This window comes from Paroedura picta, chromosome 12, assembly GCF_049243985.1.
Source record: "Paroedura picta isolate Pp20150507F chromosome 12, Ppicta_v3.0, whole genome shotgun sequence".
In the NCBI taxonomy this organism is placed as follows: Eukaryota; Metazoa; Chordata; class Lepidosauria; order Squamata; family Gekkonidae; genus Paroedura; species Paroedura picta.
Genome location: NC_135380.1, coordinates 22074548 through 22357685, shown reverse-complemented (window position 1 = coordinate 22357685; position 283138 = coordinate 22074548). Strand labels below are relative to the sequence as shown.

General features: G+C 44.8%; 1 protein-coding gene and 1 long non-coding RNA gene across 10 annotated transcripts; both read left to right on the top strand.

Annotated features, from left to right (window-relative positions):
- The first annotated feature begins 9196 nt into the window (after positions 1-9196).
- Positions 9197-22437, top strand: LOC143821688 (uncharacterized). The gene is made up of 4 exons (XR_013225870.1): positions 9197-9336; positions 11289-11336; positions 18085-18128; positions 22112-22437. It is a non-coding gene; the product is annotated as an uncharacterized LOC143821688 (long non-coding RNA).
- A 50981-nt stretch (positions 22438-73418) lies between these two features.
- On the top strand, positions 73419-246309 carry ZMAT4 (zinc finger matrin-type 4). Of its 9 annotated transcripts, none has more exons than XR_013225876.1 (10): positions 73434-73572; positions 76811-76919; positions 120250-120312; positions 123230-123331; positions 157227-157316; positions 180792-180948; positions 188522-188749; positions 226395-226491; positions 243947-244187; positions 245854-246309. XR_013225876.1 is itself a non-coding variant. In XM_077305922.1 (7 exons), exons 2-7 carry the CDS (start codon positions 123230-123232, stop codon positions 245867-245869), a joined length of 690 nt encoding a protein of 229 aa, XP_077162037.1. In that variant the 5' UTR covers positions 73436-73572; positions 123227-123229; the 3' UTR covers positions 245870-246309. The 9 variants fall into 9 exon arrangements, 2 of the variants coding, with proteins under 2 accessions (XP_077162038.1, XP_077162037.1); XR_013225877.1 differs by having other exon boundaries at positions 123227-123331; XR_013225874.1 differs by lacking the exon at positions 76811-76919 and having other exon boundaries at positions 73431-73572.
- Positions 246310-283138: the final 36829 nt, after the last annotated feature.

Genomic DNA, 283138 nt, shown 5'->3' with positions numbered 1-283138 from the left:
TAGGTGAGGCTGAGGGAGCTCTGAGAGAACTGTGACCAGCCCAAGGTCACCCAGCTGGCTGTATGTGGAAGAGTGAGGAATCAAACCTGGTTCTCCATATTACAGGCTGCTCCTCTTAACCACTACACCAAGATGGCACTGTTACCATGTGTGCTTCAATCCTCCTTTCACAGTAGGGGTGTTTTTTTTCTGCCTCTGGAGACAATGTGATAGCTCACCTGAAAACAGTAGTTTCTTATCTACTGTAATCTATCTTCCCCTCCTTTTTATGCCTCCCTTTCTTGAATTGTTGAGAAAAGAAATGGCTGTTAAAAAATGGAACCGAGCTATACTTCATACATTTTTGTGATTTGCTCCGTGAATTCTGCAGACAGAATCCAGATGTTTAACCCACAACCCCCAAGGCATCCACCTGCTTGGCAAAGAGAGAGGGCCTGGACCAAATGGCTGAAATCTGTTTTTTTCTGTCATTAGAAATCATTGTGTCGGTATTCAAATAATGAGATTCTTGCAGCTTGCGTACCTTGGAGAAACACTTCAGGCTCTTTCCATACAAACGATTTTGCTCTGCAACAAAACGTACATTTGGCTCTTGTTTATTATACGTCATCGTTGGGCCTATTGCCATTCTATAAACTTGAGCTTTTGTTATATGGATTTAACTATGCTGCCTTCTCTCAAAGAATCCTGGGAATAGTAGTTTGATGAGGGAGATAAGAAATCCGTTAAGAGATGGCTAGGCCCATTCACAGAATTACAGCTCCCAAGAGAGAGAGGGGATCACAATTAAACTCTGTGATATCGATGGTTCTGGCCAATTTTTCCACTTAATCTCATTCCATTCCCCTTCATACTTCAGCTCCCAGCCCACATGGCTTTTGTACTTACAGGTCCCCTGATTCTCAGCATAGCCTTCTGAGTACTCAAAGAAAAATGGGTTGAATCTAACAGATATCCTAAATGTCTTTGCTAAGGGATGCTGTAGAGATACCACATTTTTGTAGCTATCGGGGTCAAAGTGAACAAGACACTGAAAGATCTGTGAATTAATCTCCCAGGAGCAGGGCTGCCAAACCTTCCACTATAAGGGGATGCTTCCTGCCACTGAATCACTGAAAACCCTGAAATGGCATCATGCCATTCTGGGAATCCCTGAATTCCTGGAACACCATGACATTCCTTCCAGTTTTCCTCAGCAGAGATTTCAGTTGCTTGCAATACCAGCTCTTCCTGTCTCCTGCCAGGTGGCACCCATCAGCTGGCAACCCTAGGGAGGAGGCCTTCGTTACCCTTTCCCACAATGCTGTTTCCTGACCTCCAAGGGCTCCCTGCACTTTGCACTTTGTTTTGACGAAGGGAAACTATAGGCAATACAAAGGATTTTGTGTTGTTGTTCCCGGTTGGGCAAAAGCAGCTCTGGGAGGCTGTTTGAGGTAAGGATGGAATGTGGGAAACCGTTAACTCCCCTTCCGCTGCTCCACATCACTGATTTGCATTCTTTTTTTTAATTAAAGATTTTAATACACATAAAAAGAGACATGAACAAGACAATAGAAGACGGAAAGGAAAGGAACAGACACAGCAAGATATGGCAGTGGACAACCTTGTCTTGTCCCTTTTTGAATCTGCCATGATTTGCAATTATTCTTGTTGTCTGTGAAGAATAAATTGAATTCACCCATTTAAGAAATGCTCTCCAAAATTCATGTTTTCCAAACTCTGAAACAAGAACGACTAATTAAGGTTGCTAAACATTTTTTCTGCATCCTAAAAGATCATTGCAGCTTGCTTTTCATTATTTCTCTTCAGCTGATCTGAATTCTGATTCCTAACTCTTAGGGACTGCTGTTATAATGGGTCTCCCAGTGTCTCATCTAGTTTGGCCCTTAAAAGCTCAACATTTTCTTGGGGCAGCATATTCCGGGTATGTTTGCCCTATGGACTTAAAATTTCTTGAATAGTCTTTCTCATGGGTGTTTAGAGAAAGCTGTAAATGTCAAACTCTTTTGTTAAAATATGCGCTGGTCCTCATGTATAAAGTTGCAGTGGTTTCTACCAGTTTCCCACTCAGAACGTCAGATTCCCCAAGGTGCCAATACTCAGTACTGATGAGTACCATAGAGCTGGCAGGGGCTCATGGGAATTGTAGTCCACAGACATCTGGAGGACCACAGGTTGACTACCCTTGTCATAGAGCCTTGTAACAGAGGTTATACATGTGTAGGCACTATCTGTTCCACATAATAGTTCTGGTAAAGCCTTGGAGGAGGAGCGTGACTCATGGCTTAAGTGCCACTCAGTGCTTAATAATACCCACTCAGGGCGGCTGTCCCATCCCTGAGTGCCTGATCCTCCAACCGGTTTGTCTGTCTGTCCAGCAACCAGCCAATTGCCTTCCGCCCTCCATCTATGACCACTCTCTCTTCCTTCCACTTTCTCCAAGTCTCAGAGACTGCAGTTCCTTGCCATGTGAGAGCTGCTCCTGCCGGTGAGATCCTTAACAGCTGTCTGCAGCCTTTCCAGGTCTTTGGGGGGGGGGGAAAGAGGCCATCCACAGAGTTCTTCCACACCCCCCCCCCCAATCTAGCACTCATCGTATTCCTGAATGCAACAGGCTTGGCCCCTAGTATTAGATAAGAGAGATCAAACTCTACAAGCTGCCAATTGTTTCTGTAAACAGGATAGTTTGACACCATGCAGTAAATATGCTGGCCAGTAAATATGTTGGCACATGAAAGGTCACATGGGTCAAAGTAGGCAATCAAATAATATGTTGGTACTATAGAATAGCATTCCCCAACCTGTGGGCGGCGGACCACATGTGGTCCTTCGACTAATTGGAGGTGAGCTACAAAGTATGCCTCCCCCCCCAGCCCTTTACAACACACTTTGGGTGTCATTGTCTCCCATCACTCCCAGATGGGACTATCTCATTGCAGAGAAACAAGCTCAGGGTTCCCATTGATTTGTCATTATCATGAGTTAAAGTTTCCATGAAAATAAAATGTTCCTTATGTTCATTGTTGTCGCATGTCTGTATCTTATTTTGAAGGGATGTTTAAACATTACCATAGCGATCAGAGAGCGTTAGGGCAGTGGTTGAAAGTAGAGGAGTAAACTACCCCACACACACACCGGGCCTCAGTAAAATTGTCAAGCGTTGAGTGGTCCCCAGTGATAAAAAGGTTGGGGACCACTGCTATAGAACATGCAGCATCAAATGATTTCAGTGGTTTACAATAATGAATTGGGAATTAACGTTTTGAAATTCAACCCTGTCAAAAATATCTAATTTGACAAAAAGACAAATGTTTTTATCTTACCACATATCCAGTCACTCTTCCCCCAAGGACCTTGTAGTGAAAAACACAAATGGAATTGTTGTTGTTACGTGTGAAATCGTGTCCGACCCATCGCGACCCCATGGACAATGATCCTCCAGGCCTTCCTGTCCTCTACCATTCCCCGGAGTCCATTTAAGTTTGCAATAAATAAAATGCCATGGCACCCAGTAAATGCTTTTAGAAAGTGAGTTGAGGACTGTTTCTCAGCTAAAGATGCTGGCCTCCAGGTAGAATTACAGCTCATCTCCAGACCACAGATATCAGTTCCCCTGGAGAAAATGGATGCTTTAGAGTAGTGGTCCCCAACCTTTTTCAGGCTGGGGACCAGGGGGGGGGGAGAGGGAGGCCCAGGGACCGGGGTGGGGGAGAGGCAGGCACGCCCAGTGGTTGGGGAACACTGCTTTAGAGGGTGGACAGTGTTGCATTGTACCCCACTGAGGTCCTTGTCATCCCTAGGCCCCATCCCTAAATCTCTAGGAGTTTCCTAACCAGGATCTGGCAACTGTAGTCCCCCATCCCCAGCTGGTTGCCTTGGGTGACTGGCAACAGTATCCCAGCAGAATTTGTGATTTGCCATTGGAAATCTGATTAGCTGTAGAAATTAAGACAATGTTGTTCCAGAGGCAGCTCCTATCACAGTGTTTGTTTTAATCCCTCTCACTCCTCTTTTCCGGTGTTTTTTAAACATTATTCCTTCCTGCGCTTCATCCATATGTATGGCTCCACCTCCAGCAACAGCCATTTTGTGGCTATGCCCTCCATCTTGTGTCAGAATTCCAAAGATGTACAGAGGTTCAAAAAGGTTGGAGATCTCTGGTCTAACTACTACCTTATAGGAGCTCTCTGTCCCCGTCCCTAAGTAGATATAATACCAACTCTTAAAAGTGTCCTAATAAGAAAAGCTCACAGTTCACCAACACAAATCTCCTTTAACACCTGCGGAAAGGCCAGTTTAATTGAATTCAACAGAGCTTTGCCAGTTGGCAGCTGGGTTGAAAGTGGCCTTGACCTTAACAGAATGTTAGCACCAGACTAAACATTTGTACTTGGTCTCCTCTCTCTTCCAGAATTAACACTATCTGGTGGTGAATGGTTTCAAAGTCTGGTGGTACTTTTCAAATTAGTAAAGGATTGCAGCTTGGCAGGATTTGGCCCTGCCCTACCCTGTTGACCCTGGCCCTGAATCTTGGAAAGTTTACATTAACCCCCCTCCCTATTTCCTCCCCTACCTCTTCACTCATTCTACATGTTTATTTAATAACCCCGAAAAAGCTATTAAGCTTCCTGGGTTTAAATGTTTGCTAAATACCCTGTCAGTTTTACTTCAGTTGAGAATGCTTGCAACAAAATGAAACTTTGGAGGTTTTCGGAGGGAGGTGAGAAATTTCTTCCTCGCTCCCACAGACTCTACTCCTCCCCTCAACCTTCCAAACATGGTCCCAGCAGCTCCAAAGCTGAATATTCAAAGAGTTCCTAGGAATGAATTAATGGATGGGGAATGGATTAAGACTGTCATAACCCAGAGTCACTGTGCCATGCATAGTTTGTGAGCGCATATGGCTGTGATTAGTCTATGACAAGGCCACTTCTGGTGCCAGAGCAGCTGCTTCTGTGCTGATCTTACAACTCAGTGGATTCCAGGAGTGGCCAAACTGTGGCTCTCTGGATGTCCATGAACTACAATTACCATGAGCTCCTGTCAGCATGGCCATGATTCCCATGCCAGTGGCTGTAACCCAAAAGATTTCACATTAACCCAAAAGATTTCACAAGATTTCACTTTCACATTACCTTAGCTATAGAAAATGTCATGTATGGTTAGGCTTCCACACCACATTTTGGACTGCGCAAGGGAAGAAAGACCACCAACACTAGCTATAGCTGCAAAAGCTAAGCCAAATAACTCTTTAACCTTCTCCACCCCAGCATAAAACAGATGCTTTTGCAGAGCATTCTTCTTACAGTGCAACTGAAGAGGAGCAGTTGTGGTGTGGTAAGGAGTTCCTGTTGAGGGAGTTCCTGCTATTTGCACTGGAGGGATGAAGGGAGACAGAGTCCTTTGTCATAACTGATCAGGGTTGCCAGCCTTCAGGGATTGTGGATCCCCTGGAAGGTGGAGTCTACGGCCTTGGACCATACTGAGGTCTCTGATATTCCCCGGCTCCATCCCCAAACCTTCAGGAGTTTCTCAACCTGGATCTGGCAACCCAACCCACCTGTGTATGTGTGTCCCCCCCCCCAGTTGTTTGCAATCCTTGTTTGGTTATGCTCACACTTATGATTCGTGCGTAAAATGTTTACCTCACTCTAAACTAGCTCCACTTTATGGGCAACAGCAAATAGTCAGTTACCATTCAGATTGGTTTCACAGGATCACAGTGACATCACATCCAGAATGTGATCCTTGGCTATGTGGTTTGACTTGAGAAGGAAATTATGGCTGCCAAAGCAGTAGCAAAGGAAGGAAAAGTGACTACAACCATCAGTGAAAAGGGCAGATTTTTCAGGAGTGGTTTCAGCTGTCCCGAATTTTTGAGCCAAAAAAAGGTGAATCTGGAAAAATTCAGTTCAGTCCTAACAGATATCTATTAGGAATCTAAGAACTGGTTGTAAAGTGATGCTCAGCTAATTACCATTCATGACCCGTACAGTCAGTGGAATACTAGCTGTTGATACTGGATCCAGGTTAACGATAACACAGTATCCCACTCTGCCCAGAGGTGACTGTCCCATGATTTAAAATACAATGTCTGCCATGGGAACTTGATTAAGGACACTGCTAAGGGCAAGTAGAGAGGTCTGACCAATATGCCACAATCCACTATTTTATCCATGTGCAACTGCAGCTCATGTTAATGGTGCTAGTGCAGAAATGTTTTCCCCTAGCAGATTAGGACTCAATTAATGCCTGTGTGTATGTGTGTGACAAGAGTTTTCTGCTTCAGAGTCCAAAATGTTTTGGTCTAACCCTAGCCATGCCTTACTGTCCCTTTTATCAAAAAATGAGGCTCACTTCCCCTGCAACCACTTTCTGCTATACCACAAGCAATGCCAAAAAATCACACACACACAAAACCCTTACTCAGTCTTATAAATAACCCTTGTTGCCAAAAGTAAGAATTACCTCCAGGTGACCAAGCTATGAAGCAATTCAGAAGTGGGTCTTTTGCATCTTTTGAATGGCAGCTGACAAGTATAGGTATATGGAGGAAGGTGGGCCAGTGAGTATTTCTGTGAGCTAATAATTTTGGTGAACTCCTTAACAAGATCCTTGCTTAACAAGGTCCTTGCTTTTAGCACTCATACACCTGCTCAGAGACCCAATGGAGGAGAAGCCTGTCTAACATGTCCATTGGAACAGAATACTGTTGTCCACTCTGCCCGGATCCCAGATTGGCAGAAGAACATCCATATCCCAGATCCCTCAGGCTAAAACTGAAAAGGAGGTAATTTCAGCAGCAGCCTCATATTCCTTTCTCTCTTGGTGACAGAGAAAATGCCCTGGGCATTGGTGGCCACAAAGCTTCGCTGGTTCCATTCCCTCTTGTCACTAACACAGACAATTTCTGTCACAATAAATGGCAAAGAATGGATAATCTCCCTGGGTAACTGTGAGGAGATTAGATTCTGCTCCTGCTTTTTTGCTGGGTGACTGCCTCTGAATGGCACGAGCCCTCTGCATTTCCTGCTCACTGGAAGGCTTTTTAGCAGCCTTTGTCCCAATGGAAACCTCAGGCTTTTCAGATTCTTGGTACGGGGCAGGAGGGCCCTGGGTTATACAGGACAAGAGGACACCACTGAGCCTACCAGATTCCCTGGAGCTGGGGGTAGTTCAGCTCAAGCACTCTGCTCATTGGGAGGTAGATTTTAGTTTTTACACATGCTAATATAGACATCTGAAAGCCAACATTGCTTATACATTGTGTAGGGCAGGAAAGCTAATGCTGAAAAGATGTCAGCTTTGCTGAGCATTACTGTAGCTCCAAAAAAAAGGTCTGCCACAGGCTTGAAATGAAGCTCCTTTCAACAGATTTGTTTTGTGTGGGGTTTTTTTGGAGGGGGGGTATGACAAAAAGGCTGTTCATTTTGCACAGGGTTTTGTTTTTGTAACTCCCCCAAACATCTTTGTTGTCCTCTGCTGTCTTGTTTTCTTGACGTGTTTAGGGAAGACTTGTTCTCCGGGAATTTAATCTCCCAACTCTATTCTGCAAAAAGGAAAAACAAAACAAAACTGTTCTTCGTTTTTTGTATAAATCAATGATTGGAGATAACAGTGAGGGCTTTTGTGCTCCAATTTAGCATTTCAGCGGGGAGATACATCTGCTTGCACTTAGAAGCCTGCATGCAATTATAAGTTTATGGCCTAGCTAAAAGATCGGCAGATTTTTTAGACCGATAGGAAACCTTTATCAATTCACAACTCCTCAGGTCGCAGCAGAGAGAAAGACAGAACTTTAATTGGAAAGAATCTGGCTTTCTCTCACAACTAGGATAATCCTCCGTTGGACACAAGCATGATTTCTTTCTTCTACTGAACTATTGGTTTTAGTCACATTTAGCTGGCCTTAGTTAATGGTATCACTCTGAATAATGTCTCTGTCGGAGATGGGCAGAGGTGTCTGTGCCAAGATTCTGATCAGCAGCTTAAGTTCTCTGGAAGAGGATCTCTGAAGATAGGGGCTTGGGCACCGAACATATGTTGGCCAGTTAGTGGCAGAAAGCTGGGCTTCTTATATTTTTACCAGGCCTGGCTGATCCAGATATGCCATATAGCAGGGGTGGCCAAGCTGAAGTTCTCCAGATATCCATGGACTACAGTTCCCTTGAGCCCCTGCCAGCATGGCCACCCATGGCCATCTCAGTTTGGCCCCCCCTGCTATAGAGCTTTGGGGTTGAGGAAAGAGGTGGACATAATGCTGAGCAGGGACAAAGTCTTTTTAAAATTCTGTCAGCCACACCCTCCCGGTTTGGTTCCCTCATGACTGGAATGATGAGGGCGGTTTTGACTATTGGAAGGGATTCTGATTTCACTCACAGTCATCTGGCTGATTCCAGTCATGAGGTAAACATGAAATGAGCTGGATTCACACTAGATTGGCAGTCCTCATCAATTCCTCCTTCCCTCTGCATGTTCCCTTTACATCTTTCCTCAGAGTCACCTAACCCCAGAATGCAGCATGTCATGGAGATTAGTGGGAAGGATAGGATGAAAGTTCCCTTCCGCTGATGGAAAATTTAGTCTAAATCCAACCCGATGAATAAAAAATAGTGAACAATTGGCGTTGCTTTCTGTTCTCATTACTATTTTTGAAAACCTTAATCTGATAATCATTTACAAGAAAGAAAAGTTGATTGTGGCAATGGAAATCTAGCTGTTGGCAACCCTGACTCAGGACTAAGATAAACTGCATAGCTGCTGGACAAAACTGGTTCCACATGTAGGGGGTTCTACCATGTCAGAATTGTATTGCAAATGACTTCCAGTGTGGACCAGCCCAGTTGGGTGGCAATTCTTTGTCATGCCCCACTGCTGGTGTTTATGTGTTTTCTAAATTCTTCAGCCCAATAAGGATAAGTTGTTCTGTCAAAATAAATAATATTAGGCAACTTTATAACCACTGCTCTGAAAAATTGACATGCCAGTGCATGAAAATATGGTAGACTGCAACAAATCTTGTGAGGTAAGCATTAGAAACCAGGTTTTAATTTTTTTTTAAGTCAACATTTTCCAACGGACTCAAAGAAGTATTACCCCCCTCCCCCAATCCTTGCAACAACATTCTGAGGTAAATTAGGCCTCATGGAAGAGTGGCAATTTGAAAGTAGTAGGTTTCCCCGGTATACCAGACTGGTACACTAACCAGTAGATCACATTGGTTTTCATGGAAATTTGTTCTACACACACACATGCTCACACACACCATGCAATAGGCCTTTTGATATCTTGCCTATTTTACTTGACTGACAGGGTTCCCAGCAGCTTGGACTCGAGGTAAAAAAAAAATGGTGTCCTTTGAACAGAGATTGATGTTATTTACTTCCATGCCGTGAAAATTTTCCATTTCTCTCATGTATGTTTTAAACTTCTGTTAAAAGGAGACGATCATTTTTGCTCCAGGCCTGTTGGCTACTCTAAGGCCATTGAAGTAGTAAAGGAATGCTGTCCATAATATCTTGTCTGATCAAAAGGTGTAACTTCTATTGAGGCGATGCTTGGACAGTTTGGAGTACCTCACTCAGCTGGTCTGCTGCCTTAAGGGACGTGGTTCAAGCCCTAGACCCACACTGCCCACGCTGCTTGTGAAGTCTCTCCCTAATCTTCTGTTCTGGGAACTGTTGAGAGGTCACGCTGACAAAACATTTGGTGGAACTCTGCAGAAATGCAACACACACACAGTCAAGAAAGCCATTAAGTTAAACAAGCCACAATAATGATTCGTCAACAACATACTGTCAGCACATGCTGAAAAAGACATTAATTTCGTTAGGCAGAAGCAGTTAAACAGGAAATTTAAAGAAAGAAAATTATTAGGAAAAAGGCTTTATTTAATTAGGGAGGGAACAGCCCCTATAACTGTGGTTTGTTTCCAACGTTTTCAACTAGCCCTTGTTTTTTGGTTGGAATAATTTTTTCCATGATTCATCTCTTATTGTATTTATCGGTGTGTGTGTGTGTGTGGAGGGGGGGGGGAGTACGATATTCTGCTAACTCTCCTGAAGAACTGGAGAGGCCATACTGTCCAGGGATTCTGTGCTTCTAGGCCTCCTTCAGCATGGGTACAGTTAAACCAGATTAATAAATGACTAAAGTGAGACATTTGAATCCAAGTCCAAGTCAAGTATGGCAGTGTGTCTGATTATCCCTTTAATAACATGCTGCTGCACAGTTCCCATTCATTTAATGGTTGCATGTGTAGAAGACTTTCTCATAAGTTTGAGCCAGTCCGGTTAGAGTGTAAGAATAGGATCTAGAATTCAAATCTCTTCACACCTATGACATTTACGGGTGGCCTTTCCATACCTACATACACACAACTAAAACTGCTTCTTAACCAAAAACAATATCCCCCCCCCCAACAGTGACACAAACTCAAGAATCAAATTCTGCAAAAGATGTCGATGCTAACCTCTCCCCCTATACTCTCAGGCAATACGATTATGGAACCTAAAAACATCAGCTATACTAATCCACATGCACATCATCCAACATAATATGTGCTCTTCTACTATCTACACTGAACAAATGTGTCGTTTGTTGCATGAGATAATCAGTTAACTCAAATCTGACATATCTAAGAAATCACAATATTCAGAAACCAGTGAGGGAACTTTTTTGTTTCTCTGAACATACCCTTACAAGTCTGAAAATTTCTATTCTACCAACCTACCTCCCATTAAAATTAAAGGGAATACCCATTCAAAAATGCTGAATTATACACTATTTGTCATCCTGGCTTAAACAGAGATTTAGGTTTCCTTATGAACTACATTTTCTGGTAATTATAAAGGTTCCACTTTTTAGAAACTTTAACTGGTTGTTCCCAACATATTTGATTATCCCATAACCTTATATTGGTAACAGTTAATTTTCTTAAATCTTCTTCCTTATCAGCTGGATTACATACCTACTGAATCGTTTTTTGTTTTTTTTTAATCCCAAGAGTGGCTGTAACCTCTGATTTCTTTCATCATCCATGTGTAAGGACTAATTTGACTCTAGTAACTTGTACATAGAATTATACTGGAAATATTTCTGATAGAATTTATAAGAACCTGTCTCTGCCTCAACTGCTTGCTCGTTTTGTCATTTTCCCTATAGGAATTCACACAATGATTTTCTCCTCACATATCTGACTTGTAAAAACTCATAAGGAAACAAATGTAATTAGTCTTTAAGTTGCCACTTAACTTTTGTTTGATCGTTGTCCAATTATTTTCTTTCAGATTACCCTGCTTTACAAGATTGTTGTGGCCATAAAACGGAAGAATTATGTGAGTTACTTTGGGTTTCCATCTGGGAGGAAATTTGGGAGGGGGGGATAAATAAAGTAAAAAAATAAAGCTTTGATATTGTGAGTTCATATTCTTCAGGTTTCATTGGCCTCTCCCGGACCTGTGGAAGTTCCAACTCTGAGCAGAAAGCAACTTTCTCTTGTCTTTGGTGCACCTGCATATGAATTCATGCTCATGAACCTTAAAATACCATATACTAGGCAGAATTTCATTCATAACTGTTGAGCTTAATTCTTAACTACTGATAACGTATCGTAGAACAATTGCGATTTTCCAGCACATCTGAACCAAAATAACTAAAAATTATTTATGTTTTAATGTAAAGTAATTTTTAATTTTCACAAACTTTAAAATTTTACAAATGTTTACTTTGTAAGTAATTACAAAGTAAATGAGCACAACGTACAGCAGGTGAAACACCTTCAGCTAGGGATGCCAGCCCCCAGGTGGGACCTGGGAATCCACTGGAATTATAGCTCATCTCCAGGTGACAGAGATAAGTTCTCCTGAAGAAAATGGCTGCTTTGGAGGGTGGACTCCAATAGCATTACACTCCACTGAGGTCCCTCCCCACCCCACATCCTGCCCACTCCCAATTCTACCCCCAAAGTTTCCAGGTATTTCTCAACCCAGAGCTGGCAATTCTACCTTCAGCAAACATACGATTGTGCATAGATGTGTGTTCAGCCAGGTGGTGACCTGGGATAAGAACAGGGACATCACAGGTTCGCAGAAGTGTATGTGTCCATCCCTAGTTTCATATGTGAAATAGAGGGGATGCCTTGCTTACAAATGAGAGCTATCTATGATCCAGCCCTCAGATACCACCAGAAACACTGGCAGGACACACAAAACCAGCCTTCATTGTACCTTAGCCTCCAGACTCCAACCAAAATTTATTTATGGGATTAATGTTGCTTTTATATCCTTGAAGGCTGGCCAAGCTCTTGCAAAGAGCTGAATTCATATTACTGTCTGGCAGACTTTAAACACAATCACTCAAGGCTCTTAGCACAGCTGCCTAGGAGGCAGTCTGGCTGCAGAGGGTGGCGAGGTCAGGCCTCACTTCAAGTGGGGCAACCCAAGGAGGTCAGATACGGTGTGAGAGAGTTCTCCATTTTGCAGGATCAGTTCAGCTCTTCCAGGTTAAGGATACCTTGCTGCCTGCCTACCTGCCCTACCTGGAGCAAAATGGGGCACTCTGCTTCTATCAAAAGACACCTCTCAGTAAACTTTTTAGTTGCTATGAGAGCACCTGAAAAGTTAGCATTTGGAAGGGCCTTTATGCAAATACATCCTCCAGCAGCTGAAACAGCAGGCGTTATGACCAAGCTTTATTATTAGCACAGGTGAAAGCATTTACCGCAAGATATTATGCCAGGGCCGGCCCTTTCTGTGCCAGATACTGTACTTCTTCTTAGTCCAGGCAGATGTAAAGGGGGACAGAAAGAAAGGAGCTACTTATTCCTAACACTCCTCACTACTGGGGTACATATTACAAACACTGGTTGTCTAAAAGGCTAGCTACAGTTATGTAGCTTGTAAAGGAAGGCCCAGACGCTGAAGAAGCAAAGCTGCTTACCATGCTCCCTGCCCATCCAAATGCAGTTGTGCTTTTCTGTCTTTCACAAGGCTGAAGTCAGAAGGCTAATCTGCTTTCTGTCAGGTAGAAGTGTCAACTGACCCAGAGGAATTGTCCTGCCCCTTTAATAGGGGCTTACTGTGTGGAAATGAACAGCTGAAGTTTTCCACAGCCTAGAAGTAAATAACATGACCTGGCAGATAACATCCCATTAAGCCTCTATTAAAGAAGCAGGGCCTCTTCTTCAGGCCTCTTGCTGACCCTACAGTCAGGGCTGGCCAGCTAAAGCAAGCACAGCTAAGGCAAAAACCCTAAAGCTCAAGAGTGAGAAACCAGCAGCACAGCAAGGTGAATTGTTACAGTGGCAACAAATCTCTTAGACCAGAGGATCTGACTAGGTTTAAGGATTTGAGCTATTCATTCGTTGACATTTACAGCCACTTTTCGCACTGAAGCCCAGCATGGATTACATAGTGCAGATCAATGCAATCAACAGACGACACCCCCCCCCCCAATGTGGTCAAGACTAGGATCGGGAGGAAAGCAGCACGGGATAGCTGATCTTGTCAGATCTTGAAAGCCATTGATTTCACCAAGAATTGCAGTAATCAATAAGTGAAATCAAATTGGCAAAAAATTGTGTGGATCTTTTTTCTCCATTTTATTGGTTGATTCTCTTAGTATCCAGTATATCAGCAACCAAAACGGGGCCCCAGGTATTGTATCCCATTTTCTATATATCTTCATCAGTGGTTGCACCTCATAATCTACAATAACACAGTATCATAAAGAATATACAAAGAATAATCATGTATTGTATATGTAAAGTATGGCAATAATGTATACCAAGACTCCTCATCCAACCTACCTGAATAAATGCTTTGAATATCACAATTAACACAAATCACTTTGGCAAAGCTCCAAACTTATTAACAAACCATAAGGCATATCTCTCCAGCATAAGCTCTCCTGTAATGGGGTCATTTCCCTGTGATGATATGGTCGGCTTTAAATAAGAACTGTAGGAAACAGGGATGGGGTGTGAATGACGGAACTGCCAATAAAATTGAGAAAAAAGATCCACACATTTTTTTGCCAATTTAATTTCACTTCCTCTCCCCACAACAGACACACTGTGAGGTAAGTGAGGGTGAGAGTGTGTCCGTTGTGGGGAGAGGAAGGGAAACGTAGGGTACAAAAAACCCCAACAACTCTTTAGGTTCCAAAGCTACCTCATATCCAGGGCTCAAATGCCATGGGTAGGGAAACAAAATGAGCTTTATCAAGTTTGTTTGTTTGTTTATGTTCATACTTCTATACCCCCCCATGACAGGTCATCTCGGGGTGGTTTACACATAAAGCCAATAAAAATGTAGATCTGGTGAAGGGGAATTAATTGGTAAAATGCTGGACTGGTGACATAAATGTGGGGGGTGCCATCTTTTAGTGTTCCGTTGCATTTAACAAAAGAACACGGCAGAGAGAAATGTTCTACCCAATTACCTGTGAATCCCCCTTCCATATGTGACCCAGGCTTAAATTTAAGCCTGACTGGGCAACACACCCTTGATAGTTTCATTCCAGACAGCTTAATCTAGGAGATTTGCTGAGATTACATTTAGCAGCAAATGCTACCAGAAGCAAAAACGGCAAGCAAGAAAACACAGACAAATGGAGGAAGCGCCTGATCCCTTTCTTGGGGGGGGGGGGGGAACGTTATAGCCTGAGCAAGAGCAAAATGTAAACTCTGCTGACAAAGGGGAAACTCACCAGTCCTTAAGTGGCTTTTATTTATGAAGATGAGGATGTCTTTCAAAGGGAGATTGATGTTGACGACATCGGCCTGTGAGAGTTTCGGGAGTGAAACTGTAATCAGAACATGTGTGGTCTCCTGAGCCTCAGCACGTTTTGCTGTGCAAGGTGGTGGTGGTGGTGGGGGCTGTGCGGAGTGTTTCCTAATTTTGATACTTGCTTCAGAGGAGTAGCACATTGCAAGTAGCTGAACAGATTAGTGGGGAAAAGAATAACAGTTTTTGTGTTGATTTGATGGTGCTTGGCATTTCCCCCCCTGCACCCTTGATGGCTGCTTTTCCTCAGTGCCGTTTTCTCCTTATTCTTTGCTCTCCATTCCTCTTGCAGAATGAGAAACAAGTGAAGAGTCGGACAGTCCCTGTGTAGCAAGGCAAGGCACTTGCTGCAGAAAGATTGCTTTAAAAATCCACTGGCCTTACCTTTTATTTGCGGGTCCCCCCCCCCCCCGCACTCTCTAGACAGTAATTCACTAACTGTTGGATCATTCAGGATCTAATGAAGGAAACGCTCAAACAAAGGGGGGGGGAATCCCGAAGAGGCAGCACATTTTAATACTTTCCCCTCATTCAGATTTCTTCCTATATTTTGGAATTCCAAAGTAACTGGTTTTGTTTCTGAAGTGAACTGATCCAATAGGCATCCTTCATTAAGGCTGACAACTCTGGGTTGTGAAATAGCTGGAGATTTTGGACACTGAGGGGGTCAGTTCTGTGGAGAGGTGGGATCACAGCAGAGTGTGTCATAGAGTCCATCCTCCAAAACAGCCGATTTCTCCAGGGCAGTGGTTCTCAACCTTCCTAATGCCGCGGCCCTTTAATACAGTTCCTCATGTTGGGGTGACCCCCAACCATAAAATGATGCAAGTGTTCTTTCACAGAAAGTAAACCGAAACTGACCAATTGCGTGAAGATCCATTGTTCATGATGAGTGTATATAAATTGGTTTTTCCCATGCGGTTTTTCAGTTCAGTTCTGCCTCTTGTCCCACCATGCCGATCTCACTCTTTTCTGCTCCAGGCAGACGAATGCTCTATCTCCATCTACTCTGCAAGGCTGTTGTGTAGATGACACCGCTCCAGCCAAGCTGCTTGCCCTGCTGCGACCCCTGTGAAAGGGTTGTTCGACCCACCCCCAGGCTGAGAACCACTGTTCCAGGGGAACTGATCCCTGATCTCTAGAGATCAGTCAGAATTCCAGGAGGTCTCCATGTCCCACTGGGAGGTTAACTGACAAAGAGAAACCATGGAATGGCACCAAAAAGAATATTTCAGTCTCGTATGAGATGGTGATATAATCTTCTTGTCTTGTATCAGTACGTATACATAGAATCATAGAATCATAAAATCATAGAGTTGGAAGGGGCCATACAGGCCATCTAGTCCAACCCCCTGCTCAACACTGGATCAGCCTTAAGCATCCTAAAGCATCCAAGAAAAGTGTGTATCCAATCTTTGCTTGAAGACTGCCAGTGAGGGGGAGCTCACCACCTCCTTAGGCAGCCTATTCCACTGCTGAACTACTCTTGACTGCGAAAAGTTTTCCTGATATCTAGCCTATATCGTTGTACTTGTAGTTTAAACCCATTACTGCATGTCCTCTCCTCTGCAGCCAATGGGAACAGCATCCTGCCCTCCTCCAAGTGACAACCTTTCAAATACTTAAAGAGGGCTATCATGTCCCCTCTCAACCGCCTTTTCTCCAGGCTGAACATTCCCAAGTCCCTCAACCTATCTTCATAGGGCTTGGTCCCTAATAAACAATATTAGCATGGAAAAAGGCACTTGGTCAACTAAAATGGCAAAAAACCAAACAGAAAGACGAACACGCCGACCATGCCGTTTTGGACTACCGGAGTCCTTCCTTAGTTTTGCTAACAGTATTAAACAAATATATGAGCTAAAATCAATAAGCCACTAATCAAAGGAGCTTTACAAAATATTCAAAAGCACTTACCATGCGACAAGATCTTCCTGGTACCAACTAAGGCCTGTATTGAGATCAAAGTTGGTAAAATATGTCACAACTGAGCATGATAACGGCTCAGACACGGGAAGTGTTTACACTGCATAGAAGAACCAGTTTCGCATTCATTGCTCTTCCTGTTCTAAAAACCTTAAAACTTCCCACTTGGTATTTACTCAAGCCATCTGTACTTTCCTAATTTTGTAACTGTGACGGATTAACAATAAATGCTGTCTTTGATTCACTACTTAACCTGAAACACGATATATTTGTGATGACACTTCAGAGACTGCATCTGGCATCGCCATACAACCTTTAATACAACCTCCAAGAGGTATAAGTTTCACCATGATGTATATTCAGATAAACTCATAAATCCTGACATTATGTAAGAGGATATCATAGTCCTCAGGTTCCCAAACTGCCATCACACACCATTAAATACAGAAGGTTGGAAGATGGCTAATAAACTGAAACTAGTGAGAAGAAGGACTGGCCCGAAATTGAGGTGTCTGCTGTCTGGGATGAGCTTGCACTCCCCCTAAAGAAGAAAATCAATAGCTCCGAGCTCCAGCTGGGTCCAGGTCTGTGGTCAGGATTGCCTTTTACCAGATTCAGCTGAGGAGTCATCTGCAGCCTTTCCTGGGAAAAACGATCTTGCCTCCGTAGTTCACTATCTGGTAAAATCTACTGCAATAAGCTCTAAATGGAGCTGCTTTTGAAGAGTGTCCAGAAGTAAAGTTGGGACAGAAGGCTGAAGCCAGAATTCTGAAGAGGGTTGTAGGGATTATATCACCCCAATTATTCCATCTACAGTGACTCCCAGTTTGTGTCTGTCCCACTTTAAGGTTCTGGGATTGAGCTTTAAAGCTCTATATTGACTGGGGTGAGTTGTATACCTTAGAACTGCCTATTTCTGTATGAACCTACCTGATCATTGCAATAACCTTTGGAGGTCCTGCTTTCATGCCCCGCCATCCAAGGTTAGATAGGTGGTAGTCTGATAAAGGGTCTTCTGGGTTGTGGGACCAAAATTATTGAATTCCTTTCCTGGGGTAATTTGTCTGCCCTCCTCCCCAGTCATTGCTTTCTGCCAGCGGGTGAAGTCTGTTCTATTTTGGCTGTTCCATTGTTAATCTTATCGACCTTTCAGTTTATGTGATTATCTGTTTACTATTATTTTTAGATATGTATTTTAATGTTTTATTGTTCTCTGTTTTAGAGATTCTTAGTAGATGGAAAAGCAGCTTAAAATGTTTTAAATACAAATAAATTTTAATGTTTTATGTGCCATAAAAGATGATATCATATATATATATACACACACACACATACACAAATTTAAAAAATGACACTATTATGTTTTATACAGGTGTTCTGATGGCAGGGATCATTCAACATGAATTGCCTCATGTGGTAAGGTTTATTGCTAATGTTTTCCTAATGTCATTCAATTTATTTCAGCTTAAAAAACAAAGATTTCACTAGGAAACACACATGACTAATTAATTGATATTTCAGTCAATCGATTGGTAAAGGTCATTTTATCTGGTGGAGGCATTAATTGGTATACAGATATTCATTTAGTGAGGCTGTTTTCCTTCCTTATATAATTCAACTCTGTGAATCTTTGTTTTCATACTGTTTTCGTTTCCAAGGGCTGAATTTTTCTAGTTAACCTTATATAATTTTAATGTTACTTTGTGTTAATCGTGCATATGTATACACACACGTAAGGGGCATGTAACAGAAGCTATAAATGTGTAATATGAGGTGACAATATTGCTGTTAAGATTAATAAGAGGGTATAAAATCCCTCCCAAATATGTAATACCAACAATTAAAATTTGCAAAATGAAACAGTATGTGATGCCAGCATATTCAAAAAGAGAGAGAAAGGATATTTTGTACATCCCTACTCCCCCAAAAAACAATGTTCTTAGTTGTGCTACCCCAAAAGAAAGCCTGGACTAGAAGCCTTTATAGAAGTCAGAGTGTACAACATGATCTGCTCTGACCTATTGCTTTGATTGCTCACCTAGCTGATCCCACTGCAGTTCCTTCCTGTGGTCAGTGTTCGGTGATGTTGCACAGGCTCAATTCCTCAGGCTGCCAGTTCAAGATCTGTCCAAGTAGAAGTGCCTTTCCAAGCACTTGCAAAAACTCCATTAGGCTGTTTCTAAACAAGGCCATGGCAAGGCCATGGCAGCGTCACCAAAAGGGGTGAGGATGGACAGGAATAGCAGCCACACCCCTCATTCCCCTGCTACTTGCTGGTTGTTGTCACCTCACCGCTGCTCCATTCCCTCATCCAGTATTCTGCACTTATTTGATAATATGCTTTCAATGCACTTTCTCAATGCACTTTCCCTCTTTCCCAAAATAGCAGTGGAGGGAGTGTCCACACAGACAAGTCACCCACGTCCTGCCTATCTTTTGAGATGGGGGAGAAAAACAGGGTAATTGTTCTGCGGTTTAAAGGGGAAAAGCTGAGGAACAGTGTAACCAATGGCCTACGCCACGTTGGCCTATGGCCTATGCCACATTGGCCTATGCCACATTGCTATTCCCTTTTAATTGAGAAGCTTCTTGCTTTCTTCCATTCAGATGCAGGTTAGGAAATCAAACAAAACCTGGATGTTATATAGAACATGTAAACTCATACTGTTGCTATTTCTCTGTTCTTTAATTTGTGTGATAGTTTCATATACTGCATTTTCATTTACAACTTTACGTCTTAAAAAGAAATGAAGTCAAAATAAAGGGGCAGAACCACCCATCTTTGACATAAGGTAATTGATCTGGGATGGAACAAGGAGTGGCCTCAGATCTGCACCCCTGTCTGGTATTTACTGCAGAGGTTCCGGTGCTTCCTGCCTCGCATGCTGTAGCCCAAGAGACAACAAGGCTCTGCTGAAAAGGCTCCCAGCAATTCATTGAGCCTCACATACTGCCCTGTCAAGTTCAGTTGGAGTTGTATTTTGGTTGAAAGCAGTGATGTGGGTTTTCCCGAATTTTTCCCCCCTGGAAAACGTAGGTAAATAATATAAATATTTAAACAGTGTTAGCCAATTTAGATGATATTAGCAAATGAAGTCAAATGCACCATGTACAAGCCAGAACCATGTACAGGCAACCATGCTCCATATCCTACCTTAGAACAGGGGTAGTCAACCTGTGGCGTTTGCTGTCAGGGGCTCATGGGAATTGTAGTCCATGAACATCTGGAGGACCACAGGTTGACTACCCCTGCCTTAGAACATCTAATAAGATAGATTTGCAGCACAACAGTCTTAGCAACTATAGATAAACAGCCTATTTACACATCTGGAGTAGACATTTTTCCATGGAAAAAAGGTAGCATTGGAAATTTTTCCTTTGGAACTTTTTCTGCCCCATATCAATGCTTGAGAGCATGAAGGCAGGAGCTTAAATGGTTTTAATAAAAGACTGAAACCTACTAGCTATGCTAATGAAATAGAACTTCCGTATTCAGGGGAAGAATAACAGGGGCAGATGAGGAGCATGCCGGGAAGGTGTCTTGCTAGCTGCTGTTGGCAACAGTCTGCAGGATTAGATGGAGCTTTTTTGGTCAGCCCAAGCAATGCAGTTATTCTGCTCAGTTTGGAAATACAGTCTGCCCCGAGAGGAAATTGGACCATTCCAATGTGGAAATTTAATTTTAGCATCAACTGAAAGATCCACAGCTTGCAATCAGTCTTAATCACTCACCACTCATTTGCTGGGATCTGGGGGCCTTCTAAGTGCTGAGAGCGCAGCCTTGCTACTCTGTATAAGCCCTTTTTATCATGTATATTTATACTAAGGTGCCAGTTAACAAGATGTCTGAAATGGAACAAAACCATCTGCAAGAGGCTAATGGGGGCTCCAGCTGATACATTTGGTGAAACTCTTTCCATTGCCCCGTCCCCGCCAAAATAACCCTCCCAAACCAAATATGCTCGGACCACAGTCTTGATTGAATCCAGACCCCATTTATATGGGGGAAGAGAAAAACTCACTGACAGGTTAAAACAAATATTACAAAGAAGGAACAGTCTTCCTGAAGGCACAGGCGGCTCAGCCTAAGGGGCAAGTTCATCTTGCAATGAGAAACAGGGCCTGGCTTTCCCCTTCAGCTGGCTGAGAGCGTCTGATGGGCCTGTGCAGAGGGAAGGGCCACCAATGCTGGGAATGTCTCTCAAAGAGCTGGCTGGGTATAGTAGTAAGAGCAACAAACTAGGACTGGGAAGACATGAGTTCAAATCCCAGATTCACCAAAGCTGCAAAAGAGATAGCTGAGTACAAAACAGAATTTTAAGGCCCCCCACTCGTCTTTCCTCCTCACAGATGTCAATAGCCACATTTGCAAGCATTATTATTGACACAATGCAGTACTTAAGGTTGATTAATTCATAACCACACATGCTGCTTCACTAGACTTCCTCGGCAAACATGCTTATTTGACTCTTACCTGAAAGTGCTAACTTGGCTGTACTCTTCCAGCATTGGATATCACATGACTGTTGCACATTAGCAATAGTTTGCAGTTGATTTTTCCTGCATGGACAAGACAGTCCAGCTGCAAATAGCATATCGAGAGTGAAATGGCCAGAGATGCAGCTCAGGTTTGTTTACCAGCTTGAGGCAATGTGAATGAATACTCTAGATGCCCTCAGCTGCATTGTGCCCTAGGCCAGTTTGCCCCCAGCCCTCCCTCCCTATGCCCCTCCACTCAGCTGCAAAACTTACCAACGTCTTAGTCTGGGCATTCCCCCTCTCAGCCTAACCTCCTTCCCTTGAGCTGCAGTGGGAGAGTGGAATGAGGGAAACATCATATAGAAGTGCAGAATGAAAATAAATCATGGAAAGAAATATTTGAAACCAACAGGTTTATCTTCAACAGAGTTAAATCTTCAACAGTGAGAACAGGTGTTGGGGATAGGAGAGGCAGAGGATTGGTCTGTTGGTTGCTAATATCACAGCAGCCCTTAATACTGCATTAGGGGAGGAAACCTTTTGTTTGTTGTAGTGGTTAGGAGTGCAGACTTCTAATCTGGTGAGCAGGTTTGACTCCCTGCTCCCCCACATGCAGCAGCCAGCTGGGTGACCTTGGGCTCGCCATAGTACTGATAAAGCTGTTTTGTCTGAGCAGGAATATCAGGGCTCTCTCAGCCTCACCTACCTCACAGGGTGTCTGTTGTGGGGAGGGGAAAGGGAAGGTGATTGTAAGCCGCTTTGAGACTCCTTCAGGTAGAGAAAAATGGCATAAGAACCAACTCTGCTTCTTGCAGTAGGTTTGGGGGGGTGGCGTGAAAGGTCCCAGTCTAGTATACATGAGCTTCCCTGTTAGGAAACATTCCCCATCTCAGCTTTCTGCTTGTTCCTTTCCTACCTAGGCCAGCAAAACGACTCAGGAGCTTTGGAGGCTGGTGGAAAGACGCCCTCACTCAGAAACAACTGGAACAGTATTGTAGAAAATTATTTTCAAGCATGGTCCCCTGGAAAGCCCGCACTGAAATGAGTGGGAGGTGTGCGATGAGGCTGTCTCAAGAGACGTTTCTGGAGGACTGGAGCCAATGCATCTTCAAAATGATGAATTGGCCTTGTTAATGCAATTCAGTTCATGAGCCCCATATAAAGATACCTTGGAGAACATGCCATTTATCTACATTATGTAAAGGACTAAGATAGAAGAGGATTAAATCATGTAAATAGGTAGTGGTGGTGATTCAGGCATAAAATATATTTGCAAAAAGAAATCATTTGTTTTGTGCTGTCTGGGGCTCTGGACTGTCCAAGGTTGCTGGATCCCCTGACAGCTGAGGGCCAGGGATGCAGCGGATGAGATAGGGATGGCAGTAGCGTGTGCAAAAAGGATCTAGGAGTCTTAGTAGACCATACATGGAGCATGAGTCAGCAGTGTGACTCGGTGGCTAAAAAGGCAAATGGGGTTTTGGGCTGTATCAAACCGAGTATCGTGTCCATGGGAGGTGATGGTACCACTTTACTCTGCTCTGGTTCGGCCTCACTTGCAGTACTGTGTTCAGTTTTGGGCACCCCAGTTGAAGAGGGATGTAGACAAACTGGAGCGTGTCCAGAGGAGGGCAAAAAAGATGGTGAGAGGTTTGGAGACCAAAACGTATGAAGAAAGGTTGGGGGAGCTTGGTCTGTTTAGCCTGAAGAGGAGATGACTGAGAGGGGATTTGATAACCATCTTCAAGTATTTAAAAGGCTGCTTTATAGAGGATAGAGCAGAGTTGTTCTCTCTTGCCCCAGAAGGACGGACTAGAGCCAATGGGATGAAATTAATTCAAAAGAAATTTCATCTAAACATCCGGAAGAAGTTCCTGACAGTTAGAGCGGTTTCTCAGTGGAACTGGCTTCCTCGGGAGGTGGTGGGTTCTCCATCTTTGGAGATTTTTAAACAGAGGCTAGATAGCCATCTGATGGAGAGGCTGATTCTGTGAAGGCTTAAGGTTACAGTAGCTGAGTGATAAGGTCGTGAGTATCCTGCATTGTGCAGGGGGTTAGACTAGATGACCAAAGAGGTACCTTCCAACTCTATGATTCTATGATTCCCCAGGTAGGACCCTGCCCTGATTCACTAGTGTGGGGTGGGGGCACCAGTGCCATTCATCAGTTTAGTGTCAGGATGGCTGCTAGTGGAATAGGGGCCAGTTGGGGCAAACTAGTCTCACAAGAGTTTGAAGACATGCATAGGGTCTTGCAAGGACTTCCTGACCAGTTGGACTCAGAAAGAGAGAGCAGGAGTGACACAGAAGGAAAAGGAGGAACCAGGATGAAGTCTATAGAACCTCCTCCTTTCCATGGTTGAGGCTCAGGATAACCTGAAACAATGGGTATAGTATCTGTTCCTAGTAGTTGCCTTGTAGCAGTCAAGTGGGAGATACTCTTTGTTGATTGTCAGACTAGGCACTAGGCATGCTCATGGGGGGAAGATGGGCCTAGTGCAGACCAATGCCAAGATGGTGGAGGTTATGCGTGCTACAGTTCAAATAAAGCAGACTTCAACCCTATTACACCCTAGTTATCTAAGGCTGACCTGTACAGCACAGGGACTGGTCTCCTTGCCAAACAGTCCGGCCTGGAAATGTGCAGGTTGAGCAATAATTTTCTATTGCTGGTTGAGCAATAATGTTTCACTTCACAGTTGGTGCTTATGATCAATTATTCATATTATATCAGTTTCCGCTAAGTGCACAGTTAGAAATGCTATGAACAGTAATACTGATGCTGTTTAAGTTTAGAAGGGGACAAGCTCATCATGGCAATTTCTTCCTGAGCATATTACAAGCCAAGCCCACAGTTCCGATGAAGTTAAATTAGGCTGGGGGCAACAGAAAACACCTGAGCATGACTAGGAGTGTCTAGGCATTAAGAACGGAGACTGCAAGCTCTCTCTTCTTGCAAGTAGCCTTCCCTACTTGGGATAAGCTGATTTCTTTAGTTTTGTGCTGATCTTATTCTGCAATTATTTTATGACTAGGCTATGCTCCAGTCCTCTTCTGAAAAGAAAGGAGAATCTCTGGAAGCCAATAACAAATCTGGATCAAGAAAAAGAGTTTATGTGTATGGTTGAGGCCATGGCATGGAAGATTGGACGGCCCCCATGGGAAGATACTGCCACCACATTTTAGATTCCCCTGGCACACCGAGTGGTAGCCGCACAGGCTGGGGAAGAGGGTGTTAGTTACCACCAGAATTTGACAGAAGATGGTTTTAATGGGTTCTGTTTTAATGGGGACTGCATTTTTATGTGGGGTTTTTAGTATGCATCCCACCACGAGACGGCTTGCCATGGGTGGAGGGATATAAATCAAATAAACAAACAAACAAACAAATAAATAAATAAATAAATTCCTTAGAAATGTATGAATATGTTAAAAAAAACAATGAACAGCTTCCCCAACAGGAAAATATACAATATGCAACATTTCAAGGCAAGCACTTCAATCAAAGCCTCTTGCATGCCAGAAAATATATCCAATATCGCTGTTGATGCACATTCTGACACACAACCATGGAGAATTCATAATAATTATGAATGTGTGTCCCTGGTAAAGTTTATACTGTTTGAAGACATGCTTTTCAAAAGAGAACGTTCTGTGCCATAATGATGCAGATCTTCATTATACTGAGAAATAAATGTGCTGATGAACATGATGCGCATACGATTAATAAAACAATAGGACTGTGAAATGCAACAATGATTGTCATATGTAATGCAAAAAAATGGCATATCTTCTCTTGCAGCTTCATGTCCCAAATATGCAATAGTCATACTTGAGAATACACATCTACCCTTAATCATGTGGATGTGGTAATTCCTTTAAATGGTATATCATAAATGCGTTGATATGATCATAGCAAACGGCAGCCATATGTAATTGGACATTTGTGGACGTCTGTCATACATCACCCAGTAAACAGATAACTTAATCAGCTCTTTAATAGGTATTTAGAGAAGCACATTAGGCCAATTTCAGTGTTACAGTAGACACCCTTCCCCCTACACAATTTATTACACTTGGAAGCAAGTTGGAGGTTGGCATGTGTCTTTGTCTCTGTAGTGGTACGTTTGTCTGCACAGTTCCCAAGTTGGGGGAAGTCTTAATTATAGAAGGAAACCTGATCTCCACAGAGTGGGAAAGAGGTTTCAGCCTTCCCCACTGCATCATTTTCCCAAACTGAAACAGTCTTGGAAGGAGCGTGATTGGGCTTTTTGGGAAAAACCGTGTAATCTCAGAGTCTATGTAGATTGCCCAATGGACCAAAGCATCCCTCCCCTCCCTGTGGGTGATCTCACATTGGAACAATTATAAGGGGGAGTGAGGCTGTTGCCCCTTCTCCACACATTGCAGTCCCGTTCCAGTCTGGGTACTGCACTCTCCAGAACTGAGGAAAACGTGTAGCTCTTGTCCGAGTATTGCACTGTCTAGGTTGGGGTCCCAACCTCAGCTCTGCAATGGGAGTCTTTGTGGTTCACCAGCATGTGAGACAGCTTTTTCATGCACTGAGACATAGGAGCGATCTGACAGTTTTTGCACACAGAGGATGAAATGGCACCAGGTAGACGCAGGGGTAGTCAAACCGCGGCCCTCCAGATGTCCATCGACTACAATTCCCATGAGCTCCTGCCAGTCCTGGCAGGGTCTCATGGGAATTGTAGTCCATGGACATCTGGAAGGCCGCAGTTTGACTACCCCTGAGTAGAGAGACTCATGTTTGGCAAGCAGGCCTAGCTGGGGTGTATGGGCAGCCCGCTGGCACACAAGGGCAATTAACTCTATTTATCTTCGTGAGATAGAGCCTAAAATCCAGCTTCAGAGGACAGATTACTCCCATTAAACCCTTTATCATCATTATGTGAAAGTATTTCTTTTGAAAACATATTTTTTTCCCGTTTCTCAAACAGCCGGAATATTTATAAAATATGACATCAATTACAACGCAGTCCTTTTCTTCGCACTGATTGTACAGCCTGTAATTACACTTAAGCCTCTTATTTGTGTATCATGGCAGCGGGAAGGCAAGCTCTGTGCTTTGTCTGCGGGTTGTTCTTCTTTGAAAAGGGTGTGCGTTGGGACGGGAGTCTCTTTCCCTGCAGAGCCTGATCTATGTAGGCAGACGGTCCAAATTCAAGCAGCCCCCTCTTGTCAGCCCCGGGTTCTCTGCACTGCCTCCATTTAAACCTGTCGATTGGGGTGGGGGGAAAAGAGGGAATGGGGCAAGTCACAGCCAGGCAGCAACGTTGGAGTTGGCCTGCAGACGCGGTGTTCGCAGCCAGCTTTTCACAATCATTTGCAGACAGGGGGAAATGTTTTCCTGTCTGTATGACCGCCAAAGGTGGAAGAATCAGAGCATTGTAGCCCATTAAGTAAGGCTGGATATGGGGATTTGTGTTCCCATACTGTTTGGCTGGTGCATTTATTACAGCTTTGCAAGGAGTTTGCTTTGGTTTTTAATTTAATTTTTAATTTCTCTGCGTTATATGCTTTTGTGGGTATCTGCAGTTGTGGCTTAGAAGATTAGCATGTAAGATGCTTTGGAAAAGTTTCAAAAAAAGTTTGTATTAAAGAGAGAGAGAGAGAGAGAGGGAGAGAGAGAGAGAGAGAGAGAGAGAGAGAGAGAGAGAGAGAGAGAGAGAGCTGCAAGAGGAATCCCAGGGTCCATCCTTGCCTGTATTCTATTTGCAACATCAGCCAGGTAGCTGTCTTGAGCATGAAAATAAGGAGTCTTTCCTGAATTTGTCCCACCCTCTGCTATTTAGAGGTACACTATCTCTGAACATGGAGACACTGGCCTATTATGGCTAATAGGTATTGATAGAGGTCCACTGTTCTCATTCAGATGTTCTGTGTTACTAATGACACATGATTAGATGGGTAATCTACATCCCAGTCAGGAGAAAAAGAGTTGGGTTTTATACCCTGCTTTTCATTACCAGAAGGAGTCTTAAAGAGACTTGTAATCGCCTTCCCTTCCTCTCCCCACAATAGACACCCTGTGTGGTAGGTGAGGCTGAGAGAGCTCTTACAGGACCGCTTTGTGAGAATAGCACTATCTGGACTGTGACTAGCCCAAGGTCCTCCAGCTGGCTGCATGTGGAGGAGCGGGGAATTAAACCCAGCTCCCCAGATTAGAAGCCATCTCCCTTAAACACTACACCACACTGGCTCTCACAAGTCAGCTGTGTCACAACCGAGTTTGCTCTGATTTCTTTCCTATTCTTCTGCATCCTTTTAACAACTACCCTCTTACACCTGAAAACATGACAAGAGCCTTGCAGAAAGGTCCATCTGGCCCCACATCTTTTTCTGATACTAGCAAGAGTATTTGGGCGGGGGGGCATAATGTGGTGCGCCACATTCCTACTGCGTTGGTGACACTAGACATTTTTGCATTTTGCATGGAATGTTAAGAGCAGCCCTGACAACAAGCTGACATCAATTATGGGTGCATGGAGAGTGATATCAGTCCATCACCAGCGACATCATTATTGCATCAGCAAGCCCCTCCCCTAAGTCTCACACTGGTTGACTTCCCTGGCAACCCTGTCTATCAGTCCTTGCCTCTCTGCCTGATTCAGACTGGGAGCATGGTGTGCAGTGTGCACACCACGTTATTTACCCTATTTGTGTACCGATCGGATACACTGAAGTTTTCTCAAGATGACAATATTTTTAATAAACAGGAGGAAGGCTGAAGCATTCTCTTCTTTTGCAAGCTGGTCCTGATCTGAATTTGGTCCATGTTAGGAGGCACAGACCCTCAGAATACATCTGTTGACTTGACCTGGGGCTGAAGTTGGAGGTTTAATAGAGGTTTGTCAGGTACATAAAGATGGGGCAAAGTAATATCCCTTTTGCTGCTCCCTCTGGAGACCAGCTAGTAGTTGGGTGAGTTCTTCCACTTCACAGGTGAGATCTCTTCTTCCTTGCCAGCTTGCTATACTATTCCTTTTCCTATCTTGGGGAAGGGTGGTAGAGCCTTTGCTTGGTGGTAGAGCCTTTGCTTGGAATTCAGAAGACCCTAAGTTCAATCCCTGGCATCTTCAGAGAAAAGTGAAAGGCCTTTACCAGAGACACTGGAGAACTGCCAGACTGAGTAGACAATACTGACCTTGATGGATAACATATGGTCTGACTCAGTATAAGACAGCTCCATGTGTCCATATCTTTTTCTACTGTGTCCTTCTGCTCCTTCCAATGACTGCTTTTCAGCCAATGTTCAGGAATGAACCTACCCCTGATGCCTTCTGGCAACCTGTGAAGCCCCCCATCTCCCCCCCCACACACACACACTTCTGGGTCAGCCTCTGATCCATTAGTTACCATGGGTGAGCTGCAGGGGGCCATTATTAGAGCAAGAGTAGCTTATCTGCAGCCCCCATTTAAGGAGTCTCCTGGGCTGACCCAGCTTAGCTTGCCATCAGATCATTTTTGGAAGTTTTCCTTTTCAGAATCTCAGATAGTAGCTGTGGGTAAGACTCCTCTGCCTTAGACCCTGGGAAGGAGCTGCCAAGTAGAGTAGAATGTGGGTATCACATAACGATACTCCTTCAGATTGATTTTGGGTTTACAGCATAGTGGCTGCAAATAAAAGATGGGTACACGATCCTGGGAGACCTTATGACTAAGCAACACATGGTATATTTAATTGATCCAGCATCTTCTAATATTGCTCTCCTCACCAGGGATCTGAGTGGTGGAATTTTTAAAAAGTATAAACAAGGGAGTGAAAACATTCATTTGGTTGTCTTCAGTGACACTGCTGATCTCCTGGAACTCCCAGCCCTCTCGAGTCATAAATCATTAGTGATTAAAATTCTGTTACACTTCAACATCCAAAAAGTGGAGCGTTCATTCCCTCCGATGGCTTTGCAAAACGGATGAGATTTGGCATGGGAAGCATTTGGCTCATGAAAAAGCCTGTCACAATTACTCTGAACAGTCATGTTGTCTTTTGTACACAATTCCCTATTGGCCAAGGTTTAAAAAAAGACGCTAGACAAAAGCAGAACCTATTTCTGAGCTCTGGTCCCTTATCATGTGAGCTTCTATTTGGTATGGCACCAATTGTGCTGGGAGATGTATGGAAGGTGTGTGTGTGTGTTGGAGCAGCCGCTAATTGTACAAGATCTAGAGTTAAAAATAGCCTCCCTGTGTTGCATTCTCCCTTTGTTTCTTGCAATGTTAGGGCTTGCTGATCCCAAGCTGTCATATCATCGTATTGAATGCCCCCGTCCTACTGTCCATGGCAGCCTATGGCATGGAAAAAGGAAACTCCCAACTTCAAGTTATGAGATGAAGCACAGAGGAGCACAGAATATAATTAAAGGACCAAATGATGTCAACATTCAGAGCAAGAGATCAACAAAGAGCCAGTACCAGAAAGCGCATGTCTGGGGTTGACAAGTGAACCGATCCTGCTGTGGGCTTCTGTCAGCTCCAGCCTGTAACTTGAAGAGCAGGTGGGCTTCCTGAGAGCCCAAGGGCACCATGGATACTCTCTGAGGCAGCTACCACAGTTGGGAAAGGGGCTTATGGTCCAACTTCTGACCTATTTCCATTACTGACAAATGCTTGTGTGCCATGGGAAAATGCCTGACATGTCGTAAGGATTAAACCACTCCTGTGGACCTAAAGTATTCACCAAGGCAGCTACAAAGTGCATCTCTGCATGATTCACTGATCTGGACCCTTTCTGTTTGACTTTCACTGACAGGAAAAATCTTTACCATGAGTGCTTTGGCTGTGACTGAAGCATCATACACCCCATCCTTGAAAATGATTAGATTCTTGCATCTCCATGCTAGTCTGTGCCATGGGCTCAACTCTTTCCATTGGGGAGTCATACACGAAAAAGAGTTTGCTTCTCTGAAGGAAAGGCACTTCCCCCCTTCTTGCACTCTAAAAATAAACATTTTCCAGCCTAAGAGTGAAGTAAATGTTAATGATTCTGAATAGTAACAGGAAAGAAAAAAAAAAGCCTCCGCCATCAGGAATTTGGGGAACGCAGGGATTGGTGTTTGCCTTGGGTTGCCTCACAGCACCTCTTTCCTTTCCAACCCCGGGCATCATGACTCTGCAATGAGCCTTCTTAATTTCAGGAAATTTATGATGAGGGTGTTAGACACACTTGGAAATTCTATCCTCGCAGAGTATTTGAGCCCAAATGAAATGTAGCCAGAACTCAACAAAGAGCAATCAGTTTAGAGAAGTGTGAGGCAGCCATTTTCAGAACGCGAAGTTTATAATAATCCTTTGCTGGACCCAATTGTAGTAATGGAGTCCCCCAAGGCTAGAAGAAAAAAGCCTGGAATGCTACTGAAATGGTGGCAGGGATGTGATCCTTGATCCTTGATCCTTGATCAAGGGTACCAAAGAGATAAGGTGGACAAAAGCAGACATGCTCTTCACTAAAGACTTCTCTCGAAGGACCGGGTAAATCTCTCTGCATTGCCTCTGCCAGCACCTCAGAACTCAACATTAGGTCTATCTGCTTGCCTCCCTGCCTAATATTATATTATCTTATATTCTAATAGTGAAGTTGATCCGTCTTTAGATACTTAAATCCGGTTACTGGAGCTGTGAATGGGCAAGACATATCTTTCTACAAACTTTAAAAGGGCCCCAGGTTTGTAGAAAAAGGTGAAATCTAAAAAAAAAAAAAGCATCAGATGTTTTTTAAAAAAATGCAAGCACATAGTATTCCATGCTTGGCTTTATCAGTAAAAGTCAGGGGTAGAGTTGCGAGCCCCCCTCCCCCCAATCACTAGTAGGTGATGGGGGGTAAGGTTGCCAGATATAGGTTAGGAAACTCCTGGAGATTTGGGGATAGAGCCTAGAAAGGACCCGGACCTCAATGCCATAGAGTCCACCCTCCAAAGCATTTCTCCAGGAGGACTGATCTCTGTAGTCTGTAGATCACATGTAATTTGGGGGGATCTCCAGGTCCCACCTGGAGGCTTGCCAGTTACAATTTTTTTGTGATGGAGTCTGAGGAGGCCAGGACTTGAAGAACAGAGAGGCCTCAGCTGAATATGAGGTCCCCCTGCAGCTATTTTCTTTAGGCAAACACATCTCTATCATCTGGAGTTCAGTTGAAATTCTGGGAGATCACCAGGTCTTACCTGGTTGTTGGCAACTGTAGGTCTGGCAGCAACCTCTGGGTGACTTGATACCACCCGACTTGCATGACTCAACTAGGCTTGGCTGCTGGCAACCAATTGAAGAAGAAGAAGAGTTGGTTCTTATATGCTGCTTTTCCATACCCGAAGGAGGCTCAAAGCGGCTTACAGTCGCCTTCCCATTCCTCTCCCCACAACAGACACCCTGTGGGGTAGGTGAAGCTGAGAGAGCCCTGATATCACTGCTCGGTCAGAACAGTTTTATCAGTGCCGTGGCGAGCCCAAGGTCACCCAGCTGGCTGCATGTGGGGGAGAGCGAAATCGAACCCGGCATGCCAGATTAGAAGTCCGCACTCTTAACCACTACACCAAACTGGCTCTCTCTTGTGAGGAGAAATAAAAAGGAGGACAAAGGAATGATGTAAGCTGCATTGCTCTCCACTAGAAAGAGAGGTGGGGTATAAATGAAGTCAATAAATGAAAAATATAGCTGGAGATAGGTTGGTGAATGGCTGAAATGAGAACAAAGCAGGGAAATGGGAACAGATATGGGGTTTGACAGGTGAATGTAAATAAGAAATACTGTGGGGAGAGGGATACAGAGGAAAGTAAGGTGACCCCCTAAAAGCCCTTGAAGGTTCTCCACCATGCAAGTGGGCCTGGCCAAAGAGCCAGCACTACACAACTTGGCCATTGTTTTCCTATGGGGAGAGGGAAACTTGAAGATAAAGGGGCAGATGAAGGTAGGCTAGCTGTTGGGTGGGAAGGGGAGAAGGAGTCAGGAAAAGGGGAGAGGCTATTTGTGCTTTAAGGAAAGGGAAAGAGGCAATAGCAAAGGAGGGGGAAATGAGATGCTTCCTGCAAGTCCTTGTGGGTTACCATTTGTGTGTCTGTGTATATATGCACCACTTCTGAACCTTCCTTGCCCTGAAAACCCTATGAGATCGCTGTAAGTCAACTGTGACTTGTTGGCACTTTCCACCGCCATTTAAAAGAACATAAACATAATGCCAGTAAGCTGGCGAACATGAAAACCTGTGCAGAGTTACTCCATTCTATGCCCAGTAAGATCATGACTAGAATGCCTCTGGGTAGATTGCGCTGTACGCTGCTTGAATCCCTGCTTGAATCTTGCCTTTGCTATAATAAAAGTCACCTACTTTACAGTGTTCTTGTGAAGATTCTGATGAGAGTATTAAAAATATCTGAGAAAGCTACATAATCACATGCTAGGATGTATTGGTTATTTATATTCATCCCACCTTTCTTCCATCCTGGAGCTCAAGGCTGTGAAGGTCTCCATTCCAGATGGAGACCAGATAAAATTGGCATAAAAATGACATAGCTGCTAAGCAGAACTAGCAAACAATAAACAGCAAGTTTATAAAAAGAGCAGAGTTTAAGTATTAATTAGAATATTTATAGCTCGCCTTTCCTTGCAGTTCAAAGTGCCTTCCAGTAATGGACAACTAACAGCCTTCCTTCCTTAAGAGCCTAAAAAATGTAAACCTGCAGCCTAAAACCTGCAAGGAAAGAAAGTAGGGCCCATTCTGCACACATAGGATAATGCACTTTCAATGTGCTTTGGCAGCTGGGTTTTCCTGTGTGGAACAGGAAAATCTACTTCTAAAGTGCACTGAAAGTGCATTATTTATTGTGTGCAGAATAGGCCTAGGAGAGTCCATGTCAGGAGAGCGATCTGATGCCAGTGTGCCACCACAGAGAAGGCCCTGTCTCACATGGCTAGGAGAATTGTCTACAACCTTGCAGATTCACATCTCAGTTCAAACATAGACACAGCTGGTGGCTTTAGGGAAGCCGTTATCTTTTGTCTGACATATGAGGATACGAATGCTGATCTATCTTACCAGTCTTTTGTAAGGATTACAACAAGGTGGTTGTATGAAGCCCTCCACACAATAGAAGTATTTTATGCTGAGCAGTTTTAAACATATGATAGAGAGCACAGAATTGGGCCTCTGGATATAAGCTGTGCAGATGGACAGGCGATATGGGAGAATGCAGTCATTGAATATCCTGAACTGAGACTGTTCAGCTAGCACTTTCCAAGGTCACATTGCCAGACACCTCCTGAAGCCACTACGCTGTGGATTTTGCCTTTCCTATTGGTTGCCGTTGGTGGAAGCAGGAAAATGGGCATGAGGTCAGAAGAAGCGGAAAGTTAGCACAGGGGAACTCGGCATAGCTCAGCCATATTTGACGACAGCCCCATGTTTGGTTGACCCAGAGCTAAAGAGGCCAAATTCCATGCATACTGAGCAACAAAAACTAGCACAATGTGGGAAGAGCCCCTTTTCAGGGCACAGCTGCTGGAAGATGTTTCAAATTAAAGTGATTAATGATCTCAACCCTGGCAGATTAGAACATGTGGAAAACAGTCGCCTTCTTATCTCGAAATGGACATGACACAGACGAGGCCTTGCTAACCAGGGTGTGCAGTGACTTATGGTCCATGGCGTTAGAAACAGATTCACACTCACTCACCCAGGAGAAAAGATCTATTAAAAGAACCCACAGATGAGCATGTGAGTTTGCATGTCTCCACAGGGACCGTCCCAGAGGCTAAGCCTGCGGCTGGCTGAATTGCTTCCATCTCTATTAAAATCATGCAGCCCACTGAGTGAAGGTGGCCATGATCCCCCAACGCAACATGCTGGGAAGGATGTCTACTTTGTCTCCATCAGTTTAGATTTGTGCAGGCGTCTGAGGCAAGAAATCACCTTCCCCACAGGTGTTTCTCTAAAAATTACTACTTTAGCAGATAAAAGGCCAATTTCCCTTTTAGCTAGTGATCAGAGATTATATAAAAACGTCTCCATAGGTGCCCAACTAAGCCCGATCCTGTCAGATCTCGGAAGCTAAGCAAGGCTGACTGTGGCTAGTATTTGGAGGGGAGGCCTCCAAGGATTTGGATGAAATTCCTCAAAGGAATGCTAGGGGTCACGATGCAGAGACAAGCAATGGAAAATTCCTGTCACAGTCCCACTGTATACCACATTGGTCAGTCCCCACCTGGAGTCCTGTGTGCAGTTCTGGAGGCCTCACTTCAAGAAGGATGAGAAAAAAATTAAGAGGGTGAGGAGGAGAGTGATGAGGGTGATCCAGGGCCTGGAGACCAAACCCTATTATTATTATTATTATTATTATTATTATTATTATTATTATTATTATTATTATTATTATTATTATTATTATTATTATTATTATTATTTTCCCACTGCTATCGGCAAGCCATCTTGTGGCGGGTTACATAGTAAAAACCCCACATCAAATACAATAATTATAATACCCCATTAAAATTATATACCCCGACAGCAAAAAAAACCCTTGCAAATCCTTCCTTCCTTCCTTCCTTCCTTCCTTCCTTCCTTCCTTCCTTCCTTCCTTCCTTCCTTCCTTCCTTCCTTCCTTCCTTCCTCCCTCCCTCCCTCCCTCCCTCCTTCCTCCCTCCCTCCCTCCCTCCCTCCCTCCCTCGCCTGGTCAGCAGAATAATGCTCATGCCAAGTCTTCATGGCCATCAGAGTCTCCCCACTCCTCTCCTGGAGAGAAGGTGGCATAGGGCATTCCCTGCTCAGCTTTCAGCCACTGAATGAGGCCTGTGCCTTTTCCAGACCCCTCAGAGGTGCTTCTGGTCTGGGCAAGGCAAAAGTTCCACTCCTGACTTGATAAGCATCTAATAACGCCAGCCGTGTTTCCCCTCCCTGCAGAACTTGCCGAGCAGCAGGAGGCTTGTATCAGTTTGGAGGCAAGGATTGAGTTGCAGCGCAGAGGCCAACTCCTCTGCTATTACAAACCAGAGCTAAAGAGGAGGGAGAAGGGGAGGGAGGGAATGAGGCAGCCGGGGGCTGGGAATTTCTGAACAAGAGCCATTGTCTGATTGCTAGATATTAAAGATGCTGAAGCTGCCCTCCAGAAAAAAAGGGGGAAAGTGCTCCTGCGTCCTCCAAAGCTATAGGAAAATTTAATCTGCTCCTTGTTTTGCCTCTGGGATGAGGTCCAAGGCGGTTTCTCTGATATATCATGTCTCCTCATGAATAGCGGGCGACTGTTCCAACAGCACTCTTGTCCCTGGAGCGTAGCCTTGGAAGGGGCTGGTGTGTGTGTGTCTCTCTTCACCCCAGCCAAAGCAGTATCACAGGACCTTTCTTTGGAAAATGGCTTTCTTTTGCCTCCCTGCAAAGCTTTCTTTACCTGCAGCAGACAGGAGGACGCAGGGCACAGGAGCAGCACACCTGTTCCGAACAGCATGAGACGGGAGAGGGAGCATTCTCAACTGCCGAGTCACGAAGCCAGTTGGCAGGAATTGGGTGCTGTTTGGGAATGAAGCCTGCCGCTTTTGAATAAGAGTGACAGTGGCCGGCTGAAAGCGCTCCTCCATCCCAAGCGAGGGGAAACAATGATAAATAAATATGATAAATAAATTGCTCCCCTTGGACACTATAACATCGCCTCCTGAATTTGCCAGCATTGACCAGGGGTGTTGCGTTTGCACAATTACAAGAAGCAGTGCTTAGAAAAAGAAAACCTCAGCCTACCCACGTAAATAAAATTTTAGAACCAACCATTCAGTAGCATTTCCAAGCATAGAAAGATACTCTGAGTGTCTGTAGCCAGCGCTCATGTCTCCCTGCCTGGTCCAAACGAATGCATTAGGGAGTCCTGGGGTCAAACAGGTAAAACGACAGAGAGCCAGCCAAAGGCGTCAAATGGTCCTGTGAACATTTTCCAGTTTCATGTATGGTCATGGTGTATAATCTTTGGATGCGATCCTACTTAGGAACCTTTTATGCCAAAAAAGGTACTCTGACTCAGACTCTACTTAGGCTGCCATACAGAAGATGGAGCAGAGTTGTTCTCTCTTGCCCCGGAGGGATGGACCAGATCCAATGGGATGAAATAAATGCAAAAGAAATTCCATCTAACCATCCGGAAGAAGTTCCTGACAGAGTGGTTTCTCGGTGGAACAGGCTTCCTCGGGAGGTGGTAGGTTCTCCTTCTTTGGAAATTTTTAAACAGAGGCTGGATAGCCATCTGACGGAGAGGCTGATTCTGTGAAGGTTCAAGGGGTGGAAGGTTAGTGGATGAGCAATAGGGTTGTGAGTGTCCTGCATAGTGCAGGGGGTTGGACTAGATGACCCAAGAGGTACCTTCCAATTCTATGATTCTATTATTCTATGAACCATTCTGATCTGTACAGAGTGGAAAGAAGATTCCTTCCCCCTTTCCCAGTCTGAAACAGCCCTGCTGTTTTTTTGCCCTGTTGGAGAAACTTTGCATCTAGTCCAGCAGTACAACCAATGGAGCAAAGAGCAGCTTCCAGGGCCATTTTCAAACTGGGAAGACAATAGAGGATGGGCGCAAGGCTTAAGCCAAACTTGATGGCACAATGCAACCATGTTCCCTGTGACCCTCTTGCCATTTCCCCTCCTTGGTGTGCTGGGCAAAAAGCAGGGTGGGTGGACCTGGCGGGAGGAAAGGTGGGCTTGTGGACATGTTTGGCCAAGCCACTTCCCGACTGTACAGCCATTGGAAATGTCCTGCAGCCTGTGGCCCCATGCGGCATTATTATTTTTAGACAGCTGCAATTGCACAAAGGCAATGAGGCCAGGAAATATTTAATTCATGACAGATTACGCCCAAGGTGAGGACAGGACATGAATCTTTAAATTGCATGTTACGCTTTCTTCTTCATTGTTTCACATTGCTTGCAGCAGAATCGGGAACTTTTTTATTTAGAAGAAAATCCTAGTGAGCTCCGTGCGATGCCTTTTGCTTCACACACGGATCACGTCCTGGCCAGAAGCAGGCATCCACCCACCAGGGCTGAAGGCAGATGAGGCAGCTGGGCTGCTGCTGACTGCAGCTGTTGAGCTTGGTTTGTCTGGGGGAGCCTAGGGGAGGCCAGTCTGCAGGTGGGACCTGAGGATCCCCTGGAATTATAGCTCATCTCCAGATTAAAGAGATCAGTTTCCCTGGGGGAAATGGCTGCTTGGGAGGGTGGACTCCAGAGCATTCTCCAACACTGAACTCCCTCCCCTCCCCAAAGCCCGCCCACTCCCGGCTCCACCCCCAAAGTCCCCAGGTATTTCCCAACCAAGAGCTGGCCACCCTTCCTGACTGGAGCTGCAGCAACCTGGGAGTGGGTGCTGTATCCCTTTCTTGCAGCCACCAGTCTGCACCACTAGGGGTGCTGGGAGTCCAGCCTCGGTTGCCTCCAAGCAGCAGCTGCAGGGAGGCCGAATGGCTGGATTCAAGCAGCGTCAGCTCAGGCCCAGCAGGGAGCATCTGAGTGGGCAGCCCTGGGCCAAAGAGCAACAAGTGTCTTTGCACTCAGTGTGCAAAATGGGGTTTTCTCTTATAGGGTCCAGGGAGGGAAAGGGAGAATGTGAAATGTGGGTATTTCTGCTTTGCACACGCACACAAAGAGTTGCTGTGTGTTGGTGTGGGGTGGGGAATCTTGGCCACTGGCACACCAGGATGTATTCTGTTGTGGCCCCCAACTGGTGGACCGAGCCCCCACAGCAGATCAGGGCCCTGACAGAGCTGCCATGGTCCTGCAGGGCCTGTAAGTTGGAGCTCTTCCGCCAGGCATTTGGTTGGGGGGCGGTGAAATTATACCATCTACTTGGTCTCCCCCTACTAAAAACACCCCCCGACGGAAGACTAGCTCTGTGTGATTTGATGATGATCCAACACCAGGACTGTTGATACTTAATCATTTAGATGTTGCCTGCTTTTAAAATCCTATATGCTGATTGTCTGCTTATATGCTGATTCCATTCAGAATTCTATTTTATATTTTGTTTTAATTTGTATTCAGTTGTATTTTATATGTTTAAATGATATACACTGCCCTGAGCTGGCTTGCTGGGTGGGTAGCATAGAGAATGAATGAATGAATGAATGAATGAATGAATGAATGAATGAATGAATGAAGGGAAGAAGGGAGGAAGGGAGGAAAGGAGGAAGGGAGGGCTTCCAGTCCAGATTTATTACATGTTTATTACATGTGTTCAGAAACAGAAAAGGAACTGAAAAGACACGGTTGGCTGAAAGTGGATGAAATGTCCTTTCTGTAAACAATAGTCTATTCAAGGAAAGGTCTATCTTGTCTGGGTTTCTCAGATGCCACAAGGCAGCATGTGCAAAGTTTCCACTTTCTCTGGAGACCACCAGAGTTCCTCAAACAGGACTGTGGCTCAGCTGCATTTTAAGTTGTCAGTCTACTAGAGACCCCCGCCTTCGTTTTTGGAGAACGCTCCTAAAGTTCAGGTACACCACTCTGTCCTGCATACTAAAATGGACTGGCACAGCATAAGGCAGCTTTGCATGCTCATAACGGAGGGACAAAATGATCCCTGTCCCCCCAATCCCTATTTTGATGATAAGCAGAGGACCTACAAGAAATGGAGTGAAATATTTCACATTCGCGTGAGGGCAGGAAGAATTATACTTACTCTGATTGACTTTGTGACGTCACCACACAAGAAAGTCTGATTGGATACAAGGCATCACGGACTTCATGCTGGCTAAATGATTCCTGACTGGCTACAATTATATAGCCAGCAGGAGGACCGTGGCCAAAGAAACTAAAATGGTTGATGAACGAAAGGAGGGAGCTAAGGTCCTAGGTAGTCTTGCAAAACCACAATTCAGCTTTCCGCTCTGAACATACTGGACCTCCCAAATTTCCCTGGCTTTGACCTGGATGGCCCAGGCAGTCCTGATCTGGGCTCATTCCACACATGGAGGATAGTGTACTTTCAGTTTGCTTTTGCAGCTAGATTTTCCTGTTCAGATCAGGAAAATCTACTTCTAAAGTGCATTGAAAGTGCATTATCTATCGTGGGCAGAATGGGCCCTTGTCTTGGAAGGTAAGCAGGGCCAGGCGGGGTTGGTATTTGGAAATCCAGGCTTGCTCTGAAGAGGCAAGCAATGGCAAACCATCTCTCAATGTTTCCTGCCTTGGAAACCCTCCCTATGGGGTCACCACAGATCAGCTGCCACTCAACAGCTCTTCCCTTTACCACCAAATTTCCTGCGGTGCTATTCTTAAATTTTTAACACGAGCCTGCAGTACTAGCCTAGGCCACTGGGTGACAGCCTTTGCACAGAAAATTAATTTTTGCATTGGAGGAAGTGTATAAAGGCCTCTTGTGAGAGGGAGGAGTTAAATGACTTTTTAAAACCAAATGTGTCATTATTTATATTAATAGTTCAGGGAAATGCTTGTAAAAAGCAAACTCTCGTTCGGGGTATGTGTGTGATACAAGTTCTTATTCCTTATTCTCCCCACCCAAGAGACGGTAAACAAAGGATTGCCAACAGGGATTTGGAGAAGGAGACTGGGCTGGGAGAGATAGGGAACGAGCCCGAGAGCAGCTGAGAGGCCTGATTTTGCTGGGTCACAATGTTCTCAGTGGAAACGAAACCCCTTTTGTTTTGCAGTCTTGGAAAGCATTGTTTTATTTTTTTTCTGGGCTGTGGACAAGCAGTTGTTGATTTTGCCCATTTGTGGGGAGGCCTAGGTGGGGGGTCCCCTGGAATTACAACTCATCTACGGACTGCAAAGAGCAAACCCGTTAGAGAGGACATGGATGCTTTGGAGGGGGGACTCCATGGCCCTGGACCCCACTGAGGTCCCTTGTCCTCCCCTGGCTCCATCTCCAAATCTCCAGCCAATTCCCAACCTGGAACTGGCAACCTCTCCCTCTAGTCATGCCACCACTGCATGTAGTCTGCTAGCCCATCTCAGGCAGAGGACAATGGCACCTGGCTAAGCTGCCCACTGTCCAGGAGGAAGGTGCCCAGTCAAGCCCTGTGTGGCAGGGTGGCTCAACTGCATAGCAAGCTTTCCTTCATGGAGGGACTCTCTCTCAGCCAAGCTGCACATGGCAGGCAGGCTGGAGGGCATCTTTTCCTCCCTGTTGGCCCCAAGGCCCCGCAGCCGGCTGGCCTACCTTTCCCAGCATGGTGCCTGTCTTCAGCCCTGGGTGTCAGTACCGCCTGGCAGGGAAGAGGGTGACTTGGTGGGGACAGTGTCCCCGTGACACTGGGGTGGAAGTGGGGTAGTCAACCTGTGGTCCTCCAGATGTCCATAGACTACAATTCCCATGAGCCCCTGCCAGCAAATGCTGGCAGGGGCTCATGGGAATTGTAGTCCATGGTCATCTGGAGGACCACAGGTTGACTACCCCTGACCTAGGGTGCCACAACCCTTTGGGCCGCCCCAGTCAGAGATCCTCACATGACTGCTCGATACCATTTGCCAGGCCTGGCAGTAACCTCCCCCATGCAAAGAGGAGACATTTCGAGCCGGGTGTCTGGAGAGCTCTGAGGCTGCTCATCCGAGAAGATGGCATTGTCTCATAGAGGAGAGTACAGAAACAATTTAGCTGCAGTTAGCAGTCTTCCGTTCTGTTATTTGTTTCCCTAATTGCTCCCCGTTTTTTCAAATTCTTGTTTGTTTGTTTTTTGAAATGAAAAAGTAAATCTCGGTCCCCGGAACATTCTGAGACTGACAGACTCTCCGGTGCTGGGAGGAAATAGAAAAGAGATTCCTCCCTCTGATTCATAATTTGCCAGTTAATCACCTCATTAGGAAGGAACACCAAGAATAAATTGGAGCTTCTTGTGCGGAGTTTAGAATGCAGCGTGGCATCAGGAGGGGAAAAGGCCGCCTTCTCCTTACAGCCGGCCCTTCCTGCCATCCCTGAAAATGAGCCTGTTTGCATTTAATTTTGGTGGGTGGGACTGTTTGGGACTTTCATTTCAGGTGCTTGATGATTTTTAATGGGCTCCTTGATCTGTGTATGGTTGCTGGACTTGTTTTTAACACAACCCATTTGGAATTTATTCAGAAAAGTCAGCATAAAGTGGTTTTTAATGGATGAATCTTTCCCACAAAGGAAATCAAACAAAACTTTTGTGTGCGGGGGGAGCACACAATCTGACTGTCCTGAAATTGTTTGGACTCCTTTGTGAATCTGGTCAATTCAACCAGGAATGGGATGCAGATGAGCCACAAGAACATGCTCTGAGCAAAGGCAGTGCAGAGAGGCCGGGGCCAAGAGTCAGGGAAAGAGAGCCAGCAATGAAAGAGGCTACAGGGACCATAGATAGAATCACAGAACCATAGAGTTGGAAGGGACCTCATGGGTCATCTAGTCCAACCCCCTGCCCTATGCAGGACACTCACATCCCAATCGCTCATCCACTGTAACCTGCCACTCCTTTGCCTTCACAGAATCAGCCTCTCCGTCAGATGGCTATCTAGCCTATGCTTAAAAATTTCCAAAGATGGAGAACCCACCACCTCCCGAGGAAGCCTGTTCCACTGAGAAACCGCTCTAACTGTCAGGAACTTCTTCCAGATGTTTAGATGGAATTTCTTTTGAATTAATTTCATCCCACTCATTCTGGTGTGTCCCTCTGGGGCAAGAAAGAACAACTCTGCTCCATCCTCCATATCAGGGGTAGTCAAACTGCGGCCCTCCAGATGTCCATGGACTACGATTCCCAGGAGCCCCCTGCCAGCATTCGCTGGCAGGGGGCTCCTGGGAATTGTAGTCCATGGACATCTGGAGGGCCGCAGTTTGACTACCCCTGCTCCATATGGTACCCTTTTAAATACTTGAAGATGTCCGAGGCAAGGCAATTGTAAACCTCTTTGAGACTCCTCTTTCTCCACAGTATCCAGCTAGATGCCCTAGAAGGTCCCCAAAGAGAAGCAGAGAGGCTAAAGCCTCCCATCAGAGTGACAAGAAGCAGGCTACCCCCCTGACACTCTTCTGAATGTTGCTGAAAACAAGCTGGAAACTGTCATGTCAGAAATTAGAAGAATAATGTGATGGTGCAGTGGGGTTGCTACTCTGGCAGAGGCCCCACTTTGGATCCCCACTCTACCCTGAAGGAAGGGAGAGTCACACATCCTGCTTTGGATGCTTTGAAGGGAGGGCAGATAAAAGTAGACATGATAGCCAGCAGTTTTTGTGAAAAGTTCAAGGCAGGGCAAAACTGGCCCAGGTGGGATAGTGCAGGGACGGCCAAACTGTGGCTCTCCAGGTGTCCATGGACTACAATTCCCATGAGCCCCTGACAGCCTTGGGACAGTGTAACCTCAGGGACAGTTCTGCAGTTCTTATACTGCATACTGCATAGTACAAGAACCATTTATTGCTTGCAGGGGATACACAATTTCCTTCGTACATTTCTGCCCAAACAACCTATGGGGCAGCGATCCCTGGAACTTCTGAATCAGATAGAAGCATCTTAACTCACCCTATTGACTGCAGCCAAGTAGCCCCGTGTGGGTGTTGGGGTGGGATCCAGCCCCTTGCTGATCCCTCATTGAATGGAGACTATTTCATGTTTTGGTGTGTGGCGGCTGGGATGGAGCAAGATCTCAGAGAGATTTTAAACATCGGACCTTGTACATTCCCCTCCCCAGCAGCAGCGCAAAACATAGGAAAACACTACAGATCTGGGTCAAAGTTTCCTGGGGCCTTATTACCTTCCACAGGTCCTTGCACTTGCTTGCTTTTCTAGTGGCTGGCCCAGGTCAAGTTGCAGCCCAAGTCTTCCGGCATCCTTCCATTTTTATGTCCTGCCCTTGACTTGAGTGCAGCCGCTGTTTGTTCAGGCAGAAGATTCACATTGTTGGAGCTAAATGAATTTTCTGAGTCTGGCATAAGCCCGGGAGACTCCAGACTACTTCTGTGCTGAGAATTCCTTACGGTCAGCCCTCCTGGTAACTCTCCAGGGTAGGAATCTAAAAGTTGAGCAAACAGAAAACTAGGATAGAATGCAATTATTTATTGCCTAACGCACATAAATAGGATTAAAAACTCCAAAGAAAAATCTCATTAAAAACATAAGTCCACATAAGTCCTGTAAAATGTTGCACATACAATTCCCAAGGATGACAACAATGATTACACATGTTATGACCAAATGCTTTTCAGCCCAGAGTGGTCAAATTAATACACACGCACAAACTATTCTGACATACAGTATCTTATTTTGGCCTGGCAGATAGCATATGAGTTCTGAAACGGATTTTTAAAAATGATGTAAGAATTTCCAAAATGTACTGACTTTTTCTAAGAGATATTTTTGTAAAGACTATTAGTGAAGAATATGCTGAGAATTCTTTAAGGTCTTTAAGGCTCCCCTGCTGACTCTCCAGGGTAGCCAGTTTAAGATCAAGGTTTCTAACTGATTTTGACCAGTCCTGGGGTTGCTTGTGTACCACCGATGGGTGACTGGCAATTCCCTATTGAGATATCATCAGATTTTTTTTTTGGGGGGGGGTTGTATATGAGTGGGGGAATTACCCACTTCCCATGTTTCAGACAACATGGGGTTGTTTCTCAGGAGCAGATTTATTTCTAGCCACCTTGACTCCTTAAGGAATTTTTATTGATGAAAATGAAATGGGTGTATTTACAAAGGCATAAATCCCTTTATGTAAATGAAAATATGAGCTCACCAAGGTTTGGACTGCATTGTTAATACGGCTGTAGTCATCAGCAACATGCAGAGAGCCACAAGAAAACTGCCCCCTTCCATCAGCTGGTCCTCCTCACAGTCCCTGGAGTTTCTCTCCTTTTTCTGCTCTGTTCCCCCCCCCCCCACACACACATCCCCTCTCATTTTTTCGACTTTTCTTTCTTTCCTCTTACCCTGGCTTTGCTTCTTCCCTCCTCCGTCTTGTCTTTTGGATCACCTGGGCAACTTTAGGCTGTTTTCTGTGATTATCTAGGCAATTCAAGATGGCTGCAGCGGTCTCACAAGGCGATTTCATGAGATCTCACAATTTAATTTTTAATTTTTTTAACTCTTCCTCTTTTAAAATTTAAGATTGGTCCGTCGCCCAGATTTGTAGCTGGCCTCCTTGTGCAGACTTTTTAATCCATATTCTGGTGCTAAATGCAGAATGAGATATATAGATATATAGGTTAAAATGTAACCACAGGAGAGCCAGTTTGGTGTAGTGGTTAGGAGTGCGGACTTCTAATCTGACATGCCAGGTGCGATTCTGCATTCCCCCACATACAACCAGCTGAGTGACCTTGGGCTCGCCACAGCACTGATAAAACTGTTCTGACCGAGCAATAATATCAGGGCTCTCTTAGCCTCCCCCACCTCACAGGGTGTCTGTTGTGGGGAGAGGAATGGGAAGGTGACTGTAAGCCACTTTGAGCCTCCTTCAGGTAGGGAAAAGCAGCATATAAGAACCAACTCTCAATTGAATCTGAAAAACATCAGGAGTTGGGGCTTTACATCTGCTTGAGAATCTTGCTCTTTCCCAAGTGAAAGAGCAAGGGAGGGGCTGCTGATCTTGGCAGGCTTCTATAAGTGGCTGATGGGTTGCATTCCGCTCTTTGGATCTTACCAGGTCAGACTGTGGAGTTCCAGGGACCACTTCAGCATGGATTGTGTAGGTGAGAATGGTCATATTCCCGAGCTATCAGCATTGAATCATATATTTGGAATCCTAGATGGCAAAAGGAGAGGATGGGTGGGTGGGCAAATATTGCACAACAGGGAAGGCAACATATGGACATGATTTTAGTGAGGACAGTCATTTGGGTCGCAATGAATTGGCTCCCAAGCAGCGATGCTACCAGATTTCACAACCCCACCATTTTAGTCCGACAATCCCAGCTCTGGTTGAATTTCTGTCTTGTTCGGATCTAGTCTGTGTGTCATTTTCTGCTTCTTTGCATCCAGTTTTCTTTCTGCTGTGCCGGCATGATGCTGAACATGATGCTTGTGTCCCTTGTATAGAAACGGTGTATGAAATAGGCATGGACTGAAAGTGGTGTAAAAATGGCATCAAAGAAACAGGAGCAACAGAAGTGTAGGAAAGGAGACCCCCACAACAGCCTCTAAATATCTACCTGTATCCCAACTAAAGCTGAAACGGATATTCACAAATGTTTAGAACTTTGGCAAAATGACTAGTTATGCCATTAAGAGTTTTGAATGCAAGATTCAATCGTATGTTTTCAGTGAGAAAAATTCCCTCCAAATTTCCATGCTTGCAGCATGATTGTGTACATGCCCCTCTTCCTCATTTATTGGGAACCATCTCTGTTTCCTAGTAAATCACTGTCCTCATCCCCCCTATTTTGAAGAGATAGTGCCTTGTTATTGCGTTTCGTGCAGGAATCGTAAAGCTGTCATTTCTTTGGTTTGCTCAAGGTTAAGTCTCTGAGTGGCTATATGTTGTCTCTCATGCACGCTGGGTATAAATATGAACACATGAATGCTAATGCAGGATTCAATGCATGGCTTGTTGTTTCAAACAGTGAGCCTGCTAAGGTAGACATGGGAAGGTAATAAGTATTATTGTAGGACAGTTCTGCTTTACAAATGTAACTCCAATCAAAAAGAACCAGTGCAGGATAGTCACAAACAGCGGAATGACTGAATTTAGGACATGGCAGCAGAGTCTTCTGCAATGTGATGAAATTGAGGGTGGGGGGGGCACTGATCCCTTTTATGAAATTGGGATTTTAAAAAACAAACATAGTCCTGTTTTCATTTTTGAAACAGTTAAAATTATATGATTGTATCCCTGATTTAATATCAGCTGGAGTTAGAATTGATTCCAAATAAAATTCCTCATGGCTACAGTGCTTCATCTTTCTTTCTTTCTTTCTTTCTTTCTTTCTTTCTTTCTTTCTTTCTTTCTTTCTTTCTTTCTTTCTTTCTTTCTTTCTCTCTCTCTCTCTCTCTCTCTCTCTCTCTCTCTCTCTCTCTCTCTCTCTCTCTCTCTCTCTCTCTCTCTCTCACTCACACACTCACTCACTCACTTTCTCTCTTTTACTCTCCCCCCACAGCTATTAAAAGACAAATCATTTTTTTTAACAGTGAAATTGGTAGGATACATCATGCAAAACAAACACATTCCGATGTGCTTAATTCCCATAATTTATGCAGTCTGTTTTTCTTGGCATGGAATGTAGGTGACCACAGGGCAGACAATTAATTTCTTGAACTCACAAAACTCTGGTTATATGTTGTGAAGGTCTGCAGGGCAGGAATTACCTCCTTCTAAATCCGTGGGTTTAGATCCGAGCCAGGATAGCTCTGATAATCTGGAAAAGCAATTGTCATCACAGATGCTGAGCTACTTCTAAACAGAACAATTACCTGTCCTTGTTTTTGCCTGATGTCTCTCCTGGAAACGAACCTGCCATTTCATTGGTTCAGGGGACGTAGCCCTCCGCCTCTTCGTCATTAAAATTTTGGCCCTATAGCAATGCTTCTAACCACAACTGAAAATTAGCAGCCTTCTTCAGGGCTGACACAAAGATGATAATTAAGCAGGCAGCAATTTTTCTGTGTCCTCGATTTCCATGGCCTTTTAAAAAACCGCAAGAGATTGTTTGAAAACACAAGACTCCCCTCTTTCTAATACGGGTCGCGTCATGACAGCTTCCATGTAACAATGAACAGCACCTGCATTTGGCTTTTCAGCACGAACCTCTCTTTGAAATCTGGTTTTGAAACAGATTGTTGAACTCAGTCAAAAGACCCGAAAGCAAGAGGAGCATCCTTTTTTGCAAATCAACCTAGAGGCCTGTCGCACACGTTGCCCTGCGATTGTAGAGGGCACTCTAAATATACAGCAGGATACATAAAGATGGGAAACCTTGGCAACCAGACGGGTGCTTTGGGCCCACCCCTCTGAGGGTTTACTCATGCTGCAACACTGAAAGAAAGGGAATCAAGTCAGAGGGTTCCTTCAAACCATATACTGCCTCTACCATGGCTCATGCCATTTTACAGCAAACTAACAATAATATTAGTGGGAGGAAACTGGACACAATTAGGCCTGCTTTGCTTATCAACAAACACACCACAGTTTCAGCAGATTAACTTAACATAGCAGTGGGGAGAGGGTTCAGCGGTGGGCAAGGGGAAGAAGGGAAGCTCATGCCAGGATCTTTGGTTTGAGGTCAGGGGGTTAAAAGTCACATGCTGCTATGCTGAATTCTGTGAGGTTGGAACTTGCAGGCAAATGTTGTTTCTTCTTGCACTCTTGCAGACTTCCCATGTTTGTTTGCAGCCATTGCTTCTTGGTACCATTTTATTTTGACTTGAAAGGCCTTCTTCCCTCCATAACAAACCAATCAGGAATCATATTTCAAACATGACAATGCCTCGGTAACACAGATCCAGTTTGGTGTAGTGGTTAGTTGTTCGGAGATCTAATCTGGCGAGCTGGGTTTGATTCTGCGCTCCCCCACATGCAGCCAGCTGGGTGACCGTGGGCTCTGCACAACACTGATGAAGCTGTTCTGACTGAGCAGTGATATCAGGGCTCTCTCAGCCTCACCTCCCTAACAGGGTGTCTGTTGTGGGAAGAGGAAAGGGAAGGCGAATGTAAGCTACTTCTGGTAGAGAAAAGCAGCATATAAGAACCAACTTTTCTTCTTCTGTAATTTTAGGGCTCTCTCAGCCTCACCTACCTTACAGGATGTCTGTTGTGGGGAGAGGAAAGGGAAGGTCAATGTAAGCCGCTTTGAGCCTCCTTCGGGTAGAGAAAAGTGGCATACAAGGACCAACTATTCAACTCTTCTATATGATGGCACAATGGCTAAACAAAACTGTCCCAGTGCCCTCTTTCTGAAGGGAGGGGGAGAAGAGTGAATATGCCATTCAATATACTGTTTTATAATTCAGGTCCAAGCCAACTGTATCTTGTTTGGTGAGCCAGTTTGGTGTAGTGGTTAGGAGTGCGGACTTCTAATCTGGCATGCCGGGTTCGATTCTGCACTCCCCCACATGCAACCAGCTGGGTGACCTTGGGCTCGCCACGGCACTGATAAAACTGTTCTGACCGAGCAGTGATATCAGGGCTCTCTCAGCCTCACCCACCCCACAGGGTGTCTGTTGTGGGGAGAGGAAAGGGAAGGCGACTGTAAGCCGCTTTGAGCCTCCTTCGGGTAGGGAAAAGCGGCATATAAGAACCAACTCTTCTTCTTCTTCTTGTTATGTTGCATGGCAGGCCACAATTCTTGCCTCTAGCTTGAATGTGCATCCCACAAAGAGTTAGCAGAATGCAAATGGGTGATAGTTGTATTCACATGCACATCCATTATTGGCAGGTGTCTTTCACCAGCACTTTCAGTGAAGCAAGTGTTTGGATGTGTATCCAAATGTTTTATCTCCATCCTTATTTGGCCTCTGCTTTTCAATCCAACTGAATCCAAGACAGGAGCATCAATCAGCCAGGGATTCTGAGCAATGGAAATGCACGACTTCTTTCTACTAAAACCTGCCTATTAGTAACATAAACAACTGTCACCAAAAGAGCGAGGCATTTTTTTAAGGGGGAGAGGTTAAGTCCCTTGTGGAAATCACCCCTATACCCCCAGTTTGGCTCATCTCAAGTTAAAAGTTCAGAAGAATGTTTCATATAACAGTAAACCAGTAAAGGTTGGGCAATATATCAAGAATATTCCAGGAACATGTGATACAACCATCCTTAGATACACCTAATGTTCATTTGCATGAAATACACCCCCCCAAAATTAATGTATAATTGCTGTCCCATAGAACTATTGAGTTATGCCTTTTTAACCATTCCCTATTCCATATCAGAAGTGTACCCACCCACTTGGAGATTTATCACTAAGAACTTTCAAATAATGTCCAATCTCAATTTCTCAATCAAAAATTCTGTTTGCACCCTCTGGCCCAGGGGTAGTCAAACTGCGGCCCTCCAGATGCCCATGGACTACAATTCCCATGAGCCCCTGCCAGCGAATGCTGGCAAGGGCTCATGGGAATTGTAGTCCATGGACATCTGGAGGGCCGCAGTTTGACTACCCCTGCAGTTATGATGATTCAGCCCAGCTCCACTGAAACTGACACCTCAGATTAATGCCCTCAATGCAGGCCCTTCCAAACTTCAAACGGTTCACAGGTGGACTTTGGGATACTTCTCCAGCAACTAGGCCCAGTCCCTGTCCCCAGGGTTTCAACCAACCAAGAACTTTCTGCAGAGACCTGAACCTTGTTGGCACCTTGTACTGGCCTGAAGCTGCTCCAGTTTCCCAATCAGGACCTTAAATGTCTGCAGACCCACCCAGAATTAAGACAGAAGACGACTATGGCAGAGGCAAGCCCCTAAAAAAGGAACAGATGACAGGCAGCATGGGGCTTACTTAATTCCAGCCTTTCTCAAAGGAAGAAGGCTTGTTGTAGGGTTGCCTGGCTTGGGATCATGGGGGATGGATGTCTGTGACAACCTGATACCACTTCCAAGGAAAATCTGGAAGCAATGTCATGCTTCTTTGGAAATCACTAGGAATTATGGTAAAATCAGAGTTTTTGGCAAGTCACAGAGTGCACAGGCATCACTTTCAGGGAAAACCCAGCTGTGCACTCAAAGCTGGCTTGTGTTTTTTCTTTGTTTGTGTCCCTGTTGTGGGACACAGTTTGGGGTACTTTACTATGCCACTTTCAGCCCCTTCATTCTAAGCTGCCTCATCTCTCTCTTGCATTTACAATTACAGGGGATGTCTAGGAGGTGAATGGTAGCATCTGCCCAGGTTTTTGATAGGATGTTGTTCCTTGGTGTTGCTTTATTGTATTTTCAGTCATAGATTGGCTGTTTATTGTTTTAAAGGATGGCTCTAAGCAGGTTATACGTTTCAAATAACTGTGGGATTGGGAAAGCAATAAAAGCTTTGGCAGTAAAAGAAAATCTGTAAATTTTTCAGCCACTGATTTGTTATGGCTGAAGAATCTGACTTTCTGAGCAGGAAGTTTCAGTTTTTTCCCCATTTTGTCTGGAAGAAAAGGAAAAACTATCCAAGAGAAATCAAAGTCAAACAAAATGGCTAATAGGATTCAGGGAAAGTAACTGGGAAGTGTTGCATGTTGGGGCCCAGCCCCCCCAACTTCACCTAAATTGATGAAGTCTTGACTCAATGGTGACGATGTAGGAAAGACAGGTTGAGGTTTAGTGGAAATGTTGGCTCCCATACAATTTTCTTGATTAATACTTATATTTTAATTTGTGGAAACCCATTGGAACAATGGCATTTGATTACTCTATGTACTTAAATAGTAATAGGAGGTATGTAGCGTTGGATAATGGGGTACCCAATTTGTAAGGGAAAACATGCTCTTCTCTTTTGGATTTAGGAAATAATTACTGACAAGAATACATTAATTGTATTCTTTCATATTCAGGAAACAACCACTGATGAAAATGCTACACTGAAAACAGTACAGATCTAGAGTCCGGTTTGGTTGTTTGATTACTATTAAAAAGAAGAGATAAGATATACTGTATTTCATTGTTAAATTGTATAACTGTTTGTTATAGCCTAGGATAGGTTCTTCTTTTTTCTGCTGCTATATTCCATTTGAATCGTCCTTTTCTTGTGGTGTACTTTGTATTTCCCATCCTGCAACTAGTAACCAATCATTTGCTGGTAGGCTAGAGAAAAGCCCAAATATTTCTCTTGACACAGACATACATCTGCTTAAACGTTTGGGGAGAGGGGAGAGAATTAGATGCTGTTCTCAGCAGCAGGCCTGACTAGAGTGTAACATCCAGTTCTGTACACAATGCAAGCCGTTGTGCTGACAGGCACTTTGCCTGTCATTGAAATAAAGAAGAAATTCAGACCCTGAAATGGCCTGAGTGGCTTAGGAGAGCTGGACTGCTGATGCTTCTGTCAAGGTCCAAAAATGAGGCACGTGTGTTCTGTGTTGTACTCTTCCAGCAGCCATGACTCTGGCAGTGATTTGCTGAGCTGTAACAACCACACATCCTGCAAGAGAAGGCCACTTTGTGGTCAAATTATAGCAATGTAATGAGCAAAGACATCACTCCCCTGGCCCTAGTTAAAGGATTAATTTGCAGAGAAAGTGTTCCCAAGGCTTGCCAGGAGGTTGCGATGCCTGACCCAGAAACTCTGCCCCTTCGTCTCCCTTGCACAAGGGCTTAGTTTGGGTTACCTGATGGGGATGGATAGGATAATAGGAAGGGCTAGCACAAACACCTGCACTGTGACCTTTGTGGGTTCTGGCCCTCCTCTCCATGTTCCCTGCTCAATCCTGAGATCCAGTGTGGTGAAGTGGTTAAAGAGTAGCAGACTCTGTCTCAGGAACTGGGTTTGATTCCTGACTCCTCATCCATTTGCAGCAAGCTGGGTTGCCAAATTCCAGGTGGGGGCCTTGAAGATGAAAGAGAAAGACAGGATGAAAGAGAGATAAAGAAACAGAAAAGAAAGAGAAAGAGACAAAGAAAGAGGGAGGAAGGAAGAAAAGCATCAGTTCTCCTGAAGAAAACAGCGACTTTGGAGGGGCCCGACCCTCCTACTCTTACCCCCATAAAGCAGTGTCTGTATAGGTCACGACTGTCCCTACCTTCCCATCCAACCTCATATCTTCCAAAGGCCAGTCAGGCAGGCCATGGAAGGGGTGGTCTTAATCCAGCCAGCTGTTCAACAGGGAGAGAACTCTGACCAGCAGGAGGGAATGGAGCTGCAGACAAACCACGGCTTAGATTCCAAAGTTGTTGCAGGAGCTCCTCATTCCTCTGCCCATTCTCCAGCTGCAGCGCCCTGCCTTGTCAGCCCACCTGGCTCAACTGAGCCAATGAAGCAATGCCAACTATGTGCTGGAAGACAGCTCCAGTCTAAAAGGCACCACACCATGTTAGCAAGACAGTTGCTGACTGCAGAAGACTGGGAGTCATCACAGAGTGAGGACTGAGGCTGCTGTCAGCCTATATTAATTTGAGGCTGGGAGATCTGGATTGTGGACTCAACTTGTGACCTTCTCCTTCTGCTGATGCCCTTGGACTGCCTGAAGGAACCCTTGACTTACTGAACTGAGTTAAGACATTCATAGCATTCTGTCCCTTGGCATTCTATTTTTGAAATACTGCCTCCCTAGCAGCTCATCTGTGCTTTCTTGCAGCAGAGAGCTGAAACATGAGACCAACACAGGAGGCAAAGGAAGTAGCTGGCTTCCTCCCTTGTCTTTGGAAGATGGAGGGTGGGAAGAGGCTGATAATGGAGCAATTTATCAGCAGCAGGGGCTTTCAGAGAGGTCAGCACCTCTTCCACCCAGCAAGCAGCAGGAAGAGGACAGATAAGCCCTATGACTGTCCCTCACTGGCAGAGTGGTATCTCCCTATTGGCAGCACACACCTAGGGAGGGCCAATCAGGTAGGTATTGAGTTGTCTGTGTGTAATTTGAACTGATTGGCCCTCATTGGCAGAGTGCAATTTGCACTGATTGGCCCTCACTGGTAGAGTGGTATCTCCCTATTGGCAGCACACCCCCAGGACTAATCAGGTAGGGAGTGAGTTAGCGGCACACAACTTCAACTTTATAATGTTTAGTGATTATGATAGTGATAAGCATATTCCTCAAATAACTAATCAATCTATTCTCCTTTGAGCCATGCTTTCAGTCATAGTTGAAGTTGCTGACAAAATCACCCAGGGAATCTTGAGGTGGTTTAACTGGGCTACTCAAATGTAAAGAAATTGGAGCACCATCACTTTTGGAGAGGCTGAGCATCAATGAGTTCCCTTCCCCCCCCACCCCCAAATTGCTCCTTAAGGATGGGCACCAGCCTGGTGTCTTCCATTAAAAGAAAGAAACAGAAGGTAATGTGGAATCTCTCTGCCTGAGACTGTTGAGAGCTGATGCCTGTCAGAGAAGACAATACTGAGCTTGGTAAACCAAATGGTCTGCTTCAGTCTAAGACAGCTTCATGTGTTCAACTGTGACGGGAGCCCACTCTGGCATTGATCAATAAAGGCACCTGCTGCTGTTTAAGGAAATAAATTGATCGAAGCAGCCGAGGATGTGAATGCCAGCGGCGGCAGCAGTAGCATAAGAGGGGAGGGCCCTGAGGAATGCAAGAAGGGAGTGATTGGAATGGTGGTTTTTGTGGTGAATCGGAAAAAGAAGTGGAGGAAATGGCAACAATTAAATTTTGATAGTATTTTGGTACGCTGATGGAGCGGTCATAAGCCAAGCTGTATCTGTCAATGGCTTATGACTTTAGAAGGGTATAACTGCATTGGACTGCAGTCTGAGTGGGTATTCATTCTACTGTAAAATCCTTTCCCTCAGAAACTTAAATAAAGACTTCACATTTTTATCCCAGCCTTCTTCACAAAAGTACAAATAGCTTCCCTCCTTTTAAACCTCGTAACGTGTGTCAGACTGGATTTCCTGGTGCAATATTTGTACATCCGTTTTTGCAGCACTGTGAGGTGGCCACAGACATACCCTGCTTTGGGGTCAGTAACCAGCTGCTGTTTCATTTCAAGGGCTCAGGAGGGAGCTAGACTCCCAAACAAAGCCAGAAATGCAGAATTTTAAAAATTATTTTTGGGGCCCAAGCCTTCCAAATTGTATTTTTTTAAAACGTCTCCTGCATGGAAACATGTGTTGGTTTGTGCTGCTTTCACAGCGCAATGAGAACAACTCTTGGACATAAATTAAGTCAAGAGGGAGTGACTGGCCCCACATCATCCTGTAGGCTTCATGGTTGACGTGGGGCTTTGAATGTGGGTGTCACTGGGCTCAGTCCCCACGGAACCACAAAGTTGAACCCAACCTTTTACATCCAGCTTCACCTAAAGTGGAGGATCCTGGATTCGTCCAGGATCCCATTCTAAGTGCTTTCTCAGCCATTATCACCCTATCCTATTCTCCCCCCCCCCTCAATCTGTCTCCAGCCTCTTTCTATTTTCCTGGTTCTTTTGCTGAGAGAGTGGTAAAGGAAGGACCATTTGTGTCCCTGTTGCTGGGCAAAAAGAAAGAAATGTATGGGGATGGGGTGGGGAGTGGGGACGGATCTCCAACCATGATCTATCAGCGGCACATTGCTAAAGGCAGAGACAGAAAAGCTAAGTGCTGCGTTTTCCACGTGCTTTTCAGCTAGGCTGCAATGGCATTGAGGGAGGAGGGAAGAGTGAGATGAAGGAAGCCACCCTTTGATGTCAGCCAAAGCACCGTGTTGGTTGATTTGAATGGATTGGAGGATTGTGTTGTTTGTTGTTATGGAGGAGGAGAGACGGGAAGCCTGGGTCTTGCATGGCCAGGCATTCCCCAGCAAAATAGTTGGGCGAGAAGAATATGGGAGGCTGGAGAAGCAAGCCAAGGTCACTTTCAATACCTGATGGAGAAACTGACACAGGCTCGGCTTCTCCAGATCTTGCTAACCATCTCCTTGATTATTCAGACTTCCAAACTGAACTGTTCTTGGTTTGTGGCTTGAATATTCTGCAGCCGCTGCTAGGACTGGGTATACATCCAAACACACAACTACTATTTACAATTTTTTGCTATTGCTGGGAGAGAGGAATTAGGAAGTCAGGCTAGACATGAGGGAGGAAGCCACCCAGTGTCTGTCCTCCTCAAAACCAAGAAGTGGGACTTTTAACAACCAAGGAGTAGAGAGGTGAGGGGAGCTGGACCCTCTCATCATACTGACCCTTTCTCTGTGGTTTGAAGTGCTCCTCCCCCCACAACTTCTAGTTCTGGAACTGAGATGTGTGGGGGGGACCAGCAGAGCGTGGGGAGGTAATGCAAAGGAGGCCGAGGCTCCCTTATGCCTTTGGTGCAAAACATTGATCCTGCCAGATTCATTAGGAATAACCGTGGATGTCCCCCATCCTATCTATTTTAGCCCTCAGCTGTATGTGAATCGATGGGCTGTCTCTATCCAGCACATAAACACAGCCGTTGAGTCCCTAATGGGTAAAGCCCTTTGCAGGCTGCCACCGGACAAAACTCCAATTGAAACTTTATTATAGGCTTCCTACTGAGAGGTTGATTCCTATCATGACTGGCGAGTGGACTGGCTTATCAGTCACGAGGTGCTTGTTTGCTGTTGCCCTTCCAGGGAGACACATTTCAAAAAACTACAAAATACCACTGGAGGGTGGTGAATCACTCTTGTAAAGCTTGTGCTAATGAGAGTGGAGACAGGTGTCCTTACTCTCCTTGTGGCCCTGGGAGAGTGAAGGAGGCCAGGCTGGGTCTAAATCACCCCTAGGTGTCCCTGTTAGGTTGTGTTGCTAATTAGAATGTTAGATCCCAAAACCTCTAACGGATTCAATAGCTCAAGGTCTCCTTGACTACCACCAGCCCAGCATGAATCTTCACATACTTATTAAATATGTCTCTGCACAAAACAAGCATTATCTCCTTGCTGCACCACAGAATGCATAGAACATGAACACATTTGAAAATGCAACGGGCAAATTACTCTCGGAAGCACACTCTTGGAAGCACGCACTGTGTGGCAGAAGGCATCGGCAACACCTGGCAAAAGACATGCAACACTGTTCAATTGTCATTGGTAATTCTTAGTGGTGGTGGTTTTTATGTTCTTTCTGCATTCTCTTTAACCTGGTGACCCGGAGAAGTGGCATAAATAAATTAAATAAAATAACATTCCATGCAAGCCAGATGTCTTTTTCTTTTGACACTGCCTGGCTGATTTAATATCTCCAGTGCTGCTCAGTGAAGAAGCTGATAACCTAATAAAATTAAACAGTCATGGAAACAGCAAGCAGCCAGCACTGAGTCCAAGCTCATCTCTGTGGGGGATTTATTATTGGTGCCCAAGCATCTCTTGGTTGAAAAATGTAACATTTTGCACAATGTGAGGGAGCCCTGTTCCTTCCCTTCCTTTCAACCCAATCATTCTGCTCTTTAAAAAAAAGGCAGAAAATGAAATAGCCTTACATCAGGGCTTTTCTAATGGAAATTACTCTCACTTCCAAGCTCAGAATGATTCACCATTCTCTGGGCTAAGGTTTCAATCCTGCGTACATTTCCTTGGGAATAAACCTCATTGACCTCCATGATGTCCGAATACCTATCCAGCACAATCAGTCAATCTTCTGCCCTGCCAAACGTCCCTGGGCCAAGTGGGGAGGCAAGTTTGTCCCAGATTGCTATCCCTCAACAGCTGAAGAGAAAACCAGTGTGTTGTAGTCCCTAAATGAGTACTGGGGAGACCCCTGTTTGGATTCCCACTATATCATGATGGGAGTTTCAGCCTAGGATCACTGTAGGGGTAGTCTATAAACACCTAGTTTCTTTGAAACTTAGTCCTCTGGACCAGAGGAATGTATTTGTTTGTTTATTTACCGCCCTCACTGAAGGCATCCAAGGGTACTAAAAGAACTTGCAGATGTAATTTGTGAACCTCTGTCCATTATTTTTGACAATTCTTGGAGAACAGGCGAAGATTTGAGGTAGGCAAATGTTGTCTCCATCTTTAAGAAGGAGGGGGGGGGGGAGAGAATCCAGGTAACTCGTGACCCATCAGCTTGATGTCTATAGCTGGGAAAATTTGGTTGCTTTTACTGAACATAACTCCAGCCCAGGCATTTCAGAGGACAGACCTCAAAAAAGAAGAAAACGAGGGCATTTGGCCACCCTACTCATAAGGTTACTCTGAGAATAAAATGAAGGAGGAAGAGGGTATCTTGAGTTCCCATAGGAAAGGCAAGATTAACAAAAAAATAAAAATAAAATAAAATAAAACTACCCCTCCCAGTTATGGTCCTGGTAAAGCTCCTTTGCAGAGTTTAGGGACTGGTCTTTCCTTCTGATAATTTAGTGACCAACTAGAGTTGGCCAAACAAATACACCCAGGGCAGCAGGAACCCATGTCCATTTATTTGGATCCAGTTTGAAGCCCAGGAAAAAAATGCTAATGACAAGCAAGGACAGCACTACAGCACTGCCTCCATGTTTCTGAAAAACAATTGGCTGTACACTGGATAGCAGGCACGAGGCTATTTGATGAGAAAAAAAGAAGATTTTCCAAACATGCTCTCAGTGTCAGCAATGGCATTCTTCCAGTGCCGGGAGCTCTTTGTTTAAGCTCTCCGGTGAGGCCTGTTATCCAGAGTGCTGAACCTGGCTCAGCTAGAATTTAACATCTCTGAATACTCCCATTAGTGCTCTTACTTTGATATTCCCATCAGTGGTGTGGCCTGCCATACTAAATGAGTATGGAAGAGTAGAGACCCTATATGATCAAGGCTTACAGTGTCCACAAGCCTTGGTCCTATAGCCCAGGGGTAGTCAACCTGTGGTCCTCCAGATGTCCACGGACTACAATTCCCATGAGCTCATGGGAATTGTAGTCCATGGACATCTGGAGAACCAGATGTCCATTTTCATGCCTGTTAAGCATCACCCATCCGATCTTGAGATGGCTTGGGTTGAGAGGATGTTATAGACTTCATGCTCCTATATGATCCTGTCTGTATATGCTGACAGGCCTCCTGCTCCTTTTCCGGTAAGGAAGGTAGACATGGATACAGCACAGGACTTTGTCTGTGGTAGCACCCAGACTGTGGAAGGTCCTCCCCGACTCCAGTCACCAGATGTGTACATTATTAGGTATTAGGCACTCATTTAAGAACCTTTTCATTTGCCCAGGCAGTGGGCACCAATGGGATTGGATTTCATCGCTTGGCCACCTGCTAGGGTTTTCTTTCTTTGAATATGGGCTGCTGGTTCTTGTTTTGTGTGGTAATTATTTTTAATTGTTTTAATGGATTGCTTTTAATCATGTCATTAGTCACCTCCCAGGCTTGGCTTGAGAAGAAAGGCAGGTTATAAATATTTTAAACAAATCAATTTGTTAAATCTGTAGCCCTGTCAGGGCTGGTGATATAGAGGCAAGCAGATCCTGACCAGGTTGCTGATCAAATCAATCAACAGTTGATGTCCTCCAAAGAAAACGATTCATGGTAGGTTCACACAGACTAAAGGAAGCCCTTTTTGGACACAGCGCTATTACCACACTTATGGAGGTGGTAATAGCCTGATCTACAAATATGAGGGAATGAGGTGGCAGAATCCTGAGATTTTAAGTGGACTATGTCATTTCTGGCTATAGGAGGGGGATAGTTTTGAATTCTTCACTGTATTGAAAAATCCTTGTAAGTAAACAACAAAAAAAGTTCATCTGGTGATTGACAAACCTTGATCAAATATTTCTAGAGACTTTATTATATTTCAGAAACCCCCTCTCTCTCAACTTGCAATCTTTCTGGGACTGGAGAGTCAAAGAAAGGAACCTGGGATTTTCTGTTATCTGTTCTGGTTGACAATGGCCCTCTGAGGTCCTGAGGACTCTGCCATGGTGTCCTTCAGCTGAAGTTGGAGAGAATGAATTTGGGCTCTTCTGTGTGGTGGGAATATGATCTGTTCCTGAATCACAGCTTCCCAAGCCACTGAGTTGTAGTATTATGAGAAGTGGGGAGAAATCCCACTCTCTATGCCAGCTTTTCTTAACTTTTTTACCGTTGAGAAGCCCCTGAAACATTCTTTAGGCTTCAAGAAATCCCAGAAGTGGCCCCATCGTACGGAATATGGTTGGGAAGCATAGCTGTGTATACGCCCACTCAAGGCCCCTTCCCTCCCGCTCCAGGACGCATCATTGGCCATTTTGGACCTCATTCCCCAACCCCCACCTCTGCGGCACACATGGCTCACTCTCCCATGTATTTAGACGGATTGATTGCTAAGCAGAAGATGCTGCCATTCTATAATTGGAAGCTGAAAAACATTTGACTAAAAGTACCCTGAGGGGTGATGGATAAATGTCCAAATGAGTTTACTTCTCTTAACTCATGTCTCTTACCTTGGGAAAATGTCCAGGCAGGGGAGTAAGGTTCAGATTAATCAATGAGACTGGAAACTGCTAAGGAGTCAGATCAGACAGAATTAGATTTTCCCCATTAAGACACCAGATACCTGAAATATTTAATATTTAATCATCTTAACGAGGAAGGCAGGTGGAGTCTCCTCAGCTCTGTGGACACTGAATAGAAAATTCAATAATTTATCTGCCACGTTTCTATGGGAAAACTAATGGGGGTTCAAAGAATTCTCCCGCTAAATGATTGAGAGTTAGTATGGCAGACAGATAGAAGAACTGAGTGGGTAGCCCTGGGTTCAAGACCCTCCTCATTCCTGGTCTGACTTTGGGGCAATGTCTGTCTCTCCAGAATCAGCTAGATGAGATGTGAGTGTACTTGGGATCTTTCATCTTCTTTAAAAACCATCATGATGGCTGGGTCTTGAATTGGAATCATGGTAATCCCTTAATGGCTACTCTTTCCCAAGAGAAGTCACCCCTCTCAGCAGGGAAAAAAAGACATTTCCCCTCAACAATAGGCTTAGTAAATGCCTGGGGGGCATTTCTCTGAGGCTGAGCCCCCTCCCCACCCCATGGGAGGCATTTACTCATGCTTTGCAGGCAAAAATTGTTGCATGTTCAATCCCAGGCATGGCTAGTTAACAGATGTAGGTACAGACCTTTCTCTGTACAAGACCCCAGACCAGCCTTTCTCAACCTTTTGACCACAGAAGCACACCTGAAAATGTTTTCAGGCTTCAAGGCATACCAGAAGTGTTGTCAACTGGCCAGGTTTCCCAGAAGTAAGGAACAAGCACAAAGGCAATGGGACTTCAATAAGGGACAGCAAAATAATCCGATGTAGTAAACAGACACCCAGAGGGAGTATTCAGTCTTCTTTCATAATTCTTAATCAACCCCAACACATTTTGCTGCATGGCTTTATCAAGGGACATCAAATTTCAAATTATTTTAAATTGGAAACTTCGGTTTAGGAGAGAATTTGGTATATGTGGTTTTTAATCTGAATAACCAGCTTGGTGTAGTGGTTAGGAGTGTGGACTTCTAATCTGGCGAGCCAGGTTTGATTCCTTACTTCCCCACATGCTGCCAGCTGGATCACCTTGGATTTGCCACAGCACTGATAAAGCTGTTCTGACCAAGCATTATTATCAGGGCTCTCTCAACCTCACCTGCCTCACAGGGTGTCTATTGTAGGGAGAGGAAAGGGAAAGCGAATGTAAGCTGCTTTGAGACTCCAGGTAGAGAAAAGCAGCATAGAAGAACCAACTCTCCTCCTCCTCCTCCTCCTTCCAGCCCCACCTACCTCACAGGGTGTCTGTTGTGGGGAGAGGAAAGAAAGGGGATTGGAAGCCAGTTTGGGACTCCTTATGGTAAAGGAAAGAAGCATATAAGAACCAACTCTTCTTCTTCTTCCTGAATACCATTACAGCCAACCAAAGCCTCTTGTTGAAAATTCTGTAAACAGCTACTCCTGACTTGGGCATTCCATATATACCAGGTTCTCTGTTAAGAGATTGTTCTCCTAAACTGAAGTTCTGCTTATTAAATAATTTATTGAAGATTGAAAACACCTTAGATGTCTCTTTACTATTTTATTCGATTATTTTGTTGTATCATATTGGAGTCCCAGTGCCTTCTTGCTTGTTCCTTGTTTGGTTTTTCACTGGGTCCCACCCCTACTATATATATTTTTTAAAAACCCTTACATTTACAGTGTGCATGGCATCACTAATAAAATAAAATGCTTGTTAAATGAGAAGTGAGTTTCATATTTGTGTGTGCAGTATGCTAAATAGCAAATCCTGACTGAGCTGAACGAGGAAGCATTCATCTCGGCTGTCATAAAACCCACCATGCAAAACAGCAATTCTCCTCAGGAGAACTGATTTGTGTGATTTGGAGATCACTTGTAACTTTGGAAGACCTCCAGGCATCACCAGGAAGTTGGCAATCCTAAGGAGACCTGAGTATATATTTTCCCAGGGTCAGAAATGGCTGCCAGGGCAAGGGGAAACCTGGGAAGCTAGGAATCCTTGAGCAGACTATGCACACTCCTTGCACTGGATCCAGGCCTTTACCCTTAGTAGCTCCCATGTCTCACCAGAGGATAGGGGTGACTTGGCAACCCTAGGAATGCAGCATTGCCAAATCCAGGCTGGGAAATTCCTGAGAACTGGGGATGGAGCCTCAATGGAGTACAATGCCATAGAATCCATCCTTCAAAAGCATGCTCCCCCCCACCCACCTCCTGAGCCCTGGACCTGCACAGGGCTCTACCTAGCCTCATGTTTCTCCCAAAATCTAGGCCCTGGCCTGGCAGTGGCTGGCAGCCAACCCCAGGCAGGCCCCTCTCCTTCCTACCCCTGGATCTCTGGAGCTATCCAGGGCCCTGCCTGGCCTGAAACTTCTGCTGGCCATGAGACCCAAATTTATGCCCAGACATGCCCCTCTCAATCCCACCCCTTACCCCTACCCCTTGAGTTAAGCCCCTCCCCCAAAATCCCCCAAAATACACCCCCCACCCAACCCCACCTTCGCCAACCCAAGGAAGGACTCACCTTGCTTGACTTCTACCGCCACCAATAACACAGGTCAATGAAGTAGGAAGACCCTCGATCAGCCAAGGTTTGAATGGCTGAGCCCCCTCCCCACCCCCTTCAAGCACATCATTGGCCACTGGGGAAGGGGGTAGGTCAACCTGCCTATATAGGGATGTTGTTTTTTTTCTTTTTAATTAAAACAATATATTTTTTAAAATTCCAACCTGCCACAAGACACCAGTTGAGAATCCTTGCTCCAGAGAGCTGATACTAGTCAGAGAAAACAATATTCAACTAGACAGAGCGATGGTATGACTCAGTATAAGGAAGCTTCATATGTTGGTTCTTACTGCAATATGATCAGCTGTAAAAATGGGGATGTTGAATACTAAATATTTGCATGTACTAGTATATAGCTCTAGAATATTTACAGATGAAAAGAGAGATGAGTTAGCAATTCAAAATTCAAGATTATATTATTAAGTGGTGGTTTTGGTCTGGATTGCAAACTGGATTAAAAACCCCAAGAAAAGAATTAGTGAAATTTGAACCAGCAGTCCTAGATGAACATTTACACAACTATTTATGGATAAAGAAATCAACCAAAATGATTACAACGCAAGAAAGAAGTCATATAATTAGAGATGCATTTTGAGAATATGGCTTACACATCGGAACATATTGAGTCTTACAAATTTTCTGCTCATGTCCCCAATAGAAGTGTATCATGATAAGAATACAAGAAATAAAAATGGTTTTGTAATGTATAGTTTGATGGTAAATGTTCAAGGGAAACCAAAGTCCTGACAAGATATTAGAGATGAAGGAATCAGCACTCCTTGGCTACTATATTACCAATCAGTTTCAGGACTAAAGAAGATTATCAACATGGAATTTGGATCTTTAAGAGAGATGACTTAGTTCAAATAAGTGAACTAAGCTCATGTATTATGATGGACATATAAATTAGTCCTTCATTTAGGAATAGAAGAACAAGCGAAAAAATGTACATGATTAAATAGATGCAGAATTTTAGAGAGCAAATACCTATGCAACAATGGGAATGGTTATGGGGGGGGGAATTAAGTTCACCACCAATCAAGGGTCAAGAGAAAACTGGTATAAACTGTTCTTCAGTTGGTATATTGCTCCAAAGAATATTGAGAAATGAGATAAAAATTACAAAGGAAAATACTAGAAATGTCAAGATATAGGCAGAACCTTTTGCCATTTCTACAAATGTTCCTAGAGTGTCACTGTCGGAAGGGTGCTGCAGCTGAAGGTGGAGGTTTATCTGCTATGGGTCAGCAAACGGTAAGCCTATGGTTTACCTTTTTAAAAAAGCTATCCAAGCCACTACTATATCCAGTAGCAATAAATCCCATATATTGTAATTATGCTCTGCACAAAGAATCTCATTTATATAGAAATATCTACCCTGACCTTCCATCCTCTCCCATACAGGATTGGGGGTGGAGGTGGCATAAACAATATTTAAAACAAAATGAATATGGATCAGCAAAAACAAATGAACAAGCCAGCAGAAAACAAAAGATGTTTCTTTTCTGTGTCCTAAACTGACTGCCAATCAATTTTATTGAGTTAGCCCACATTTGACTATTATAAAAGAGGTGAAATGATTCTGTCTCCTCTCTCCTCATCATACATTATGTTATAAATCCATATATTTCCTTCCATTAGTCATCTTATTTTTAAACTAAGCAAACAACCAGCAAACAAACCAAACATCCCAAATGCTTTCCTGTTTAGTAGAATGGCAAGCCTGAAGTCTAAGGAAAAGATAGATGGCATGGCCTCCTGGGACATGCAGAGTCTAGGGATGCCAACCTCCTGGTGAGACCTAGGGATCCCCTGAAATTTCAGCTCGTGTGCAGAACACAGAGATCAGTTCCCCTGGAGAAAATGGAGATTTCTGAGGGTGGACAGCCTAAAGTCCAAGGCAAGGTTAGACAGCCTCCTGAAGCCATGTTGAGTCTAGGGCATTGTACTCCATGGAGGTTTCTATACTCCCCAGGCTCTATTCTCAGATTTCCAGGAGTTTCCCTACCTGGATCTGGAACCAAAGTGAATAGGATCTGAGGAGACTCGTGTCCAGCTCCCCCCTCTCCTATGTGAATGACCTTGGGCCAGCCACTCTCTTTGGGTCTCCCTTGAATAAAGTGGGAGAGGGAAAACCACACGTGCCATCCTCATCTTCTTTTTTCCTTTGTAGTATTCACCAGCTGCTTTCTCCAAGGCCTCAAGGCAGCTCACCATGTTCCTGCTCTGCCATAGAAGCATGCTGGGTGACCCTGTGACAGACATATACGCTCAACCTAACCTACTGCACAAAGTTGTTGAAAGGATAAAATGCAGGAGAGTCTTATAAGCCATTTAAGAGTTCCCATTGGGAGAAAAGTGTGGCCCAGAACTAGTCAATAAAAGCACATTTGAACGACCAAAATACTTTAAAACCACTCCCAAATACGGGCATGTTAAGAACCACTCCAATAATGCTTTAAAGCCTGTATCAAAACAATGTACCCCCAAACCTGCCTATCCAAGGCAGACCCTGAAATCTGGCACCCCTTCTGAGTGGGATAAAAAGCACCAGATAGCTTTGTGGGACCTCTGTCCTTCCCTTAATATTCACCACGGCCATTTCCTCCTCCAGAAATACATTGGCAAAAAGACTCAGTTGCATGAAGTACCAAACCCTGAGGCTTTGGCACAGCTCTGTCTTTCTGCACTTTAGTTGCCAGTACCCCTGGAGTGAGCAATTTTGCTATGGGTAAATGAACTATGAAACCATGCTTGTTCGTGACACTGAGATGAATGGGTTAATGAGCCCTTTGCTGGTCATTTAGAGTGGTCTGAGCCAGTGTTTTTGGCTTTCAGCCCACGATCAGTCCAAAAAGCAGCCAGCCCAGGCTCTGCAGCATATCTCCCCTCAAGGTAGATCTTGATTGCTTGCTTGTAACGTTTATGAACACACTCCTGGCTTCCTTTCCCAAACAGAGAATGGGATTATAAATACTTTATCACTCAGCTAGCTGTGGAAGGTCTGGAACTTCCGCATTGCATTATGTAGGGAAAATCGGTGCTTTTATGTCTATCGCTAGATAGTGATATTTCTTTAATTTTTTTTTGCTCTAATGTGAACGGCATTATTCTGCCCTGTCTTAAACAAAATGACAGGTTATTAAAGGATTTCCAAATGTGCAAGTTATTTCTAACGTGTCTTGCTTAGCTGATTCCTCCATGGGGGAAACATCTGTCAAGATTGCATATTATATAACTGAAGGAAGTTGCTTAAAAGTTGGGACCAAATTCCCTTGTAACTTTATCACTCTAAATTCCCCCCCTGCTCCTTTCCCCCTCTTTTTTCTTGGTATTTAAATACCAGAGGTTGCAGGCAGCTGCCTTAAGCAGCTTGTGTCAATTTCAAAGGCTTAGAGCTATGATGTTCCATGTTCCGGCTTGCCTCTTTAGCTATTGAATAACAGTGAAAGAGTGGTTAAGCCCAGCATCTAACAGTCTGTATAACTCCTGTCAAGCAGATTATGTCTGAATTTAGAAGACTGAAATAAACTGCAAACTTTCATCTTCATTAGCAATGTCATCCCTACGGGGGTGGGGGTTAACAGTTTGGAACTTCTGTTGAGCAAGTCTTTGCCCATTCTTAACAGCAGGAGAGAATTTCTGATCTTTGCATGCTGTCCCTTCTGTGCAGGAGATGTCCTCTTACACCAAAGAGCCTATGGACTAACCCCTGCTATTATGGAGATCCATGTCCTTGTTAGAACTCCTGCCTGCACATCAGTGCCATGCAAGAAGATGAAGATGAAGACGAACCCTGATATGCTCAGTCAGAACAGCTTTGTCAGGGCTGTGGTGAGCCCAAGGTGAGCCGGCTGCATGTGAGGGAGTGGGAAATCAACCTGGCTCACCAGACTGGAAATCCGCGCACCTAATCACTACACCAAGCTGGAAAGTTACAGGCATTCTGAAACCAACATTTTCATTTGGTCAGTCTAAAAATTACGTTGCCACTCTTCGTTCTGGCTCCATTGTTATATCCAGAGTCCCCCCTTTCCCCCAAAGCCAGATAACGTTGGCAAATGACCAAGGTCAGAATTGGCCAATCTACTTTGAGAGATCTTTTATTTTGCTGTTAGACCTGTTGCCAGAGAACCAATGGGGGTAATGAGAATCCCTCATCAGTATTTTCAGCTGCGCACTTTATGAGAATGTGCCAGGTTTTTGTGCGCATACTCACCCAATTCCCAGAAAAGGCAACTGCCTGCACTTGAGCGCAAAAAGCACCTGTTCCATGGGCAGAAATCACTGCCCTCCCTTAATAAGATTCCTGCTGCTGAGTAACTTTTAACAGGACAGCCGTGAAATGAAAAGAGTGAGTGCATCCCAGATCCTTCCCTTTTCTCTCTTGGAGTTAGTCTGTGGAGACATATTTATTACCCCTTGTCTGTATAGGATTCCTGTTAAGCCAGGACATTCCTCTGAGTTCTGTCTGCGGTGAAGTCTCAATAACATCAGCAATACTCTTCCATTCTAGCCTTTGGTATTTCTAGTATTGATAAATTACTTTTGGACACCTGAAATGTTCCAGAACTGTTTCACGTCCTGTATATACAATTACATTCATGGACATTTAAAACAGTACACATTTTCTCTGAAGCTTGGGTATACCTACATCTGGTGGCATTTTATTTGAATTATAATGAATTTGGAAGCTGCCATGACTGGTTTGGTGTAGCAGGGCCAGAAGAGCAACTCACACTGCCAAATAAAGCTGATCTGGAAGTATTTATAGGTCTCAGGTACCTTTGGACCCATTCTTGGGGAAAAGCGGCCCTGGCACTGTCTACATGGACTCTGTGAAGTTCTGTTTTAGTCAGCAATGGCTAACGGACTGCCTGAATCTTTCTCAGGGTGAGGTCTGGGGCCAACACACCCTACAGGTCCAACTTTCTGTCAGCATTGCCTCAGGAATGGTCTCAGAATTCATGTTGGACTCCCCCCCTTCCACTGACTGACATGGGATAGGTCTGGCCCTTCCTCCTTAGCCTTCCCTGGGATGTTCTACCCAAGCATACTTAGCAATTGTTTTTGTTAGCGCCTTATTTGTATCTGGCAGTAGTAGTTTAAGGCATTGTTTCCTCAGACCTCTGGGTCCTTCTGTAAGCACTGATGTCAAGGAGCCTGTACATGTTGTTATAAAGCTTATACTCAAAAAGGACAGTTCTGTTAGGCGAGAAATAAATATGTTTCTTTGGGGCTCTGAACGGCACATCTAAATAAGGATCACGAGTTCTCTCTCTTTCTCCCTCTCTTTCTCTCGTGTGCTTTAAAAATGTATTCTTCTTTGACTAACTGGGGGGAAAAGAGTTTTCAATGTCAGCGATGACGTATCTAGAGAGAAAATACACCTGAATGCAAAGTCTCAACTGAATAAAAACATTTATGTAAGACTAGAAGTCACGGCATAAAAATCAGCCCCAGAGAAAAGATAAGCTAGATTACATTTTAAGCTGACCTACACAACCAGTCACAGGAGCAAAAACAAATTATCGATAAAATAAAATTTATATTTATCGGTACCTCCAACAATGTTTATATCTTACATAAACACTTTGTCCATTCAGATATCACAAACTATCAGTGCATACATGGATTAGCACGGGGCTCCTATGCTCGTGGGGGCTCTGGGCAACTGCTCAGCATGCCCAGGTGTTAGGACAGCCCTGTCCAGAGCCATCCTGAACATCTCTACTTAATGAGACAGTTACCTTGCAGAGATGCTCTCAGCCAAACCAGGGAACACAGGGTTAGGTACCATATTTTCAGTGCATCTCTATGGGTAAGCTGGGAATTTTCACCTCCATTGGTGATTGCATGGACTCAAGGTTTTATTTGCAGGCTAAATACAAAATGGAAACATATGATCCTACATGGGTAGCCTGAGAAGTCTGCCACAGTTCTTGAGAAGCAATGGCAAAAGCATTCTTTAAACTGGAAGGTGAAGTTTAAAAAAAAGAAAAAAAGAAGAAAGGGTTGTGACTTGGCTTGCTTGCCTGAGATCCCCGGGGCTGAGGACTGTGCTGTACTGCGAGTATTTTGCAGTCTTTGCTGGTTAAGGAGAAGAGTGTGCTTGCCAAGGGCCTTTTACCTGAGGGAATCTCAATATGTTGTCCTGTCCACAAGAGATGAAATGCACACGGGTGATCCAGCATTGAGGCTGCACTAAGGAAGAACTACAGCTAGCCAGACGACCAAATCACCACTCCTTTCTGTTTGAAAGCCACTGAAACCATTTAGAGATGATTTGATAATCATGAGGCTGAAGATGAGTGTTTCCAATGCCTTCCCATTCAAAGCTGCTGTTCAGCTTCTGCATAAATCATCTGTCAATCCGAGTCCAAGGCCTGGTTCTCATAGACAATTGTTTACCCCAGCAACAATTTGTCTGTTCATAAATATATTCCTTTTGATGGCACAATAGATTCCTTCTCTTGTGTCAGAAAAGGGCAATTACTTCAGAGTGCTGAAAGAGATTTTTTTTTAAAAAAAGGATGACAATTTGGGAGCTATTTTGTACTTAAAACGAGAATAGATGCAGAGAGGCTCCATGATTATTTCAGGTAGCTCTGTCTTTCATCTCCCTGAATGAAAACATGCTTTATTTCCAGAGGTCAGCTGAGAAACGCCTGCCTCCAAACATTTCAGAGAAATATGAAATTGCCCGATGGGGTGGTTTGTCCGGCTTGGCTTTGTTTGCTTGGGCTGGCCGAGGCTTTCCAGGGAATCGGGTGATGGAAAGGTCTTTCCAAACTGCTGAGATGCTTCATGTGGGGACTCCAGAGACTGAAGGAGGGGCTCTTCACAGGCAAGACACGTCCTCCCCACTGAGCCACAGTCCACTGGTGGATGTATCAGGCCTAGAGATTCACAAGCCAGCTGTCTGTGGGGCTGGTTCACATTTCATTGGTACATTAAATGGAAAACCCACAGGGAATTCTTTTCCCTGCATCCAACACTACTTTATCCTGACTCAGACCCACAATCCATATAGCCCACTCAGATTGGCAGCTACTATCCAGGGTCTCAAGGCAGAAGCTTTTAATGTAATCTGCTATTGGATCCTGTTAAGCAGAGATGCTGGGGGTGGAGCCTGGGAACTTCTGCAGGCAAGCAGGTCCACGATCAGTTTCTCTAGAGGAAATGGCAGCTTTGGTCCCTGATGAGCTTTCTCCTCTCCCCAGACTTTGCCCTCCCTTGGGATTGTTCCTCAAATCTCCAGAAATCTTTCAAGCCAGAGTTGGCAACCCTTCTCATTGACATGAATCAGAATGGCTTGGGGCCATAGTATGCATAATGCAGATTGCATTTGACCCAAGGAGACTGGCAGCCATAACAGCACCGTCCCGAGAATGTGAGTAGTCCAAGGTCACCCAGCTGGCTGCATGGGGGGAATCAAATCCAGCTCACCAGATTAGAAGGCACTGCTCTTAACAACTACACCAAGCTGGCTCTCTAGTCCCAGCCCCTCCCTTCCATGCTTTGACATGGAATTGCCACCAGCTTCAATATGGCTCTCCCTGGGAATTTGTGTAAAATGTAATCTGAAGCTTGGCCCTCCCAAGCCTTTTAAAGAAGTGAGGTATCTAGATTTTGCATGCCATTGAGGGTTACAGAACATGAGGCCGACAAATCTTGCTGCCAGATTTTGGGATGCCCTCCTCTGAAAGTTCCTTGGCATGAACAGGGCCTGGGCAAGAGTTCCTGGCAAGTTATATACCCCTGAGGAACAGACTTGCCTGCCATGAATTGTGCCACCCTTTATTGGTGCCCCCAAATCTGAGGCTGCTGCTACTCCTTGCCTCAGGGAGGGGGCCATACTTGGCTGTTTCTTTCTAAAAGGCTTTCAGTGTGAATGACAATGTTCATGATGAATTCCTCCCAAAGCCTCTGTTATTATTCATTAGATTAGTTATTTATTTGTTTGATTTATTTGTCCCCAACAGCTCAAAGCGGCACTTACAAGAACAAAATGCCGCTTGTATAATTCAAGGCATAAAAATATACGTGTTTAGCTAAATGAATCACCTGTATGTATCACTGACCGCTAAATGCCTGCCAAAATGAATACGGTTTTCACTTTTAATATGGCTTCTGGGAAGAAACTAATATTCTGCAGCACCAAAGGCAAGGGAGTTTAGGAGCTAAGGAGGAACCACCCAACACCATACTTTAGATTGGACCTGGAAAAACATTGGCAGCCAGTAGAAGCTTTCAAATTGTCTTCAAGGGCAGTGTCATGTAGAGAGTACAATACAATAATCTATAAATGAGCATATAAATAAAAGGGGGTAAGGGCTACTGGAAGGAGTTTGGTGTTAATGGATATGGGCCAATCAGGTCGCTCATTGGAGCCTATACACCTTTGATTGGCCATCCACCCAGTGGCTGCCCAATCAAATTAGAACTCCTGACCCTAACCATCTCTTCACAGTTTTGCCACTTTATCGAAGTCCCTGGCCGCTCAGACAGAGGCTGGGGAAGGGGGGGAATGGACTGCCCCCCAGCACCTCTCTCCCCCCAAAAGGCCTACCAAGTCCTTTGCAGGCTTTTTGGGGGCGGCAGAGAAGGGAGTAATTGGCAGTAATTGGCAGATTATTCCCTCCTTTGCCACCCAGTGCTTTCCCACCTGCCCCAAAAAGGCCTCTGAAAGAGAACAGAGAAACCAGCCCCCGTCTTCAGTTTTGAGCATTCAGCTGAAGGTCTGAATAGAAACTAAGTAAATAAGAATGAGGGATCCTACCCCACTGTATGGACAGAGCCTGGACAGAACCTGGGTTCATACATACCATTCATACATGCATAGGTTCTATTCCCAGCTTCATATGAATGTGTCAATGCCCACAGTGGACATGCAGGGTGGGTTCCTAATCCTCCAACACCCCCCCCCCACTTTCCATCAACACTTACTGAACCTGAGAAACCAAATTACCAGTGACTGGACAAGAGGAAGGAACCTAGGGGTGGTGTTCCTTATTCCAGCATGGCTTGGGAAGACTCGCATGAGGACCACCTCAAAAAGAAATTATAGCTAAAGATTGCTGCCTGAGTAGGATGACAGATCAAGCTTTTCAGGTCAAAAGGAATTACTATGCACATTTTGTTAGGGGAAATAATATTCATTGTAATTCATGGTACGGTAAAAATATCTTACAAGGGTACGCAGTATAGGGGAAAGTAGGTTAGGCTGTGCATGTCTACATTTGTTTGTGTAACACTGGCTGTGCTTTGAGCCATGCTTGTCACATCTTCCTATATACGCATGTGTGCATGACACTGAGCCTTCCTCTCCTGTGTGGAAGGAGCTTCACTTTTCTATTTGTTGCTGCGACTGTACTTTTTGGCTCTTGGTGTAACTTGGTCTGAAGACCTCTAGTAGTTAAGAGTCTTTTGTCAGTTGGAAGCAACAAAAAGACCTGTTGCTGAAGCTACCAGAGTCTCCTGGTTGTTGGTTACTGAGCAGAGTAAGTAAGCTCACCTCCTACCCACCAAACCTTAGGAAATACTGCATACCTGAAGCCAGATTCAGACCTGGCAGTATGCATGAGTGCATGGAAAAGTGAGGAGTTGGATGTTGTCTCTTGAGTCCTTCTTTTGGAAAGTTCATCCAGGCATTCCCTTTGGTGACTTTGGCTAAACTTGATTATGTACCTGTCATTACTTGCCATCTGAATAATATGGATTCTAACTCCTACGCTGACACCAAAGCATCTCTTTCTCCACCTCAGTCCCTCCCTCCTTTTCTCTATCTGATCGTTTATGCACTGGGAACGTCACTGCCCCAGCTCTCATGCAGGAATACAAATCGGGGGCGGATGAGGTACACCAGGCCAAATGCTCCCCCATGTGGGTGCAGGAAGAGGTGGGTCAACCTGCCACGACTAAAACTCCAGCCTGCAGCCCCGCATGAAAACACCAGTGTATAAATGGTCTCTGCTGCACACTGTATACATTTCTTTTGCAATCAGCTGTGCTACTAAACAGAACGGAATCATTTCCACTTTCTCCCCTGTTCAGATTTTACAGTGTTTGCTGGAATGTTCAATGTCACAAGGAATCTAAGTGTCCATAGAAGAGCTCAAATGCAGTCATCAACATTTGCTGTCTGGGTAGGTGCTCATGGGAAAAGCTGGCAGGCAAGCCATCTGCATCCAAGAGCATCTACTGACAGGTTTATAGTCCAGTTGCACCTCCCTCTTCTAGTAGATATTTAATATTCAGAGACCCCAGGAATGGGGAATGAGACAAAACATACACACAGAGATATATAACTTTTAAAGAAGTAACCCCCAAGGTCTTTGCCCAAGACAAAACAGAAAGCGAATTTTGCCAGGGACTAGTGCTGGGGTAGTCAAACTGCGGCCCTCCAGATGTCCATGCACTACAATCCCCATGAGCCCCTGCCATCCGGCAGGGGCTCATGGGAATTGTAGTCCATGGACATCTGGAGGGCCGCAGTTTGACTACCCCTGCACTAGTGTCAGAAAACTGGAGCTGTCCTTGGTACATTAAAGCAGTTGAGCTCATTAATGTACCCTAGGTCCACCCTGCAAAACAGCCATTTTCTCAAGAGCAATTGATTTCTGTTGTCTGCACATCAGTTGTAACTCCAAGAGGCCTCTGGGCATGCCTAAAGGTTGGTGAACCGAGGGGACCATTTCTGAGCCTGGCCTTCAGTTCTTTCCACAGGCAACTATATTAATAGCATTGAGAATGCTCAGAAAAAGGGATCTGCTGCAATTACCCCCCCTTTACCCCTCAAAAATGTTTTGTTCAAGGTGTTAGCACAGCAGATGACAATATCTGGGTTGGGATGGGTGCTCGGGACTGCCCTCCTTGCAGTGGTTCCTCTCACAGACAGCTGTTGTGTGTAGTTTAAACTCTTGCGTGTGTCCCCAGGGTGGTCCTTGAGCCAGGGATCAATCACACCGGCAACCTCAATACTTACGGGTCAAACCTCGGTCTTTGACTCAGCCATGACGAACATTTTTGGCATCACACGCATGGCTTTCCAGAAGCTTCTGAAGACCCCAAATCCCCTCCCCCTCAATTTATTGCTAACAGCTGTAAATAAAGCTACACGCGCGCTGTCATTCTGCGGGAGCACAGAAACGCGTTGCATTAAGTGCGGAGGGACGCTCTCTGGCAATCTCAGTCTTCGCATTTAAAACAAGAAGTGGGCTTCTAGTCCTCATGGGTTCAGAAGCGGGCGGGCGATGTCTGCTGAAATCTCGGGAGCCACAAGAGTAGCGAAAGACAGGATCACCAGCGTTGCTTTTGCCACGTCCCACAATTAGGAAAACAGCAGTGCGCCGCGGCGGGTGCCCCTTCCTCTTCCTCCGCTCGTCTCCGGACCGGGAGCAAATTCCGCAGGTGGGGTCAGTTTAAGGGGAAAGGCCAGATTGCGGGGTCCAGCCGAGCAGAACGAGCCCTGCGTCCAATGCAGGGCCCGAAAGCGGCAGGCTGCTCCGGGCGGCCCACGTGGGCGCGCCGCCTCTGCCCGAACTTCCTTTGTTCCCCTGACGCCCGCCGGCGCGGCCCAAGAGCCCGAGCCTGGCTACGGAACGCGCAATTAGCCGCTGCCGCTAATAACAGCGGCTAAATAGCAAGGCAGGCTGGCTGAAGCCAATCTAGGCTAGCCCGGGGCCGGCGGGCCAATCGCGGCTCTCGGAGGCGGGGCTTGCGCGCCGGCAAATAATTACTAAGTGCCTCTCCAGCCCAGTCGGGCTGGGCTGCCGAGCGAGCGGGAGGGAAGGAAGGAGGCGTCGTGGCGCCGGTGGCCTCCTCTCCAGCAGCCTTGCCCTGGCTCCCGAGGCGCCGTTCCGCCCGAGCGACGAGCGAAAGGTACCGGGGTCTGGGGGTCCGGCGGTGCCCGGCTCTGCGTTGCGTTGGTAGCCGGAGGAAAAGTTTAGGAGGGAGCGGGCCGGGTTCCAGCACCTCTCTGGGTTATAACCGAAGCTCCCGGCCTGGGGTGCGGATGGGTTCCTTTGCCCCCTCACTTTATGGCCAGGGTTGGTTGTGTTGAGTGGGGATGTGCCCGAGCTTCTCAAGGCTCAATTTTTTTTGGTGGGGGTGCAAATATCAGGGTATGCGCATGAGACCCGTGGGTGTGAGGTCTCCCTCCTTGCAAGGGCTGAGCATCATAAAATTGCAAGAGGCGAACCTATTGCTACCTGGCTTATTTCCTTCCCCTTTCCCCAAATGGGCTTAGACTCTTGAAGTGAGCCTGGCCTAAGCTTTCAAACTTGAAATCCAGGTGGTCCCACGACATTGCTCAAAGTTTGTTTGGGACATTGCAGCTCACTGCGGGCAGCAGGACAGTGGTGCTGCTCTGTGGCTGGCAGGCAAGGTCAGACAATTCTTCAGTTCAGGCACCCCTCGGGCTCTGTAAGGGCAGGGCCCCCAGCCCTTTCAGGAACCCTGTAGCAGGAAGGAAATTTGGGCAGGTGCTGCTTCTCCAGCCAGAGTACTGCAGTGATGAGTAAAGCTGTACCTGCTGGAATCCCTTCTGCTCAACAGCCATTCAAAATATGGGAGCTCCGATCCTTACTACAACTAGTGCTCCTGGTTTTCATGACCTCCGTGGGACATGTGCAAAATGGTTGCATGAAGGCTTGGGCCATGCACCCAAGCTGTGATGCACCACGCTAGCTGAGCAGCATTGTGCTTAAAGAATAGGTAGCACCTGGAGAGATGCATAACCATAGTGTCAGCCTGGGTGGAAAACGGCGGCCCATAATATGCCAGAGTGCCTACTTCTCCCCTGGTCTGCCCTGTGTGCTCTTAATGGTAGCCGGGTGCCCAGAAGTTTGGTGGATGAATAGTTGCTGACCATTTATCTTGATGCCCAGAAAAGTTTCACCAGCAAAATTTGTATGAGCACAGTTGCTGTGGAAGGCAGAGCTGCTATTGAAAAGGAGTGACTCTACCTTAAAGCTATGGGAATTGTCAACAATAGTGCTGCAACTGAAGAAATTCTGGGCTAGCCAAGAAAAGGTTGAAAGCAAGAAGCATATTTACCCGTGAACTTTACGGTGCTTCTGTTGACTTGCTCTTTGTGCATGTGGGATTGTATTAACATAAGGCTGGAAGGGCAGGGGGGGGGGGAGAAGCTATTTTTTTCTTCTAGTCCATGTGGATCTTGTTTTGGAATTGACTGGTATGGAAAGCGTAGTTTGTAAGTTTTGGGTGGTGCCCTGGAAATACTACAGCAGCAGTGCCATCTTAGGTTGACATTTTAATACTGGAACATCAGGCTCTCCTCCTGAATGAGACAAACCACATGCATGCACCTGAGGCAAGCACCACATTTTGCCCCACTTTAAATCCCCTGCTTGGAGCTTCTGAAACCCAAGCAAAGCCCACTCAAAGACTGGGGCTGAAGGGACAGTCAGAATTGCTGGTCTCCCAGGTATTGCTGGTCTCTTGGAATGGATTAGCTGACCCTTATGAGAGTGACCAGGAACACTGTCCAGCGGGGAGTGTCTTCCATGGAGGTGCCATTCTGAGTATGAAACAGAGTGACAAAGACTTTGAAGAAGAGGGACACACAATTGAAGCTTTGTTGCCCATGCTGCATGCGTCCCCTCGGACTAAATAAGCTTTGCAGGTTTTTGAAGCCCCGTAGAAACCTTCCAACTCTGTTTGAGCAGGGGTGGTTGGGGGATGAGTGGGGGGCACTATCCCCAATTGTGCATCTCCCGTACCATTCCTGGAGTGTGGAAGCTATCAGCTGCCTCTCGGCTCATCTGATCCTTGGGGAAGGCGACTTGCTGTTTCTTGAGATGATGCTGATGCTCCAACCAGAACTAAGCAAAGCTGCAAACAGACATGAGAACCATAGCCCCCTCGAAAAAGAAAACAAACCCAGCAGCGTATCCTTTCCGGAGCGTGCCTTCTCATGCAAACAGGACTGCTGAGAGCCCCCCTAGGCCCCCGGACAGAGATTCTCTCTGCTTCCCTCCACACACCATGCAGACCCCACCTCCATGTCATATGCAAGCGAGCTGCGTGACTTGCCCGGTGGCAGGGTCCTAGGGTTTTGTCATCCTCCCCCCTCCAGCAGCCCTGTGTCCAAAGCACGTGTTTAAATAAACCTCAACAGGCGGTCCCTGCAAGCCAATTAAAAAGGCACACAAGCGCTGACAGTAGCAGGCAATTCCCTCTAGGAATGTGTGCCTCGGGAGCCTCTCGCAAGGATCCCCTCCTCTCCCCCCCTTGCCTGATATGTCAGTGCCCCCATCCGATGGCCACGAGCAGAACATTAGATGAGGCATAACAGTGCTGAGGGTTTCCAGCGGTGCCGATGGATTCCTCCTGAGGAGTCTTTGTTTGCTTGCCGGAGACACAGTCAGGCTGCTTTTCTGCAGGGTCTGCTGTGAACTGGCATGGAGTGTGTGTGTGTTGGGGGGGGGGGGAGGCTTTTGATTTGATAGAGAATATTAGGAGAGGTGGTTTGCAAGGGGGCTGCAGACAATGACTCATCTGCTGTAGGAATAGGACGGGGACGTGGGGGAAGGGGAGATGGGAGATTGGGAAAGGCGAAAAGTGGGTCTCTTTGCCCCTTTTGCTCACCTTGGTGGAATCTATGATGTTCAAAGAGTGAATTGCAGCAGGAACTCTGGCGAGGGTAAGAGAGCCACCTGCTCACGCTGCTGCAGTAGAGCCAGTGGGGCTCCATGGAGTCACTTTTAATTGCTCCAGCACGGCAGGCCCCAGTTGGCGGCTAGCTCCTTGGGAGGCCAGTGGCCGGGCAGGGACCTCATCTAGTCAAGTGGATTGTCAGCACGTCTTGTTGGGGCCAGCTGTCCCATACTGTGCTTCTCCTGTCTCTGTGGTGCTACTGTGAGGGGTGGCCTGTTCTCCCAGGGGGCTGGATTTGGATCGCCCGTGCTTACTTGTGGGTTGCTTTTCCTACTTGGAGGAATAGTCAAGGTGACATACATGGGAGAAGATAACCAAAGCAGCTGAAGTGAGAAGATGCTTAAAAAGCTCAGCCACCCTAAAAGCCTGGACTACTCAAAAGCAAAACTAAAAACCAGAAATCAGCTTTGCAGGGGATTTAATGAAGCAAATTTTCCAGATCGCAGATTTTCCCCGAGGCACTTCCTGCAAAATTCCGGTGTGGATACCAGAGGCTCCTGTTGTGGAGAAACAGCCCCAAAAATCTGAAGGACGTCAAGAGAATTGCAGTAAGCCCAGCGTAATTTCTCAGGAACCTTCTGTATGTCAAGTCTCCCCCCTGGATAGCTGCCTGATACCTCCATGAGGTGGTTCTCTCCAGGATAATGCATGCAGTTTTCTTCCTGTGGTTAGTCCTTGGTTGTCTTTAGTTATTGTTTAGTAACAATATACTCTAATGCACTTTCTCTGCATTAGAGAAGGGATGTTATAAAGCAGTGGTCCCCAACCTTTTTATCACTGGGGACCACTCAACGCTTGACAATTTTACTGAGGCCCGGTGGGGGGGGGGTAGTTTACTCCTCTACTCTCAACCACTGCCCTAACACTCTCTGATCGTTATGGTAATGTTTAAGCATCCCTTCAAAATAAGATACAGCCACAACAATGAACATAAGGAACATTTTATTTTCATGGAAATTTTAACTCATGACAGTGACAAATCAATGGGTACCTTGAGCTTGTTTCTCTGTAAAGGGCCGGGGGGGGGGAGAAGGCATCTTTCGCGGCCCACCTCCAATTAGTCGATGGACCACATGTGGTCTGCGGCCCACAGGTTGGGGATCGCTATTATAAAGAAATGAATACAGCTATTAAGAGAGATCCAGGATGAGAGAATGGGGAGTCTCATCGAGTCTTATGGGTTACTGAACCATCAGTTTCGTTGAAAAATCTATGCAGTGCAGCAGCGGTGTTGCTTGAAATTCGATGGGTTGGGAATTGGTTTCTAGAGTTTGGAAGAGACCACCATTTGGGTGGAGGGGATTCCTTTTGTAATATATTTGGTGATTGGGTGATAGCCATAGAAATCAGTAAGGTCATGGATATTGGCTCCCCAGTTGAGTTAATCGCTTTACGATGCTTTGCTGCGAGAGGTCATTTCAGGCTACTTTTGCTGGATTCTTTTTTTGGTTGTGGAGATACTCCGGTATAAGAGAAGATAAGATCACAGTCAAGCTGGCACACCACTTCTGAATGACTCCTGCCTTGGCAACCAACCCCTGTGACCTGATGGCACAGGGCTTGGGAGAGCTCAGGAACAGACACGACGAGGATCCCACGGTTAAGTCTGGCAACAAGCATTTGGGTGCCCTCGGAACATGGCTGGCCCAGGAGGGGTTGCTTGTTGTAGCAGTGTTTTTCATGCATCCTCTTTCCATTCAAAGGGTAGCTTTTTGCAGAGGCCTTGTGATGAGAACCCATTGTGTTTTTGTGCTATGATTTATTCATAAATAGGCAGGGCGGGCAAGCCTGCAGACAAAGCTGATCTTTAAAGCAGTGTCACATCCTTCAAAGGCAAAAGTGTGCTTTGGAAATCTTCTCCTCCAGGCATCTTCTGCTCAGCCTGGTGCAATACTCCCATCTGAATTTTCTTTGTTAGATATGTTACAGTCCCAAATTGTTTCTCTTTAGTCCCCACTGAGGTAGATAGGGTGTGCTCCATGGCTAGTAGCTACCAGTCATTAACCCTCCCAAATCCTTTCAAACAAGTGTTTTTGAGGCACGGATGCCCATTACAGAAACAATTAAAGCTTAACAAGCTTAGAGGACAGGGCATTTTCTCTAACACAATGCAATGGCGTTTTCACGAGTTTTTTAGGGGCTCTGATAAAGCAGCATGAGGAGGGCTCCCAGGATGTCTCGTGATGTTGCAGAGAAGGCAACCCAAAGCCGCTGTGCAGAACTGTACCCCACAAGCCACTCGGACACCAAAAAAGGGAGGCAGAATGGATATTTTGCACCAAACTCTCTAGATCTGGCCCTGTTTGGAAGTGCCTGGCTCTACATACACCCATCTAGAAGAAGAAGAACAGTTGGTTCTTATATGCCGCTTTTCCCTACCCGAAGGAGGCTCAAAGCGGCTTACACTTGCCTTCCCTTTCCTCTCCCCACAACAGACACCCTGTGGGGTGGGTGAGGCTGAGAGAGCGCTGATATCACTGCTTGGTCAGAACAGTTTTATCAGTGCCATGGCAAGCCCAAGGTCACCCAGCTGGCTGCATGTGGGGAAGCGCAGAATCGAACCTGGCATGCCAGATTAGAAGTCCGCTCTCCTAACCACTACACCAAACTGGCTCTCTACCAATCTAGTTTTCTGAAACCCCATGATCTCTCCCCCCCCCCCACTCCCCCACCCCCGGATCCACATTGCTACCTCCACCACCTTCTGCTCTGTGTTGTCATAATGCTTTCACTCAAATGTCTCACCTGCCCAAGACGTCGATCTGGCTTTGATGCTCAAGTGAAAATGCAGAGAAAAAAAAGTTTGGAGATAAATTTGGGGCCATTTGCCGCACCATCTGTATCCTTTGCTGACAGATCGTCTGAAAAGAAGCATGTACGTATGTGTCATGGAGATTTATGAATACTTGACAGCTTTGGTGAGTGCTTGAGACAGATTAGGGTGTCCTCCCCCCTCCCCCCACCGCCAATTGAAGGTGGTGTGATAGAAGCATCATTTGTCCATGGTGGGAGGATTCATCCCATATGTTCTGCAGGTATTCATAGAGCTTGACCAGAGATAACTATGGTGTGAAAGATGTGTCATTCACACACATCCTTTTTCTGCAGAGGAACAAGCAATCATGGATCAGTGCATACATAGGTCCCAAGCTCTGCATGCTGATGGTTCCATCCTCAATTCCTGACCTCTGTAGTTCAAGAATGTCAGGTAGAAAATGCAGGGAAAGAGCCTTCTCTGCCTGGGACCCTGGAGAGCCGATGCCAAACACCACTGTACCGATCACTTAGCAGCAAAATAGGTACACCAGCTTCTTATTGGAAGGCAAGCGGCTGGCACAGGCTGTGCTCGGGTGTTGCAAACAAATCTCAGTTTTGTTAGTGATGGACATAAATCTGGTCCCTCATTCCTCCCTTTCTAGTTAAGATACAAAGTTCAGTGTTTGAATGTCAGAATTAATTGGAGTGAGATTGAAGACTTCTGCCTTCTGTTTTAGGGTGTTGTGCAAAGGAGGGAGGGGAGGGAAAGGAGCAGGTGAGCCTCGCAGTTCTGCAGGTTTGTGCCTGAATCATCTTGCGAGCTGCACACCTGCTTTGCCTACAGAAGATCCCCTTTTCAGCCCCTGGCACTTCAGTTCAAGGGCATCAGGCAGCAGATTTGGGAAAGTCCTTTGCATGAGAGCTGTTGCTTATGAGAAGCAGGCAATGTCTTTTTTAGGGGCACCTAGTTCAAGCACTGATTTTAGCTCAGGGAGCAGGGGTCGGCTGTGTTTCAGACGCTGGAGAGCTCCCCAGGCAGTGGCAAGTTGATAGATCCATGGCCGGATGCTGTCCAAAAGCCCCTCACCTGTTACTTCCCCCTTCCAGCAGTCCTCCCATGTTTCTGGGGGGGGGGGGGCTCCCCTGTTCCTTTGGAGTAGCACTTCAGGTGCCACTTGGGTCAGTTTGAGAAGGGAGAGGGGGAAAGTTGCACTTCCATGTGTGTAATTCAGATAGGACCTAGCCTAGTATATCCTCACATCTCAGTATGCACTGGCTTGATGCTTATTCCGTTTATATGCCACTGCTTCTAGACTGGCTAGCCCATGGCGGCTCACAACTAGGATTGTGCACTTCGGCTTGGTTCGGCTGCTTCGGCAATCACCAAAGCCTGAAGCAGCGCGTAGGAGGCCAGCGTCTTTGAGAGGCGGAGGCAGTTTTGTGTCTTGTGTGTGGCCGGTGGCTGGCCTGCCGCTGCCCCTCCTCTCTGCATCATGGTGCTGGCAGCCTCAGGCTGCGGTGATCACCAAGGTGGTCGAACCCCCTACTCATACCATATCCATAAGACCAGGGATAGTCAACCTGTGATCCCCCAGATGTTCATGGACTACAATTCCCATGAGCCCCTGCCAGCAAACGCTGGCAGGGGCTCATGAGAATTGTAGTCCATGAACATCTGGAGGACCACAGGTTGACTACCCTGCATAAGACCATAAAACCAACATAACATTAAAACCCCCTCCCATCCTCCCCAGCCACCTACAGACCCCACCCCTACCGACTGCAGAGTTCATGTTATATTGTGTTGTGTGTGCTCAGGGAGATGTGATGCAGGCTCGGAGCCCGAGGGCACTGGAGGAGGGCCAGATCTTCTACGCCCTGGCCTCAACCAAACGCCTGGAGGAGGAGCTCCGTCTTACAGGCCCTGTGGAACTGAAGAAGTTCCAGCAGGGCCCTCAGCTCTCCTGGGAGCTCATTCCACCAGGCAGGGCTAGGAATCTAACCCCTAGGATGTCTAACCCCTTCCTTCCCAGTCCATGGCCCATTCAAATCCACCTCCGAGCTGGTGCCTTACCATGAGAAGGAAAGATGCAAACAACTGGCGATGAACGGGTTAAATGGCCCATTCTCCCTGCTAGCCCCATGCTCAAGATTTCAGCTTCCCACAGGGGATGAGGGTGGGTGGAGTGGGGGGGATGTGGCAGTAATGCAGTTTAGATCTCAGATTGGAAGACTCAGAGTTCAGGCAGTCTACTTAATGCCCTGTTCTTCTATTTTACCATCACAGCAGCCCTGTTGGGTAGGTTAAATGGAAGCCCTAACTATACATTTCACTTGTTCCAAGTTTACCTTAAGTCTGTTCTGTGTCCTGTCAAATCAGATGTTTCAAGCACACTCATTCCCCCAGTTTTTGACACTTCATTTTCACATGCATGGGAGTCCTATTCAGACCAGAACTGTAGCATGTTGCTGACATGAGATGGCCTGTGAAACCTGCTGTTTGCCCCAATGCAGGAACTTGCATGTTGTGGTGGTCTGTTTGTATGTTTCCCCACTTTAGGAAACTTGAGCCATTTAAGATCAGGAAAATGGTGCTCAAAACGGTCCCCTTGACCATTTATGCACTGGAGGTTTCATGCCATGCTGTAGGCTGGAGTTTTAGTCCTGGCAGGTTGCCCCACCTCTTCCTGCACCCACACAGGGGAGCATTTGGCCCCGTGCACCTCATCCGCCCCCAATTTGTGCTCCTGCACAGGAGCTGGGACAGTGAAGTTCCCAGTGCATAAATGGTCCCCTTCCCTTACACTGAATTGAATCTCCAAGCAGCTGGAAATTGTTTCAGCCCAGAGTTTCCAGAGCACATTTGGTTTAACAAGGCCCCGAAACTGTGTCCCACGTAGTTCAGGCCTCCTGAAAGTGTGCTTCATGGCCATCCAGGGGCTTGAAGGCAGCTCTCCACAGCCCTAGACTGACACTAACCGCTGTCTCTCATTGGCTGTAAACTGTTGAGTTGTGTTTGATGTACTCCTGAAGTGCTATAAACCCTGATGGCATTATATAAATAAGGAATAAATATCTCCAGGCAAGGACGGCCGTGTTATAGCATTCTTGAACTTGCTTAAAACTCTTTTCTGTTCCTTGCTGAAGTTTCTCTGGCTGGTAACAGTAAACTGAACATGGTCCTGTAGGATTGCAGCATTCTTCTCTCACCCTGAGCAAGGCGCGGAGCCAGAATTCCTCCGCCTTGACGGCGGCCTTCTGTTACGCTAAGTAATTTCTCCCCATCCTTCTCCTTCCCCCGAGATTTAGCTGGGAAGATTAATGTCTTGTTCTGCTCCAGCCACCAATCTTTCAGGGATCCTACTGCAAAGTTATTCCCACCTTCCCTATACGACAGTTGCTGCTTTAGCATAGGCAAATCCTGAATCACCACAGAAAAGCCATGTTCTACATAGTAACGTCTCCTGCAGTCAAACACATTTACACTTAGATGGTTTTCCTTTTCAAGGAAATTATGGGTCTCCATTCTTCAGTGTCCAGGCTGTTGGAAAACAGTCCTGGTCGACATTCAGCAGATTGCAGGAGAGAAGATCCCTGCAGACTTGCTCTATGTTCTGCTGTCTTGTTTTGTGATTGAAGTTATCTTAAAAGATTGGGCAAAGATACGCAGTGATGAATTGACTGATAGTTGCAAAGATTATTGCCATTGGGAATTTGTTTAAAAAATCGCTTCTAGGCAGTCATAGAATCCTCCAACCTTTTGCAGAAGGCAGGAAATTCACAGCTACCTGCCCACCCACAGTGACCCCAATTCCATCCCCAGATGATGCCCCCTCCAACCAGAATCCCTGGCCAGTCTGGCCTGGAGGAAATTCGCCTCCTGACCCCAAAGTGACAATAGCATTTCCGTGGGGCATGCATGAAAGGGACATAGGAGCTAAGCACTGACACAAAGAAGAAGAAGAGTTGGTTCTTATATGCCACTTTTCGCTACCCAAAGTAGTCTCAAAATGGCTTAAAGTCACCTTCGCTTTCCTCTCCCCACAACAGACACCCTGTGAGGTGGGTGAGGCTGAGAGAGCCCTGATATCACTGCTCGGTCAGAGCAACCTTATCAGTGCTGTGGCAAGCCCAAGGTCACCCAGCTGGTTGCATGTGGGGGAGTGCAGATTCAAACCCGGCTCGCTGGATTAGAAGTCCGCACTCCTAACCACTGCACCAAGCTGGCTCTCAATCACATTCATATCCTATAGCCATTCTGTAGGTTATGGGGTAACTGCTTGGCACCTGCTCCAGCTCACCATCCGTGGAAGGATTTTTGTCAGCAGAGCACACGTTTTCTGCCTGCCCCTCTGGATGCAGCTCAAAATGCCCTGTGAAATGTTGCTCCTGGGGGGACAGGGGAGATCTACTGACGCCAAGGGAATCAAGAAAAATCCCTCTTGTATGCATAAAAACTATCAGCAGGATCTAAGCGAGTATTCTTCAGCCTCTTGGTGGAAAGGCATTTTTGGACCCAATCTTAAGGTTTGGATTCAAACCATTAAGCCTAAATTAACATATTGTAGATCAGGGGTAGTCAATCTGTGGCCCTCCAGATGTCCATGGACTACAATTCCATGAGACATCTGGAGGGCTGCAGTTTGACTACTTCTGCTGTAGATAACTGACTGAAAAAAAGATCTATACAGAATAATTGTATCAATAATGGGCACTGCTTGCATTTTTTGAAATGATTAATATTTGGTAGCGTTCACCCCATATCTTCTTCTGATAGTCACATGAGCATTTAAATAGGCGCTTGTGATCACTGTTGTTAAATGTGCTTTATTAGTGAATATATATATTTAACGTGAGATTGTTACAAAAGGTTATATTGTGGAGAGCTAATGCTGGGGTAAGTACATTAGGTTGCATTGATCATGTGCTGTGACAGCACATGCGGAGAATCAGAAGGAACACCAGGTGCTGCAGCTCCTCAGCGAATGGGTTTTGAGACTGGATCTGTGGAAACCAGAAGGCAAGCGAGGGAAAGTGTACGAGAACACAATGAAAACTGTTAGGTAACATGTCCTCTTCTCGTGACCTTGAACAGGCAGCTTTCAACTGAATGCAGTTCTGTGTATGCCAGCCAGCCTGTCTGGAAAATCGCCATCACTAAATCATTCCTTTTTCAGACAAGGGGTAAATCCCGTATTGGTAAATGGTCAGAATAGGGAGCACATAGTGATTAAGGAAAATAAGTACTCTTTAGGTTTTTGAAAGATGGCAAACTCCCTGCCTTTTGATTAGCTGGATCCGTATATCCTACATGCATGTCTACCCCTATCTGGGGGCTTTTCTCCACATTAGGCAGGGCCAAATCTGGTGCAAACATGAAGAAATGCACTGAACAGGGACCTGCATCCAACTCCAGCTCCTTGATAAGTGTGCCTGTGTAACACTTGTATGTAGTATTCCCATTTTCAAGTATACATGCACTTCAGATAAAGTATGCATGCCTTCAAATGTAAAGAATCTAAACCCAAGAGTTCATCAGCTGACATCTGTCTTCAAGCTCTAGCCAGAGGATTTCAGGACTGACTCCAGTTTTAGATATATTGGTAGTTTGAAATTCTGTACATGTGGAATGCCATTGTGTAAAAGAGGAGTGTTGTAGTTCAGCTTGTTTCCTGATATGAGCGCGCTCTCTCCTCTCTATGCTATCTGCTGTTTTGCCCCATGTTGAGCTGTTTCTCCAGACTTAAAAGAAGAAGAGTTGGTTCTTATATGCCGCTTTTCTCTACCTGAAGGAGGCTCAAAGCTGCTTACAGTCACCTTCCCTTTCCTCTTCCCACAACAGACACCCTGTGAGGTGGGTGAGGCTGAGAAAGGCCTGATATCACTGCTCGGTCAGAACAGCTTTATCAGTGCTGTGGCGAGCCCAAGGTCACCCAGCTGGCTGCATGGGGGGGGGGGAGTGCAGAATCCAACCTGGCATGCCAGATTAGAAGTCTGCACTCCTAACCACTACACCAAACTGACTTATAGAAGCCCATGTTCTTAAACTGGCTGAGCTCTGATATGTGCCATCCGACAGTGCCTAAAAAGTAAAACTTTGCCTAACTTTGACCATTTTAACTTTTTAAAAGCATGCTAGAAGTTTCTAATCCCTTTTACTTGAGCTTTGTTGTCCTGCTTTTCTTGTTAATTCTCTTGCCCACGGGGCATTGTGGCCTCGTTGCTTGTGTACCGTAAACACGTTATTACTGTCACTGTTGACTGAGCTGGCTGCTGTTTCCCGATGCGTTGTGGTCCATCCATGTTTCAAGAGCGCTGTCCTTAAGCAGTAGAAGGCCTTTTGTGTATAGTTTTTCTGTTCTTTGAGGACGCAAATAGGTGAGATGCAAATGAGCTGCAATAATCTCTCACTATTGCTGAAGTGAGAATCTGTTTTAGCCCATGGTTTGGGATATCAGGAGATGCATAGCCCCTCCCAACTTATTTCCTAATAAAGATCCCTAAGGTGTTTTTAGCCCAGTAGGGAAGTGGATATCTTCCTTGTCTCTTCCCCCTTTAACTGCTAATAGTAACTGGGGACAGGGAGTTTCTCTCAAGAAAAATGAAGCCAGGGAAAACATTAACCCTGCTTCCTGCCTACCCTGGCTCTCACCCCATCAGTCCTTATGGCTGCTTTTAAATAAAAAGACAATGCCAAGAGAGCCATATATGTCACTGTGACTCAGATGGATCAAGCTGTGTGTGAAGCAGAATATAAGAGATCTTTGTGTGTGTAGGGGGAGCTGGGAAGAGGCTTCAGATTTTATTGCAGGAATGGTGGTTAAGGTGTTCTTAAGAAGAAGAGTTAGTTCTTATATGCCACTTTTCTCTATCCAAAGGAGTCTCAAAGCGGCTTACAATTCTCTTCCTCTCTCCACAGTAGACACCCTGTGAGATGGGTGATGCTGAGAGAGCCCTGATATAACTGCTCGGTCAGAACAGCTTTATCAGTGCTGTGGCGAGCCCAAGGTCACCCAGCTGGCTGCATGTTGTGGGAGGAATGGGGAATCAAACCCAGCTCGCCAGTTTAGAAGTCGGTGCTCCTAACTACTACACTTAGCTGGCTCTTTTCCCTGCTTAGTTATTTTTATTATCAAAGTCCTGGGCTACAAGAAGGAAGAGATGCCAGATTCAGTTCCCCCCCCCCCCTGGGTAAAGAAAAACAGCCAAGGGGGAGATATTAATTGCAAAATAGACTCTGAGAAAATGGCACAGTGCATGCCCAGCCCATAGTTCCAATCGTAAGCAGTCCTGGCTGCACTAATATGCCCCCCCCCCTTCAGGAGTTTTCCCATCCAATTTGGGCATTGTTCCTCATGCAGAATTAAATACAGTGAGGATGTCAGTTGCTCAGGCAGAGTTATGCATATGAACAAACTTCCGTTACTATGAACATTGCTGATGTGCTGCTGGGGAAATGGGTACGCTGGAGCATTGTTTACTGGAATGCTTTTTCTCAAATGTGAGAGTTTTGTGGATTATTCCTTCCCTGGGTTGGATGGATGGTTTCATCAATGGGAGAAAAATGGGGAAAACATATGGCTGGAGTGGATTTGGAGGCTGCTTTGGCTTTTGTAATGTTTTTGTCATACTTTATAGCAAGTGGAAAATGAGTCGAAGATGATTTAGCCTGAATTGTATGGACACTAATGTTGCACTACTCGAAACCTTTAGGCAAAATGAATAATATCATTTAAGTGCGTAAGCTGTGAATTTTGCATGATAATATCTATTTTACAAAGCCTGTTTTGTGTCAAGCACCTTGCAGGGTCTCCTTGAGGGCTTCCTCATCATTCATGATGTACAGTGCTTCAAGTAGTCTTGCATCCATGCAGTGGCAGCATTCCGCATGGCTAGCTAGTACCAATGCACACTTACCATTTACTGGCCTCTATGAATTATGGGGACCCCAATTTAATTGTGGACAGGCTGTACACCATTTGAAATCAGCTAGGCTAGGGCATGTACGCTGCTGTATTTCCCTCGTTTCCTTCAGCCATGATTCCAGTTGGCCTTTGTAGATGCAGGTCCCATGACATCATTTTATTCACTGGTTAAAGAACAACTTTCTTTTCTTTTTATCCCACTGGCCGAAAAGATGGCTGGATCCAACACATTGTGCTTGTGCATGCACTAGGTGGAACGGCAATTCCCGGGTGCCATCTATTTATAGAACATACTTATTCAAAATATTTCTGTCCTGTTTTTCACCTAGTTGGGGACTTCATAGTAGAACAAGAATACATTAAAAACCAGCTAAACCTACCAGCTCACAGGGGGGTTGCTCTGTCTGAGGCCTGTCTTTCCTCCCTTTGGGCCCTGGTGGGGATAGATCTCCAGGCCATCTCACTGGTACCTTTGCCATGGCCATTTTGCCCATTTGGCTTTGGGGGTCAGACAAAGAGGCCAAAACATGCAAGTTTGGAATGCTAGAGAGACCAGCCATGCAGCTGCCCACTGTAGCAGGATCAAGAAAACAAAGGGTGTTGCCAGTTATGTTAGTGCAACAGTTATGGTAAAATATTATCAGTTTGAACCCATTGAACCCAACTGGGGCATGTTGAGAATAGAGAGATGGAGAGTATAGAGAGAGAATAGAGTAGAATGGAAACACTGCTTTGTATGTGTATACGTGAAAAGCAGCAAGAGCATTTCTGACCCTGTTTCAAATGTTAAGATGACAGTGACATGTACTGCAGGTGTGAGGCTGCCTTGAAATCTTGGCAGTCAAATCTCACCTCCGACACCCAAGATGATCCCAGCATCTGGGAGAATGTATTAGCTAGGTTATCTAGAATTTATTATCTAGACTACAAATACTGACTTGGCTCAGATAAGGCTAACTATAGTTCGATGTTAGGACCCCAAAATAAGTGGTGGGGAGGGGGAATAAGCAGGAATATTTAACTGGGAGATTTGCAGGGTCGCCAACCTCCCGGTCGTCCAAGCAGAAGCAGCCGACAAAAAGGCTACGTTGAAGCCCCCAAAATGAAATCAGGTTTGCTAGTAGAAATTATACACATGTATTGAATGGTTGTTACAATGCTAGAGCGTGAACCAGTTTAAATCATAGTTTCAAACAAATGTTTCTTCAGTGGTATGAATGTTCCATAATTTTTCAAAATTTGTCAGGAAAATCCTTTTTTTTTTTTTTCAAATGTTATCTGCGGAACAGAGTCTTCAGTGAAACATCCTCTATGATTCTCTTTAGGACAACCATTCAGTACATGTGTGCAATTTTTCTTGATTAAAGGACATTTCATTTTTTTGGACCTCAATGTAGCCTTTCTGTCAGTCGCTCCTGCTTTGGCTTCTCAGCTTTCCGGACAGGCTGTTTGTGTTTGCCGCAAACTCCAGGTCTTGCCTGGAGAACTCCTGTTATTACAACTGGTTTCCAGACGGTGGCGATCAGTTTACCTGGAGAAAATGGCTGTTTTGGAAGGCAAATTCCATAGCATTGCACCCTGCTAAGGTCCCTTCCCTCCCCAAATCACACCCTTCCCATTCTCCGCCCTCCAATCTCCGAGTATGTCTAAACCCAGGCTTGGCAACAGTAGACACATAATTAAAGACGCACACACAAAGAGTGTCCTGTACAAAAGTTACACTAATAAGGAAAAAAACCCTGGAACATAAAGTTGCACCATTAGAATTTCAGCAATTTCTTTTTTAAGGCTGGTAAAGAGCTAGAAGGCTCGTCAGCTTCATGTTCCGGTTCTTATTAGTGTAGCAGTAGACACATGACAAAGGGGGTACAATGACTGCACACCTATGTTCTATTTATGAAGCTGGAGAAATCAATAGGGAATTTTCTTCTGTCAAAATTAATGAGAACGTATGTCTGGGAGAAAAAAGATCAAAAACCAGTAGCGCAAGAGTCTTTTATTAGGGAGTGGTGCTAGAAAGTGCTGTCACACTGCAGCCAACTTTTTGGCAATCCCACAGAGCTCCCAAGGCAAGAGACATGTGGAGTAGGGTTGCATGTGACGGTGTCCGAATTCGGACCCTGCCGTGCACAACACTAATTCGTAGGTGGTTGGCCATTGCTTTCCACTGCCTAAGGATTCCTTGGTCTTCCATGCAAATACGAATGAGGGCTGACCTTGCTTAGCCTCCAAGATCTGATGAGATCAGGGTAGCCCAGGCTGTGCAAGTCTTATTAGGACTAACTTTTTAAATTCCTGCAGGAGCATTAGAATTGTATGTCATTTATACAAATTGTACGTCTTCTATACAAAATTGGTCAAGCATTCCTCCTTTTCAGCTGTGTACCGCGTAAAGGGTCTGCCGCGGCTGTGTCTGCTTGCATCTCCTCACTTTCTTGAAAACCCACTGCTTCAAAATCTTATTATTTCTGTTGATTATCTTGATGGGGTCTTTACAACACCTGACGCGATCAACTGAGGTAGAATGTTGCTTCTGCCCATTTCTGTGAGATGTGCAATATTTCTCCGTTGTTTGGCTGTGGTGGAAAATTTACCATGCCCTGCAGGAGTGTAGTTGCAGTAGTTTAGGAGGATGTAAATCTTGGATTACAATCAGAAAGGCCAAACAGGACAGGGGCCCTCTAAAATGCTAAGCTAAAAGCTACGTGTAGGGGGGGGGGTCTTACTGTAGCCTTCACAAAAAGGCCTCAGATAATCCGTTTTTGTAAGCGTGTACCAAATACTCACCACTTTTAAAGGCTGGGGTTGAAACTCTTGAATATAGCGAGATGGCAATTTTCTCGCACTCATCTCCACCTGGTTGTATAAATATTCACATGTTCAGGGCTAGTGGGTGCTAGCGTTTCTCCTGCTGTCATTTCCCACCCCACCTTCTTTGTCGCTCTTTCCTCAGTTAGTACTGTGGGCAATCCCACCCAATCAGGGATCACTTAGAAAATACGTTATGTGGTCATGACTCGATGTGATGACATCACCGGACAACGGTGACCTACAGACGGCTGACCTACAGAACCGAGGGGCCAGTCTCAAAAGCTAAGCAGGATTGGTCCCGGTTAGTTCCAGGATGGGAGACTGCCATAGAAGTGCAGGATTGTTACACAGAGGCAGGCAATGGCAAACCTCCTGTCTCGGTCTCTTGTAAATTGGTTGTGACATGACGGCACTCTTCACTGCTCCTCACCCAACTAATGACGTTGTAAGGAGAAACTTGCACATCGTATAGGAAATCCATGGCTATATCTGATGAGATGGGATTTGATGCTAAGAAGCAACTGTAGATGATTCACATTCTGCTCTCAGCCCTGGGAAGCCCTGTCCATACTTGCACAGAGCTACAAAAAACGTCTTTTAGAACTGCCACCACCGCACATGGCTGTCATAGTCAGCTTGCTGCCTGTGCTACGGAGCTGGGGTGGCCGTTTCACTTGGGAAGATTGTATGGTGTGTGTGTGTGTGGGGGAGAGTTAGATCCCTCCCTCTTGCCCAGTGTGATGTCCCCCATCTGAACCAGCATTATGAGCCAAAGCTTCCTGTGGCTGCTTTTTAGGGTCAAAGAATGTGACAGCTGATTTCCAAGAAACCGTGTTGTTCGGCTCTTAGAAGGCAATTGAGAATACAGCCCAATTTTATGAATACAGGCAAGTAAAGGCACAGTTTCAGTTTTCAACACTGCCAATTTGTTTCTGAGACAGTCATGTGAGCTTTGCTCGCTTAAAAAAATCTCCCAAATAATAAACACTGGGGAAACACACTGCTTTGCCCATGGATCCTGCAGCTGAGCATTAGAATCGATGCCAGGGTGTGAGGCTTTGCTCTTTGTGGGACTGCCTGCCAAAGTCTTGTCCCCTTTCGGTCACCTTGGAGCAAAAATTGTGGCTGGCACTTTTGTTGCTGGTGTTTTTTTTGCCCGTGAATGCTGACGGGTCTGCTTTCCTCCCAGCAGAAGGACCGCCTGCTGGGACCTGCTGTGAGGCAGCGTAACCTGCTCAGCCATTGCTCAGACGCAGGGCTTGGGTGGCTGTCTGTCTCTCTCGGAAGCCTGCTGTTCACTTATGCGTTTATTAATTAAAAGGAAATAAAGTTGCCGAGAGAGATCCGATTCACAGAATGACCTTGAGTTGGGGAAACGCTCCCGGGGGAGCCATCCCTAATTTCTCTCTAATTTTATTGCTGGTTTAATTTGTTGTTCTTAACTGTAATGCTCTCATTTTCCCAGATAGAGGGTTTTGTCCCATTTAAGTAAAGGTGGCAACAGATAGCAGATAGCAGATTATGAAAGCATGACTGTTGCGTATAACGTATTTGCAGAAACACCAAGTGCCAGACTGCTTCCTTGTGGGTTGTGGGAATCACCGAAGGCATGAGAAGCCCCACCCACTCACCTGCAGGAGCCACGCCCAGGGCTGTCTCAACAGCATTATAGCCTCCCACCCTGGGCAAATCAGTTCACTGGGGCCCTACCTGCACAACCACTCACAGGAATTAAAATGTAAACCATCAGTACAATTAAACGTATGTTTATTGGTACCTCCAACCAAACCAGTGTTTAAACATTAAAAAGCCTGCTGTACAGCCAAGACTAATCAACACAAGCATTTGGTCAATATAGCATGAACTTGAAACAAATTCAACATGTAAATGGTACTCAATACCTAGACTAGCATGGGGCCCCTATGTTTGTGGGCAACTGCCCAACATGCTGATGTGTTAATACAGCCCTGGAAATGCTCCTTGTTATATCCTCCCTCTGTTCCTCCTCCTCCTTGTCCTTGGGGTCCAGAATCTCCTTAAAAAGGACAGTAGGGAGGCAATGTAGATTTTGGCATTCTCATCCCTGCTGCTGCAACCTTGAAGATCCCACTTTCGAGAGAGTGCGCATACTTCAAGCTTTCAATGCTTCAGTGAAGATGCCACTGGACTCCAGCTTCATTGTCTTTGGACCAAGGTGGCTACCCACCAGAATCTATTCTAAACACAGTGGGAACCATCCAGGTGCACCTTTTGCAGAATATCTGCTTGTGGTACCTTTGTAGAGATGGTGCAGGAAGGGCTATCCTGGCAGATCACGAGGTTTCATGGCTGTAAGATCTATAGATCATACTTACCTAATAAGGAAGCTCCTTGGGCTAGCAGATCTTGAAACAGGGCTGTAGGTGGGCTGCTGGACTCCAGGTAGGGCTTGGTGTTCTGGGTAGATACAGTAAATCTCAAGAGAACAGAGGCAGCCATTAGGAGGAAATGGCACTTTCAGAGGGTGGACTCAGCATGGCATCATACCTCTGCCAAGCTCCTTGCCCTCCCCAAATTCCACCCTTCCCACATTCTGCCCCCAAATCTCCAGGGATTTCCCAAGCCAGAGTTGGTAACTGTGGCACGTGGAAATGGGAGGAAGAGAAGGAGAACCTGGAGGATGTGTGTTGTAACTCCACGGATCTGCTTGTTCCTGTCCTTTCAGCCCATGCCAAGGTACAGTGCTGAGGCAGTAGCAAACCCCTGCATTTCAAAGGCCTTTTGATCCATTGCAGCACCAAAGGAAGAGATGCGGACTAGAAATTCAGAGGGCAGCTTCAAAAGGGTATTGAAGAACTCGCTTTTGGCAGATGCAGACTGAAGGAGAAAAGCAGAATCCTCTCGGCAAAGAAGCAAGTGGAGTTAAAGTGCCTCTAATGCTGGACACCTGCTGTTTGCTGATCAATATTTATCTGAGGGCATCAGTCCTTCCTTAGGGAGGATTGTTTTCCAGGGATGTCAGGAATTTAATGCCTGGACTGGACAGTCCTGTCCCAAATCTGGTATGTTTACTTTTCATAGAACCTACCTTTGAAGGAAGAGCATGTATAATCTGGTTGCACCTTCACAGAGTTTAGGTGTTTGGGATCAGTGATTTATGCGTTCCCTGCTTCTCTGCCTTCTGGTGTTTCAAAGATGAAAATAGAGACTCACAGCTTTCATCCCTGTGTCCTGTGCCAATTTTCACACCCAGGACCTCTTATTGAGATCCGCAGCTCTATATAAAAACGTGAGGCTCTGAATTTGATTTGTTCAGATTTGAGTGAACCTTTAAACAAAACAGAAAATAAGCCTGTCTATGGTGCCAATGTGTTAACGGTGTATCGTTTGTTTTTGTTCTCATGGCTGTCATCTCGTGTGTGCAGTTAGTTCAGGCCTCACTTTGCAGGTGCTGAATTCCATTTTGAAAAGTCACCTATTTGATCTATCTTGGGAAGGATCCCAAGTTCAGAATCGTTGTTGAAAGGCAAGCTGGTAATTGCTTTTAAATCTTAGCAGACTTTGCAAGGGGGATGTGTTTTCCGGTGGCATCTCACAATGATGTCACCACAGTGCAACCCTTGGAGAGGATAGCGGTGCCGTAATGTCATGCTGACATCATCCATGTTATTCATGTTGCACATTCTGTAGAACAGCTGCCTCTGCATGGGTTTGTACATGCTTTTTGTGTGTGCTCACAGATGCTTTAGAACAGGGGTAGTCAACCTGTGGTTCTCCAGATGTCCATGGACTACAATTCCCATGAACCCTGCCCGCGTTTGCTGGCAGGGGCTCATGGGAATTGTAGTCCATGGACATCTGGAGGACCACAGGTTGACTACCCCTGCTTTAGAACATAACCTTCTTCTTTCACCCAACGAACAAGTGCAATCATAGCAGACTCTCTGTTTCCAGTAAGGCTGCTTGTTCAATCTCACTGCCAAGCCAAACAGGGCAAATATGCAACACCGTGTGTGTGTGTGGGAGAGAGTCAACTATGCCGTTAGATACCTCTTTGTGTACCTGAATATGCCATCCTTGTGTGGGCAGGTCAACAGGACTCCCCTGGTCAACCACTTCAGCTGCATGACCAACTGGACAAATTGGATGAAGAACAACCATATCCCTTTTTTTAGACGCTAGACAATATTTGTGTTTAACTTCAACACATGTGGCCTGCTTTTATTCCTGCACACAATCATTCAGACAAATATGCAGGAGCTGCCGTGTGCATAATTGAGCAGACTAGAAAGGGAGCATTGGAAGAGATGTATATTTAGCTTAGATAGGATAGCTAATTCCAGATGATTTTCAAATTATCTCCTCCAGTGTCCTCATTGGCTCATCAGGAGACTTCACTTCCCCCTGCTTGCCTCCAGAACAGTTGAAAAGAATGACTACAGACAACGGCTAGAACAGTTAGGTCTCTCTCTTATTCTACACACTGTTGTTTTGCTTCATAAATAAAACTTATGCTTCATGTGAGTCTGGTGCTCTGCCCTCTCTGCTTAATCAAGCTCTGCCAACAAATAGGAACTGATATTGCCAGAATGTATTGCAGCAATATGCATATGCCTGCATGTCAGGAGTGCATCCTTGTTGCACCTTTGTTGCAGCCCCACAGATCTAAACTTCATCAGCCTTCATGTGTAGCTCTAAATTATCCTTAGGAATCCCCCCCCCCCGATCAATCCCTTGCTCCTGCCATAATATTTGATCAATGGTGCTTCAGTGCTTTCCCCTGTATGGGACATTCATTTATTTGGAAATAGGTTGGCTTCTGTAGCAGGATCTGTGAGTAAACTGGCTGGAATAATCAAGAGTTTTGTAGCACCTTAAAGACGAAGAGATTTATTGCAGTGGAATCTTTTGTGACACAATAAATCTGTTAGGCTTTAAGGTGCCATGAAATGCCATGCTGTTTTTTTTTTTTTGCTGCATGACTGTCTCTCTAGATTTTGACACTGGATACTTTAATTTAAACATAAAACCCACTCGCCACTTTTAGCTGTTATCCTCACAGGAGATCTGGTTGTACTTATTGTAGAATATCTGCAACCCCGGACAGCAGCAGTCAGGATCAGGCAACGAAGACGGAGCTAGATGGGGAGCTAGATACGAATGGATGCTGCACTTCTGAAAGGGACTGGTTTTGTCCATCATGAATACGCTGAATAATTATACAGTTCCAAATAGTTCAATGTTTCTGATTGTTGTAAAGTTTAGTTGGATATACAGGCATGCTCCTCTGCCCAATTATAACTTGTTTTCTTTACAACAAAGTTTGTGTTCTTTGATGCCATCAATAACTTTCAGAGTGAATAAAGCATTGCTCAAAGCATTTCAGTTTTTTTTAAATTGATGCCCTCCCAAATTTCCAGTTTTTCCATTAGAAAAAAAAAAAAAAGGTGAGGGGGGTTTACTCTGCAGGCCATGCAGGTTGTGATTGAAATATCCTAAGTTTCTAGCTTTATTTGATTTGTACTCTGCAAGGAGGCTTACATCCTCTCCTGCAGTTTATCCTCACAAAAATCCTGTGAGGTAGGTGAGACTGTGAAAGAAGAGTTGGTTTTTATACCCCACATTTCACTGAAGGAGACTCAAAGTGACTTACAATTGCCTTCCTTTCCCCACATCAGACACCCTGTGAGGTTGGTGGGGCTGAGAGAACTATGACAGGATTGTTCTGTTAAAATACCTCTAACAGGACCATGGCTAGCCCAAAGTCAACCAGCTGGCTGTATGTGGCTTTCCAAATTAGAAGCCGCTGCTCTTAACCATGGTGCCAAGTTGGCACAAGATCGATCAGCAACCTTCCATGGCAGAGTGGGGATCTACATTTGGGTCCCCGAGACCCTATTCCAACAATCTGAACTGTACACTTGGGTAGTTTATCTTCCTTGCTGAAATCTTCAAGAGAACAGGTAGAAGTAAATAGAAACACTCTCATTTATCAAGGGGGCAGGTACCAGAAAAGAGGGACCCAGTGGTGGGATGTTGCATGGGAACTGCCATTTTCAGGGAAGTGCAGAATGTTTTTTGTAATACAAGATTTGGAAGCTTTCTCTGGCAGCAGGAAGCCAGCCTCCAAATTCTGGAGCTGGTTCCTGAATCACTGAAAACTAGTTCAAATCATACGAAGACCAATAACATCTCCAGGGTTGCCCAAGGTAGCCTAGAGCCCCCAGCTCAGCCTCCCACCCACCCCGCCCCCTTGATAGCCCTGTTCTGAGGTGCTTTCTCCCAAAGTGCACAGCCTGTCTATGTTTCTGGAATCTGCATGATTTATCCAAAGCCCCAATCTTTTGAGTGTTTACAAACTGGCCGAGGAGTGGTACAGCTGCAGGAGGAAAGCTATGAATAAGTGATGAACTGTAGGAGAGTAATGATTGGGAAAACGTGACGGGAGGCCTCTTCGGAGAGACACCAAGCTAAGGAGAGCCCAGAAGTTCAGCCCCCGGGCCTTGGCAGCGTTTGTATTCAATTGCCTTCATAGGTTTCAAAGCCAGCTTCAATAACAATGACTATTAGTTCTACCCACAAAAAGCTGAGGTCTGGGAGAACTGACACCAAATGCAGCCTGGCTGGTGATTCTGAGGTAATGCTGCGCTTGGGAAGTCAAGAATGTTAACAGCCGTACACAATCCTCTCTTACTCGCTGGAGGAATAGCCGGAGAGTAATTTTTTTTAACTCTGGGCCTACCCTTGTGAACAATGTTTTCCCCAAATCTGGCTGCTGGGTCCTCAGGTGGTTGGTTATGTGATGTTCTACAGCAGAGATCTTGATGCCTGCAAAGTATTTTTAAAATGTGGGATGGGGCAGGTGCCCAGCGAGTTTTATGATGGTCCATTGGAGATTTGATGGCTTGTGTAGATAACATTGCTTTGGCAGCAGCTGCTACTACACTATAACAGTCTTCACTGTGTGACTGAAGGCAGCCATGTTGAGGCTGGCCCTGCCTCTGGTGGCAGCCAATATGTGGTTGTGCCCATTGTACTGTATCAGAATTCCAGAGACTGGGCACCCCAGCCCTACAGAGTCTCAGTATCCGTCAGCTTTTTTTGTACTGCTTAAGGTGCTCCAGAAGGTGTCTCAGGACAAAAACTATCTCCATCCCAAATGTCCAAAATAGAACCAAAGCATTAAGAATCCCTTCTTTGGATTTTTATACCACCCTTCCCTACGGCTCTGGGTGAAGCAGACAAAAATCCCTGCAAACGTGTGAACTAGAGTTGCCAACTCTTGAGTTAGGAAATCCCAGGAGATTTGGGGGTGGAGTTTGGGGAGGGGAGGGACTTCAAGTGGGGTATAGTGTCATAGAGTCCTTCTACAGCTGCCATTTTCTCCAGGGGACTGATCCCTGTTGCCTGGAGAACAGTTGAATTCTGGGAGAGGTTGGCAACAGTTCCCTGAACTGAGTCAAGGTGGCACACACACACATGCAATTTACCTTCTACTGAAGGACAGAGATCCATCTATGGTCCTGTCTATGATCTTGGTCCTATCTGTTTTGGCCTTTGGGGGGCAAGGATGTTCAAAGCTGTTCTCCCTTCTTGTTTTTCTATGTGCCACCTCCAGCTTTTAGTAACACCCCCCCAATTAAACCCAAATTAAGGAAGAGTGAAATGTAGTTCACTGTGAACTCCTTGGGCTCTAGATGTAGGGAATGGGGGCGGGAGGGGGCCTGTTAATCCCAAATAAGAATTGCCCTGCTAGAAGTCAGAATACCATCTGGTCCAGTCTCCTGCTTCTGACAGTGGCCAGGCAAATATCTTTGTTTCTGCTTAAGTTTCTGTTTTCTTGTTATGGTGGGAAAACAAAATACAAACCAATACTTGTTTCCACTGTGTTTGGGGGAGAAATAGATGCTCACACCAGATCCTGCCCTCTGCTACCAAAATCTGTTGTTGTGGGTCTGGCTGTGGCTCCCAACAACTTCTGCATTTGCCCAGACATTACAAACCAGCCTGGGTACACTGGCAAAAGTCACCAAAATGAAGAAAAAGGATTGCCCTTTCCCCACCACATAAGGTTGTGGGGAAACTTGGCAAACTGAGAGAGCGCACTTGAATCCTTGAGATGTAGCTTCTATGAGGCATTGGGGCAACAAGAGAGGCTTAAGAAATAAAGTTTACTTGCTGTACAACTATATCATGCTCACTGATTTGGCACCCTTGGCAAATCAGGTTCACAAAATAAAGCATATCACAGAAAGCAGTCTTTGCATGCTGCTGCAAAATGGAGGACCCACGCAGGCAAAGAGAAGGTGAGAAAGCCTGAGAACAAAGTCCCTCCCTATTCCTGTTCCAAGAGGAAATGGGATTCCCATCTAAAACAAAAGGCCTTTGTTGACTCATCTACTTCATCTCCTGTCCTGCAGCCACCCTGCTGAGCACTTGAACAGGGCCTTGCAGTTTGCAGCTTCCAGCCCTACAAGGTAGGCCTGCTCCAAATAACTTGCTGATTGTATTCCAACACTTTCATTACCCTTTGCTGAAAACAATGCACATATTCATGCTATTTATATTTATTTATAAAGCAGCTTTTTGTCTTAAATATACAAATGATTCACATATATTGTGCCAATTAGTTATTATTGTTCATCAGTTACTCAATCGACACCACATCCCATTGATTGCATTGCCTTACACGGGGCAATTCACCTGGAGTCTCAGTCAGAAAGGGAAATTATGCATTAAATAAAAAAATCAATATCATTGAAACTGCACAATACATAGGAAATTACAAATTCAACAGAAAAAAAAGGATCTGAATGACTGACAAAAATATAAATTAATTATATAGAAAGAAACCACAAAGAACAGTCACTCATCACTCCCTGAATTACAGTATAGCCTTACTTGTTTAAAGAGGTAGAGATGTACATTGACAAGTATGCGAGAACAGGTGGGAATTTGGTGACACTTATGTAATAACTAAGCCTCAATAAGAGCGAGGTGATGGGCTAAAGCTAAGAGAATTTTCATTCATGCACCTTATTAATAAGAGGTACTTTCAAAATAGTGGGATTTGAACAAGACCTGTAGACCATTTCCATTGTAATGATAGGTGGGTATGATTCTTCATAAAATCATCAAAGCTAGTAATCATCACTGCCAAACCTTTTAACGGTGGAGTTAATTAACTTGTTAATTATCGTTATAGTGGTGTTTGAAAATCCACATGACCACCTCTGAGTGTGGATAAAAGCCATGCAGAGCTTATGAGAAGGAGTCTTTTGTGGAGACCCGGTGCGTTTTCAAGAGCAGACGGCACAGCAGGGTGGGGTAAAGGAACTTGAAACAGCCTGCATGGATTGGGGATGTACAAAAATGCTCCCTTTCTGCTGGTGTCAAATAGTCATTTTGCTTCACTAATCTTTCAGTGCAAGACCCCTAATTTGTTCATTTTATTTAATGCCATTTCTGCACCATTGAAACAAGAATAATTTTTCAAAAGTGAATAAATTAAATGGGAAAATTTGAGTTCAAAGACATACAAACTGGTGTGAAAATTAAAAACTTCTGGATCAGAATAGCAGGGCTGCATAATTCGTTTACATTCCTATTTGAGTCAGCACTGTGCCTAGTTGCCAGATTTCAGGTAGGGCCTGGGGTTCTCCTGGAATTGTAACCGATCTGCAGATTACTAAAATCAGCCCCACCTGTAGGGAATGGGACATGGAGAGAGGGTGGAGTCCATGGGTTCCCATTTCCATTGAGCTCCCTTCTGTCTCCAAACTGCACTGTCTGAAGAACCAGACCACAAACCTGCAGAAATTTCCAAAGCTGTAACTGGTGAGCCCAGCTCTGGGCATTATCTGTTGCCTGCTCCATTTTTCACTAGGACGCATGTTGCTAGTTCCAGATTGGGAAATTCCTGGAGATTTGGGAATGGAGCCTTGAAGGCAGGGTTCAGGAAGGACCCACAGCAGGGTTCACCCTCCAAAGCAGCTGTAGGGTTCACCCTCCAAAGCAGCCATTTTCTCCAGAGTAATTGGTCTGGGTTGTCTAGAGGTCAGCAGTAATTCTGGTTTCCAGGCCCTAGTAGATGATTGGTAGCCTAGGGTTGCCAATCAGGGAGGGGGGCTGTGTCTTAGTTAGAGCCTCAAAGCGGCTTCCAGTTGCCTTCCCTTTCCTCTCCCCACAACAGGCACCCTGTGAGGGAGGTGAGGCTGAGAGAGCTCTGATATTACTGCTCGGTTAGAACAACTCTATCAGTGCTGTAGTGAGCCCAAGGTCTCCCAGCTGACTGCATGTGGCGGAGGAGTGGGGAATCAAACCTGGCTTGCCAGATTATAAGTCCGCACACCTAACCACTACACCAAGCTGGCTCTCAGAGGAGGAAACCTAGATATAGATTACTTTTATATGTATAAGAGGAGGAAACTACAAGCACCTTGGGTGGAGCACTAGTATCAAAGAATAAAATCATATTCTGTGTCAAATGTGTCACTTAGGAGGAAAAACATATGCTACTGCCAGTTGTCTTGCTCCAAGGTCTGAGCTACTCTATAGTCATTTCCTACAGACTGTAGGAACCGTTTGCCTGCCAACCAACCGAGTGTCTTTTTCTGCTCCCGGACTTGTTGCCACTTTGCTCATTAAGGGTTGGATCTGTGGCAGAGGATCTGGGTACCTGACAGCACTGCTGGAGGGAACTGGGAGTGTTTCTGATAACTCTTGTAGGAAATCAGAGGTTCCTTTGCATCCACCAAACTTGTTAAAACGAGCTGGGAAGCAATGCAAACAATTAATTAGCCAATTAAGTCTTGTTAAAACAAGAAAATAAGAAATGTGGCGATTGCCTGGCCAGCAAGCCCTGCCAAAACAGATAACTTTAGAAGTAGCTCTGCACCTCCAGTGCAGGGTTCTCTGCAGCAAATCCTGCCAAGGCAGGTTATAGTTCTGTGATCTGCAAGTGAGAAGTGTGGCTTGTTGCGGAGGTAACAGTGGGGTGGCAGGCTGACTACTAATGCTGCAGAAGTTTGCAGAGGACTGGCACGCTGAGTGTGAGGTCCCTGAGTCACCTCTCTCGGCCTGACAATAAAGGAGTCCTCTCTTATATTTATCATCTATGTGAAAATGTGTCCACTCCCTAAAGAAAATATCCAAGGCAAATTATCATCAAAATACAAAACATGCAAAACAAAGTTCAATGACATAATAGGCATCAACAGAGGATGCTTTAAAAATAAGGGTGGGCCTAAAACATCTTCAGTGTGAAAGAGGCCATGTTTGTGGGAGTTTTCGGGGAGGGAGGTCTGCCAAGATCCAACCCTTAATGGAGGAATGAAATGACAGCAGATGCCTGGAGCAGAGGGACACTGGGCTGGCAGGGTATCCTTTTTATTGCTGAGATTTACAATAACTACTCCTTTGGTACCTTCCCCCCTTTAAAATCATTGTTCTTGGGATGGGGGTTGGGGGGGGACGCAATGCTGGAACTTTGCCAACTGGGTTCCAAAATAAGGAATTCCCTTGCTCAGCACCATCTTTGTTGGCCCTCCATGATTTGCGGCTTGTAGCCAAATCCTATTGGCTGTGTGACAGTGCCAGGTTTTTTGCAGGAAAAATTCAAAAGGAAGAAATGGCAGCGGCTTAGCAGCTGATCTGGGGCCATAAAGGGGCTGTTGGTGAGAGCTCTGCTGCCTCTGGAGGGAGCTGATGTTGCCATTTTGACATAAGCATTGCAGATGCTCTTGTTATTTTTGGTGGGGGTGGGGTGTGGATGATGCTGGGAAGTAGGCAACAGGTGAAAGTAGGTAACAGGAGTACAGAGGCCTTTGCCAGACCTCTCCCAAGGCTGTGAGAGAGTGAGCAGGGAGGAGAAATTTTCCCACAAAATGTGCTCCCCCGATTTTGCCCCTCTTTATTCAAAACATACCAATACCCTATTGAAAAACTAGTTTCTAAATAGCTGCTTGTCTTCCTTTCTGTTCAATAGGAATATTTGATTTTTGCAACTGAGAAGCAAAATTGAAACAGCTTCTTGGGTAGAAGCCGCAGGAACAAAAATAATGCAAATCCTGTTTGTGTGTGTGGTATACCAGTGAACCATAAATATCATAGCTGGAAATGCTGACCTATTGTGGGAGTGAGCCCAGTGTGCACAGCCGGCCTGTGGCTGCTGTAGTGTGTCGGTACAGTTCAAAGCAACTGAACATTTCCAATTGAAAACGTGGAAAATCAGAATCCATTAAGGCTTCCAGGCTCTCCCTACGGTGGAGGATGGAGCTTAGGGTTACCAGATCTAGGCTGGAAAACTCCTGGAGTTTTGGGGAGGAGAGCTTGGGGAGGACAGGGCGCTTAGTGGGCTACAATGCCATGGAGTCCACCCTCCAAAACTTCCCTTTTCTCCAGGGGAACTGATCTCTGTAGTCTGGAGATGAGCTGTAATTCAGGGCCCACCTGGAGGCTGGCCACCCTAGAATCAATGCAGAATTTAAAATAGGGTTGCCAGTTGCCTGGAGGGAAAGAATGACTCTTTGATAGAGCCTTACAGGCCGTTTAAATAGAATACAATAACTTATTTCTGGAGACTTGACTGGCAAGTGATCTTAAAGGAAGGATGTGTAATGTGAGCTCAGTGAACTAGAACACGTCACCCATTGACTCACCCTGGCCTAGCCTCTTCTAGAACCTTCGGATTCTCTTAGCCAGGTTGGGCAGCAGGAGAGGATTTCACCCAGGGAGGCGGTGTTACAATAATTGCTTAAATGTCTTGTGAGGCATGTTTGTTCCCAAAAGGATTCTCCATCATAGCTCTTTGCCACCTTGTGTGGTTCTGCCTCCTGGGCTTCCAAGTTGATGTTGATGGGAACTGGCAGGGGCTGATTATGCAGCGCGCTCCAGGCTCCGAATCATGTCGAAGTGGGAGGGGGAAGGAGGTGGCTTCCCTTGTTTCTGAATGTCTGAGGGGATGCGCTGGGTGGAGGATCAAAACAAGTAGGTTACACTCCTTCCTCTGAAATGAGCGTTCCCTCTGGACGGGAACAGCATTCAAATTTCACAGACACGAGATGTGTCCTTGGATCAATTTATTTTTCATTTAAGTGTGGATTTCCTGCAGCCAAATACACCTGCCACGTGACTTTCACAGAAAAGAGTTAGCATAATTGGCCATAGAACGAGAGAGAGATGTGTCAGAATCATCCAGGTGCACCCAAAGCCCTCAGCCTTGAAGGTGTTTTCTCACGGCCAGCAGTAGGATCCAAAAATCGGGGCAAAGCAACCACAAAATTGTTTATGCTGATATTTGTTCAAAAGCCCAGTTACCAAAGGAACTCTTGCATTTTGGGATGACTGTATCTAAATTAGAGGGAGGGAAACAAATCTTTTGTGACTTAATACATTAACGCAGTCTAGCGTTCTTGGTTAGCTTTGTTTGAAATGACTGTCTCTTGCTGGATGGGCCCTAGCATGAACTTGGCTAAGCTGCTTGAGGGAGATCTAGCCAGAGGGGGAAAAGTCTGCAGCAGAGCCATGGCTTCATGCTTAAACATTGTCTTCTGAATGAATTAATGTGGGTTTCTTAATGTGGGTTTCTTAAATCTGGACTCAAGGCCTGATTTATGCAATCAAGCAGCACTAGGGTAGCTACTTGAATTGCAACTGTGTGTATTCAAACATAAAAAAACCTAAAGTTATCACACTATTGAGCTATCCTATCCAGTTCTCTGGCATTGGTCTCAAAGATCCTTAGCTGCATTCTTTCCCAGCTATGCCACCTCTGATGACTGTTGCTTGGAGATGCCAGGGATTAAGCCCCGAGCCTCATTTTCATCACTGGGCATGTCACTTTGTTCATCAGAGAGGTGACCACAAAAAAAAAAAGGACAAGAGTTTTTGTGGGGAGGGTCATACAAAATCAGAGGTATGAAACTTCAACCCCTTGCCATGGAGGGACTGTCCTGTGCTGGGGCGAAGAGCCTGTTCTGGAGCCTGGCCAAAGTATGGATCAGTTTTTCAGATGGTCCCTGGAAGTCAATGTCGTTATGTGCCAAATTTTTATTATTGAACAAGGCAGGCGGAGCTGGCTAATGGAGCCATTTTCAGCTCCGTTTCTTCCTGCTGCTGTGTGTGTTGCCATGAGTATGAAGCGTGGTTACTGTGTTTGTGATGTGAGCTTGGCATAAAGTGGCGTGCCTGATGGGAACATGAGCCTATGATAAAAGAATGTTAATGTGCCTTAATGACTGTGGGTGTTTCCTCCCTAGGGGTTAATTGTCAGGAAATGACTATGTTCAAGGACCCAGAGGACTTGTAGAAGGTAACCATTGCCACCTGAAGGGAGGGGGCAGTTGTGTGTGTGTGTGTGTGTGTGTGTGTGTGTGTGTGTGAGGGGGAGAGAGGGAAAGAGAGAAGACAGTGTAGTTTGAGTTTTGGAAGTAACAGAGATGTGCTGACAAGTATTGCTGTGAGCTGGCTGAAGTCCCTTACTGTGTGGGATTCTGTCTCTAGGGATGTGATTTGGGGGGTGGGGGAGGGTATCAGGTATGCTGCCCTATCTGAGGTCTTCTCTGCCATTGCCTCTGCTCAACTTCTACATTTATAAATTCATATTACAAAACACTAAGTTTCCAGTGCGCTCCCTTACAAAGAGAACAAAAGCAAGTAACGTTGCTCATTGGCCTTTTTGCCTCTTAGTTGAGTAGGGAACCCTTGAGAGCCAGTGTGTTGTAGTGGTTAGAGCTCTGCGATTTCCAGACAGCCACAGTTGCAAGTGTGAGAAACCAAAAGGAACCACGTGACTTCTCTGTGCCCTGTGAACCCACCCTAGTAAGTACTCGTGTGCAATAATAGAACTATTAAATGTTGAACTGTAATGATGGCTGAATTTCCAGACCCTTTCCCTAGGATGGGATCTGCAGCTCACCCATACTCCGGTGCTGGATGTTTCAGCATGGGGACCAACAGCCATCAATGAGCCTCACCAGGCAATGGCCCACCTATTTATACCCCCAGTTTTACAGCTCATCTCCAGGTGACAGGGGTCAGTTCCCATGGAGAAAATGGCTGCTTTGGAGGGTGGACTCCATATATGCCGCTGAGGTCCCTTCCTGCCTCAGATTCCACCTGCTCCCAGCTATGAATGTCAGTCCGCAGGTGGGTTCTGGAGATCCCACAATTTTACAGCTCATCTCCAGGTGATGACAGACATCAGTTCCCCTGGAATGGCTACTCTGGAGGGTGGGCTCCATAGCATCATACTCCACTGAGAGGTCCCTTCCCACCCCAAATCCTGCCCATTCTTGGCTCCACCCCCAAAGTCTCCTGGTATTTCCCAACCCGGAGCTGGCCAATCTAGGTCTTTCCATCTTTCCTAGAGCCTGGCACAGGGACCACATTGGTGTTCCCAAGCCACTGAGTCAGAATTGATGTGTTAGAACGTTGCACTAGATCTGAGGAGACTCACTATTAAAAACTCTGGGAGACCTGGGGCCAGTCACTATCTCTTAGCCGAGTTGACCTGACCTCACAGGCTTGTTTTAAGAACAGAAGAGGAGATCCGTGTCTTTCCATCTCGAGCGTCTTGGAGACAAGATGGGATTAAGAATGCACTAAGTAAATAAGCACTCTGCTGTCTTCTATGGGAGTCTAATTGCCGTGCTCCTAATTCTTAGCACTGTCACTTTTCAGCTGCTCTATGTGGCTATTATTCTCTTTCAGGCTTTAACTGATGCCCCAAATGTTCCACCGGTTGTACATTTTGGTCGTTTGCCAGTTTTATTGTCATTTGCCACGAGGGCCCTTTTGGGCACTGAATGAGCGCATCATTTCAAAGGAGAAAGAAATAACAGAGATCAGAACAGATAATGCACTGTGGTGGGGGTAGAATCCCCCCCTCCCACCTCTCCCTGGTGTGGCTGTCATGCACCTGTGGCCCAGGGCTGGGTGCAACAGTTTTAATTTATGATTTCTAGTTTTGGCATTTTGTTAAATATAGCTCAGGTTTTGACATCTTTGTTGGGGGAAGATAACAACACAAACATGTTGCAAGCTGTGTTTGTCATTGGGTGTGCTAAAGAAAGCCAGGCAGATTTTTTTTTTAACATTGAAAAGATCAAAAAACAGTCATCAGAAGCATCCAAGTGGTTATGCCAGATTTGGGACTGCCTTTTGCCCACAGCTCCCATTTCAGGTAGAAAGCAGAGGACAAGTGAGTTTCACAAGCTGGAAATGGTCTATTTATCTTAGGGCTGGAGACTGTTGTTTTTAAGAAAGCCAAAAAGGGGGTTCGCAGATCACAATGATCCTGATTTACCAGGGCCAGACCCTATCCTAGCATCTGGGTAAATTACTACCCCTCTTTCATGCCTGGGTTACCTTTGGGACTAAGTCAGGGATGCTTTTTTCTTTTTAAAAGAACTCAGCTGCTATTGTTCACCTTTCTACATCTTTGAGTGTAGGGTTCTCTGACCCCCAGGTAGGACCTGGATACCCTCTGGAATTAAACCTCATCTCTAGACCACAGAGATCCATTCCCCGCAAGAAAATGGATGCTCTGGAGGGACTCCACTAAGGTCTTGGTCATCCTCAGGCTCCATCCCCAAATCTCCAGGAGTTTCCCAACCAGAATTTGGCAACACTATCCCCATCCGCCAACAGTGGCTGGGGGGGGGGGGGGGTGCTGGCAAATGCATTTGAATGAGAGCTGGTGTGGTGTAGTAGTTAGAGTAGCAGACTAGGATCTAGGAGACCTGGGTTTGAATCCCCTCTCTGCCATGGAAGCTTGTTGGGTGAGCTTGGGTCAGTCATAATATTCTCAGGTTAATTTATCTCACAGGGGTTTTGTGATGATAAAACAGAGGGTGGGGGGAGAACAATTGAAGTCCCATTGGATCCTCACTGGAGAGAAAGACAGGGTTATCAATAAAGGAAAGGAAGAGATCGAATCCTTCCCCCAGGAGAACCAGTTGCCCCCCCCATTGCCAACCAATTGGCAAAGCTTGGTTGCAGATGGAGTGGGGGGCAGAGGTTATGAGACTTACTGATGGTTTGCTTTGGGGAAAGGAGGTAGGATTTTGTCTTGTGGGAGCGTCTGATATAATCTCTGACACCTTTTTTGGTTGAATAGGAAATGTTGATCTTTAACAACTATCTGGAAGGCAAACTGATGAAATCCACCACAACTCTTCCTGCTTGCATTTTGAAGCCAACTCTTCCAGTGTCCTTTAGATTTAAATTGAACCTATCACTGGCTATTGCCTGCCAGCAGTGGGTATCTTGCTATGTTGCAGTGCTACAAAAATCTACACAATTTGGCATAAAATACTGTTCTGAAAATTGTAATTCTGTGATGCAGACATGCCTTAAAAACGCCCCTCTTGTAGAATTAGCTTCTGGCCAGGGGGCCTGCAACTGTGTTGATTCTCTTCCAGTATTAAGGAAGAGTTATCCTGCAGTGAACAGAGGGTTGGACTAGATGGCCTGTATGGCCCCTTCCAACTCTATGTTCCATGGACAAAGCTGGCTAAATTTGCTAACCTAGAATCCCGCATAGCTTTGGGTGGAGTGCCTGGAGTCTTGGCTCTATGGAACGCAGAAAGCACAAGGCATTTGGAAGTGGGTGGCTGATGGCTTCTTTCATGTCACGCACTCCTGGCGTGCTTTCTCTGATCTCTGTTCTATCTCCGTTGACTTTGTCATGAGGCCTAGTGACTCATACCTGTTCAGCACGTGTGCATTTCAACCACTGTAATGCAGGGAGTCAGCATGTTTGTTAGTGGAAAAGCAATGAAAAATAAAATGGAGGGGAGGGTCAGGAATCTACTGCTACAACACTAGATTAGATTACTTTTAAAAATAGGATTGGATTGAGGTCCCCGCTCTTTTTGAGTCCATGGGAACCTTTGGAATTCTGGCACAGCCTGGTAAGCACAGCCACAAAATGGCTTCCAAAAATGGGTGCTGAAGGAGGTGGAGCCAACCACAAAATGGCTGCCACAAGAGTCCCTTCAGTCACACAGTGGAGGTCCTTTTGTTGGGGTGGCAGCTTCTGCAAAAGCAATTGTTTCTGAAAAGATGCACAGCCTATCAGAAGGCTTGCTGGGCAAAAGTTGCATCTGGCCAACTTTTTAAGCACACCTGGCAGGTGCCGGGAAAAGTATCAACAGGCACCGCTCTGCCCATGGGTACCACTTTGGGGACCTCTGGATTAGACCAATTCATGGACAATGGGATTAAGTCTATCAACAGCTGTTTACCATCAGGGCTAAAGAGAACCTCCATGTTTAGAAGCAGAATATTATACACTGACTGAAGTGAGGAGACTGTCACTTGTGTTGTCTGCCTGTGAATGTCCTAGAGGCACCTTGTTGGAAATAGTTGGCTGTTTGACCAGTCAAAACAAGATTTGTCCATAGATCATCAAAGGATGCTCAAGTATTTTCTAAGCATTATCTTTATTGTGTGTGTGTTCAATGCTGGCAAGACACTTTTGACTTATGTGACCCTATGTGCTGATTACAAAAAAACCCAACTCTTGCTGTGAAATGATGTAATTAAGAACTGTAATGGATTCTCATTGGACAGCTTTGTGGCTGTAGGATAGCTTGTCTTCTTGTTCGGAGATGCCTGCAATTACAGAAGTGGCCAGCAGGAGGACCTTTGCTCTGCTATCAATATGGCCCCAAATTGTTACAGGACTAAGTAGACAGCAGGTCTTTCTCTTCCACTTTCTAACCAGTGACATCAAAATGCAATGGAAAGCTGTTGCTGGAATGGGAGCAGTACTGGCTTTATGGAATAGCTGATCACAGTCAAATAACTGGTGGTCAAATGATAGTAACTAAGCCAGTCAATAGATCAGCATGCAATCCCTGGTTGGAAACAGCATAGTGTGCTAGATGGGCCTTTGGTCTGATCCAGCAAGGCACCTGTTGGGTTGTTACAGAAAAAGGACTGCACAATCACAAGCACTAAATAAAAGATGGACTAAAGTCCTGACTGCAGAATTTGGCAGCTCCTAAAGGTTCCTGAAGAGCTCAGTTTTTCCTTTGAAAGGAAAAAAAAATGTTTCTCAGTCTCGGATTCTGTCTGAGCTTGGCTCTTGTGGCCCTTTCCTGCATGCCCAGGGAAATGCCGGTCGCCACTTTGGTGTGAAAAGGCCAATTTCTTCCAGGCCAGACTGACCAGGGATTCTGGGTTTTTTTTGGGGAGCGGGAATTATCTGGACATGGAATTGAGGTCACTCTGGGTGGTCAAGTAGTTGTGAATTTCCTGCATTCTGCATGGGGTTGGACTAGATGACCCTGAATGGGCCCTCCAACTCTGTGATTCTATTCATGGCCATAGGAAGAAGTAAAAAAACACTTAAAAGGAAGTTTCTCAAAAAATATGATGGGGGGGGGGGGAAGGTCATCAAAGTGGGGTATCTGATGTAAATAATTGGGATATTTGTCCTCAGTGTACTTCCCCAAGAAGTGTGTAATAAATATTTGGACAAAAAGGTTATGATCGGAACATGGTGAATTATGAAATACTGCAAGTTGTTTCACGAGGTGGTGAATCACTCACAATCATGATTCACCGTAGCTCAGATTAGGTGCAGGGTGAACAAAAGCCAATGCATATTAATGCAGGGGGCAATTTGCAAAACTCCTTCGCTTCATTTAGATCCCACCTTACCCTGAGGTCCTGTATGATGACATATTGGGCTCTATCTGCATAGGCTCTTCTCCCTTGAAAAAACAGAATAAAAATAGCCCATCTTCCTGCCATCTCCACTGTTCTACCCGCCCCTTCTGATCTGCTTCTCCCTTGTGTGAACTCATCCTGGGATTCTTTGTTTCCCCCCCATTTTTTCTTTAGGTGACATACATTACATATGCAAACTGTGTAGAAAAAACTGCATGCTACCAAAATACAACCCACCTCACAAAACCAAAAACGAAAAGCTGAACACTGAAATGACTGACAAAATATGAATAATTTTTTTTTAAGAAAGGCATATTTCTGTGCGTCTGTTTCTGTGTCTGTTTGCACATCTGGGGGTGCCGTTCTTGTAGAAAGGGCATCTTCTAGCTGATTCTGGAGCAGGGGATGTTGCTTCTGCCTGTTTCCTCCCGTCATTCTCCCCCGCAAAGCCTTTGTGGTGGGGGAAGCATCTGTCCAGCTGCTCTAGGATGTGGGTCAACATGTGCTACCACTAGCACAGTAGGCTCTTCAGCGGATTGGGCAGATTCAGGGGGGTTAAATCTGTTATCCTGTATTACAGGGGTAGTCAACCTGTGGTCCTCCAGATGTCCATGGACTACAATTCCCATGAGCCCCTGCCAGCATTTGCTGGACAGACTACCCCTGCTGTATAATACAGGCCTAATGGTAACTAAACGAACTTCCATATGTATCAGCAGTGTAATAGTACTAATAACAGGAGATCATCATCTCTATCATGATGTGCTGGTGGATTTCCCTAAGGCAGTTGGCCACATTAGACAGACCTGACAGATTAGGCAACCTGATCTCATAACTATGTTATCTCTTTGTTTTGCATGATTAATTCTGCTTTTGCTACTCATGAGATATTCAGGGCACCAAAGCCTTATCCATGGAAAGCTTGTTGCATACCACCCACTCCTGGTCTCTGCAAGCAAACTGGAATAAGGACCGGGCACTTGTTTTACAAAAAAAAAAAAAGCTGAGATGCTCAGGATGCTGAATCCTGAAGCCAAAGCGGAATCACAGCTCTGGACTCAACGCAATGCAGCGCATTCCAAAATTTCACTGCATCACCATGGTAGTATGCCATGGGTTTTTGTAATCCCATCACCTCCTCCCCTCTGCTCACACTCCTCGTTGCTTGAAGTGGGTTTTATCAGAGAACAGATTAGCCTGTACTGGTGTTAGCAGCCTGAAGCCCCAGGTTTTTTTTTCCTGCCCAATTTACCACCCAGAGCGCAAGGCTGACAAGCAGCAGGTTACAGATTGCAGGAACGCGAGGTCTCGCAGGCCCGCTCTGGCAGGACATTCAACAACAAGGGAAATGGCTGTCAATAAATAATAAGCCAACTTCGGCAAAATGGAACAAGACAAAATGGCCATTGTTTGCGATGGAAAGGCCGGGAAGGAGGAGAACTGGGGAGTTGCAGAGCAAAAGAGCTCGAAGCACTCAGAAGCTGCGGTGTGCTTGAGTGCTTTGTGCTCAGCCCAGCTGGAATAAAGACAGGTGGCGCATTAATCCTCCAGCCCCCTGTGAGGCAGGAACTTGCAAAAAGTAAATGGAGTTGCATCCCTCTGTGCCTTGGACCTTGCATTCCTTATCAGCTCCTGGAGCCACATATGAGGCTTTGGGACTGCAAAGCGGAAGAGCCTCTGAGTCGTGCAGGTTCAGTGCAGGCGTGGTGGAGGCTGAGCAGGCGTTGCCCAGGTGTTCAGCCACATGTTCCTGTCCCTTTGGCAGCTGCTCTTCTTCATAGCTGCAGAGTTCCTTCAGGACAGCCTATACGATTAAAGCATTTGCGCCAGTGGCCACTGCTATAACCCATGTTGCCCACCCACCCAGACAGACATATCTTTATTACGGCCATAGACCACCCGATTCTTCAAGTTCATGTTTGTCTTTATTTTGTATTTTGAGAAGACCTCAGGAATCTGTTCCACTTAATAATTCTGGTAAGGGCTAGGAGGAGAAGCTGGTCTTATGGTTTAAGTGCCACTCATCACTTAATACCCACTCAGGGAGGCTGTCCCGCCCCTGAGTGCCTCCTCCAACCTGCTTGTCTGTCCAGCAGCCAGTCAGTTGCCTTCTGTCCCCCACCCCTGACCACCCCCTCCTCCTTCCCTCCAAGGTTCGGAGGCTGCAGATCCCTGCTGCATGAGAGCTGCCCCTGCCGGTGAGTTCCCTTCCCGGGGGCTTCCAGCCTGCAGCCTTTCCAGGTCCTGGGAGGAGGGAGAGGCCATCTGTAGAGCTTTTCCACCCCATCCTCCCAATCTGGCGCCTGTTGTATTCCTGAATGCAATGGGCTTTGTCCCTAGCACCTTTATAAAAGGCTTACAATCAAGCACTGGAATTCTTCTTCTTCCTTTGGATTCTAATGGGCTGGATGCTGCTTGGCAGTATGTGAATTAATGTCCTGTGCCCATAAAATGCCATGACAGGTCTTTCCTTCTATCCTTATCACTTCTTCCTATCCTGTTGGTTCAATGTTGTAAAATACGTTGGCATTGCAATTGTCATAATGTGAGCATCTCTACTGCATGTGTTTCTGCATGTGGGTGCTTCATCAGATCCCTATCCAGTGTTAGGTATTGAGGGGGGGTGTCCTCCTTGTAGCACTATCCCCAAGTGCAATACTTTATTCACCCCCATAAGCTTTCACCAACATGGGAGAAAGTAATAGGGTCTCACAAAGGCACCTCTAGAGTAAGAGGGCTATGTCTGCTCATAACTAGTTAGGGCAAGCTTCTCCCCAGTTGTTTCATCCAGGCGTTGAGGTTTTATTTTGGGTTATAGTTTGTTATTGTTGCTCTATATCATTCTAGTATAAGCAGCTGTGGGGATCCTGTAGATAACGTGGACAGGTTGAGCCGATAGGGAATGAATGAATAGCAAGACCTCTCTGATCTGCACTGTCCTTCCCCTTCAGCAGGGCGGGCTGTTGGGGGCTGGCCTCTGTCACTCAGACCATCAAGCTTGACAAAAGGGATGATAATTGCGAATACCTGTGAATTGCTGGAGATAACATTGCTCTTTGTGCTGTAATGTGCTTTGAATGGCCGTCTTGCTCCAACTGAGGCAGGTAGGTGCATATCTGTCTCTGTGACAAGCAGGTGCAGCAGTTGGATTGGAAAATAGGAGAGAAACAGAGACAGAGAGAATCAGGAGCCACAGCAGTGAGAGCTGGCTGGAGCATTCAAGGTGCAGAAACTTTCTGTCTCTTTCTGGAAATAGCAGATCTGGTGCCCTTTGCACCACTTGTTCTCTTCCAGGATATTAGTAAATATAGAAAATGCTGCAAAGACGTAGCTCTCCATTGTTCTTTCTCCTTCCATCATTAGCCCCTGCAACTTGGAGAAGTTGGTGAGCATAGCAAGGGACTGGCTGTACATACTTACGTATTTTTTGTTTCTTGGGAGTGGGAGCCTTGAGTTGAGAAGACTTGCCCTATGGCACTGAGGTGTGTATTCAAAAATATCTGGCCAGATAGTCTATCCTGAGCCACGTATCGATGTCTGCTACGTAACAGAATGTTTTGGATTTGGCCATTTGTTCCAAATCCTCTAAGAGCTTCCAGTTATCTTCATCATGGAGACTGAAACCCAAATATGCAGATTGCAAAGGATGTTGCTTTTCTATCATTGGAGTCTTTTCAAGACCTTCCTCCCATCAACACTGGGCCCTGTGATCACAGTGCTTCTCGTGGAGGGAAAAGTCAAGTCCCTTTTCTGCAAGTAAAATAAAGACCCGTCTACATTTATTGGTTGGAAGTTTGGTCAGGGTCTGGGGAGCTTTCTGGAGAAATAGTACCAGTCTTCTCAGAATTGGTTTTGCTTCCCTAAAAATACCGTGGATGTTTCTTCAGAGCAGGATGACACATATTAGTGTTGAAAGTTGGAATCCTTCTCAGCTGTACCCACTGCATGGAGTGTTTCTGGACTTCCAACAAGGACGTCTGAGGCAAATCGCACAACCATAGCTTGACTGGCCACGTGCAGCCTATGAACCTTTTTTGCTTTCTACAAATGTTTTGGAATATTTGTCCCACCTGCACACACCCCTGAGTAGGGAGTTTCACATTTACTTCACATTTTTGCTTCAGGCAGAATTTGGGGGCAGTTTTCACAATCCAGTGTGCTGTGTGCACTGATCTCCCCCTCCCTCCCCATCACTAGCACACCTGAAATAGGCAGTAGCTGATGCTTAAAATATGCCTGCAGAAGGACAAAGAGATGCCTTCACATTTCCAGGAGCCACTTGCCAAAGGACGAATCAATAGCAGCGGCTGGTTCCACCATCACAGGAAGTCAGGACAATTTGATCTGCTCTTTATGACCAGCTGCTGAATTCTGCAAATGGGCAAGTAATTAGAAGTGGCTTGCTGAGACCTGGGCAAAACATTTGGCTCTAGTGGAGATATGGAAAGGAAGAGACTTTTGAGCACAAAGTGTAGAAAATATCAATAAAAGATACCCTTCATCTTTGAGCACAGTGTGTGGTTTTGGCCACAAAAGGGATTCTTTTACTATTCCTAAAGAGTCTAAATGGGAAGAAAAACTGCATGAATCTACATTTTGAAAAACAAGTCACTCTTATAAGAGTATGCACTGCCCCTTTCCAGCCCTGAAGCTCCTCCCTCTTATGATTTAAAAAAACAAAAGTTACCTTCAACCTGCAGACTACATGCTATGTTGAACCATGGCAGGCTGTCTCATTTTTAAAGCAAAGGTAGTGGTAGTAAAAGAACTGAGGCTTTTGAACTCTGGTGTTGGAGAAGACTCTTGCAAGTCCCTTGTACTGCAAGGCGAACAAACTGGTCAGTCTTAGAGGAGATCAGCCTGGACTGCTCCTTAGAAGGCCAGATCCTGAAGATGAAACTCAAATACTTTGGCCACCTCATGAGAAGGAAGGACTCCCTGGAGAAGAGACTAATGCTGGAAGCGACTGAGGGCAAAAGAAGAAGAGGACCACTTGATTTGGGCCCTTGGTGCAGGAGAGAGAAGGTGAACCATTTTCCTGATTGAAATCCCTCCTTCTGAATTCTTTTCTGCCCTGAAGGAGGAAACATACAGGCATCATGAGTATAGGGATGTCAACTCTAGGTTTGGAAATACCTAGAGACTTTTGGGGTAAAGTCTGAGGAGGGTGGGGTTTGGGGAGTAGAGAGACTTCAGTGGGCTAAAATGTCACAGAGCCCACTTTCCAAGGTGGCCGCTTTCTCTGTTGCCTAGCAGGATATCTCCTAGCAGGAAATCTCCAGCCGCCAATCTTACATGGGTAATATATAAACAAATAGAAGTGGACATTTAAATCAGGAAAACAGCTTGGGTGGGTATTTCAGCAGGCTTAGGTCTTATCCAAAGAGGTGGTCGCCTAATTAGTCTGGGGAAACTAGCTTAAAAGACATTGTGAGAATGGGCAACTGAGATCTCCATCTATGTTTATGGGGCTTGTTGCCTCTTGAAATGAACTAGTTGAATGTTTGACTGGAATGGCTTTTATTAAGAGAAGAAGATAAGAGGCACAGCACACGTAGGCAACAATGAAAACATGTCACAAAGCTGGCTAAGAAAATAAGAAAGGAAAGGAGAGAGAGTATTTTTGAGGAAGGCACTATTTACCAGTCTAGACAAGAAGAGGTTCATGGAGTCAGCAGCAAAATGACCACCATTGCACAGAAGAAGAGGGGGAGCCAACACAAAATTGAGGGTGTATGTATGATGACCAGAACACACACACACACACACAGTGGGACAAGATGCCTCTTGATATAGGGCAAAATGTTCCCCAGGGCTATGCTGACGTATTAGCCCCTAAAACAATAACTTGATGGGATCTCTGGAATTGAACGTTGATCTGTTCAATTCTAGCAGTTTAGCTACAGGTATTAATGGTTCTTGGTATCCCTCTGAGTACTGGAATAGAAAGCTATCAACTTTGTGAAAAGTGTAAAGTATCTAATGAAGCTGCATTGGGTGCCAGAAAAGTGAGACCAGACTTTGATGTTATTAGTCTCAAGTTCATGGGAGACCTATTGTTCTAAATTATGTGTCTCCCAGAGGTGGAGGAGGTCACCAGTGGGTCAGCTGCTCTTCCCATGTGATCTAAATTGTATGTCCAGACTTGTCACTGGGGGCTTGTCTCTGGCTGGTATCCATTTCTATGTCATGCTGGGTCAGACAGTACATTTGTTCCTATGGCCTGGTTGACACCTATTTCTGTGTCATTTTTGCCAGGAATTGTAAGGTAAAGGTAAAGGTATCCCCTGTGCAAGCACCGAGTCATGTCTGACCCTTGGGGTGACGCCCTCCAGCGTTTTCATGGCAGACTCAATACGGGGTGGTTTGCCAGTGCCTTCCCCAGCCCAGGAATTGTATTGCCTTTAATATTTGAAATGTTATTGAAGGAAGAATATTTACAGCTTTCTATCTAAAAACTGCCTTTTAGTGGAAGGAGAGGTGAGACTGGTAACATAGCGGTGGAGTCATGAGTGTGACAGTGTTTGCAAGGGCAGAGCCCAGTGCAAAAGCTGTTATTTGCTCAAGATATACAGTTTGCATAAAGGATTGAGGGGGGAGGAGCAGAGGAAACCTTATTTTTTCTGGTTCGGCTTAATTATTTTTACTGGTCAACTGGCAGGTTCTACAAACCAGATTCTGTGTATGCTTTCTTGGAAGAGATGGGGCTAGGGATGCCTGGTGCCTTTGGGAGGATTTGGAGGAGTGAGTGTGATCAGGGGGACTGCCATCTGTATGGAAATCAGTTATAACTCTGGAAGATCTCCAGGCCCTGTCTGGAGGTTTGCAACCTTAGACATAATGCATAAGATCTGGGGTTAGGATCTTCTGCATGGGGGGAAAAAGCAGTCCCCCAGCAGCTGCTTTGAAGACTAGCCAAGGGCTACTTTGATGAGGGAAGAAAGGGAGGGGGTGTTTTCTTCCCTGTGTTGTCTACAATTGAATAAGGCCCTTCAGAGTTGCAACTAGTGACGAGTGAGGGGAAACACAGGCTGAAGAAGCATTTGGGAACTCCACCCCCCCAAAACCTAATTGCATCTTTGGAAGGATATTTCAACTTGGGAAAGAGACCTGGGAGGAAAGGGTAAAGAACAGTTTCTTCCCAGTGGTCTTGCCTTGATCTTCAAAGCGGCTGCCCAGGGCTGCTAATTATCTGTTTTTTAAAAACCACGGAACATTCTAATCATTTCTTTTTGATGGCATGTCTGATGTTTGGCCCAAAGACCTGCAGCTTTATCCCCTCTAGTTGATTTTACCAAACCTGCTCTTCCTTCTCCCTTTATTGTCCCTTCTGCTTACCTCCCTTGTTAAATCTGTTTTAATCTTTTTAAAGGTGATTCCATCACAGTTCTTAATTAATACAGCTATGTATTCTTAATTCATTGACTAATGGATGTGCCAATAGAACGCATCCTAAGCAACAGCCTTTTTTATGGGGATAATAGTCTATCTACCTATCTTCCACAACCAGCAGGTACACTTTCCATTTCCCATTTCCAAATAGTCCTCTGCCATTCTACCTCCCCCCCCCAATATAGCCTTTGAAAAATTAAGTTATGGAACAAAATAAATCATGACACCTCTGTGTATTTATTTAATGTGTATTCTGGGTTGTAGAATCTGGATTTTTTTTTTTAGCATCCACACAGCTGTTTAAATAGTGCTGTATCTTCCAGCTGGCTGCTCACAATTCATTGCGGGCAGAATGAGAAAGGAAATATTGCTGGTGTGCCCAGAATATGGGCAAGCGGGAGTCCTGGGCTGAAGGAATAGACCCTCCTTTGCTGGATCTTCTCCCTGGCAAGGCTGCTTACCTGAGTGTGAGATGCAATGGGAATTGAAAAGGGCAGCTCGGCATCTGCTTCGTGCAGCAACACCTGAAGCAAAATACGCAGGGGGAGGAAGACATTGCTCACCCAGCCGCTTCCTGGAAGTGACAGCCAGCTTTGCAAGAGCTCCAAGCCAGGCGGGCTTCCAAGCTGGGTCTCCTTTTTGAATTTAGTTGAAATTGCACAGAGCTGGGGACGGGGGAGAAGTGCCCGAGAGTGGTGCTCTGCAATGTCCGAAACTGAAAATTGCTTCCCGCTGTTTCTTCAATTGCTGTCAGGCACACTCCTCTGCACCTACCTACTGAAAGTAAACTTGTAACTCTGCAAGCCCTTATAACCGTAAGTCCATTGGCCAGAAATCAAACTGCTTGTATTTTAGAAACATTTTTACAACCTCAGAAAGGATCTTCTCCTCTTTCTGATCTGTCTAGTAGAGTTGTACCTTTTGTTTCTCCAGGGAGCTCAGAGTGGCTTCTGCCTTCTTCACTGTAGCCTCACAGCAACCCTGTGAACTAGGTTACATGGGGGGGGGGAGAGTAGCTCAGCCAAGTTCACCCGATGAACTTAATGTCTGAGTTGGATTTGAATCCTGCTCTCCAGATCACAATTAGCCGTCTAACCACTGACACTGCTCTTCTGAGCTGTTTTTCCCAGTTGGCTTGATTTGCCTTCAGGGGGTCAAATCCGTATCTAGCACTGTGACATCATCACTGGCTGGCTGGAATACAAATGGCTATTTATTACTACAGTTGACAGCTGGCCTCTTCACTCCTGTGGGGGCAAAAATGGGAAAGTGATGCTGCAATGCTCTAGGAATTCCCTGATTTCTGTAGCGAAAGCCATAGAGCTTTGTGGAATTGGTAGAGTATTATTATTATATATACTAGGGGCCAAGCCTGTTGCATTCAGGAATGCACTGGGTTCTAGAGTGGGGAGTGTGTATGTGGAAGAACTCCGTGGATGGCCTCTCCCTCCCCCCAGGAAAGGCTGCAGTCTGGAGGCCCCCAGGAAGGGAACTCTCCTGCAAGGGCAGCTCTCACACAGCAGGGATCTGCAGCCTCCGAGCCTCAAAGGGAAGTGGAAGGCAGAGGGGGTGTTCAGGGGTGGGGGACAGAAGGGCAAGTGAATTGGAGGAGGAGGCACTCAGGGGTGGGTGTTAACTGCTGTCCTGAGTGGGTGTTGTGCTGAGTGCCACTTAAGCCATGAGACATGCTCCTTCTCCAAGGCCTTACCAGAAATACATTATGTGGAACAGATCACTTATGGTAAAAGTGACATTACAGTGTTGAAGCATTGTTTCCTGGTGCTAGGAATAAGGGCAGAAGATTGCCTGCCATGGTGGACAATCCGATATGTTTGTTTCTTAAATTTTTATTCCACCTTTGTTCGAAGGAGCTTAGAAGGTACAGATTCTCCCCTTCTTCCATTTTATCTTCATAACAGCCTTTCCTTGGAATAAGACTATTTCTGGAACAGGCCCATGAATAAGGTTTAATTAGCCCAAGATCTCTTGCTGAGCCATCTAAGGGCACTTTCCTTGGGATGAGCCACATGGAGTGTACTTGAGTAGGGTTTTGATTAGGCCTGTTTGGATGGCGCTCTTAATGGGGAGTAAAAAATGATGTAGAAGCAACAATTGATGGGGAAAGCGGCAGAGAAAAATATTTAAAATAGAAGAATGTTGTCTCAATTTGGTTTTGGAAAAATATTTATTTCCCCTGTAGATCCTGTTCTCAGCCCCAACATAAAACTCGAAGCATATTTGGTACAGCCCTTGGTTAAGGATGTGAGGTGGGAAGTCCCAGGTTCAGATTTTGCTTGAGTCATAAATGCACTCTTTGTCTGTTTTCATGAATTCATTTATTTTGTTTCCTTCCTGACTTTCTGCTAATCATCACTCAAGGTGGCTTATATGCAATGCATAACTGCAGCATCCCGAATGTCCCCAGAAAACCCAACAATCAAACCTCAGAAGACCATTTTGAGAAATAAATAGGGACCCAGTTAAAACTTGGTGGAGCCAAACATCTTAATGGCCTTCCTAAAACTTAAAGGGGGTTAGACATGGCAAGCATCCATAGGAAGAGAGTTCCGAAGATGAAGCATTACTTATTTTGTATTCAAGTTCTGTTTTCTCCACTAGCATCTTATCTTGTCTGTCTTGGCAAAAGCAGTGGCTTCCTGTTTCTTTCAACCTGGAGAAGAGGAGGTTGAGATGGGACATGATTGCTCTCTTTAAGTATTTGAAAGGCTGTCACTTGGAGGAGGGCAGTGAGTGATTCCAGTTGGCAGCAGGGAACTGGACCCACAGTAATGGGTTTAAACTGCATGTGGAACAGTATCAGCTGGATATCAGGAAGCAAAATTTCACAGGCAGGAGTTCAACAGTGGAATTGGCTGCCTAAGGAAGTAGTGACCTCCCGCTCACTAGTAATCTTTAAGCAGCAGTTGGACAGATAATTTGGCTGAGCCTTCATTGAGCAGGGGGCTGGAGCTAGGTGGCCTATGGCCCCTTCCAGTTCTATGATTCTATGATTCTTTTGTCTATCCTGAGTCAGTTGCCCATCAACTTTGTTGGGTGCCCCAGGGGTCTAATATTATGGATGTTGGAGGATTTTTTTTCTTTCTAATTTCTCCATCCCATGCATAATTTTTAAAACCTCTATAACATTCCCACTTTGGTCATTTTTTCCTCTATATTGCAAAGTCCCAGATCCTTTAGTTTTTCCTTGTAGTAAAGGCTCTCTAGCTCACGAATCTTGTTGCCCACTTTTGCATTTTTTTCCATCTGCATAAGCTCTTGTTGTAGGACAGTAATTTTTTTGTGACAGTTACAAATAAATTATTCTCTCTTGTAGGGTAGTGGCCACTCCTATTTTATGGAATAAGGCTTCCAGCTGAGATGCTGCATATTTTGAAAGGTAGACTATCCAATTTTAAATTATATGTTAATTTTAATATATTGTATACTGTAGGTTGGCATACTGTTTTAATCATCATTGTGCCCTGCCTGGAGTCCTGCCTTTGGAAACAGGCAGGCTAAAACACTATAATTAAATAAATGGCATATAACATATAAATTGTGTTAGAAGACTCAAATTCAGCAAGAACAATGGAACCGATGACCGTGTCCATGGACAAAACCAATGAGAAACAAAGGGGGTTATAATCGCCCAAAGCAGTCTCAAGATGCCTGATATTGACTATCCTGTAAAATGGATTTCATCCAGTATTTCTACAGTCTCTTGAGTCCTTGCCCCTGAAGGGTTCTTATACAACACATTCAAAACATATGCATGAAGATAAATGTCTGATTAAATACACACACCACCAAGTCAAATGGAGATCCGGTTTCTTGCAGAATTCCAGTCACGTGCAAACCACAGTGCTGTATTTATACAGTGTGCAAAATAATTTGATCTGCTAAGTGCATTGGGGATGGACCAGTATCAACTGGATGCTGTTTTTATTTACATCCTTAGTAGACATGTTTGCTAGACCCGACATGTGAATTTCTCTGAACAAGGCTTCCAATGCTACCGTCTCTGTCCTTGACCACTGACAGTTGTAGGCAACTGGCTGAGGTAGAACAAGAGGAAACATAACTGGAAAGGCAGAGATTATGTTTGTTGGTAAAACTGAGGTCCTGGAGGGAATTGTATTTCTGTCTTTAGATGGGCCCAGCTTTCTCTGGCAGGTGCTGTTCAGAGGTTGGCAGCACAATGGTAAAGAGTTATGCTTTTCCAAGATCACCAGTTTAAATAGATTTAGAAGAGTATAACTTGAATCAGGATTGCACTGTGGGTGTGCTAGACCCAGCTCTTTTGCGGCACAAAACGTGGTGTGTCCCCCTCCCCACTGTACCTGCCTTATTGCTTGGTACCCCTCTTGATCTGATCATTTCATTGATTCATGGTATTCACAGTAACCTTGAGGCTTCCCTACTGTGATGCACTGTATGTGGGCCTCCTCTCGAAGGCATCTTGGAAATTTCAAGTAGTACAAAATACTGCAGCTGGTGCCTGTATATGAGTAGCCTGGAAGGTTTATGTTAAACTTATCTTACAGTCCTCATACTGGTTGCAGATACGTTCCTAGGGTCATTGCAAGATCCAGGCACTTCCTCTTAAAGCCCTTCAGGACTAGGGACCTAAACAAGATAGAACACCTTCTTTTGTGTGAACCTTTGCAACTATTCAGATAATATTGATAGCACCATCTTCTTGTGCACTAGGGGCCAGACGGGTTGCAGTTACCGGTGGACTTTTCTGGTATGTTTGAAAGGTCTTCTCTCTGATGGTCTTTAAGAGAGGCTGAAAGTCAGAACTTCTTAGAAGGATTTTCACAGTATGATAGATGGGCCCTAACTATGATTTTAATTTGCAGCTTTCTTATAAGTTTTGATGCTATTTTATTGTTTTAAAGCCTATGTTATTACCCATCTTGAGTCCCAGATTTTTGTGTGTGTCTATGTTATCACTATTACGCATTGGAGATATTTTGAGGACAGCTGTTACCCCTATGTAAGAACATTCTTCTCGAGAGCTTGACAGAGGTTCCTCAGTGAGACAATCAGAATTGTCAGTTCTAGGTTGGGGGTGGATCCTGAGGAGGGCAGGGTTTGAGGAGGGGAGTGACTTTGGTGGGGTGTAATGCCATAGAATTCATCTTCCACAATGATCATTTTCTCTGTTGCCTGGAGACCATTTGTAATAGTGGGAGAATTTCAACTTGGATGAATCCTATAGATCAGTGGTCCCCAACCTTTTTATCACTGGGGACCGGTCAACGCTTGCCAATTTTACTGAGGCCCAGGGGGGGGGGGGTTGTCTTTTGCTGAGGGACATCGCTGCCGCTGCCTGAGCCCCTGCTCCACTTGCTTTCCTGCCGGCGCCCCTGACTTCCCGCCACCTGCTGGGGGAGCGCTGCCAGCAGCAGCTGCGCAGTGCCATGCCGAGGGGGAGCCCCAGCCATGGCGGCCACTGGAGAACACCAAAGGTGAGCCAGTGGCAGAGTGGCAGGGCAGCTCCTGAGGCAACAACTGGGGAGGAGGATGAGGAGGAGCTGCGGCTCGACTGATCCACGGACCGGGACCAGTCCCTGGACCGGGGGTTGGGGACCACTGCTATAGATGATCCCGCAAGCTCAATTATCTTTCCCTTCAACCAATGGGAAGTTAGGGGTATATTCTAATCCATATTGTGTCAATCACGTTTTTATTCTGCCCTTGCTCTTATGAGTTCAGGATGGCAAACATGAAATCTACCTCCCTTTGTAATATCCTCACAACAACCCTCTGATATATGTTGAGGAGGGCAGAGGAATTCTCTTTGTGCTCAAATGGATCATCCAAATGGGAGGCTGTGAGGCTGACTTCTCTTTTGAAAAAAAGAGTATTAAGCTCTGCTGTACACAGAACAAAAGGAGCATGAGCTTTGACGGCATTACTGGTTAACATCAAAACTGACTTTCGGATTTAAGTGCATTTTCATTTTCCCTTTATTGAAGCCTCTGTACTTCCACACTTACGTGCAAGCCTTCTGAAGACTGATGGGTCTTGCATAAGATTGCTGAATATTGAGGCTTGGGGAAATGACAACTCTCTCCGGTCTGCATAATTGCATAGACTTGCTTCTGATACTGTCTAATTCCATTGTAATGGCAATTTTCACTTTATCTCCCAAGTTTCTCACGAGAAAGTTATCCGCTCAGCTCTTTTCACGGATCATTGTGAAATGCTATTTGGTATCGGCCGCAAGTTGTATGCCGGGGATGGTGACGACAATGATTCACTCTCTCTCATTTTATTGTTTGGTTTTCTTGTGTCATTGTAAGCAGATGAAGTCATCGGATATCGACCAGGAGTTATTCACAGAAACCTACTGTAAAGTGTGCAGCGCTCAGCTAATATCGGAATCTCAGCGCGTGGCCCATTATGAGGTAAGAATTGCAGCGCTTAATACCAGCAGCAATCTGGAGGGTTGCAGAGTCTCTGGACTGTGGAGCAGAGAGATGCCAGTAAGGCTGAAAACGACACAACATTGTGTAATGTTTCTCTTCCAATGCTGCAAGAGCAGTAGATCCATTGCTGAGTGCAAGTGAGGCAGGAGGCTTGAAAATATTATTATTATTGGAGCTGCAAAAAGAAGTGAATAATTGGATATGCAAGATGATGAACAATTAAGTGAAAACAGCGATTCAAATATGCCTTCTATGTTCTATCGAGTTGGCTGATCTTTTGAAGAGGGGAATATGGCTAAGAGTTTAGGGATGCTTTTCAATTTTTCATCCCTGCTATTTGCATTCCCCCCTCCCTCATTGTTTCATTTTTTCTTTTGGCCTTGTGAGAATAGACTCTGTGCAACATTTGCTTGCTCCCTCACACAATTTTTTAAAGTAAGATGTATGCATTTGTCTGTGTTCTTTGTGCATCAACGTTATATATTACACAAAAATGTGTATAAATGACTTAAATGCTGTATAAATTGCATACACGTTACAAACAAATCTACAGATATAAGAATGAAATGGAAGAAGTGAAGCCCATTAAAAGAAATAGAAATGAAGATAAAAAACAATAAAACGGGGAGCATTTGCTCATCCGTGTTGCGCTGGGTGTGTTTGGATTGTAAATGCTTCTGACTTATGGGAACCCTATGAATGCAGTTAGGTCTGTGGCAAATCACCATGGACATGCAGTATGCAACAAACATTTGTGGATCTGCATTGCAGATTTTTTTTCTAGATAATTGTCCTCAGTATGTGATTCCAGCAGGTGGGGAATCTGCCGGAAATTTTTAAAAACATGATGCGCTTCCTTGCTAGAAGGGCATGGCAGTATCAGGGTCAGAAGTGGTGGCCAATCCACAGGCACACTGGCCTCCACAGGGCCAGTCCACATTATACATGTGGGAAACAACAGAGGGTGCATTTGCTGTGGGATTGGTACAGCAGAAAGGATTGATGTGACTCTGCAAAATCAGGTGACATAGTAGACTTTTGGCGGGGGAGTACTGTTTCTTTCACTTCTGGTGGTAGACTAATGAACTTGGAGCTCAAGTTTTTCCTTCCTTATGGTACCTTTTGGAATATTGCATGGTATCACCAATGGTACGTTCTTGTAAAAAAAAAAAAACCTCTTGGTGGGATATTGGGCCAGTATTCTCGATGAAAGGGGACCGTGGATTGAAATCCAGGGAACCAGCTATGAAGAAACACTGGGAAAGTAAGCCACTTTCTCCTTCTCTTCACCCGTATGCTTCCCTGGCTGAGCAGCGGCTGCTTTGGTAGTGGCTGTGGTTGGGCTAGGTTGTGACTGCTTCAGGGCTGCAGGGGAAGCATTTAAAGTCTCCGCCAAGCAGCTGAGCCTCAGGATGAGCCGCTTGGCAGGATCTTTCTTCCCTGCAGACCTATCTGAGGCTTCGGAGAGAGGGCTCTCTGCAGCCTCAGAGGGGTCTTTGGGGGAAGCATTTAAAGACTCTGCCATAATTGTCTCTGCAGTGGCAGCTGAAGGGGAGAAATGACTGTGGCTGCCAGTCACTGTCTCCCCCTCTCTCTCTCTCTTTCCGTCACCCTCAGTCAGTCATGGAGGCCTCCTGATACTTGAGGGGGGAAAGTGGGGAGGGGAAGAGAAGGATATCCTGGTGGTGATATCCTGGAGAAGGATATATTGCGTGGTGAGCATGGCGGGCGTGAGGTAATAATTTTTTTGTATTACTAGTAAATAAATACATAATATAATACTGTGTTCACCAGCACTGTACTCATTCCCCCTCCCCCATAATAAGTTTCTGGCTGTGGTCCTGTGGGTGCAGGGGGGCTTTGGGTGTGGAACGAGCACAGCCCTACTATTATGCTTGGTGCTGTGGCCCATCATTCCTGCTCCAGCTGAATATTAGGACAGAAACAGATTAGTGGCAAGGCGACATGTACGTCCCTTGTTGTCTCCTCCCAATTAAATTGTATCCTGTAAAAGCTAACCTGAATTTCCTACCCTTCAGGGAAAGAGGAAGCATGAAATATACATGGTTGGGGCACCATGTCATAACCCCAGCATAGAAAACAGCACCCGGATCCTCCTTATTACTATTCACCCAATCTGCTAAAACAAAACAGTCTGTGAGGAGGGGGAAAAAGTGACCTAACAGCTTGACTTTGGTAATAGCCAAATCTAATTGATGCAAATGAAACCGGCAACAAACAGATGAAAATAGCATAATTTCATTTTGCAATAATAACATTGCTGGAGACGGCGCTCTGTAACTGCTCAGTCCATTTCAGTCTGAGATTGCTGCAATGTTGCCTGACATTCCTGCTTGGGTAGTTGCCACTGCGGACCGGGCAGAGACAGATCTGTAATTTAAAGATAATCCCCTTCCCCCACAAAAAAAACTCAGCTATTTTCCCACATTCTGTCTGGGAAAAACTCAGTTCAGTGAAGAACTCTGACCTCTCAGCTTCAGCTTTACACACCCAAACATGCAGAAGCCTCTCACCAAAAGGATTTTAGAGATCATTTCTCTCCCTTGCATCTGTTAACATTGGTCGGACATAGGCCAGGCTAGTTTTTTTGGAAGGTGTAGCATTAGAAGCAGTAGAGAAGTAGTACTGCCATATCTCTCCTGGCCAGACTATGAGTCTGAGTCTATCTCTTCTGGCCACTAGTGGGGAATTGGAGGGTAGAGTTTCCAGATCCAGGTTGGGAATCTCCCAGAGATTTTATAGATGGAGTCTGGGAAGGACAGGAATCACAGGAATCTCAGTAGATAAAAATGCCATTCAAAGCATCCAGTTTTTCCCGGAAGCTCTAGTTTAGGGCTGTAATTCTGGGGGATCCCAAGCCCCATCCAGCAGCTGGCATTTTTCTAGGGAACTGTGACCTAGAGATAAGCTGTAATTCTGGGGGATCCCCAGGCCCCAACTGGAGGTTGGCATCCTTTAAGGAAGATATGCACAGAAGAATAAAAAGAGATTCCCATTTACACAGAACGGGTAATTTATGTCTGTTGCCATTCCACACACGTTGGATAATGCACTTTCAAAGTGCTTTTGTAGCTGGACTTTCCTGTGTAGAACAGGATAATCTACTTCTAGTGCATTGAAAATGCATTATCCAATGTGTGCAGAATGGGCCTCTAAAGTATCAGTAATCTTATGAGAAGGTGGAGGCTTGGTGAAATTGGACAGCTAAGGCCTATTGACTTAGAAAGTCTCCAGTTTAAAATCAAATTAATGTTGAGGGAGCTTGAATGATCATCATTCATTACTGTGGATCATGAGATTTGAGACCCACATTTCTTATGCCAACACAAATACTTAACTACTGGAGGATTGGTCACTGGGTGGTCCTACCCATTTCTAAAACAATGGTGTTGGGCTTTGAAGGTAGTCTAAATGCCTCTGAAGCTGATCATAACACCAGGGGGAAAAACCCTGTTCCCTCTTAAGAGAGGAGCATGGTCACTGTGGCAAGCACCAATTTTAGCTGGTCAGTCAAAATTTGTTGTATCCTGAATATAATCCAGACCAGAAGTAGATCTAAAGCAGGGGGGGGGGGGACTGTGGCTCTCCAGATGTCCATGGACTACATTTACCAAGAGCCTCTGCCAGCATGCATATTAACATGATAATTTAAACAGGACAAAAATTACATAACAGGATTGTAGTTAAACTAAGCTATACACAGCAGTGTGGCTACAATCCCTAATCATTTATCCAGGTAAGTTTAAGAGCCATTTTGTATGGTGCCACCCTGTTATCTGGACAGAAAGCTCTCTTCAATAATCCAGTTTTTTATAGTTTGTGGAAAGCCAGAAAAGTGAGAACTTTTCTGACCTCCTCAGGGAGGCCACACCAGAGGTGAGAGCTACAATGGAGAAAGAATACATATAGGGAGTTATTGATTTTGCCCATTTGCAGGTTGTCACCTGAAGAAGCCCCTGCTCCTGTCAAGAGCCAGCATGGTGTAGTGGTGCATTACAGTAGTCAAGTCTTGATGTTACTGTGGCACGGATCCAGGTGACCAGATCAGTGTGTCAAGGTCATATTATTGGCTAGGCTAAGTCAGTAGAGAGCACTTTTTATAGCTGCATTAACTTGAATTAAGCTGGATCCAGTATAACCCCAAGGCTTTTAACTGAGTTGGCAAGGGCCAGCTGAACTCCATCAGAAGTGGAGAGAACAGTGTCCTCCAAGACCTCTGCCTTCCCAGCCTGTTTCACCTCTGTCTTTTCAGGTTTTAGGTTTAGTTTGTTCACCCCTCACCAATTAATCACAGCAGCCAGGCAGCGATTCAGGACCTCCATCATGGGGTATCAAGTATAAAATGTCAAAAACTCTAAGAGCAGATTTGGGCTGTTCCATAACATAATAGGTATTTAATGTGTTGCTTAGCAAAATTTAAGTCTTTGCAAAGCTTCCTAGAACCTTTTACATCTAAGTGCTTTTCCCATGCCCAGCATGGGAAAGCTAACTTATTAGCAAACAAGTCTATTAGTGCAGGGGTAGTCAACCTGTGGTCCTCCAGATGTTCATGGACTACAATTCCCATGAGCCCCTGCCAGCAAACTCTGGCAGGGGCTCATGAGAATTGTAGTCCATGAACATCTGGAGGACCACAGGTTGACTACCCCTGTACTAGTGTATTAAGAAAGGCACCAGACAAGGTTGTCCTTTATCTCCATTGTTATTTAACTTAGTTTTGGAAACATTATCAACAAAGATTAGATCCATGAATGATCTTTTCGGCCTGATGGTTGATGGTGAGGTGTTTGAGAAGTTATGCAGATGATGTAGCAAACAAATCTATGAGAGGAACCAATGACTGGAATACTTCAAAGTTAACCCTGGGAGTGACAGAAAACTGTTTTGTTGGGGCATCACCAGAAACCATTTAAATCATTCCAGTGTAATTAGGAATGACTTATTCAAAATTATCTGGAAGATCCAGGGCAAAATCATAGAAGGCTTGCAAATGCTGGCAAATGCTGGCAGGGGCTCATGGGAATTGTAGTACATGAACATCTGGAGGACCACAGGTTGACTACCCCTGCTCTAGAGTCCATGAGATCATTATATAGCAACAGGGCCATGCCTCAAAGTATATTGCTGAATTACTGTGTAATAAAACCACAGTAATTCCCAACATAGTGTGCTATTCCTAACAAGCGTTGGCTATTTGAACATAAACAGCGAAAGCATTGTTTTTAGTGGAGTTTTATTTAAGGAGATATCATAGCATAGTTATTTTGACCTTAAATTGTGAGCCACTTTAGGGATTCCATTGTCAAAAAGCAGAATAGCAATGAAAAAAAACCCCATAAATAAAAATCAATCATACATACAATAAAATATGACCATCAGGAAAAGCTCAAAGCAAGGATTATGATAAATTATCCTGCGTTGCGACCAATTCCATTCTGTTCCTGGAAAACCAAAGATCCTCAAGCCAAGAGGCTTTATATCTTTAATATAAAGGATCAACCAGGAAATCATCTCCAGTCAAACGAATCCTATCAGTGAGCACCGTTCTCAACAAGGCTCTCAATTTCACAAACATTCAGTATTCTTCTCACAGGATGTATGTGTGTATAGATTCATAAGCAGGGCTTCTTTCTTTGATCTTAATAATTAGGGAGGAACACATTCCTTCAAATATCCAGAGTGTATGTTATGGAGGTCTTTAGAGGTCAATTCAGCACCTTTACCTTAACATCACAGATAAATAGAACCTCCTCTGGCACCATTCATAGTAAAAATTGAGTCCAAAGGCAACTTTAAGACCAACAAAGATTTATTCAAAGCATGAGCTTTCATGTGCAGGTTCTATTTTGTCTGAGGAAGTGTGCCTGCACATGAAAATTCACATTTTGAATAAATGTTTGTCTTAAAGGAGCCTTTGGACTCAATTTTTGTTGTGCTACGTCAGACCAACATGGCTACCCACTTGAATCTATAATCTTAATTTTTGTTTCAAACTGTTTGTAACCATTTTGCTGTCATTAGTTGGCTTGAAAGTCAAGAAAGGAATGCAAAGGAAATTGGGGGGGGGCATTTCCCCCCCAATTCTGAGCCCCCATGTGTGTTTTTTAAGACCAACAGGAAGCTTGGCTCTATCTTTCCAGGAGAGCAAGATGGTCCTACCTGGGACATTGTTCAGAAACTGAATGTATCCCCCCCCCCAATACTTTCACTTGCAACAAACATATCTCTGAATCACCATTTTATCCTTGGGAGGTATGGTAACCAAATTAGACTTTCACAGCTGAGCTCTGCATGAGTTTTCACCTGGAAAATAGGGCCTGCCCCTTCTCTGCCACCTGAATGCGCAGCAAACAGAAGCAGAGCAAGATTCTTGCTTGGCTGTTGTGATGAAGTTAATGATTTTTGTCATTATGCATAAGTATCTTTTTATTAACCATCTTGAATCCTTGCAGAAAGGTGGGGTATAAATATATTTCATAGTATGAAAAGTTGTAATGGCTTGCTTTTAACATGGATCATTTCTGTATTTTTTTAAATTGTTTGAAATTGTGTACCTGTGAGCTACCTTGAGCAGGTCTGTAGAGTGGTAGCATATAAATTCTCTAATAATTAAAAAAAAACAAGCAAGGAAGGCAAAGGAAATGAGTGGCCATTTTCCAGTTCTGAGCCCCCAGGTACACAGATTTCCACAGCCATGTTTGCTTAAGGAATATGAGTTCTTATTTGAGAGGGGCACCCTCCTCTTGGCTGGTGATTCTGACTTGCCATTAGATGTTTAGGCAGAGCTCTGGGGGTAGCATGGTCATTCAAAGACTAACACTGGTTGATTGCAAGCCAAAGCTCTCGTCAGATATGTCAATGTAATATGTAACCACATGTATCAAAAATGAGGCTATCCACAATGCTCCCGATATGCATGGTTGCTGTGTTGTCTGAACAGGGCAGACATTTGTACATTTGAGCCAGAACTTTGTGGAATCCAGTGGATGGTGCATGTGAACCAAAGCAAATACACACATCCTCCCTGTTCAAGCTGTGCACATCAGAAAGTTGCTGGGCTCCAGATACACATGGATGTAAAATCTGGAAAGGGCTATTGCAGTGACTTTGAAGGAGCTGAGAAAGTCAAAGTTCATCCCCAGGAAAGTCAGAGTAATTGCACATGGGGCAATGAGTGCAGATAGGATGGAGTAGCACAAAGTACTGTAGGGCTTAGGTGCCCTTGCTGCCCAAATGGCTCTGGTATGGATGAGTGAATGTTCCTGTACCATTTCTTTTTTTACATGCAGAATGGCTTTGTTCCTCCAGTTTTTGCTGTTGATTTAAAACCTTCCTTTGTATTGTGTACTCAGGTTGTGTAGTTTTCATATGCAATTTATATGTTATCGTTAATAATATGCACAATACACATTGTTTTTGCAGATGCTATATATATATAACCCTGGTGATTTGTTGATGCACATATATTGTTGAATGCGTGTCCCTTAAATGGTGCAAGAAACAAAAAAAAATAGCTCGGATATGAAGACTTATGGGTTTGATTTGTAGAAGGGAGAATCGACATGTTGGGGTCAAAATGCCAGGAATGAGAAATATAATATCTCTAAACAGCAGCACCAAGGAAGACAAAGGGATGCGATCTACCGTAAACTACCATGCAAAGGTAGTTAGTGGGATTAATAGGAACATTTGTGGCATGGAGCTCTCATTAAACTTCTCAGTGACTACTGAGTTTAGGGTTTGGTTTGGTTTTAAACATCTTGCATGGAACCAGCCTCCAGCTCCATAAAATATACGTGGAAATAAAGGTACAGCCCAGCTGTAGTAAGCAGGCCCTAGCAAATAATTAAAAGTCCTATGAAATGAAGGGAGGCAGACGATAGTATGTGAAATAGATTCTTTGTTTGTAACATAACAGAGGTGGGGCCAGCTCAGCTGAACATGTGACCTAAGTCATTGCCTGGAGAACTTGTACTTTCATGGATAGCAATGAAGTTGCATGTGTTTTGAGAAGATGCACCAACATCCTCTAAGGCAGGGGTAGTCAACTTGTGGTCCTCCAGATGTCCATGGACTACAATTCCCATGAGCCCCTGCCAGCATTTGCTGGCAGGGGCTCATGGGAATTGAAGTCTATGGACATCTGGAGGACCACAGGTTGACTACCCCTGCTCTAAGGCACTGTGAATATGTGTGGGAGATGCCTTTTGAACCATTCCCTGAAGGAAAATCTAAATAGCCTTCCCTGTTTCCACTAATAAATATTAGCAGGCTGTTCCCTTGCACAGCTCGTGTTGATTTCAATGAGGTTTGCACAAGAGAACTTCCTGGATTGGGCCAGCTGGAAGCAGCATCTCTGCCACCCTCCATGTTGCTCCAAATCTGCCACCGCATCTTACTGCAAGATGCTGAAGTTCTTGGCGGGGGGGGGGGGGGGAACATCTCAGGCCAGTCCTGTGCAAAGACTTTAAAAACCCTCAAAATTATTGTTTTTTAAAATCCTTAAAAAAGAAAAAGAGCCTGCATATTAACATCCTTACTAAGGCAGCTTAAACTTGCAGACTGCAGAACAGGTGGCAGTGTGGTTTAAAAAAAAAATACTTGGCGGGCATTAGAAAAACACGGGCACGCAAGTAGAACACGTTTGAGAGTTAAAAGAACATTCTGCTGCCTGTGCAACAACCCGGGCATTGCTCCGTAACAAATCCAGACACCCAGCACTCGGTATATGAATGCGCTGTGATATTGCCTGAATTTTTGTTTGACTTGTGCTGAAATTTAGATGCACCGAAATGAAAACATGACCTATACAATCTTTGCACATAAGTGACAAGTAAGTGGCATTCTCGTTTCTCTCCCCCCCTCCCTGTACACTCAATGGCTCAGCAGGCAGTGCTTTCAGATATACTTTCATCATCGCTGAAGAAATTTCTTCCTGGAACTCAGAAGAGTTGCAGGGAACACTGTGTTTCCTGAGTGTTTTATCAGGAGTACATGATGGTTCCTAGTAGAACAAAACACTTGGTCGCAGAGCTGGCCAAGGACCAACAGGAGAATCTACTTCTAAAGTGTGTTAAAAGTACATTATCTAACATGTGCGGAATGGGCCTTGGTCTCTGGATACTAAACCTCTTGGGAAGCAGGGGAGGTGATGCATGGTGTCTTGTGTCTGCATGTGTTTCAGTACATGCACAACAAAACTGAGACTTTATTCAGACTGCAGAGCACAGCCTGCCATGCATGCATTGCAACTGAAATGTATTTGGAACTCTAGGTAAGATTGTATTATATATACAACACAGTGCCTCCTGTCATCTGGCTTCAACACCAACTCCAGGTCAGCCATGGCGCTGACATGGCCCTGACAAGACTGGCCTATGTGCTTAGGGAAGACTTTGTGTGCAAATATGGCCTGCGAGATTGGCAGCTGTATAATAAACGGATTACAACCTTCCTCACACTCTGCGAGACATTTGCCTTTCTCATGAGTCCATGGCAAAATTTGTGAAGAAAAGGCAGGAAACTGCATATTGGACAGGATGATCTATCTTGAGGAAACCATGATAGTCTTTCGTTTGGTGTCTGTCTCTCCTCCGTTTAATATAGCAGTAACTCTCTTCATTTCTTTCTGCCCCAACTTTCTCGAAACAAACGTCCTCCGATTTGCTGGATAGGGAGGTATAAATAAATAAATAAATAAATAAATAAATAAATAAATAAATAAATAAATAAATAAATAAATAAAATAATTGTGCAACAGCAGTGTTTCTAGTGGACAAGGCCGAACCCTAGGCAGATAATCCAAGTTCATCTCAACAAACCAAACAATAAAGGTGTTTGCAAAGTAATTCTCCTGCTGCAGACCTCCCACTTCACCCCCCTGAATACTGCAGATTCCCACCCATACACTCCCCTGTGGTGAGGTTAGATTTCTGTAAACCTGAGTGGGTTTTCAGGTTTGTAGAAAGATCTGTTCATGGCTCTAGTCTCCAAATTTGAATATCCACTGGTGGGGAATTAGATATATTGATATTGGGGATGGAGGTGCTTGAGTATGTTTCCTGTATTCTCTTGTTTCATGATTAGTTGAAGGCACAATCCTTTGAGGATTTGTTTTGCACCAGCCAATAGAGTACTTGCATAACTCCTGAATTTGTACAAGAATACTTCTTGGTGCCCCAGGCCTGGGGGGGGGGGGGGTCAGATCAGTCTTTTCCCCATTCAAATAATTTTAATGGAGGCCTAAAAGCTTTCACCTAAGGCAACCACCTTGCACAGCCTCCTGCTAGGATCATTTTGGTGGGATAGATTGTGGTCATAATCCGTTGACAGCCCCTGCAGATATTAACGTACTATTTATTTCCAAGGGCAAAATGTAATAGAAAAGTGACAAAAGAATCAGAGGGTTTCCAGGACGTTGTTACTCCCAAACTGACATGCAGCAAAACTCTGCCCTAATATGACATCTTTTTATGACAACTGTCTCTTCCTGCTTGTGTCTGAAAAATGACTATTGTACCTCATCTTTCATCCATGCAAGAAGTCTATAAAATACCGTTATACAGCAGCCTTTAAGACTTATGCTCCCGGGGATCTTCTTGTATAACTCAGGGAATATGAAGCTCTCTTTGGTACGATCCTTGTTCAGAAGGCAAGCTTTTGCCTGAGTCCTTCTCCCAGCCATTTCTCTATTATATTCTTCCACTTGCAAACGATGGCCCCAGGACACAATTGAACAAGGCTTGAAAGTAAAGTAAAGCTCTGTGTGTCCACAGCATGGAGGGGAGTTGTGGTGACATGATGTGCTCAGCTTCTGATATGTGCAGCTTTTAAAATCTGAGGAGTGACTAGGGGGAATGAAGCTAACCATGGGGTGAGCTAAGAACATTTTGTTTCTTTGGGCAGGTTTTCAGCCCATCCTTTTCCTGGGGCAGATTCTGACACATTTCAAAACCGGTGAGCCTCTTTGCAAGCTAAGTAGGCTGATGATGAAGCCCCATGAAGCTAAATGGAAACTTACACTTGTGTATACAGTAGGAAGAGGTTATATTAAGAATGATAGATCAATTATAGATCAATTATGCATGGTGGTGGCTGCCTTGGGCCACTGGTGGTTGGCGGGCAACATGCACGAGTGCTTCCTGTTTACTAATGGGGGAAGAAATCCCCTGGAGCATATGGTCTGCCCCAGAGTTGTGTGTGCACTCCAGGGCAAAAAGGTTCCACCATGCCTCACCATGACAGTGGTGTGGGGAATGGGGGCTCACGGCATAAAGGTGGGAGAGAGTCACAATGCTATCTCCCTCCATCATGGGGGTGAAAAAAAGCCCCATTTAGCTCCATGGTGCCACAAATCACCATGGAGCTGAATGGGCATTTTATGTCCCTACTGGGACAGTGTGCACCAGCCCGGCATAGCCACTGATGGCACCCACGTTACAAAAGAGAACACTGAAAAAGTGGGCCAGGGCCAGGAGGGTACCAGACTGGCATCAACAATGTGTGTCAGCGGGAATTTGCCCTGCTACCATGCGAGCGCCAACCCGGCTTTTCCCTCCTGTGTATAATTGGTCACAGTTCTGCTTTATGTACTCAGTGGTAGAGGAAAACAACTTTCCCAAAACTTGCTAACTAAGGAGATACCAGGGATTGAACCTGACCGGTGTGTGTGTTATGTAATGCTCTACTATTGAACCACAACCATTCTCCTTGTAGTTTGACTGGAAAAGCACTGTGACAACATGAAATCTTCATCTATGGTAAGACCTATACAAATCCATTCACACTTACAAGCCACGGTGCAATGTTGCAGTTGGGTGATAAGTATGAATTTGGGAATGACTTCTTCACAGTAGTAAATAGGAAATAGCGGGGTGGGGGAGATCTAGTTTAAAGGCTGCCTCTTACACTTTGGGGCAAAGCAGAGATAAGGCCTATGGAATGAAAAGAACAAAGCTTTTCTGTTCCCTTCCTTCTGTGTGGAATAGTGATTATAGTGTCAAAGCAAAATCAGGAAGATCCAGGTTCGAATCCCCACTTGTCTGTGAGGCTCACTGGAGACTTGAGCTTGTTGCTATCATTCAGCCTAACCTACTTTACAGAGTTGTTGTAAAAATGATGAGGGTGGCGCCTGGCAGCAGGGGATCCCATCCCTCCACCAGGTTGTGTGTGTGTGTGGCTACCCTAGGAGCCGATAATATCCGAGGGCCAATCCTGTGATAGATAAGCCTTCCCTAATTGTGGATAGTTTGTCACTGAGCCGCTCTCTCTGTTCGTTATGCCGTCAGACCTGAATTCCTAAGAGAAAGCCATAACAGCAGCTATTTTGCTGTTAGGCAGGGAGCCTGCCCCATTCCGATTGGTTGGAACTCTTCAAAAGAAGTTAACCACCTCAACTTTTCCCTTGAAAACCTTGCAGTGAAATTACCCAGGCTGCAGTTGCCTTCAAACCCAGCCTTGAGCCAAATTAGTCATACGCACATGTGCTCTTTAAGCTGTTTTAGCATTTCCCTCCAGTGTTCTTTGCTTGGAGTACTTGGAAGATGCTCTTTTTAAAGACAAATCTAAAAACAGGGGAATTGCTATTCTTATTTTCTTTTTAAATTAAGGACCCAAAAAGGCATTCACAGCATTGAATGTTTTTGACTTTGCTAGCTGTCAACAGAATGATCAAAATGATGGGGGGATATGAGACACGAGTCAATTAAATTGAGAAAGCTGCCCAGATGAACTGGAACAAACAAGGCCTGCTTGGCCTTTGGCATTAGGTGCCTGGGTTTTAGCTGGTGCTGGAAATCCTCATGCTGTTACAGTTTTGTGTGTTGTGGTAATGTTATTGACAGACAGATCGATGTCTGGATAACTTGGGTGATCCAAGAGTTAATCTCCCGCCACCTGGGCTGTCCATTTATTGACAGAACTGCAGGCAAAAATCTCTCCCACCTACGCACATGAGGAGTACCATTTTCTTTTGATTTGATTGCTCCAAGAATCAAGATGTGGGAACTCAGGCAAGCCATCCTGAGACTAAAACCTCGATATGTGGGAGGAGGTGGGGGGGGGGAGTGTATTGCTTTTAAATAAAACTCCCTCAGCTGTGTCAAAATACCAAAACACCGGTTCAAAATGGAATTTTGTCACTGCGAACTGAAAGCATTGTTGAACTTGGTCTGTGGGAGCTTTCAGCTTTTCGCGGGGCCTGTAAGATGGAGCCCTTCCACCGGGTCTATGGTTGAGGCCAGTTTGGAGAGAAGATCTGTGTGCCCCCCAAAGGTAAGGTGACTAGACTTTAACATTGGTAAAGTGGGATACCATTGACCAGGGAGGTTCTTGATTAAAAATTTGGTCTACATGGAGCAAGAAAAAGTTTCATAGAACGCATAGAACGCAAAAATAGTATTGTAATATATATTTTTAAATTTTAACATAAGTGCAATTTGCCAGGTACCCCCAGATGTCCCTCCAAAAGTGGGACAATCTGGTCACCTTACCCAAAGGGTAACAGTGGTGGCCAGCAGTTCTCCCCTAGTCCCCAGCGGGGGTAGGTGGGGGGTTGGTTTGCCACCACGCTGTTTATTGGACTCTCTATTTCTGTTAATTGTTGTAATTTTAGCAAGGTTTTTGAGGGACTTTGCATCTTATTTTTATCATGTAAACTGCCATGAGCTGGCTCTGCCAAAAGTGGCTAGAAGTAAATTAAAATAATAATAATAATTTCTAAATTCTTTGTATGGATTCTTCTGGACATGCAACAGAAATTATCCATTTCATATCAGCCTGTAGACCCTTCAGTGTCTTTGTTGGATCCATGGTAGGCCGATGTTAAGGCTAGGCCTCCAGTGAGGTCTGCAAACCTTAACGATGATGTCATTGCCAAGAGCTTGTTCCAGCTTTCCTTATTATCAGAGGTGAGGTGAACCATAAGCAGCAAAGGGGCATTTCCTGTTGTGTCCTCCAGATTATGAAATGCCCTCCTGGGGCCTCATCAGCAGCCTGACAAAGCCAAACGCTGATGGTGGCCTTACACACTGTCAGAAGTGGTTCAGAGAGGATTTGTCAGAAGGAAGAAGGACCTTGCAGGCAGTGGGAGGGTTACGTTGATTTGATTTCTAATTCAGAGCCTCTTGGGGGGGGGATCAAACCTGTTCTTTTCATGGCCACTGATGACTACATGATTGTCAAAATTAATGTGGAACATCATTTTTAATGCGCTCAAACTGCCAAAATCTATTGTTTGGTAGCGCTGTAGTGTTAATATGAAAACAAGCAGAGCATAGTCTAATTTACTTCTTTTCTGAGGCTCTCTCTGACGTGTTGCAGTGGAGAAAAATAGTTTTCCCAATAAAAAGGGTACTCCGAGTTAATTGAGGAAATCCACCGAGGGATGAAACACCCCTCCAGGCTTCCACGTTCTGGGGCTGTTAACAGGAACTGAATGACCCCAGGGACATCTGCAGCGATTTCATCTCATTCTCGATTTAACAGTGGTCGTGATTAAGCCGATAAACCCATTAATTCAGAGGCAGCCAGGCTGTCACAAGAGGATGTTGATGTGCTTCAGAGTCCTGTGTTATGCTTTTCCTTTCTTTGGCCAACAGATTTATGACTTGCAGTAAGATTTTTGATTTAAGATAACTAATCATCACCAGACCCTCATGGGAATTACATTCCTGGCTTCCACATGTGCCATCAACATCTCAATTCTAGGAGTTAGTACACAGGGGAAGGCATTTTGCAGAGCTAGCTTTGGTCAGACTTTTGAGAACCATTTCTAATTCCCTTAGATCAGGGGTAGTCAAACTGCGGCCCTCCAGATGTCCATGGATTACAATTCCCAGGAGCCCCCTGCCAACGAATGCTGGCAGGGGGCTCCTGGGAATTGTAGTCCATGGACATCTGGAGGGCCGCAGTTTGACTACCCCTGCCTTAGATAATGCTGGGTCTTGCTTCCTCCCAGGAGGGAAGGCAGAATCATTCTCAGGTCTTGCTCTGGTTATTGATCTTCTAGCCTGGCTCTTGACACTAGCTTTGGTTCTTCTTCCCTGCGTTTTGCTAGCACTAATATAATTTCCTACCACCTTCTAGCTTATTCCCCACCTTGCCTCCAAGGCAGCCTGCATTCCAGATGTCCCAATCAACACTGCCCCAGCTTTGTCCTTGGAAATGCCATTTCATTCATTCACATTCACTAGATATATATTTCATGTCCACACATCTGCATTTTGCTTGAAAGTCTAAGCTCCTTTTTGGGGTCACTGGAAATGCATTCCTGAAGATGCATCTGGATTGCGATGCACATGCATGTAAGGCAGCATACATAGACAGACCAATATGCCACTTGCCTTCTACCCACTGCAACTACATGTCATACATGAGAAACGAAGGTGAATTCATTAGACTTGTAGCTATTATAAAAGCAAGCAGATCCATTATTGGATTACACATTCTGGTAAACATCCTTACATTAAAACAAACCCTTGATATCCTTCAGATGCCATTGGAGGCCAGGTTGCTGTGGAGGAAGTCCTTATAGCATATTGCGGATGGCAAGCAAGTAAGAGTTTGCATCAAATGTGCCAGAAGGAGCTCAGGCAGGGGGCTTTCGGTAGGATCTTGAAGTGGTATATTGTATATCAATCAGGGCACAGAGTCTGCACCTGCTGAGTTATCTAATTAACAATGGGAGCTGTAGCACATATGTTGATGGGACACATGTGGTCCCCTGGCCTTATGTTGTATACCCTGGTTAATGAGAAAGATGGCATTTCTGGGAACAAGATGGGGAGGGGTTGTTGGTGTTGAGTTAACTCTAGTCTCTGCAACTCTTTTTGTGTTTCCCTCTTTGACTGATAGAGGTATCGAGGATCATGACCACATTATACTGGCTTCTGACCTGGTGAAATTGCCATTCACACAGCAGGGCCTCAGGATCTGTCAACCTGTTGCAGAAAAAGACCTAGCAGTCATCTCCACCTCTTGTAGTACCAGGGACAGAAAATGTATCATCTGAATAGAATCCCCACCCTTTCTTTTTTTATTATAAATGTTTGTAGCTCATCTTTCTAAAGCCAAAGGTGGGTTACAACAGAATTAAAGCGACGTTTAAAACTATTTAAGTTTTGTTTTGCTGCATTCGTATGTCAGCTGTCTTGAGCCTGAGAAAAGCATGCTATAGAGTCATGTTCAAGAAATGAATACATTTTTATCCGTTCATTTGCAATAGCGATGCTCAGTGGCTTGGGAGCCACACAAAGCTCTTTGACATGCCATCTGTCGCTCTTCTGAGCACTGTTCCCCAGTATGGCACCTGGCCTGTGCCTTTTGACTGGTTGTCATTAGGGGGCTCCCACTGTGGAAAGGCTGCTGTTGAAGGAACTGGAGGGTAGGTAAGCTGCAAACCTTATGCCAGGGATGGAAGTAAAGACCCTCTCTGACAATTGCCTGCCTTTCTCTGCAGCTTGTGTATGCTCATCCAAGAACCCAGGCAGCTCCCGGGAAGGAAGCAAGCTGATCAGGGAGAAGGGAGAGTAAAACCACCCCACCTGCACAGCAGCCATCCTGGAAAAGAATAAGCTGGTTCCAGTGGCTTCACTCTGTTTTGCTCACGCTTCTTCCGCTGCCTTGGTAACCTCACTGTTCCTCATGCTGGGGAGAGAGTGAGAAGATGCAAAGAAAGAAGCATTTCCCTTCACCCCAGACACAAAAGGGCTGGCTTTGGTTCAGCAGTGGTAGAGATTACATGCTCAGAAGTAACTTTAATCTGGTACTCTCTAGTTCAGGTTTTCATGAAGCCCTGGGGTTTCTTGATGGCCCTGGAAGGGTTTCTCGAATGGGTGGGTGGGAGTTAATTTATTTCTATACATACCATATTTAAAATTTGTTATTTATCAGGTGTTATGACCATATATGGTTATGTCGACTCCTCTCCTCCCAAAATAGCCAGTGACAGGCCTGGAGCGTGTGGGAAGGGGAGGGTCCCCTGGTGGGCGTGTCCACAGCTATGCTTCCCAACCATATTCTGCACAATTGTGCCACTTCTGGGGTTTCTCGAAGCCTGAAGAATATTTTAGGGGTTCCTCAACTGAGAAGGGCTGCTAGTGATGAATTTCGTCATAGAATTAACCTTTCTGTTACTGTATATGTGCGCATTAGGGTGACACACAGGGCATACACTAATCATGTGGTCCTTTTGGGTTGTTTGTTCAATGCAAATGTGGCTTTCTGTGAACCATGGTACTCACACCACTGATTTAATGTAGTCCCACCCTGCCTTATCTCCAGAAACTCAGGGATGTTAATAAAACAGCAGAAACTGCGGACGCTGACATCAGAAGTGTCTAATAAGTTAAACCGGGTCTGAATTAGAACACAGATTTACAAGCCAGTACTCAGAGATGACTCATCTAAAGCAGTTCACCCTCTATCGGATGTCTCCTGGAACAGGATACATCTTGCACAGAACAGCCTGCCTTCATGACATCCTAACCATACCAGACTTTACCTGGCCTGTAGCTATTATTTTGAAAACAGCTTAATGCTGGTGTGTTCTCAGAGAGGCTTGTGAAGAGTTGACTGCCCCTCCTCCAAAATCTGGGCATGCTAGTTCATGCAGTGAAGTAATCAAGAAAGTACTTTGTCCTATTTACCTTAAGGAAAACACAATGAAAAACCATTAAATGGAGGAGGAGGAGGAGGTCTTTTCCAGAGCTATGACAGTCTTTTAGTCACCGCAGTGTTCCTCCTGCAACTTGGTTTTGCAGCTGGATCCAGAAGTTCTGGCTTCTGTCATGGTTTCTTAATGGATGGGTCAAATCTGCAGCCCTCTTTTCCCCAACGATATCGATGGACATGCAAAAATTACAAAAGACACAAGGGAACTTCCTATTCATACTTGGCTGTTTCAGTTTTCTCTGCAGGGGCCATCGTTATAAGCATCTGAAGCATTCTTAATATTTTATTATTGGATTTCTGTCACATCTTTCAACCCGGAAGGGTCCCCAAGGCAGTTAATATCAAACACAATAAAAGGGGGGGGGGACGTCTGCATCTTCTCCAGCACAAAGCATTGCTCTGGGATGGCAGCTGCTCCTACCTGTTTCTGCTGCCGTCCCATCTCACTCCTTGGCGGAAGGTGACTGATGCTCTGAGTTCTTTAAATGCCCTATGATGGAGGTGCTGGGAAAGAGATGCTTCTCTCCTTCTGAAAGGCCACTAGGCAAAGCAGCTCACCACCATTACATGACTCTGTATCAGCAAGAGGTAAGTAGAGGTGAGAGTTGGAGTACCCAGAACCTCAAGGCCCTCACTGTGACGTAATCCTGAGGGCCGCAGGGTTTCCTGAGTGAGTAATCATTTATAGAGAAATAGTCCTGCTGGTCTGATTAGGGGAGGTAGTCACTGTCACTGTTCCCTAATGCTAAAACCTGAGATCAGCCAGAAAACTGGGTAGAAGATTGATTGATTTTAACAAACCTTTTACACAAAAATCAGGCTCTTAAGGAACAGATCCAAATGCAATCCCTGTTTGCTGCGTGGTTTGAGAATCCTTGTGAATCACATTTTCTCCTCCTCCCATTGGAAGGCAATTCATGGATATCCAGTGAGGAAACTTGGAATTTGAATCTGGTTCCTCCTCCATTCTCACCTCAAGTGATGACATATCAACTCCACCTACTGTCCACCACTTCTGTTGCCCTCCCCACTCTCCCCTCTGTATTTTAAACATTTTTAACCTGATTGCACTACAATGCAAATTTGCAGTAATAAGGTTAACGAAGTCAAAAACAAGGACTCCACAAGCCTCCCCCTGCTTCTCTTGTCTCCACTTCTAGCATCTAGTGAACATTTTTTACTTGTATGATTTAAGTTGCAAGAGGGCACTTGGTAACTTTTGTGCAGATAAACAGTTGTGTAATGGTGGCTGACATGCTTTGTCTTCATGCATGCATGGTGACTGAGCACACATCAACACAAGACACACACACACACACCCTCACTTTGGTGATTTGAGTGCCATGGAAATCAAGGGATGGGGGAGTGCAATTTTTAAAATTGTGCTGTTGCGCGGGTGTGTTATTGGGCATGTTCAGACCATTAAAAGGGGAGGGGGCCACTTTCCTGATGAAGATACAAAATGCATGCCATGATTGGAGTCCTGACCAGTGACAGGAAAAAAACACAGATGCAGAATGCCGGGCACAAATTCGGAGTCCAACGCAGCTTAAACGCACCAGCAAATCAGAACTGCGGAATCAGTCGCACTGTGTTTAGCTTCCTGGTCGTTTCCCTTTTTGTCGCAAGAGAGTATTTCTTAAAAGGATCCAAAAGGAGTGGGCACAAAGGCACGCGGCACTGCTTGCTTCCCAGGGAACTCTAGCAGCTGTGCGGCTGAAACTGCCCGAGTCTAATAAACAGGGGGAAAGGATGGCTTGCAGGTTTTTAAAATGTCACAGAGACATGGATAAAGCTTTGGGTGCCATCCCACAGTTTTGCAGCTAGCAAATGCGGGCGGAAGTTGCTGAGGGAAGCATTGCTGCTCTTCCATTGTAAATTGTTCTGCTCTTAGGCCCTGAATATGATCCAGAGCCATATTTATAAAGAATGAGCCAATGGCTCCCACCAGATGGCACAGCATAGACAGTAACTGAGCAAGTGCTGGCTGGGGCACCCCTCTAATACGTCCAGTCTCTCTCTCTCTTTAGCCCTTACCATGTCTGTCCTTCTTAGTGAGAGCTGTGTTGGTGGCTAGGCATGCAAATAGGTCTGGGATGAAGCTGGGATTAGCGTAAGAGCTGCTGTGGTTGGAAAGGCATTTATTTATTGATTTATTTGATTTTTATACCACCCTCCCATATGGGGTATTTTATTTATTTATTTATTTATTTATTTATTATATTTCTATACCGCCCTCCCCGGAGGCTCTGGGTGGTTTATATAAAACATATAAACAATACATGAAACAATCCATAACATATAAATCATAACAATACTATTAACTGATAATTGCAACAGTGCAAACAATGCAACAGTGCAAACAGGTCCAGAGCGCATTGATGGAGTTCTGGGAGGGAGGGAGCAGGGGCCCTTCAGACGTTGTTGGTTATGCCTGATCTCAACTTAATGCTTGGTGGAAGAGCTCCTTTTTGCAGGCCCTGCCGAACTGTTTTAGCTTAGTCAGGGCCCTGATCTCTTCCAGGAGCTCATTCTACCAGGTTGGGGCCAGGACAGAGAATGCTCTTGCCGTAGTTGAGGCCAGGCGGGCATCTTTAGGCCAGGGACCATTAGCAGGGTGGTGGTGACGGAGTGTAAGCATTTTGTGTGTAGGTAGGGCCCTTACACATTGGTCCAGCTTTGGATCAGGTTGCTGGACAACTAGAGGAGAGCTGAAAACATCCAGCCTTGGATCTCCAAATGTTTCATCTATTTAGATCTTTCATTTAAAGCTCAGTTCTCCAGCTCTGCTGATGAAATTTTACATGTGCATGGGGACTGCATCACTACCTGGTACATGAGGGGATCCCCATATAATGTTCTGCCATTCTCCCCTATCTCCACTCTCTGCACACATTGAAAACATAATATCAGGGATAAAAGGGAGTCGATAAATAAGCTGTAGAGAAGCAAGTCTACTTTATGCCGAGATTGATCAAAATGTGGAATTCATTGCCAGAAGATGTAGCGATGGCCACAGGAATAAACAACTCCTAATTGGGATTAATAGATTCAGGGAGGGGGGGAATCGGTCTATCCATGGCAGATATCCAGAGTGGCTGCAGGGAATCTCCTCCTTCAGAGACATGAAGCTGCTGAAGCACAGAGCCGAGGAGGCAACGTCAGGTGAAGGTGTCTATGCCCTGTTGTCCAGAGGACCACTGAGTGACAGAGCGTGCTAGACTAGATGGACAGTTGGTTTGATAAGACTTTTTATCTACAGCATATTGGAGGGAGGGAAATCCATATGCAGCTGGAGAAGTGATGCTTTAACTGAACGCCAAATCAATACATGCAGCTCTGCAGGCATCATTCACACTGAAAAGAATGAGGTGCAAGACAGGAAGGTTGTGCCCTCAAGTTTCAGTTTTGTGGATCAATGTACTGTGCGCTGTTGCCACAGAGGAGACATCCAGATTGCGGCGATGCCCATATTATTCGCTGTGAAAGATGCAATAGCTTCTTGAAAGGAATTCTCATTCCCTTGTGTGTGCATGTGTGAGTGTTTTGTGCAAATGAATCCATCATTCGATCAATCAGAAGACCTGTCATGTGCAAACTTGTAATAAATAGGGCCGTGTTGAATATTTACAGGGTTTTGTTTAATTTATCTCAGTATTTATAGGGGAGGAAGACTTTTTTGATGGGAGAGTCGTTCTGCAAAAAAGGCCCAATTCACCTGAAAATTATTTTGCAGAGAAGATTCATGCTATGTTTTTCAGCCCTTTCCCACTGCTCTCCTGGACAATGATTTCACCAAATGAGTTCAAATGGATTCACACATGCAGTCATAGAATCATAGAATAATAGAGTTGGAAGGGATCTCATGGGTCATCTAGTCCAACCCCCTGCACTATGCAGGACACTCACAACCCTATCGCTCATCCACTGTAACCTGCCACCCCCTTGAGCTTTCACAGAATCAGCCTCTCCATCAGATGGCTATCCAGCCTCTGTTTAAAAATTTCCAAAGATGGAGAACCCACCACCTCCCGAGGAAGCCTGTTTCACTGAGAAACTGCTCTAACTGTCAGGAACTTCTTCTGGATGTTTAGATGGAATTTCTTTTGAATTAATTTCATCCCATTCATTCTGGTGTGTCCCTCTGGGGCAAGAGAGAACAACTCAGCTCCATCCTCCATATGGTACCCTTTTAAATACTTGAAAATGGTTATCAGATTTTGGTGCAATGCAGGAGAGGAAACCAGTCCAATGCACAGGCATCTAAAAGGGGGGGGGGTAGCTACTACGTGGAGCAACTTCAACGTTCTACCAGGTTTTCATACTCATAGGCATCCTAGTTGGCGGGGAGGAGGAGAAGGAGAGCAAATTTTATAGGTGAAAAACTTTTTGCTTCAGTAGTATTGGATCAGCAGTGGTATCCATAAAATCAGGATGTTTGTGATGCGGTGATCAAATGTTCTATATTCTGTTTCTTTCCATATTCATTTTCGCTTTGGTCAGTGGTGTTATTTATTTGCTTTTTAGGGTTGGTTTTGTAGACTCTTTTGTGCTAGGTACACACCTGATTTTAATCCAGTCTTTGTCAGTTTCTTGTATGGATAATACATGTAAAATGAAGAACATTAATTTGTGTGTGTAAAGTGCTGTCAAATCACAGCTGGTTTATGGTCACCCCAGCAAAAGTTTTCCAAGGCATGTGAAGGAGGCAGAGGTGTCTTGTTGTTGCCTTCCTTTGTGGTCTCCCTTCCAAATATTAATCCTGCTTAACGTCTGAGATCTGATGAGAATGGGCTGCCCCATTCCACTTTCTGTACCACCATGCTGCTTTACTGGATCACAGGCAACATCGAAGAATGCATACATTTAATGGAAAAATGTAGCATGTGCAGCAGAAAAAGTGCAAAAAGGAAGACACAGGTTCAGTCGACACAAGAAGAAGAAGAGTTGGTTCTTATAGGCCGCTTTTCTCTACTCCTAGCCACTAACCTCTACACCGAGCTGGCTTTCAATAGAGGGGATCCTCATATCCCGGCCAGCGGAGAGAAGGAACTTTAAAGTTAAGAAACTTTAAATAATCCCTGTAACAAGGTTCTTTCTAGTGTTTTTAAACCATGGATCCTGCTATGCAATACGAGTATGCCTCTGATTGGCTAATCCAAATGACAACACACATAGAGTTGGATTCTAATGAGCCACTTGGCCATTCCCTAGAGCTGATGCTGTTCTGTAAACAGTCAAAAAATACTCAAGTGAAGTGATGGAAAACGGCTGGGAATAAAGGGAATGGGTTCAGCCCAGGAGGACTCCTAGTAGACATTGAGCATATGGAGCAGATCTTGCCCAAGCGGAGCCATGTTGAAGTCTGTCCCTTTGTGTTGTCCTTCTCATTGATGAAGGGCTTGCTGGCATGCTTGTTTGAACCTTGCCGGCTTCCGTATTTCCTGCCAGTGGTCGAGGCAGCTGTGCAACGCAAGATAAGGGTCCTGAATAAAACAAGAAGTTTGCAATCCATTAGTGTAGATCTGAACAGAGCAGCAGTAAATTGCTATGCAAGATGTTATCCAATTAAGGCAATTACATAGGATGAGGAGGAACAAGCACACAGGAGTCAAACACCAGAGTTAAGGCAGTTTCAAAGCAACTGAAGCCTAAACCGTCAAGTTTTCATGCTGTTTGACTCAGATTTGCTCCTGCTTGCTGCTCATTTGAGCCATTTTAAGTGTTTTCTTGCTGGCTTTATGACCAGCCAAATGAGGGATCATATAGGTCAGGGGTAGTCAACCTGTGGTCCCCCAGATGTTCATTGACTACAACTCCCATGAGCCCCTGCCAGTGTTTGCTGGCAGGAGCTCATGGGAATTGTAGTCCATGAACATCTGGAGGACCACAGGTTGACTATCCCTGGTATAGGTGGCATTACTATGATGTCATGATGCCGTAGCCAGTCAGGTTTGCTTACATGAAGCCCTATCAGAGAAAGAACTATGCCTCCTGTCCTCGTTCTGAACTGAATTGAAGTGTTGCCTTGTTTTCCAGGTCTCCAAAGTTGCTGACAAATAGAATGGTTATTTTGCAGGAAGCCTTTCTGTGCGTGTGTGGCATAACATATCTTCTTTTTGGCTCAGCCCTACTTCGATGGGGAACATGGAGAAACAATATGTTTCTGATTCATTTTCTGTTTGCTTGAAATGTAGCTTTCCCATTCATTTTGTCTGCCCGGTGTTTCATTTTGATGGGCATTTTGAACATTAGTTATGTAGCACAGATGTATATAGCTACCAATATAACGTGATGACATGAGTGAAAAGAAAATCGCTGTTCAGCTGTCTCGCAGCGCCTTAAAGACGAATGAATTTATTACTTTTTTGTGACCCGCAGTCCATTTCATCTGATGCAGCAAGGTCTAGTTCGTGAAAGATTATGCCAAAATAAATGTGATAGTCTTAGAGGTGCTGAAATAATTTTATTTTGCCTCCTGCATGCTAACATGGTTACCCTTACGACATTTAAAAATGTGTGTTTCCTGATGAAGAATATTTGAAACAAGTGGGGAAAACCCGTTTCCGTCATGTTCCTTTCCATTTTGGTGCAATGCAGGAGAGGAAACCAGTGTTGAAGATTGAATCAAAACCAGTAAGACATTCATAAGCATCTCCATATACTATGAAAAGGAAGTAAATTCTCAATTATTTAACACTAGAATTAAAGCCCATTTATAAAAATGGGCAGAGCAGGGATGGCTGGCGGAGGCCGCTCCCCGCTCATAGGGAGGGGTGGGAGAAGATTGGTAGCCGGCGGCTGCTTGGGCCACTGGCGGGCAGCAGCGTGTGTAGGGCTGGGGGGTGGCGCAGGTGGGGGGGCGGCGGCAACGGGAACCAGGCATGCGCGGAACTCCGTGCACGCGTGGTGTCTCGTGTCGGCCCTCTAGCCTTTTCTTGGCAGAATCAATACGGAATGGTTTGCCATTCCCTTCCCCAGTCATTACCGTTTACCCCCCAGCAAGTTGGGTACTCATTTTACCGACCTCAGAAGGCTGAGTCAACCTTGAACCTGCTGCTGGGATCGAACTCCCAACCTCATGGTCAGAGCTTCAGACAGCATGTCGGCTGCCTTACCACCCTGTGCTACAAGAGGCTCTTTTTCTGGTACCCATACAGTGCAGCAAAGTTGTCAAAAGGACTGAACTACTTCAGATTGTGGTGTCTGTCAGTAACTTAATTTCTAATCCCTCTGGATTCATAAAATTAGCAGGGCATATGAGCACTAGGATGGAACCGTTCCCTCCTTTCTCCCTAATTTTTATTTTCAAAGAACATTAAGAATAGTTTGGATCCAGATTTGATGTTTCCGTGGGCACAAGGATTTCCACCCAGGGGGGGCATGATTTTCTTGTCTTCCCCACATTTCTTGGCAGTGCTAATAGCCTCCCCCCCCCCAGTTCATTTTCTTGGGGATCAGGAACCCTAAGGACAAGGTTTCAGGGGCCATTTCAGGCCACCATGGGGGAGCAGGAAAATGGCACACAACCTGGGAATGTTAGTCTGGATCCAGAGAGTTTTGAGTGAATGCCAGATAATTGACCCAAGACATTAATGTCACTTTCAGTTTCTATCAGAAGTGACACTGGAATTCGGGGGGGGGGGGGAGGCACTTCCTTTTCCATCATTGTCCTAGTGGCCAAGCAAATAGCAGCAAGAGCATTGGGCTGCTGGTAGGAGGTCTTCCAACAAATCAGGAGAATTGGCTGTCCGAGATACGGCCCGTTCTATTACATCAGAATTCTAACCCTTTAATCTGCTGCATGTGTAGAGGAGGCCATAACCAACAGCTGCAGACAGAATGGGTTCAGTGACTACCGGCTTTAGAGATAAAATATTCAGCTATTATTCCCTAGATACACCTGGAGTGTGCAATTCCATTTGATAATATCATTTAAATGAATTCATTTAATATGAAATATATGTGATCCCATAATGGAGGGGAGAGACCCTGGAGGCTCAATAATCCATACGTAGATGCATGTATTGCTGGATGCTATTTAAAGAGGAACAAAGTTCTATTTTGAGATTAATTAGTCAGGTTAAATGTCTGAGCAGGACATTATCCCAGATGCATGCAAAAGTGTAATAATATGCAGATGTAGCTAGCAATAAAAAAAGGGTGAGAAGCAGAAAAGGATATATTAAGAAATTAAAAAAACCTGCAAACCACCTACAAAAGAAACAGCTTTAGGCTGTACCTAAACATTTGTCCCTCAGTGGAGGGCAGGTGAATGTCACGTATAATGAGGATAGCAGGAGAAGAGCAGAGAGGGAAGGGTTTTTAGGAGTAAATTTAGTTGATCATTCCTTGTCTATAGAGGGAAAACAAAAGAACTGTTGCAAGCAAGTCAAAAAGAATGAAGAAAACAGTAGTCTTGGGACCTTACTGGATGTGATACTTTTGACTTTTGACACTGCAAAGGAAAGTCGTGTCTCAATGACCTTCTGGTGTTCTTTGAGAAAGTGAACAAGCACGTAGATACTGATGACCCAGTAGACTTTCAAAAGGTTTTTTACAAGATACCTCAGCAATGGGGTTGCCTGGCAGCCATTGGGAATTGTGGGGGAGACTTACTGGAAGCAGTAGGGAGGTCCATCTGATGTGCAGTGACGTGTCTATGTCACTGACCACATGACCTGGAAGTGTTGTCATCGTTTCTGGGATGTCTAGGTGATACTCTGGTGTTTGGGAAAACACTCTATGGTAAATTGTCTTGTTCCATAGAGTTTTTGCCCAAATATCAGAGCATTGCCCTGATCATCTGGATTTGATGATGTAACCTCCTGGCCACATAGACGTCACTGCACTTGAAATTGATCTCCTTCTTTTTCAAGGTAAGTTCCCTCCATAGTGGCCAGCTGATTAATGGCAGGGCAGTAGGGCCTAGCAGCGAGGGGTCCCCTGCCTTTCCTGGAGGGGGGTGGAGTCTGGCAACCCTACTCATGGAAGTCTCCTGAGTCAACAAAGCGATCATGGAATACAGGATGGGTTCTCTTATGGGTTAAAAATTAGTTAAATGGCAGGAAACAAATAGGAATTAAAGGACAGTTCTGACACTGGAGAGAAGTAAACGGTAGTCCCACAAGGGGCAGTATTGGGAATGGTACTATTTAATTTGTTCACAAGTGATTTGGAACTAGGTGTGAGCAGTGTGGTGGCCGGGTTTACAGGTAACACAAAATTGTTTTCCGCAAAGATCTCCACGAATTGGGCAGACGAAGTTCAGTTTTGGTAAACTGAAGATGTTGCACATTAGAACAAAAGAATCTCAACTTCAGAGAGGGGCTAATAGGGTCTCCAGTTGCCGAGTTTGAGAGGAAAAAAGATCTTGGGATCACAGTAGTTAGCTCTGTGAAAATGTCGATCCAGTGTGCCCCAGTGGTGAAAATGGCAAACTTTGTGTATGAAAAAGATTGAAAATAAAACTGCCAGGATCTTAATACCCCTGCATGGATCTATGGCGAGGCTTCGATGGGAATACTGTGGGCGGTTCTGACCACCATATCTCACAAAGGGGATCGCGGAGCTGGGAGAAGTGCAGAGGAGGGCTCCCAACATGATTAAGAGGCTGAAGCCCTTTGTCTATGAAGAAAGGCGGAAGAGTCTGGGTTTGTTTCAGTTTGAACAAGAGAGAACGAAGAGGGGACATAATAGAGGTTCATAAAATTATGCACAAGGTAGAGAGTGCAAGGAACTTTTTCTCCCTCTTCTCAAATACTAGAACTCAAGGGCATCCAATGAAATGCAGTAGATTCAAGTCACACAGTGAGTGAGTAAAATGTGGAATTCACTGCCAGAGGGTGTAGTGATGGCTACTGGTACAGACAGTTTAAAAGGGATTAGACCAGTGGCTCTCAACCTTCCTAATGCCGCAACCCTTTAATACAGTTCCTCATGTTGGGGTGACCCCCAACCACAAAATTATGCAAGTGTTCTTTCACAGAAATTAAACCAAAACTGACCAATGGCGTGAAGATCCATTGTTCATGATTGTATATAAATTGTTTTTTTCCCTGGGTTTTTCTGTTCAGTTCTGCCTCTTGTCTCACCATGCCGATCTCACTGTTTTCCACTGCTCTAGACAGATGAACGCTCTATCTCGATCTATCCCACAAGGCTGTTATGTAGATGGCGCCCCCCCTGGCCAAGCTGTTTGCCCTGCCAGGACCCCTGTGAAAGGGTTGTTCGACCCCCAAATGGGTCCCGACTCCCAGGTTGAGAACCACTGGATTAGCCAGATTCATGGAGGATAGGCCTATCAGTGGCTACTGGCCATGGTGACTAAAGGGAGCTTCCATGTTCAGAGGTAGTCAGTCTCTCAATCCCAGTGTCAGGAAGCAGTCAGGGGAACGTCTCAGACTTTATACTCTGTTATTGGACCTCCAGAGGAACTGGTTGGCTGCTGTGTGAGGCAAGTTGCTGGACTAGATCTGTCCTAGACTTCCTTGGTGGTTTTCCATCCTTGTACCAGCCAGGAACACTATTTAGCTTTTGATATCTGATGGCATCCAGCTAGCCTGGGCCACCCAGGTCAGGGCAAAGCAAATTGTACCTAGTGACATTTCTACTTTACACAATAAGCATCCCACACATATGACATCACTTTGCTGAAGCAACCATAAAAAGACAATGCCTTTGGATTTTCAAGATCAAAAGATTTCCCACGTGACATTGATCTTAAAGAGTACATAGATGGGATATATCTGTGAATCTGTGCAATTCTCTCAGTTGTGCAAGACACGGGTTTTAAAAAAACCCTGCTGAAATTCCTTTCAGGAACGCAGATGATTCATCTTGCACAATCCGGGGGTGGATGGGGGCTTGAGGGAAAAAAAGATCCACTTGACGTGACTTGTTTAAAATTGCCACATGTCTTCTTCTCCGTGATTGCTAAGAGGCTGACAATTTTGAATCTGCTTTTCCTCGGTTCAGCTTTAGGTAGACTGAAAGTCTGTCAGGAAAAATGACGACTTCCCTCAAATCTCCTGCGAAGCGTATGGCTATTTGACTCTATTTATCCTCACTGATTTGTTCCTTTCTTTTTTCGTACACGATTTCTTTCTGCTTAAAATGCAGAGTCACAATGAGGCATACAAATTGAGCTGTGTGTCGGTTCTAGCAAAAAAAATGGCTCTAAAATACTTTAATGGTAATTTAATTTTTTTTCTAAATTGCTAATCTGTGATCTGAAATTCTAATGGAGTGGCGCAGTCATTCTGCAAGATTATCGGGAGCAAGAAATCAGAACAGATCTATTTCCATCACAAATTGTGCTCTTTCCATGGTGTTTGGTTAAACCACACCCTGTGTTTTTAAAGGATTTTTTCTTTATAATGACAATATTAATGGATAACTTGGTGGGGGGATGAATAGGGTTACCAGGCCTCTCATTACGTTGGGAGGGCTCACTGCATACTGCCACTCAGAGCAACAGAAGGAGGAAAAAAAACACTGGCATCACAAATAGCATAATGTCACTTGGTTGGGGGGACCTGGAAGAGATGCCACGTAGCTCTAGGAATCTCCAGAAACTCTCTGGTAAAGCAATAGAATTTTCAGCAATTCCATGAGCGAAATTACATCTTCTGCATTTTCTTGGAAGTGAAATCATGGCACATATGCCACCATACTCACTAATGTCCCCTTTCTTCGATGTCTCACTAGCTTTTAGGGATGATACTATGACACACATTTGCTTATTTCTTTATGCTATTTTAGTTTTTCTGTGTTATCGTAATAAGGAACAGGAACAAAAAGTAGAATCTTACATACGGACAATGGTTAGTTGAAAGTTGATGTATGATCTTAATATGATTGTACATATAATTGAAAGAAGATTCTTTTTGTGCTTTGTTCTACTGCTGATGTGCTCATATTTTCCAAATGCATGCTTCTCCCCAAACTTTTTGAATGCACAGCAAGATTACTTTTGTAGTTTTGTTATGCATGTGCATGTACATCTCTAAAACACCACACCCAAAGAATTTTAATGCTGTCATACATATGCTCACTTCCACATTGTATTGATGCAGGGATTTGACAATAAACAATACCATCCGTATTAGAAAGAATGAATTGTAGAAAGTGGATGCTCTGGCAATGTGTTAATACTCAACACAAAATTTTCAAGAGAAAAAAAAGCCAAAAGAACTCTCTATCAGTTCCATTTGGGGAACAAGACTGGGTAATTTGTAATTCCAAATTCAGAAGAGAAAAGGTTCTAAATCATTTCTAAAACATAAGCGCATTGTGCTCCAGTGCATTCTGCCTTCTTTGACAGCCGAACATAGCTTTGGAAAGCTGGGCTATGCCCATTTTTCTAGGAGATGCATAGCTATGGTAGGACTTTGCAAAGAAAACTTAGTAATTAATTATGATCATTATGGCATCAAAACCCTCTTTTCATGCATGTAGTACAGCCTTCTTTTCAGCTTGGACAGCTGAGAGGGCGCACAGACTTGTTCTGCTGCACAAATTAGAGACCTCCTCTCAACCATGCCATCTCTCTCTCTCTCTCTCTCTCTCTCTCTCTCTCTCTCTCTCTCTCTCTCTCTGGAGTCCTGTGCTGCTGTAAGACTCTCTAATAAACTGCTAAATGTGCCTTAGTCTTGAAGAACAAGGAACAACAGAGAACAGAGTTTTAATTTAACAAGAGCTCTGGTCAATCCCAGAAGCATAAATCCTTGCGCCATTTGCATTGAAGTAAATTACTTGGTTTAAAATGCAAAATTGTTAATGCACAAGGAAAAGAAAAGAAGAAGCATAAAGCAGATCTTCAATGAGAATGGGGTTGTTATTTCTAGCTTTTTTTTCCTTTTTGCCTAAGCTACACTTTTTCTTATAGTTTAAACTCTAAGAAGGAGGTTCAGCCTCAGTCATCTGAACTAATCTAGGCAATTGAAAACTAGAAAATGGTAGTCAATCACCTACCTACCTACCTACCTACTACACACACATACACACAAATTATAATTGCCTAAGTTTTGCCATCTAAAGCATTAAGAAATTATCACGCAATGCTTAAGGCAGCAAGAGTATTTCAGCATCACTTCCAGAATGTACAGGTAGTGATGTCATCATACTGTGATGGCACCATGATGCTCTGGTATTTAGGAAAAATCTCTGTTGCAAAAATGGCTTCTACTATGGAGATTTTGTCCAAATACCAGAGTGTTACATTGCTGATGTGATGGCATCCCTTCTGGTGCATGCTGAGAATGACATATAGCCTGGGCCTCCCACTCTCTCTTGGTAAGTCCCCCTGCTCTCTGATGATTAATGGCAGGGCGTGATGGCATCCCTGCTCCGGATGCTTGCATATGATCCCTCCTTCTTAGGATTGGAAAATTCCTGGAGATGTTGGGAACAGTGCCTGAGAAGGATGGAGCTGAAAGAGCTCCACCATGAAAGAGCTCAGCAGAAGTGGCATGTAACTCGGGCTTCCGTTCCTCCTAAACTCTATACTACACTATTCCATCTGCTCTTGCAAACTGTAATTTCCTCCTGGGAAATACCTCAGTAGCCTGAAGATTCCTTGTAATTCCAGGAGAACTACTTGACCTACCTGGAGCAAGCCATTCCTGTTTACTAGGTACAGTCCTGATCTGACACCTGTCCTGGAATTTTGCTGTCTATTTTCTCATTAAAAAGGTAGTGTGAATCACTGGTTCTTCAGTGCTTCAGATTTCAGCTTCTCCATTCAGTCTTCAGGTCTGAAACTTCTAAGGAGGGGGGGAATGTATTTTGGTTTGCCACTGGTCGCTTAGTCAAAACAGGATGCTGAGAATTTTGACACAAACTTGATGACAAAACAAGCTTGCCTTTGATTGAGCCCAGCTCAGGAATCCACAGGCCACATCACTTCCTACTTGGATTGATGGGAAATCTAATGGTCTTGGCCTTCTGAATTGAATCATGTGACAGAATCCTCACATAGCCCTACAATTCCCATGGAATTCCCAAGAAGGAGTGATCATTCTTCATTTAATAGGCCTCAGCTGCCGCTGGTTATCTTCCTGCCTCCACTAAGTAGAAGTTTGTTGCTTAGGTCAGGGTGAGGAGGAGGGAAGCTGGAAAGTAAATGTGAGCACAATTTCAATTCAGATGGAAATTTAAAGAGATTTGAGCTTGGCTCAAAGAACTGAATGACTTTTTAAAAATGGTCCGCATTATATTTCCCCATTCTGGAATATATCAACATCCCTAACCTTGACACTAGTTCATATAAAATTAAATACATGCGCATGAACCCATAAGGCATCATGTACAACATATCCCGTTATTTCACACAGCTGGATGGTTTCGAATGGTTTATAATATTACAGGGCAGTTACCTGCTTTATTAACAGATTGGGCTACTGCAGGTAAAGGAAGGAAGGCCTTTACCGGTATGTGCTGTGGTAGAAGGTAACTGATCCATAATCGGTGTGAGGATAGAGCTACTGCGCTCAGGAAAGAGTATTCCTGCGTTCTGCTGTGATGCGGTGGTGAGTGTAGTACAGCAGGGGTAGTCAACCTGTGGTCCTCCAGATGTTCATGGACTACAGCAAATGCTGGCAGGGGCTCATAGGAATTGTAGTCCATGGACATCTGGAGGACCACAGGTTGACTACCCCTGTAATACAGAATAGGAGCTTGGCTAGGTCTCTGCAGGCATGGATTCAGACCATCAGTTTACCATGAAACTCCCTGGGTGACCTTGGCCTAGTCCCTCTGCAGGTAACTTGCCTTATTTGGGTGTTATGACTGAGTAGGGTTGGGGAAGAACCGCAGCCTAAGCTCATGTGAGAAAGGGTGGGATTTGAAAGGTTTGCTCCAGAAAACTAAACATTTTGGAACGGGCCACGCAAATAGTATTCAGCCCAAGTTTGGAGCATTTTGGCATCCTGCTGCTTTCAGCTGGAACCATTTAGGCACGTGCTTAAGTCATTCACTGAGATCAATGGATCTTAAAAGCAATTCATTTTAGTCCGATGGCGCTTTATGCTTTGTAAAGTTTCCGAAGAGTGTAATCAAGCATCAAAACCTGTTTTGATTTTTCTCACAGTCTCTCCTGATTTGTTCTTCCTGTGGAATCCCTGGTGCCGTTGGCATACTGTTAGCTGACGTGCGTGCCCTCCCTGCCATTTTTCATCCCTAGGCTGCAGACAGGGATTTGATTGAACTCAGGTATTTGCAGGCCTTTCACCCTTCAGTTCTCTCACTGGTTTTTCAGTTATTACATTTCTATCCATCATCTTCTTTTTTGGGCTGCTGCAGTGCGTAGCTGAAGCTGCGCATGACTTGCACAGCATTTCAGATTTCTTCCAACAGGGTAGACCAGGGGTAGTCAAACTGCGGCCCTCCAGATGTCCATGGACTACAATTCCTATGAGCCCCCAGCGTTCGCTGGCAGGGGCTCATGGGAATTGTAGTCCATGGTCATCTGGAGGGCCTCAGTTTGACTACCCCTGGGGTAGACTCTTAATGGCTGCTGAGAACATGCAACATGATGAAGATCAGCCTTCCAGGCTGTGGGCTTCAGACAGTCACTTCTGTGGTGTGTTCATTGCATTGGCTGTTTTGTTTGACAGCCTAGGGTGGCTAATTCCAGGTTGGAAAGTTCCTGAAGATTTGAGAGTGTGACCTGAGGAAGCGGGAGAATGAAGAGGGAGCTCAGCAAGGATGTGATGCAATAAAAGTCCATCTTCCAAAGCTGCCATTTTCTCCAGGGGACCTGACCTCCAAAGCCTGGAAATCAGTTGTGGTTCCAGAAGGGCTCCAGCCAATCCTAGCTTGGGCCTCATGTATTTGGAAAAGCTCATGCCAAGCAAATCAGGAATATATTCAGAACCACCAGGACATGGTGGAATATTCCACTGTCTTAGGTTGGGCACTGAATCTAGATTATGGGTGGTAGGGATCTAAACTTTTGTTTTTTGAAATACATGAGCTTTTGGCTCTTGTGGTTACTAAGATAAGCTTGAAAGCTGACACACTGGTTCCATTTCTACCTCTTGCCCTGCCTTGGAACTCCCAGGGTGTCAGGCCGTGGCTTGGGGACCCTAGTGAGAAGGGTTCATCTGATTTTTGTTATGGTTGTATCCTATGAGAAGGATAAACAATCATCCAAGCAATGCTTCTTGGTTTTCCTCCACAGAGTCGGAAACATGCAAGCAAAGTTCGGCTTTACTATATGCTCCACCCAGTAGATGGAGGATGTCCCGCAAAGAAGCTGCGGTCAGAAAATGTGAGTATTGCTAATGGGGCTTCTGAACTGGGCACAGAAGAACTATGATGCCCAGAGGGGAATGTCCCACGTATACTTATGCAGTAGTGTGCTGGAATGTCAGGACAGAATTTAGGCTGCTTGGAGGCTGCTCTTAAGCAGGCTGCATTGTCCCATGGATGGAAGCCATGGATGTTTGGTGTATCATGTAGTTTCATAGTGTCCATTGGATGCTGTAAGACTGCAGTACCCAACAAACACCAAGCACCATGTATAGAAAATGTAGGACTTAGAGATTCCTTTACTGGGAATTGGGTTTACCAACGCTGGAACTATGGTTAATTCTTCTCCTCTCCTTGACCCTAGATGGTATGTATGATCTGGCAAAGAGAGCCAGCTTGGTGTAGTGGTTAGGGGTGCCTCTCCCATCTCACAGGGTGTCTGTTGTGGGGAGAGGAAAGGGAAGGCAACTGTAAGCTGCTTTGAGCCTCCTTCGGGTAGAGAAAAGCGCATATAAGAACCAACTCTTCTTCTTCTTCTTCTTCAAATTTGGAAATCTGACCTAAAATAATTTATCCACTTTGAAAATAAATGTCTGAAATGTGCAAGGACATTTTCCAAGGACAGATAAATAATTGCAAAAATAAATACGACATTAAGGGGGAGCAGCTACTACGGCTGAATTAGATTTTGCACTTCAAATGACCTTTTGCAGTTCAATGATAACAATTTGGAAATCAGCTTTTGGAACACTATCCAAGAGCTACAATTTTCACGAAAATAATGAATACTTATAGCAGTCTTCCTACAAGTAAGCTTGTTCTGAAATGAGCTGAAAGATTGTTCCTAATGTATATTTCTGGTAAAAACTGCTCAATATTAAAGTCATTTGCCGGTTGACCTTTACCACTGAGCTGAAAATAGAAGGTTCTAACTGTTAATATCTATTTGATGCACATCTTATTCCTCTAAAGCCATCTGTCATCCTATTGTATTAAAAATGGTGGGTTGACACAATGTATGTTTTACGTACAGCTGGAATTTAGAATAGGGGTGTGTGTGTGGGGGGGGGGGGAGCAATGCAATGCCAACAAACTCCTCCAAACTTTGGACTTGTCAGTTGCCAGCCCACTCTGAAACCAGTCCCTTCTTCCAAAAACTTATTTTTGCAAGAGTCGGAATTGGCAAAAGGGAAGACCACTGTCATTCCTTATTGATAATCTTAATATGTATCATTGATATAGTACATTGACATTCAAATTGCTTCTACATTGTTTAGTGACCCTTGTAAAAGCTCTCTAAAGTTGTCTATATTATTATCGATGCCTCTTGGCTGCGTGGGGGTTGGCAGTGCCACGGACTAGAGAGAACTGCTTGTTTAAACACTTAGTAAACTCGCTGAAGAAATGGAATTTAGCCACCGTATTACATCAGCTTGTGCCTATAAAGCCTAGATGGCTACATGGGGCATCCATTGCTGTTGGAAGATGTCCGAAGCCAGCAGAAGGAATGGTACCCAACCAGTTCTTCAGTATTATTTGGCACAGCCCTAAATGCATAGGATTATTGGCCTAGCAGGACAGATCTCTTAACCTATACATGGCATCTGTACCTCAGGATATTTCCCAGAGCTATCGCTTCTTATGCTTTATGTGGATGTGGATTTATGGCATGCAGCTGTCCCTAGCAATACATAGGAATTAGAGCACAAAGCAAAGATACTTCTGGCATGATGTGATCTCTTGATGCTCTCATAAAATCCTGGAAAATGAATTTTGCAGAGGACACAAAAAGGGCAGTAAATAATAATTGGGATGGAGATCCTAATAAATAAGCGAGGAAAGGCTGTTGTGTCGGGCTGGCGTGCTATTATCCAAGTGGGCGGTGGGCTTCCTGTGGAGGGTCCGATGGTCAGAAAGGGAGGGGAGGACACCTCTGGATGACCCCCTCTGTTCCTAGTCTCCTGGGCCAAAGAGCAGAGTAGACATTCAGGATTGCAGTGGTTCCCTTATTCAGTTCCTTATCTGTTCCACGGGGTTATTTCCCTCTTGTGATTTAGTCCTATTGAACTTTGATTTAATTAGGAGAATTTCTAAACCAAATCGCATAACCGGAGCAGGCAGTTTTGTCCAGCTCCCTTTTCCTTCAGATCATTTGCACGCACACACACATGCGTTGACACAGATTCATCTGGCTTGGATCCCTCCTACAGTGTCCACAGGAGGAGGCATTTCCATCCACATGAGCATGACTTCCCTCCCTGCCCCCTCCTGCTTCAGCCTGAAATGCCCCTGAAATGCAAAACTAACAGGCTAAAGTTTGGCAGACATTAACTGCAACCCTGTTTGCTCCAGAACAATTCAATTTTACGTATTCTGCAGAAAGACAGAAGCATGAGAGATTTCTTGAACAGGTCAGGCAGGCCATTCCACAAAATCTTCTTTCTTATATTTATTTTTATTGTGATTTGTGTGAGTGATGCTGCTGCTCTGCTTTTTGCCGCTTGCTTTAAAAGCTTGTTTCTATTGCGTAGACAGGTTGTCAGTTTAAAAAATATATATTTTATGGTATTTTATGTGTCCCCAGTAATGCAGATTTTGGTAGCTGACTGCTGACTTATTGATGCTCAAGCGTATTTATTTAAGAGATTTAGATCCCACCTGTCTGTGTCAAGATGGCCTACGGTACAAGGCAAAAACAACAACATAAGAAAACCAGTAAAACATCAAAGATGAAACAAAAGACTGATATAACAACAATGACAGAATGCAGTGGGTGAAAATGGGATAAGATATTGAATGTCCCGAGGACAGCAATAAGAAAAACCCCATTAACACCATTGCCCCAAATTAAGATGGAGTAGCTAAAGCCAATGGCAGGAGGCCGTAAAAGATTAGAGAAACAGTTTGTTTTGTTTGGGGCCAGGCAAACTAGTGCAAAGCCTATAGGTACGATTTGCCAGTAATAGATTGAATATTTTAGTGACTCCACGAGTGTGAAGAATGACTCCACGAGTGTGAAAATGCATGGGGAGGGCAAACACGAGGAACAACTGAACCCAAACTGATTCCAAAGCGGTGGACTGACTCCCAAGAACCCCAGGAGTAAGTGGAGTGTGCGGAAAGGCCTTAGTGAAGCACAAATAACTTTGAAAAATGCACATGTTTAGTACGAGAGAAAATGGAACAGAAACAAAGGATAATGGGTTCAATTTGCACATGGGAGAAGCAAATTCACCATGGATGTTTGGATTGAAACAGCCAGTATGATGCATCGAAAATTATTCCTAAGCATATACAGTGACAGAACAATGGGGGGGGGATTTTGGGTGCATCAAAACTGTCTTCATGCAGAGTTTTATTGATAGACACATGCCCTCTTGTGCATTAGTACCGCCCATCAGTGGACCAGCCTAATGCCTCTGGGAAATCCACAAGTGGGCCATGAAGGTGACGTCTTTCCCTTGTTGATTGTCCTCAATATTTGTATTCCTTAGTATCAGATTTCAGAAGTATACTGGCTTTGAACATGGCGTTTCTATTGTTAGCAATCAGTATCAATGATTTTCCTCACTGGTGTTTTAAAAAATGTTTTTGGGTCTGTTGGTCATGTTATTAGATGATTTGGTAGCAATTCTAAGAAAGATGAACATAAAAGACACTGGATTGTTGGAAATGTGCTTCAGCAGTTCACCTGTTATACCCGCTTTTCCCGTGTCTCAGATGTTGGGTTCCTAGTGGAAATCAAGGTATCAATTAAATATTTTATTCCTATCTCTGCTCTCAGATTGTTCCAGGCACACATTATGGCATTTCATAAGTCAAAGCAACTATACCTCTCAGCAACTCATTCGGAGACCATATGCCACCCAAGGTTCCTTGTAGAGGAAGTGCAGTTTCAAAATGTGATAAAAGGTGGCTTTATTAATCCATGGTGGAAATGCCAGAGCTACTCTATTCCGGGAAATGATTTGTTGAATCAATCAAAGGCATTACTGGGCTTAGATGGTCTTTAGGCCCTTTAGACTTTATCTGGCCCCGGGCGGCCCTATGATATTCTAATCAAGTTGGCCATTAAAAAAAATGGTCACAGTTTCACTGGGAGGAAATGAAGCAATTAATCTCCATATGTATTCATATCAGTTTTACTGAACTGCTTTCTCATGCTTATTCTGGAAATATAGAAGACCATTGGCCATCTGGAACATGCAGTGTGTGAGAAATTGCATTTGTTAACCACCGCACCCAAAGAATTACACTGCAGCCATATAGAGCAGGGGTCCTCAGGCTTTTAAAGCCTGTGAGTGCCTTTGGAATTCTGACACTGGGTGGTGGGAACAACTCTTAAATGGCTACCAAAGGAAGGAGGGCCAACCAGAACATGGCTGCTGCAGGAGGCAGGGCCACACAGGCAAAGGCAGCCAAAAGGTAGGAGAGAGAAAAATACCTTGGGGAAAAAGGAATGAGAGAATAAAATCAAGTTGTAGTGGCAGCAACACCCAGTCTAATGTTGCCAACCTCAATTTGAGGTGGGGCCTAGGGATTTCTTGGAATGACAACTGATCTTCAGCCCCTAGAGTGTAGTTCCCTTGGAAAAAATGGGTGCTTTGGAGAGAGGACTCTATGGTATTGCATCCAGTGACTTCTCTGCCATTATCTGGCCCTACCCCCAAATCTCCTGGAATTTCCCAACCTGACAATCCTGTTTGGAGCTGACAACCCTGTTTTAATCTGCACATCCAATTTAATCTCCAGTAGCCAATCATAATCCCTGCTGGACAAGAACCCCAAGTGGCCCCACCCACTTTCTGAAAAAAAAATTATTAGGTTTCATTATAGACACATAAACAAACCAAAGATACACACCAGAAAAACACAACGGAACAAAACCATCTGATGATGCATATTGAAATAAACCATCCTAATACATTATTGTTCCATGCAATAAAGAAAGACAGAAACAGCATTAAACTATATAAGACAAAACCAGAAACTAAACACAAAAGGATCAAAGGGTTGGGGGGAAGAGCTTCCATGCAGGCTTAGTATTCTTTCTACAAAAAATGATTTAATCCATTTCTAAACAGTATTGCATAGATCCATTATAAAAAGCGACAGTAAAAGGCCTCCATCCAATTAAAGAAAATTCCTAAATGAGATATATTTGGGAAATTTCATCAAATACTTTGTAAAACCATTCCAAGTTATCATAAAGTCATCTTTCTTTTTTCTCCTCTGGATTAATCTAGTTTTATTTGTTAGTTTCTCAAGTGCTGCTATAATTTTAATTTTTGCACGCCACCTCTCTAAGGAGATCCCTATAGCATTCTTCCAGCATTGGCTAATAAGCAATCTAGCTGCAACTACAAGATAATTAATCAGCGTTTTTCTGTTTATACACTGTGAGTTCTCATCAAGATACATGTTGAGCAGGGCCAATTCAGCAGTAGGTTTCATTTATTCCAGGGCGATTTTAACAATCTCTGTAAATACTGATTCCCAAAATTTGGCTGTAATTGGACAGGATCACCAGATATGCATCAACATCCCTAATTTATCACAACTTCTCCTACAATTTTTTATTCTTTATTTTCATTATGTGGGCTTGCCTTACTAGAATATAGTCCTATCTTTGAGAGATCTTTAATGCATTTTCTTGTAAACTTCTTCCCTTTCTTTTAAAGGGAATCATTGAAACATTTTATTCCAATCCTTGAAATTAAAGCTAGTATTCAGTTCCGTTTCCCAGTTCTTTTTCATCACCTGCATTGGGGTTTATAGCTACTTTAATAATATCTTACATATTTTAGTTCCTTTCCTTCCCTCTTCATCTATATTTTGAATAAGTTACTAATCGATTAAGAAAGGGATCTCTACACCTTAAAGTATAATTTTTAACTGAGAAATTTTGGATGCTATAGAATGGGAGTCAAAGGAGAAATCTCTGGGCCTAATGCCCTTTTCCATGTCCTCCGAAGCAACAGAGGGACATGAAGTGTTGACAATGAGTTTACTTTTACCAAATATAGACAGTCTTCCCATTTCTTTGAGATGTTATCTTTCTAACTCTAGCCATCCTGTTTCCTTGGAAATGGAGGCCCAACCCCCTTTCCAAAAACTCTTGCCAGGTGTCAGGAAAGGTGTTGGTGGGTGCCACAAAGACCATGAACTCAGTGCTGGAGATCTTTAATATAGAAGAGCCCAGCAAGAGTGTTTTTGGTTTCTGCAGTGTTTTATCAATACACACATTTAAGGCCATTTGTGGCTTGGGCCCAGCCTATCTGAGGGACCACTTGTCTGCTTAAGCCCCCCTCAGGGCCCTTCACTCTTTGGTTACTAATCTGTTAGTGGTCCCTGGCCCCAGAGAGATATGCCTGGCTTCAACCTGGGCCAGGAACTTTTTGGTCCTGGCCCCAACCTGATGGAATGAGCTCCTGGGGAAGCTGAGTTCCCTGATGGAGCTGACAAAGTTCTCCAGGGCCTGCAAAATGGAGCACTTCCACCAGGTCTATGGTTGAGGCTGGATCAGTAAGAGCAATGAGCCCCCCTCAGGCTGTGCTATACAACCTCTAGCACACCCCTTGTTAGATGACTGTGGGAAGTAGGAGGGACCTTGCCATCTTGGTACTTTGGGAGTTAATGCTGGTTTAGGGGTTCTTATGGAATTCTATGGGAATATAAATATATATGTAAATATATATATGTAACCCACCTTCAGTCTTAGGAGAAAGGTGGGCTATAAATTTAAATAATCATTATCCATTGTTCCTCTTAATAGTTGTGAAACAGCCCTGGGAGTAGTGAATGTCTTGGCTGTCCGAGATGGAATAGGGCCAATCAGGATTCGACCAGCATAGCCTCCACCCTGGACGCTAGCCACTTTGCTTTCAGATACAGAGAGCCCTGCCAAACAGCAAATGACCCCTGATTACCTGCTATGGCTCCTGCTGTGAGGGAGAGAGACAGAGACAAACTGCAAACAATCCCCACACTGCCAACGCCCCTTGCTTCCCAGCTAGGAAGGAGCCTTGATTACCTCCTATGGCAGGGATACTCAAATTGTGGCCCTCCAGATGTCTGTGGACTACAATTTCCATGAGCGTTTGCTGGCAGGGGCTCATGGGAATTGTAGTCTATGGACATCTGGAGGGCTGCAGTTTGACTACCCCTGTCCTATGGCTTCTGCTGTGAGAAAGAGAGAGAGAGAGAGAGAGAGAGAGAGAGAGATCTGTCCCTGCCGTTGTCCCCTGGGTCCTAGCATCCATTGCATTTCTGGTGGGCTTTCTTGGTAGTATAATAATAATAATAATAATTTATCAGTCATATGGAGGGGGTGTGATGCAAATGAGTCAAAAGCTACTCAGGATATAATTTTGAATTATTTTTAGAAATTTTAGAAATTTTGATAATTAAACCAGAAGAAAATGAAGCATGAAATGCAGCACAGCGTGAAGTTCTCCATAAAGCAAAAGAACCATGTAGTCATTGTCCCCTACTAATATCTGGACCACACCGTAGTCACTGAAATACATAAGGTCTCTGTGCTGCATATTTATCACACCCTTTTTGCAAGAAGTTCAAGACATTGGGCATAGAGTTTCCCCCATTTATTCTCACGACAGCCCTGTGAGGTGGATTAGCCTGACAGCAAGTAAATAGGCCAGTATCACCCAGGGAACGTCATGGCTCAATGACCTTTGAATCTGGGTCTTCCTGGCCAGCTCCATCACACCAGCTTCAAGCTGGTGTGAGGAGAGCATCTTTTTTGAGAATTCTCCTGGTGCATTCGCAGTAATCTTCTGAACAAAGGCACAGCATTTGTTGGCACCAGGGAAAAAAGAAACAGCCAGGCTCTAGAACAAGATGTATGTGATTTGTCAAGAGGATTTTTTGTTCTTAAATGATCTCCCTGAAAGTGGGTTGAAGCAAAACAATGTCGCTGAAGCTCAGGACAAACACATTGAGAGAGAAAGAGTGAGCGTGTGTGTGTGGGAGAGTTCCAGTACACAAACACTATGAGGTGTCAAGTTTTCTTGTGGGTGGCTCTTTGACTGTTACCCTGGATGTCAGTCTGTGAATTTAGACTGTTTCTTGTGGCACTAATACTTTGAAATTGTCCCCCGGGGAGAGAACAGTGTGATGTTTGCTTGTTTGATTTTAAAATAAGGGCTTGGGGAAGTGTTCATGGCTCCTGTGGCTGGGGAAGTCTCTTTTTTATTACCTGATTCTGATGAGCAGGAAACCCATTTCATATGAAATGAGTTCCTTTTCTTGTATACGTATGCTGGCTGGTAGACAGACGCTATCACAGAATCATAGGGTCCTCTAGTCCAGGGGAAGTCAACCTGTGGTCCTCCAGATGTCCATGGACTACAATTCCCATGAGCCCCAGCCAGCAAACACTGGCAGGGGCTCATGGGAATTGTAGTCCATAGACATCTGGAGGACCACAGGTTGACTACCCCTGCTCTAGTCCACCCTCCCACTCAATGCAGGATCAGCCTAAAGGGCCCAGCCACTGCTTAAAGACTACCAGTCAGGGGGAGCTCAGTACTTCCTTAGGCAACTGATTCCATGGCTGAATGACTCAGTGAAAGTTCACCCTTCTCCCTGATATCCAGCTGATACCATTCTACACATAGTTTAAAGCCATTCCTGCAAGTTGTATCATCTGCTGCCAACAGGAACCACTCCTTGCCCTTCTTTAAGTGACAACCTTTCAAATACTTAAAGGGAGCAGTCGTGTCCCCTCTCAACTTCCTCCCCTTCCTTCCTTCAGTGGTTTGTGCTTAGTGACTAAAGGTGAAGGACTGAAGCCAGGGAAGCCTCTAAACAGAAAGAGGCTCGCCGGTGCGTTTATCCCCGCTCGCTCGGAGAAAAAAAAATGGCGATCGCTTCGCCGGAAGTTTGGAGGAGAGAGCCAGGGGGAGGGACTTTGAAGAACCAGCAACAATGGTAACGCACAGGTCTTTAGCGCTACTGTTGCAGATTGGTTGCAGGAGTGTATCGCTATCCGGAGGGTGAATCCACTTTTCTGGATTCCCCTGAAAGCGCCACAACGAAGCGCTTTTTGCTGATTGGTTTCAGGATTGTTGCAGATTGTCTACGACGTTGTGGGTTATGGCAAATTAGTAGCGTTTCCAAATAGCAACCATTGTGCTACTTTGAAGCCGTGCGAAATGGCCCAGATAAGTTCATCTGAACAAAATGGCTACTTTGGAAGGAGGGTTCTCTGGCATTATACCCTATTGAAGTCCACCCTTCTCAGACTCCACCCCCTGAATCTCCAGGTATTTCCCAGACCGAGCTGGCTACCCTAGAAGGCGGGTAGCCTCAGAGCAATGGTTTCCAACTCCAGCCTGGGGAATTCCTGTATATCTAGAGGCCGTGCCTGTGGAGGGGGAAATTTGGGGAGGGTGTTCACCTAGAATCCATAGTAGACCATAAGATTTTGCCCAGGAGAACTCATCTGCGTAGTATATCAGTTGCAATTCTTGGAGAACTTCAGGCCTTGCCTGGAGTTTGGTAACCCTAGTACAAACCCTGCCAACTATAGGGGGTTAGGCACATTAGTATTTCTGCTATACAGCAGCTAGATATGATGATTGCCTCCCACCCATAAATGTGTCTATTCTTGGATTGTGCCAAGTCTCAAGGTGCAGTTGGCTATCAAATCAAGGTGCAGTTGGCCTTCTGACGCAGTGTAAAGACAGGCCTGTTCTAGAGGGCCCTTGACTCCACTCATTAATGAGAGAGAGGATTAGCTGCATTACAGGAGCTCTCCCAGTCTGAAGGGCCTGCAAGATGGAGCTTTCCTGCCAGGCTTTTAGTTGGGGTCAGTAGACAACTAAATGATACCTTTGTTTGAGCCCTGCCTAAAAATAACCCACCTCCAAAGAGCTTTGGGGGGGGAGCAGAAACTTTATTCTTTGGTTGATGCAATTTGAGAGTAATTTTTAGCTGTTTTAATCGATTTGGGCTCTTCATTTTTATCTTGTTTTATTAAATGATGTGAACCGCCTGAATCGGTACTACTGAAAAGGGTGGCATAGAAATGTAAGTATAAATAAACAAATAAACAAATCCCACTGATTTTCCCCCAAAGTGTTTGTAAAATGCGGACCTCTTCCCCACCCTCCTGTCCTGTGGTTTGACTGATTTTAGTTGGCACTTGATTTATTTCTGTTGCAGGTCTTTTTGTTTTTACGGGAGTTGTTTCTATGCTTACATTTGCTCTTGGGAGACACCTTGGGCATTCTTTGACTAGAAAGGATGGACGTAAAGTGTCTAGATAACGTAAATCTTTTAGCCTGAGATGGTGAAAGACACCCAGTTGCTTTTGTTTGCACACCGTGCTGCAAACTGACCAGTAAATCAAGGCTGCGCAGAGTTCCCCTTGCTGTTTTTCTATCTCCTCTTGCTGTTTTTCTATCTCCACTGTTGGTGAGTTATGCTGGCAGCTCAAGCTCTGGGCCTTCTCTGCTTTGTATACCACATGGAACTGCTTCAACAACCATGAATAGGGCTTGTTTCATGGCTGTTTCACCCCCCAAATTTGCCATTTTGATTTTGCTTCTCCCTTGTGCAAATTGAATCTGTGGATTTTGTCATTTTAATGCTGTTTTCTCCAGGCTCACACCAAATGTTGCCTGTATAATATATGCCTTCTTTAGCGTTATATCTGCACCAAGAAATCAGCATTACACATTACGCATATATTGCATGCATAAATTATGAGCATTGTACACATCAATGCTATGTACGCTGTATGTCATTTTATGTAACATGACTCTGCAATGCAAACAAATCTACAAAATCAAATTGCAAAGGACAAAAAACAGGGAGCCAAAACCAACCACACAGATATACAGTATTTGCTGGCGTATAAGACTACTTCCCCCCCCTGAAAAACATGCCCCCAAGTGGGGGGGTCGTCCTATATGCTGGGTGCACTTCAGTTGGGATAGACATAGCTGCCCATAGTGGCCTCCTGATTCCCACCTGGTACCCATAGTGGCCTCCCGATGCCTGCCCACATCATTCTACATAGCATCCAGTATCGCGTGGTATCCAGTGCAGCCGCGGCGGGTCATCAGTGGGGCTATGGTGAGCATCAGCAGTGAGACAGGGGTGCCAGCCTTTTTTGCGTGACCGGCCCGTTATGCTCGGCAGGAAGCAGTGGCACCCCGCCCCGCCCCTTGTCTACGCAGAGCTCGTACGTGCGCACTTGCACACTAGTGCCGGTCATAGGGAGATGCAGGGGTGGGCCGGAGGCGCTGCGGTCACACTGTGGCCGTACAATGGTGACAAACTCTATATTTTGAGTGGAAATGTTGGACGGTCGTCTTATACGCCCAGTCGTCTTATACGCCGGCAAATACAGTAAATGAACATTTGTAAAAAAGGAACAGGAAACAATCACTCATGCAGTTCCAGGTTGGGAAATTCCTGGGAATTTTGGGGTAGAGCCTGGAGAAAGTTAAATTTGGGGGCGGAGATTGGCAGGGAAGTGAGGCCATAGAGTCCACCCTCTGAAGGTACCATTTATTTCATGGGAACTGATCTGTAGAGTGTGTAGTTGTAATTCTGAGAGAACTCCAGGCCTTACATGGAAGTTGGAAACCATCATTCATCCTTAGCCAGGCAGATTTGGAGCTGCTGAGTTGTCAGCCACAACTCAGCTTTACTCAGAATCTGCATTCATATTTTCTATAAGTCTCAGATGTGTGAAAACACCCTTCCTAATTTTATATATATAGAAACTCTTTTTTTGTACAATCATAGAATCATTGAGTTGGAAGGGACCTCCTGGGTCACCTAGTCCAACCCGCTGCACTATGCAGGACACTCACCACCCTATCACTCCTCCACTGTAAACCGCCACCCCCTTGACCCTTCACAAAATCAGCCTCTCCATCAGATGTCTATCCAGACTCTGTTTAAAAATTTCCACCACCTCCACTGAGAAACCACTCTAACTGTCAGGAACTTCTTCCTGATGTTTAGTTGGAATTTCTTTTGCATTAATTTCATCCCATTGGTTCTGGTCCATCCCTCCGAGGCATGAATTTTCCATGAATTTCCTCAAGTGTTTCTGTAGACCAGGAGAAACCCCAAAATTCACCTCAAAGTTTGGATTTGGATACATTTTGATGGCAGCTCTGAGGCTTAACCACAAATGAGAAGTAACTCACATAAGATAAAGAAAAAGAAGTAATGTGGGATTCCAGAGTCCTCTGATCATCCCAACAGACAAGGGCAAAGTAAAACGTGGACTTGTTTTTACAGGAGTGCTTCAACAGCTCAGGTTGCCAATTCCCTGGTGGGGCCTGGAGATCCCCCAGAATTACAACTGATCTCCAAGCTACAAAGATCAGCTGCCCTTGAGGAAATGATAGCTTTGAATGGCTGAGTGTATGGAATCACATCCCTGCTGAGCTAACTTCCTCTGCCAATACTCTACACCTCCCAGACTTCACCCCTAAATTTCCAGGAATTTCTCAATCTGGAGTACAGCCTACATGATGTCGTGTTTAAGAGCGGTGACCTAATCTGGAGAACCAGGTTTGATCCCCCACTCCTCCTCCACATGCAGCTCGCTGGGTGACCTTGGGCCAGTCACAATTCTCTTAGAGCTCTCTCAGCCCCACCTAAACAAGATGATAGTAAGCCACTTTGAGACTCCAGGCCAGGCTGGATTCTGGAGATTTTTGGTGTGGGGGGGTCACTTTGGTATGAAATTGGGGTCACTGTGGGTGGGCAGGTAGTTATGAGTGTCCTGCATTGTGCAGAGGGTTGGACTAGATGACCCCGGAGGTACCTTCCAACTCTATGATTCTGTGATTCCTTCTGGTAGTGAAAAGTGGGGTATGAAAACCAGCAGTTCTTCTTTGTTCTGGAGGTGGGCAGGTGCTTCAGTGCAATCGTATCCAAAGTTAGTCTGGTTTCTTTGACATTAATGGGTTCAGACTGGAGTAACCGCAAATCAGATTGGGCTGTCTGTCTGCTTAGTCTGAAGTCCTCATAAGGACTTACCATCAAGTCGAGATTTTAGGATATGACCGCTGGGCCAATATTGCGCAAAGACCAAGAGGCCTGGCTAAAATTTTATTGTACAAAACACAAAGGCAGTGCAGGTTTTCCGTACAGGAGCTGTGCAGTGCCGTAAAGATTTGAGCGCAAGGCATGTTTTTAATGCAAGGAAGGGATGATGGGATCGTTAGCACTTAAGTGATCATGAAAACAATAGAACTGAAAGAGGGCTTTGCACACCGGGGTGCCTTTAGCAGCCCTTATTAATGGGTCCGCCTGGTATTCCGATAGCAGAAAATGTTTCTGCCAGGCAAGCTAATTACACCCAGTGGCAACTTCCCAGTTAAAAATAGCTCTGAGGCCTCTGGACTTTTCACACGGGCCTTTTGTGCCACTAATGAAGCCCCCGCTGCCACTTCCCATCGAACATCAGAATAGTTCAGGCTGGACACAGCAAACAAACATAGATCCAGGCCGACATTTTGACATTGCGCTTAGAGCTGCAGTCCAGGGCTTGCTTGCCAGCTCGGGAGAATGTCTCCCTGGATTCAGTTGAGTGTATTTGTGGGTAGACACACTTAGGATTTGCATACACAACTCATAGATGAAGGCTCCTCCAAGCACACATAAATCCATCTTATCATTCTCTGTAGTCTGATAAAATCATGACTTCATCATCATATTTTAAGTTAATGTGGCAAGAGACACTTCTTAAGTTCTTCTCATTGGATTTTGAAGTTTCAAATAAGCTGGTCTTGTTTTCGGTGCTTGAGAAATTCCTCATTGTTGTAGTTTTATTTCTGAATTTTTACGGAATGTTAAATGTCTATCATTCACTGGAGCTTTCCATTAGGATGTATGTAGATTTGTTTAAAAAATAGTCCAGGATTTCTTTTATGCACATGCATAGCAGTATAACATTGTTTGGAAGGAATCTTCATTCAATTACATTGAGGTTGCTTTTTTGTAGCATTTTACAAACCGTAAAGCTGTGGCAAACTACAAATGCTCCAGTTTTGGAATTGGTTTTAGAAATTGTCCTAGTTAATTCAGAATTTAAGGCAGTGGGGAATGCAATGCAAAAAGAAATCCCAGAACAATAAAGGAAGAAAATAGAAGTCTCCTTTAAGTATCGAGTTAACAAGATTTCAAGTAGGCAAAATGTCTTATGGTTAGTAATATTTAGCATTTATGTAGAAAATTGCAAATATCTAAAGAACACCACAGGCAATGCCACATAACAGCCCAGTTTGGTTGGTCTATTGCCTTCTTTATGCGAGAATAGCATTAGATGTCAACGGCAGACTATAGATTTTTGGTTGACCTGCAATATCAGTTCGAAATTTCTTTGAAGAAATCTAATCTCAGGGGCTCATCCTTGTTTTCTAGAAGAACACTTGTCCTAAAATGTTGCTTTGTTCGGATTAAAGTATGAGACAAGCAATTAACTCTTTAAAAAGGTTCTTCCTTCTGGACACTCTTTCTTATTGCCTACTGCCTGTTCCTTGTTTTTTAAGCTGGAGGTGCTGGGGATTGATCCTGGGTCTGGCTGCATACAAAGTAGATGCTCTAGGAGGGGCCACAGCCCTCCCTATTATTTGAGGCTTCAGCTTGCAGAATTAACAAAGTGAAACATTCACAGATTTCATTGGGGTTCTGTGCTGTAGATAAAATATAGATGCAGTTAGGCGAGGGTTCTTCAAAAGCCACAGAAACCACTTATCTCTTGGGCAAAGACACTGTTTTTTTGGCTTTACAAAAGGTCTTTGCTCCCTTTTCTTCATTCCTTGGAGCTTGGTCCCTGAAAGGTTTGATTCATTCACTGATTTTATACCTTTATCCGTCACATACATGAAACTGCCTTATATCTGAATCAGACCTTTGGTCCATCAGTGTTTGTATTCTTTACTCAGACTTGAAATGGCTTTCCTGAATCTCAGGCAGAGGTCTTTCATCACCTCATCTACTGCAAGATCTTTTAACTGAAAATTAACTGGATAACCTCTTTTGACTGGCCATGTTGGGAATTGAACCTGGGACCTTCTGCATGCCAGGCAGATGCTTTACCACTGAGCCACTGTCATCTTTGAACTTTGAACATTCTCCATTCTTCTTAATGGCCTCTGGCTTCTATATAAGAAGGTCTGGATTCTTTGGAGCTGAAAGAACCCCAAAGCAATGCCCGTTTTCTTCTCAGCAGTCTGGGATGGAAAAGTTTTTTAAAAACAAAACGTCAATGTGACCCACACAGGTCCCAGAACCCACCCACATGGAACCAACTCTTGCTTAGACTTTCTTCCACGGGCTGTGGAGAGAATGTCCACAGTTCTGGAGAGCCAAAGCCACCCTGGGTCCATGGAACTGGACAAGAGATGTGATTTCATATAATGCTTCAGTTGGGTGACATAAAGGTGATTTAGAGAAAACCTCTGAGCTCCCCCCCCCACACACACACACCAGTAACTCTGTGATGTCCACAAACACTCCACCAAAGAGACAGTCCAATACCTGAAGTAGAACATCCATGGGAGTGAAAAATATAACCATATGTAAGATAATGGGATGAGCCTCTTGTGGCACACAGTGGTAAGGCAGCAGACATGCTGTCTGAAGCTCTGAGCATAAGGTTAGGAGTTCGATCCCAGCAGCCGGCTCAAGGTTGACTCAGCCTTCCATCCTTCTGAGGTCGGTAAATGAGTACCCAGCTTGCTGGGGGGTAAACGGTAATGACTAGGGAAGGGAATGGCAAACCACCCTGTATTGAGTCTGCCAAGAAAACGCTAGAGGGCGTCACCCCAAGGGTCAGACATGACTCGGTGCTTGCACAGGGGATACCTTTACCTTTAAGATAATAGGCCATTTGCTGCCCTTTAATCATACTCTATTTGGAAAGCTCTTCTGCCTGGATCATACCAATAGATATTGCAGTCCATGATTCTATTGTTCAGCCTGAGTTCTTGACTCCCATATATGCAGTGCCCAATTAGGATCAGGTGCACATAGAGAAAGGGGCTTCAGCTTTCTACCCTGTGCCATTTTCACTGCTATAGCTTGGGGTTGGGAGCACTATTTGGGGAAAATCCACGTGTTCTCTGGGAAATACATTGCTTTTCTTCAGTAGGTCAAATAGCACTCCTCCGCAATCATTTTGGGTCAGGAAAATGGTACTGGGGGGAGGGGAGACCGAAGCCCCTTTTCAACATGCACCACGTGTGGGAGAACCCACAGTCATGAGTGACTGTGTTAACATTTTACACCGGGTGAGAATCCAAACCCAACCTGTGTATAACAGGGGTAATCCACCTGTGGTCCTCCAGATGTTCATGGACCACAATTCCCATGAGCCCCTGCCAGCAAACGCTGGCAGGGGCTCATGGGAATTGTAGTCCATGAACATCTGGAGGGCCACAGGTTGACTACCCCTGCTCTATGTATGAAGAGGCTTTGAACCCCCCAGATCCTTACACACCCCTCTCATTGCTGGGGTTTTCTACCTTGTCAAGAAATCTTCACAGACTGCTTGGTTCTGAACTCCCGGCTCCTGCTGTTCATCAGCACTGACGTGCAATTGATCCCTTTGGCCGGTAGCTATTGTCTCTGCAGTCGGCTGTCATGCCCATTATCTCCTCATAAAGGTACTACAGGAGAATTGCTGGGAGGCTCAATAATAATAATAAAAAGGGGGGAGCAGATGTGCACTTGGAATTCCAAGTCCCCTCCAGAATGGAGCCTCTGACACGACTTCAGGGAGCTGAGTGCTGAACAGGTAGCAGACTGCTTTCTCCAGAAATTTCGTATAAGATCCACAGACCTTTCCTGAACCTATAAGAGCTGGAGAGGCTGATGGGCGAGAACTAGAGATTAAGAATATGGCCTATTTAGTCTGAGGGTGTGGGGAGAGGGGTGAGATTTATTTTACAGGCCGGTACATCAGAGGAAGCAACACAGTAGGAGTGGAAGAGTTATTTGGGTTAAAGTAGCTTGCTTGTGTGAGCGCTAATGATTATAAATGGAATGTTAATGATTTCAGCTTGGAAATTGAGAAAAGAGGTTTCAGAGCTCTCCCCCACCCAGAAAACAATCTCCAGATGAAAGAAACGAAGTGATTTTTGTGAAGCAGATTATTGGGTTTGCAAATATGCCTCTTCCCCAATTAAGGGCTTTGTCTGATAAGACCCTTGTAGGAGACCCACTCCTGGGACAGCTCTTCCATGTGCTGTGAATTTGAGATGTTTCCAGATTTCTGAGCATTCAATCCCCCCCCCCCCATGTTGCAGCTCTCAGTTGCTCAAGTTTGGTTTCTGCAGTGGAACAGATGCGTTATAAGCTCCCCATTGCTTTATTTTTTAATTTCTGAATAATGCACACAGTGCCAAGAGGGTGTAGTTTCCTGCAATGTGTAGTTTCCTTTCAACTCATTGACATCATTCCCCCGCCTCTGCAGTTCCAAGGCCCATGTGCAATGCAAAAAAGCAATCTTGATGTGATAAGACTGTTTCACTATATGGTTTTACTGATGCATCTTTGGGTGCATCCGGTAAAAAGAACAATCTTGATGTGATTGAATGAGCAGAAGTATCAAGATTCTTTGCATGTGGTGTTTTACCAGTATGTAGGAATGCACCAAAATTATATTGATGCAATAATAAACCAATAAATCACACAAAGATTCCCCCCCCCCCATGCTTTAGTGATGGACATCGGTAATGTAAGGAGGGGAATAGTTTTAAAGGAGATTTGCAGCAAGATGTATGTGCCCAATTTCAGAAGCTTTCTACTTGGAAGTAAATTCAGAATTAACTTGGGATGGAAATGAACATCTAAAGGACTAAAGAGAACCAGCTTGGTGTAGTGGTTAAAAGCAGAGGATTCTTAATCGGGCAAACCGGGTTGGATTCCTTGCTTCTCTACATGCTGACAGCTGGGTGACCTTGGGCTAGTCACACTCCTGATATTGCTGTTCTCACACAGCAGTCCTGTCAGAGCTCACTGAGGTCCACCATTTCACAGGGCATCAGTTGTGGGGTACAGCAGGGAAGGCAATTGTAAACCACTTAGAGATTCCTTCTAGTAGTGAAAAACAGGGTATAAAAACCAATGATTTTTTTCTTCTTCAGGAACCAGAAATCTCATCTCTCACTTCCACCTCAAACTGAAGTGATACAGTCTAGAATAGGGATAGTCAAACAGCGGCCCTCCAGATGTCCATGGACTACAATTCCCATGAGCCCCTGCCAGCAAATGCTGACAGGGGCTCATGGGAATTGTAGTCCATGGACACGTGGAAGGCCGCAGTTTGACTACCCCTAGTCAAGAATCTATTCTCCCCTCCCAATTTGGCATGTAAATTTGTAGTCAGGACACCTTCTCATGGACCCCGTCATAGTACAGTGCCACCTTCCGTGTCATGAAGGTGGTCGCAGAAGCCGTGGCCTATGTGAGCCAACTGTAGGTGCCTCCCCACATGGCCAGACCCTTTGGTGTGGGAAGAAGCCATCCAGTGGCATTTCCCTTGCTGAGTTCGATCCCAGCAGCCGGCTCAAGGTCGACTCAGCCTTCCATCCTTCCGAGGTCGGTAAAATGAGTACCCAGCTTGCTGGGGGGTAAACGGTAATGACTGGGGAAGGCACTGGCAAACCACCCCGTATTGAGTCTGCCATGAAAACACCAGAGGGCGTCACCCCAAGGGTCAGACATGACTCGGTGCTTGCACAGGGGATACCTTTACCTTTACCTTTAAGAGTGAAATAAGATGGGGGCCCTGGATCTTGGAATAGTCACCTACCTCTTCCACTGCCTAAACTAAACACAAGCTAGACTCCGGCCTCAGTTACTTCCCTTGGAGAGACAATCCATGGGATTCAGACATGTTTTTCCTGTTTATTTCTCCATACAATTTCCCCCCTGTCTATCATGGTTGAGTACAAACTGTTGTGAACTCGTTGGTCTGATATGTGGGTCGGTCAATAAATCTATCCGTGTGCAGGGAAGTTGGATGCTACTGAGTAAAAGCCACTCCTGGTTCGGAATGGACTCAGCCACAATCAATCATTTTCCAAATAGTTTTAGAATACACTGTATTATTCCTAAGGCCATTTCTTTCTTAGAGTTCAAGCACATCCCAGACCCCCTGAGCCACTACAGTGGAGGTGCTGAGACCTCTGGAAAACTACATTTCCCAACTCTGTTGCTGAAGGTGCTTTAGTGGCAACTAAACACAACCTAGACACAACCCAGCCTTTGCCTCTGTCAAATTAGCGCAAGCCAGAAGGGGAAGGAGTTAGCTCTGGCTTTGGAAAGGACAGAGCCCGTTATGGGCCGAGTTTGTACAGGGCCCACAAGACGGAGCTCTTCCACCAGGCATTGGGTTGAGGCCAGGGCAAGGAAGGTCAGTGTGGCCCCTCCTCCAGGCACCTACCTTGAGGCATGGAGCTGAGATGGGCCTGTCAAGTTGAGTATGTATTTTAGGGGGACAGGTTTTTATTACTGATTGTTATTGTTATAAACCACTGCAGTCTGGCCACCCCGAGAGCGGTGGTTAACAAATCCAATCCAATCCCCAGTCCAATCCATCAACCAAACAATCAGTCAGTCAATCAATCAACCTTATAATGGACTCTGAGATTCTAAACTGGGGGTGCTCGTTCTGAACGACCCCCTTTCCCCAGCCAGTTCCAAATTCGCCATGCTTGATTTTGCTTGCCTCCTGCAGAAAGACTTTCTGGCAGACTGTGACCCAGAGAACAGGTCAGTTTTTGTCTCTGTCACCCAGGGTGTTGCCTAAAATCTTCCCCCGGAGGAAGCCTCTTCCCTTTGCCTCCTGGCAGGCCTGCTGCCGCCCCCCTCCCCCACCTCACTGTATTTACATGACAGCTTTATTTCTTTTTGTTCAAATATTTATATCCCACCTCTCAATTTAGACAGGATCTGCACATTAAAAATAGGATTTCACAGCTACTACTAACCAAAACACAACCCTCTCCCCCTCCCCCCCCCAAACCCACCAGTGAGCAATGACTGCACTAACAGGTGTAGCGGCGCAAAAACAAGTTAGGTAACAGTGACAATTAAGACATTAAAATCTGATTAACATGAAATGCTCAGGAGGATCCATCAACCTTCATCTGACATTTAAAAATCAGCACAGTAAGCCCCGGTGGATGCTTCTAAGAATAACATGCCACAGTCGAGGCCCCGGATGAGCTGGGTCACGTGAAAAGTGGGTGTGGTGTCTCACCACAGCCCTAGCAGCAAGGATCAACGGTAGCAGATATCACATCCATTAAAGTGATACAGAGATAGCCCAAGTCCACTTGTAGAAAATAACTAGCAGAAAAGAATGGTGAATAGTTTTCCCTATACTTTATATTGGCCACCACACCCCAATTTCCTGGTAGGGAAACGGGCCACTGGAATGGTTTAGGCATCAGTCTTCAAAGACTGCATGGAGTCTCCATGTCATATTTCTGTTCCTGACTATTGCTTTAGGAGGGAAGAGGGCTGAATCCAGCTCCTTATCCAACCAGCAGTGAGATGTTTAGTTTGCTAGGGAATGTTCACAGTTAACTGTTGTAATTATGGTTTTATTTCGTTTCGTCTTTGTGGACTTGGTCCGAGTCCATTTTGGCTGTCAGGTTATTCTTGATCCTCCCTCCCCCTCCCACCACCACTATGCTTCCTGCTCTTGGTATCTAAGTTAACTTTTTTGTATTTACTTAAGATATTGCCTGGTGTTTGTTTGTTTGTTTACTGACTAAAAAATGCAAAGGGAATGCAAGACAGAAGATGAAATACAGAAGGTACCCTAAGGCAGGGGTAGTCAACCTGTGGTCCTCCAGATGTCCATGGACTAAAATTCCCATGAGCCCCTGCCAGCGTTTGCTGGCAGGGGCTCATGGGAATTGTAGTCCATGAACATCTGGAGGACCACAGGTTGACTACCCCTGTCCTAAGGAACCCTATTTGCACCAGCTAGTTCAAACAAACCTCTATCCATGGTCCTGAATGAGAAGGAAGAGGTGGAACCATGGATCCCCCTGCCCCAGTCTTTGAAATTGGCCCAGGCTGAGCCTTTAGGGCACCAGAGTAGGGGCACCACAAAGATTAATAAACCCTGATGGGGCTTGAAAATTAGTAATTGCTTGCACATATCCTTTACAATTTCCCCCCCTCAGGGAACCTTTTCAATTTTGGAGCCGCAGTGCACAGGTGTATAATTTCTGACTAGAGAAGGGCAAGTTTTCCTGGACTTCTTATTTTCCCAGCAATGGATGAAAAGTGCTTTTTCATAGATTTTTAACTGGAGCAGATAACGTGTTCTCATTTCTGATGCACCCCATTTGGCAAATGTTCATTTCCATGGTTGTTAGTGACCAAAGCCTTGCTAGTGCATTGTGTGTGTGTGGGGGGGGGGGGGGGAGGGAGTGGCAGAATTGTGCTGCATAAGGAAGGAGTGTCAAAAATATTGTTAGGACAACTCAGCCCAAACCCCCTGCTACACTCAGCCCCGTTCATTCATTTTCAGGGCCAGGAGGCTACAGCTGGCATGCACACATAACACAGAGACAGAGAACTTACGTGCATCTCCCTTTCTCGTCTTGCCTCTGCACCACCTGGCCATTTAGCTGAGCATAGCAGGGTTGCAGCATTTCTATAACCAGGAGCTGGTCTTGGGCTAAGAATATGAGCTGTGAAGTAATCTCATTTCAGCCTGAGAGCTAAACGAGATTGGACATTTTTTAATAAGTCAGGTCAGGGTTTCCCAGCCCGACTCACTTTGTAATCAGCCAGGCAGCAGCTGCTGAGAACCCAGTTCTTCTTGGGACCATGGCACAAGGGACAAGGTGCTTTGACTTCTCCTCTACACTGTTTCTAGAACCTGAAAGGGCCCCAGCTGTTGATTTGTCCCACTGGGCCTTCATGTACCCTGTGGACTGTACTTGCAGCCTCACAACAGGGCAAACATGAGGTCTTTTGGGACAGGGAAACTGTTGTTGGGAACTTCTCTCCCTTCTCTCCCCATGCTGCAATCTCAATCTAAACCAGGTCACTGCAGCTCTTAGAATATTTGTTCCCCCAGCTGCCATCTGATGAGTGGGGGTGGGGTGGGAGTTGGATCTGGATCTGGAGAAGTCCAGCCCGTACCTGAATCCCATCTAGGATGGCCCTCCGGCAAGGCTTTTTCTCTCTATGCCTTAGTCCCTCCTCTGCAATAAAGAATAATAATACCGACCAACTTTACAGGGCATTTGTCAGGATTGCTGAAATGCCCTGTGACATACATTGTTGGGAGACATGATTCAAATCGCAACCAATGTGAGGTACAGGTCTATGTAGTGGTTTGAATATCAGACTTGGAGTGTGGAGTCCAGGGTTCATATCCTCAGCTCTGAAGCTTGAGGGGGGACTTTTCTAAGTTTTGGTAATCCTAGTTCTATTGCATTCCTTATGAGGTCTCTCTTGCTATTCGGTTGCATTGTGTTACACCGCGTAATCCACCTTAAGTCTACATTAGAAAATTGGTAAATAAACAAAGTATAAATGCATAATAAAGCAAATAAACAACAGTGTGTTCACCACCATTGTACTCCTTTGCCTCCCCAATTTTTTTTGTATGTGGCTATGGTTCTGGCCCAGAATCAGGCAAGAAATGCTAGAAGAACATTGAGAGGTGCCTCTAAATTAAGGTGACCAGATTTTAATTTTGGTAAAGTGGGACACCATTGACTGGGGGGGGGGGTTATTGATTAAAACTTTGGTCTATATGGAGGAACAGAAAGTTTCATAGAACGCATAGAACACAAAAATAGTATTGTAATATATATATTTTTAATTTCAACATAAGTACAATTTGCCAGGTACCCCCAGATGTCCCTCCAAAAGTGGGACAATCTGGTCACCTTACTCTAGGTGCCTTGCACAAGGAACGCAAACAAAAGGGGCACTTGGGGAGATGGTAATATATATATATATAGTAATATATAGTAATATATATTAGTAATATATATATGTAATATTTTTTTTTAAATTTCAACATAAGTACAATTTGCCAGGAGAGCCTCTTGTGGCGCAGAGTGGCAAGGGTCAGACATGACTCGGTGCTTGCACAGGGGATACCTTTACCTTTACCTTTACAATTTGCCAGGTGCCCTCAGATGTCCCTCCAAAAGTGGGACAATCTGGTCATCTTACTCTAAATCTCTGTTCTATTGTATGGCCATTCCTGGCATGTTCCTGGACCGAGAGGCTTCTGGGAAGGGTCTGATCCTTTATGACGGCTCCAGTCCCATTCCATACATCCAGTGGTATCAGTGGAATGTTTGGAACGGCTCTGAAAATGCTCAAACTTCCAAACTCCGTCATAAAACGTTTTGTTGAACCAGAGTTTGCCTGCATCTCCAGCCTTGCCTGCCACCTCTGTCGGGGTAGGAGCTAACATCCCTTGTTCTTCCTTCTGATCTTTCAGGGCAGCGACGATGACTTGGTGGATAAGAACAAGTGTTGCACACTGTGTAACATGTCCTTTACTTCAGCCGTGGTGGCTGAGTCACACTATCAAGGGAAAATCCACGCCAAAAGGTTAAAACTGTTGCTAGGGGAGCAGCCAACATTAAAGGCCACAGGTAGGTCCAACGCTATTGAAGCTAAAGGGTATGTGTGTGGGTTTTTTTTATAGAAGGGATGGAACGCTCTGTCTGTTCAGATTCTGACTTTGGATCCCCTGCTGAGCAGAAGCGGGAGCGACTGGCGCTACGTTCCGCCTGTCTGTGTCTATTTGGGATGGCAAATGGACAGCAAAGGAAGAAAACGGAACAAAAGCAGCTATTCATTTGCTCCCTTTGCCATAGCAACCTATTTTTTTTTAAACTGCTGATGCTCATTATGGTCTCCTTTATTCTTCTAGATGATCATCAGCCCATCAGCCAAGCTCACTCCAAAAGTATCTGCATGTTCATGTTCTGTGATCATTCACTTGCATGTTGGAGGTTGTTGCTGTCCCCTTTGGCTAGAGCATTACCAGTGCTGGATCTCCTTTGACAGCTCAGCAAATTTCTTTCTTTCTCCTTCTAGCATTTGCAGAGAGTTTTGCTCTGAACTCGTGTGTGTGTGTGTGAGAGAGAGCTGGTATTTTTAAAAGCATTCCTCCCCCATGGGTTGATCTCTTGAATTTTGCCTGCCATACACATCACTCAACCACCAGTAGCTTACTTTTTAAAAAGTCAAATGACAGCAGATAGTCTAATCCTCTCATTGTTTGCCTAACTATAAAATCCTTGCAAACCTCTAACACAGAAGCTTATTTTTCTCTACTGCACCTGAGTCCACAGCAGAAAACATTGCAATGAATATATTAATATGGCAAATAGGAAGGTACCCTCCAAAAAACAATCTTAGATCTCCTGCTATGGGCAAGGACTGCTGAGAGGGAGATGCATTTAAGGGGATGGATGAGGAAACTGGAGGCCAGCCCAGCCCAACCAGACCTGATTGGCAATAGCCCTTGCTCATCAACCCAGGAGGGCAGGTCAACCTCTAAGGAGGCAGGGAGAGGCAGGGGCGGGCATACCCCAGGGTGTCTCCTTCATAAAGGCAAGGAATTTGGGCCTGGGAGCACTTGCTAGCTCTCCCACTGGCCTACTGGCTACGTGGGAATGCAGGAGACAGAGAAGAGGAAGAACGAGGGTGCTGTTTACCTCTTCCCATCTCCTGAGGCCTGTTGAAGCCCCTAAAAGGAGGCTCTGAAGCATCTTGCCTGATCTTGATGGCTCAGAGGATATTAGCACATGGAAATGGAAAAGCCATTTAAAGGACTATGGAGGGGGGGGGGGATGGCATCTGGCAGCAGTCTCCCTTGCACTGTTCTGAAATTGGAGCTTTCCATTCTCCACATAGTATTGACAGAGGATGTGCCATCACTTTTCAGGTACCCCTTGGAGATGGATTAAAATAGGTTTATCCTCCCTCCCCCCCCCCAGCTTAAAAGGAAAAGCTCTGGGACACCCATATCTAATGGCTGCTACACACACACACACACACACACACACACACACACACACCTCTTTAGTGCAGCATCTTTTTGCTTTCCTTGCTGGGGGAAAAATCCCCAAGTGGAAGCAGCCTGTGTGGGAGCCCTCCTGGGAAAATACGACTGTTTTGCGTTCTTCATGGATGCATTTACAAAGGACGCTAAATCCATAGCTCAGTCTCTCTGTCTCCTTGACACCTTTTAGCTTTATACAGGGCTTGAGTAAAGGGATACTGCTTTTAATGAATCCTGTGCTCTGCTTTTCTCCTGGTAATGCTGCTTACCACAGGGCTTCCTAGATGTTACCTTCAGATGACGTATTTATTTATTTTTTTAAAGACATCTGAGCCTAGCTATGAAAAAGACACGGGACAGATGTTTGGATGGTATTCAAGATAGACAGTTTACACATTTGTATTTCCACATGTGAACAGGTAGAGAACTCCTGGTGCTTCTGATGTTAATAGCAAGTCACATTCTTTTTGGGGTTAGGTCTGTGGCAGTCAATAACTTTGTCTGGGGGCCTGTTCCAGTGAGCCATAAAAAGTAGGATTTCCTTTCCCTTTTTGTTACACAAGGTATAAATCTGAAGGCTGAACACAGAACTGCCATCAACAACAGCTTCCCTCTGTCAAGTTCTCTCCTCCTGCCTGCAGCCATGTGTCAAAAATGTATATAAATGACACACACTATACTCATCGATGCTATGTACATTGTGTAAAAAATATACAATATGCATATGGCGTTTAAACAAACCAATGACAACCTCCCCTCCAAGGATTAAAGCCATTGACCAAAAAAATGTGAACAAATTTTAGAGGAAATAAAACAGGGCATTCTCTCTTTGCTCTCTAAGTAGAAATGTAAGGATCACCCTTCCTTGAGATGTTCATGGAAACTGTATAGGCTTCCCTTGGCTATTTGCTTAGAAAACTCCTCAACTGTTAGCTTGTAATTTCAGTTTAAAGAAATTGTCAGGTCGAGATTCAAAACCAGGGTTTGATGAGCCCTTTGGCTGAATGCCATTCCAGTACAGTCATTGTGGGGTCTTCTGGCTTCATTTGTACATTTTCAGCAAGCAGCGGATATAAATTCTGAGGATCCCACCAGCCATGGCGAGTTACGTTGTCCCGGTCCCCTCCAGGGCTTCAGCAAACTAATAAACAAGGAGAGGGATGACCAGATGAACAATATCTTGAGCTTTATAGCCAGAGGCATCGCAAAACGACATGTCCAACAATAAACTCCTGCAGTGGCACAGATGGGTAACAGTCATTTTTTTTAATTTACGAGTTGCCAGATATCCAAAGGCTCCCATGCAGTTACGACAAGGAATCCTAAATGCCGGAAGGGAGGAGAAGATCAGTGCTGCTTATTCTCCCCAGGCTATAGAAGATATTGTTTACCACTGGCTCACGACGTGCTTCTTATAAAGCTATCCCCATTAACCAGTTATATCCTGTTGTGTGCCTAAAAAGGAAAAGGCCTGGGGCAAGGTGGGAAGGGATGAAGAGGGATGCCAGCTTAAGTTTTGGGAGTTCACTAAGAATCAGGCCAATCCTGGTGAGAGCCAGCTTGGTGTAGTGATTAGGAGCACTGACTTCTCTGGCGAGCCAGGTTTGATTCTGCACTCCCCCACATGCAGCCAGCTGGGTGACCTTGGTCTCGCCACAGCACTGATAAAGCTGTTCTGACCCATTGTAAGCTGCTTCAAGACTCCTTTTGGTAGAGGAAAGTGCCATATAAGAACCAACTCTTTTTCTTCTAGAGGTTAGGAATATGGACTTCTAATCTGGCAAGCTGGGTTTGATTCCCTGCTCCCCCACATGCAGCCAGCTGGGTGACCTTGGGCTCGCCACAGCACTGATAAAGCTGTTCTGACTGAGCAGTGATATCAAGGAGCCTCACTCACCTCATAGGGTGTCTGTTGTGGGGAGAGGAAAGGGAAAGTGAATGTAAACCGCTTTGAGACTCCTTTGGGTAGAGAAAAGCAGCATATAAGAACCAACTCTTCTTCATACTTCAAACAGTGTCTGACTGTGAGAAACCCAAAGAAGTACCATTGGGCATGGAAAACAACCCAAAGTAATCAATGGCTTCAGATTTCTCATCCCTGCTGCTTTGACTGGAATGTCCCCATGTTGATCTTCTTTCTCCTTGTTATGAATTGAATTTTTGACTCTGTTTTCATGTCCTTTCACATTTCCTTGCACCACATTTTCCCTACAAAATTTAAAGCATTTTAATGTCATTTCTGCATCAATAAATCAGAATCACACATTATTCATATGCTGTGTGTATAAATAATGTTTCAGTTGCATATAAAACTTGTGCACACATACAAATATATGAAATCTACAGTGAAGGCTGGAGAAGGAAAACCATGGGCAAAAAAAATTATTGCAAATGAACTTGTTTTGGAACTACAAGCATGAGTGGGGGAGGGGAAATCCCATTCTCTGTCCTCTGCTCCCCCCTCTCCTCCCCCCCCCCCCCCCCGCCAAGCACACTTGTTCTCTCCGGTTCTTACTTGGCTGATGCTTTTTCCTCCCTCTATTTTTTCTCCCTCGTGCTTTTATTTTATAGAATCATAGAGTTGGAAGGCACCATACAGGCCATTTAGTCCAAGCCCTTGCTCAATGCAGGGTCAGTCTAAAACATTTCTCCTATCCAGATCATCTCCAGCCTCTGAAAATCTTTTTTCTTTCTCTTTGCCATTCACTTCACCAGTTCCTTCCTTCCTTCCTTCCTTCCTTCCTTCCTTCCTGCCTGCCTGCCTGCCTGCCTGCCTGCCTGCCTGCCTGCCTGCCTGCCTGCCTGCCTGCCTGCCTGCCTGCCTGCCTCTCTCTCTTTCTTTTTTTTTTGCGGGGGGGGGGCTTGCAATTGTCACATACCATTTTAAGTTGCTACAGCAACCCCAAGTACCACCTGCAGATCCTGCCCTCCCCCCCCCATGCTTGTGCAAGCCCTATCACAGCTGGGAGGCAGAATTTAGTTTCCCACCTTTGAATGATTTTTCCTATTTTTCCGTGAACTTGATGGGAAATTCAGATTTGTGTTAATATATTTCTTGGATGGGGGTGCCCTGCCTTGAAGTTTTTTTCATCCCCATGGAGGACCATACTTGACTGTTGGATGTTATTAATTGGAACTTTAGCTCTTTCTTGCTAGCTAGCTAGCTAAACAGATAGATTCAAGACCAGTAGTTGTGTGTTGAAGAAAAGCAATAAAGAGTGTAAAGCAGTGTAAAGACTAATAAATTTATTGTGGTAAAAGCTTCTTAGGTTTAGGTATTATACCTACATAGAATCCCACTGTTCAAACCTCCCTTGCTTTCTTTTTACACCCGCAGTTTCTCCATCCCATTGAATCAACTGCACTGGAGGCTGGGGAGATTTTTTCCCCCTAGTTGTACCGCCATCTTGATGTATTACATTGGGTTTTGTATTTTTAGGATGTTTTATTGTTGTATGGTGGTTTTTATGTATAGATGTTTTATATATATATACTGTGAATGGCCACAAAACAGCTTGCTGGGAGCAGTGGTCTATAAATCAAATTATAAATAAAATGAATAAATAAATAAATACAAACTGGGCTTCTGCATGAGTGGTTGAAGGATGCAGGGCGCCTTCCAAATCCTTTCAAACCTGCTCCCAGATGAATGTCCGAACTGAGGTTTGGATCCAAGACAAACAGAATGGTGATTTGGTTAATTAGCATGCCATTCCAAAATTATCTGCTTCAGCAACAACAGCTAGGAGAAATGATCCTTCAAGGAAAGAGCCTACATTATGGGAAAGAAAAAGAAATTATGTTCTAAGGGGTAAAGCAAGGTAATTGGTAAGGGAAAATAAATGCTGCCATAGAGAAGAAAATGTTCCATCTTCCCTCAGACGAATGCACCAAGTTTTTCATTTTCCTCCTGTGCTTTCATATTGCCTTTATGAAAGATCAGCTGGCTTCATTCTTTTCTTCCTCAGTGGCTCACAGATCAGGCCTTCAGAAAAATAGTCACACAGGGTGGGGTGTCACTATCCCTAAAACCTGGTGCTTTATAGGATTTTTTCCTTCCGGGATTCTTGAGGAAGAGTTCAATTTAGTTGTGGAAATGTTGAGGTCATAATTGTGCATATGGAATATGTTATCCCCCCCCCAAAAAAAAACCAATCTAAGGAATCAGATAATCAAGGTTTCATCACCTTGAAATTCCCTCTAGACGTTATCTCATTAAAGTTTTGTCAGAAAGGGGAAGAAGCCTTTTTGATGTGGGAAAGGAATCAGATTCTAGCTGAAAATGTACCTGTTTGATTCCTCTCCTTCGAAATGTGCTTGCTGAGAATGTAAGATGAGAAGCAATTCCATAGTCTCTTATCTGCAATCAAGGGGAGTGAGGTTGTTCACCAGCTGTCCAGGTTCATTGACAATTAAAGACCTTTTTTTTGTCAACGACTCTAGATTTTGGAACAGGATCCTTATAACTTATAGCCAGTATGTAGTCGACTGAGCTTCCCAGTACTATGGGAGCCTTTTGAAAACTTTTGACCCCGGAATAATTTTTCAAGCTTTGATGAGCCCTGGAAGTGATGTCAGCTGGCCAGTCCTCCCTGGCCAGTCCTCCCCTGGCGCCACGCCCCCAAAGTGCCATGTCACCGGAAGTGACATCATCACATGTGTTAACAGGCAGGCTCAAGGACTTGGGGGAAGAGAGACGGGAGGCAGTTTAAGCCAGGAGTCTTAGCTACAGAAACCATGAGAGAACTCACTCACACTTGGGGAGGGGGAGTAATGGAAGCAGCTGGCTCCCTAGCTTGTGGCTGAGTCCATTAAGGCAGGAGGGGGAATGCCATGGATCCCCTCCAGAGCTCCTGTAGACCTTGGGGGTCTACAAACCCCTGGTTGGGAATCCATGAACTATGGGCTCCAGTCTCTAAGTCTCCAGTCTCATGTGCAGTATCAACTCCTGTGACCAGCAGGCACTACGAAAGTCCTGGATTGGCCCCACCTGATACAAATAGTAGGCACATTCCACTCTTGGCAACAGAATAGTACATTCAGGAGTTTACTAGGTCCTCAGATTTGTCCCAGCTCTGGCCCAGGCATTCAGGGGGGCAGTCAATGCAGCCATCGCCACCCATAGCCCAAGTCTGGAAAATTTCCCCTCATAAAGAAGCCTGATTCTATAGATGGTTGTCTGCCTATCACACAATTGCATCCAGAGGGAGTTTTACAATCAGTCATTACAGAGGCGTTTTGGGTTGATCTGGTTATATTAGTGTTCTTTATAACGCTATAAATCTTCTCTTCAGCACCACTGGTAAGCAGGCCACACCCCAGCTGCTAACTATATCACAGGAGAGAGGAACAGTCCCCCTCAGGATGAGGGCCCAACATGTCACGTTTTCCTTGGGATGTTCCTGCTGGGAGGGGTAGCCTATAAATATAAATATAGATATAGATATAGATATAGATATAGATATAGATATAGATATAGATATAGATATAGATATAGATATAGATATAGATATAAATATAAATATAAATATAAATATAAATATAAATATAAATATAAATATAAATATAAATATAAATATAAATATAAATATGTAGTAGTAGTAGTAGTAGTAGTTCTGAAATTCTGTGTCCCCCCCAATGTGTGGGTCTGAATAGGATCAGGAATGTAGTTCATGGGAGATAGGGGGCTTAAACCTCACCCCATGCCATTTTCCTGACCTGACATTGAGGGCACATTTTGCCCAGTTGTGGAAATGTAATGTTGCTGAGCAGTACATGTTTAGCCTCCAATAGGGCAGATAACATCTCTGAGGCCATTTCCAGTGGAGTAAATCGTGCCGGGGAAGAATGTCTAAGCTCTCTATCCACACTCCATGGGCTTGATCCAAATCGCGTATATGTACAGAACCGGGAGGCGCAGAACTTATGAACATACCTCTTCACCTGACCAGGGATCTGACCAGGAAAAAATGGCCCAATATCAGAAGGATGCCATGTACTACTCACTGGGCTTCTGTATATTTTCTGTAAACTGCCTTGCGAGCAAAGTGCTGAAGAGTGGATCATGAATGTTTCTTTTTAAACCACCATAAATTAATAAACAGAAGAGAAACTTGTGTGGCCGAGTGTAAAAACTTCATGTCTCCCTTCTACAGAGACAAACCTGAGTCCCCTAAAGCAGCCCCACGTGGACAGCACTCCGGTGGTGTCTCCGCCCCACCAGAGAAGAGACTCTGACCGGTACTGCCAGCTCTGCGCCGCTTGGTTTAATAACCCGATGATGGCACGGCAACACTACGATGGGAAAAAACACAAAAAGAATGCAGCCCGGGCTGATCTATTAGAACAGCTAGGGAAGACGCTCGACCTCGGGGAGTTAAGAGGTAAGTCACTTAACCTGTAAATCGTCAGCATGAAACACCTGGGGGTCTGGGAGACAAGGAGACTGGGATATTTGTTCTGTCGCCTCAGCCCTGAAATTAGAACTATGTGTAGGTTGTGCCATGTGCAGGAAGGCATCGTTGTGGCATCCCACTTGGGCCTAGGGATTTACACCAAATCTCAGGCTAGTAAGTGAAACTCCTGGTAAAGAAAAGCAGCATAAAAAATCCAACTCTTCTAGTGGATAAGAGCAGTGGCCTCTAATCTGGAGAGGCAGGTTTGATTCCCCACTTCTCCGCATACAGCCAGCTAGTGACAGTTCTCTTAGAGCTGTTCTTGCAGAGCAGTTCTGTTAGAGCTCTCCAAGCCTCGTCTTCTTCACAGGGTGTCTGTTGTGAGGAGAGGAAAAGAAGGTGATTGTAAGCCACTTTGAGACTCCTGGTAGTGAAAAGCAGGGTATAAAAACCAACTCTTCTTTTTTTTTCCCCTTGGGACTGAAGCCATAGCCCAGGGAAGCTTGCTAGGCTATATCAGTTCTCAAGCTAGCAAATACTTTGGGATGAACAGGCGGGCAAGATTCCCTTATTCAGGGAGCAGGGAGTCAGAAAACTTAATCTGGCAGCCCAGATGGTTAACCGTGATGGCTTCCCATGGTGACCAGGGAGTGTTGTGAATGTGGAGCTTTATATCCAATCGGATTAGGCCTCTTCTGTCTCCCAATGTCTGGGGCTCAGAGGATTCTAGGAAGTCATGCAACTTTCCCCAGCATGTTTTCCTTACAGTTCCCTCTTCTGACCCAGAGCCTCAGGGGTCTAGCAGAAAGCTGGCGCCAGATCTGCCACACACTCCCCTTTGGGGCCATCATTGCAAGCCCTTTTCTGTGTCCTTTAACAATTGGGGTAAAATCCAGCTCAACCATAAGGGAGCTGCTCTTGCTTCTGGGTTGTTGGCAGGTACCCCTGAGTACGTGCAGGATCAAGAGCTAACAAAAGAACAACCATGTAGTGCTGGAAGGATAAAGGATTTCATTGTTAAGTAGAATCCTCTGTTATAAGGGAATCCATATGGCCCAAACTGCCCCCATTCTAGCACAGGATTCTCCACCAGAACTCTGGTCCTCCCCATTTTTGTTAACAAGTATCTACATCCCACTCTAAAGCAGAAACCACAAACATATTATAGCAACAATAAGACGACTAAAGTGAAACACGTATCTCTCAGATAAAACCATGAAAGCCACAGCAGAGAAAACATAAAGGCATCTAAGATCAGTTAAACATGACAATAAAAATCATGAAATAGCCTCCCCCTTGAAATCAGTGGCTGAAGATGAAAAAAGAGAAAATCGTAAATGGGTATTATGGGGGACAGGAGAAGCAGTGACCTAAAAGCTTGGAAAAGAAAATCCTTTGCCAAGTGCCTGAAGAATTGCAGATTTGATGCCAGGCTGAGCTCCTGGCACTTCTCAGCTCTCAGGGATGGAGTTTGGGGCTCTCAGAAGGTGTCTGTGGTGTTTCCGTTTCAAGCCCAGCTCAGACCCCACTCTGAACAATCTCTGGTAATCCTGGGAGCTCTCCTTGGTCCTGCAAAAGTCAACCTCTCTCTGCTTTCTGGATCTGGTTCTCTGGAGATCACAATCTGGCCGCTTCCCCAGAAGGGGTTTTCCCTGAATGGATAGCCCATGCCTTCACTTTTTAGAAGAAAAGGAGTCGGTTTTTATACCCCACTTTTCCCTACCCGAAGGAGTTGCAAAGTGAATTACAATTGCTTTCCCTTCCTTTCTTCACAACAAACACCCTGTGAGGTACGGGGGCTGAGAGAGCCCTGACAGAACTGTTCTGTGAGAGCAACTCTAACAGAACTGTGACTAGTCCAAGGTCACCCAGGTGGCTGCATGGGGAGGAGCAGGGAATCAAGCCCAGCTTGCCAGGTTAGAAACCGTTGCTCTTAAACCGCTATACCAAGATTGACGAGGATCCACATTGTGCTCATTCCGAACACCTCTTCTTCTGGGCTTCTCCATTTGAGTCAGATCAAAGGAAAACCTAATTTTATAGAGATCAAAGGAGGCTGAGGGATGGTGGGGCTCCACGCGGACGCTCTGCCTGTTTTCAATTCCCGCTCTAGCCAGGCCACATAGAAGTTTATTCTTGGTGTTCCAAAAGCTTCCTACTGCCTCTGTAGGAAAATTAGAAAGCATCTGACTGAGATCCTTCAATATAGGATAGTATCTATGAGAACGTGTGCAGGGGTGGAGTGCTGTGAAATTGCACCAAGGTCTCGGGGGGGGGGGGGAGGCATTTATGACTTTCACAGGGGCTCATTCCTGTTATAGGAACTCCGCCAAAACTCCTTCTTTCCTTAACAAAATCTGTTTATTATGATAAAGTTTCCAGTTAATAACATGCATCTCCAGGGTCTGAAAAAGCACCATCCTGAGAAATCAAGGGGAACACTCTGGGAATTGTTTTTAGTGCCCTGAACTTCCTGTTGTCAAGTACGATTAACTAGAAATCCATCAAATGTAGAGTGTTTTATCTATTTATGTTTCACCAAAGGGAATTGAAAACAGAAGGCTTTCCTGGAGCTATTGGTGCACATGATATACAGGGGCTTTGTTTTTTAATGTTCTTTTTTTTTTTTTTTGCACTCTACAAAATGCAGGTTGAGTTTGTAGATAAATCACATATTATTAAATCCTTCTGTAATGGGCAGCATTCTCCTCTTGGGATAAGTACATGCCACAAGTGTTCTGCAGTATACATTAAAATCGCAGAGACGGCAGGATTCTCCTCTTGCCTGCCCCAAGGCAACAAATTCAGCTACTGAATCCGTTATAGTAATGTTATCTGTGAAATGGAAATAGGCGTTTCTTTTTATTTGCCAAGGCGTACGTTCGAATTTCATTTTTATGTCTTCTTCCGGCATTTAAAAAATCTTTTCCATCTAGACTCGGTGGGTCTTATTCTCTGGTGCCCTCTGGTGCAGGACACCTTTAACTACACCATTAAAATGGCCTTAGAGCTCTCTTCTGTGATAGGAGAACCTCCAGTGAGTTAACCGTATTAGGCCCACAAGGTTGACTGTTCCTTGGAATGAATAGTTGCCAGAGGAGGCCTGTCGAACCCTGCATTAAGAAGTTTGGATTGTTCTGAGTATTGCCTGGTCATAACCACAATCATGTGCCCAGTGACCATCCTGATTTGATACACAGCTGGTAGTATGCCCTGTCCTTAACCAAGACAGCTAACTGTAAGTGCAGCATCCCTTTGAATACCAGAGTCCTGAGATACTAATTCCCTATTGCCTCCTTTATTCTTTTTTTTTTTTGAGACTTATACCATGCCACACAGATCCAATGACAATATATTAGTAAAATGCACTAACTAAAAATAAAACAAAACAACAAAACCTTCCCCTCCTCACCCAATGTGGACATTTCAACTGGATTAAAGAACCACCCACAAGGTGGAACCCAGGAGATCCCCGGCAGAATAACCGGTCAAATGACTGTGCAGTCTAGTAGAACTACGTAAAATACTTTAAAATTCACAGGCATAAGATGTTTTTTTAGGGAGCTCTGAAAAACCAGGCTTGAAGGGGCCTGTCTAACCTCTCTAGGAAGAGAATTCCCCAGCGAGAGGGCCATGAGAGGCCCTTCCAGGACCAGCTTTGGGAGAAAGGCCTGGTTCAACAACAGGAGGGCCACGTACAGGTGGAGGTGTTCCTAGTCGCTGTGGTTGGCACCAGAATGCTGGACTAGATGGACCTTTGGTCAAATCCAGCAAGGCTCATTGGCTTGACCCCTATAGCCAGAAACAGGGAAAGCCATGTTCAGTGCTCTTAAATATATTCACAATTGTTGTTGCTTCAAGATGAAGAAGATAAACTAGGTGACATATCACGGGGCTTGCATGACCCAACGGAACTCAAGCGACCAGGAATCTCTACACAGGAGGTGCAGAGCAGATTCATATTGCTTTGTGCTTCCCACTTCTGGAGAGAAAGGAAGTTGCAAAGGCTGCCTGGAGGACTTATGGTGTTTTGCATTATCCGTTTGCAGAAATGTACCAACAGAGTACGGGGGAACCAGGCAAGCACCCTGACAAGCAAGGCTCATGTTGGAAGCAGGGTCAGCTCCCTCACAAAACAAGGCACAAGTCCCTGAAATCTTCCCCAAGGCTGCCTTGCCAATCAGCTGCAAAATTTAGACTCCGCTGGCTACCTCTGGAACAGCCACATGCATGTGCACTCCCCCACTTGCATTCCTGGCTCTGAGAACCTCGCTTAGTCATCAATATGCATCAAACATCACGCTACACCAAAGCTGAGAGAAAGAGTCATCTTTTCTTTGGAAACAGTTCAAAATCCCATTCCATAACACTACAGTCACCAGAACGAAAGGGAAAGGCTGTGCCTTAGTGACAGAGCACCTGCTGTGCATACCAAAGGAGTTCAGGCAGCAGGATGGAGAAAACCTCCTTCTCTACCTGAGACCATGGGGACCTGTAGTGCATCTCAGTAGACTGTACTGGGCAGGATCCACACACAGCACTACTGCTGCACAATAGCAATCATTCATAGCTGGCTAAGGTCATCCAGCTGCCAATGAATGCTGTAGCACAGGGGTAGTCAAACTGCGGCCCTCCAGATGTCCATGAACTACAATTCCCAGAAGCCCCTGCCAACATTCGCTGGCAGGGGCTTCTGGGAATTGTAGTCCATGGACATCTGGAGGGCCACAGTTTGACTACCCCTGCGCACAATGCTAGTGCAATATCCATGTGTGGATGCAAACCTGGGCTGAATGGGTCAGTGGTCAGACTGGGAACAAGGCAACGTTATCATGTACGTGGCCTTGAAAAAATCCCTCCATGTTCATTGATAACTACAACATCAAGGAAAAGGCTGGGCTGAACTCTGATCCCTGATAGGGAATTTGCATGGGAAGGATTCAAGCCAAGCAAGCAGTCTGCAAAAGCACGGCTCAAGGGAATCCAGGGAGCATCATAATTAGTACGCCTGGTTCATTAGGGTTTGTTTCCGGGATTATGTAGCAAGAACTACTGTAATCAACCTTTAGTACAGGATTCTCGCATTATATATAGTTTTGTATTTCATCTGTTTTTATACACTGTTGTAAGCCTTCCTGAGAGCAGCCTAGAAATCACATAAATAAAAAAAATAAATTTGGAGATGGGGAACTTCAGGTTCACTCCCTATCAGCAATCCCCAGGTTGGGAAAGAATTTCTCTTTCCCCGCAACTGTGGAGAGAATAAGCAACTTCTGCTGTCCAAATAAATTGGTCAAAATAAACAACTGATTCTGTATAAGGCATCTCCATGTGCTCAGAAGGGAATATACTTTTCATCATATACAGAAATCAGCACAACGAGAAATAAATAGATCAATCCAAGCTTTACTTGTCTTCAGGTTTTGTTAAAAAAGAAAGCCCACAGAAACATGAAGTGAATAAGTAATGCTTCTGATAAACACCACTTTCTGTGTTCAGTTCTAATCAGAGGAACATGTAGCACATGGCTGCATCTCACCGCTCAGAAAATTGAGTGCATGGCTTGATCACAAGGAGGTTTCCGGTTGGTTCGGCAATGCACATCCATGTCTTTCTGATTACAGTCCAGCCCAGATATCTCTTTTGAGGCTTTCCCAGAGGTTTTCAGACCTGCCAAATCAATTCTTTCATAATCTCTTGCTCCAGTAGCCAGAAGATTTAAAGTACAACAGCAAAAATGCTCTAATTCTACTGGCTGACAGCCTTTTGTACCTGGCGACAAGCTTCAAAACCTTGCAACGTTCTGTCTCCAAGTGATACAAGAGATTCTTCTTGTTTTTCCCCCTCCCAAATGAGTTGTTGCATTTGACTGATGTTTACAGACCCAGTTATGTTTAATTTTATATGAAACGCTCTCCTTTGCTTTGAGAAGGTTATCATCCTTCAAAGATTGTCATCTCTTCGCAAGCCAGCATATGAGAGTGTGTCAATTAAAATACCTAGTGTGATATTGTTTTGCAGATATGTCTTCTTTAAAAGAAAGCAAGTTCCAAGGGCAGTTCTTAACTGGAGCGCTTTGCTCATGAGGAGAGAGTAACTGGAGTTTTATGTGGGCTGGATAATCCTTGTTTGTTTATAAATGAACATGCTGAGCGAGTTGGGGGGGGGAGCAGGCTGAAAGACGAAAAAACAAGAATGGTCTACAGCAGCATCAATTTCCCCCAAAACTAACAAATGAACAGCTCTTAGGGCTGCCAGTTGCAGCTGGCAACTACCCAGGAGGAATTAGGAAGTGTGAGATAGGTGCACCAGCATGCTATGCAACTTCTGGCAAAAAAACAAAACAAAATCTGGAAGTTATATCATTTTGTTATGGTGACACTCTAGGATTCAACCAAAACTCTGTAGTTAAACCACAAAATTTAGAGTGAATCCTAGAGTGTCATCCCAACATAATGACTTAAGTTGTGGATTTTCACTCCTACTACCCTCCTATTTTCCTCCATTCCCCCCTTCCCAACCTTGGAAACATAACCAGGGATAGGGCATTTCAGCATGAGCTCCCTTAGCAGCTCCACACGGCTGCTTCTGGCTAGCCAGCTATAAAGCTTGGATTCTCTTCTCTCTGGAAACATTGCAACTGCCAGAACGTTTCCATCAGCCTCTGTCCAACCAAGTAGGAGTTTCTAGGACTGCTTGCATATGGAGGTTTTGCTCCAGTTTAGCATCCAAACTGGAGTGGGTTTTTGGAGTATCCACATGACATTGTTTGCTTTGACAACCAGCATGGTGTAGCTATTAGTATAATAATAGGATCTGGAAGACCCAGGTTTGAATTCCGCGTTCTGCCATGGAAACTTGGTGGGTAGCTCTCTTTGCCAGCTGGGGCCAAACATCACTTGAGATGGGCTGGGACTTCAGTGTCACTGGAAGCCAGCTGCTGAAGCCCTGAATGAGGCAGGGGCAAGCAATATCAGAAGTCTGCTCCTCTTTCCCCACTCCTTTGAGGTGGGGGCAGGGCTGTGGGCAGTCAGAGGCAGTCTCTAGGCACAGGGGCAATTGATTAGAGCTGCAAAACTCCACACCTTCCCATCCACATAGCATGCAGATATGCTTTAGATGCAGCCCATTGGCTTAGACCAGGGGTAGGCAAACTGTGGCCCTTCAGATGACCATGGACTACAATTCCCATGAGCCTCTGCCAGCAAATGCTGGCAGGGACTCATGGGAATTGTAGTCCATGGACATCTGGAGGGCCAAAGTTTGCCCACCCCTGGCTTAGACTATCCCTCTTGTATCTAAAGCATATTTGCATTCCATGTGGATGGGAAGGTGTGGAGTTTTGCAATTCCAATCCACAAAAGCACCCACTTTCTTGTCTGGGCCCACAGGGATTTTTCAGTTTTTTAAAAATAATCTGCAATTGACATACCTGTGAAACAACATTGTAATCTATTACCACAGTCTACCAGTTTATCTGTATTCCCAGATTTGTTTCCCACCCCTTCTTTCCTTTTCTTTGTTTCAAGTAAATCTCTGGCCCTTTTCATTGGGAGCTATAAACGTTTTCAGTGGATTTAGACTGAATCACTACACCGCAAGTTCATCGACTCTGATCTGAATCCAGCCATTTAAGCTTTTCTCAGCGAGTTTTACTTGCTTAGTTTTGGCCAGTCAGGTTGCTGCTAATAAAAAACACACAAGACAACCCCAGTCTATTCGCTAGCTAGTAGCCATAAGCATTTGTGAACGAAGAGCATTCCGCCAGCAAGAAGGTGCGTTAAAAGTATTTGCAGGGAATTTTGCCTATTGCAAGAATGTGGCTAGACTAGAGTCCCCGCGGAGCAGTTTGCAAATCAGAGCATAAACCTGGACTCTGCATTTGCTATTTATTATTTGGCTTATTATTATTCAGGTTATATACCGCCCCTCTCTGCAAGCTGGTATCATCTTTTCCGTTGTATGTGCAGCACAGCCCTGAACATGGGTATTCAGTAGCTCCAGTGAATTCGGTGTTACTTACAGTGCAATTCCAAACAGACTAAGACCCTTCTAAGTGCCTTGAAACCAACAGCCTTAGGAGGGTGTAACTCTGCTTAGGAATGCTCTGCTGTTCCTTTGCTTTGGATTGCATTCTAAAAGACACCTACTTATATGTAAGAGTGGGAACTCATCTAGGAACATGATGTGATGTGTACAAACTGTGGCTGACCTTCAGACAGTATAGAAAAAGCAAAGATTATACACACACAATGATTTTGTGACATTCAGTGAATTTTTTCCTGTACTGCATTAAGGGCCCCCAAGTTTTTTACATTTATTTCACCTACTACCTTTCTGAAGGTTCTCAAGGCAGCTCACTAGTTCAGATCCAGCACAATTGCTGTAAACTAAAGCTATTATTATTGTAAAAAAAAAACCCATTTAAAACAAGGTTGAATTTTTTCCTCCTGTCTCATCACCCAGCCGTTCAAAGGCATTCTGGAGCAAACAAACAAACAAAAAATCAGTATCCTCAGAAAGTCATGCTGAGATGGGTGTTAACTTCATCTCTTGGGAGAGGGAATGCTGCAGGGTTAGGGTTTTGTTGTTGTTGTTGGGGTGTGTGTGTGTCTTCCATCTCACTTTATCAAATCCAGATGTGCAAGAAGCATGAGTTTAGCACAGTGGTTCCCATATCTTTTCATTATTAGTTTTTTTTTTGGGGGGGGAATCCAGTTATTAATCCTGACCGTAATCCCAAATCCTTTCCAGTTAAGTTCTACATAGCCCTTCCGTGTGATGAGAGTGCTTAGGGTTTCTATATGGCTTTCAGCATTCAAAGAATTCCAGACATAACATATCTGGCTGTAATCCTTAGAACAACCTTGAAAGACAGGTCAGTATTGTTGCTCCCTTGTTTTAAATGGAAGGCTGAGAGTGCAGGGTGCTGGGAAGTGGTGAAAGTGGTGAAGTTTGACCCAGCATACTCCCCAGCATCACAGTGTATTCTCTTGATGCACAAATTGCGTTAGGGTTGGTTTCCACATGCTCTCCTTCACCTTTCCTCCTGCAGCGTTGTGCTCAGGAAAATCCACATGACATCATCCTGTTCCTTCTGTTTCTGTCTCTTTCCCTGTTATAGTGCTATCCTTCCAAATTTGGTTTGATGAGAGTCTTTTTCAAAAGATGGCAGTCAAAGTGCTTTTGGACACCAGGTGGATGGGAAAGTGGACTCTCCCCCCCCCACCCCCATGGTCCATTTGCCTTGCCTTGGCTTCTGCAGTGATCACACCTCCCCAATACACACTGAAACACAGGAATTGATAGATCTCTAGGGAACTGTAATAATGTATTGCCATAATCCCCAATTCCCTTTTTAAAAAGTTAGTCTATAGCCGTTTTCCTTCCAGAACTGCAGAACTGCACAATTAAAATGGCTGTTGCTATAAACACACACGCACACACACCAGTGAATGAGTAGGTGGTGGAGATAAAAATAGGCAGGAGATAAAAATAAGAACGGGTGATGCATTGAAGAAGAATAGTTATTATTCTGGTCAAAAAAAAAATCCGTACATGTTTTGCACAGAGCGTCTTCGGGAGATTTCAGTGGATAGTACGCAAGCAGAAGAGCTCCCATAGAAGTTATTAAATTACCAAATGCAAAATGTATTTAAAAATAAGTATATCATTAACAAGCAGCCCGTTTAAAAGATCAGCTCCTTAAAACAGAGTTTTCTTCCTTTGTGTTTTTATCTTGGTGAGGTCATTCCATTGTTTTCTCTTAAGGGTCATTTGTGGGAAGAGATTATTGATAAGGTATTAGAACACTGTAGCAGTGTAGCAATTTCCAGTGGTTTAAGAAACCTCCCATGCGGAAGTGGGAGTTGTGGGAGACTAAGGCAGGGGTAGTCAAACTGCGGCCCTCCAGATGTCCATGGACTACAATTCCCAGAAGCCCCTGCCAGCATTCGCTGGCAGGGGCTTCTGGGAATTGTAGTCCATGGACATCTGGAGGGCCGCAGTTTGACTACCCCTGGTCTAAGGCAAGGGAAGTGTGGCGGAAGTTGTGGTTATGGGTGCTGCGTTGCCACAATGGATGGCTCTACATTTCCCACAGCAATGAAAACTACACAGAGAATTGCCTGCAGATGGACGGTGGCCAAAAGGAAGACACAAATTAAATCTAGCTAGGGATGCTGAGGCAGGTCTGTCTGGATTACCCTAACTTGTTCCACACAGAGCAATATCAATAAGTAAGTAATCAATCATGCTTCCTTTTAAAAACACCAGAAAACTGGGCTTATTTGAAACAATGGCACACGTGATATTTGCCATGCTTTCCCTGATGGTTAAGAGCAGGGGTGGGCAAACTGTGGCCCACCAGATGCCCGTGGACTACAATTCCCATGAGCCCCTGCCAGCATTTGCATGGGAATTGTAGTCCATAGACATCTGGAGGGCCACAGTTTGCCTACCCCTGGTTAAGAGCATGTAAGCATATTAGTTACATCTCAGTGCCCAAAAGAATCTTGCTATCATCACACAATCACATTAAATGTTCTTCTCTCTCTTTTGCATTGTGATTTAATCAATCCCTTACAGAACTGAGGGAGGGGGGGAGAGGAGTAAGCAGAAACAAATTATATGTGTGCCAATATAAAAATCAATGTAATAAATTGCCCAAGTTACACCGGAAAGCAGGCAGTCTGGAACGCAATTTTGGATTCGGCTTGACTCAGCTAAGAACAAGATGCTGTGGGCTTCCAGATTGGTGAGAGCCAGTTTGGTGTAGTGGTTAGGACTGCGGACTTCTAATCTGGCATGCCGGGTTTGATTCTGCGCTCCCCCACATGCAGCCAGCTGGGTGACCTTGGGCTCCCCACAGCACTGATAAAACTGTTCTGACCAGGCAGTGATATCAGCGCTCTCTCAGCCTCATCTCCCTCACAGGGTGTCTGTTGTGGGGAGAGGAATGGGAAGGCGAATGTAAGCTGCTTTCAGACTCCTTCGGGTAGGGAAAAGTGGCATATAAGAACCAACTCTTCTTCTTCTTCTTCATCCGAAAGACTGGCTAGGGAGCTCCTGGCAGTGTCAACTTGATGTACTAAGGTTAACTAGATGACCTTTAACCAGGGGTAGTCAAACTGTGGCCCTCCAGATGTCCATGGACCAAAATTCCCATGAGCCCCTGCCAGCAAACGCTGGCAGGGGCTCATGGGAATTGTAGTCCATGGACATCTGGAGGGCTGCAGTATGACTACCCCTGCCTTTAACAGTGCCTGCATTTCCTTCTGGAGGCAGCCTCCTCAGCTTACCTAGGGCCCAGGGTATGCACAGAACAAATCCTTTCCTCCTCAGTATCCTTTGGGCTTTGAGACTGAAAGCTGAGTCAAAGCTCCTAGCCAAGGAAGAACAGGTGAACCTGCACCAATCGTGGTGTCAACGGCTTCCGTCAAGCCATAGTTTGCACAATTTGCCTCTGGCTTGGCATTGCTCTTGCTACTGCAGGGGCAAAACCAGAGCAATAAATGTTGGTGCTGCCTCCTCAACCCCCCCCCCCCCCAAGAGAACTCAGTGAATGAGGGCAGGAGGAGGAGCCTGGCAAGGCTAGTCTGATCAGCTGGTCAGCCTGTCCTTATTCTTGAGCGTTTCAGGACTTTGAAGGCATGATCTTGTGCCCAGAAGCTAGTTAGAAGATGAGGCCAATATTCCTTTAAGATTCTTCTAGCTTGTCTCCCTTGGATAAATGGACTCAAGGCGGGTATAGTGATATTAAAAGCAAATATAAAACTGTTTCTTCCTTCCCTCACGATTCCATCGGAAGGCATCTGTGGGCCTTTTCTCCTTCCCCTTCTTCTTGTCTGTTCCTCCTGCCTGTATTCCTCGTTCACTTTTTGATCGTTTCAGATCTGATGAAGCTGTGAATAAAGCCGAAGACAATTATAGGAGTGAATGATTATTTAATATCTGCAGAATCACTTGATTTGTTAGGGCCAGGTGTTACAAGATTGCATCTTTAAAAAAGAAAAAAGCACAAGAAGTGTTCAGTACTTCACCTTCTGAGAAGCTGTTTAATATGGAAAAGAGTATTAGCTAATCCTCTTTTAATAAATTTGATCTCGATTCATGATGTCCTATTTAAGTGCCTCTTTAAACTTAACAGGTTTAATGTGCTTTGAAAAGCTTTTTAAAGGCACAGCGCTCCCCCTCTGTTTCTGTACTCAAGGGCAAAGCTGGCCGAGTGGCGGCTGACTGCGGGTTCTTGCAATTATACAAAGACTCACAATTCCAGGACTCAGCCGGCAGGTCAGATAAAGGTTGTCTGAATGATTGATGAATTATTATAAGGGGAGAGAACAAACAAACATATTATTTAACCATTAAAGTTGCAGGCCTTCAGTCAACAAAGCTGACTGCCCTGCTTGTAAGACCAGCAGTCTGCCTAGTTGGTTGAAGAGACCTGGGTTCAAGTCCTCACACAGCCAGGAAGCTTCCTGAATGGCTTTGGACCCTGTGCCTGCTTTTAAGCTACCTTGTTGGGGGCCTATGCAATGGGATAGTGTTTTAAAAATAAATGAAATAGGATGACAAGTAGCTACTGCTTGGAGGAGGGATGTGTGTGGGGGGCACATGTGGTTTCTGAATAATACAGAATTATGCTCCTGGATCTGAGACTCTGAGTTGGACTTTGCACAGGAGATTATTCTGGATACAACAAAGATAAAGTTAACCCTGTCATGGAATCAAAGAGTTGGAAGGTACCTCCAGGGCCATCTAGTCCAACCCCCTGCAGAATGCAGGAAATTCCCAACTATTTGCCCACCCACAGCGACCCCAATTACATGCCCAGATGATGCCCCCCCAAAATCCCAGAATCCCTGGCTAGTCTGGCCTGAAGGAAATTCCCATTGTCCTAATTTGCAAGGTTGTTCTGAAGCTAGGATAGTGCTTTGAACTCTAGGACCCAACAGCAGCAGCAGGAAGCCACTAATCCAGACATTCTAGTGCTTGTAGTAGCAGAACTTTCAGATGGAATTCTTCTGTCTCCCCCCCCCCCCCCCGCCCCAACATACACAAATGAGACATTCTCCTATGTAAAGGAGAGTAACATCCTTAAAAGGAAGGTATGCATGTATTTGTGCATTTGACTGGGCTATGATCGTAACAAATAAACATTGATGCTTTGTTCCCAGACCCTCCCGTCCACTTCGGCAGGAAGGTTGTACCAGGGAACTGAATTGTGGGCTGAGGGCCAGAATTCTCTTTTATACTGATTGCATTTCCTTCTCAAGGCAGCCTCCTCGGTTTACCAAGGGCCCCGGGCATACTCAGAGCAAGTCCTGTCCTCCTCAATTCCATTATAAATCCCATGGCAAGAGGAAAGAAATTTGTTATGTTTCTAAAAAAGATTTGCAACTAGGCCCTCCAGCCTCCAGAAGGGACCTGGAGATCTCTTGGAATTACAAGTGGTCCCCAAATTATAATTCATTTCCCTGGTTGTTTTTGGAGGGTGCTCTATGGCATTATACCCTGCTGTGGTCCCTTTCTAAACCCTGCCCTCGGTAGGCCTTACCGCCAGTCTCCAAGATTTTCCCATAGCCGGCACTTCTCCGTGCAATCCAGGCCACCCCACACTGGTTTCTTAAGCCTGTTTGTCCCCTGATCTTACCTGTGGTAGGCACATGGCAGCTTGTTCTAGAGTTCTGGAGCACCAGGTTTGATTCAGCTGCAGTCTTTACCATACAGTGCTGAGGAGAAGGGTATTTGGGTCCCCAGCCTGTCGCTTCGGCTCAGCAACCATGCAGCTCGTGTCCCTGTAAATATGCTTTAAAAGCCTTTATTTAGAATGACAGTAATGAAAGTTCAATTAAATATGTATCACTAGGATGTAACCTTGGCTTCAATTTTGCATGATATCCGCTCCGGCTTCAGAGCAGCAGCAAAGAGCAAATCAAATTTTAAGGACGGATTTGAGCCATTCCTCCCAAATTTGACCAAGCAATAGCTCCTCCCATTTTTTATTTTAATTTGTTTACACTATTTGCCCCTGTCAGGGACACTGGCATATGGAACAATAGCGTGTGAATTCCCACATCATGTGGGACTGTTTCCATGCCAGGTACCAGAATTGGAGGTGCTGAAACCAAAACATTCCACAACTAGAATCATAGAATCATAGAGTTGGAAGGGACCTTCTGGGTCATCTAGTCCAACCCCCTGCACTAGATGTCAAAGAGTTGGATTTGTCCATCGTGTAGAGCAGAGTGTCTGCTAAGGGGTCTTGGCCATCCAGGCTTTAGTACCCATTTGGGATTATTGCCTTGCCATGTGCTCTAGGAAGGGCTCCTGTTTATGAGCTGTCATTAGTGCAGAATGCTGCAGCTCACCTCTTGAGGAGTGAGCCGTTGATTTCTTTGGTTCAGCTTGGGCTGATCTTTAACGTCACAAATGGCCTGCCTACCTTAGGAAGCGGTGCCCTGGGAAGGGACCACAACTCCCCATGTTGCAAAGTCTCATCCTATGTTCAGCCTTTGGCCTCTCCAGTTCAAAGTATTTCTGACGGGGCTACACTTTTGCTTTTGAGTCCTTGGAAAGTCTCTGCCAGTTCAAGCTGACAGTTTTGTGACAGGCTGCTTCATGTGCAGCTTCCTGTTTTCTCAGATCATTTTTAGAAGTGTGAGGAGGGAAGAGGAGACCCTTCTTTTTGGGGTACCCACAGTACGGCTGCTTACAGAAGACTCATTTAGTCCCTGCACTGTTGGCTTGTCCATGTCAAGCAAATATCTGGCTCTTTCACAAAGCTTTCCCTGCTGGTTGGGACTGAGCCTGATAGACCACTGGTCTGGTTTGTTGGCTAGAGTAGTCAGAGCAGGGTACTGCAGTACTGCAAAGTACTTGAAGGCCCTTCAGTGGGACCATGGTATGTTTTTTTTCCCAAAATGGGGGCTTGGAAAGCAATCCCTCCTCTGTGCCTGCCATTTCTGGCTTTGTGCAAAGAGGAAATAAAAGGTTTTGTTTAATTTTAAAAACTCTTCCCTTATTTGGACAGGCTCCCACCCATAGTAGCCAAAGATGGGCCTCGGGGTGGCTGGGAAGGGGAAGGGTCCTGGCCATTTAAACTTTTGCCAGCCAAGACTCCTCTCGCTTGGCAGAGAGGCATGACCAGCTGACATCATTTCCTGGTACCTTGAAGTCTGAAAAATATTTCAGCGGTACTTCCACAGTCAAAAGGTTGGAAAAGGCTGGGTTAGAGTGAGCAACACATCAGCTGATGCTGCATAAACTCTGTGATAATTCTATGGATTCTGCCTGGATGTCTTCACTTTGCCCTGCCCCAAATCTCCCTTGGGTGCCAGACATCCCTAATAAGAATCATTTCTGCTCAGGCTGACATTTTCCTCTGGTTGCTCCTGGTTTTTAGATAAGTTATTTCCAAGAATGAAAAATTGTGGAAGCTCTGGTAAGCCGAGTTTTTCTGACATGCCTTTGATGTCTTGTGGGAGAAAATCAGAGGGTGGTAGGGCAATAACATGTGCTGTTCTTTCATCTTATGTTGCATTTCTTTCACCTAGAGTTAAACCCAAACGAACGATGACCTTATACACTTAGTTTGTTATTCCTGTAAGGCCTGTGTTTCTGGTAACACCTTCATTATGCTGTGTACTAATCCGTGACTAACTGTCTTCTTATATACATGGCTTGGTAATTTCTGCTTCATTGTCTCACAAAAGTTTACAACTTGAATACAACTTTGTTGGCCTTAAAGGTCCCATTGGACTCAACTTTTGTTTAGCCTTAATTCTGTCTAGAGAGCCATAGACCCTGATGCATTAGAGGACACAGACTGTAGTATGATCCACCCATTTTGAACCAACCAGCTTTACTGTCTAGATTCTGTTGGGCCCTTCATCATAACAGAAAGTTCATCCATAATAGTTGTAGACTATCACTGTAATGGGATGACCATGAACCAACTAAAAGAAGCAGTCATTGACAGAAATGTATGGTGAAAACTTTCCTATAGAATTGTCAGGGGTCAGACACGACTGAATGGATAACATCATCAACACTGTAATGGGGCAACTTTAGGTCATTGGTTTGACTTTTCCATGTAAGCTTCAGGAATGAAGTTGCCATTCAGTCTCTACATCCATGCTGCGATTTTGTCAGTATCATGTCCCTGATTCTGAAAGGGGCGGAAGGTGAGGCTTGATTTCCATTGTACAGAAATAGGAGTTCTTACTCCAGAGAGCAAAAGTATTATGAGGTTCTGATGCAGTACAGACTTCCCGGATTAATACGAAAATAAATGAATCTAGTAGAACAACCAATGTATCGGGAGACGGGCTTTTGAAAAAGTATTGTTTTATACCATGCAACTTATTTATCTCTCTTTCTTCTGTTGAAGGCACATGGTATACCAAAAACTGTCAGTTCTTAGCTTTGAAGTTTATAACATTAAAAGAAAGCCCTGCACTCCCCCACCTAAGTTTTAAAAACGAGGCCACATCCACACTCCTTTTTCTGGGGTAAAGCTGTTTCTCCAGCACTTGTTTCCTGCTTTCATCCACATGAGATTTATCTTGAAGGTTCCATAGCTGCTAGCGGGGGAAAAGGAGGTTAGAGCAAGATTTTCATTTTATTGCCTTAAAATGATATAAAACGCTTTAAATATTTAAATTACTCTCCACCTAGGTTTTATCCTCGTTTTAGTGAGATGATTATTAATAGTAAAGTTAATCTCTCAGTATGTGAGCACGAATGTGGCTCGCTGCAAGTTGGGAAAGATCATTTTGTTCTGACCCAGTTAGAACTGATGCGCTCGGTCTGCAGCTACCTAGATTACATTTCCCTAAATCTCAGCACCCATTATGGCCCCAGCAAATGAACAGGCTGTTGTGACTGCATGCAAAGGAAGCAAAGAATAAGTATGACATTAGACACCACAACTTTCAAAAACCAGCAGGGGGACATTTTAACCTTCAAGGACATTCAGCTGCTGACCTAAAAGTAGCGGTTCTCTTACAAAGGAATTTCAAAGGGAAAATAGAAAGAGACACTGCTGAATTGCAACTTGATATTGAAGCTCAAGCTGATTCATCCTCCTGGACCAAATCGAGACCTAGGTTTGCTGTCTCATTACCATTTCCATGTCTACTACTCTTCTGCTTATCACACATAATGCAGTCACACCTGTTATTGTAATTCACCTGCAGTTGACCATTGCCTGCTAACATCATTCAGCATCTAAAATCACTCCCCTTTCCAATAGGACAGATAGAGTTACATTCTAGCTGTATCTGAAGAAGTGAGCAGTGTCTCATGAAAGCTCATACCCTGCTAAAAATGTTATTCTTTAAGATGCTGTTGGACTCTTGCGCTTTTCTACTGCTACCGACAGACTAGCATGACTATCCATCTTGATCTATCTGCCATCCCCAGGTTCCATGTCCAACTCTCCAGAAATTCTCCACCCTACAGTTAGCAACCAAAGCATAATGCTAACTTTAGGTTGTATATTCCGGCTGCCTTTCGCCGGTCCTCTGCCTGCACAGAAGGCGGCTTATCAACTGTCTTCAAGGCCTCAGCTGTGAAAAGAAGGAGGGTCGAGATTTGCCCACCTCCTCCACCTGTACCTCAGCTGGCTCCTCTGCTGCCTAAAGCCCTCTCCCTGACTTTTAAAGGCCTGTCTAAAGAGGAGGAAGGGACCACCTTAGCTTCCTGGCTCTCACAGCAGGGTATGTCTTCTCCCAAGAGCTATAGTTGTTCCAGCCTCAAAGTTCCCTATTTTAATGCCTTCCTTGTTTTAGTCCATAATTGAGTAACATCTCCCCCCCCCCCCCCCGCTGTCCACCAATTGCTTGGAACATTTCATCCCTTCTGTACCATTTTGAATCCTGATCAGTTTTCCCCCCTACTGTTTTCATTTTTCTTTTTTTTTGGTGAAATTACAAAGTCATATTTTCCTGTATGCTTGGCAAGTCCTTTCCAATTATGTACAGATACTTACCTTATCCGAGGGTGGTCCCACTGTGCAGTTTTTCTTATCTGCAGGGGGGCCAGTCAGTTTTATATTGTGTATGATGGTGACTCTGATGAGTCTCAGTGTTTGAACCTGGACACATCCCAAATGATGTGTTAAGAATATGGGTGGTAAGTCTCTATGCAGAGTTCACTATCCCATCAAAATTTGTTCTTGTAGCAACCAATCAATTGCTCATGCGCATCTATCAGATTGTGGAAGGGGGAGGGAGGAGGGGGAGCAGGGAAGGAGCTGAAAATTATGGCAAATGTGGAACGTTCCAATTCCAGAATTATATTTAGAACTCCTAGGAGCAAACTTTGCTTTGCGCTGTGGTCCGTGATTAGATTCTGTGGCATAAAAGCTTAGATCCCCAAAACAGCTGTAGGCTGGCCAAATATAGCAGGACTGTGGTACCTCTGCAGCATTTCTCTGATTAGAAATGGCTCTTTGGGGGCCTAAAGGAGCCTGAGGGACTTCGGATTGCAGAAACAGTACAGAGGGAATTGTTAACTCAGTAGCATGGCCTTGATCTGTATTCTTCCTCCAGGGCTACTTTTCAGCTAAAATATGCATCTGCACAGCCCACTCATAAATAAGGTCCAGGGGAGATCTGTGACCATATGCAAAAGTCAAGGATGGGCCCCCCAAATCACAGCCACCCATGGGGGCCCCCACAGGCTCTTCCTGGTAGGGCCAACTAACGACAGCCATTACCCCATGTCAGGTGAATGAGAGCTGTCACCAGAAGCCAGCTGCCCCAACCCTGGACAGAACATGTACAAGTGGCAACTGCTTGCTTCCCTGCTATGGGCCCCCAAAATACTGTGCCCAAGGTGGGGGTCTCTGTTGCCTATTGGCTAAGCCCCCCCTGCAACCCTACTAGAGCAGTTGGAGTGCATTGCAGAAAAGTACAAATCCACAGACGGAACAGTAAAAGGAATGAAACAAGGGGAAATCTGTTTTTCCCTCTTCCCTAGTGTTTTATTGGCTCCTGCTGGCTGCCCCTCCCCCCACCCAGTAAACAGAGGCTTTAAATCTAGATGTTTGCTGCCTTACACAAGAGCTTTTCATTACCAACAACTATGAAGTGGCCACTAGATCTGTGCTGCGTGCAAAGAGGAAAAAACTTTCGTCACGAGCAGTCAGCTGATGGAAGGTCTTTCCCTTCCTTTTGGAAAGAACACAATTCCGCCCCACCCCTTCCCTAAGCATCACACGTCTGGCATCCTTGTTCCGATATTAAAAGGAGCCCCGAATGGCTCAGAAGCACCTGATGCCACAGGAAGCAGATGGATTTACGTGCAACAAACAGCCCCCATTTGCAATTCATCAGGTTCTCTTGAAACTCTGTTCATTACTCCAAGAGCTTGTGATGCGGTGTATTAAAAATCCAAAATGACCTTCCAAGATACTTTCAAGTAGAGATATTTTAGATGCACGGGGAGGGGGGGGGGAGAAGGGGGGGATGAAAAGGCTTTTGTAACGGGTGAGATGCAGCTTGACAAAAATAGATTAGGCCATAAATCCAGCAGAATCCTTTCCAGCCTGATTGCCTCCATCATCTGGTAGGTACTTGGGAGAGGCTTTTATTGAGGAGGTGAGTTATGTAGTAGCATTGGCTTCTTGGGGAATGTTTAGGCTTTACCTGGCTTAGGGGTGTGTGTTCACAAGTGGCCAGATGTCCAGTTTCAGACTTAGGTTGCCTACCCTCTGATTTGTGATTTCTGGCACTGAATAGTGTGTGTGGGGGGGAAGCAGAACAGGCAACATAGCAGGTCCCCAGGCAGGAGGGGTGGATCTGACAGGTTACCTAGTACAGGGGTAGTCAATCTGTAGTCCTTCAGATGTTCATGGACTACAATTCCTGTGAGCCCCTGCCAGCAGATCTGATGAGATCAGGCTTGCTTGGACTATCCAGGTTGAGTCAATATCAGGTAGGAATCAGGTGTCTCCTCTTGTCTAACTTTGTGTCTGACTCTTGCGAGGTCTGGATCCCAAGTTACCTCAGTGGGACTCAGGTGAAGGGAGATCCAAATTCGGTAGTGACAATGGTGTGCAGGTAGCCAGCCCGTTCCCCCTTTGTTATTTTCCCAGTTTAATTAACCTGCACTCAAGATTTAGTTCACCCTGGTAGGGAAAACATACCATTACTTATTGAAGCAAACTGAAGTCATGATGGGGTGAGTAAATGGGGGAACTAGTGATTAGGGAAGGAATGAAATCCCATGTCCTCAGCACCAGGGCCATAATGAGTTCTCCCTGTGGCTGATTTTAAGCAAAAGTAGAAAGAAAAGGAGATCTGAGCATCAATTTCCAGCGTCTTAGTTGTGAACGAGATCCAGACATCTTGGGTTTACTTTTAGCAATATTGGGACCACACATCTTTTATTTATGGATAATACTAGCCTGTTCAATTGTCAAGCATTTTAAACTAGCTTTCTTCCCAGTTACTCATCTCTGGCTTAGGGGGTGTCTCATCTATAAATAGAGGAGCAACATAATTGGTTTATCCAACCTCCCCCCACCCACCCACCCCTTTATTACAAGACACAGGTTTTTCTGGAGCTTGTAAAAAAACAGAAGAACATTACTGAATATTACAATATAAATCCTGTTGAGACATTACAAATCCCCACATGGTCTGGGATGCATTTCAAATGACTAAGCCAGCAGGGGATGGAGAGTCAAATATATCTCCGCGAAGAAATAAAATGTACAACTGAGACTATAAACGAACTGGAGGCAGGAACAAGGCATATCTGAGGAGCGTGCATGAAAAATAAACAGAGCCTTCTCCTACTCATTACACGGCTGCCATTTTTAGGAGGCTGAGCCCATGATGCATTGCAAAGGAGATTTGCCAGGAGATAACTGGGGACTGCTGCAATTGGGGCGATGCAGAGAAAGAAATGGTTGGTGTTTGGGGGATTAAGCAGTTGAAGCATCACACTCTGAAGCCTCCCATCAGCACTGTGTGATAAAAAGGGGTGGGGGAATTAATAGGAAAACCAGTGATGTAGCTTGAGGCGCATTCATCCACGTGAATCTTGCAGTATTGGAGGTCCAGGCCTTGTTTCCTTTGCCGAGAGAACCTTACAAAATTCTCACCATCTTAAGTAAGAAACCTTAGAGTTCATGTTATATTGTTTAGGGTAATACGGAAGAAATTCTAACTCTTAAATTGTGCAGAGAGATGACCAAGGGCAGCATAATACCTGTTGGAGTGTTACCTTGGAATAGTTATTGGGGGGTGGGGGGTGGGTTTGTATTTTGAAATTGCTGTCCAGTGGTTCTTAGAACATACGAAAGATCAAAGGCCTTTAGGTCAGCTAAGGCAACCATAAATATCCTGACTGTGTCTTGAATACAGTGCCTACTGACTAACTAAAGTTATGTTAATGCCTATTGATTCTAACGAGGTGCATATCACCTTAAATCTTTCTTGGAAATCAATGGCAATTAAAAATGTTTAATTTTGAGTGGGTTGTGCCCTATTGTATTCTGAAAATTAAAATCTGAACTAATTTGCTAAGAAAATTTAGCCCTGCTTGGTGAATGAATTCTGGGTGAAGGCATGACCCATTCCTCCAGCTTTGACAAACTTGGGGAATCCATGATAAAAGTAGAAATGAAAGGAGTTCCTTCTGTCACATTCCTTCTTTTATGTATGCTCTGCTCTGCATTCCACTCTTGGTAAGTTTTCATTTTACTAGGATTTGTTCTAATCAAGCCAAAATTTAAGGAGTAGAATGTGCTGCTTCAAAATGAATATGTAGAGAGAATTCATACTGCACCAAGTTCACTTCAAAAAAGACCAGTTCATTTTGAATGCTTTAGATGGAGTTTTTCATAGTGTCCCCCCATAAAAAACTTGTCATGTACATTTAAAGGTATGACCAACTGGGTGTGTGCTACTAAACCCCCAGCTTGTTATTCAGAGAAATTTAATGTTTGTGGTCAGAATAATCTGCATCGTGTTTGTCCACTCCTTTCTCCCTTTTTCTTTGTTGCACTTTTCCAATGTAAAAAATTTAAATTGTGAGAGTTTTTTGGAGCAGGGAGCCGTCCTTTTTCATTTCACTCCGAGGATTATGATGGGGCTAGCTGTGGCAGTTTTGATCCGTTTGAAAACTAGTTGCATAACTTTTTCTGGATTTCGTGCTAGATCTTTCATTTTGTATTTTCAACGGATAGAATCCCCCCTCTCCCAGTTTGGATAATGAATAGCACAGATTTCTACGAAGGTCCTTGCACACTGAAAGGAGAGAAAGGATCCATTGAAAAAAATGTAATTAGAACCTAGCCTTGACCAGCTTTTATCTCAACCAAGAAATAGCTGTGCACTCAATACATTCCATTTAGATTGGAAAGAAACCCATTTTTCATTCACTTCCTCTTTTGTTTCTTTCCTTATTCAAAATAGTATGTAGTGGTGTACACAAATATCTCAATTGGACAGCATGAGTGTTTTATAACTGTTAGATACAGCTAGGAAACCTGTGGACAAAAGGATACTGGCTGACTTGGAACACAAAAGAGTTCCTCCAGGCTATAGAATTCTGTGATTTTAAACTAGCTTTCTTTTCTATGCTCCCATTAAAAGGGAAATAATTTTTTTCAGATTATTTTCTGTAGCCTTAGCATCATTGAGGAAAAAGGGGCAAGGAACCCATGATCATCATAACAGAAATGTTGGAGAAAATCCACAAGAAGCACAGCTGAATCTTCCTTATAGTTTATACCAGGGATAGTCAAACTGCAGCCCTCCAGATGTCCATGGACTACAATTCCCAGGAGCCCCTGCCAGCGAATGCTGGCAGGGGCTCCTGGGAATTGTAGTCCATGGACATCTGGAGGGCCTAAGTTTGACTACCCCTGGTTTATACTGTCAGATCATTAGTCCACCTAGCTCAGTGGTTGCCATTCTGTCACTTGTTCTCTGCAGTCTCAACGTTTATTTCCTGACCTTTAACTGGGACTAAACTGTGTGCTAACCACACCTCTGAGTGTGCCTCCTCCTTTCAGTAGACCTTGTTTCCTGAATTGCATTCAGTGGGAAGGAGGCAGCTCTCCGGGGTTCCAGGCAGAGAAATGTCTTTTTCAACCTCTTTTATTTGAATTCCTTTTACTAGAGATGCTAGGGACTGGCAGTGGGAAAGCATTTGCTGCTGGGTTTTAGACGTGACTGCACCCTGCATTATACAAACATAAGCATCTTATTTGTTGCTGCTGAAAGAGAATCTGAGACACGTTAAGAGTGTCCGGAGAGGGAGCTGTCCGGACCCTTTCTCTGCCCTGCTTTTAGATGTTCCTGGCTGCCATTGAAAACATTGTTTTCCTTTACCCTTCCTTTCGACAGCATAGATTACTTGGTTTTTTCCCTCTTCTGGAATGCTGAGAAGGGAATATAGCTCTGATTGCCAGATGCTGGACAAGCAACAGGAATCTGTCTTCTGCTGATGAGCTTCTTGGGGGCATCTGGCTGGCTGCTGCTGGAAGCAGATTGCTGAACTAGAAGGACCCCGTGTCTGATTTAGCTCCAGGAGTTCATATGGTACACGAAGATAAGATTCCAGTTGTGGGGCATGTGTTGCAATCATCCTAGCTATGAAAAAAACACTCCTCTTGCATCTCTCTAGTACTTCTTGGCCCACAAATTTCTGTCTGTTGTGGAAGTGTTTATGGGTGAGTGAATGAGGCCCATTGTCTTTCTGAGTCTGTCTGTGTGTGTTCAGTGCATCTTGAATTTTTTAATATCTTAGGAACACGTCCTTTTCCCCACAGTTTGAATTGGCTGACTATGGTATGCTGATTTTATGCCTGTCATCTTTCCTGTCATTTTTAGCACTTAGCACTTTCCCAGTTGATTGTATTGTCTCCCAGTGTGTAAATCGTGTTAATTGTTGCATAATCAATCATTAAATCATTTTCAAAAATGCATGCAAAAATCCCAGTGTGACAACAAAATGCTCACCTTTAAACCAGACATTCCTAAACTGTCACTTCCCTCTCTGTAGGCCTGAGCTCTTATCTCCTAATTTATTCATTTTTAGTCATATGCATTAAACAAAAAACAAAATAACGATCAGCCAGCAGAAGCCTAGGTTAGGGGGAAACAATCTTGAAACCCTGAGCAATTAGCCTCCATATTGGTGCCTGTTATTTTTCTGTCTACAAATCAAATATATTCAGCACCTGTGATTCACTTAAAAGAACCCACTCAAATCATCAAAGTGCAAGTTGAACCAATGACTATGCAGAATTCATCTGTCTCTCCATATTATTAGCAGGCTTTAAAACAAAGGGGTGTGTATGTGTAAATCATAAAACAAGTACTCTTCCAGCAGCTGATATAGCGAGGCTTTTAAAGTAAAATGTGGATCGTACCTTATTTTTTTTTAGTAACCACCACCATCTGATATTCTCTCTTTTTTATTTAGCTGCATTGAGTGTATTTAAAGTACAAAGGATTATTTTAAAAACACCCTTAAATTAATTAGCATATGCTGGCTGTAGAAGCCAGGGATGTCATACTATAAATAAATAGATAGCAGTCATAAAGGAAAATTATTCCTGTACTGGCATTTCCTCCCTTGACTGTACCTTTTGGGTATAATTTGTATAATCCCAGGGAAGGTCCATCTACAGCATTCACTGGCAGGGGTTCATGGGAATTGTAGTCCATGGACATCTGGAAGGCCGCAGTTTGACTACCCCTCATCTACAGTAATGAGGAGACACCATCTCTCCTTGCATATTCCGGTGTCATTTCCTATGCAGTTACCAAAGCTTACAACCAATATTGGATGTCACCAGAAACAATAGCTCTAGAATTTCATGGTCATATAAAGTGGTCATCATATGGAATTCTTCAGATGACTTCAGGGTGCAGCTTTACTAGAGTTCTTTTTATTTTCCGAATGCTCTTAAAATATGACTGCCTGTGCATTGCTCAAATTCTGCAAGGATTGGGGTTTCTACAAGACTGCCTGCTACTAAGCTCCAGGGACTTTTATTGGATGTTAATCTGTGAGTCACAGCAAAGCAGAAAAGCTAACACAGAAGAAATTTGTGATTTTGTTTTCCCACTAGGAGAAGTGCGAAATTATTTTTAACACCATCCCTTTACTGTAAAAGAAAGGTGTTCTTGTCGTCCGTGATAGGGAATGAAATGAATGGAGGTTGTATAACCGTAGTTCTTGGTGGATTACTGCAAAATAATTCCTAACTAACAGGCAGGCAAGTTTATGGGTGAGCAGGTGCATCATTTACGTAGGGGTGTAATGTGGGAAACAGCCTTGTTTATGTTCCTCCCTTTTTAAGGCTGTCAACCTCCAGAAGATACTGGTTGCACATCCAAAAACTGGCATTTGATATTTAGGGCAACTAGAATTTATTTAATCACCTGCCTTGGAGTTGATTACTCACTATATGAATAAACGCATATCTTACAAAACTCTGATAAAAGTGACTTTTTGGAATATTGGAAGGGATGTGAAAAAACATTAAAAACCGTATTGCTTTGAATTGTATATAGTTCTTCCCAAATATTCGAAACAAGTAATCATTTTGGTAACTCTGTAGAGTACGTCACTATTATTTCCCTCTTATTGCATACCAGGAAAGGGGGGCAGTGAAAGCGGTTTACAGTCGGTGCCATTAACAGTTTGTCAAACAGGCCCTCTATGCTTGATCCATTCTGAAATTCATTTGATCTGAGAGGGAGAGGGGGCATGGATGCACTGTGCTGTTCACAAACCCCAATTCCCTTTCGCAGGGATGGTGCCTTCAGACATACACTCCCTCCATACATAGATGCCATACTCACGAGCAAGTGATGATGCAGAGGCAAGGGTGAAGCCAAGGGCGAGGAGGATATTATGACACTTTACTAATTTGCCACTAATTTACCTTATATTTGTTCTCTCATGATCCTTGTTCCATTTTGTCTGAGGAAGAGTGCCTGCACTTGAAAGCTCATGCCTTGAATAAATCATTGTTGGTCTTAAAGGTGCTTTGGACTCGATTTTTGTTGTGCTACTTCAGACCAACACGGCTGCCCATTTGAATCTAGCTGGTGTATGTTTGTGCAAGGAAGTCAACTGTACGTGTTTGATTCCTTTTTCAGTACTTCTTCCCCCACCCCAGTTTCCCAGATCTCCTCTCCATTCCGTCACTACCACCTCCCCGCCTGCTGTGTGCCGCATCCTTTAAATGCACAAGACATTAACCCTTCATAGTCAGTGACTTCACAAGAGAGTGAAGTTGCAGTCTCTGTTTTCCTATGTGCTTCACATATGCAAAATCATACTCTTAACCATCTGAAGAAAAGGGTGGGCGTGGACTGTGAACAGTTAAGTCCAGAGGCCAAATTTATCAGGCTGTGAATCTTTATTGATGGAAGAGTAAGGTCAAGAACGAGTGCTTTGTCTAAGAGAAACCTAATGAGCACTTAGTAGAAGCAAGATTTGAAATGAGGAATTCCTTGTCTATGCTAGGGAGGCAGATACCCCTCCTATCATGTCATTATTTGACCTGATCAAATAATTCTATCCAGGGTCATGATCCGTCTTGTTGTTTAACTGCTACAAAGCCTGGAAACTCCACCACCCACGTCACTGTGCAATTGCAAAGCTGTTCAGCATTCATTTGAGGGGGAGAATGGATTGGGCATTCAGCTTACATGTGATTGTAGTTGTTAAAGATGGTGCATTCAGCCATCGGACATGTTGACTATGGGGTTTATGGGATTTCAACTCAGGCTTTTAGCAACTACTCTCAAAAAATGCACTGAGGTCGCTTTTAGAAAGGAACTGTCATCTTTAATATTTTATTTTGCATTTCTGGGTAGACTAACAAACCAAAAGTAATGGAAACAGACAAGTGTTTCCTCAACCTTCCATTCCATTGATTAAATTTTGCCATCAGTCAAAATTGCACCCTTCCACCCTAACATCATGGCTGACACCAACCAATTAAGCTAATTTAAGTCTGTATCTGCCTGGAAAAATTACTATAGCCACCCTGTCCAGGAACCTCATCCCAGCTAACCACATTCAAATTTTATTCCAAGCTGGATTTTGAGCACCAACTGAAGATCAAAATCCAAATTCCGAATTGGAACTTGAATGGGTTTTGACAAGTCAACCTGATTATTGTCTTCGGTGCCATCCTCATTACAACTCCAAGGATTTACTGGCCTGGAAATCTTTTGAGAAGACTAGCTGTATTACAGAGCTATCTTATGCAGAGTTATTCCAAGTTAAGTCCATTGAAATCGGTGGGCTTAACCTGGAGTAACTGCACAGGATTGTACTGCTCATTGGTCGCAGCAAAAAATAAGTGTCACGGGGCACACTTAAAAGCTCATAAGTATATTGTAGCAAAACCTTTCATGAGCTGTGTCCATTTCATCAGAATTATAACACACGCAGTGAAGTGTTTCAAATATAATGCAGCATCACAGAATGCTTGATCCATTCTGAAATTCATTCAGCAGCCTGTTCACCCGGTCTCAGCTAGACCTTCTCCTTACTATAGGCCCTGTTGCACATGGCCAGCTTGGTGTAGTAGCTAATCTGGAGAACCGGGTCTGATTCCCCACTCCTCTTTTTCCTTCAGCTCACTCCAGAGAAACCCAGTGGGTAGCCTGGGCTTTCCTGCAGTGTAGGTAGCCCTAAGGAATAAGGCAGGTTTAACCCAGGCTCTCTGTGTCCATATATCATATTAAAGACAAATTGCTATTAATAAGCCTGCTTCAAGCCATGTTTTTCAGGTCATGGTGCGATGAACCCTACCTATCAATAATTAATGGAGTTGGTCTTCATTTGGAAGATGGCACTGCTCATAATTAGTATAATTGACCGTACTTTTGAATGACAGCTGAACCAAGATGGAAGTATAAATCAGGCTGCATTTAAAACATTTTAGTGTGTATATACGGACACATGCTGAGAACTTCAAAAGTGACCCAATTGCCAAGTAAGCTTACATTGTTTGAACTCCATTGATTGCATTCAAGGCAATCTTCCCATCAGGTTGCCTCAATGTTCCATGACAAAGTTTGTCTTGAGCCCTGTGCTGTGCCAAACAGCTTTGATCTGTGAGTAGTCATTGACCTACAGGGCCAGGTTATTGAAACTTGTGGCTGCTTTTGTCCAGTATGACCAATTATTCACACCCAAGGAAGGGCTAATCCCCACTTATGCACAACACTGGCTCTGTCCAGGGCCCCTGTCCATTGTAGGGCCTCTAATGCCCTTCAGCAAGGGAATGCTGATTTGTCTGCATTCCCTTTCTTGCCACAGTGGCCATGATAGGCCAGGCCAGGCCCATGCATATGGGAAAAGGCGGGCCTTTGAGGCCCCACCCCTTACACAAAATTCCTTATTCGGCTTTGTGGTGTTGTGGAGCCAAACAGGACTTTTCTACACCACCCAAGATGGTGGGATAGCGGCATGCCACTATCCTGTGGTGGGACCCCTGCACCCCTCAACCCCCTCCTGCCACTGCCTGTGCTACGAGGCACAGTGGAACCTTCCAGCCCCGGATTTGTGCATACTTGAAAAATTGGCAGTGGCCTGGTGCGGCTGCCGCCATGCATAATCGGTCCCTGAGAACAAAAGTATCTTAGTTACTGGAGAAGAAGGAGTATCCTCTGGGATCATGACTGGGCCATTAAATTTAACAACTTGCATTGGAAAGCACAGCATCTCTTCCCATTCCACCCTCTCTTTCCTCCTGTATAGTCAGATAGAGCATTTACTTGACTGACATCAGATAGATGGCACTCTCTGCTTTTTGGCACCTGCCCAGTTAGCAGCATCTGCTTGAGAAGTAATTGCATATTCAAGTAATCTATTCAAGAACTAATTGCAAGATTGGCTGACTTCATGGGCAGTCTCCAAAGGCACAAAGACACTTAAGAAGTAAGACTCAATTAAAAAATAATCTCGCTTTTTACATTTTTGCTACTTATGCATTGAAGAACGGAGGGGGCAGCAGTGGATGGGCAAAGTAATGAAGTTGTGCACGGAAGCATGGTAGTCCCGCAAACGGGATGCATCCCAATCAGCCCAGGCACAGTGGAATGGCTCAGCGGATGATCAGCTCCCTGCTTGCAACTGCAGCAGCATGTTGAGCCAAACCAGAAAGTGATCAATCATATCTAAATATATATAAGTAAAGGGAGGGGGGGGGTGTTTTGCAAGGTGATCTCAAAATACAGGCAAGAATTGCAGATAAATGCAAGAGTTACACAACTGAAGTTCCTGCTATTCCAAAAACAGTTTTCAATTTAAAGTCTCATAAAATGCATTACGAGCCTTACAGGAGGGCGCTATAGGGTTGTAATCAATCAATCAATAAATGTATAATGAAGCATACTAAATATAGTTTAAGCATATATTAAGATGACATTGTGCATCAGGGTATAATTGGCTCAGTACAGAATGTCTTGGAAGACCACCAGTTTATAGCAAATCCATTCTAGTTGAAACAATTTGTTAGCATGATTCAGGGGTCAGCAACAATATGCCCCGATCAGTGTCCCCAACATTTTCTGAGCCTGCAGGCACCTTTGGAATTCTGACATGAGGTGGTCGGTGCAACCACAGAAACAGCTGCCGCAGGATGCAGAGCTCTGTTGATGTACTGCTGCTGAGATACAGTGCACAGGATTTCCCCGAGAACTGCAAATTTCTTGCCCTCATAAATGTTTTGCTCTCCTCTTTTATGTATACGACATCTGTACATTTGGCATATCACATCTATGTGTCAAGCACTTTCGAAGGCCTCCAGTGAAAGATGTTATATAAACACAAAATGTTTGTTATTATACTGTCATTTGCAAAATAATAGTTTTTTGCGAGCTGAGCAAATGGCCCATTTTCTGGCCTACATCTTTTTAAAAAAACAAAAACAAATGTGTGGGAGAGAAATCGGAAACTGAGACCTGTAGTGTCAAACATAATCAGCACATGTTGAAGAAACTTTTAGCAGCACCGCCCTATTCTCTCGATATGGCAGGATTTAAGATTTAAAAGATATGCTTAGGGTCCAATATTGTATAATCAAACTAATTAGAATACTCATGTGGACTTACCAAAGTTCCCTACGTGATCCGTACGTTGAGTTTTTCAGCACATTTTTTACACTGAAAAAGCCACTCTCGACTTTTACTCGAGTATATACGGTAATATATTCCATTGATTTTTGCCCCAGTGTTTCTGTACAGTGGACCTGGGATGTTCTGTTTTGATAGGAGTGCAAATACTGAACAAAAATACTCTGAGTTTGACTTGACATATGGAAAGACAGCAGAAGATAACAGGTGGGGACCAGTTTCCTATCTTGTATATGGTGCCTAACTTTGGGATAGATGAGAAGCTACCAAAAATTGACACAGTCTGTGAACGAGAAGGCCTTGGACATCCATTGGGTAGTGAGATGGGGACACTAATCTCAGATGAAGTAATTTGTCTGATATTTAGGTTTCTTGTGCCGCTTCATGAAATCACTCCCATCACTCTCAAGCAGTGAGGTTTCTGCTGCTGCCAAAAGCAGGATTGCTAAGTAACCAAAATGGTGCCTAAACTTTCAAGAGATGAAGGAATTTGTATTGTTATTTTATCTGACGTTACCCATGCTTAGTCAACGCAAGAAGGGTGGACTATAAAAATAAATGTATTATTATTTCATGAGAATTCAGGGCTAGTGTAGAATTCAGAGCTACACTGTATTTAAAGAGGGCTGAAGAGAGGCCAAAGAAGATTCAGATGAGCTTCTGCCTGGGGCACCAATGAGCAAAAAGATGAGGAAGAAAAGGTGTATATCTTACCTAGGGTTGCCAGCCCTGCACCAACAAGTCCTGGGAGATTTTGACGGCAGTGCCTGGGGATGGTAGAGTGATATCACCCCCTCCAGAACACTCTAGGAAGTTCCTTGATCTCTTTAGTAACGATGTTATTTCTGGGTGGAGATGAGGATGTGTGTTTGTGATTTCACAGGTGATGCTCTAAGAATCCCTCCAGGTTCTGTAGCCTTCACCAGGGGTCGTCAACCTGTGCTCCTCTAGATGTTCATGCATGCTGGCAGGGGCTCATGGGAATTGTAGTCCATGAACATCTGGAGGACCACAGGTTGACTACCCATGGTCTTCACTATAGAGGACAGGAAGCTTCCTGGAGTTGCCACCCCTCTATTCTTTCCAGCTCCTTGGATCATTGAGTGTTTGCCCGTTGTCAGTGGCCAGCCTGACTTATCTCTCCATATCTTTGGACAAGGGGCTGCTGGGCAAACATCCTCCAGCCCCTGCATACTGTCAGACGGGAACCCCCAGATGCATTCCGCAGTTAAAGTTTAATATCTGTGTGTTTTGCAACAAACTGTATCTCTGGAAACACTTGGGCATGAAATAGATTTGATTTGTACTATGACCTGTATTGCAAACCGTTGGCTAAGACAGCAGAATCCCCCATTCACTGTGAACTGCAGGTATAGCCACCTAAAAGTATAATCTTGGGTGGCTCAACAAAATTTTGAATGGATGTGGGGAGTTTTTCGGGGGGGATTCTGTTGAGCCAAGTGCTTTTGAGAGCTAAAACTCCTTATAACGACATGCTCACCAGTGCAGAAATCTGAGAGGATTTTTATGGTAAGCAAATTTTCAAATAGACCTTAAACAGCAGCCTGAGCAGGTAGCTATCTTTTTTTTTAAATTCAAGATCTTTAATCCTTCAGATGGTTGTTGTATTCCATCTGAAGAAAGATGTTGCCCTTGAAGGGTGGGAAATCTGTTCTTTCGTGCTTTTTCTTGGCCTGTTCTATAATGTTTCTTTTAGGGAGTCCTTTCTGGGACCACTTTCTTACAAATGTGACTGGTTTGCTTTGTCAATTTAAACTTCTTTACCTGTTATTGGACATGGGGAAATTTGTAATGTACAAAATTGCACAGTGTGCCTTTTCCGCTGCTGGGGCTTGTTCTCAATTTATCCACAATGAGATGCCGAACTGCAGAGGTGACAAGTTGACCAGGATGATTCAGTGTTCGTTTTGATATCATAAGATAGCACTGGTATAGACAATAAGTGGTCTCTGCTTCCAAGTTGCTAGCTAGCAGTTTTGGTTTTCTATTCTGGTTGACCCACGTAGCACCAACTATGTGTGCATAGCATTTTTTTTTGGGGGGGGGGGGTCAAGGAGACAAGGCCCCTGCCCCCAAATTCCTCCAATGTTAAGATGACCAGAATTAAGGGATCGTAAGACAGGATGTGGTGGTGCCACCGTGGTGGTGATGGCAGCGCGGTGGTGATGGCAGCGCGGTGGCGCGGCAGGGCAGCCTCCCTCCCTCCAACTGGCCTCACTGTCACCTCCCGGGCACCTCTCCCGCGAGCCCATCTTGTGCGCCTACGTGGCGTTGGTGCAGGTCAGGTGGGGGCTGAGGGTAGGCCTCTGCCTGGCACGCCTGCACAGGCCAGCCACAGGACCAGCCAGGGCAGAGCCCCGCTGCTGGCCATCCTGCTGGCCAGGGGGCAGGGAGGGAGGGAGACAGGGAGGAGGCTCCAGCTGGTGGGACTTTAAAGTAATGTAAAACTTGAGACAATGAAGACAACAGAAGTATAGACAAGTCCTGGAGCCCACCTAGAGCAAAGGCATTTACATGTGCCTTCTCTTTTACGCAAAACCCAAAAATGAGAGAAGCTGCTCTGGTAGCTTTAATGCGAAGGTTAAGGAAGTGCTTGATTACAGCAGCACTGGGTGAGGGGGGAAGGGAGCTTTTTCTGAATTGCATGCAGAGTGAACTTCTATCCACCCCCCTTTTAAAGACATGCATGGAACTAAAGTACATGAGCATCTACATGTACATGTACATAATGCATCTCTATGCATTACAGTGCTCATGCCTTTGAGCTCGGTGCAGGTGTCAAGTGAGGTTCCATATTCTCCTGTGTTTCAGCAAGGCTGATGCAACAATCCCACATCTGTGCTTTTTATTTGATGATGAACACTTGAAGAACCTTAGGTGGGGAAGCTAGTTTTAGTCCCAGACTAAAGTTTTGTGTTTTTATTCTGAAGCTGTCATTACAAATCCCAAAGCAGGACTGTCTTTGCAATTTGGTTCATCAACCAACATGTATTCCCTGGTCCAAGGAAATGAGCTGGGTTTCATTGTCTCTCTGCTTCCCTGCAGTCTGTGCTCAGACAAATAGGGAGAGAATGTGGTAAAGGGGAGCAGTTCCAGACGGCTTCTTTTCCATGTTGATTAACAGCTGCACTCCAAGAGGTAATACGCAGAAAAGAATGGGTGCTCATGTTCCAACAAGACGGGTAATTCGTCCTGCTCATCTTCCATTATTAACATTTTACACCAGTGTGATGGTCTAGATCAGGGGTAGTCAAACTGCGGCCCTCCAGATGTCCGTGGACTACAATTCTACAATAAAAGAAGAAACCCAGAAATTTCTGTAGGGTTTCCCAGTGTACAAAATTCTCATGTCCTCACATGGACTACTCAAGGTGCAAGAATCTAGACCAGGGGTAGTCAAACAATTGTAGTCCATGGATATCTGGAGGGCCGCAGTTTGACTACCCCTGGTCTAGATTCTTGCACCTTGAGTAGTCCATGTGAGGACATGAGAATTTTGTACACTGGGAAACCCTACAGAAATTTCTGGGTTTCTTCTTTTATGATATATTCATCATGAGCATATCATTCTATTTAAAAAAAAAACCCAAATCTATTTCATCCATCCTCCAGTGCCTTCCACTAGCCAATTCTTACTAAAAGCATCCGTTTTTTTCCAAGTCAGGAGAATGCAAATTAAAGGATTTATGCAGGGTTTTTTAGTTTATTCTGATCCCAGGTTCTTACCTTTGAAATTAAATTAATTTCCTTTACTCATGCATGATGAACACCTATCTCCAAGGTTTAAATACTGGCAAAGGCCCTGGTCATGTTTCTGGCATTGAAAATTAGTCTTTTCCCTCGAGCCAAGATCTATCCTGCCAGAAGCCCTGTCAGTTTGCTCAAATCATTATTGGATCATTATCATAGATCTAAATTCTGAACAGTTCTTGTAGAAGGGAGAGCGAAAAATCTGCCCAATAAAGCCATGTTCTGATAGGCAGAATGTTTCTGCTAACCCAGGGGAATCCCCAAGTTTGCACCTAAATATAAACATTGGGGGGGGAGGGGGGATGAAAGAGGTTTTAAAATCCCAAACCTCAACAAGAACAAAAGAAGCCTTGCACTAGCACATCTTGAGATATTGGTTGCTTGCAATCCCCAAAACGCTTTGATGGGGAGAGAACACTGCCAGAAGGGAAGAAGTCACAGGCAGCCATGGAAAGGGGAAGATAAATGCTGAAAAAGGGAAATGTCTGGGCTGCCCCCCATTTCCTCCCTTTCCCACCACCTGCTCCCCAGTGGGAAAGAAGAGGACAGACAAGGAATGCAGGCAATGACTACCAGTGGTGTATAAACTACTGCTGCCATCTACTTCCTCTGCCTCTGCCTTCTCATCACTTCTTCCTCCTGGCTGCTAGGAGGAAGAGAGGAAGCAGCCAGGGACGGCAGACACGGCAGAGGGAGAGCAGTGTTGGGATTATGAGGAAGCCTACGGGTCTGCAAGATGCCCCCCCCCCCGGATGTTGCAAATCCATCTTGGGGCAGTTGAGGAGTGGCCTCCAGCCACCTGGCCTCCCTCCTAGCCCAATGATTGCCAGCACTCAACACCTCCCTCTCCTAGCTGCCCTCTTTCTTTCCCTCCTGGCAGCAGTGGAAGTGTTTCCGCAGGAGTTTCTAGCAGTTCAACCGGGTTTCATTTGTTTTGAACGAAGGTGCATCAAAACGTGGAGGTCTTAGTGCAAGACAAGATGGACATTTCAACTCTAAACCTTCATCAGTATAAGTACAGTCACCAGGTCCGTCAAAATTTTACAAGCAGCACTCCACTTGTAATTGAACGATTGTATACAGCTGTACGGCAAGAGCCTCTTGTGGCGCAGAGTGGTAAGGCAGCTGTCTGAAAGCTTTGCCCATAAGGCTGGGAGTTCAATCCCAGCAGCCGGCTCAAGGTTGACTCAGCCTTCCATCCTTCCGAGGTCGGTAAAATGAGTACCCAGCTTGCTGGGGGGTAAACGGTAATGACTGGGGAAGGCACTGGCAAACCACCCCGTATTGAGTCTGCCATGAAAACGCTAGAGGGCGTCACCCCAAGGGTCAGACATGACTCGGTGCTTGCACAGGGGATACCTTTACCTTTACCTTTATACAGCTGTACACCTTATTCAGTTACAAACTGAGTGCTGATTGTGAAAACTGTGTAGACCTCATTGGGTTTAAATGAAGGGGCAGCACAGACTTGTAGTGCTTTGCAATATCCATTTCATTTACAAATATATAAATAGAACATAACGGTAGCAAATAGATCCTTATGGTGGGCAGCAAAATCACATCTTGGTGTACCTACCAAGAGCAAACCTTTCAGCTGGCTCCTGCTGCACTCTGCTCTGCCTGAAGCCATTTTGCATAGGCACCTTACCCTGGATATACAATTGTGTTACAGCATCTCTAACTTTCTCCATGTCAGATTAATGTCTGAATTTTGTTGGGGCTTTTTGTGTTTTTTTTCCCCAGAGCACTTAATAAGAAGATTTTATTTTCAGCCGACTGCAAGTTGGCTTGCTTCCATGTGCAAAACCCTTGCATTATTATTTTCATGGCAATGATCTACACACCCTCTTCTGTATCCATGCCCCCTTCTACCTTTTCCATCTCCCTTCCCATTTTCCCATCTCTCTGGCACACTCTCTCTCACTCCGTATAATGGAGATTAAAGCGTTAATTTATAGCTAGGAGCTATAATTGTTGCATGGTCCTACATCTGATAGTGTGTTATTTTTAAGGCAACCATTCACCTCTCGACCCTTTTTGATATTCTTATCTTGAGTTTGGATTGTTTTGATCATTTTGGGGTAAACTCTGAGCCTCCCCCACCCCGCAAGTTGTCTCTTTGCTTGCATCATATCAATATCATCAATGTTTGCTAATGTTCCCTACTGTGATATGTTCAAAAAGTTCCTACTTTACTGCCATTTTGGTATTTTCTTCAGCAGAACATACAAAACCAGAACATACAAAACCCCCACCCATGCCTTTTCCCACCTTTGGTTTTAGTAATCCCACTCACCTGGGGCTACCTTTACTCATGTTTCTATAGGTTCAAAAACTACCTACAGAACAGGATTTTCCTACCTCTCCCGTCCTGGGGCACCCTCAGATACCTCCTAGTCATGGTCCTGGGCAATTCCCCACCCCCAGGAATAGATTTTGAACAGTATTTCAAGTTGCCACAGGAGGGGATAGGCTGGAAAATTAAACTGCACAAAAGGAAGCCCTTGTACTCATGGAATCTAGATTCAGCCCACTGGGTATAACCGAGCCACATTAAAGTATGCTAAGCCCCATTGATTCATTGGAGGGATTTACATATGTACTTCAGTCTATAGTTGCCAACTCTCCCTCCCCCCTCAGCCATTGGTGGGGGGATGGGGGTTGGGTTGCCAGATCCATGTTGGGAAACTCCAGGAGTTTTGGGGATGGAGCCTGGGGAAATGATCTCTGTAGACAGGAGATGAGCTGTATTTCCAGGGGAACCTGAGGTACCACCTGAAGGCCGGCATCCCTACCTCACTGCCTTGTGGATTGGGTTTGTTTGTTTGTTTGTTTACATTGCACAATGCACTTTACAGTAGATTTGTGTAGGGGGAACTAAACCATTCTCCATCCCCAAGGAGCTTACATCCTGCTGGTAAGATCGATTTCTCACGCTCCAATTTTGGGTTCCATGGTTGTCTCCTGATTTGATTATTTTCTGCCTCTGGGAATTTGGAAAGGGGATGGTGTGTGACTGGGGTTCTTTAGTTCTGTTTGTTTATCATTTCTTCCCTACATAAAATATACTCCTGACATATCTATGTTTATCCCGTCTATTGCCTCCATTGACGACTGCCATTCATAGGATTTTTAGTGACTTAGTGATTTAGTGTTGACTGGAAACGTTTTGACTGGCAGAAAGCTTTGAAAAAGCCAATCACCCCTAAATAAATAATTGCTATCCCTAAATAAATAATTGCTATCTCAATATCGGGCTCACAGTTCTCAAAGCCGTTCATGTATCAAATGTAATATGCAAATATAAAACCAATTTATTTTGCCTTCATGCCCTTGCTTGCATAAAAACGCATAATCCAGTACCATAAGTGGGAATGTGTATATTGCTGCATTTTGTATTTCAGTTCAATCTGTGAGAAACTGCTTTGGACCCTTTGTCTTCTATGGTATTTCAAAGTTTCTCGCTTTGTAACCGCATCAAAGAGGATGATGTTTTTTATCCCACCTTCCCTCCAAAACGGCACACGGACATGGTTCCTTCCTCCCAACAACCCTGTGAAGGAGGTTACTTGAGAGAGAATGACTAGCTCAAAATCCTGCAGTGACTTGCGTACCAAACAAGGATCTGAACATGGCCGTCCACCTCCGGTTCCAACACTGGCGGAATTCTGAGATCCTCCCCGTGATACAGTGATAGTACAGCTAATTCTGTTGGGTTCTATTCACAGGTCTGAAGCGCAGCTACACTTGTAACATCTGTAACGTCACTCTAAACTCAATAGAACAGTATCATGCACACCTGAAGGGCTCCAAACATCAGACCAAGTGAGTATTTCTCTTTGATGGCCAGCTGACTGGCTTAAGCCAGCGAGGGAGGCTGAGAAAGCCCTAAGAGCAAAAGAAAGAGCGAGCCTTGGATTGCAGCCCCAGATGGTCATAATGGCTGGGCTTTCCTCTGCCCAGCTCAGAAATGGCCAGCCAGTTATGAGCTGAATTGACAAATGCTTGGGAAGGGCAGGAGGGGGGGGGAGCTCTCTCAGCACGGAGAGTTCTCAGATGGCTTGCATCTTTCTTGGTGTATGTATGTTCTTGCAGTGCTGCTGGGGAATTTTTGAAAGCTAGTATATTGCTCCATTTAACTGTTAGACATTCTGCCCCTAGGGTAGCAGCAGCTTGTAGGGAGCCTATCCCAGCTCCCACCACTGAAGGGCGAGTGGCACCCTTACCAATGGGCAACAGTCAGGAAGTGGTGATGGCAATGCCAGGCCAGCAGCTGCAGCACCCTGCAATGTCAGGGTGGCAAGTTAAACCTGGCAGTTCAAGGTCTGCTGGTCACAGTGTGCTTGCAAAGAGCCACAGCCAGGGCCCCAGCAGTTGTCACCGCTTCCCGACTCCTGCTGGGAAAGGTGTAGCCGCCCTCCTCTGCCTCGCTGGTGTTTAGTGGCAGGGCTTGGGGTATTCCCCACAACCCAACCCATGCGCAGCTGCTGTGATTGACAATCAAGGTCAAACCAAGCTGAAGAGCTTTGAGAAATTTGGATCCCGCATGCGCAGAAGTGGCCTATGCATGCAGGATAGTGTAAGTTTTAATTTTCAGGGGTGAGAAAGCTGATCTTGAAGTACACTTGAGTATCCCAGTGTGGGCAAATACACATATAAACTCTCCTAGTTTTGAGCATGGATTCCATTGAGCACTACCAAGGAATGGAAGCCTGAAATAGACTCCCGTAGCACGAGGTGGGGGTGGAAAGGGCCATCAGGAGGCGGCCCTGCAGAATTTTCAAGTCAAGAGACATTCAGGAGTGGCTTGCCATTGACTTCCTCTGCAGAGCAAGCCTGGAGTTCCTTGGTGGTCTCCCATCCAAATATTTATTAGGGCTGACCCAGCTTGGCTTCCAAGATTCGAAAACAAAGATCTAACACGAGCAGACTAGCCTGGGCCATCCAGATCTGAGTGTAGCAAGAGATGCATTCTGAAATATCATGGGGCATGTCCTTTTTGAGACCGCAAAATGATACAGTTCAAGGAGGCGTATGCCATCCCTGTTTCCAGAACATGTAGATTGGTCCCAACTAGGGTTGTGCGTGGCGGCATCTGAAGCAGCCGTTCCAAGCCGAAGCAGCCAACATCGTGGCATGGGGAGGGAGGTGCTGGTAGTGGTGTGCAACTCGGCTCCTGCACACTGGTGCAGAGCTCTGTGCCTGTGTAGGTGTGTGCCGACTGCCCTTCCCCCCGTGCTGTGGCGCTGGCTGCTTCGGCCTGGAACGGCCTCTTTGGACACCACCACACACCATCCTAGTCCCAACCTTGGGAGAGTTTTTTCTTAGCAGTACGCCATTCCCACTTCCCCTTCTCAGTGGTTCCTGCCCAGGTATTTCTTTGTCTTTTCTAAAAGAAAGCACAAAATGTACTTGGCATCTGCCCCTTTTGCTGCCTGCAAGGGGAAAATATTTCTTTCCTTAGCAATGTTCTATATCTTAGCAATGTTCTATATACTCCGTGTATCTCATCTGCTCACAGCATCTCCGAATATGAAAGGCCTTGACTCTGGACAGGGACCTTTCCATTCCACTTTCGTGTTGCATCAATTCTTCAGAAGATGCAAATGGTTTTTCTCCTGGCCTCTTGTACCTCTTGGGCTGAAACTACCAGTGCTGCTTTATTGAGGGGAAGGAGAACTTTGCTCTCAAGGGGGTTGCAGGAAGTTAACCTTGCTTAAATTGGACCTTGTTTAAATTGGACTGCCGGCACCCGCAGGTGGTCAGAGTGAATTATAAGGAAACAGCCAATATTATGGCTATAAAACTAATCCTTGATTGTACTGTACAGTCGCTCAGTTAATGAGCCACATTTGCAAAGCTATTTGACTGGTTAAGAAATTGGTACACCGGATGCAAGTTTACACCCTGGTCTCCAAACTCACATTTGAGAGTATTTGGAGCATTTACCTATGCATGGCAAGTGTAACAGCGGCCCCTACTGCTACCCCCCCCTCAATAATTTGAAGAGAAGGAGAAAAAATGGGGGTAATGGAAGTGAAGGGGACACTTTAGGAACCTCTGTGATAAAAACCCAACAAACTAAGGGAATCCCAGCAGTGCTGCTGGAAGTCTGGTTACATCCACTGAACCTCCCCACAAAAGTGATGTAACATCCACCATGCCACTGTAGGAATTTCCCCACTCTCTGGGAGGTTAAAGTCTTGGCTCAGCATCCCCATGGCCTTCCCACAACAGCCTTTCCATAGCTGCTAACTAGGTTGTAAGATCTGGGATGGTAGCACACCACAAATGAAAAATGGTCAGTCAGTGCCTCGTCAAAGTAGAAAATAACCAAATCTCAGCTGCTACACGCTATACAACAGACCTGCTTCTCAAGAGACCCTGAAATCATTTTGTGCCTGTTTTGTTTCTGGGGTATGCCTCCTAACATTTTTCTTTGTATAGTTGCTGTTTTTATGTGTTGGATCCTACTTCTTCCTTGGCCCATAATTCCATTCTGTGCTTTTTTACCTGGTTTCGTTAGGAATTGAAACAATGAATTGCAATAACTGAAGCATGAACAGTTTATCATAGGTTTCTGTTCCTTCATAGGTTTGTGTCCCTCTCATCCAAGTCCATGTGCCATTCAGTAAAAGATGGCAAAAGCACTGTCCCATCATAACGCAATGGCCTCTTGCTACAATCCAAATAATTTCAGCTACAATTCTTTTTTAATGAGTTTTGGTAGGGTTTTTTTTCCCAACACCTGGTTCATACCTGCCATTTTTAGCATTTAGCATTTTTCCAATTGATATAGTGTCTCCTGCCTTTGTCAACAAAGTCTGCAAATTAAATCAGAAGATACAAATTCATAAACTTTTTGCAAAGTGATTTTCCTGAACCCAAAGATTTCCAAGCAGTTTAGTTCCTAATCTGCCAGTAACTGCAGATTAGAAAAAAAGCTACTTGATCCCCAAACCCTGAATAACAAGCATCAATATCTGTTTTTTCCCCCTACTAACATCCATCTGTAAATCAAACATGTTTGATAGCTCAGTGTCATTCCTTGCATTAAAAGAATCCATCCGAACCAACGGAGTTTAAGTTGAACCAGAAACCAGCAAATGTATGAAATTCCATTATCTCCCTGCTTTTTTAGTGTTTTGCCAGGGTTCACAGCACATCAGCAATGCACAATGGAACGCAAATGAAAAAGGCAGTAAAAGTTGTGGAAAACTGCATTCATAGTACCCTGTATACGATTCAAAAATAAAAAGAACGAACGATAGAGTGTCCCTGATGCATTAGTTCCATTTGGGAAACAAGACCACGTAAATCAGTATTCCAAAATCCAGGAAGAAACTTGGACGAGGAGTATTTTGAAGCATCCCGAGGTTTAGAGAGGCAGAGCAAACCTCCGAATGCCCAGCAGGCAAGTCTTTATTTATATCCAGCAGAGTAGAGTAGCACATGCCTTTTACATCATCTCGGCCGTCAGGGTATTAAGCCTTGAAAGTTTTATAATTGGCCATTACCTTCCACAAAGGCAGAGGATTATCGAATCCCCTTTGATCTTTGGGAAGAGCACAGTATGCAGCATCACAAAAAGTGGTATCACACAGTCTGAAGTCAGTGCATTCAAGACTAGAAGGGATGGATTAATGGTACTTGCCACTGCCCTCCAAAATATATGCATATTTCAGTTCTGGGCTTGGGGGAAAAATGGGTGCTACAGGTTTTTAGAATGGTTGAGTCTAAAATCACAAAAAAATAGTTCACCAACATATGTAACCCCACTCAGTCTCAAGCACAGTTTTGCTGCTGATTTGAAAATGTTTAAGGATTACTAATGTTTAAGAATGTTTAAGGATTAATAAATGGACTCTGGGGAATGGTAGAGGACAGGAAGGCCTGGAGGATAATTGTCCATGGGGTCGCGATGGGTTGGACATGACTTTGCACCTAACAAGAACAACAAGAATTACTGGGGAGAGCACAGCATCGTGGCATATATGCATGTGTGGTGTGTATACTCCAACATACAACTTAACACATGCCAATTTTAGAAAAATGAAAAGGCAGACAGCATAAGCAGGAAGTTGCTGAGATCTGGCATACGGCTCCTTGGTAGGAAACTGGACCTTTGGGGTGTGTATTTTCTAATACAAGGTGCGATACTTATTTTCCTGTTTAGGAAGTTTTGGCTCTGCCTTTCTGTTCTAACTGCACTCAAGGAGGCTTAGCAAATAAGACTTAAACACAATTATAGTTCAAACACAGCAAAATGCAGGTAACGGCAGCTAATTGTAAAAGTGTGAAAGATACCCAGAAGCCCCATGACATTGCTATCCTCACCAGATGTACACCCTTTTAAGACCGTGGAAGTCAGAGGGCCTAGTAGGCATAAGTTTGCTTAGGAGGATGCTTTGAAGCACTCGTTCCATAATGAAAGTAATAAAACCAGCAATAAAATCAAGCTATCCATAGTTAAAAAAAGATCGATGAGAGAAGTCAACAAAAATTGGCAGAAGGAAGTTAGATCAACCTAGAAGATCAATTCAATACGTTTCCAAGTGCCTTTCAGAGTGGAACAGTCTTGCAGGCTCTCTGCAAAGCCAAGTATAGTAGGGGGTGGGAAGAGCTGCTTGGGATAGGGAGCTCCAGAGTCCAGTGTCCACAGTAAAAAGAAAACAAAACCCCTCTATTGTGCATTCGTTTAACGTGAGCACAAGACCAAAGGTTGTCATCCATGGTGACAACTCCTACAGTGCTTAGTTATTCTGTCCAGATCTGGAGGTTTCATTATAGCTTGCAGTATCTCTTAAAGCAAGAGTTTCTGGGTCTGCTATTGAACTCTCTGTCTAGCATGCTGTCTAGCATGATATTGTATTCTGAGCGTCTTCCCCCCCACTGCCCATTTAACTGGTTGCGTGAGCAGGCAAGGTATAGGCTTATATCACTGCATGTCATTAACAAAGAAAGGAGGAGGTTATGCTTTTAAGGGCAGCCCTATTGGAAGGAGAGCAAAGATCTGTCTAACCCAGTATCCTTATTCCCACAGTGGCCCAGAAGGGCCACAGAGGCCAAAGCTTCACTATGGTGCTCCTCCCCAGTAACTGGTATGTATCTAGTTCAGCTGTCGTGGCTAATTGCCACAAATGAACCACACCTGTATGAATTTCTTTAGGCCCACTTTAAAACCACCAGTGAGTTCCAGTTGTTACTTTTTGGTTCTGAAAAGAAGCTCTTTTGAGATGCATGGCTGCTGCTTTTGGTGTTAGTCACTCATGCACCATAATGTCTTACCTTGGCCTTCTTTCGCACATGGCCACAAACCCTACAAGACAGGGGGGCAGTGTCTTTCAAGTGAGGGTAGAAGCTTTTCCTGTTCGTTTGCTTGTTTTCTTTCAAATTAACATTCTCATCAGTGTGGCTAAATGAAATCTCATCACTTATTCATAGCGATTCAGATTTAGTTAGTGTCTCCTGAGACTCCTAATAAGGTAGAAGAAACCTGGTATTATCAAATTCATACGCAAGTGTGTTCGCAAATTTAATTAGAAATGCTAATTAGCAAGTCTCCCTTAGCTTGGTTTTGGTTGCTTTGATTATTCCTCCACTCTGTGATCTCTTCTATTGCCTTTTGGAGTTGAAATTTTTATGAAAATGAGTGGATCGAACTACTTAATTATTTTCACAAACTGTAGACATATCCAATACCTTCAGTTTTTGGAATAGCAGCCGCAGAGCTATTGCTAAATACCCAGCTAAGAATTGGTTATGGCTTCTGCTGAAGATATGAAATTTCTTAAGTTTGCTGTATTCCAGAAATAAACTCTCCAAAATATTTCTGGTTAGCAGAAGAAGAAGAAAATGATAAATTGCACTCACATACTGTTATTCGGTCCAAGTGGATCAGGTGATGAGAACTTTCAGCTGACATTATTATTATTGTTATTGTTATTGTTGTTGCTGTTGTTGTTGTTGTTGTTATTATTATTATTATACTATTGTTGTTGTTATGTGCGAAGTCGTGTCCGACCCATCGCGACCCCATGGACAATGATCCTCCAGGCCTTCCTGTCCTCTACCATACCCCGAAGTCCATTTAAGTTTGCACCTACTGCTTCAGTGACTCCATCCAGCCACCTCATTCTCTGTCATCCCCTTCTTCTTTTGCCCTCGATCGCTCCCAGCATTAGGCTCTTCTCCAGGGAGTCCTTCCTTCTCCATTTATTATTATTTATACGAATTATTATACTATACGAAGTTGCAAAATTGAAAGTGGCCTTTTTGAAATTGCAAAGGTTTTCAAATTTGGGCTTTTAACGTGAACACAGGTGATGTTTCAGAGAATCTTAGTGTACAATCTTTTCCCTCCTGCTGGTGCAGAGAGCCTTTGACACTCAAGGCAAGACACATGTGCTGTGTATGGCATGGAGGAATTTCTGGTAAAAGATGAGTCATGAACGTAGCTAATATGGATCCCAGTATCAAATTATCACGCCAGCTATTCAGCCGCTTAATTGTGGAGACCTTGGCAAAGCTCTTTCAGCAGCTGCAAGGTTGCTGGCTGTTGCTGACTTCTATTTCAAGCCTACAGGTGGGCCAAGCCATTGCAAGAGTACAATTCAATTTTTATATTTCCCTGCAATCCAAAATATTGTCAAGGACAACAACATGCAAATTAAATAAGTCAAATAATCATGGTAAATAAAACCAGCAATCAATAATGCTGAAAAAATTAACAAAACAGAAATGTATAGATATAAAACAGTGGCAAAGTGGTGCCAACTGGACAGCAAAAACTATTTGCCTGGGTCACAGAGGTTCACTGCAGATCAAGATGGTATTAAAGGTATTGCTAGATGGCCACCCTGGCTGCAAAGCACAGGGCAAGGGGGCAGAAGCAGAGAAGAAGCTGCTTATTAATCACCCGCAGGGGGATCTCCTCTGTGCATGCTAAAGACTGTTTATTTGTGCAGAAATTCTCTGAACGAAAACCTTCATTTTCCTGGGTCAATCTATTCTAACAACAAGGCTTGGTCATGAACTCCTTTGACAAGCTGGATCTGACTGGAGAGGATTTGCGAACTCTGGCTTCGTGGGGCTTTGATTTCTCGTTTCCAAAAGCTGCTTGGTCCACAGCATCTCTAAAGGGACGCCCAAATGTGTGTCCAATTTATTTTCTCATTAATATAATCAAAACAAATGTGAAATCGTGAATTGAATTGGCTGCACACCAACCTGACAAGGGCCAACGGACTGTGAGAGGTTAGATGTTCTTTGGCTCGGCGGCGAAAGGCAGATCACGCTTCCAGCCACAAAAATCAAAGATGCAAGGCTTTAGAAGTCCTTTGATATGACTGCAGTTCATATTGGGAAGGGTTAGCATGAATGGTTTCCCAGCCAGCAAGCAACAGGGATTGCAGGCATAAGCCCGTTCTGCCCAGCTGCCTTGTATCTCCATCACAACCAGTTTGGAGCTCTGGAAGGACATATCTTCAACACGGCTGGTATTGTGACAACGGTTCCCGGTCTGAAACCTGAAGTGACTTCATAGTGCTGTACAATGCTGGTTTTACAGAATCTTTGCCTCCTCACTGCTCCCTGACCTCTGGAGACCCAAACTTTTCATGTTTAGTCAACTTCTTGGCTTACCATCACAGACTGAGCGAACAGTTCCATAGGAACTTCCTACCCTGTAGGTAGATGAAAGTAGTGGAGGCATTCTGCTGTCTTGATTAGTTCGTATTCTGACCTGACCTAGCCAGTTCTGATAGATTCTGGATGGGTCTGATCCAGAGAGAGTCTGGGAGATGAAGCCTAGCATGATAACGTCTGGGCCATTCCAAGGCTTAGTGCTGACTTCATTCAAGAGCCACTAAACTTCTGAATCCATTCCAGATTCCCTTCTTGTTCAGTTTTTGGCAGATTGGGTCTAATTTATTTAAGAATTGCCAAGATTTTCTAATGTTGAATCCACCTGCTTCTCCTCTTCCTGAGATAAACTTGTGTCAAACTGGCCACAGTCCAGGCATATTACACGTTATAATGTGTACGGACCATATAGCATCTTTGATGGAGTGGAAGGATAAAAAAACCTGACATCGTTGGCAGGCAGGAGTGATTAAATCATTGTCTGACCAGTCTTTCTTCTGAAACCAGGGTTGTTGTTTTTCCTGTATGCACTCTGCATGCACAAAGACACACAAGCGATTGCGCTAAGTGAGACACCAGGCTTGGCTTGGAGAAACCGGGCAATTTGTTGAGTGTGTTGTTTGTGCTGATCGCAGCCCTTCCGAGCTGGCTAGTTTCCATGGGGACCTGTGGAAAATGGACAGCGAGAGTTATGTGGAGCTCCCCTAATGGGGTCATGCCAGCTCCAAAACAATTGAAGGAAATCACATGTCAACCTTAGCCTTTATTTTTAGTGGCAGACAGAATGTGACAAAGCCATGTGCCTTGTCCTAGTCACGGTGGTGTCTCTCAGGCAGAGAGAGAGAGAGTGAAATCCACTTGAAACAGAACAGAACATAGCTCAGAGCCAGCCCTGCCCCTAAATGGAATCAGGCAGTTACCCTTGGGCACCATTTAAGGGCAGCAAAATGTCCATTATTATTTCTACTCCATTTGCGTTTGCTTTTGCTTTTTCTCCTCTGGCACCAAAGTGTCTCAGATTGACCTTCACGTGTCCTTGCAGCTGCATGATTGCTGTTTTAAGGGGTGGTAAATGTCAGCTGTATGGCCACACAGCAGTGGTGATGGAGTAGAACGGTCTTGCCGTTTTGGCTCGGGGGCTGCGGTCTTCATTGACAAGATTTCTTCCGAACACAACGTTGATCCTTGTGGTGTGACTATAGGTCTGGCCCAGCAACTGAGTGAGCTCACAGCACCGGAAAAAAGTGTTGAAGCATGCAAAAGGAACTATCAGGAACTCCAGGATTTGAACTGGACTGAGATGGTACTTAGCCTAATGAACTTACTGGGTCTTTTTAAGTTCAGAGGCCTCAGAACTATCTTGAGGCATGGGAAGGAACTAAGACAAGCACCATATGGGAGCCTCTGGGGTGGCTTGCATGAACATAGGAACTCAACTTATAATCGTTTAGTTTTAGTTGTTTGAGATCCCCGTATTGCCATGGGTGATGTTGGGCCAGTGGCGTCCCCTGCACCAAGGGGTGAGGATAAAAGGGGGAAGCAATAATGATGCATGCTGCCCTTGAGATCCTTGGGGAAAGAATTGCCCCCCCCCTCCTTCTTGCTCATGGCCCCTTGGCTAGCTGGCTGCCATTCTGATGTTGAGCTGATCCCTCAGAACCAGGGGCTAGTCTTTCACTGATGGTTGGAAACAAGGAGCTCCAGGCTACACTCTGCAGTTGGGAGATGGCTGGGTTGCAAGGAAAGCACATAGCAGTCGGTGTCAGGTTTCCTTACTCCGTCTTTTTTTTTTCCTCCCCAAAGGATTGAATCATGAATTATGCAACAACTGATGCAATTTGCACATCAGAAAACATTACAATCAATTAGAAAAGCACTTCCTGTTAAAAAGGACAGGCATAAAACAAGTGCCTAAAACATGACTGCGCAACTTGTGGCCCAGGGGCTGCAGATGGCGTGCTGAATCCATGCTGTCAGCTCCCCCCCCCCGGCCCAGAAAACCCCTCATTGCTATGTCCGTCCTGTGGGAGGCAGCGGAAACATTTCTCCTGGGGGGAAGGTTGAAACGATAGCCGTAACTTTCAGACGCTGGCCCATGTTGCTTTTTAACCATGAAAGTCCTTCATGGCTTAAGTCAGTGAAGGACCACCCCACCCCATGTGCACCTACTTCTCGGAGCAGGGCCAGAAGAACAGAACTCCACTGAACCTCCAGCTGAGAATGGGGGCTGGGGGGGGTCCTTCTGGCAGCTCCTGTTCTAGGAGACCCCCTTCCTATGGAGTTGAGAACAATTTTTCATTTATCCTTTTAGAAGGGCCAAAAGACTTTTACAGTTCACCATGCTTTTCAATTCTCCTTGTGATTTTTATGGATTGTGATAATATTCTGGAAAGCAGGATGTACATTGTAAAAATTTTTAAAAATCATAAATAAGTGTATGCAACTTCCCTTTTCATTGGCGTTCAGGACAATATTCATGAACATCCTTCTCAACCCTTTACATCAGCTTGGGGTGACCTGACAGACAGGCCATGAAAAACCAGACAGAAGCTTTGCTCTGTGGTGCTCAAATATTGGTTCCTTAGCCCACTGCCTGACACTGCCCATGCTCCTTATTTTCCCTTCCTAGTTTATCTCTGCAGTAACCTTGTAAGTAGGTCAGCAAGTGGCCTGAAGTCAGCCAAACTACAGAAAATCTTTTTTACAGCCAGGAGCTACTTTTCCAGCTGCCACATGGTACAATCATTTCAAGCACCAGCATGGGCAGAACATGCTCCTCCCTTCCCCCCTGAACCGTTTGCTCAAGTTGAAATGGTCCCAGTGGTAGTTATTTGCCCCCTCTGTGCATGTGCAGCTGCCGGGGGGGGGGGTGTGGAATTCTTCCCTGAGGCCATTTTGGTTAAGGTAGCACCGAGTCATGTTTAACCCTTGGAGTGACGCCCTCTAGTGTTTTCTTGGCAGACTCAATACAGGGTGGTTTGCCATTCCCTTCCCCAGTCATTACCATTTTACACCCCCAGCAAGCTGGGTACTCATTTTACCGACCTCGGGTGGAAGGCTGAGTCAATTTTGAGCCGGCTGCTGGGATCGAACTCCCAGCCTCATGGTCAGAGCTTCAGACAGCATGTCAGCTGCCTTACCACCCTGCGCCACAAGTTTTAGTTACAGAAAATGGCAAAGAGGAAGGCAAGAACCTTTCCTTCCCCTTCACTGTTCTCCAAACCAAATTGGGTACTCACAGAATAATGGACTTTCCACGCAGCTGGTGTGAGGAAGGCGAGTTGGGTCAGGACAAACAGAACCTGGACCCAATTTGTTTTTTAAAAGCCTCTTGCAGTATGGCCCTGGGAACCCATTAGCAGAAATTGGACTTGGGTTCAAATCTCTGTGCTACTAGTACACCCCTCTAGCCCAGGGGTAGTCAAACTGCGGCCCTCCAGATGTCCATGGACTACAATTCCCAGGAGCCCCCTGCCAGCGAATGCTGGCAGGGGGCTCCTGGGAATTGTAGTCCATGGACATCTGGAGGGCCGCAGTTTGACTACCCCTGCTCTAGCCACTACACCAAACTGGCTGTTTGCTGCTAACAGAGTTGTGTAATCCTGGAAGCTTCGCTGTTGTGATGAGTGTAAGTTAGAAGTGCCTGCCTTAACCCAGGCAAGACTATGCCCCTCAAAGCAAAAATGGGGGGGGGGGTGTCATTGCCTTTACTGTTTTTGACAATGAACTGGCCTTAAAAAAAACCCAAAAAAACAGTCCACTGTCTTTCAGTTGATGAAAGCTGTTTCCCTGCAAGCCATTCTGCACCTTAAACTAAGAGAGACCATAACTCCTCCGCCCCCAACAACAACAACTTCACTTAGCTTGGGGCAAGTGGCAGATCAAATACATGAATAAATAAATGCAGAACGAGTACCTAGGACACTGACAGTGATTTAGAAACCAAAAACAGCAACAAAAATAGATTCCTCCCCCCAGCACTTTAGATTAAAGCAATTCAAACAAATGCAAATAAGATGAGTGTAGCTCAGATTCAAAAGCAGTGGGAAAGCAAATGATGAACTTAAACCATCATAATGCATCAGTAATAGCTGAGCTGGAGTGGGGGCATGCACAATATTTCTGTGCTGCCCTGTGCCTGAACGTTCATAGGCAGGAATGAAAAATATACAGAAGTGTATAAAGTGAAGCAGGGAGATGTTCCCACTGCAAAGACAGCTGGGCCAAAGCTCCTCTGTCTTTCCACATTGCGCTGAATGTAACTGCCGCAGACAGGAATATCGCCCCTTGCTGAGCCAGTGGGGGCTTCTCTCCTGCGTGGTTTTCACCAATAGACCCAGAGGAAGGGTAAACAGAAGGCATGGGAGGGAAGCCTGATGCCTCCCTCACCAGTGTTACTGAATCAAACAGAGATAAAGAACACTCTGAATATGATTCAAATAGGCAGCTGTGTTGGTCTGAAGCAGCAGAACAAATGTTGAGACCAGCAGCACCTTTAAGACCAACAAAAAGATTTATTCAAGGCATGAGTACACAGAAGCTCACACCTTGAATAAAACTTTGTTGGTCTTAAAGGTGCCACTGGACTAAAAAAATGTTCTACTCTGAAGCTGCGTTTCCCTCATCAAATGTGTGACCACAGTGTGGGTTGGGCACCCATGAACTGATCTATGTCCCACGTATTGTGTATTCTGACCCTGAGAGTGATTCTCTTGATCTGGCCAGCAGAGAACAGTTGATTGTGTGATGGGGAATGTTTCCCTATCTCAGTTTAGACATGGTCACATTTGATTGGCTACCTGGTGCCCTGGACATCGTCACATATCCTACATGATTCCTGGCAGGCCTAATCTTTTGCAAAAACAGGAGAACTCAAAAATAGTACCAAAAAAAAATCATCAAAGGAGAAGCAAAGCTGTGAAGTATTAAGAGTAGAAACCAGAGGGAGAATAAACAGGGAGGGCATTTCTTGGCTCATCACAGTAGCAAAATGTTCCAAGGTGGTCCAAAAATGTTGATATGTAGCGCTACCACCTGACAACTCCCATGAAACTGTGGGAGAACATATGCCTTTAAGATCATCAGAAAATGTGGGATATTCTTTCACTTGGCAGATCATCCAGTAATTGTGACTTCTCCAGCTGAAGCCTGAATGACTTAATGGGGACTGGGGTGACATAATGCACAGTAGCGGTTGGTTTTATTTAGACTATGAGCACAGATGCTTAATTGGAGCTGGTATTTATTAACATAAGCTGCTTTGTCATCCTGAGATCTGAGCTAATCAAAATATTATATCTATCATGCTGGGGGGGAAATGTCATTCCCCCCCCTCCCCACCTGTGATTATGGTTCCTTTTTTTTTTTAACTTATCTTTGGTTTACAAACAAATCCAGTAAAGGCTGACAAGTATGGATTAGAAACGTCGGACTAATAATCCAAGACCACATCCCGCATTGGCGTCCTCTTCTTATATTTCCTAAGCTGCTTAATTTTCAAGGATCTTCATGGGTGGTTCATCCAGTATCACTTCTGTCCCTGTGTGGTCTTCTTTTTAAAGTTTTGCTCTACAGGAGATAATCAGTCTCCTAGTTAGATGAGAATCTAGGAGATCCGTTCAGGAGCCTACCCAGCTGTTTCAAACTTGAAATAGCCACTGCATGGGGTCTTAATTCAGATTGGCGCCACATACATGGGTGTGCGGTTTAACTCGTCCTTGCTTGCATTGTTTTGCTGATCAAAACAGCCTCTCATGTTCTAATTACGACTAATCTGCCTTGAATCTCAGCAAGAAAGGCGGACATAACGTAAATAAATGATATAATCTGAGGATCGTAGTAGGGGGCAGTCCTGGGGCCATTCCGCACAGAAAAAAAAGCCTTACCCCAGCACAATGGTGTAACACTGTATAAAAATGTGCCGCCTGGAATTCCTCAACTGCTTCCTGACATTTTGACGGCTCTTTGAAATGGTGTACAAAGGGAACACGCTAGACACATTCCTCTCTTCCGCCTGTCAATCAAGACAGGCAGCAAATCCCCTTCCTCGCTTTTTAAAGGGACTGCGAAGTCCGCTATTTTTTTTTAACCTCTTCGTTTTAATGCATATGCATTAATTAATAGATGCATTGGGCTCCTTTCATTGTAATCCCTCTTGAAATCTGGAGCCTTAATGCTTTTTAAAACATTGGAGGGGGGAATTTGTTTTGTTTTGTTTTTTTGGTGGGGAACAGGCATACTTACTGGGCAAACTGGTGGGGAATAGCTTATTTTTTGCTCTGCCTGGACGATTGTGCGCCTATTCATCCCCATTCTGGGTGAAGAGAAAGGGAGGTGGGCTCAAGGGTGGTCATTGGAACTGGAAATCTCGCTCCTCCAGCCACTTTTGTAACGCACGTGTCTTGTGTGAGTGACTTGCTGGCTGCTCTCATCCTGCTAGCATTACTTCGCAGGGGTAATCCAGTTTTGTGGATTTCCCTGCGAGCGCTATAAAATGGAGGATGTAGCAGCCAGTTTGCAGATGTTACGCTGGATGTTCACAACATCATGCAAAACACCCAAAAAATGGCGTTTACAAACGGTAAGGATTTCACTTTTTTTAACAGGTGCGGAATGGCCCCTGGTCTCTGCTCATAAGAGTTTGACAATGGCTGACTGGGGGGGGGGGGTTAGTTTCTGAACCTCTTCTTCATGAGACGCTGACAAGTCCCCACAGCATAGCATAGCATGGCTGTACATTAAAAGGTTTTTTTGCAGATTGGTGTAAGGACACAGCATGAGCTGCTTTCCCATGTTAGTATTTTCCCAGCATGAAAAAAGGAAGTCTCCGCATCACAGAGGAGCTGAAAGGGGAATCCGTGGATTGAGTGTAGGAACACTTCCTTGATTGCCGCTGCTAAGCAGGGAGCAGAGCTAAATCCCACTTTCAAAATGCAGGGGGGCACCTCACTGCCATGCTGTGTCATCTCCCAGCCCTGTTCTTTGGAGGGCTTGCCTGTTCCTTTCCCTGCTGAGCTGCTGAGCTGCACCGTAGCATCACCGTGCTGCTCACTACAGAATGCAAAGAAAAGGTATTTGGGGTGTCCCTGGCACGCTCACGGTCTGCCTGCTGTTGATGGGAGTAGTGCAGCAGTTGGGTTGGGGGCGATGCCAGGAGTGAGGGGTAAGAACAGGTGTCTGTATGCCATGACTGTCGATTCGCCCTTGCCACTGCTGCTGTGACAGGAGTATTTTTTCTCGCTCCCAGATGGCCACGAGCCTTGCAATCTCTCTGAGAAATCTTGTTAGTTTTGTTTCTTTCTCTTGGAATTCCTTTGCCTCTCCCCCGCCCCTCCCCACACATGCACCGAAGTGGGAAGGGACAGACCAGTGGAATCAGTCAGGGCCACAGGGTAAATCTCTATATGGGAGCGGTTGGGACCTGGGCTTAGATGGACAGGTCAGGCAGATTGTGATCAGTCAGTGCTGCTTGCTGGACAGAAGTTAGATGGCTTTTAGAAGGCTCCCAGTCAATCAGAAGGCTGGGCTGTGAGCCAGCCAGAGCCTGGGGGAGTTCATAAAATCTGTAGGGGAAGTTAAGGAAAAGTTCAGCAGCTGGCGGAGGCTTCCAGAGGCCGGGGGGTGGGGGAGGTACCTGACACAGCCCAATGCCAGTGTTTGAAATGGACCCTTCAGCTGACATGGAACGCTGAAGCCTGTTCTGCCCTTATGGTAGCTGGCAAACGTTATGAAATCATACTGCACACGGAGATGATACAAGGGGGTCGACAGTGTTAAAATGCAGAAATGTTTCAAAACAAAACAAGGCAGGTTTACTCACTCCTAAAACCATGGCTGTGCTGGCAAATCTCCTAAAAACACCAGCATTTAGCAAGCAGAAAGTTTTTATTTGCTACATTTTTACCCCCCCCCCCCCTTGCTGACAAGGAGATCAGAGTGGCACGTTTAAGTCTCCCCTCTTCCATTTTACACTAAAAACAACCCTATGAGGCTGAGTGTGTGTGATCAGCCAAAGGTTACCCAATACATTTTGGGGCATAACAGGGCTTTGTACCTGGCTGTTTGTGAGCGTAGTCCAACACCTTCAGCCACTCTACTGCCTCGCAGAGAAAAGAAAGAGTAACGTGCTGTGCATTCCTCAGGCCAGTGAGTGTGTATTTGTGCAATTGTTTTCTTTTTTTCTAGTGGCACTTTGGTATTGGAAACAGGTAACGTGGCTAAGATTGGCCCAGAATCTAAAGTTGGTGGGCTGATTTTTTTGCATGAGTTTCGCAGCACTGCAAGAGCGACTCCGCCGTGTCACCTCAAGAGCCCTCTGTTGCTCATCCTTCTCCATTCCAGAATGCATCATCAGGACTCAGCTCAGTTGCTCCAAAATAGGCTTGTGCAGCATTCAAAGGGATATCTTCATTAGGCTTCTCATACCTTTGTTGTGCTAGAGCCACTTGAGGTGCAGGGTGGTAAGGCAGCCGACATGCTGTCTGAAGCTCTGACCAGGAGGCTGGGAGTTCAATCCCAGTAGCCGGCTCAAAGTTGACTCAGCCTTCCATCCTTCCGAGGTCGGTAAAATGAGTGCCCAGCTTGCTGGGGGGTAAAATGGTAATGACTGGGGAAGGCACTGGCAAACCACCCTGTATTGAGTCTGCCATGAAAACGCTAGAGGGCGTCACCCCAAGGGTCAGACATGACCCAGTGCTTGCACAGGGGATACCTTTACCTTTTACCTCTGTTGCAGGGAGGAAATGTTTTCCTTTGCCACGTTTGTCCAAGCAGGAATAATCCACAAAAATAATCAAATATGATTTCTGCCAAGATGATCTAGTTTCTCTCCCTGGTTAGATTTCTATTAAACTCGGTGAAATTTTGTTCCATGTCAGATCAGTAAAGCATATCTGAATCCAGTTGAATAAGGATTTTTTTTTTTGATGTCACGAATGGCTGCATCTTTTCTTAGTAGCATATGTATATTCTGTGTGTTTTCTGTGTCATGCAGGGAGCTGACTAATATATGAAAAAGAGGTCTGTAGTGTGATAATAACTCTTAGCACATGAATAATTATAAAAGCTAGATGGGATTTAAAGGCATTTAAATTTGTCATTGCTGCAGTGCTACTGGGAAGAATCTGAATAATTGCAGTGCCTCTAAAAAGGGAGTACGTAATATTTCCATCATTGAGAGACTGAAGATGTTTTTTTGGTGGAAGGGGAAAATAGATATCTTGAGATGCCTAAGTGCTTTGAAAATAATTGAATGGTTTGTGAGCTAAGTGTTTTCTTTTTTAAGGAAAGCACTTGAGAAAGTCTTATTACTCATTGTTTTCTGCATCTCTTTAAATTGTACAAAATGTAGAGTTACAACCCAATTTTGACAAAGAACTTTTACACTGGAAAGTTTGTGTGTGCAAACATATGCTTTGTCTTTTAAGAACAAATCATGGTGTTGGGGCATAGTAAGGAGCTGTCCAGAGTACCATGGATATGGGGTTGGTGGGTGGAACGGGGTTAGTATATGTACCAAGTATTTCCTACATAAACAAGATTCATCATTGATGATGAACACACATGTACATTCATCTGCTTTGGAAATGTTCTGGAGTCACCGGAATCTATTCCTTGAGCATCCTTTCTGTTTGTGCAGCATCCCCATGGCAACAGGAATCTATTGGAATTCAGCCTTTGTTGATGCGGCAGCATCCAGACCCTGAGATCCATCTGCAGCCAGAGGTCCTCCTATGGAGTCCTTCTTGCCATTGCTGCCAAGTAACCTATCCAAGAGGGCAGAGAGGAGTTCCAGTGTGCTGTCAAGGCATCACAGTGATGTCATCATCACATACCAGGGCCTTGATGCTTCTTAGGGGTCTCACCTGGAACCATTTCAGGTGAGAACCAGATCACAGATGGTCTGGCATTTGATATAAGATGGAACTATGCCACCTTCCCCTCCTTCCCCTCTGAATTCTCTTTCTGATTCCTGTTGCCAAAGTTTAATGACTGCCATAATTATTGCCTCCTCTCTCGAGTTTAGAAAATACTATCAGAGTGGAATTTATGGGAACAGGATGCCCATAAGAGACCACATAAAGGTGAAAATCAGGTCTCAATAGGCATTTTAGTGTTTTAAATTACTCAGTCTTCTTTCTAGAATGGAAATAATTCCTTGGGAAACAACTATGGGTTTTTTAAAAAACACATAGTTTGTACAGAGGACTGTGCATATACTGTTTCGCATGCCTTTCTGTTCCTCTTTTTCCTCCCTATTTTCCCTGCTTTCCCTCTAAATCACCAGTGCACATGTACTTGTTGGTAAAACCCTGCCAAAAGGCATTCTGGTGGTGATTCTGTGCATGACTGAAGATCTTTTAACATGTCAACTTTTACCTATGTGTGCATCATCAGAATGTGGTTTTGTGCAGTGTTTTATCAATGTGCATATTTGTTTCTGTAATATAGTGGCAAGGAAATATTCAAATGTACAGATAATAGCAGAAATTGCAGCAAATCTGAACAAAGCGTGCAACTAGTTCCAGAATCGATTGTTGAATTTTGCATACCTGAACTAAAGGAGTGGAATCAAGTCAGTGCAAAACTACAGAACAAAAAAGAATCAGAATCAAGAAATCCTTGAAGCAAAAAAAGGGGGGGAAAAGCATCCAATGCCTTTATGTCATGATTGCAGCTTATAAATTTACATTGTGCTTTTTAAGTTACATCTTTAACAGCATTCATGGGGACATGCAACAATTACATAGGACTAGAACAGCATTTCAAACAGCAGTTCAATTGTCCTTAAGCAATACTTGATACTCCTCTGTACGGTGGGAGGCACAATATGCAATGACTTTGTTGAAGCAGAGGACCTAGCTACAGAACATGTTGTTTGCAGGTCTGCCCTGACTACTGTTGTCTAGATGCATGCTGGGAGTTCCTTCTTGAAACTTAACTCTCAAGTGTTCAGCAGCCCAGTTCTGGTTGGGACCATGACACCAGCTGGGGGGGGGGGAAGATTGTGCCCCCCTCCCAGCTGTTTTCTCAATGTGTAGTATCCCTGGAAAGCACTGTTTTTGTTGCTGGGTACCCTATCCGTGTGCCTATGCTTCATCAAAAGGGCCAGAAGCAGCTCCCCAGGGCCATTTCTGATCAAGAAAGAAATGAAGGGCTTAAACCCCCTCTCCTTATGCACCATGGACCCAATCTGAATTGGGCTCTTGCTTGCCTGGGAATTTATGTTTCAGCCCTGAATGTCTAGCTGACAAACATAAAGTGAACTCTTAAAACAATTTATCCCTTAGTTGGGTCCTGAGTTGATTGAGGTCTAGATAGTGTTTGAATTGGAGACCTCCTGGAAGCCCTCTAGAAACTTTCTTGAGTTTTATGATAGAAGAAGGGATTCCTAGACTGGCAATTAATGGATGGAAGGCTAGAGCTACCAGGAGAAAGATGGTAGGCTGAATTCCAGACCCTCCTCTCTCATCTCCTGCAAACATATGGCTCCTTAAAATGTTCCTATGCTCTCTTTTCTTTCATTTTTCCTCTTTACTTTTGCAGCCTGAAGAACCAGTAGAGGGTCCCGATCTCCAAGTCAGTGTACCCAGCGCAGATTTCTTCTTTGCAGAAGAGTCCTTTGCCTACAGACATGATGCTTTTTGGACAATGAGCACTTACTGAGTGGCATCATAAATGTAAAGCTAATCTTTGCTTTTGGACTATGAATGGATTTTACTTTTATTTTTATTTTGTGGTGAGTAACAAGATTCAGATGGATTTTTTTTTAATCCTTTGGAAGTAGATTCTATATATTCAACCTAAAATCAAGAGTATGTTTAAAACTGTAAGATACAAAACAAAACTTTTAGGTTAATTTTCAGATACCACTGGAATAATTTTTTTTCTTTTTCCATATTTATTCTTAGATTTCTTCAGAGAGTATAAGATCCTATTAAATTATCCATGATTGTGATGTAAGTAACCCGTCTTCAGCAAGAAATAAACATATTATCTTCACCTTATTCTGCATGGTTTTTCTCATCCACATAACAAGGGATGATAAAATAATTTCCATCTTTTGAGTGATGGATGATGATGACTTTGTCCCTTTTTTTCTTGCATTAATGGTGGTAGGGAAGGAAAAGTTAGGCATACATGAAATTCCTGCAAGCTAAAGGGCATCTTCAACTTTGTCAAACTATGGATTTCAAATACAGGTCAGAAAGGCAAGAGAAAATAATTCTTAGAAGAATTTAGACAGAAGCATTGTTTCTCATGATATGGACACACATTTCTCTTATTACACTGCTACCTCTAGTGAAACTGGCTGTGCAGGTTTTTGAAACAGTACAGAACCTGCATAACTTGTTGGACCAATTGTGAAAGTAGAATGAGTTATTCACAGATCCCTGGACAGTGGCCCTCCACACCTGCTTGCTTCATCTTGTTCCTCCTCCTGAAGGCAGCAGCTCTTGCAATCTTAAGCTGATCCTGCCTCTCCTCCCTGACCATCATTGGGAGTTTCTCTTGTAATTTTTGTTGTCTCTACCCTTCCCCCGCTAGCTCCCAATCTGCCATGGAAGCTTGGGTGACTTTTGGACAGTTTTTTTCTTTCTAAGCCTAACCTGCCTCATAGGGATGTTGTGAGGAAGACAAATGGAAGAGGGGGCAAATAATGCCATGATCCATAGTGGGGATAAAAGAAAGGTATAAAGTCTAAATAAATAGATTAATGTTCTTAAAACTCTTCCAGCTCAATCAGTACTCAAAGATTCAGGACAAGATTCTGGTTAGGAAATAATCCTGGCCACCCATATATTGAAGCAATTGGAAACAGATGTATTTTAACTCAATGCAAATCTTAAAATATGTACTCATTTTGGTTTGTTTGGCTTTACATTAATCTTGGAGCAAGTTGTAATTAGAGGCAGAGATTGAGGTCAAGGGGAGAAACCTAATTTTCTTTGGGATGTTCACGAGTTGGCAGGTTGTGTGCAGTGAGCTCCAATGATCTGTAATTATGGCATCTATTTTTCCCGAGATTTACCAAGGAACAGAGGCACATTTTGTCCTGATATCCATGCTCCTGGTCCATATATATGGGATTTTCTATATACTTACCAGATTTCTGGGAGAGAGAAGAATTTTGGATTGTGTTTTTCTGTAGCCCATAACCTGGGGGAAAATGTAAGCAGTTCTTTAAAATCAGATAACATTCAGAAGCAGAGTCTCCAACGAGAAAATAAGGTCCCAGATTTTAAACCATGCGTTTAAATGACTACAACAAGGTGTTTAAAATGTCCTGGACACATTTTTAAAGACCATTTGATTGTCTCTGGCACCGGGAAGATAACATAAAAGTTAGAAACAGTGCTTCCTGCCAAAATCCCTCCTGCTTCTATCAGCACCATCCCAGGAAAATAAACTGATTGTAACTCCTCAGATTTGCTGAATGCTGACTTCAGAAGGTGCGTCTTTGAGGGAAAATGAGAGCTGAGGAGAAGCAGCACCCTTCTGCTTCTCAGGCCAAAGAGAAAATGGAGTCAAGATGTACAACATGATCTACACTAACTCCCCCTCCAAGAGTTGCCTGGCAACTGGCTAGAGATGGAGGTGGGTCCTTACTGTGGCAGGAGACGCTAGAATCGTTGTCACTGCATGATGATGTAACTTCTGGTGCAACCCAGAAGGGCTGGCCCTGAACTAGAGCAACACTGTTGCCCCCAACACTATGATTCCCAAACACTGATTCCAGAATAATTAAACCAGCACCAGAATGAAATTCAGCAGATATTTACCAGGGAAAATATATGAGACTATAGATGAGGAGGTAGGGAGGGTGGTCACAGACAGGCAGAATAATGGCAATAAGTACGTAAACATCCCCCAGTACTTCCCTCTCCCACCTCCAGAGGTACCATGAAGCCCTGCCCCTCCCTGGGGTCAGGGCTGACCTTGGGCCAGCCGCTCTTTCTGTCAGCCTGGCACAGTTACTGTGAGGGTTAGATGGACAAGATGGAAACTGACTATGTTGCCTTGAGCTCGCCTAAAGAAGGTAAGAAGCTTTTTATTATTAGTAGTGTACTGAACATTAGCAATAACAAAGAGAAATAATAAATAGTTAACAAAAGCTTGACATTAAGGAAACCACCGGTTCCCTCTTGACCAACCATTGATGAAGCCTTGGGCTCTGTGGTCCACAGCTGAATTTGCCTGAGAAGGAAGTGCAGATTGTCCCTCGGAGGGCTTCTGGCTGCTCCCACCTATTTATCCTGGAATCTTCTTAATACCCAGCGTTCTTATACTGTGGCCCCATTGTCTGTTTTAAAAGCATGTATTCCCATTTATATTGATGGGACTGAATCCATAATATGTCCCCTGAGGATGTGTGGGATGTCGCCTTTTGAAACCCGTTTCTTTTTGTGCCATCCTTGCATTGTTCGCATACGTATGTAGGAGGCAGCCAGCAACCTTGCAGCTGCTGAAAGAGCTTTGCCAAGGTCTCCACAATTAAGCGGCTGAATAGCTGGCGTGATAATTTGATACTGGGATCCATATTAGCTACGTTCATGACTCATCTTTTACCAGAAATGACACAGAACCACAGATGTTAATGGAATATAGGGGAAGGGTTCCTTTCTGTACCTTGGCTACTGGAACAAACATTTTTTTTGGGGGGGGTGTCATTTATTGTTTTGATTTTTAAAGAGGATGATTCAATATTCTGCAGCATCCCCGCCCTTCGCTCTTCCAGTTCTGCTCCCTCCAAAGCCCCCCATTGTTTCTTTCTCACTTCTCCTTCTGTCTAGGATTGCCTCACAGGATACCTGCAATGCACTTCCTCTCTCAGGTCCTTCAGACCTCTCCTCAACGCCCACCTTTGCCACTGAGAAAAGGCACCACCACATAGTAGAGAAGGACACAGACATTCTAATTGCTGGTCTTATTTAACCCATTGTTCCTCCCAACTTTTCAAAACCACTCTGCTGTCTGTTCACAGCTGTGACTATACTTTGTGGGTGCAGCGGTTCAGGTGTCAGAGGAAAACTGGGAAGACCTGAGTTCCAATGAGGTTGTGGATCAATGGTAGAGCATCTGATTGGCATGCAGAAAACCTCCGGTTCAATCCTCATCATCTCCAGTTTTTTTCTTTAAGAAATAAATAAATCTGATAGTAGGTGATGTGAAGGATCCCAGAGAGTTGCTGCCATTCAGAGTGGACAACACTAACCTCAATAAACTCTGTACAGAGAAGCTTTGTGTGTTTACCCCAAAGCTCAGTGGACAACCTTGGGCTTCTTTCTCTACCTCAGAGGAGGAGGAGGGTAGCATGTATACTTCCTTGAGCTCCTTAAGGATGAGGGGCACAAGGAAGCTGGATTGTGGTTCCCTTTACCTATCCATTCTTATGGTCAGTAGCCGGAGGATGTAAATCAGGGATGGCCAATGGTGGCTCTTCAGAATGTCCATGAACTACAGTAAACATGAGCCCCTGCCAGCACATGCCAGCTAAGGCCCAACAGCTGGGATGGCTCATCAAAGAGTGTTTCTGGATACATATTTGGTTATTTCCCAGGCCAGTGACCCAGCACTGTGAAGGGGGGAGGATGACACTGTGCACAGCAACAGTTGTTGCTGTTGATGTTATTATGGAATCGAGGTAGGCTAGGAGTTCTGGTTGGATGGTGGAGCTGTCAGGTATTCATGTGCTGAGTCATTCTCTTCACTGTCCCTCCTCTCCTAGGGAAAGGAGAAAGACTAAAGCTCCATGTGGCTTAGTTGGTTGGGATCCAACCTTCAGAGGGGAGCCAGGTATAGGAAAACACTTTGCATTATGAGTTTGTGACATAAGATTGTGATGGGGAAAGATTGGGGGGGGGGGACAGCATTGCCATTCTGTGGGGCAAATGTGCATAAAAATGTAGTTTCTTCCTGCATTTCTTGGGATTTGTTTTTATACCAGATTTTGGTCTTTAATGGTCACTGAGCAAAACAACTGCCTGCATTTTCATTGGTTTTGCTGCTTGTGCAAATGGGGTGGGAATGTCCATTTGGGGTGAGAACATCCATTTCAAAACAAGCATGTAGTGACTTCTGATGCAATGGAGCGCTTCTTCCCTAGCTCCTGTGTGTCCAGTGGGCTGCCACCATGACCCGTCTGACTTGACTCTGTGTACATGACACGGCTACGCCAAATGAAAATACGTCATCTCATAACAGACAGTCAGTTGGTTATTCTTTGTTTATTGTGTAGCAGTTACCTGCAGGAAGCATATAATAATATAAAATATGTAACCAAGTCGATACAGCGGTTATGCAGACAGATTGGCCAATCGTCCTAAATACTAATATCTAAATTTTCAATCCACTCAGTCGCAGCTGGAGATTGACAGGTTCAAACCTCCATTCTCCAATTGGTGGGTGGGTCAGTCACAATCTCTCGACCTCAACTGCCTCACAGTATCGTTTTGTTATTGAAATGTAAGACAGGGCATATTTATTTATTTAAAACATTTCTATCTCTATGGAAGTGGGGTCCCCAAGCAATATGTGATGCCCTGTTTGGAGAAAGGGTGGGAAAGAAGTGTACTGAATAAACAAACATGGCTTTTCATTAGCAGCATTTGCAAATGATCAAAATTTGCTATTTCCATCGTCCTATTGGTTCATTTTTTATTATTGGTTTCAGTTTTCTACTTTTTGACATTGGATCCAGATTAGATTGGTTATGGTACTTGACCAGGGTACAGAATATATACAGATAAAATAAGTTAAAACTTTCAAAAAAAGCCTCCCCCCAAAACAGGAAAATTCTAAGAATCATAAATAACAAGGTTAAAAATTTATGCGTGGATAATCTAATAACCATTGTAAACATACCAAGTAGCAAAACCTTTGGCATATTTTGTAGATTGTATTGTCTGAGCACATTGTATAATTTGTGTATGCCATTTTTATGCATATAGTGCATAATGCCAAGGTGTTGATGAATGAATAGTGTTGAAAAATGTGCATGCTTTACTGGAAAATGTTAATGTGAGGAAACAGAATATGATGCAAAACCAAAATTGTTGGCTTGATCCATGGAAGGGAGAAGTAAATTAAAACAACAATCAGAAATGTAACAGGGAATTTCAGATCAAAATGGCAAGGCTGAGAAATCCATCATCATCCCTCAATGCATCCTGATAGGATGTTCATGCAATAAGAATGAACACTGTGCAGTAAACCTAGAGCATTAGAGGAAACACTGTCCCAAGAGGAGAACTATTTTCTTTTTTGCTTTTATTTTTCTGTTGTAAAGAGGAGCCAGAAATATTCAACCAAATACACTGGGCCTTGGAATGTCGGGGGGGGGGGGCGAGCTGGGGTAGACTGCCCATTGTGGCCAACTGAAAACTCCCCAAGGGCTGACAGCCGGGGAGGACACCTCTAGTGAATGGCTCCCCTGGGACCAAGCTGGCTTGGGAGGAGGCAAGAGACTAGTCTAGCCATGTATGCCTCTCAGCAGCAACAGACGATATGCATGACTCCCCTAGGCTGCTGGACCTTTCTCCACTGGGGGCTTGGGGAAGAGGGGACATGGCTCTTTCCAGGGCTGTTTGGGAATCCCAGTCTGCCTGGGTGGGACAGGATAAAACCAACCTTTGCACTCCTCTGGCAATGGAGAAAGGGGAGATTCACAGAGAGTGTAGAATACGGGCTGGGTTAGCTCCCCTCTGCTGCTGAAAAGACAGTCTACTGGAAACCCTGCTGCCATGGGAAACAGCAGTTGTGTAGCTCTGATGGCAACAGGGATGCCTGTTACACAAGATAGAGAAGTCTCCCAGGAAAAGAATGGGGCAGGATGAATGCCTGGGATGCAGCAGTCTATTTGAAGCAGGCTTTTTCAACCTTTGGACTGTGAATTGTTGTTAGTTGCCAAGTGGTGTTCAACCCATCGCGACCCCACGGACAATGATCCTCCAGGCCTTCCTGTCCTCTACCATTCCCCAGAGTTCATTTAAGCTCGGACTCTGGGGAATGGTAGAGGGAATGGGGAATGCTTCAGTGACTCCATCCAGCCACCTCATTCTCTGTCGTCCCCTTCTTCTTTTGCCCTCGATCGCTCCCAGCATTAGGCTCTTCTCCAGGGAGTCCTTCCTTCTCATGAGGTGGCCAAAGTATTTGAGTTTCATCTTCAGGATCTGGCCTTCTAAGGAGCAGTCAGGGCTGATCTCCTCTAGGACCGGTTTGCTCGCCTTGCAGTCCAAGGGACTGTGAATAAGCCCCTGAAATATTTTTCAGGCTTTGAGGAGCCCTAGAATCAGGCCAGAAGTGATGTCAGCTGGCTAGGCCTTCCTGAGGAGGACTCAGGGTGCAGCAGCTCCCTTCCGCTTTGGGTCTGAAGCCATCTCTTGGGTCTGGAAACCAGAAGTTGGGATGGCAGAGTGCTATGACTGAGTGTTGTTTCATTTACTGTTAATCTCTGTCAGATGCCTTGAAAGGCTGGGGGTAAATTGGCCACATGGATAAATACTTGCAGTTCGCTAGCTGAGAGCAGTGCTTCCTTCCGTGTTCCTGGTTCCCTCCAGTCCAGAAACATCATATGAGAGAGAGAGAGAGAGAGAGAGAGAGAGAGAGAGAGAGGCTGGGCTGGACTGACTGGTCCCACCTCTCCTGGGTGGGGTGTTTCTATGGGCAGCACAACTAGAGGCTGTAAGGAAGAGTGCAGGCTGGGGAGGTGAGCCTCAGTTGCCTTTCTGACCTGCACTGTAGGCAGGCAAGTGAGGAGGAAGGTGAGGTCCAGTCCTGCTACCAGCCTGGTGGGATTTCCTCTTCATCCTGGTTGGTGCTGCAGTAGGGCCTATCTGAGACACAGTAGCAGGCAGAAGCACTGCCAGTTGTCTCCTCCTGCACAACCCTGCCCCTCTCAAATGCCATCTTCCAGAGTGGCCACTTGCGAAGGATGCACTAGACGCAGGGGTGGCCAAACTGTGGCTCTCCAGATGTCCATGGACTACAATTCCCATGAGCCCCACTAGGGCAAGCTGCCTGACCTTTACAAACAGCTGCAGGTGAGACTGCCAGGGCATTGATGGGATTCCCCCCATGTCTACTCTGTGCAAGGCTGTTATGCCAAGGGGAGTGGTTGGGCAGTGGCAGGTGCAACATGGCAATATCGTGCCAGCAAGGATTACTCTTGTTCCTCTGGGTCACTCAGTACTGGGACCTACTCAGATATAGGAGTTTCTAAAGCCAAAAGTTGGCCGTCCCTTTCGAGGAGCTCCTGACCGGAGTTCTGATGAACACGGCAAGAACTCTCCACCTCAGCATATTTTAGCAAAAATTATCATCCCTCTTATTAGCCACCCACGTATCGCCTCTGGGAAGACAGAGAACTCCACTGCCACAGTAGATGAAAGCAACTCTTATTCTCTGATACATTAGAATGTTGCTCCCCTCCGATGATTAATTTCTCTTTAGTGACTATTTTAAGCAGTTCATCTTTGTCAGTTTCCTGCTGCATCCACTTAATTAGCAACTCCTGACCTTTTAAAGAGTGCATTCCATAAAATTCAAAGGATGAATCTGAAAATCTAGTTTGATTTCTCCTTCTGGCCATCACTAGCAATTTGCTGGGCTTGCGCTGAACTGGCCCATTGCCCTGTGACGTTCCAGCTGCACGTTCCTCTCCAGTGTGGATTCTCCTGGACCTTTTACACACCAGGAATTCAGCCCAACTTACTGCTCATCTAGGATCAGGCCAAATCCCTGCTTCCTGATGACATTATGGATAGGTGTCGGCCCGGGCCCGGGCCTGGGCCTGGGCCTGGGCTTGGGCTTGGGCCAACTCAGGCCCTCAGTCGGCCTGTTACATTACAGTCTAATATTCTGATATATTATTCCAAATAAGAAAATAAAGAGGACATAGGGACATTCTGGGGGATTGGTGAGAACACTGATGTAATGGCTGAATGAGGTTAGCATATATAGTGAAATAAGAAACCAATATCTATGTTAAGTCCTGAGGATTCCATTGTTCTGAGTGTTGTAATAACTTGCAACTCAACCATTTCCCTTTCTATTCTGTTCCTGAGGTTCCTTGGTAATAAAACAGCTACTTTGAGGTTATCCATTGAATGTGCTGGAAGACTGAAGTGTTCTCCTACAGGTTTCTCAGTCTTATGATTTTTATGTCAGATTTGTGTCCATTTGTCCTTTGGTGCTTTATGAAGAGAACTGAAGGGTAACCACACAAACTACGCTTGTTATTCCTGTTTGGTCCTTGAATCTGTTAAACGTCTTCATTATGCTGTATGCTAATTTATTGCTCATCCTCTACCTGTATGGACTGGTAATTTCCCTTTCATTGTCTCTGAAGAAGTGTGCTTGCACACAAAAGCTTACACCTTGATTAGAACTTAGTTGTACTTATAGGTGCCCCTGGACTCAGACTTCATCCTAGCCCTCCTGATGTTTGTGTGCCTATGGGTTGATAGGTCCCCTTTTGTTGTTTTAAGTGTGTTATATATAATTATATTTTAAATGCTGTTTTCATGTTTGGGAAACGTTTGCCTTGAGTACCCTGAGTTGGATAGCATGGTGGCAGAGAAATGTTTTAAATAAAAATGGAGGCACGAATACGATTTGCTCATGGGATAAGAATCCCAGCTTATGGGAAGTCAACAGATTCCACTTTGCCCAGGTGCCCACATTTAGATGTTATGGTACATAAGCACCTCCTTGCTGCGTCCCACCTGCTCGCTCCCACAACTGTGTGATATTACCATCAGTATGGGTAAGGCTCAAAGCCACAGCATCAGAAGAGGAGGAAGAAAAGGAAGAGATGCAGGAAAGCACATTGGTCTGCACAGGGGCCCATTGTGCCCTCCAAGCACGGACCTGGCTGGCAAAGGCACTTCTAGGAGACCTGTTGGCACTTCAGCAGGCGATTCTGCTACAAGGTGAGTCATAGGAAGCCCTTTGCTTGGGGGTGAATTGCTGAAAGACAGCCGTGTTGATGACTTCCTCTTTTGGGGTGGCAGGTGCCTGAGGGCACATAGGGAAGAGCAGGTCTGGACGAATGCCACTTGTCCCATGCCCCTGGGCAAGTTCTCCCCTTGTAAGCAAACCTAGGGTGAGATGGGCACTTACCAGACTGAAAGCAGAGGTCTCAGCTGGCAGCCACCTCTGGGCCCAGGCCTGCTCTTCCGTGTAGCTGTTCCTGGTATGCCTGCTTTTGCTGGCCAACCCGCTGGCCTGATCTGGGCTTGGCATGCTAACTTGGCCAGTGACTAGAATGGCAGGCAATTTATCCGGACGCCTCACGCACAAGCCGCTGTTCCCTAATCAAGCTTTGTGACAAGTCCATAGATTTTTTGCCAATAGCTTTTGTCTAATATGTTTTTAATCAATTGTGTGCTGCTTTCATTTGCATCTTAATGGGGCTGAGTTGTTGTCAAAGCCAATGGCAGATGTTGGGGGAAATCTTGCTAAACCTCTTGTTATCTTAGAGGGAGAAAGAAAATGCATCTTTTCCCCATTGGCTGGACATCGCAGGGGGGAGCGGGTCTTCCTGGGATCCCTTTGTTTCCTTCAGAATCACATTTCTTCCCATTCTGCATATTTTTTTTAAAACAGGGAAGTTAATAAATGCAACAGAGGGGACAGGAATAACATTTTCTGTTGTGTGGGGTTTGACTCTTCCATGAGACTTTTGAGAAGGCAGTAAATGATTAACGTTTGGCAGCTGGGGCAGAAGCCTGGCAGGTAGTGATTAGGTGACAATGTAGCCTCTGGTTTTAACCTGCCCACTGGTAGCGGGAAAAGGGCTGGCCTGGGTCACCCGCAACCCCCTTCACCTAGGCTTGCCAGCTGGCCCTATAATCCCACAGCTGGCTTGTTCTTGTGTCTCTGGCAGCCTTTTTGCCCGCAGAAATAACCCAACTCCCTTCCAACATATTCTGGTTCTGGGTTCCGCTGCCTGCACTCTGCAGATTTGTTTTGCATTTGGCTTTGCCCAGCCTGAGTTCTTATCAGCATGGTGCAAGAGACTGAACAGGGGTCGGAGCAGAAACATAATAGACTGAGGGGCTGGCATTCACACTGCAATCGTATGTACTCTTATTCCCATTTAAGCCCGTTGAAATCAAGGGGTTTAGCATGATGGCAGAACATTTGCTGGAAGTTAGCACTGTTGGCATTTGAGCATCGGACTCCAAAGGGGGGTTGGGCAATATTGGGTCCTTTGATTGGCAGCTGGCATGGTGGGTTTTGATTGGCCAGGGCTTGTATAAATCCCAGCAACCTGGCTGCCTTTGATATATGAAACTGGCTTCGAATGAGTCAGACAAACCACTGGTCTAGCAAGGCCAGTATGGTCTACTCCAGGGGTAGTCAAACTGCGGCCCTCCAGATGTCCATGGACTACAATTCCCAGAAGCCCCTGCCAGCATTTGCTGGTCTACTCTGACTGGCAGTGGCTTTCCACGGTCTTAGACCCCTTTTACATCCTTTTACATCCCTTATTGCTTTTTACTACTCCTGTTGTCTGAGATTGGAGATGCCAGGATTGAACCTGAGACTTTTGGCATGTGAAGCAGATGCCCCAGCCCCACATGGGTGCAGCTCCCAACAGCTCTTTTTCATTTACTTTGACTGATGCCCATTGGAAGGGTGGTGGCTGTTTCAATCATTTCCACTCCCTGTGGCCCCAGTTGATTTGCTTTTACTATCCCGTTTGTAGACGATTGATGCAAAATGAGGCGGAAGGTTGTGTAAACTGAACAGCAGGGCAGCGGGGAATCTGTACAAGGGAGCAGGAAAAGGTGTGGAAGTAAAAGAACAAATGTGTTCAGTACATACAAGGTAAAATAGCAAGACGAGACTTTTGAGTTGAAACACCAGGGCTGCAAACTTTGCTAGCTTTCTTCTTTTGTCTCATTCACACAACCACTTTCAGCAAGGCAGCTGCTGTACATGCTTATTTATTTATTTATTTATTTATTTATTTATTTATTTCTATGCCACCACTCCCAGGAATACTGGCTTGTGGCTGTTTACACATAATAGATTAAAAACCCATACATCTTTAAACACGAATAAAACATGCTAACCCCAATTAATCTACCAAATGTGGCTTAAAACCTTACCCGTTAATGCTTCAATGAGCCTGGTTTCAGTAAAAACGCAGCAAATGCTGCTGATGTCAAAAAGAAAGGGGGAAGAATATTAAAAGGGTGAGCAACCTGATCTAATCACCCCGGTCTTTCCACCTGGCCTCAACCAAGCCTGGTGGAAGAGCTCCATTTTGCAGGCCCTGCAGAACCCAGAAATTTCTTCCTAAACCAGTGTCGAATAGGTTGTGTGAAATGCTGGGATTACCAGTCCCCCTGCCCCAAGCAAGCCACCTCTGTCCAGTCTTTCGAATCAGGCAAACATTTTCCCGTCCCTACATCTCTTTCCCGCATGCTCATTAGACCTCTAGTCCTCAAAGCCTGTACATTTCAGAACCAGACCTAAGTAGACAATAGAAGGTACCCAAGGGGCTGCGAGAGCTGTGTGCCAGCAGCAACAGCAGTACCATTTACAGGGACCTTCTGGGAGCGATGTTCTCTAGCTGTTATTGTTGGAAATCCATCAGGATTTTTAATAGAGCATCTTCATCTTGCGCTGTAAGAAAGGAAGAGAGCTGGGGGGGGGGTAGATGATACTGTCTATCAAACAGTTCCTCTCCATCAAACTGACTTGCAGAGACAATTTCTGGGTTGGGGGGTGGTGGAGTATCCTAGGTTGGTATTGCCAGTCTGGCTTCTGGGGTTCCCTAATCTTTCCCTCCCATCTTCAACAAGTTGCGTTTCTGCTAATGACATTCTGTTCATTGGTAGCAGCCTCTGGAAATCCCTGAGTCAGCTGGAAATAACAGGGCGAGGAATGACACTGGGGTAGTAAGGCCTCCTTGCCTTTTTGCAGTGATGAATCCAGAGAGTCCAAGAGGAAGGGGGATTCTGTAGGACGGACGCCAATCTCTGGTATGCATATAAGGCTGCCAACACGGATAGTTCCGCCGCCATCAGGTGAGGTGGGTTGGGGGGTTGGGGATTGTTTTTAGGTGTCTTTATGTATTAGGGTGTTTTTACATGTTGTCACCTACCGTGAGCCTTAGGGGAGCAGTGGGATAGAAATCCAATAATAATAACAACAACAACCTCCAGGAGGTCTTCTGGAATTACAAACGATTTCCAGACTATAGAGATAAATTCACTTGGAGGGAGTGGCTGCTGTGGAGGGCAGACTTTATGGCACCTTAGTCCTGCTGCACACCATGCCCTCTCCAAATTCTGCCCTCCCCAGACACCAACCTGAACCTTCAAGATTACCATAGGCTGCAGTTGGCAACCAGGATGCAAGCCCTGGAGTGCTTGAAGATCTTTCTCTCATCAGGTCCTCAGTTTTCCCAAAAAATAATATCCCGTTTTCCCTTTTACAGGATTGTGATCCTGTAAAAATGATAATGATATAATAAATAAATAATATTTTTACAGGCTCACAGAGGAAGTTTGGGAAAACAGGATATTATTTTTCTAGGAACCAGTTTTGGTTGTGATTTTGTTATGATTTTGGATGAATTACAAAAATTTTGAATTATTATGAAAAGAAGAAATAAAAAGATCCATTATTGATTTGGAATAGCCTGGACAATTGCTATATATTTTGTTAGGATTGGAGTTAGTTAAGACCCCCTGGCTCTTGCCCAGTGGCTCATGCTACTGGCCACATCAGGTTTCAATATCTCTAAGGATGGAAACAGTGGCTCAGCTCAGTTTTTACTTGGCTGGCAGAAACTTTCTGTATAGATTCTCTCCTTCCTAGGAAACATTCTGTGTAGATTCTCCTCTGCCTCCTCTGCTGCTACAAGGAAACATGTATGCACCATTTATAGGAAGCATACAATGAAAGCCAAAAGTATGTACAAAAAGCCACCTTTCGATCCATGTAAATGGCTGCGGAAATCCAGAGAGAATGGGGGGGAAAGGGGAAACATACATTTCCCTGAAATGCCTCCTATAGGTGTTGGAACATCCCTGAACAATCAATATACAGAAAGTGGCAGGATAAAAATCCAGGAAATAAATTTTTAAAAATCCAAGACTGCAAATAGCTAAGGAACATGAAGGGCCTGTAAAGCAAGTGCAAGACCAAAGACATCCCATGTTACTGCGAAGGACCTTCAGGCATAATGTTGTGATAGTTGGATGCAAAAATGGTGTAATTACAGATTTAAAATTCTGTGAAATTAGGTCATTTCTGGAACCCCTCTAAAGGTCCCAGCTGAAAGTCAGTGAGCAATTATCCAATTGAATTGAGCCAATTAGCAATTGATGTTATTAGCAAAACCTCTGGAAGGGTGACATGTCCCTCCAGGTCTCTTGTCAGAGCTGCTTCTCTCTCCCAAAGCCTTGTTACAGTAGCAGAGCTGTTGGATTCTGTTTACTGTCGAGCTCTTTGTTTCAGAGAACTGGCTGGCTTTGAACACACGGTGCTTTGAACTGGCACGGGAAGTTTTTCCTTGTTGGCATCCTGCTGTTGATTTCTGTTTCTTTGCCAGCAAATGGTTTTGGTTTTGTGTTGGTTGTAATCCCATTGTCAAGCATTCATTCAGCCTGTTCTTAATGGCTCTTCAATAGTTCACCAGATAGCCAAACTTCCAAACAGCATATAGCTGCATGTATTCCCTAGACCAGGCTTTCTCAAGCAAGGTTTCACGAAACCGTGAGGATTCTTGATGGCCCTGGAAGGTTTCCCAAATGGGAGGGGGTGGAAAGGGGTTTGTGGGGGAGGTGGGCATACATACAGCTATGCTTCCCAACCATCGCCTCCCTAGGAGATGGGTCAAATTCATTTCCAGAGAGGTGCCAGGACATGGGGAACCTGCTGTCTGCCCCTGCCCTTCTTTCTAAGACAGTGGTTCTGTTAGGAATCAAGCTGAACCCAGCCCGTAGAGTCCGTGGTAAAGAGACATCCAAGATTCAACAGGTAGTTGAAAGTCCAAGGAAGATCTTTATTAAACAGAAACTACAGAATCACTGGAACGCAGCAACCTCCAGAGCAAAGATCTTGGCAGTTACGAAGACACAATAGACACCCCAGGGTTATTATAGAGTACATAAGATAGGGGAGGGGGACATAGGCATTTAGGCGGGAGAGCATAGGGTACCAGAGGTGCAAGAATTTCCAGCCGGCCAGATGGCTCGGCTTTGATCCCAACAGTTACATTTCTGTTGAGTCTCCGCTGTCTTTGCAAGGTCGAAAGAGCAGTTTGATAAGGCAGGCAGATAGGGATGCCCCGCTGGGAAAACAGGGGAGTCCTGGAGGCAGAAGACAGATTTACAGTTTTACAATGCCTGGCCTTGCCAGGCTGCAGAAAGCAAAACCGGCATGAATCGGGGTTCATGACAGGTTCTCAACCTTCCTAATGCCACTACCTTTCAGTACAGTTCCTCATGTTGTGGTGACTCCCAGCCATAAAATTAGGCAAGTGTTCTTTCACAGAAATTAAACCAAAACTAACCAATGGCATGAAGACCCATTGTTCATCATAGTATATGAATTGTTTTTTTCCCTGGGGTTTCTCAGTTCAGCTGTGCCTCTTGTCCCACCATGCCGATCTTGCTCTTTTCTGCTGCTCTAGACAGACGAACGCTCTATCTTGATCTACCCCACAAGGCTGTTGTGTAGATGATGCCCCCCCAGCCAAGCTGCTTGCTCTGCTGCAACCCCTGTGAAAGAGTCGTTCGACCCACAAAGGGGTCCCAACCCCCCAAGTTGAGAACCACTGTTCTAAGAGGCAGTCAACTGGAAATACCAGAACTGTTTGGTTGCAGAGGAGGGGGGATCCTGCTGGCTGATTAAAGCAACACGGACCCCTCTTATCAGGCCATCCTTCTTTTGTCTCACTGGAGGGCTCAGCCACAGTCATTGCCTTCCCAGAGCTCTCCAGCAGATGCTTTTGAAGATTTCTGCTGAAGTCATCCAACATCCAAGCATGACGCTCAATATATGTTTTTAATAATCCATTGATGCAATTTTAATACAAAGCACAAGAGCCTAATTTAATTAAATGTGTTGTTAAGGAATATTTACAGCGCTTAAGAATGATGCCGCACAGTGGCTTTTGCCTTCATTAAAAGATCCACCAGGGTCTATTTCTCTTGCTAAATAATAAACGTTGGGAAAGCAACAGGCCGTGTTTCCAGGCGAGAGACTTCTGCATCGACTGCCTCGTGTAGAATGAATGACAGCAAAACTGCCTGGTGTTCAAAAGATACATTTCACCAGCTTCCCTCTTTCTTTCCAGACATTTTGTGGGCCAAGTGACCTTTGGTCCTAACATTTAAACCACAGGAGAAATTGAAACAGGTGAGCATAAGAGGAGGAATAAGACAGATTCATATATTTTACAGATAGAGATGCCCACACCTATTCTGATTAGAATGCTATTTTCTTGGCAGGTTGAGTGTTAGAAGTTCTGTGTTGTGGCATTAATGCACAGCAACACGGAACAGCCTTTTAAAAAAAATGCGGGGAGCATGGGGGTGAAGAAACTTTCAGTCCACAAGAAAATTGCTGTGCTGTGATTGGTGGCTTTCTGTGATTGACAAGCCAAGGAGCAGGGGAAGAAGTTCAGTTTCTTTTCCCTTGCAGCCTCATTGACGAAAAAGCCACCACAAGGCAGAAGGAAAACACAGGAGGAGTCTCCCATGAGGAGGCATGCAAATGTGCAGCTTACAACGACACATCTGCAAGCAGGAGGCAGTGTGAGGTTTGCACCCCCATGCGGAAACGGTCAGAGTTCTTCCTTCATTCAGTCTGTTGGTTGAGAAGGCAGGCAGGGAACAAGTGTGCTCAAAGGAGCAGGAAGTCTTATCAGGAAGTTTCTAATCTAACTATGCTAAAAAAAAAAAAAATTCCTCTGATGCCCCCTGTAGGATATTCTTCCTATCATTTTGAATCATGCATGCTACAGAGCTTGCTCATTAGGATAGATATTAGCTGCATTTCAAATGTCAAAATGCATGGTCTACTCCCAAATAGGTACAAGAAACATGGATCCCAACCAGATGTCAATCTTCAGGACATATCTGGAAACTTAGATTATATGAAATTGCAGGGGCTGACGCAGTAATGGCTTTCCCTCCCCACCCAGAAGAGATGCATACCCATGGAACGATAGGCTCTCCAAGGAACTGGTCTTAATCTCATCAGTTTCTCAGTCTCATCTTCCTCTCACACCCAGGGAACTCAATTAGTAATTCCCAAAAACTCACCCCATCTAGACAGTTTCTAGTCCAGCAATCAAGGGGTCATCAAGAAACATTAACATCTTCAGTTGTTGTCTATTACCCTGGAATGCATCGTGGTGTCACCTAGAGTATAATTGTCCTCATTCTGGCCAAACTCATCATATTCCTAGGTTCTTTGTCCAGCAGACACTTTCATCAATACATTGTTTTAGGGGCTAGCACATCAGCCATAGCCTGAGATTACATTTCTCCTATCAAAATAGAAGATCTAGCATTATTCAGCATTTGTGTGTGTGCTTGGATCTGATACATACACCACCTATTTAGATGTAGCCTCTTCTCTTTCCTCTTTCGTAGGGAAAAACTTGGTATACATAGGTGGAGATTTATTTATTTATATTTTAACTTATATACCGTCGCTCTCAAAGACTCGCGGTGGTTTACAATAAAATAATAAAATAACAACCCTTAAAATCCCCAGACATAAAAGACGGCAATTCAATAAAATTAACCCCCTATTTCCTCCCCTGTCCAGCTTGCAGTCCAGAGCTCTTTCATTAGGAGCGGGGGTCCTGATCTCATTGGATCAAGGGAATCCCCTGATGGTAACTCTGGGACCACAGCCCAGCCTCAACCATAGGCCAAGCAGAAGAGCTTTGTCTTACAGGCCCTGTGGAAAGCTGGTACTCCAACAGGGCCCTCAGCTCTTCCGGGAGTTCATTCCACCAGGTTGGGGCCAGGGCCGAAAAGGACCAGGCCCTGGTTGAGGCCAGGCAAATGTCCTGAGGGGCCTGTAGTTACTCACCTTTCACCAGAATCTCTGAGTTCCCCAGCCAATTTCAGGAGACCTACAATTTGGGTAACAATTCACTGTGCTAACCTATTTCACATGGTTGTTGCTGGAGACTGGGAGAGCCCTGTATGCTGGTTCAAATCTCTTTTCACACATCACACACAGATGGGGCCAGGGGTCCAATTCTTGTGCCCAGTGTAAGAGCTAGTGTCACACTGCTACCTGCAGTTATCTCTGTTCCCATGTATGTAGTGCCTGCTTGGACAGGAATTGAAGAGCGTTTAGAAAAGGACCTTTTCCCTTTATCTGAAATAATCCTGCTAGGTCTGCTGGGGAAACTCACAAGTGTACTCATGGGTTTCTTCCACAAGCCAGATAGTACATCCCTGGGACCATTGCTGCTTAGGAAAATAGTGCAGCAGGGAAGGCAGAAGCTCTTTCCCTGTATCTGCTGCAGTCATGATCTGAATTGGACACCATTTGTATGGGAACTGATGAGAACCTGCAAGTCATGTGTGATTGTTACACAGGGCAGGGCCCCAAACCCATTTTTTAATCTTTAATGTGAGAAGAGACTGCTCCTGTTGTAGACCTATCAGAGCGTGAAGTCTCTTTTCAGCCCCTAAGAGGCAGCACTGGAGACCTGGAAACATTCCCTCTCTCCAAAATGAGACCTACTGCTAGGCTGCCTGGTTGCTAGAATTGACCTGACAACAGTGAAGTGATACAGAACAACAAACTGATTCTGAAAGCAGAAAAAGGTGTACATCCATTTTGTGCACCAAGAATGGGACATATAGCTATTACTTAATGACCTTCACACTTAAGCCAGGATTTGAATCTGGATTTCCAACATAACCAACATGTATATTCCTGGGCCCAAAGCACGCAAACTAAACATTAATGGTGGGCAAACCAGCACAGGGAAGAAGCAGGATTTGGACAGAGAAATCTCCTCCCTTAATGGGAACTCTCATTATGACTATGGGTATACAAGGATTTGTGCTCTTGACATTTCAATTACGGGAAAATACATTCATTCATTTACCGAGCAGTAAACTGGATTATTTTTATTAACCAATCAATACCTCTCATTATAGATACTGATGCAGGTTTTAAAAAACTGAATGCCAGGGGCAAGTGAGATGGAGGTTAACATAAACCAGGAGAAAACGAGGTAGGAGGTAAGGGGATGGAAGGAAGCCATTGTCTGCCAGGACATCTTCCATCTGATATGGTATAAAAGAAGCCTTCAAGAAGCTATAGCACTATTCTGCAGTCTATCCCAGCATGTATTGCACATATCAATGCCACAGACTTAATAGCTGCTACAAAGAGCCAACATAGCGTGGAGCAGGCTTTCTCAGCCAGGGTTTCATGACTGTCCTGGAAGAGTTTCCTGATTGGGTGGGTGCTAAATTTTTTGATATTTTTAAAATTTGTTAAACATTTATCCCCCTCCCAAAATGGCCAGTGATGTCCCTGGAAGGGGTGGAAAGGGGAGGGAACCGAGGTGGGCATGCCCACAGCTCTGCTTCCCAGCCATATTCTTCATGATTACACCTTTCTGGCGGTTCTCGAAGCCTGAAGAATGTTTCAGGGGTTTCTCAATGGTAAAATAGTTGAGAAAATCTGGAGTAGAGGTTACAGAATGATGGACTTTAGAGAACCAGGTTTGATTCCCTACTCCTCCACATGAAGCTAGTTGGGTGACCTTGGACCAGTCTCAGATCTCTCATAAATCTCTCAGCCCCACTTACCTCAAAAATGTGCCTGTTGTGGGGAGAGGAAAGTGGGCTATAAAACCCAAATTTTCTTTTTCCGAATAGTCAGTTATAGGGCTGCCGGGTCTCCCCTGGCCACAGATGGGGGGTGTCAAAGGTTCATCAGCTCCAGGCTGGGAATTTCCATGAGATTTGGAGGGAGGAGGACAGTGACCTCAGGGAGGTACATTGCCATAGAGTTCACATGTCATTTCACCTGGAGGTTGGCATCCTTAGTTGGTGAGGGATCCTGTAGTGGCCTAGAATAAGTACCCCATCTCTCAGGATTTCCTCCCCATTTTAGGATTGCTCAAGGCCTTGCCTCATCATGAGCCATGTATTCCTAGCATCTGAATGGTGCAGCTCTTCTGTGCCGTCTTCCCTTTCCTATGCCTTTTTGTTATGCCAGCATCCCATTTTCCCTGTGTCTGCTGGTCACTGTATTCCACAGCTGGCTGGCTTTGCCGTCTGGCAGACTTGCCCCCTTCTGGTGAGGCTGGAGCAGCTGGCACTCACTGGGTTGCCTAAGGGGGGTATGGGCAAGAGGGTCCACTGACTCAGGTCACTGAGCTGGCTTCTGGTGAGAATACCAAATGTGGGTTTTTCTTTTTAACTGAGCACCTTCGTGGCATCAAAGGCAGCAACATGTGCAGGGAGGCAGCTGCAAGAACACAGCACATCATTGTGCATGTGCAGTTGTGGGGAACAGGGAATCAGACAGGCTCTGGCTGTTTGCATGCAGATGAACTAGCCACAAGCAGGAGGTGAGCTGCGCTGGTGTAGAACTGAGCATCCCTCTATAGCAGTGAAGGATGCTAGCCGAGCTCTCAGCAGCACAATGCTCCTCATGTGTTCCTGGAAGAACTGTGCATCTGCAGGAGATTTAGGGACAGAGGCAGGAAGGTTTTTACACTGCCGAGTCCCTGTTCCTAATTCATGTGCTGACTTGCTGCCATTTAATTGGATGTCCCTTAACCTTTCACTCCTGAGGCTTCTTTACAGAATACCGAGTCCTGCCAATTCCACAGCAAAGAAAGAAGCCAGCACAAACTGATCACGTACTCTCCAGATTGGAAGCTAGCTTTGCGGGGCTTGATTTATGAGGGCACAATTGATTCCCAATGGCAACATCATTCCTGGTCTTTGGACAACGTTGTGCTTGCAGCCTAGAGCAGCAGAAACTTCTGGAAGAAATGTGGTAGGGGCCAGAACTGATAGGGCAGATTCTCTTCCCCTGACCTAGGCTGGGCTGCCAATTTTTATAACTTCTTTTGCGCTTGTAGCAGCTTGATGTGAACACATTTGCAGGTAGCAAGGTTTATGTCCACACCTTCTAAATTTCACCTGCTTTTACCAACTGGGCAGGGAAATACCCAGCCTCCTCTGCTCTTTCAAACGGCTTGAACAGGGATTAGCAAGGGACCGCTTTTCACAGCAAGGAGAGAAACTCACTAATTAATGTAAATCAAAAACATAGTTAAAGGGGCAACTTACAGGCTGGCAAACCTACACACTTCTGTCAAAGGCACCGCAGCAGGAAAGAGTGTGTTTTGGGAAGTATGGGAATGTAAAATAGGGTTGCTTGGATTGGGAATGAGGATGTAGAGGGGTATAATATCATTTGTACTTCTGGGGGAAACCTGGAAGTGACCTGGGGTGGCTCTAGGATAAAACCACAATCGCCCTCTGGACAGCCACTGAGCTCCATGGGAAGGAACTGGGAAGATATGTCAGCTGTGCCCTGATTTATTAGGAATGGCAGCATCTAGGTGGGACCTGAGGATCACCAGGAATTACAGCTCATTTCCCAACTACTGAGATCAGTCCCCCTGGAGAAAGTGGATGCTTTGGAGGGCAGTTGTGTGGCATTGTACCCCAACTGAGGTCCCTGTCCTCCCCAGGCTGCTCCTCCAAATCTCCAGGAGTTTCCCAATTTGGATCTGGCGACCCTATCCCTCTCCACAGGTGACCGGGAGAGACCTGCCAACCTGAGATATACTGCAGCAACCTGAATGGGCTACCAATTGGTGTTTACTCTTTATAGGGACTTGAGAAATAACCACCAGCCTCTGGCCTCTCTGTTTTTGTTTTTTGTTTTTAATCTGCAGATTAGCAAGGGCTGCTTTCACCTTGGGCCAGATTAGAGCAAATGCTGGTGGTCTTTCTTGCTTCTTCTTTTTTTTGGAGCATCGTTAGATGTCAGATTGGTTTGCTGAAACAATTTATCCTGCCAAGCAGGCCCAACTCTCCTTCCCTGAATTACCTCCCACAGTAAATTAAACTAATGATATTTGTGCAATAACTCAGGTGAGCGAGAGAAAGAGACAGAGAGAGACTATTATCCAGCAATTCTGTAAAGGTTACACCGGAGGTCTGGGAAGGAAGGGCAATAAAATACACCTGTCTGGGGTGTACTGAGCATCAGTTAATTAAGACTGCAATCCTTATTTGCTACCCAGTTGGAAGTCCCATTGCATTCAGCAGGACTTACTTCTAGATGATTGTACATGGAAATTTTTTAATGCTCTGGAAAAGAGGATAAGGTAAAGGTAAAGATATCCCTTGTGCAAGCACCGAGTCATGTCTGACCCTTGGGGTGACGCCCTCTAGCGTTTTCATGACAGACTCAATACGGGGTGGTTTGCCAGTGCCTTCCCCAGTCATGACCGTTTACCCCCCAGCAGTAAGCTGGGTACTCATTTTACCGACCTCGGAAGGATGGAAGGCTGAGTCAACCTTGAGCCGGCTGCTGGGATTGAACTCCCAGCCTCATGGGCAAAGCTTTCAGACAGCTGCCTTACCACTCTGCGCCACAAGAGGCTCTAGGAAAAGAGGATACCATCAGTTAAATCCTAAAATGTGTATTAAAGGATCTGTTTATTGTGTCTCTGCAAGAGTCACTGCTCGGCCTCCCCTCTTTCAACTCAGTCAGCACTCAGAGAAGAGCCTTCCTTCCCCCAATAATATCTGTTATTAAAATGTAAATCTGCTGTTGCAAAAAATCATGAAAATATACACAACAGCAGCTGCTGGAACACACTAAGAATTAGGGGGTGGGGGTAGGCTATGTGGCTGCCAGGCTATGAAGGACTTTAGCAATAAGCCCCAGTGTGGGTTTGCCAGCTCTGGGTTGGGAAATTCCTGGGGATTTGGGGTTTGGAATCCGAGGAGAGTGGTGTTTGGTGACTCTATGGCCTTATATATATCAGTGAGGTATAAGGCCATAGAGTCCACTTTGCAAAGCAACTCTTTTCTCCAGGCGAATTGATCTCTGTTAGCTGGAGATCCCCAGGCCCCATATGGTGGTTGGCAACCCTAAAACCAATATGAAACTAATATAGCTGTATTAACCCAGGTGCTATCTTCCAACTGACTTATCTCTGTCAGTAAATACAGCTACATATTCATTAGCTGAATCTTCTCGGTTGTCTTTAAGGGCAGCCTCTCTTGCACTGGAGGGACGGACCAGAACAAATGGGATGAAATTAATTCAAAAGAAATTCCGTCCAAACATCAGGAAGAAGTTCCTGACAGAGCGGTTTCTCAGTGGAACAGGCTTCCTTGGGAGGTGGTGGGTTCTCTATCTTTGGAAATTTCTAAACAGAGGCTGATTCTGTGAAGGCTCAAGGGGGTGGCAGGTTACAGTGGATGAGTGATAGGGTTGTGAGTGTCCTGCATAGTGCAGGGGGTTGGACTAGATGACCCAGGAGGTCCCTTCCAACTCTATTATTGTATGATTCTAAGCATGGATCACAGAATAATGGACCAATGTGGATTAGTCAGCTGGGTCCAGAAAAAGGGATAATTTATAAACCAAAAAATAATCATTACGCGTATTTTGGTCCCATTTCCTCTGCTTCTACAGAAAAAGGAAAACAGGAAGAACATTTCAGAACAGCTTAACATTTCGAATGGAAGTGCAGGCTGCAGGCAAGCCTCGTAGAACGTGGTTTTTAAAAGCCAAAAGTATATTTGAAAGATTATTGCATTTTCCCCCCATGATAGCTTCTCATGGCTGAAAGTGCCTAAATTAGTTCATTTGTTTGCCTAAATTAGTTCATTTGTTTTGGAAATTAATTCCAGTTTGTTAATCGGCTTCCAGCATTATAGCTAACGACATAATATCATCCACTCCCCAAGCTCACAAGAGCCTGCGTTTTCCCTTCATCTTTTGTGGTCGCTTTGGGGAAACCATTCTAGCTATGTGGGGACCAAATTGCTCTGAATTTACAGAAACAAGGAAACAGAGCACAGGCAGTCTCAGCATGCAGCGGGTGAATGGATACACTTGACTGGGCCTGGCAGGAGTCAAAAGCAGCCTGGTCAAGGTTTAGGGTTGTAAGGATGTCAGCCTCCAGGTGGGACGTGAGAATCCCCTGGGATTACAACTCATCTGTGGACAAGAGAGATCAGTTCCCCCGGAGAAAATGGATGTTTTAGTGCAGTGGTCCCCAACCTTTTTATCACCAGGGACCACTCAACGCCGGGGACCACTCACCGGGGACCACTCAACGCCTTTTACTGAGGCCTGGTGGGGGGGGGGTAGTTTACTCCTCTACTCTCAACCACTGCCCTAACGCTCTCTGATCACTATGGTAATGTTTAAACATCCCTTCAAAATAAGATACAGACACGCCACAACAATGAAGTGTGTTGTAAAGGGCCAGGGGGGGATGAAGTAAAGGGCCGGGGGGGGGAAGCATCCTTCGGGGCCCACCTCCAATTAGTCGAAGGACCACATGTGGTCTGCGGCCCACAGGTTGGGGATCGCTATTTTAGTGAACTTTGTGGCATTGTACCCCACTGAGGTTTCTGTCCTCCCCAGGCTCCATTCCCAAATCTCCAGGAGTTTCCCAATCTACATCTGGCAACTTTACCCCCCCCCATCACCGGTTGGTAGTCACGGGGGAACAGGCAACCCCCCTGGCACCAGGCTTTCCCCCCACTGCTACAAATTAAGTTAACTCAGCTACCCAGAATAATCCATCAGCTGGGAATAAGAGAATGGAACCTGTTCACTTGTGCATATGCTCCTTGTTGAAATAAGGCAAACAGATTAATGATATTTCTGCCCAGTCTGGCTTTCATTTTGGCAGGGCAGAGATTGTGTTTGTTTGTTCATGGTCTGAAACCCAGAATCATGACTGGTTCCAAACTAAACTTCAGGTGAAGGTGAAACATTTTTAAAAGAGATTTTTTTTTCATGCACAGCGGTGTAATTGCACATGGCCTCTGGGATCTCCAATTAAAGAGAAGGCTGAAAACGGCACTTTCCAGATGAAACCAAGACATTAGCGCAGCCTCCCATGGTGTGATAGAAGTTCAGGGATTTGGTGGCAGAAGGGCAGCTGTTCTGCCTGGGGGCAGGGGGTTGTCAAATTTCGATTCAAGGTTTGCTTGAACTTTTACTTGCATTAATATTATTTTTAGGATTTCAATTGCCCTGTATGAAACGGTGTGCTCTGTGATTTGGGAACACTTGATAAAATAAAAATGGAACTGCAGTACTCTTGAAGGGGGAGGAATCTCATGCCAGGATCCCTTAGGCAAAGCTTTCTGCGTTCAACTTCCCTGAGCGTTAGCCTAATTCACGTTATCCATTAGCTACCACCTTTCTGGCAGGACCTCCTTTAGAGAGCCTACGGTGAAAGGCTGAAGTGCTCTGTTTTGCTGAGAAAGTGTGGTACATCTATTTTTATTACATACTAGATTCAAAGCCCGTTCGTGAGAATGGGCTTTGAAAGCCCTCACCACCACTGTGGCCACCCAGCAGACACATAGAGGCAGCACTGCCCCCAGGTGTGGTGTTTCTGGGCCTGTTGGGAAGGCCTACGTCCCCCCCAGCAGTGGTGCGGCCTTCCCCTGGGGCCTAGAAGCACACCTGAGGCCTCCTTCTTTACGCACAGTGTCCTGCCACTTCCCCGTCGCTTTCTGGCCTGTCCTGGTGAGGGCCTAGAAGCCTGTCTTGGTGAAGGCCTAGAAGCCTTTCTGGCCTGTCCTGGTGCCCAATTGGCTATAACTGCTGTCTGTCCTGGCAAAGTGCCTTCCGATTCACCCTTCACCCGGACTGTTCCCGCCCACTCTCTGCCCACTTAGCTCTTAACAAATTATGAAGAAGGGAAAGATTAGATTCAGCGGGGAAACCACTGTGAGAGGATCATAGAGATTCATAAACGCTTCTATTGTGATAAAAAATTAAGTTTTTTCCCCCACTTGGATAATACTGTGTTTACTCAAAAGAAAGGCAACCTTGACTATGACCATTTACACACTGGGAACTTCACTGCCCCAGCTCCCATGCAGGAACTAAAATCGGGGACGGATGATGTGCATCAGGCCAACTGCGCCCCCATGTGGGTGCAGAAAGAGGTGGGGCAACCTGCCACGACTAAAACTCCAGTCTGCAGCCTGGCATGAAACCTCCAGTGCATAAGCCGTCTTTAAGATGATCACACCCAAATAAAGTCATACTCCCCAGTTTTCACTGGACATACCTGCAATGTGTATATGAATGTAAGATGACCCACTCCCCTTTTTATGGCATATCTGGGGGGGGGTGGAAACTTAGACGTGTCGAAGTAAATACTGTATTAGAATTTGGGGTTGCTCTGTGAAATTCACTTGCCTGATTCAAGACCATCAAAAAAAAAAACAAACACTACACAGAGTGTACCCCTGGGACACACGGCAACAGGTTGTCACAGTGGCCAGGAATATAGATGGCAGATTTGTTGGTCTGTCAATAACTACTACCCAGGATGACAAAATGGAACTTCCTTGTTGAGGGGTTGAGCAGCTGCCTCTCAATTTGGATTTTGCTGGAGGGTTGATCTTCCCTTCCTGGTCGTTGGGTGGAGGTCCCTGGTGCCTACATGAATATACATTTCTCAGGCTACACAAATGACAGGTGTAGTGATCGGATATGAACATGATCCAAGTTTTGGTGGCGTGCATATCTGAAAACAGCTTCAGTTGCACTTGGACCTACTACTTCAGCAAGGGGGGTTAGCATAACCTCTCTAAAGCAGTTCTAAGATTATTTTGTGTTTGTTTCAGGTTACTTCTTGTTGTATATCTCCCTAGACTTACCTACACTATAATCATTTTGTGTTGCTTTCATAGGATGTTTCATTGGCTCTATCCCAAGAATCTGGGAAGAGATAGCAATGTATTCATTATCCCTTATTGCTTTGATGAAATCCCATCTCATCCTGGCCAACAAAACCCCATGTGAATAAGAAGCACTTTATCAAGCAAACAGCAGTTGTGCCTAAGGGAGCATCTTGTCACTGCATTTCCTGTGGCCCTAAATCCAGCAGAGTGGACTAAGGCTAGACAATACGTTTGACACATTTTTGGCTGGTGATGTGATGTCTGGCACGAACGCTTGCCACGAGGGTGGATTGTTATAGGAATTAATTGCATTTTGAGGGGAAAGGTGTTTTTTATCATCCCATAAGTCTTCCCACGCTTCCTAAGAGAAGCCGTAGTAAATATATTGAAAGGTGAATCATGGACACAAACAGCTAGATCCATCTCCATTCTTTCAAATGGATTGGAATTAGTCCTGTAGAGATGGAAATTGTAAGGACTTGTGGGTAGATCTTATTCCCCCCCCCATTTCCCATCCTCCTTCCCATCTGATCCCTTTCCTGCCTCCTTCCAATCTGCCAACCAGCCTTCCTTTATATCCTCTCCACCTTCGGTTTTCTGTCCTTCCCTACCTTTGGCTCCCCCACCAGGAAAACAATGGCCCTTGCAAGGGGTTTCTCTGCTGCATCTTGTGAAGGGCAGTGAATTAGACTAAGAGCAACAGGCCCAGAGTCACTCGGTATGCTTTGTGGCTGAGCAGAGGCTTCCAAATTCTACTCAGGTCCCTAATCTCTGTGTCACACTGGCCTTCACTGAATGCAGAGCTTAGATTTGGCCAGTGCTCAGCACCCAGAAATTGTTTTCAGCCATGACAAGATTCTGTTCTGCATCATGAGCATTATGAGGCAGGGCTTCTGAGCATGTGCAGAGTGCCATCCCTTTTGCACTGGGACAAAATCAAAACAGAAGCAAAGCTCAGCTGTCAGTTTCAAAAGAAGAGCCTTCTTCTGCGGTCAGTGTTTTCCACTGTTCTGAAAATGTTTCATCTAAAAGGATTAACCATGAAAGATGAGTTTAGAATTGTTATCAGGAGTGTTAATTTTCATTCTCATCAATGTGAGAATAGGCTGCGACCTTACAATTACTAGAAAGGAATGTCATGATCTGGATTATGCACTGGAAAAAAAACACACTTATTTCTTAGCGGAGTGATCCCCAACCTGTGGGCCGCGGACCACATGTGGCCCTTCGACTAATTGGAGGTGGGCCCCGAAGGACGCCTCCCCCCCCGGCCCTTTACTTCATCCCCCCAGCCCTTTACAATACACTTCATTGTTGTGGTGTGTCTGTATCTTATTTTGAAAGGATGTTTAAACATTACCATAGCGATTAGAGAGCGCTAGGGCAATGGTTGAGAGTAGAGGAGTAAACTATCCCCCCCCCCACACCGGGCGTCAGTAAAAGGCGTTGAGTGGTCCCCGGTGATAAAAAGGTTGGGGACCACTGTCTTAGCATATTTGATTAAGAATGTGTTTAGAATGGATGGGTGGGCTTGAGGTGAGGGAGTCCCTGCCGTGGGGCTCAGTGCTTGAGATCCACTCAGCAGCCGACACCAACAGTGCAAAAAGTTCATCTGTGCTTGTAATGCAGACAGCACAACCCCGTGTGACCAGGGTTCTGTTAACATTTGGAGGTGGTTTGTGTGTGTGCATGTGCATTGATCTGCATTAATTTTGGGATAATATTTGTATGTAAGGAGTTTTAAAAGGAACCACCATTTTTGACAATGGAGTTTCTAGATCTCAGATAAGTTTGCGTCGTGCTTCAAAGTGGGGAAATGAAATATCCGAAAGATATGCAAACATGGAGGGTGCTGAAAATTCTCCTTGCTTGAACTGCCACTTAGCCAGCCCTGCATATGATCCCACGTGTCACGCAAGCCGAATGTTTCATAACAAAATATTCAAACTAAAGAGGTTGAATGCTGCAAAAGAGCAAATTTCACCCATGGCATTGAAAAAGTTCAGTTTCTGGAAAGTAGCCCAAAACATCTGGCAGAGCCGGCCTTCTACCCCCACCTCCTGCACAAACATTGAGAAGGCCTTGAATTTTAAAGCTTCTGCAAAGTATATGTCAGATGAGACCCAGTGTGACCAAGTGGGAAATTTTCAAACTAGGATCTGAGAGACCCAGGTTCAAATCCTCACACTGCCACAGAAGCTGACTGGGTGACCTTGAGTCTCTTGAACACTCTCCGCCTACTGTACTTCACAGAGTTGTTGTGAGGGTGAAATGGGTGGAGAGGAGTATGATGTAAAGTGTGTTGGTTCCCCACTAAGAAGAAAGGCAGGGTATAAATTTAAGAACTAGGCCTTGCAGTAATGTCTCCTCTGCAAATCTTAAAGCACACATGGGGACAAATGGATGTTGAGTTCTTTGGAAGAGGCAGCAACTTCCAGATAAGCTCAGTCATTTTAGATTGCAGGGTTGCTAGGCACTGTGTGCCCCCCCCCTTCTCAGACCCAGATGGAAGGCAGCTGAAGGGAAGGGTAAGACAGGACTTGCACAGCTGGAATGCCCAAGAGAAAGCTGACCCTACTTATGTCTGAAGAATAAGACTGATGATGGACCTCTTAGCTTTGAAATCTTTTGAGCAGAATACATTTAAAAAAAAAAGACAGTCTGATTCCACTTGTTACAATTAGGCAATATTTTAAACATTCTGCTTGTAATTTTGATAAATTATGCCGCTTTTCCTGGGAAGATTATAAATAGAAGGCAGTTATTTTCATAAGAAAGCGAAAGGAAAAGGGTGGGTGGGAGAGCCCCCATCTTCTCCACTGCTTGCATGAATAAAACATTCTCTTCTAAATCAAGACCAAGTGGAGAAGATGAAGACATTGATCACATCCCATTTGGAACAATCTTCCTTGTAATAACAGTCTTCTTTCTAATCACATTCTTTGAATCCCGAATCCTGTGGAAGAAGATTCCGTACCTAAAGTTCTTCCAGTCATTTGCTGTCACAGTTTTAGTACCCTCTCCCATTGACTTGAACTGCTCTACAGATGGGGAATGGCAGGAACCTTCCATGGGGATTCCAGAACTGGCTACAAGCCTGTTTAAGTTCCAGAACTGTATAAGGTTTGCCAAGGATGCAGTTGTACAGAGAAACGGAACATAAACTGCTGGGTTATTTCAGATCTGCTCTTCCTGTATTCCCACCCTGACTCAACAATAGAACTTGTCAGGTGTACTTGGCTACCCAAAGGGATGCAACGCATCATTAGACTGTTTTAGAGAATTCTGACTCAAACTCCCCACCCCACCCTTTCTCCCCCACCCCATCACTGGTCAACACTCAGAAGGTATTTCAGAGCTGGCAAGATTGTTTCTTAAATTTTTCATCCTCCATCTGACCCTCTTCAGACTTGGTTTCTTCAAGTTCCCCAACAACTGAGGTTGAAGTAGCTTACTGACTCAATCCTAGATTAGCCGTTTCTCTAGCCACTGCTGTGCCTTCAGGGATCTGCTCCAGTTTCAATATGAATGAAAGAGATACAGATGCTGTTGTGTGTTTGTTGTCTGCTTTTGATTTTTCATCTGCTTTAAAGGAGCCTTCCCCATCGCTGCATTGAAAAATAATTAATCTACACAGATTCGATGAAAGCAACAAATGCCCATTAGAGCTTGCAGGACTAGAGGAAAACTGGAGAAGCAACAGAGATTGTACTTGATTCCATTTCAAATGAACAACATTTAATCACAAACTGGTTTGTTCTATCAAGATCTCAGAATACTCTTACTAATGCAGTGGGATTTGATGTGCATACATAGAGCAGACTTTCTCAGCTTTTTTACCATTGAGAAACCCCTAAATCCTGAGAGATGGGGTATTTATTCTGAGGCCACTACAGGATCCCTCACCAACTAAGAATGCCAACCTCCAGGTGAGACCTGGAGATCCCCTGGAATTACATCTCATCTTCAGACTACAGAGATCTGTTTCCCTGGGGGGAAAACAGGTGCTTTGGCATGTGGACTCTGCGGCATTGTACCTCTCTGTGGTCCCTGTCCTCCTCCCCCCAGATCTCCTGAAGATTCCCAGTCTGGAGCTGGTGACCCTTTGCCACCTCCCACCTGTGATGGGCAGGTGGGGGAGACATGGCAGCCCTATCACTGACTATTAAGAAGAAGATATGGGTTTTATACCTGGTTCTCTAAATTAGAGTCCATCACTCTTTGACCTCTACTCCAGCTTTTCTCAACTATTTTACCATTGAGAACCCCCTGAAACATTCTGCAGGCTTTGAGAACCCCCAGAAGTAGTAGAATGCAATGATCCAACTTAATATCCTTCTTGAACTGCAGCACCCAGAACTGGACACAAGATTCCAAATGAAGTCTAACCAATGTGGTACAATAACTTCCCTTGCTCTAGATTTTATGCTCCTAGCAATGCAGCCTAATATCCCATTAGCCTTCTTAGCTGCCATATCACACTGTTGGCTCATATTCAACATCAGGGGTGGTCAAACGGCGGCCCTCCAGATGTCCATGGACATCTTTCGCTGGCAGGGGCTCCTGAGAATTGTAGTCCATGGACATCTGGAGGGCCACAGTTTGACTACCCCTGTTCAACATTATCCACCAGAATGCCTAAGTCCCTTTCACATGTAGTGCTATCAAGCCAGGTATCCCTCCCATTTTATATTTATGTTTCACATTTTTATTACCCAAATGTAATACTTTACACTTCTCCCTATTAAGATTCATTTTATTGGCTACAGCCCAATTTTGTCTTGCCTTCAGACACCCTCCCCCGTCAACATCGACACTTTATCCTTTCCCTCTCCAAATATTACAGCCACTTGGGAGTAGATGAGAAAGCAGGTGTGAGTAGGAGTGAATGCCAAAAAAGTGAAGGGCCAGAGTATCACCAATAACAGAATGCAGGATTGCATATATTCAGAATAAAGGGAGAAGAAAAGCAAGGTCAAAGAGAACCATAGATTCATAGAGTTAGAAGGGATCCCAGGGTTATCTAGTCCAACCCCCAGCAAAATGCAGAAAATTCACAACTAATCAAGGGATTCTCATATTTTAAGTCTTGGCTCATATGCTTCAGATTGTTCTATTTTTAAAGTTGGAAATGGGGGGGTTATAGAGGGTCAATGTTTCCTCTTTTACTTGAACAGCAATTTAAAATAAACTGGGGGGTAGGGGACTCTGCCCTGCTTCCCGGAGGCTAGAACGGCTATGTGATTCAGCAAAATTGCTTCTTATCTAGTAGAACATGGTTCATTAACAAAAGAGACTTAATTTGTTACCGTTTATAAAGAGCCCGGAGAGTCTGAATTGAAAGACAGCAAAGTATGCCTGAGCTTGCTTTTGTTACATTTCACAAGTGAGAGATTATTGCGATTAATTTTCAATAGCCCTGATGATGTTCGTCCAGTGTGCAATTGGTGCCCACAAAGGAGATTATGGAAACTCAGAAAGAGCCAATACCCTTTCTGAATCCTGTCTCTCCCTTAGAGAAGACTGGGTCAAACGGACACCTATCTATGGTGCAAGCAGGGATTCTTGGGCTTTGGGGCCTGGCCAGATTCAAGATCCATCCCGGGCCTGATCCGTTTAGTCTGCTAAGTGGGAATATCTTGATTAATTACAGTGATAGCTCAGCAAAGACTGACAGAGAGAGTGAGTCATCAACATAGCTATACATAATAAAAATGTCAAGCTACAAATAGGGTGACTTCATAAATATATATAAATTTATATTTATTTATATTTAGGGTGACTTCAGTCATTCAGACATAATCAAGTAAAAAGGCTTAACCAGCTGCTTCCTTGTTGAGCAGACCAAGGAGCAAAATTTGGCCACCTTAAGGGTGGTTTTGTTAGGACAATCTGAGAGTATTGTGTCTTTGCTTCCTTGCAGTCCCCATCTTGCCCATTGCACCAAGGCCTGTTCCTGTGTTCTCAGGTTGCTCCGTCTCAGATTGCTCCGTCTCAGTTGCAGACTTGAGTAGGCATTGCAACTGAATCTATTCTCATTGTCACTTTCCAGGCAGTTTCAAAGAAAGTCTGGACAGTTGTGCATGCTCCCTTGCTCCTCCATGCATCTTGCAAGAGTCATGCCTTTGGGGAGAGGTCAGAAGATGCTCTGGCTGCCAAGATAATTGTTTCTGGATGTCACAGCTTGCCCATCGGTCTCCAGGATCTGCCATGCAGCTGTTCCAGGTGGTTCTTTAGCTCCTTGAACAAGCAGTGGCCCCTCCCTCCTTCTGGAGCAGCCACCAGTTTGCGGATAGGGAGACAAGTGTCTAGTCCAGGGGTAGTCAAACTGCGGCCCTCCAGATGTCCATGGACTACAATTCCCAGAAGCCCCTGCCAGCGAATGCTGGCAGGGGCTTCTGGGAATTGTAGTCCATGGACATCTGGAGGGCCGCAGTTTGACTACCCCTGGTCTAGTCAGCCAATGAATTTTGTTCAAAGTACAGTTTGAACAAAAGGATTGCTGTTTGGTTACAAATTACCTTCAGGCTCATTAAACACTCAAAATATGTAAATATTTTCAAAGAGTAAATACTATGTAAATGTGTGTTCTCACAGTACATGCACTGTTCCCTTTTATCATATTGGTACATGTTTAAAAATGTGTTTATCATTACATTTGGTATGTTTAGTTGGTAGTTTGGCATCTCAGCAGTCCACCTCAAGAATGCTGTACCTTCGTGTAACCTTGTTGACCTACTGACGCGCCAACATGGAACACATGGAACACAAGGAGTATTAGGGATGGTGTGGTCAGATGACCTTATTCATATAGATCAGGCCTCATTCCAGCTGGGTGAGATGGGAGTGTGACCATGCATTGACCATGGCTAGCTTACGGCAGCTGTTGCGCTCTTATCCACACTGCAGAGACACTTGAAATGCTGCTCATGACCAGCAACTCATCCAGGGAATGCTATGAGGTACCTGACTTGGTAGTGAACAAAGTAAGTTCATTACAAACTGGAGAGCAAATCTGGTGTAGTGGTTGGGAGTGTAGAGTTCTAATCTGGCATGCCGGGTTCGATTCTGCACTCCCCCATATGCAGCCAGCTCGGTGACCTTGGGCTTGCCACAGCACTGATAAAGCTGTTCTGACCGAAAAGTGATATCAGGGCTCTCTCAGCCTCACCCACCTCACAGAGTGTCTGTTGCGAGGAGAGGAAAGGGAAGGCAACTGTAAGCCGCTTTAAGCCTCCTTTGGGTAGAAAAAAGCGGCATATAAGAACCAACTCTTCTTCTTCTTCTTCTTCTTCTTCTTCTTCTTCTTCTTCTTCTTCTTCTTCTTCTTCTTCTTCTTCTTCTTCTTCTTGATGGATGAGCTGCAAACCATTCATCAGTCATATCTGGAAGTTTCTGCTGCCAGGAAACATCCAAAGACTTTTAAACAGAAGCACAAAGACATTCAATAAGGCTTGCAACGTTTCTCAGGAGGGGTCCTGCGCATCTCTATTTGAAGCATTGGCCTGTTTCTGTAGTTACTCTTTTCCACTCAGTCCTTCAAACTTCTCAAACACTTTGTGGAAGAGGCATCAATTAATACGTGCTTAAGCCACACGGAGCTTCTGAAGATACAGCTAACTCAGTGTCTGCTTGAGAGATGGCGCCTTGGCTAAGTACACACCATTCCTTTACCCCTGACTTCCCACTCTGCAGGGGCAGCTGTGGTATATTAACATCCATATGGTGATTGTTTCAGACCACTTATCTGTAAAGGATGCACTGGGCACAATAAGAGAACTACAAAGGCGGCTGCTTTCTGCACACAGGATTTGCAAATGTGGAAATGAAAATTGGTGATGAGGAGCATTAGTGTTAATGGATTATGGAGAGGCATTTTCTCCTACCAAGCTGCTCCAAACTCATTTGCTCTGTAGAAGTCAGCAGGTTTCCAGGCTGCAATGTTTGTCAACCAATAAGAAGCTTTAATTTGCCTTTGGTTCACTTCAAGTGTTCTTTTATTACAGAAGGGCCAGAAATAGCACTGACTCTGTGCAGATAACTAAATATAAACTGTGATTTTTGCACATCTTTGGTGACACTGTTTACTGATGAGGAGAGGAGAAGGAAAAGTAACCAGCCATGGTTGGTTCTGTGCAGGGATCAAGATTTTGGTTTTAGGACTAAAAAGGAATGTGTGTATTTCATAATGACATTTTTAATATCCATTTATATTTTCCAAAAGTCTTTTGTTGCTGTCTTCTCTTGTGTGCTCACAGAGTTTTATATAATGCTGTATAATCCTAATTTTTCAGTGGGCAGAAAAGTGTACATTTTTAAACAGGGAAACTTCAATGCAAGACAATAGAAAAATCACACAAAATAAAAATATCAAAGGTTAAAATTAATACAAAAGAGAAACCAAACTAAAATAGTTTCTTGGTTAAAACAACAAGCATAAGACCAATTATTAGGAAACGTCCTAATGGGTTTTCAGCCCCAAATGTCCTGTGCTACAGTAACCTGAATTTTTCTTCAAAGTGGAGAGGCCTCTTTAATTAGCTTAAATTATACAACTTAGATTAAAGATGTAAATTAGATTAAAGTTGTACAATTTAGGCTAATCAAGGCTTTCCAAGGCAGTGATTTTCAAATAATGGAGACTAGTTTTATACTAGGTTGTGGGCCATAGGGGCTGAAGCCTGGGGCAACAACACAGGGCCTGAGCCCTGCGTATCTGCATTGCTGAAAATATTCCCCAGAGGGCACGTAGATCTAATAACACCAACCAACTGAAGATTCCTGGGATCCCTGGCCCTCAAGAAGTCTGTTTGGCCCTGGCTCCTCCCCGGTGTAACGAAATGCCCAGGGAGATCAGGGCCATGATGGCGACGTCCCACAGGGCCTGCAAGATGGAGCTCTTCTGCTGGGCCAGTGGCTGAGGCCAAGTAGGACCTATGTTAGACAAACTGCCCTTCTCTCCATCCCCCATACTCCTTTCAACCCCTCATACTCCTTGTTGTATAGTAAAAATGTAAATACTGGGTAACAACGCTGCTGTTGTAATTTTAAACAAATTAATGGTTTGATGCTGTAATGAACTGTTCACTGCCCTGAGACAGTGAGCCTGAGAAGGGCAAAATAATAATAATAATAATAATAATAATAATAATAATAATAATAATAATAATAATAATAATAATACAGGAGCTGTCCAGGATAATGAATCTCCATCTCCAGCAGCTGTCTTGAGTGTTCATTACCACCATGTACAATTTCTATTTTTTCAAGCCCCATCGATCAAATATTTATTTGTTTTTATTTATTATCTGATTTATATCCTGCCACGCGGGTTACAGATAAAACCCCAATTAAAACTCCCTAGCGGCAACAACTCCAAATCTTATAACCCCAGGTCTGTCTTCTGGTGTCCAAGAGGTCCTGAATCCTGGCTATCAGCAGCAGCGATAGACAGCTAGATGGAGATCTCATCTCTTCAGTTCTTCTCCTGCTGCGGCTGCTTCTTCTGGAAGGGGGGGGGGCATCATATCTTTCACGGCCCAGCTTCAACCATAGACCTGGTGGAAGAGCTCCATCTTACAGGCCCTGCAGAATGTTGGAAACTACCGCAGGGCCCTCAGCTCTTCTGGGAGCTCATTCCAGCAGGTTGGGGCCAGGACCGAAAAAGTTGAGCCTAGGTGAACTTCATACGTTTGTTATACACACACACACACACACACACACACACACAATCCCCAATGATCTCAGATGTGACTTTAAAGTCTAGTATGTTCAAATTCCATCTTTGAACTGGGGACTGAAAGATTTATAGCAATACACCTTCCCCTCCCACCTCTCTGAAATCAGTCTCTGACTGAACAGCATCAAGAGAATAGCATTGTTTTTCAGAATAGCATTAAGAGTTTCGTTTTGAGCAGTGAGACCTTGCAAATTCCTTTCCCCAGAGGCCTGTTCAGCAGCTCACTCCTATTAACTGTGCATTCATTATCATTAATTCCAGGATGATCAGTTACTTGGCTGCTTGTTGGTGCGGGAAGCATCACCTCTTTAAAGCACTACTCACTGTCACCCAGTCACTCTTCACAACTTGCAGACCACTGGCCCGTTTTCAGTTGTCTTAAAGAACATGAAATGTCGAGGCACCCGGGAAGAATATACAGCCTATGAAAATTCATGTCTGTGAAAGTTCATGCCACTTTGAATGGATTCATGCAGAAACATGTACATATGCAAAAGTGTTGAGGCACCCACCCTACAGCACTAACCAGTAGACTTCAACAGCAGCAGCAGCAGGCAAGCAAACCCAAGCCCAATAAAGATCCATTTACAAGAGAAAAAGAAAAGTTGGTTCTTATATGCCGCTTTTCTCTACCCGAAGGAGTCTCGAAGTGGCTTACATTCGCCTTCCCTTTCCTCTCCCCCCAACAGACACCCCGTGAGGTGGGTGAGGCTGAGAGAGCCCTGATATCACTGCTCGGTCAAAACAGCTTTATCAGTGCCATGGCGAGCCCAAGGCCACCCAGCTGGCAACATGTGGAGGAGTGCAGAATCGAACGCAGCTTGCCAGATTAGAAGTCCGTGGTCCTAACCACTGCGCCAAACTGGCTCGAAGACCCTAGGAAGTTCTGGCCAATGTCCTACACACCCCTCTGGGCTGGGAAATAGCTGGAGACTTTGTGGGTAGTGCTTAAAGTGGGTGGGATTTGGGTCAAAGAGGAATCTGAATGGACTAGAATGCTATGAGGTCCACCCTCCAAGGCAGCCATTTTCAACAGGGGAACTGTTGCCTGGAGATGAACTGTAAAACTGGGGGATCCCCAGGTCCCACCTGGGGTCTGGCATCCCTGCCACCTCCAACCCACTCAAATTAGTCTTAACACTTCTCTTATAGG

What these genes read in the sequence shown, in the direction of transcription:
- ZMAT4 (XM_077305922.1), top strand. Translation starts at nt 123,230, where the DNA reads ATGAAGTCATCGGATATCGACCAGGAGTTATTCACAGAAACCTACTGT. An exon ending in AGCGCGTGGCCCATTATGAG is followed by an intron (nt 123,332 to 157,226) that starts GTAAGAATTGCA and finishes TTTCCTCCACAG; the next exon opens with AGTCGGAAACATGCAAGCAA. An exon ending in CGACCTCGGGGAGTTAAGAG is followed by an intron (nt 188,750 to 226,394) that starts GTAAGTCACTTA and finishes TTCTATTCACAG; the next exon opens with GTCTGAAGCGCAGCTACACT.